The sequence below is a fragment of the Vanellus vanellus genome (genome assembly GCF_965231255.1).
Source record: "Vanellus vanellus genome assembly, chromosome: 10".
Classification (NCBI taxonomy): domain Eukaryota; kingdom Metazoa; phylum Chordata; class Aves; order Charadriiformes; family Charadriidae; genus Vanellus; species Vanellus vanellus.
The window spans coordinates 10759315-11047672 of record NC_138915.1 but is presented as its reverse complement, the minus strand read 5'-3'; positions in this window follow the sequence as shown (position 1 = coordinate 11047672).

The following is a 288358-nucleotide window of genomic DNA, read 5'->3' as shown; positions in this document are numbered from 1 at the left end:
TCCTCAGCTACAAGAACTGTTTCTTCTCTGGAGCTGACAATAACTTTAAACACCTGATAACATCAGCATCATTTTTTCTGGCATGATTTAGCGCTGCTATTTGTGACTATTTATGAATTTCATTATTGCCAAAGTGCAAATTATTAAATGAATGATTACCTTGTCAAGACTGCAACTCTTGGTACATTTATAAATTTAATTTACATGTTTCTTTTTATAGTTTTATAACTTTATTTATTAATATCTCCAACACTGTGGCAGAAAACATAAAACAAATTAAAAGAAAGAGGAGCTACGATTGCTACTACGATAAAAAGGGAGATAATTTCACAGCTTTGTTGTGGTTACAAAATGACAATTAATCCATCACTGGGTAATCTTTGCAGGGTTGGTTTTGGTGGAGTTTTAAATGTGTTTAATGCTCTGATGATTCATGCACCAGACTGACAGTATTTTCAGCACTAACCACTATTTTAGATGCAATAATCACTTATGCTAAATATAAACTTCTTTCTCATCGAAAGGAAATGTTCATACCACTTATTTTCAGAAAATGGATATTTGCAGAGCTGGACTGTGACTTCGCAGTTTTTCAACTGACCCCTTAGGATAGAATAACACTTTCACATTTTGTGACACAGTTCTCAAGTACATCATCTTTACCAGATCAATGCCACTGAAGAATTTGTGCATCTCCCTGAATAAATCCAATAAGCACTTACATCTTCCCTGGTTCAAATATTCATCACACATCAGCTTGGTGTCTGCCCAGGAAACCTTATAAAGCTTCACTGCTCTCAAGTATAAAAAAAAAAAAAAGTCCTTTTTTTTTTTTATGTAATGTTACTAAATGGAAAGCGTTACTTTGGTAAAAAAGATTTTCTTTGTATGAATAAAATAACTTTGTTACTAACTCCACGGAGAAACATTTCTGATTTTTACAGACGGTCATCAAAACTGGAGAGGCAGTAGCCCTGCAGTAACCCCTAAACTATCAAATGGGTCACCTAAACAATAGGAGAGCCACATTCAGATCCCAGCCCTGTTTAGCCTTGCAATCACCAGGCAGGTTTCCTTCCATAAGCCATTGGCTGCTTCGGGAATAGTCCCTCTCAATCTCTTCTACTGGACTGATTTGACTTTATATGAATAAATATTAATCTCAGTAGAGACAAACAGGTTTTTCATAGACCACATGACTACTATAACCACTAAGCTATAAAATCTGTGCTTCTCTGCTGCTCTCTACACAATAGATATTTAACTCCTTAAACAGTAAATGATATTAAGACACAAAAGAGGAACTGTATCAGTATCCTAATAATTAGGTCTCTGAGAGCTGGAAGCCACTAATTTCTCTCTGCCAATGATAAATCTCTGTTCTGATACACACTAGTACAGTATTTAAGTCTCAGACATGCTGTTAAAGACTTTGATTATCCAAGAGGATAAACAGCAACTTGTCTCTTAAATTGTGGTGCACATACAAGAAACATGGAACATAGATTGCTGTACTTGACACTGCATTGCTCATTTCCACACCGCTCCCAACATACATTAATCTTCTACCTGGTAGGTTATTATGGTTGTTTATTTTACGGTGGCCTCTAGAAAAGGGCTGTGGTAACATCATCATGTTTCACAGGATATAATAGAGCAATCGGCACCTAATGATGATGGAGATCTGCAGTTTGATCTGTTAGAGCAGCAGAATTAATATTCCAAAATAACAGCTAAACTCTGGTCACACAAAACATATCATTGAGTATCCTACCTGCAGGATACTCGATACCAAAGAAGGTGCCATTCCTCCTGTCCCTGCTAACCTATATTCAATCTGGGCCATCAGCTCTTGTAGCAATACACTACACAAAGGAACTATGAAAATAACCCGCTCTCATAAACAGCTTCTACAGTTCAATATCCCTGCAATGAATTTGATACATGCAATTGGAAAACAGCTTTCAAAAACAACTATTTCCTTTCTCATCCTTGCACTGATGTGTAATATATTTATATTTGTGGTGCTGCAATTTCTTTTTCTTTCAATCTGATAAAAATGTCATGATAGAATTAAAAAGGACCAAGCTTTAAGCTTAGAATTACATAGTACTTCATTGCAAAGCAATGTGTACAGAATGACACACTCGTTTATGCTTTCTTTCTTATGGCAGAGGATTCTTCATTTAGATATGCTGCATGAAAAATAGATCTTCTGCTCCTGGTAAAATTAAATGTTACTGATGCATGCATTTTTCCTGCAGTCTGTTTTTGATAGACATCTATTACATTGAATCATTCTGGTTTTTATCAAGCTTTGCACAACTAAATGTTGACAATACAAGGAACATATTAGATAAATATTTTTAGCCGAGACTAGGCTGTGGGGGTAGAAGTCACTCAGTCATTAAAATAATACAGTTAACCTCGTACAGATGCTCTAGTTCATTAAAAATACAGCCTGCCTGATCTATTATATTATACTAATCAGAAGTGAATAAACTTATGTAGCAAATCTGGTTTATTACTTCATGGTGACCGTTACATGACAATACGCACATATGCACAGAATTCATATGAAAATAAAATCCACGTTTAACCTTGGAGAAGTCCATGAAGTTCATTGACCCCAAGTTGGGGTAGGCTGCTCGTCCTGCTTTTAACAGCTGGTCAAGCCTCATCTAAATTAAAGAGGGATCTGCAAGGCAGAAGAATTCTTTATTTACAGTTAGGAATGGGAATGCTATACCAATGCTTTCACCTAAAAAGCAACATCAATCCAGAAGAGCCACCTACAGATTTAAATAAGCGTGTTTAATGGAAACAATGTTATTTCTTTATTTATTGGCATACAAGTATCTAAAGGGTGGGTTGAAAGAGGATGGAGCCAGGCTCTTTTCAATGGTTCCAAGTGACAGGACGAGGGGCAATGGGCACAAGTTAGAACATAGGGAGGGTGACAGAGCACTGGCACAGGCTGCCCAGGGAGGTTGTGGAGTCCCCTTCTCTGGAGATTTTCAAGACCCGCCTGGATGCAGTCCTGAGTAATGTGCTCTGGGCACTCCTGCTTTAGCAGGGGAGTTGGACTAGATGATCTCTAGAGGTCCCTTCCAACTCTGAAAATTCTGTGATTCTGTGATTCTCTGTACCACACATATCCTGAGTTAACCAACACCTGCCTCCACGTCTACATCACCATTAACTGTCCACACATGAACCAAAATCTGGAACTAAATTTATAGTTACACGGATTTACTAATGCAATGGAAGAAGGTACAAGTCAAATAAGAGTGAAATAACTGTCCACCACAGCTGCCAAAAGTCCAGTTGACTCATGTTGTTTAAGCAATTTAGCTTCTGTACAAAAAACTGAACACGCAAACAATAAGTCTAGTAGCTACCCCTTACTTCGCAGACTGAGTGTACAAGCTTTCAATTACAAGGAGGCTCAACTTTCAGCAGAAACCTTGAATGGTGCAAGATGCAAAATTCTGTGGTCAGTAAAATACTTTAGAAGCATTTCTTCCCGAGTCTGATACTAAAATATGTATTCACCATATGAATGCCACGTATGCAAAGATGGCAGACTATTTAATAAAAATGGAAGCAGCCAAATTAGTTTAAAAAGTTGGAGACAGGGAAACAGCCATCTTTACAGAAGGGTTACAAAGCAAACCATTTCCAGAGAGCTCATGTATTTGCTGAAAAAAATAAATAGAATTTTCATGACTGTCAGGCAATATATTTTCAGAGACATGCCAAAAATCAGACCCCCTCTAACGTACATATTTTACATGGTCTTATGAAATAAGACCTTTATAACTGCAACCAAACCCCTTAAGATTTGCACATGTACTCATTGCTTGTTCTGCCCCCGAACCATAAAATTCCTCAGTCCTGTTGTGTTATCACAGAACATACACGTTGTTCCACTCCAATGAGACACAGACTAAGTGGAACCCAGCCCATCACTACGGAAAAAAAAAGTGATGGGCCACAAAACCACTCCAAAATTTAGAAATTCATTTGTCCCATTACTATTCATGCATGCAACAAAGTAGTCAAAAAAATGAAATTAAAATGTAAAGTGCCAGAGAACAGTAGCCCAAACAGCTTTAGCCTTCTGTGACTGACAATTATAATGCAAGTGCTGCCTTTGGCAATGTTACAGAGAAACTCTTTAAAAGCATTAAATGGCTTAAGAGACAGGAGATGGCAAAGAGGCAGGAGGCACTAGAAAGCAAAAGTGTGTTCCTCATACCAATAGTGTCAGTTCCATTTGAAAAACAACACAGCATGGGTTCACCCACATGGCCATTTCCACCTCAGCAAAAGGCAGCTTGCATAAATAGGAGTATCTATAGCTTATTTGGGTACAGAGGCAAAGCACATTTATCTACCAGCATTTAAAAGTAACTTGATTTCTATTTTTCTTAGATTAACACTCAGGATGTTAAGAACCTTGTTCAAAGCAGTATTTGCAGGATGAATAAATACAGAGTCTTTAATAGCTGCCTTACACATAAGAGAGATGCCCCATTCATGGCTTTACCCTTCACTATGTGTAGAGTACAGAGGCACAATATCTGTCAGAAGGTAAATCCAGAACAAATGCGTGCATAAAAGTAGCGTTGTAGAAAAACTGCTTGAAACTAGCCTTTCTATTCTTATACAATATTTTTTGGGGGTAGGGGTGATAGGGTTTAATAGTTGTAAAATTCCCTCCACCCCAGGAAACCATTTGTTTTTTTCCAGTTTCATTGCTGTACAAACATGCTGGTTTCTCTTTATTTATTACTGCTTTTTTCTCTTGGGAATATCATATGAATTCTTCATAAAGAATATTTATTTTCAGAGAAAAATAGAAAAACTTACAAATTCTTTAAATTTTTAGTTGATCTTTTTTGTACCACCTTTATTTCCCCCCACAAAGTTACTATACGAGAAAGAAGTGATTACACATTTTGTTTTGAAAACAAAGACATGACAGAAATCAAAAAAGAAAAAAATTACTAAATTACTATTTTAACAATAAACCTTGAATTTAACTGAATGAGTTTGTAGCTGCTGCAGCCTAAATCACCTACAACACCACAATTTGTGCGCAAGAGGAAAGGGACAGTATGGAAAGACAAACAGCTTTAGCCTTCTGTGACTGACAATTATAATGCAAGTGCTGCCTTTGGCAATGTTACAGAGAAACTCTTTAAAAGCAGGCAACTTGCTCTTTGAGGTGATAAGATGATGTGCTGTGGAGGACAACCAAAACCATTGATAGGAAGAAAGTGTAGAACTAGGAGGAAGTTAGACAGGACTAGTAACCTGCTGTTAAAAATTTCAGGAGTATGGAAACAGCCCAAGCTGACACAATCGTCCTCTTTGCTGCACATCAAACATGTCTCCTAAAAACTACATTCACTTCCCAGTGGGGTCATTATCACTGATTGATAGAAGCAAGCTTTGGTTCTGGAAAACAAATTGTATAGATACATGAAGCAGCTATAACCATTCAGAGTAAATCACATCCTCAGCTTTCTCTTATTCCATTGTAATAAGGAATCCTAGGAAACCTCTTGTGGAATTTATTGCAAGGCAAAGTCACTTGCTGAGCAATGTCTCTGACCCTGCATGAAGCATGTGGTCATTCTTTATTTTATCAATTAGATAAATCACTCCCTGCTGTTATCTCTTATTATTGTTTTGTAATTTTGCAGTGCAGACATCCGCTTGCACTGTAAACGTGTTTATTGGGAAAGTCTATAAAGATACCGAGAAGGAGAAAAGAGGTTGAACATTTGAGAGAGATAACTCTATCTATGTGGCCCTGATAAAAGTAAACTCTAACATATCTGCAGTCTTTTAACAGACTGTAATCAACTCCATGGCATCTAAGAGCCTGCACGTATTTTTACTTTTTTTTAATCATAAAAGTTACCTATATTTTTGTTTGTAGGTAGAAGTAAGTGACTTGCTTTAATTGCACCGGGTGTGAGAGCAGTAAGATTATTTATTCAACAATTTTATATCAACTACCAGCTTGATAAGTTAGATGTCTCTTAGTAATTGTTTGAGATAGGTATTAAGTATTTACTTTTGGGAATGGCAGACATATACATGTAAAAATACACCTGTAAAATGAGTACCAGAAGTCAGAAATAAGTGTTCCAGTAATACATACCCTTAGACAATCAAAGATACTGGAAGCCATCAAAACAGGTGAAAGAGGCTGAGAGTGTAAGGTTTGAACAGAAGCAGTGGAAAGACTGTAATATTTTTTTTTTTGGTTGCCTTGATATTTTCTTTGTTGTTTTTCTTTTTTTTAGCATAACCCTCAGATTGCACATCTTTGTTGTTGGTCAGTCTACCCCATAAGGAAATTCTGTACTGTGACTTCTGCCCTCTGCCCCTGCAAGTGAGGTAATCTCAATGTCTCAAGGAATGAACCGCTCAGCTTGTTAGCATGAACGCCACTGCTTGGCATTGTATACAGCTAGCAGAAAACTGCCAGTTTAAATTGCTTTTTCAGGGGAAAACTAGGTTTTTCAAAAAGCAAATTTTGCAGGGAAATTGTTTTCAAAGTTTTTCCCAATCAGCTTGAACACCACCACCTTGAGCTGCCCACTATGCTCAATAAGCAGCCAGGGCAAAGATTACAACTGGCAGTTTTATAATTCTACTGACCTATGCTGTATCAGAATATCTAATTTTGTAACCACTATGCTTTTTCCCCACAGGTTATGATTTCTTTCCTAGATATAATGAATGGCAGTAACCAAGTGCGAAGATTGTTAGTACATGAGTTACAATAGACATGAATGACTCGGAGAAGATAAAACTCTGGTCAAATACTATTAGCAGAGTGTCTAAATAACCCTGGCCATACAAAATAAACAGAGATTGTGAAGGGTCAAAGCATCCTAGACCAAAAACATGCTTGGTTCCATTCATACCTTTATTCATCTCCTTGATAGCCTTCTACCCATAAAAATGGAAAGGGTTCTAATAGCCTCTGAGGACTGACACACTTTTGAGTTTTTGCTGAGTCTATAAAGAGGACACAAGAAAGGGATGTTCTCTGCACTTCAGCCTGTACTTCCTCACCAACACCCCAGCAGTCTTGCAGAGCTTTTGAACAACAGAAGCTTCTTCCTCTTCATCATTTGAAACCTACACTGTGTGACCGAGTCAAAACACATACTCTTTTTACCTCCCCAGCAGATTTACTTAGAAAGAATTCACACTCTCTAAATAGCTTTGGATATTGGATTTGTATAGGGATAAGCTCAGACTAACACATACTGCTGACTGGAAAATTGTTAACAGGTTGTGAGAGATGAAAACACATCCTGTACTGGCGTACAAGAGATGGATATATCATGACTTTTTTTTTTTTTTTTTTTGCCAGGGGCAGCAACATGTTAAGTAACAACAAACAGGAGACAAACAGGCATCTCGATTCCTCCAGTATTTCAAGTCAGAATGGAAATGGACTTCTTGCATCATTCCCCATGGTGGTGAAAAGCATTAAACTGGGAGTTTAACACCTGGTCAAGACCATGGTCTCCATTTGTTCTTTCACATGTGCTTATGCAGCAGATCACTTTTTTCACCCCACAACTACCTTAAATCTATTTTTGGAGTGAGGCCAGAAGCTTAAATGATCCAAAAAGCCTCCAAAGAGATTTTACTAAGGAAGAACCATAAATCAAACACAGATGTATACTTTGCACAAAAAAGTACAGAGGTGCTGAGATCAAACCTATTACCTAAAGCTGTTCCTGTTCCTGACCAGTCCTGGTGTTCCTAATCATTCCAGTATCTTTCTTTTCCTTTGGTTCAAAAATATGAAGAATCAACATGTTTGGATATATATTTCAAAAGACAAGTTCAACTGGCTTTATTTGAAAGCATGAGGAAGACTAATACTTGAAAAGTTAAGTGAAATGGCTATCATCTCAGAAGAGACATGATTCAGGGTTTGGTACAGTTAAGTATAAATGCTGTATGTCTGAAAAAAACCAACTATGTACTGCTTGTTTTTCAGCCTCACAGCTACTTTTTTAAAAAGGAAAATGGGTCTTGAAGCTATATTTTGCTGCACGCTTTCATAAACATACTAAATCCTAGGCAGAATTAATGTCTTGAAATGCACCAAGATGAAGCTTGTGTAATCTTCCTCTAAAATGCCAGGAATCAAGAGACATCATTTATACCCTCCATATGAAAACTTAATTGATTTCACAGAATGGCAGAATGGTAGGGGTTGGAAAGGACCTTTGGAGATCATCTAGTCCACCCCCCTGCCAAAGCAGGTTCACCTAGAGCAGGTTGGACAGGATCTTGTCCAGGCGGGTTTGGAATATCTCCATAGAAGGATACTCCACAGCCTCTCTGGGCAGCCTGTGCCAATGCTCTGTCCCCCTCAAAGTAAAGAAGTTTTTCCTCATGTTGAGATGGAATTTCCTGTGTTCCAGTCTGTGCCTGTTGCCTCTTGTCCTGTCACTGGGCACCACTGAAAAGAGTCTGGCCCCATCCTCTTGACACCCGCCCTTTAGATATCTACAAGAATTGATGTGATCCCCTCTCACTCTTCTCCAGGCTAAGCAGACTCAGGTCTCTCAACCTTTCCTATAAGAGATGCTCCAATATATCATCATTTCTATTACCTTGATATCATTATTCATAGAACTTCATAATGCCATCCCAGTCTATACTAAAGTCAGAATTAAGAAGCCCCTCAAACTTTCTTGTAGGCAGTTAAGTTAAAAACCACCAGGAAAAAAATTCATTACTTATCACACCCTGAATAATTTTTAGTTACATGGATATAAATAGACCCTAATAAATCAAGCTCTACAATTTAATAAATATGGGAAACAGTGTTTATCTCAGATTCTTGCAAACCCGCGCAGAACCGAGTTGTTTCCTCACATTTCTGGTGCACACAATGCATCCATCAGGGAGGTGGGGGTATGGGGGGGGAGCTCTGATAGAATAGCCTTGGATCTTCCAGTATTCTTGTCTCAAACAGATTTTGTCTAATATGAGCTTGATTAATGTCCACTCCCCAAAAAGCTGTCATCTCATACGTGTATGTAAACGGATATAATTCTGACAGGTACATAAGTCTGACTTTTAAAAGAAACTATCCAATTGTACCATCTCACTTCCACAAAAAAAAGCGTTTCAAAAAAATAATAAAAAAAAAGATTCTGCAGGATGCTTTTTAACTAAGTAGAATACACCAGCAAATGAAATTGAAGCAATGAATGTTACTACGTTGTGAAATCTGTGATTAACCAGAGTGCTTGTATGAAACAAGTTGAGCTGTTTCAGTCTTCAGATATTTTGTTATTACAAAACTGTCACTAAGAGAATGACAGATCCAGCCTATAAGATACTGAAGGCCACAGTCAACACTATGGGTGATGATGTGATGACGCAAGGCAATTAGAGCCTTATAGGTAATTTGGTCCGTTTAACACTGTGTGGTATCAGAGCTTAAGTAGCAGATTAGTCAATGAAAGGATGTCAGAGCCTATACTGAACTAAGATGACCAAAACTGGAGCCAGGACACCCCGCCCCCTCACCCCGGGTTACTGCATCCTGGCAAGGTACCATGGAGAGGCTTGCATGCTAGCATCATCTCGTGTTTGTTCCATGGACAAGAATTGTTTTCAAAGATACGACCCAAACCCTTAGTTCATGCTGAGAATTCATAGAGGAAAGAAAAGAAAAAGAAAGGCTATTAGATTTTTTTCAAGTCTTTGAACTAATCATCAACAGGGACAAAACTTTCCCATTATTGTAAGAGAAGAACACAATTAATTCTGCATCCACAACAAGTTAGAAAGGTTCTAATACTCAGAAGCAACTGAATCCCAAATATAGTAGTTTATCAGACAAGACCACTATTAAATTGTTATTTTAAACTAAATTATATACTGCATTATACTCAGTACACTTAAGAATAATATATTCCTAACATTAATCACAGTTAAACTTACTTCTGTTTAGGAATAAAGTTACACTTACAGCAGCACATTAGGATCAAAGCTAAGTTAAAGTAGTCAGACTTAAGATGAAATATAATCTCTTAATACTCCATTTGTAAAATAATGCTTTATTCTTTCTTTAGTAAATTCTTCTCAAGAGGTAAGTTACTAACAAAAGAAGTGGTGTAGAAAACCCTGTAAAATGTACTGATTCACAAAAACCCCAAATATATTTAGAAATACCTATATTTCCCCAAAAACCTCCAAGCAAGCCTTTATACCTTGAAGGAAAAAGGCTGTTTCTGGAAAAACCTTAGAAATAATTAGAATTAGTTATTAGCTAAAATATAATTAATATATAATTTATATATAATATATAATTAATATATAATAACTCCCTTCAGCCCAGTTTTATGTAAGGTAACTCTTGATAAACATACCCAGTTGCTTTCCTGGACATGCTTACAGGTATAATTGATATTCTATCACATTTAGATTAAACAAATTGCATCAAGTGGAATAAATCCAAATAAAAAACTGGTTGAGTAGCACACACCAGAATTGTTATAGAAGAATCATGAATGACAAGGTTTATTTTTATTTGAAGTTATGGCTCTGAACATAAAAATATCTGACTGCAAAAACCAAATCATTCCACCTCCAACCTTCAGAAAATACTATTTTCTAATGAGTTTGTTTCTACAATGTTTAAAATGTTTCTACAAACATTTTAAATTAATTTAAACAGCAATTTGGAGAGAGAATATCTTCCAAATTAAAATGAAAATTTTGCAATCCCAAGAGTAAAGCCAGAATTAAGTTTAAATCCATTAAATTTTGGGTGTATAATTTAAGGTCTGATCAGTTTTACTGAGGCAAACGATGGTTCACAAGATAAGTATTTCACAGATTGGCATCCTGCCAGAGGACATTACCAAGCAGATTAAACCAAAGCCACGATTTTAAAGAACTGAATATCTTGATACAATGGAAGGTTTTTCCTAGCTTGTGCATTTATAATCTGAAAGCTTCAGCTATGTCTAAGACATCTTTTATATATTGAAAATATTATTATAGAAGGTTTTTCTTCAAAAATACCTAACACAAAATTGTGAAAATGTTACATACCTCAGTCATTAGTACCCTCTACGAGACACAAAGAGAAACAACAGGACTTTTAGCAACACCCAATTAAGCTACTTCTGCTTCTCAAACTGCCAACTATCCTCTGTCTCCGATTCTTCCTTTGTGAGCATTAGCAGATATGAGTAATAAAATGGAGAAGTCTCCAGCACATTAAATCCTACGGGCCTGATTACACAGAAATAAAATGTGAGAGATTTAACTTAAATAGGAATAAAGCAGAACCCGCAGACTACACTCAGACTATAAGCCAGTTTTTCCAAGCGAGCCTAAAGTCAGTTTCTCTTGCATTCAGTCTCCTGGATTCCTTTAAGAATTTGGCACACTGCATCCCTGTGCTTCTGTACTGATGTATCATACACCAGAAAATAAGTATCACAGATTACTACTATTAGAAAACCCATTTGATGGACATGGGAAAGTCAAAAGGCCAAATAATTCTGTTGAAGAGAAAGGAAAAATCACATATATATATATTGCATAAACGAGACACTAGAAAGAGAGGTGTTTAAAAACTTCATAATAAAACAGCGTATGAATTCACATGAATAAAGTGTCAATGTTGTATAACATATCTGAAATAAGCATTTAATTATAAATAATGCACTACCCATTCTTGATATAGTAGTAAAAAAACCCAAAATCCAAACTTGAGAAAGGTTTAATGCTGTAACATTTGGTCCACTCAATTTCATTTTGGAGAGAGTTGGAAAAGATAACCCAGAGCTACCCATCACCCTTACTCATCTTGGCACATGACAGCAGGTACAAGTCAGATTTCAGAGTGTCAAAGAGCCAGATTTTGCTTATCCGTTAGTCAAGTGAGATTGGTTTCCTCCACATTTTTTACCCTTTTAAATGAGAAAAGGATTATGTCTATAGAATAAATAGCATTATAATAACAACTCAAACATTGAAATGCCAACAAAGACTCATATAATTTCAGATGATAATTGTAGAGAGTTGCTTAGTTCAAGGACATTTCACTAGAAATAATAGAACAAATTCTGCCATCCATTATATCTCTCTATACCATTGGCAACTGGAAGCATGATTTAGTAGAAAGCTAGAGGAAAGCAATGTTTATCACTTGAAGCTGCCTTTTTAAAATTAAATTTGAAGTGAGAAACCTCTTGCATGTGTTGATTTACATTTAATAATTTCACTTAGTATTATTATTAATTTTACCTAACGTTTTACGGTCAAAATACACATTTAATTCACTGCTGCATCCATTTTCACTGCTTTTGAATTATTTTATATTGCAGAGCTGTTAAGGTTTACTCTTCTGAAACATGGCAAATGCAGTAGAACCTCAGTAAACTATTTACATTTTTAAAGACCAAAAGCTTATTAACATTTGCCTGGAAGAGTATATTTGCATTTTGCTCTGAAGCTGAATATGTAAATTAACATCTTCTGGTCTGATTCCTTTCTCATTCTGTCAGTGTTATTCTCAGTTAGAATGGTGCAAGTGAGATAAACCAAGCCCAGGGCATATAAAGACCTCCAAAAATAATCCCCTTAACGCCTTCAGAGCTCTCCACTGAACTTTAATTTTCAGTTCCTGCAAAAGAAAAACACTGCAGACACTCACAACAGTATCAATATTGAGTTGATCCTGATACTCCTACCCTGAAGAAAGCAAAGAGCATGATGCTGAGGTTAATGAAGCTTAATCAGCAGTAAATTAATGTGAGCAGTAATTAATCTAAAGTCTAAAATATGAGCAGAGAGTTCCAGTGGCAGAGGGTTATTTATTAGGTTTTTGTTGTTTAGGGGGGCAAGGGAGAATGAAAACATGTTTATTTCTATAAGGATATTTACTTTGCATATAATTTTCACACAACAAGACCTCAGAACAGCATGAGATAGCATGAAATTTTAGGGTTTACTAAAGTAACATGAAACCTATCAAGTATTTCCCTTCTAAGAGGTCATTGCTCTCCTAGCTCTTCAAAGCAGCTTAAATTTCATCACAGTCCCTTCCCCTGCAAATAGACAAATTTAAAACAGTTAAGGCAGTGGTATTACTTTCATACTCACAGCAAGTTAGAGAAGTTCTAACTTAAAAAGAGAACTGACACACCTTATGCATACTTCAACAAAGAGGTGAAGCTGCTATAAACAAGCATTGCCGCCAAACAATACCCGTCTCTGCTACGCCCGCTCCATGTCAGCACAAGCATTTGCATTGCGGTGGGACAAACTGATCCAGGTTAGAACTAACTCATTTTTCAAGGGTAGTTTTAAGCTGCGTTAGGTCTCTGGTCCAGTCAATTAAGCAATTTCACAAACACTTATGCTGACATAACAAAGTTCACACAAAGTACTAAATGGATGTGTGAGAGAAGAGAATGTCAGCTTTTGTCAGGTTTAAGAGTTTAATTATGACACACTCAAGCGCACATACCAGCCAACACCTGCAGTCTATGGAAGATTCCTTCCCATTCCATAGCTGACATTAAGCAAGATGGAAGTTTCAGAACTTTCAAGTGGTAAAAGAAATCAAAATCCAATATATGGCAACAACCCCAAATCTTCTTGTTTGACCAGAGGAAATAGGAACTTTACATTAAATACTTTGTGAGATACTACAGATATAGTGAGTTTGGGACAACAACCTTATAAAAAAAAAAAAAAAAAAAAAAAAAAAAGGATGACACCTGTTGCAAAATGCTTCAGTTTATTCTGTGTTGGGAAACAGCTTTTTTTTTTTTTTTCAGTGTTCCAATTCAGTAGTATCTGTTTACTTACCATCCCAGCCATGAAAAAGAAAAAAAAAAAAAAAATAGAAAAAGAAGACATTTCCTACTATAAAAAACAGGGGCAAAGATTTTCAGATCACACAAGCAGGTTTTCAATCACAAGATATAATGATACCGCTTCGTGATACTAGAGTATTCCTTATCTCAATTATGGTCTTTCGATTGAAAATTTTGAACGAGGTTGCAAAGTAAATTAGAGGTGGGGCATCATAATTCATATTAATTGCAGACATTCTTTAAGTGTCACTTTTTTCTTATTCCTGCCTACTGAGTTGATTCAGTTAAGTCCTGTTAGTGCTTTCAGTGTCCCAACGTAAACACCGTCAAGTTTGAGGCACAAGAATGACTGTGGCAGCATTAATCTTTTCACTAAAAGTATTCTTTGTTAAATTAATCCCGAGTGCCACAGGTATCTTCCACAAAGGAGATATACTATCTCAAATCACATCCCTGTCTTCCAAGTGCCTTGGCGTAGCTTCTACGAGGATCTGTTCCATGATCTTCCCAGGCACAGAGCTGAGGCTGACAGCTCAGTAGTTCCCAGGGTCCTCCTTTCTCCCCTTTTTAAAAAAGGGTGCAATTTTTCCTTTTTTCCAGTCACCAGGGACTTCACTTGACTGCCATGATTTTTCAAGTATCATTGCGAGTGGCTTGGCACCTACATCAGCCAATTCCCTCAGGTCTCTGGGATGCATCTCATCAGGTCCCATAGGCTTCTGTATGTTCAGGTTCCTCAGGTGCTCATGAACCTGATTTCTCTTACAGTGGGAGGGACTTTGCTCCCCCAGTTCCTGTCTTGCCGTCCATCCACTCGAGAGGTGTGAGGAGAGAGGTTGCCAGTGAAGACTGAGGCAAAAAAGCTGTTGAGTGCATCAGCCTTCTCCTCGTCCGTTGTTACCAAGTCTTGTTCATCAGGGGGGTACACTTTCTTTCACTTTCCCTTTCTGTCTGACATACCTGTAGAAGCCCTTACTCTTCTTTGCATCCCTTGCCAAGTTCAGCTCCAGCCATGCATTGGCCTTCCTGATCCCATCCCTAAACAACTGGGCAGCATCCCTGTACTCTTCCCAGGATACCTGTTCCTGCTTCACTGCCTGTGCATTTCCTTCTTGGCCTTTAGTTTGACCAGCAGGTCTCAACTCAGCCATGCTGGTCTCTTGCCCTCCTTTCCTGATTTCTTACACCTGGGGATCAAGAGCCCTTGTGATATGTGGAAAGCATCCAGATCCAGAAAGATCTGCCAGCTCTGTTCTGCTCCCTTGTCTGTGATGGCATTTTCCCAGGGACTCTTATTGGCTAACTCCATGAAGAGCTGGAATTTTGCTTTCCTAAAATTCAGGGTCCTGACTTCACTCTTTGGCTGATCCAAATCCCTCAGTACTGCAAACTCCATCAGTGCGTGATCACTGCAGCCCAGGCTGCCTCCAATTTTGACATCACTGATTAAATCACTTGCGTTGCTGACCATCATGTCCAGTATCACATCCTCTCTGGTAGGGCTGTCTATTACATGCCTTAAGATGTTACCTGTGATGGAGGTCAGGAGACAGCAGTCTCCTGGATTTTTGATAGCTCGCCATGCTATTTTTCCAGCAGATGTTGGGGTGGCTAAAGTCCCCTAGTAGTACGAGAGCCTGCAACCATGATGCCTCCTGTAGCTGCAGTACGAAGGCTTCATCAGCAGGCTCTCCTAAGAGCCTTGACCAGGCTCTCCTGGTAAAAATGCCAGTAAAAGCAGGGAGGCTCATGGAGACAGGGGAAGACGCAGTCTATCCATATGAAGGAAAAACACTTTTTTTTTTTTTAAATACACATATTGTATTCTGCATGTATATAACACCAATCATGGTGTCATGGTGCAGTCACTGTATTTCAGCACTTCAATGCAAAGACCAACTCACGTCCTCCCCAATAAAACCCTAAAAACATAAAACCAAAACCGCACACCAACAGAAGATAAATTTTCTGCTTCAGGGACCAGGTAAGCAGAATTTAGCCTGAGGGCTGTTTAGTTATTAGTAGCATAAGATTGCCTTTTTGCTGTTAAATTACTCATAATTAAAGCTTACTGAAGAACAATTTGTTACACAAGATTCAATAAGGCTACAACAGCATTCATGGGGCAGCTCTTCCAGAGGAAGAGCTTGTCATTCTTAAGCAAAATCCAGCTCTCAAGAATTCATTACAATGGTACAAACATACTGGCACAAGACATACCTGATGTCCAGCTCTTCAAATTTGTGAAGTTACACAGCAAAGAAAAAAATCCTACATTTTTAGGAAGACATTAGAAACGGAATGCTAAAGGGAATGGAAAAAACAACAAAGTATGTAGACCATCTAGGAAACAGCATTGTGCATACAGGGAAAAACTCATTGCAAGAATCCACCAGGTCCACTTGAGTAACATTTTTCACAATTTTTTTTTTTTTTTAATGAGTAAAACCTGACTGAAAAAAAATGTACCAGAAGTTGCGAATTTCTGGTTTCAAGCCCATGGGTAACACAAACTATAATTTTAGTAGAGGGAAAGGGAAAAACTTTTACTACTTCTATAAGCTTAGAGTCTGATATCTGTTATCTGCTCAGTTAACCCATCCATTAGCTGGGTAGAGAAAGCAAATAATACATGCTAATTACAAAGTGTATTATTATACTCTACTGTCTTTGCATAAGAAATTATGTATAAGTATAGGGATCGCAGGACTTCCAAATTATCCAAGCAGGATACCTAGCACCACCCAAGCAGAACATGTCTTACCTCCCTTTCATACACCCCATGCCTCTGAAAATATTCAGATAAAACTCTTTCAATGTGCATAGAGAAGATACTCATCACAAGTAAGCTCAACATGAGAAAAAGTAAGAGATATGAAGATAACCAACAGGAGACTGAGGGTGGAAGCTGACATCTCAATACTGACACAAGATATAGGAAGCTACTGATCTATTTCCTGGGGACTGAAATTAAAGGCAAGTCCCACACACTTAGTACAACAACAAAAAAAGGACAGATTGTGGAATAGCAGAGTAAATGACTATACAGTGAAAATAACAGTCACAGAATACGCTGTCATATGCATAAAGGAAGAATGTCAGGTCTAGAAAAAAGGATGTTGCATGCAATGAAAAAGCAAGAACCTGATAAGAATTTTAACTGGACAGAACGATGATTTGTAAGCAGCTTACAAGTTTGCAGTTTAATTTGGGTTGGCAGAGCATACTACCTTGAGAGTAGCTGTAGAGGACGAGCAAAGGACTCAAGACAAAACTCATGGACCAAATCCCAAGTCCTGTAAGGAAAAGTCCTGTTTAGCTCCACCCTATAAAGTGTTAAGTGCCAGAAAAGCAAAGTGAAGAAAAAGTTTCAAGACACGTGGAATGTTTACTGCAGCTTCCTGACAGGTCACGGTTGATGAAAACAGAATGTGTTGCAGCTTCAACTAGAACACAACTAAAAATGGTTTAAGAACAACACTTGGGGCCATCTAAGACAGAACTTGAAAAACAAAGCTAAATAATGTACGTATGCACAATCTTTTTTTGGTTTGTTTCAAGAGTAAAGAAGTAAAGGAGATCTGCAGTTGTGAATGAAGACAGCCAAGGAAAAGGAGGTTTAAGGAAAGGTAAAGGAAGTGATCAGAGAGGAAAAAAGGGCAAATGAAAGAAAAAGGAGAAAATTGTAGCAGCTATTTTAAGCGGTGAGTCATGCTGAATTCTGCCAATTTTTTCATAAAATACAAGCAAGATTCTGTGTGGAGAGTCTGTATGAGGCAGCGATTTTATACTGCTCCTGATGGAGCAAAGAAAGAGGAAGAAAGTTTGCAATGAGGAGTAGGGTAGGGAAGACCAAAAAAGGGAAGAAGTACAAGAATATAAATAACAGCGTGAAAAACCAGCATAGTTTATATGGTTTACGACCCAGTTCCTGTGCAGTGTCTACATTTCATTACCCCAGAGTTGAAAAGCTGTTACTGGAAGGATATGGAATAGGAGGAAGCCAGGACTATTGCTGCAGAGCTTGTAATAAGGACCTGAAACAAACAAAACCCCACAACAACAAATTCAGACAGCAATACCTTATACGATGCAGAAAATTCCCCTCTCCATTCTTATCACTATCTTTGACTAATAGTTTGAAGCTGATTTATTTTCTTTGCATCAAATGTTATTGTGCTACACAAAGTTCAATGAGCTATAGAATGTCCCAGACGAACACAGTATTACATGAATATGACAAAGTAATCTCATCTTCTCTCTACACAAAAGAAGGAATAATTTCCTGTTGACAGGAGAATATTTTACTAAACCGGAGGCAGCAGACAGTGGCCTTTCATGCAGAATGGGACTGGAGAAAACTGGTTCATAATCACCAGTTTATATGTCCTGATGTGTGCTGTGTATAGTGAGCATTGAAGATGATTTATAGTCAAGACATACAAAGAGAATGAAGGCTGGAAACAACAGTGAAAACCAGAAGAGCTGCTGGTTATTGTCATCATGTCAAAATGTGTGTGGGGGGGGTTGTTGGTTTGTTTTTTTTTTTTTTTTTTTATTATTATTATTATTACAACAGACAGATGGTGGTTTTAACATAGAAGCACTTGCTACCCTGTCATACAGTTCAGCCTGACCAAGCTTCCTCAAAAGAGCGCATACAATGTAGATCAAATCAGCTCAGTAAAGAAAAACTATTAGTTTGCATGACCTTTCTGAAACAGGGAGCTGAAGTCATGCATTTTACTGCAGGACTGCGAGCAAAAGGCTGTCAGAGGAGTACACATCTTTCTATTCCAAAGCACCATTACCTACATGTGTGCATAAACAGCAGTGAGCCAACCTAGGATAAGTCAGTCTGTTAATATTTAACAGGTGCAAAAAAGGCAGTTCAGCATCGGTAGACAGAAATAGAGATACGTTCTCTGATGTGTTTTCTGGGAGGGGATCTTTGAGAAGATAGTCTTTGCAACACCAAACTGCATGATCAGATCTGTTCTCCCTGCTGTAGGGAGTGACGCATCAGTGTGTCACCTGTTCATTCAGCAGTCTTCAAAAGGCTCAGGGTTAGCAGCATCCTTACTTTCCAGAGATATGAGCACAAAGCAGCAGAGTGACTTTTTTTATGAACACCTCAAGAAAACAGCCAGTCTAGCAAATGAACCCGAGCCTTTCCTAGTTGAGCTTCACTACTAGTAGGTTCTCCTGCTCTCCAGAGATAAGGGCACACACACTTGAATTGCCCTTAATTCTCCTCTCTCCCCTCACCTCCCTCAGACTTTCAGCAGAGAAATACAAAAAGTCTTTAAATCCCTCCTCATTCGTTGGCTAAATGTCTGAACACAAGCACATTGATATTATATCTCAGCTCTATGCCCTAGGGCCACTTTTCAGCTCACTGTTTATGCAGGGTCTGCTGGGAACATACTTCAAATACTGCTGTTCAGAAATGAATATATCTTAGTAGAGTATACACAAATCTAGTGATGCGCATATATTATGCTTTAAAAAATACAGGATATTGAAATATGCATGATGCACAAGGTACATTATATACTAATGAAAATATTTGGTGATGCAAACTATAGCAATATACCAGCAGAGGAATTTCCCAAGTGTTCAGAACAGTACTGCTAGACTTAATACATACACTTAAGGTAATCTATAAGCAGTACCTTCAAAACCAGAGTAGGGCCCCAGCTCATAATCCTTAAACAGAAAGCTACTTTCTTCAGTTCAGTCTTGAAGTAATTGAGCACTAAAACAGGTGCTTTAATCTCAAGTGCTAAAAGTGGGACTTCAGCTTGCTGAACTGGAAACATCTCCATGGCGTGCCACATAGTGATCTCTGAACTAATGCTAGGGAAGCAGACTCCAGGGCAGAAACAGTATTTGCTTCATTAGTTCCGTTCTGCTCTGTGCTGAGTACAACTCTGCATCATCTTGAACACGGCTAAAAGTATTGTACCATCTCTCAAAAACAGAGTATCCAGATTCACATGAATTTATGGACATTAGCAGATTTTGGGATCAGGATCTAAATGTAGAATAGTGCTCAGCAAAAATACGGAATTTTTTGACCATTTGGGTGAAAACCAGTCTCGGATGGTATAAGACAGTTTTACAAATAACAATAAAATTGTTTATTTTTTGTGTGCATATTCTGTTTTACAATTACTAAGATTTAATATTTTATCACCTAAAATATTAGTAACAACAATTTAACCTCATAGACTTAAAGGAAAAAAAAATTACTACTGAACTTCCTTGAAGAACTGTGACTGTTGTTTTGCATTACACAGTGCCTTACTGTATGCCTTCCGTTTCAGAAAAGGAGAAGGATTAGCACAGTCTCTTCACATTTTAGTTCACTACTAGTACTAGTTTGTTTACTTCGTTACTGTACTTCAGCTAGAACATGTCAGGCCATTCATCTGCACAGATTTTTGAGATCAGGTCTTAGCATGTACAAAGGTAGTTTCTCTCCTATGCAAAGTCCTAAAGCCAGTCACATCTGTAGTCCCAGTTCACAGTTTAATTTGAAGAAGCCTTATAACTAAGCAGTCCTAAGGATTTGACAGCCAGTACCAATATGTTGTAGAGTGGCCAGACTCCCTTGCAGAAATAAGTTCAAGGCTGTGTTTATTCTTAAACTCGTCAACTTTGCGTAATGTTTTTCTAGCAGGAAAGTAATGAGACCACTCTCGTGGCAGTACAGCACCTCCTTCCTGGTGAGTGCACGCTCACTTTCCATTTATGCCATCTGTCCTCACAGCACCGCCACACAACTAATGACAGTTAGTCAAATCATCCTGAGATCATTTCCACAAGGTGTACCCATCCACAGCTGAAGATGGAATTTGCATCATCCCAAATTCAAACTAAATTTAAGGTTGTCTCAAGGATAAGACAGATAGCTTAAGCTAAATTTCAAGATCCATCAGGATGTCTTCACCAAATTCTGATTTTAAGCCTTCCCAAAAATCAGTGCAGCTTGTAGTCAGCCCAACAGTATAACTATCAGAAACACAGGTGTACTTGACAGACACTAGGAAGCAATGGTGTTGAAATCTTACCATGTTATGAGAGCCCACATAACACTAAGACATCCCCACAGAAATCACACTTCACACACACACAGTGCCCCGAGTTTTGTCACCAGATAATGTTTTTTTTTCTACCTTAAAAAAACCCCAATGGTATTGCTATGCAGTACAGAAGTCAAACATGCTCAGTGTCTGCTTATTATCTCTGCCATAACTCCTTGGCTTTACAGTGATACTTATTTGCAAGAGCTTAGCTTGAGGAGATAGACTGCACACATTTGCTGTCTTTCCCCAGAAGCACAAGTATTTCCCTGAAAGGCAGCATCCCAGCAGTTTCCACGTCAAATCTGACTCTGTCTCTCCCTTGCCATTCTCTCGAGCTGTAAGCCTCCCTTTTCCCACCAATATCCACTGTGAATGACTGTCAACAGTCTCAAAAAACAACATTTTTTGAAAAAAATAAACCAAATTATTCCCCATTTAATTGTGTAGAAGTCACTGGACTTATACCACAAATAGGATCCCAAAACATGTTGCTATGCTAGTCTACACAATCCTACAACATCACAGAGGAGAAAATAACTGTAGGATTCCAGGGAATCATCATATTTATATACTTGATATAGACAACAAGCAAATCTTGTTCTTACTTTAAGCTAGCTAATGTTTTGACTTTGTTTTTTCTTCTCAGTTTACAACAGTAGCTTTTTCTTTTTTTCTTTATTTCTTGAAGGCTGACCTAGTGCCTCCATATCAATAAAAGGAGAAAGATGCCTTCAGTGGGTAGATTAAATAAAGTCTATAGACAGCAATTCAGGGAAGAAGAATAGAGCAGAACCAGGTGATTTGACAACTGCAAGGGAAACAACCTTAGCTGAGGAAATGTACCTCTGGTAAGGGAAATGGAAAGCATTTTAACAAGTGGATAAATAAGACTCAAAAAGAGGTTGACACCTATAATGAAGACGGCAATGGATATCAACAGTTCTCCAAACAACAAGTGATAAAACTACATCTTGTAAGTTTTATTTGGAAGGAGCCTTTGTCACCGGTGTATCTACTAGGAGCATTTAGAGCAATATTCCAAGCAGTGATGCTTGTATTTTTACAGTGATAACTTATTCAGGAGAACCAACTGTTATGTTTTACCTAAATTGAAGTACCTGACCTTTGCTCCAAATGGAGTGTTTGTACAGTGTCTGGTCCCTATCAATAGCCAAAGCTAAGCAACACAAGAACAAATTGTTTAGATGTCTGTATCATGACTTTTTTAGCGAACAACTGGTGCAAAGCATGACATTCAGTGAAATATGATACCCTCACCAATTCATCTCAGCTGGCAAAAGACAGATTTAAGTACAAGATGGGATATCTTTGAAATACAGTAGTATTTACTTAGGTTACCTTAGTGTAAGTAGTTAAGATAGGTAGAATTTATTATTATTGGTTTAGTTTTATTTTTTTAGTTATAAAAACATGTATGCAGTCTGCTTTGAATATTAATGATAAAAGCTTTTATTTTATCTCTATTTTAAATCAAAATATTTTCCCTGAGTAAAAAGAAAGTCTTCCTTCAAAGCATTTCTATTCCAGAATATTGGCTCCTATTCATAGCCAATAAAAACTAGTTGAGTTACAAAAAAGAACAAAGAAAGTAAGAGCAAAACACTCTCCAGTCATCTACGTCATTATATTCCCAATTCTGCAATAGGCCCACAAGGCTGAGTCAAATCATTCTATGCTTGTCTACAACCACTCAGCCAAAGATATGTTATAGAAAATAAGAAATGGTACTGGTACAAAGAACAAACTGTTGAAGGATCATTTAAAATAAAGGAGGAATGATAAAGGTTTTTTTTATAAATGTTTAGTAGATGATTAACATATGTTTTAAGTCTTCTTGTTATTATAAATAGTATGCTGTATATACATTTAAAAGAATGGCTGTAGAAGTTCGTAATTTATGAGAATAAGCTATGACTTATGTAATTAATGACCTGTTCACCCTATTGGGAAATGTTATTTATTATTAAGATCTCCTAACCACAAATTAACCACTTAAAATAGCACCTTATTATAAAGTATGACAGAGATATGTGCCTGTTTAAGAGTCTAATAGTGGAGCTGTAATATCATTGAACATTCACGATTATTTATTGAGATTTGTCAACCCACAGTTTAACAACAGAGCAGCTATAAACAACACACTGAAATACATTTAGTGCTTCACATGACCGTGTGTGTGCAGTCACCTGCCATGGAGTAACAGGACAAATCAGTACCTTCAAACAGGCTTGCACCTCATGGAAGTATGTGGTGCACATACCATCAGCTGGTTTGAGATAAAAGCCTACACTATGGCATATAAAGTTTTGCAGGAGGGCATAAATGTAAAAAATGACAATTGAGCCAGGACTATGTGACATTATCTAGGATTATGTACTAACAACTAAACCACATTAGATAAGTGTTTACTTTCTTCAAAACAAGTGTTAATTTAGCAAACGAATCAGCCATCTTAAAATAGACAAAAGTCTGAATAGTTCCAAGGGCAGTGCTACTATAGCGGTGATACTCTAAGCAGATAATCAGACAAGGTTGGAAACTAGAAGTAATATTTTATTAGATTAACTGGTTTATTTGGAAAAAATATAACTGAGTCTCACCTGGCTCCTCCTTCAGATACAATATAAAAATATAAACTTGAAAGTTAAATTAAAGCTCTTAACATGTACTGAGTTTAATTATATTTTAATCCATTAAAACATCTCTTTTTCACAGTAACTTTTTCATGTCCCGCAAGCAACAAATTACCTTTACTTCTATTTCCCATTTGAGAAGGAAACCACCTTAAAACACCTTTCCACACCAGGAGAGTCTTTCTGCTCCATGGGTAGCTATAGCTTCTTCTCTCAGGTAGTTTAACTTAATATATCAACTAGTCAGACCAAAACCAATTTTCTCATTTTTCATTTACCTTTGAAGTTTGCAGCTTTTATTTCAAACCTGAATAGAGCTTGTGGAACCACAATACTCAACTATTTCCCGTCAACCACTTTGGTTGGTCTGACAAATAGTATTATTGCTACTGTACATATACCTGTTTAATAAATAGTCTTGATGCCATGATGGCCTAAAACAATAAATTGGTTATAAGTATGAATTGAAGTTTTAAAATGCCATTACTATAACATTGCATCTGAACACTTCATGAAACCAGTTAGCACGGAGCAGCTCTGAAAAATTTGGACTGTCTCCCTAACCATCAAGTCTTTGATATTGCAATCTGTAAATAATGTGCATTGAGTACATAAAAGATGACTCCATAGAAAAAAAAATAAATAATCTTTATTTCTTACCTATTATGAAAAAGAAGAGAAGCAACACACTTTAGATTTCAGTAAGAAAGATTTATTTATTTAAGTAGGAAAAACTTTTTAACTGTAAGAATAGCAAAACAATGGAATAGATTTCCTTCAAGCAATGCGAAACCTCTATTGCTAGCATATTCAGGAACAAGTTAGGCAATCATTTGACATGAATAGGCGTAGCTTGTCCTGTATTCGGCAGGTGAGTGGACTAATCAACTCTGTTAGTTCCCTCAGAATTGCTGTTTGTTTTTATAATAGCACTTATTCAAACTTCAGAGCTACTCGCTCTGACTTTCTCTGGCCTGGGGTGTTTAATTTGGGGCAGAAGCCTAAAAAATTACTCAGACTGTCCACAAGCTAAATAAAAAAATCCAAACAGAACTGCACTCAACAGTTAGGAAAAAACACACAAGATGGCAAGCATTAATATTTTCAGAGAAGAATGAAAATAAATACAAAGAACTGTATTAAAACCATAAAAATTCTGAGGAAAAAAGTGGTGGACAGAAATAATCTGCCTGTCACTTAATAGATTGAAAAGGTGGCATTTTATTATTTTTTTTTAATTAATTCTGCCCCCAAACTGCTTTTACATCATGCAGAATACGTCATCTGTCACACCCAAGCAATCCTTCACATGTGAATTTTTTGCTAAGTTAACATTTGGACTGTAAAAACTTCAACCAAAAGTTGGTTGTTTTTCCTCATGAGCAGGGACGCCTGGAAATACTAACATGTGGCAGTAATAACAAGCTTCGCACAGCTATTTAACTACATTTTATATGAATATAATTAAGCTGGTCTGCAGGAGATATTTTAGACAGTACACAGTAGATCCAAGGCCTTACATTTATTAGTGAAAACCACTATGACAGTACAGGAGGTAAAGTTAAATCATAGCAGGGTATTCATAACAGTGTTTATGGTGGGGACAACATGGAGAGAAAACTATCATTAACTCGGGAAATAATTCACCCTTCTGAAACAGGAATCTGTAGCGAATTAGGGTGCTGTGCCAGATCATATTCTTTTTTCAGTTTAGAGATTATTACATTGGTAGAAATTCAGCAGGACTTGAGAGAAGCAAGGCAGTGTTGGTTATCAATGCCATGCCTCTGAGGCAGAGAGGGTCTCCTGACTTCCACCAAGCCTAGAGCATGGCAGGAACCAGCACGTGGCTCCTGCTGCTTCTCGTAGCAGGAGAGAGCACAGAAGCACGATACTGTTTGCATTCACTAAACAGATAAGGGAGAAATGTATTGGGTGAGCTATATTCTTCTCAAAATACAAATCATCTGGTTTTGGCATCTGTGCCAGATGCTGATGATCCTGGCCTTATACTATCTTCCTACATATCACAAGTGAAACTAAACATTTTAAAACATGTAACTCAAGGGGGAGCCAACAGCTTCAAATTGAGAGCATCTTCCAAATGCATCCTTCAAACCCGTCTTTTCCCAGGTCAACAAAATGAGACCTGAAAAAGAAATTCCACAATATAGAGCTCTCTCACAAAAAGAAATATGTCAGCTGGCAGACATGCATCCTATTTTTTTAAACCATATTTACTATGTGGCGTGTAATGAGTCGTATCTACCACAGCTTCCACATGTGTGCCAGATGAAACGCTGAACAAATAACCAATCTCAATCAATTCCATTCAACTGAAATGTGGTTTCTGCTTGTATCATTTAACATCAGTCTTGACACAAACACAGTCCTTTCTCTCTACCCTGCACTGCTCTTTACATGTCCTCCAAGTTGTTAATCCCAAAGGTATTTCTGCAAAGTGCTTATTAAAAACTGAGTGTCTGTTCTATCTTAATAAGTGTGGAAGGTTAGGCAGAATATTAAACTTACAACATTAAGTTAAACATAGTAGTTCAAAATATTGGGTAAAGATGAGTAAGCAGAAGAAAAAAATTTTACACTATCATTTGGTGAATATCTTGCAACAGGTAGATTGATTTTTTTCTGCCCAAGAGCATCATGTTATACATGTTTGTAAACTTAATCTCTGAATCCATTCTTTTTCTAGTCAAAACTGCAAATTCTCTACTATGATCTGTTTGAAGAGGTATGCACTAAAGTGTTTGATTATATGCAGTATAATTCCTGGATCTTCACACAGCATGAACACAAAAGTGTTCACTGACTACCTAAAAAGAACATTTTAAGGAAGATGATTTTAATCTGTTCCACTAGAAAATGAATATAGAATGACTACAAGATTCTACACCATAGGGATATTAATGGGAGCATTTTATATAAATGCTGCTATTAAGGCTTTTGATGAGGCTACCCAGGCCTTTGTTTTAAACAGGGACATGAATACTCCAGGCCTTTGCTTGTGTTCCAGCTCCTCTGTATTTTAAGGTGTTGGACCTTATTCAGATATTCTTATGCACAGGTTTCATGCGGTGGAAGTATGATATGTTATTTAACGCTTTAAATTAAGGCTTCAGAAATTAAACAAATTCTGTTATCAAGACCAGGACTTAAGTCTCATGCAGATACTAGTGATATGTCATTAGTCAACCTAATAAAAGCTTTAAATCAATATCCTGAAAAATAGAATAATAATACAAACCAAACCTTTCCACACAACATTTCAATCTGAAGAACAGTTTGAAATTACTACTTTACAATACATGGGTACATGAAGAAAATTACATATTAGCTAGCCACTATATGCAATTTCCCCACGTTTTTACAAAGTCAGTTTATAAACCCAGTAAGAGTAATAGCCCAACACTAACAATTAGCAAGTCAAAAATAGAAAGGTGTGTTTGGGGCACCATTATTATGGAACTGTAGAAATATCTGAATAAATGAAGACTATTATAACTATTAATTATGCCAGAGATTGAGTAATGATGAGAGTTCACCTTATGGAAAAAAAAAAGAGACACAGTACTGTTTCAACTTCTAAATTTGTAAGAGTCTTGCCTCCTTCCAAATTCAATAGTATTAAGCAGATGAGAACCACAGGGCAAAAAGGTCACTATTACTGATTTCTCTAATACTCCAGAGCATTTGTAGGAGAACAAGATTGTGCAGACACATTATATGCTGTATAAAATGGCATTTTTGAGGTCAAAATGGGCTAAAAATCTTTGCTGAGGTCAGCTACTCATTAATAAAGGAGAGCATGCCACAATCTAATGTCTGGATCAATGTAATTGCACTGAGAGAGATGAAAGGAAACTGCATGCATTAAGAATCTCACTATAAATTACACAGGTCCCATTATCTTACACCCACTGAAGTCAACAGCAAATATTCATCAGCTTCAATGGGATTGCTGATGGGCCCTAAATTATCCTTGGGTGTACATCATAGGGCCTGTAATTTCTGTCTTTTACTGTGCTGATGAGAGGTAACCTCACAGACGTGTCATTGGAGCTAGCGTGCCCTTATTTAAATAAGAAATCTAGAATGAAGATATTTCCCTTTATTGCCAGCCTTTTCTGAGGAAAATTAACACCACCTCAGAGTTATTACTGGTGAACTGCTCAGCTTTGCTGAAACTTGATATATGATGGGATAGATATTGACTGAATTTTGACAGTTGATGGAGATATTTAACTGCACACACTTTCGTGAATCAAGTAATTTTGAAAGGGGTGGGGGGCAGCATGGAAGTACACTGCTGATCCTGGAGAATAAATTTGAATAGCAGAATAAGCATGGAATCCCATTAACAGAAAAAAACACGTATCTTCACTATAGTCTTCATTTTCATTTGCCAGACAGAACTAACCATGGATTTTGTCAAATATATCTGGCATGTGAAGCCATGAAGCAGGCAAGAACATCCTGTACTTTACATACATTCAGTGCAGGCACAGCATCTAATGAACATGAAAGACAGGCTTCAAGTTAGTAAGACTTGAGACTTCTGGATCTCGCTCTTGCTTTAAAATACTTCTTCTACTGCACAGAGACCATATATACTAAGCAAAACATTGTTAGACAAACTTTGCTGTGATATACATACACATTTATACATTCCCCATGGATTGCAGTGGGAAACAAAATTCAGCATCACTATTCCATTGTAAATGGCTTGTTTCATATATTATATACATTCATAATTTACATATACAAAGTAGATGCACACATATGCTAGGAGAATGGTTGTTTTTCTGGAATGGTGTGGCAAAATCACAGTGACTGAGAAATATGCTCTATCTTTTCTCTTTCTCTGGCTTTTTCAGCTCCAGGACCATCAGCTTTTTAACCACACTTGCAATTTATGCTACTTCATCATTAGCAAGAAAAAAATCTGTGATTGAGGCAATTCTTCTAGATTGAAATATCCTGTGCTTATACTGACACCTGAACAGTGTCTACCAGCTTGCTCTCAATTAAGGATCCCTGCATTCAACGAGCACAAAAAAGTGGATATATGGGGATTAGGGAAGTATAAGACAGTAAGACTGCCCAGGAGGATTTTTTAGCATTCACAGTAATGCTTGAGCCACATCACTCAATAGTGTCTTCTCATGAACCCCAACATGCAACAAGAAAAGCCATCATTACTCATGTAATAGTTCTAAATCCCCTAGGAAATATCCTTCCTTCCTAATTATCAAAGCCATTTGCAATCCAAATCATATTTGTGCTACAAAGGGACTATAGGATACTTTGTAGAGCAAGGAAAGAATCTGTGATAAAAGTACGTTTTATACCTTGACACAATTGTCAGCCTTCTACTTGTGCAAGGATTTATCCTGCTAACAGCTACAGAAGTCATCCACATGAATGAAGAATTTTAAAATACAAGGCTAAGCAAATAGAAAAGTCTTGCCAGTCTAGTTTAAACCACCTGCTAGTGTCTAAATGCTGGTATTTTTCTACCTTTTTTTACCCTGCCCTGGTAAAAGCCTTTTTCCTTCAGTGACTTGGAACGAAGATATGGACACATGGCTTGGAAGGATAATATGGTTAGATCCCTTAGCTAAAAAGCAACAAGTTCATGACTACAGAACTCATAGTGAAGTACAGCAGACCATTAGAGACTAGTTCTAGCCTTTTTTAGTAGCCATTATAAAGCACTTCATCATTCAAAATGGGAGTATCAAATTTTTTTCAGTCACCAAGAAATAGCTGGCTAAAACTCCTGAAAAGTGCTAGGAAAGACATCATGTCTTACCCTGATAGGGGAGAGATGAAACAAAGCCAGAAATCAGCCTCAGGATGCACTGATGAATCCCACTTTCGTTCTCTATTTTTGCTTAAGCTCTAATACATCAGGAAGAAAAAAAAACAGGCAAACAAGCAAACAAATGATAACTCTAATATAAACCCTAGAAGCCAAGTTATGTATCAAAAGGAGAGGCAGGAGGAATCTTTTCTGGTTGCCAGCAGATAACCAGCAGAAGCCCTTAAGTGTGAGTTAACAGAATACAAATACAGTACAAACAACAATCTAATCACTCTTCACATCCTCCACCTGCCACCCCGTTTTACCAACACATCCAACACCCAAGGGTTCATATCACAAACTTAATTTCCTTTCTTCAGTAATTCCCCATACTATCGTTAGTCCCAAAAGCTTTATCAAGCTCCATCATTAGAAATGAATAGTCAAATAGTCACTTTTTTAAATAATAGAATTTGTAGAAATGTTAAAAGCCTCCTAATTCCTAGTCTTCCTACACAAAGTAGTTGCAAACATCCATCTGGACTTGTTTTCAAATCATCCTTCAAGTTACATAGTTTTTCTTGCCATTAAGGTTTATGCCTCCTTCCCTCTCTCCCTCCCACCCCCAGATATTCATGGGCAGTTACCAGTACATGTTTCCTTTAAAGTATCTTGATTGCGTATCCCAAACTTAGGCTAACCTTTCCACCATTGCACTAGATTGGTGGCTCAGCTATCCCACCAGCTACATCTGTTATACCTTGCGTCATCTGAGACTTGCAATAGACACTTCAACAAGTGAAGGTCAGTTCCCTTGAGTTTCATTTCATGATTTTTGATTTTAAGGTAAACTCTTTCTGATAAGACACCTAGGAAGGATCAGAACATATTTCTAATACAGATCAACTCAGCTAGCGAAACATTAATCTGTGCACAGCTTGCACTCCATCATTTTGACATATAAGCATAAAAGGAGAAAAAAAAAAACTGTTACAAGCAACCATTCCCTTATATCATTTCCACTTTTTTTTTTTGTACACACACACACTGAATAATCCATTATACCCATTATCCAGACACCAACAATAGGATAGTACAAAAGCAACTTAGATTTACAGTTCAGTTTAAATCTAAACTGCTTGGAGTAGAATGTAACAGGATGATGAGCTAGGAGAAATTTCACACCCAGCATGTTCCTATACAAAGTTTTCCACCCAGATCCAGATACTCTGAAGGTAAGACTAACAATAAATAGGAAAAAGAAAAAAAAGATTGATTTCAATTATTTCAGTCTTCTCCACTTGGAGTAGGGGAGGAAGAATAGTATAAATAGTGAAAAAGCATCTTTTGAAGTCTTCCAGCAGCAATCATTTAAGCTGCTGTTGAAAGAGATAATAAACATGCAATGTATATATTCTTTACTTTCTCAGTTCCCTTTCATTTAGTGAAAGGGAAGCATTTAGGGGGACATGAATATAGAGCCAACCTGTAATACTGAGTAACTGCTTATGCAACAACCTTTAAATGCTTAGGCATTACGTAATCTCTCTCACTCTTTGCCAGTATTCTGCATTCCAAAGACATCAATGCAACAAGTTTAGAGTGAAGCTTTCACAAAACCTGTAACTATCCGAATGAGGACTCAGAGGGAGATGGGGAGAAAGAGGTCAATTTATACTTAGTTTTTTTGCAAGTGTACAAAAGTTCCCAATAATATAAAGCTATGACCTGCTGAAAACAGCTGAAATGTCTTTTTCCAGAACACAGTGGCAGCATGAGATGAGCTGTTTGGATGGGGTCGTGGGGCAGTGGGGTACATCTGCACAGTGAAAGTTTAACTCATGCAGATTACTAAAAAAACTCTTTTGGGGTGTAGTAGTGGAAACAACACCCCTGAAACCGTTTTGGAACTAATGAAAATATTTTTTTTTTCTTTGCATACCAATAAAAGAATATTTTTCACTTCTAAGATGCAGAAAGATAGAATTAGGGTTGGTTTTGTTTTGGTTTTTTTTTGCCAATTTATTTGTCCCCAGTTTTTGGACAAACCATACTATAATATCATATATACCAAATACCCCTAAGACTATGTCACCAATGGATTTTATGCGATATTATCATTTCTCTCACGTAAGTATACACAACATACTCAAAATAGATTTTTCCCTATATCCACTTGAATGTTTGGATAGCTGATGGATAAAGTACAAAGGAGAAATGTTGTAATTTCATTGGCTCCTTTTTGTGAGCAGACGGTTCTTCAGATTCTTCTGATTTACCTTGAAAATTAATACAAATTCAACCTGCAAACAGCATCATTTTAAAGTATAATGACAATGCAATAGCCCATTTTCAAAATATACATGCATGAAACAATGGTTTTTATCTACGGAAGCGTTGAGTCTGGCTGTCTGAGTAACTAATACAAAGCAGAAGGAAAACACAAGGGAACATTAGATTCACAGTACAGTCATCAACAAAGCGTTGTTACAGTATTTTCCTTTTAACAAAGCTGGCAGCTGTGTGGAATTAGCTGCCTTTCCTCTTTCCTTTAGCTATGCCTTGTAAAGGCTAGGAAGTCTGATTAACAGTAGCTGGTTTGCAGCTCATTCACAGCAAGCTAGAGATAGAGGACTGGTCCAATACAGCCTGGAAAGGAAATGTGTTCCTTCAGTGGAGAACAGGGCCACTTTTTGTTAAAGAGCTCTATAGCACTTCCAGCACCATTATATATGAGCAGGTGCACATCCTATGAAAGCAAGCTTCTGCAAGTGAGCTATTTTTAGAAAACACTGATCTAAAGTTTTTAAAAGACTCTAATTTACTATACCCAATGCAAATGAGATGGAGAGCTGACTGGAAAACAAAGTCAGGTTTGGTAACTCAAACCAGCGAAAAGTTACTTCTATATATTTCTTAAACACAATTACAACTTCGAAAGCCTGATGGTCCACAGTTAAGACCCATAAAATTTGAACAAATTTGCACCATCTGAAAGCAGTCCTATTCTTCACACAATTCCAGCATCATGGTCAGCACATCCACAACAATCCTCCTGCTGAAGTTCAGCAACTAGATTCCGAGCCAATCCTGGGTCATAATTCCAAATCAATCCAGTAATTGCACCCCAAAACCGCTATTCGGTCCCTCCATCTAGTCTATGCCTTTGCATGCGTATGCCAGCTCCCATTATCTTATCCAGATGAATGCAACTGGCATTGTATCCTAACTTTTTTCCAGTATGTTCAAATATTTCTAAGCCCAGTTATCCCAAATCTCTTGAAAAACTAGCAGAAAGGGACTACAAATTAGAGTAACTTGCAGAATATAAACTGAAACAACATTTCCCATTTTTAAAGGTTACCAAAAAATATTTTTAAATGGATCAGAAGGAATTCAAAAGGTGGATAATTATTGGTGTCAGGGCTAATTATAGGAAAAAAAGCTGCAAATACATTCAGTTTCATATCCATCCCTTTCTCTACTAGTGGGAGTTTACTACATATCTGCAATATCACTTCAAATCCTAGAAAACAGAATATAATTTTATATATAAATATAAAAATTGGATTACAAAAATATCCTGATGAAATTATACAGCCTATTTTTTATCCTTTCAGTCCCTAAACCATTTATTTCACCACTACTATCCACAACTTTCCCAGCCTTTACTTCCCTTCATTACTTTAACAAGCCTCTCACAATGTAAATTTTTATCTGTTCCTGGGAATCGTACTATGTTAGCTTACAAATGAAATAATATCCGATTTAAATAGCCCAAGCACATGTTCTGCAGGAATTCATTCCTGGAGTAATGTATAAGTATAGCAAGAACGCAAAATATAGCCCTATCCCACTAATTTATTTAGAGATTAGAGGAAGCTATTTGATCAAGACTTATAAGATTCCATGGTTATAAAATAGGGGTGATGCCTCTTTTACAAAGACCTTTCAGTTAGAATACATGTAAGCAGTAAAGAAGTGTTTATTCATTGCAATTTTGCTTCTTAAAAAAACAAAGCAAAACTGTAACACAGTAATCAAATTCATTTCTTTGAAATTACTACTTATTTACTCCAAATCAAAATTCCATGGAAAACCACTGAAATTAAAGGTCAGACCATATTAAAGCTATTTATTAGAAACGGTAGTCAGGCATAGCAGTAGTTATGTATTCAAACATAAAGTAAGCTTGAATCAAGTACTAAAGTTTAAAAACCAGGACACATTAATTTGCAGCAGCAATGGCATTGGAGTGTTTTGTGAAATCAACAAATACATTTCCAATACACTCAATAACTGCACATAACAGAAATGAACATTCACCACAGAAGCCTTTTCTGTTTTCACAGTTATGTCAATAAGCCTGCTTAAGCTATCTAAGTTTGCCTTTGAAGTATTAAGGCTAAGTATGCAGCTTCAGAGGAAATTACATAGAAGAACTATATGCACCAGTCATCAACAATTGCATACCTATCTTTGTGTTCATGTCTGGATGCATATATCAACATACTCTAATCCTTGTTTCCTTCTGGACATTTAGTTACTTCTTAAAACTACATTCCTGCATATTTAAGAAAATTGTAATGTGGGAAAACATCACTAATAAGAACCTGAAACCAAACTGTAGCTAAGGCCTAATAACAATCAAAATAGCTTAAAAAACAAACAAACAAACAAAAAAAAAACAACTAGTAAAAGACTCCCTCCACACAGCTCGTACACACAGAGCCCAAACCCAGAATTTTTCAATAAAATAACATTTTTACCTTATAGAACAATCAGGATTGTCGTCCTGCACAACACGTACACTTGAACAGCAGTGAACTGGAATGTATATCAGATTAAATCTTCTCTTAAAAGAAATCTTGTGAAAATATTTTGGGTTTTTTTTTATTGTTGTTTTTTGGTGTTGCTTTTTTTTTTTTAAATAATTATTCAAAAGTAGGCACTAGCAGTAAAATACATAGACTCACATCCCTTCTGTAGAACTACTTTAGTATATAAATAATCCTTGCAGGCTAGGTACTAACCTGAAGCGCTCAGTAAGCCTCATGAAGAAAGGAAAAAAAAAAATCTCTGATAAAACTACCTTGTATAGCTGGGGAACACACTTCAGCTGGGCCAAATTGGAGCCCAGTGGGGACCAAGGGGGGAAAAAAAGGTTATCAGGTGAAACAAATGATGTAATCAAGGATGTTCAGGGGTTCAGCTTTGTGCTGGACTGCCACTGTTTGTGGCAGGACAAACCCCCCTGTTTCTTCTGTACAGTGTCTGTCTTGCTTCCATGGGCATGAGGAACTTGGTGTTTTGTCCCTGGTGTTGGTGAGGGACTGTGGGAATGTTCTGCCTCATGCTGGGGAGTGCTGCCTAACACTTACATCCCTCCCTAACTTCCTTTAATAAAGGAACATAACACTGCACGTGAAACATAGGTTAAATTGATAGAATCTGGTAACCTTTTCCAGGTGAGGTTTCCACAGTAAAACTTATAACCTCCAACCCCCCAGAGGAACTAGTCTATTCCTTTTTAAATGTATGCAGTCATGTCAAGCATCTGAAAAGCAAACTCCATTTAATGGTTCAAATTACATGTTTTAAGTAGAATAAGGTATTCATAAAACACCTCCACAGTTTTGCATCTGTACTATTGAGAAACAAAATCATTTTGCCTTACAATATTTAATGCCTGGAATATTTTTTTTTTATTATTATTATTATTAAGTTGTCTCCCACCACAACTGTATTAATAGTGATTTTGCAACTAAGCAAACCAAAACTCAAGCTGCAAGCTTGAGAAACTGAGTGTTCCACATGTTTCGCAGTGTACTATAAACAAGGGGGACAAAGAAAAGCAAGAAAGGCTTTATTTTAGCTGAACGTTTCACGAAGATGACAAGGGGCAACTCCTCATCTCCTGTATGGACTTCTGCCAAGTTGTCACAGTGCAAACAGAAATCCTTCATGCCCTAAAGTCTTGAGCCCTGTCCACTAGACTTCATAAAAAGTTTATCATGTCAAAGATTAAGTTATTGTCATGCTTTTATTCTCTTTTAAGGAAAAATATACCATGCACATCTCAGTGACTACCATGAACACTGTATTCAAAACGTGCATTAAAAAGGACAGAGACCAGATGTGGAAAATGTCAGCTCAAAATGAGAGTTATGAGCACGTGGAAGAGAGGAGATATAACAGAAGGTTTTACAGCCTTCACTGTAATGGTTATTGCCACAGCCAGCTATAACAAAACTGAGGTTAACAGCTGACATCACAGCTCTCTATGATAGGGCTTGCTGGCTTCTAGGCAGATGATTAGATCTCTGAAAAAAGCTGGAAGATCTATCTAAAAAAAAAGCAGTACACATGTATGTTTAAAGGACCTTTGCAGTCTTCGTTCCTTCGTTTTCATTTACTTTGCCTGCAGCTGCTAATTGTGAAGCCTGTTTATTTCTTGAAAACTGTCTGTCAGTGACAGCTTCCAGCACAGCTGAGTCACAGATGTATGGCACCTGTGAAGGCAGTTAACCTTTATGAAACATGGGGTTATTTGGTGAAAAATCTTCTAGGAAAAATTCTGTCTCAGAAGTATATCCTTGAGCTAGGAAAAAAGTTGCTGATCATGCTAAACTGATTAGGTTAGCGATCAAATTGCACATGCTAATTAAGCGCAAGCTGGGTCTTTTCAGTCTAGAGAAAAGAAGTTTGAGGGGGGATCTTATTAATACTTACAAATACTTAAAGGGAGGGTGCCAGGGGTATGGGAACAGTCTTTTTTTCAGTGGTGCCCAGTGATAGGACAAGAGGTAACGGGCACAGACTTGAACATAGGAAGTTCCATCCTAACGTGAGGAGGAACTTCTTTACTTTGAGGGTGGCAGAGCACTGGCACAGGCTGCCCAGAGAGGTTGTGGAGTCTCCCACTCTTAAGACATTCAAAACCCGTCTGGACGCCGTCCTGTGCAACCTGCTGTAGGTGACCCTGCTCTGGCAAGGGGGTTGGACTGGATGATCTCCAGAGGTCCCTTCCAACCCTGACCATTCTGTGATAATAACTCTTCTTACTTGTTGCTTCAGCCATGCCACCTGACCTCCTCACAGAATCAGAGAATACTTCACTGTAACTATCCACTAAGCTGTATCCTTTGAGCATACCATCCAAACACCGTGAGTGAAACCTACAAATATACAGATGCACAGATTGGATTTGTTCTGATTATAGAATCAGAGAATCGCCTAGGTTGGAAGGGAACTTTAAGATCACCAAGTCCAACCATCAACCTAACACTGCCAAACCCATCACTAAACCACATCCCTCAGTACCACATCTACTTGTCTTTTAAACACCTCCAGGGCTGGAGACTCAGCACTTCCCTGGGCAGCCTGTTCCAATGCTTAACAACCAATGTTTTCAGTGAAGACATTTTTCCTAATATCCAATCTAAACTTCCCCTGGAGCAACTTGAGGCCCTTTCTTCTTGTCTTGTTACTTGGGAGAAGAGATCGACCCCTACCTCGCTACAACCTCCTTTCAAGTAGTTGTAGAGAGCGATAAGGTCTCCCCTCAGCCTCCTTTTCTCCAGAATAAACAACCCCAGTTCCCTTAGCTGCTCCTCATAAGAATTGTGCTCTAGACCCTTCACTAGCTTCATTGCCCTTCTCTGGACACACTCCAGCACCTCAATGTCTTTCTTGTAGTGAAGAGCCCGAAGCTCAACACAGTACTTGACGTGGGGCCTCATCAGTGCCAAAAGGATATTAGTGCCTACATTTTTCCTGACAATCTAATCCTACATCATTAAGCCTCTAGCTATATTTCTGGCTAGTTTTACTTCCTATATACCTTACTGCCCAAGCCCTAGATGTCAGCTTTGATAAACCTCCTTCTGTCACATATCACCTTTGCAAAAGTACTAATCAAGCTTTCACCTTCATTACTCCTCCTGATGACTCACATTTACCACAAAACCACAAGGACATAAAGAGGAAAATGATAACCAACTTAAAATAAAAGGACATCCTCAACACATGCTTATTTAGTCCTATATTTTACTAAAGAAATGCTTTATAAACCTTTCTGACTTTTATATTCAGTTGCAATATCAGCCAGAAGTTCCGTGGGATAATGACCATGCCTTCATTCATTAAGGAAGTAGAGAGCTGGAGTTCATTCAAAGATTAGGAGTCAATAAAGTAATTTACCAATAAATTAGCTGTCAGAGAGCTATGGACTAATGCTAGTCTGTAATAAACTAGCAGTACAGATGTATCTCAGATTTAGCTGTTAAACAATTAGTTGAGAAATTCCTCCTTCTCCTGAGTGGACATAAAGGTAAATGACTGGGCAAAGTATTAATTATGGCTTCTCAGCCATTACTATATCCTTGACCAAAAAAAAATCACAATAAACCTAAACAGTCAGGAGAGTAAGCGTTAGGAAGAGTAGAAAGGATAGACAGGACATGAAGAGAATAACACAGCTAAACAAATGCTTAATGAAAAGCACTTTCATTCTACATCAATTTTCCATTTTAATGTTATACATTCACCTTAATCTGATATCAAATCATGCAATTTCTGGGATAAATTAACAACTACCCCCCAAAATAGCCAAAATACTGCAATGATGAAAAGAAAATACATATATCACTATAATATAAATATATTTGAGCTTCTAGGTAGGGGGGGGAGGGAGAATTATCTTTGTAAATGGGAATAAGTGGTCATGAACAGAAGCAAGAGACAAGAAGTCAAGACTAAAGTTGGAAATGTAACTACCGAGGTAAGTAAGGCCAAGACAATCTTACCCAAGCTTTATCAGTGCATGAAACAGGGTGGGAGGGAGGCCAAGTAGATATTATTTTTACAAATGCGAGACATACAAGATAGCAGTCTAAGAGATAATGAGCAGATGGGGCGTGAGAAATTTTCTACTGGAAAATGACATTTAATTGATAGTTGTATAGTTAATGAAATGCTGTTCATTAAAATCTGTTAATTAAATTTGAGGTCATCTTATCTGGTAATGGTTGTGTTTTGCTATATGTGGCATATATTTTGTATAAATGTGCATTTATTAATTTTGGAATGAAAGGAACAAAATAAATTTTTGATGAATCTGAGAAATTTCCATTTTTTAAAAATTTTAATTTATCAAGTAATAAAACCCCTAAATTGATCAATATTTGATTTAGAAAAGATGTCCAAAACATATAGAATTTAGAATTCATTGAACAAGGTTACTGAAGGTTGTTTCTTTTTCTTGGTTTAAAAACAAGGTTTTAAAATTTGATTTTTAAGACTTCAAAATAAAATATTTATTAAAACAAAAAAGATAAGACTCCTTTCAAACTCAAATATTTTTCTAATATTTTTTTATGCTTCCACCATTTAAAGGGTGGTGTTTGTTTCATACAAACCCTTCAAAGTAGTCAAGAGTAAAATCCATTGTCTGTAAGAAATGATTAACAGGTACAAATAGTTGAAAAATACTGCAAATTAGACACGACTATGAACAAAAGGGAAATTCTGTATTGCTAAGCAACACTGTACAGTTAGCCTTCCAGCTGGTCAGATTTAGCAGTACAGTTACATACCTGAGCAATCCAAATCAATAAGATTAATCTCCTGTAAGCAGGAAGTGAACTAACATCACTATTTACTGAATGTTGTGAAATTGCCCCGTCTTCCCTAGTTTTAATACCTGGGACCAACCCTGAAGTCAACTCTACATGCGGATAACTTATGTCTCCAAAACAGGGAGTGTGCAGTACAGACCATCTTTTTGGCATATTTTGTAGAATTTCACTTTCTCTAGGTTACATAATTCATTTATGCTTTCTGCTGCATTTATCTTCTGTATTTCTAATGATTATTACTTTGGTTACTTTTCCTGTGGAGAGAGGGAAATCAATAACACAGAAAAAAACCCAAACGAACCAAAACAGAAAAAGAGCACTCTGAGATATTTCATCTACACTTCTTAGAAAATAGAGGTATATCTGTATGGATGTTCCCCTTTACCTGTCACCCTGAGACCAAGAACTCAAAGCACCTCTGCCCAGCACAGGTAATGCATTTGTTGTCCGAAGCAGCACAGCTGGCACTTGGCCCCTGGACCCTGTTCAACATGCAGTAGAGCACTGCCTGGTTGGCACTTTTACAGGTATGGACTTTTCCCATTTGATGCTATTGCTCCAAGTTTTTCTTAAAAGTTCAAAGTTCGGGGAGGCAGCAGTGGTTGGTAATAACACAATATTTTTGTATGTGACCAAAATAAAGGATCATAACTGGTAAGATATCCTACATTGCATTTTATTTCATGCACAGTTCTGAAAATTACAAAAAAAAAAAAAAATTTAGGATCTCCAACATTCTCAAGAAAGATATATAAATATACTTCTACAGCTTTCAGTGGGAAATAATTGTGTTAAAGCCAAGAAACAAAATGCATGTTTAGATCATGCAAGAAAATACCACATGTGAAGGCATAACAGTAAGTTCGAAATCAGCTTATATCATTATGGAAGGGAATTTATGAAGAAAAACAGGTAATACTGTTACTGGTGATTAAGCATTACCTCTCCTGGCTAAGTAATACATTTTAGGTCGAACAAATTCTAGTTAAAGTAAAGCTTGATAGACAGGTGTCATGTATATCAGTGATGTCTATATTATCAGCCTTGAATGAAAGGGATTTTCCACATAAAGTAGAATCAGGGAGATGGTAAGGATAGCGTGCTTTCCTGCTTCCCTCTCAAAAATCTGTTGGGAAAGTCACATATTTTTAAACGTAGATTTGAAAAGTGTATGTGCATTTAATTTTTCAGGTTTTTCTGTCTCCAATGTATGACAATCAGTATTTGGGCCTTGACAGGAACGACAGCCAGAATCATCCCAAACTGTGTATGTCAAACCTCTGAGGGACTGACAGTACCCTTTCTGGAATGCCAGGGACATATGGCAAAGTCCTAAAAACATGTCAATTTGTTTAAATGTTATGAACTACACCTTGACATAAATGTTTCCTATTTTCTCTACAGCATCTGTCAACAGACCATACACACTACAGCAGTTTCTTCTTGACAATAAAATTAAACATTTCAAAACTGAACTGAATTCAAAATTGAACTGAATTGTTCCGTGGCCTGTCTATCCAGGCCGCTGAGCAACTCTTAACAGCTGCAAAACAGCAGCACAAAAAGTGTTTTGGAATAATGTGTTAGCTAAGGGTTTGGGAGACCATACGCTTTTGGGGGCCTCTGTGGTCCCAGTAAGAGAAATTATGCATGAACAAAGTTATTTTGCATAAGTATGGGGTTTTTTTCGCATAGCATGTCTGATGCATCCCAACACCATATATGATTTATTGCATGTGACTACTAGACTTTTTATGGACACTTGACAGTCTAGGATTCCAAGTACCAGGAAAAGCCACCAAAGGCTATAAAAATACAGCATAAATGACATCTTGCATGCTTTTTTATGGGAGACAGGATTTAATAGTAAAATATGTGAAATCTCATATTATAGCAGAGTGTCTGGATGTATTAGTGATCACTGCTGGATCAAACTGAACTTGGACCCTCTGCTCTCATGACTTAGGAGAGCACTGTTTCCAGCCACTGGCTAGGATGCTTCCATCTCTTCCAGTAGCTCACAATAAAGGCATGATGTTGAAGCAGTTTAAAAATATTTTTATTGCTGCACGACTTGTTCCCTGGAGACAGAGAGGAGTTCAGCCAATGTGACATATTTTAGAAAATGTACTGTACTGGTTCCCTCTATAACCTGGCCTTGAAAAGTAACTGCAGTTTGCTAGAAACACTTCCTAGAATCAGTTAAAGGGCTAGCATTCATTTTCTTTAAATTAAAGTGAAACTAAATCCAACTGAATTCCAACTAGCTCTGCCTGCCAAGAAATTTCAGAGGACTGGCATCTCTAGAAGACTCCAAATAGGCTACAATGATGGCACAGCTCTGACTGGAACCCAAATAAGTTTTATAGCAAAGATATATAGAGAGATCTATAGATAAGAAAGCCAGAAGTGAAGAATAACTACAGAATGTCATGCTTCAGGTCACAGATAGCAGTCTCATAGTATGACACAAACTAAAATTACATACTTTCCGCAGAGAATCCTCACAGATGTCAGGAAAGGGATTGCACAAAGATCGAGGGAGAAATGTAGTCTTTCTTTATTGCCAACCTTAAGCTACAAAACTGACTTTTCTTAAGCCCCTTTTATTCCACCTTTTTTGCATCTCTTCCTATCATCATATTAATTTTTCCTCCCAATTCCATTTTTTGTTTTGTTTTGTGTTTCCATTGACATTCACTCCCTGAATTCTCAGCCCAATTGGTTCATCTCATTAAAAATATCAATATGTAAACAGTTAACATGGAGCCAGGTGCACTGTTACTGCATTTCACTGTTCTCTCATTGTCAATGTGGGACATGATAATTCCCATTCAGCTTATTCCTTTATCTGATGTCATACTAAAGAAGTTGTAATGGTTTCCTTTTGTAGGATTTTCTATCAATACCTTTCATATGTGGTTTTTTTTTAATGTTAAAGGAAAGTTTAAGTTATGCCTGATTAACTAAATATGCAGAACACATGTACTTTGTAATGGTTCTGCATTTGACACTTCTAAAATACTACAAGTATTAAAATACAAGCATAGATTATTATGGGTATGGATTTCAAAACTGGCTAGTACGATTATTTCCCTAATGTCACCCTAAGGTACTACTGAAGTAGTTTTATAGCATTTAATTTCTCCAGTAAGTATAGCATCGGCCATATAACTTATGAAAACAGCACTCATAGAAATATGATGAAGCAGAGATTCTTCCAACTCCAGTAGCTTCAAATATCCCCATAATATGATATATAGAGATGGCATGCAAGAAGCAGAAAGCGTGATTAACTTTTCAGCTTGCATAATGTCAGCCATAGCAAGTAGCAGAAAACCATGCTGGCTACGGAGCACATCCATTTCCTTTTACAATTGGAACTGGTGATGGATGTTGGTGTCTTGAAAAATAACAAGGCCAGAAAACTGGATTCACAGCTCTCCAACTGAGGTAGTTCATTATCTGGCTCTGACATAAAGAAAAGGAATTGCAGACTAAACAAAACATATTTTAAAACCTGTAGGAGAATGTATGCATTTACTCCAGCCCCACATTAGTATGAAATAGGGTCAGGATGTTCATTAGATTTCTTCCTGCTTCCTACAGGCCAATAACTGATACATTAACTATGTTCCATCAAAGGTACTCCTTATATGGATTCAGTCACATACTGGCAAATAAAGGATGGGAAAACTCATGTGTCTGATGCACATGAAAAGTGGACAATCATTAAGTTGCCTAATGTACTAACTCACGTTTACCTGAGATTCAGTACATCATAGTTTTTTTCAGTACATCATGGTTTATATGAACTGCAGTTTTATTTTAAGGCATTAAAGTCAATGCAATGTATTCCCATGGAAGTGTCTTTATGCCTCAGTTCTGCCACTTTATCTTTCCTAGGCAAACTTAAAAAAAAAAAATCCAAAACCTCAGGTCTTCTTGTATTATGACCAATATCACAGACTTCTTTTTTCTCCACTGAGCTACTCTGAACCCACAAGCAAAGCTCAATTCACTGGAAATAGAGCAAAGTTCTTTATGGTACATTCTTCTCTTCACTCTCTCCTCCCTCCCTAAATTAACATTTTTCACAAGAGTATACATACATACATTACAGTATTTGGAAATTGCAAAAATGAACACTTTTTCTACTTGCTTTGGCTGCGTGTACCAGAGGAAGCATTCTGTCTGTGTCTGTTAATTGACCAAATTCCATAAACAACTCAAGGAGAAGGAAAGTTTACTCACAGAAAGGAAAATGCTATTGTTATTTCTTTTACATACTGCAGGTTGCCAATGATAAGTATAAAGTTTCTGTTGCCTTTTCAAAATCTTATTTTTCTAAAATCTAAATCACTGAAAAATCTATTTTCTCTCAAATGTATATAAACTTGTATAGAAAAGCCTTAAATAATTAATGTATAAGCTCTCCAATATTAGTTAGCATATTAGATATGTTAACACATATTTTAAGTCACAAAAACAAAGTTTTAGAAAGTACCATTTCACTAGAAAAATTGGAGGTCTTGGTTAGCTAAAGCTGTCAGGAAGCCTTTTGCCAAAGTTTGTGGCATGTATAGAAAAAAAATTTTGAATAAAACTTGGAACAAAAGAACCCATGAATACATATCTATGTATATGGATAAAGTGAAAACATTTCACATATATCAGTCAGGAAGACACTTGAGTACAGCCAAAACTTGACTTAACTGCCAAGTCACTGGAAATGTGGGAAAATGGACATTTTTTATGAATCTTATGTTACAAAAGTTAGATTTTCCTTTTACCATGTATATTGGAAATACTTCAGAATTCCACACAATACACTGATGAAAAACAGCAAATCTGTTGCTTCCACTATGAAGTGTTCTTATGCAGTTGCATCATTGACATTCCGGTGAGGACAAGGAAATTCTTATGCATCATCTTGATTCTGAACTTAAACAGCTTAAACTTTGAAACATGAGTTTGAAATTTTTCATTTCAGAATGCGAGTATCACAAATTTAACATTTCAGCTACTGTGAGCCCTAAGTCTATTTAAAGCTATGCAACTGAGTGCTATGTGGGGGGTTTTCTTACTTTCTTCCTAAATAATAAACATGTTCCTTCCAAAATTAACCTGTGGCTGAATATTTTTATTTAAAAAGAAGTTATCTGTAGCATTTCACAGGAAACTGGCTTTATAAAGCTGTTATGCTGAGACAGTTGTTGTGAGTCTCCATATAAAGTTGTGTCTTTTTGCTAATTTTCTTTATTAATGCAATGCTGCATGCCTACCAGTTAACACTAATTAGAAATCATTGCTTGAGCTTGAGCTGAGGTCTTTAAAAAGGCTCCTTCAGGTTTTTATTCTGTGTTTATATGGTCTCACATTCTGTTTTATTTACTTTAAATTGCAACAGTTGCCTCATTTTTTCTCTCAAACACTGATGCTTCAGCTAAAAATAGAACATTTTTTAATATCCCGAAATCCTAACAGTAAATGAAATGTTCATCGTTCTCCTAAATTACTATGCATACATATAGCTACTTAGTCTTACACTTTTAGAAGCAGTTCAAGTTTATCTGCTTCATTTCCATATGGATTTTTGCCATGTGGCCTACAGAGCAGTAGGTTATGGTTTTGCACTTCCCTGAAATGAACTATATCTCATAACAAAGGCAAAGACCTTGTATGAAAACTGTGTCCCATGTTCAAGGGATTCAAAGAGGTAAATCTTTCTGATCCACACAAATGACCACAGTGCCCTATTTATGATATTTTATAAATAAGGCCTTGAACTAGCAAAGTTCTTAAGTACATGCTTAACTTTTAATTCAATAGAAGCATTCATCTCTTTGAAATGCTTAAATGCTTTGTTGAATTGTGACCCAAATAAAGTGAACAAGCAATGAAAAAAGAAGCAATAAACTTTACTTATGCACTAAATACTCTGAAGCCTATTTCAAGCTGCCCCATCCACCAGCTATGCAGCTGCAACCACCACAGGCTCCAAGTGTACTCAAATTTTCCCATGCTAATAGTGAAACTGAAGCACTCAAACCTGTTTCCTTTTCTCTCTTCCCTTCCCCAAGGATGTGCATATCCGTCTTTCACTCTGCACAGCCATCTATCTTGACACACCTATGCTCACTTCACCTGTTCTTCTATGAAACTCTTGAGAGAACACATGGTGAAGAATTAAAGATGAAGTTCTGGCTCCTTTACAATGCTTCAGCGAAGATAATCATTATACAGGAAAAAGTTACTGTAATACTCTAACTAGGACATCTGTCCGGTTAAAGAAATGTTCCCAGGTCGTTTTTCTAAACCAAAAACCATATGCAAAAGTATTCTGTAGACTCCCTAGACATTCTGCTCTTCTCCCATGAATAAATTCTCAAATTTCAATTAACTCCACTTTTATCTGTGGTCTCCTCTCTTTTCCTTAGTTTTCTACAGCCATGTGAAACTCTTGCACTTATCAAAACATTTTTCTAGTGTTCGATATAAATAGGCTTGATTTTACCTCTTTAATCTTGATTTTGGCTTTCGTTTTGAGTTACCTACTTTATTCTCATGTGTCACTTTAGATTAATTTGTTATGCTAAGTACCTGCCAAATAAATAATGAGCTTTCAAACAAGTCCATATGTAATAAGGAAAGGATTCAATTATTCCTAACACTATTAACATTTTACTACTGTATCAGGGTCATGGCTGAAAATATGATAGACACCTTCAGGATTTCCAAGAGCTTCAGTCTCTTACTTGTAAACCATTGTTACTGCTAAGACATTGGCATCTAATGATCTGTAATAATGACAAAGAAGGGGCAATTCTTTGCAGTGATCCCTGCAACCAGACACTCTTGATGTCACTTATTTCAGTATTAAACCTAAATTATTATAAAGTTGTTGCCTGCTGTTGAAAACTATTCTTTTGGAGAGGAGAAAGAGAATCAAGAGACTAAGATTACATAAAGAGCTATTTTTTTCTTTTTTTTTAAAGCAATAAATGTCTTTGAGTTAATTTTGTTTCCTACCTGATTGTCCTTAAAACCGATACTTACATGTCAGCCACAGGTAAAGTTAATTGCTACATTTGGGGCTGCATTGTGTGGAAGATTCTATGTGAATTAAAGGTAGTCTCCTGTACAATCTGGAGGGGAACAGCCCATGAGGAAAAGAGGAACAGAATTACAAGCAGATGAGGTGACACTGTATCACCCGCCAGAGGTATGTGGGAAAGGGATCCATGCATCCTATTCCCAATGCCTGAAGCTGCCCTTACTACATTGTGAATACCAATATCTGGTCTAAAGCAGTTTGAGGTATATTCTTATTCACTTTTCAGAATGTAGCCTGTCTCCTGGGATTGAGTCAGATCATAAAATATTCTAAGATCACTCACAAATTCCTTTGAGAGTTCTTTCAACACCACTGTAAAGAGGTGGAATATTATTTTCTTGAACAAAAAACACGCAGTTCCAAGGATATGATTTTTTCCCAGTTTTTCTATAGCTATTTTGCTGACAAAAATGAATCAAGGAGGGGTTGAAAATAAAAGATCAAAGAGAAAAACCTGTCATTTGCAAGTATTTTGGAGTTTACATCTGTAATTACACATTCAGCTCTCCTCCCTATTCTAGCTACATCATTGGGAATGGACAAAAGGAAGCAGCCACTTGTATTCCAAAGTCCGGTCCTCTGCAATCCTTAAAAACAAAGAATTTGTTTTTAATTTTTCAAGTCTCTTGAAGAGGCCTGTGCCAAATAAACGAACAAAAAGCTGTATAAAAGTACAAGATTACTATTGATCTTGGTACTGTGGAATTGTTTGGTAAAGCATACCACTGACAAAGCCTAGTGAACAGTGAGGTTTTGCAACACCATCTCAAGTTCAGTTCTTTCTTGTTTGTGTATTAAATGAATGTGTTTGTGTATTAAATGAAAGTGACCTAAAAAGAAGCCATATGTGATTCATTAAATTTAGACCCTAGATTCGAATGTTGTTCAGCTCACACGTGCATGCATTAGATATTTTTCACCTCTCTTCCCCAAAAGTTCTTTTTGCTTAGCTGGATTGTTTTCAGTGGTTTGAGTGGTGACAAAACAGAATTATACTTGCAAATTCCCCCTTACCGGTAGCTGCCTGCATGCAGCCCTACCCAGAATACAGCCCTTGGCATTAACAGCCTGACAGCAAGGGAATGATATTTCCATTTGCAGTAAAAGAGTTAATGGGAAAAATCCACATTCAGGGCAGTCATCTGACGTCAAAGACCAAGAAATGGTTTAGGGGCCAAATTGCATTTCTGTGTAAGAAACAAACACCATTTCTCACACAATTTCAGGAGATGATATTTGATATTTTCCAGAAAACCCTAAGAAGATGTAGTATAAGTGAATTTCAATGTATTCATTAATGAGCAAACTAAATCTTCAAGTTAGTTTGTTAAGTATAATTATGCTTCATTCAGTCATTTCTTTTTATTAGCCTTTTTATGTTGCTGTAGTAATTATAGCCAAGTACATTTGCACGTGGGTTGGCAATGGAAGATGTGCTCTTTGCAGAAGGGCTGTCACAGAGAAAGTGGACTTTAGAGAAACTGATTTTATGTGATTGTTACTGACTGCACTTGGAAAAGTTACAAGGAATAAACCAATTACTTTAACATTCACAGATTTGTCCAAGAAAAAAATAGCTACATTGTGAAATAGGTGAGCAAATAAATACAAAATATAGGAGAAACCCTGGTAAATATGAGTAGGAGATTTTGATTACTCGGAACTAGACTGGAATACATTAAGGAAGATATAAGATTCATGTGGATTTGGTATGAGATTGCTTTGAAACTCCATAGGTTATATGCGATTGCCTATCAGTAAGATAGAAATATTATTGTTATGTCTGGAAAGAAGTACAACAAAAACTATGAGCTATATAAAGGTAGTGAAAAGCTAAAGAACAGTTATTTCAATCTCAGTAAGGGTCAACCTCTCAAGCTCTTGCTCAATTATAGTCAGTCCTTACTCATGCAAATCTCCCCCTAGCTTCAAGAAGTTTTACCTGAACTGAAGCAAAACCAGTAACAATTGCCAGATGAAGATTTTTTAGCCAGTGTGGCAAAAAATGTGATGCATTGCTGTGTGGGAAGACTCCGTAGAAGTGAAGGGTTTATACTAAAAAATCAACAATGCACAAAACACATTTCAACCAAGTCTGCTATTGTTTCAGAGACCTGGTCTGAAATGGTAGGGTGAGGCAGAAGAAAGAGCTTCCCTCCTGCAAGAAACTCTCAAGCAGAAATTACCAGTAGAAATATAAAAGGCCTAGGAAGCTCACACTTTATTTATCACATTAGCAATGCACCTATAATGGCAAAACCATCATCCTAAACAAAATTGTTCTCAGAAGGGAAGCTGTGAATATCATGTCATCAGAGACACTTAGCATGAGATGGAAAAGTCACGTTAAGGAACACAGGAGAATGAACTTAAAAGCTAGGGGTGAAAAAACAAGAACAAAAAGAAACTGACTTCATAATCTTGTTTTCATATGGGATAAAAATCAGCCCATAGACCAGCAGAGGTGAAAATCTCACTTGCAGCCCCCTCGGCTACGCTGGTGGAGCAGCGGCTCCATGCAGGCTCAGCTCCTGAGGAGCCAGAGCCAGGCCCGTGCTGCAGCTCTCACTCCCGGACACCATGGCTGGCCCACAGGGAAAGGCTTATAGCTGCAGAGTCCAAGGCCTTACCTGAGCACTGTGAAGCTCTGCAGCAATACGCAGCCCCTGGCCGGACAGGCATTACCAGCTTTCGCCTTCTCACGGACGCAGGGATCTGTGTGCTCCCTCACCTCAACTGCACAGTCCCCATCTCCTCACAAAAAGCTAAGCGAAACCTGTCTTGGTCGCTGGCAGACATCTTGGAGCCAGGGGAATAGTTTTGAGAGCGCAGAGGCCATTATAGCTTCAGAAAACACCTCACAGAGGCAGGAAGTGCTGCAGTTGCTTATGGAGGCTGTGAAGAGGCCATTGCTCCTCCTGCCCCGTTTTCGCTGAGGCGCTGTGAGGGCAGCCTGGACCCCCGCTGCGCCTGCCAGGCCGGTGAAGAAGGGACCAATGGCAAAGGTAAAGTGAAGCGTGTGCATGCCAGCCTCTGGGCCCAGAGTGTTCAGTTTCGTGTTTAAAGAAAAGAAAAAAAAAAAAAAAAAAAGCCTATTAGCGAAAGTAAGTTTTGGGGAGAAAATGGAAATTAATGGTTCGAGTGAAAGAGAGAAAAAAGCAAAAGAAAAGCACGTGGGCATTTCCACCACACTAGAGCTTTCTAAAAAGAAAGCAAGAAAAATAAAATAAATCTAACAAGAAAGCTGTGCTTTATTTCCAAGGAATTATTTCTAGAGCCCATTATGAATAGAAGCCCTACTCAAAAAAAAGCAAAGTCATAAAATACTGTGGAGTTTTGTGCTGTGGTTCCAGGTAGTCTACAACCTATATTTTTAATTATTCAGCTTCAATGAAAACGTTTACTTGAAACAAATGTAGAAATAGGGAATTTGAATATGTATGTAATAGGCTACGGAGCAGGTGATTCTGGTCAGTGCTTCTGCCAAGACACAGTCCAGTAAACCTGGACTGGATTTCTCTTATCTAACTGAAATTTTAGGCTTCTAAAAGTGAGATATTCAGACAAAACTATGTCCCCTTTATCACACCCAAATGAGACAGGTAAATGCCTCCAGCACATTACTTATCCCATGTATCTCAAAGGTCACATTTTGCATTATGCCTATGCTAATTTAATAATGAGTTACCACTCCAGGGAGCATCACTTTTAACTCTTCATGTTTGTCAGGTGTTTATTTCCACTGCCTCCTCTCTGCTGTCTCTCACACTTATCTGACGGTGCCATAAGCTGATTGTATTGGGTTTGCCTGGCAAGGTTTTGGTAACCGGTGAGGTTGCAGGGGTAGCTTCTGTAAGAAGCTGCTAGAAGCTGCCCCCGTGCCTGACAGAGCCAATGCCAGCCAGCTCCGAGACGGAGCCACCGATGGCTAAGGCCAAGCCCAAGCCCAAGCCCATTAGTGACAGTGGTAGCACTGCTTATTTAAGAAGGGGAAAAAGCCATTGCGCAACAGCAACCAGAAGAGAGGAATGAGAATGTGTGAAAGAACTCTGCAGACACCAAGGTCAGTGAAGAAGGAGGTGGAGGAGGTGCTCCAGACATGAGAGCAGAGATTCCCCTGCAGCCGGTGGTGAAGACCATGATGAAACACTCTTTCCCCCTGCACCCCATGGAGGTCTGTGGTGGAGCAGATATCCACCTGCAGCCCATGGAGGACCCCATGCCTGAGCAGGTGGATGCACCCAAAGGAGGCTATGATGACATGGACAGCCCACACTGGAGCAGGCTCCTGGCAGGACCTGTGACCCTGTGGGGGACCCATGCTGGAGCAGTCTGTTCCTGAAGGACTGCACCCTGTGGAAATGACACACAGAAAGGACTCATACTGGAGCAGTTCATGAAGAATTCCAGCCCATGGGAAGGACCCATGTTGCAGAAGTTCATGGACTGTCTCCCATGAGAGGGACCCCACATTGGAGCAGGGGAAGAGACTGAGGAGGAAGGAGCAGCAGAGACAATGTGTGATGAACAGAGTGCACCCCCCATTCCCTGTACCCTTTTGCTGCTCGGGAGGAGGACGTAGAGAAATTAGGAGTGAAGCTGAGCCTGGGAAGAAGGGAGGGGTGGGGGAAAGGTGCCTTTTCTTTTAAGACTTGGTTTATTTTTCATTTTTTTGCCCCAATTTGCCATGATGATAATCTCCCTGTCCTTATTTTGACCCGCGAGCCTTTCATCGTATTTTTCTCTCCCCTGTCCAGTTGAGGAGGGGGAGTGACAGACCGTCTTGGTGGCACCGGACATCCAGCCAAGGTCAAACCACCACACTGATTCAGGGAGCTGCGACAGCACAAAACTAAACCTCAACAGAAAGTAAAAATAATTTTCTCCTTTAAAAGATGAAATAACATTTGGAGTGATCCCTCTCTATTTTGACTTAAGCAGCAATTTACAATGGCTTTTCTGATGTCTTTTTTTTTTTTAATATTAGAGCAATTGAATCCCATGTACTGTATTTCAAAGTTAGAAGGTATTAGTCCAAGAGAACTAACAGAACAGAAGGTTAAGGGATAAGCAGAAGTGGGAGTTTTCTGTATACGTAAGAATACTTCCTGTTGGGAAGTCGGAATTTAAAATCTTGTTACCAGATTGTTAGTAAACAAATTGGATAATAGTTGAGGCCAAAGTTTATAGAAGTTGGAATGTTACTTTTAATTAACATAGCCTGATTTATTTGCCCAAATAAATTCCCTGCATGATATAATGAACTAGTTATTTATTTCTTAATGTCTGGGAATCAAAACAAATCTTGGAGGTCACTTACATTTGGAGGTTTTGTTCTGTCATTATACACTCATAAAAGTTAATAGTCCTTGCTGCTCGCCTGAGTTCAACATTAAATTCTTAGATGAGTTAAGAGAATGTGTTAATTACTGTTCATTACCGTAAGAGTTCATGTGAAGCTACTTGGAAATTACAGTCAACAGAGGTGATGGAGAATATGCTGTGTTTTATTTGAGGAGGCGGGGGGGGGGGGCATTAATAGGGAAGGTCAGAGGGTCAATAAAAGCTGATCTGTCAAAAGTGAAACTTTTTGACAGTATCTGTCTTGTTTGATGAAAGTTTAATGGGAAAAGATTTCCTTGTCTCAAATAGGGGTTGATTCCTGCTCACATTGCAGAGAAGATCAAGTCACTTCTCGAGGTAAAGTGAGTTACTGCAGCATGGGAGAGATTTGGTTGAATATTTCTGCTTGATTTGTGTTAGGTGTGGAATCTCTACCAATTTTCCTCTGTGCTGGGAGTATATGCAATTAGCAGCAGTTTTGGGGTTATTTTTTCAAGTGTTATTTTCTCTCTGAAGTTTTCATTAAAATACTTCAGAAGGATCTGGGTTCCTCCCAGTAAAGATAGATCTTGAAGAGACGATAAGGATTTTAACAGTCTTTTTAAGGGCTGGTTGTAAACCTGAATGGGAGATGGATTTCCTAGCTCATAAATTTTCTTGAAATTTTTTTTTGGAAAAAAAAAAATAGTGTATGTCTTTCAACAGTATTAATCTTTACTGTACCACATTTCTAGTCACCATCTGTCCATCTGTTTCTCTATGCACAAAATCTGCATTGGAGGTCAGGAACTTTTTGTAACTAGGTGCATTAAGAAAATGGAATGTGACACTGATACTTCTTTTCTTGCATGGATTAGTTTAGCATGCTTAGCCAAGATATAGGAAATATCTCACCCAAGATAGGAATCAATACCTGACTCTACCTATGGAGACTCGAACACCCAACTCCAAAATTCCTGGCTAGGGCTACAATATTATGAATTGATTTGGGGTGGGGTAAAGGACTTCTTGTATCCACCATTGAAACTGTTTAACTCTTTAAGAAACCTATCAAGATCTCTTTAGAGGGATGTGTATATAGTGAGAGAAAGTATGGAACTGGAATCTGCATATTTCAAATGAAACAGATTATTTCCACATTTTACATCAAATAGTTGCTGGCTGCCTTATGCAGTCATTTTCTTGACACGAAGGCTTCTGTTGATTTTCAGCTTCACAGGTCAGCTGAAAATGGAGATGTCTTAAAATTAGAATAAAATCTGATGGAGGTACCTAGGCCCCTCATTCAGGGTTATGAATTTTCATGATGTGCTTAGGTCTTTTTTAGGATCTGGCTTTAAAGTATTTGTGCATAATTTAAGGCACAGGAAGAGAGGCAGGATATCGGGAAGTTCATATCAAGTCCATCTAGCAGACTGTGGACAGAAAAATGCCTGTTCTGCCCTTACACTGAACAGCATCCCTGAAACTATCACTGTGTTCCTCAATCTTGTAACACACACTGAAATGAAGCTGTTTTTTCCTCTTTAATCCAGATCCTTTCAACAGCCCAGTTCACGGCGCAAAAATAGTTCTGAGTAAGCAGTGGTTCTGGTTTAATTTTCAAAGTAATTTACCAGCAGCTTCATGGGTTAAAGAGGTCAGGTCTGCTGAACTGATTAGTGTTCTAGTAAAGACACTTTAATTATTGCATCTGAAGCATGTACAGTTCTCTACATTCAATAATCTTTCAGTTTTGATAAGGTCTGTACCTAAGGTAACCTGGGATATTACATATATATATATATAGTATTGGTCTTCCTGAGCATAGGAACAGTGGTTGATACTTCAGAGAAAGGTATAACATTGCAAGAAAACAAAATTAAATTAGCAGCCTCCTTGAGTACAGAGTCATGACTGTATAGGATGTGGAACATGGCATTAATTACAGGCCATTGTGAGTGGGTATGGGAACATCCCAAACTTTTGAAACCTACAGGCTGTTGAAATCTGATACCACCAGTGCTGAGGACAAAACTTTCATTGACTATGTGGGCTTTGACACAGGCCCGCCAATAGAGGAACCTGATCTCAGCTGCAGCTTACTAGCTTCTAGAAATCAGACAGTACAAGCCAGGTGATATCAAGCTATTGTAATATCTTATATTTTTACTTTTTTCAAGTCAGTGAAAATTAGAGATAATGAGATATTACAAAATCAGTTAGATAATAAACATTGAAAGAGACTGTAATAGAGATGAAAGTGATTAGAAGGAAAAAGACACACACTAGAAGTATGTAATTTCCTTTCTTTTTTTCCTAAATTAATTTTCCCACATGAAAGTCTTTATAGGTTACATGGGGAATTAGAAGATCTGAAATAATGTTAACTTTTAACTAAGAATAAAAGGAAAACAAGCATAATTATGAGCTAAACGTTAGAAAGTTCTCAGTGCTAATGTACAACAGAGGTCAGAATAGTCATGATTTGTGATCCACATCAAGAGAATAAAAGACTGCTAAGAAGGGCTCCTCTTCAGAGAAGGGTTAGAATGCTGTACAGCTAATAGCATTTTCTTCATGTGGATGACTTTGTCAGTGAATACAATAAGCTGATCCATTAGACAGACCTATTCAATGTAAATCCACTTAATATTAATACCTAAAAGGTTTAAAACATTTTAGTGATCATCTTGCACAGAACTATTGTTAAAAGGCAGAACTATGTTTTCCCTGTCTCACATTCAGACAAAGCTACAGACCAGGAATATGAAAAGGAAGGGCAGATGGCCTTTAACGCATAAAAGAGTATGATGGCACAATAGATGTGTCTGAGTATTGCTCATTGTCAAAAAACAATAAGCCTAATCCTGCAGAATGTTCAGCAGCCTGAAGACCCATTCAACCAACAGGTTTTGAAGATCATTAACAACTGGTAGGATAAGAAAGCACTAAATATGAACCCATTGCAAAAGGCTCCCATTTGCATTTGAGATAACCTTTTAGATCTATGATGTTGGAAACTAAATTTCCTTGTATGAGTGAGTCACAGAATCACAGAATTTTCAGAGTTGGAAGGGACCTCTAGAGATCGTCTAGCCCAACTCCCCTGCTAAAGCAGGATTGCGTAGAGCGCATTACTCAGGACTGGTTCCAGGCGGGTCTTGAAAACCTCCAGAGAAGGGGACTCCACAGCCTCCCTGGGCAGCCTGTGCCAGTGCTCTGTCCCAAGTTATTGAGCTATCTTGGACTCAAAAAGAAGACAAGGTTAATTTTCATGCCTTTAAAACCATGTGTCACTCCTCTACCAGCCAGCTGCTGAAATACATGTCCAAAGAGCTCCTCTTTATACACATGCTCTCACACAAACTCATCCAAATAGATTTGATCCATTGAAACAATTTACAGTGTTTCCCTGACCCCATAGTCTCAAGTCAGTACACAAGTAAGCATATGGTGAACAATATTCAGTAGCACAAACCCAGCTTAACAGTATTGCTCACCACTTACTAAGAGCATCCTGCCTATGGAGCAAGCAGAAAAAAGCTGGACCAATGAAACTCTTTATAAAATACACAAGAAACTTAATTGGTTTGGCAAAAATAGGATGTGTACATAAAGTTCAGCACTATGTGAGGGTATTTTGTCTATTGACTCTGTGTATGTATACAAATACACATTCTGTAACACTGTAGATCACAGATGCAATCAAAACCAAAGCAAACCCTACTCTGAAGGCTTAATAGACAGGATAGAGTTAGATGTCTCAGTCTTATTTTGTAATAGAGTTCTGGAAGAGCAAATCATCAGAAAGTCCTCACTGTCTGGTCCTTGGAGGTAATGTTAGGAGTGTGATGACAAAACTGGAGAGGAAATCCACAAGGCTGCTCAGCCATTATTAGCATCCTTCAGAGATTCCCAGTCATGGCCTGCTCAACCCATATACTGATGAGGGACAGGAACAGACAGAATAACCTCCACATGTTCCGTTTGTACATGCTCATGCAAACTTTAGGAGTTAAAAAGTTTAAAAAAAGGAGTTAACCTTTCCAAAAGTGGCAGAGAGAGATAAGATATTTTGTATTTTGTTGGGTTTTATGTATTTTTTTTGTATCATTGTAGGAACACCTAAAAGCATTAGTTAAGGTCTGAGTGTGTTCTGTCAGGCAGACACAATACAAACTATGAAGAAAAAACTATTTGAAAGTACACAGCATAAATATTTTCAAATTAATGTTGTGCTTTACTTGTAACTGGCGAGTGAATTTTTTGTGCATATATGAGTTTTTCCACCATAATAATGGGGGGTACGGACATCCTTGTGTATATAGAGATTTTAAAGACATAAGAATACGTATTTCAATGCATTGTATTGCAATAGCTTGGAGCAAACATAATAGACAGTGTCTCTGAATTAAATTCTCTGTTAATGTTAAAAGGCAGTGTCTGTTAGGTCTTTAACAGAAAAATGCATAATTTTGAATTTTTATGTTTTCTGACTTGTTTATTTTCTTTGCTAATGGGCAGGTTTCTGCTCACCTACATACAAAAGCTTCAGCGGTGATAACTGCAAGAGCCTGTACAGTAATTATCTGTGAAATTGCTGATTTTTTTGTGTTGCTGAAATACTGAAATATTGTAGGCAACAGCATGACACTTTCAATAAAACAGTACTAGGATGGGGAAAAAATGTAAGCAAAGGCCCATTTGAATACTATCTTGATTGCTACTAAAATCCACAGTGAATGAGAAAATTGAGTTAAGCAAATGTCCAGTGTTTTATAGTTAAAGCACTATATTAATATTCCACACAACAGATTATAGGAGATGCATTGGTTGTTAACTAATAGAATGGGCTTTGGGAAATGGAGGAGAAATATAAATGTTAGAAGCAGAAGCCAGCCATAGCTGCAGTATAAGAACAGATTTGTCTCCAGTCTGTTTCATTCCTGGAAGTCCAGGTATTTTAGGTTTCAAAAGCCTGATGTGAAGATGACCAAGATATTTATTAAATGCTTCTGTGACAATGGAAAAGACAGCAACACTTTCCAAGTGGCTAAAGGTGAAAGTGAAAAAATATCTGATAGCATGCTTAAAAACTCGTTGTCTCTTGACTTTGTGTCACAGACCCAGATTTCTCTCAGCGGTGCCTAGTGACAGGACAAGTCACCTTGTACCCATTACCCTTCGTCTTTTCCGTGTGATTCCTTGTAAAAAGGGAGTCTCCTTCTTCTTTGTAGCCACCCTTTAAATACTAGAACATGGTGATAAGGTCCCCTCTAAGCCTTCTTGAACTTGATAATAGTCTTACTTTCCCATTCCTTCTAACAAAAAAATGTACAAATATTCTGAACAAGATTGTCATATTTTCCTCCCTGTTACATATTTTTGTTTCATTGATTGTAATGAATGATTCTACATGAAGTATCATACTTTCTTTTTGTATTGTATTTAACATGTTTGAAAGACTAATTCCTTTCTTAAATGTATCATGAAAGCTTGAATCAATGCAAAATTTCATAGAAATGGTGTGTATGTAGGAATTAAATATATGGAGAAAAGAACTCACAAAGCCACAGTCACTCTTATTGTACTTGTGCATAGTAAAAGTGTCCAGTAGATATGATAGGCTGGCAAAGTCTTTTTAGGAGCAGACTGTTTGATCATGTTAATCCTGCTCACATTTTTAAATTTACATATATTTCTGTGAATAATATTTAAAAGATCCTTCTCTAGTAAAATATTCTTCTTCCGTTCATAGAAATCTTTTCATTGACTTCAGTGGACCTTTGTCTGGATCCTTGGGCCAAACAGAATTTGAGAATAGATTTCTTAAGAACTGAGGGGGAACAGCTGCATATTAGAAATGGCTCCAAAATAGCCAAGTTGTTTTTTTTTTTTGTATGGATATTGTTACCTTAAATTTATAGCCTTTTCTTAGGTATACTTTTAAAGAAATATCTATAGTGTTCCCTGTGTTAGAACCAGAAAGCTTTTAAGAATCATATATTGATTCCTTAATAATACCTTAGCAGTACTTTGCTGGCATAGCACACTATTAACATCTTCAGGAACGTAAGTAGTGCAACACAGTGGTATCCTCGACGTTGTGATATAAATTATGTTTAACTATATATTTTTTCCTGTGTTTGAAATTGGGCACCTCTCAATTCTACTTAAGAATGTATTATATGGGAAAAAGAAGAGGAGGCATACTTGTAAAGCTGTGATTTTGAGATTCACACACTGCTTATTGCCTTCTGTTTCCTTCTCTTCCATGTATAAATATATTAAGGTCGCTAGGTAATAGGTGGGCAAAGAAATATTAAGCTATCAGTGCAAACATCAAACACACATGAATGTTGAAACCCTTCTGTATTTCCCAGCAGAGTTTTTTTTTCTTTACTTTGAAAAAGAGGTGTCAGACCTTTAGTGGAAGTAAATAAGTAAATAGGTGGTAAGATGATTAGGATACATACAGATTCTTTGCCAGAAAAAAAAAAATGTGCATACTTGCAAAATTGCTCTGAATCCTTGCACAATAGGGAAATGCCAAACAGAGGTACAAGGCAGAAAATCAGATTGTTCCATTAAAGAAATCGTAACACAGGCCAAGAACAAAAACATCCACTCAAATGAAATACTTTACAGACGGCTTTATGAAGAAAAATAATTATCCATACTCAGATGAAGAGTTTTACTAGTCAGTGGCTTAAAGCCAGTTACTTACTTTTAGAGTTGTTTCTAAGTCCTTAAGTCTTGTTTTTTATCTTCAGTATCATCCTTGAAATGATTAATCTACTCATAGACACTATAGCCAGGTATTTCTGTAAAAGGAACAGCTATTCCAGCACCAATCAATCGCTAGCACTGGGTTCTTCACAATTTCCCTAGCCTATGTGGAAGACATGAATGATGGGCTTGGGATAAAAAGCCTGAATTAGTGATTTTAAAGATTTCTCTGTTTTCTTCCCAAAGGAGATCATACATCTCTCAACTCACAATTGCAAGCAACCCTCCTGAACTGGGGATTCACTACTAGCTCTTTGGTTGATCCTTCTCTTAAAATGTTTTTTTATTATACTCATAAAAATTCCTACTGTTTTCCCTCATGAGAAAGGAATGTAATTATCCTGTTGCAAGTCTTGGCACTTTCTAGAGGACAAAATAGGTCAGATGCTGATCCCCAGTTTTCCAGTGTATTAAAAGTAGACTATATACTTCAGTTTTAAGGCTATTGAAAAATCTACTCTATTCTACCTCTCGAAGCTTCCACTTGCACCATTGTTCTGACAGTGGTATCAACTTTCTTTTCCAGCTATTTCAGTTTTCTTTGGAGTATTTGTATTTTTCCTCCTATGCGTAGGGACTCTTCATCAAAATACAGAAGCCATCTAAAGATGCATGTCATAATGCCTACAAATCCCTTGATGTGTTAAGTGTGCTTGGTTTGTTGTACTTACTACATTGTTGTCTGTTCCTGCACTGGTGATGTGTATATAGATGATCTATCTGTATTTTGACATTGATCAAATAGTCACTGAAAGTGTTCTTGGGACTGCTGGAACTTTGCTGGTTCTGAATTACCTTCACAACGAGACTCTGTTCTCTTTTAAAGCAGGTAGGAGCAACTAGAGCACAGGTCAGTGGTAAGCCATGATAGTAAATCCATCCAGACTCTTAAATTTCACTTCTGAATTTCCAAGGCTTGTTCACAGTCCTGGCATTTTCTAGAGATAAGGTAATAAGCAGTTTTCTTTTCAAAAGGGTGTTGGGTTAGAAAATAAATGTTTCTAACAGTATTAGAGTGATATGCTAATACTGTTTAAAAATCATAGATAGCTTTATTTTATGACATCTTATTCTTGTAGGAAACTAAGCAGATAGTACATAACTGGGTATACATGCTATGCTGTGCAAAATCTTTGCTCAGTCAGTCAAGTACTCTAATAGCTTGCACAAAGTTTGGGAAAAATAAGGGGGTGAATTTCTTCTGCCTTGTTTATGCAGAAGACACAACCACTTAAATTACCCCCCTACTGTTCATTCCAGTGAATTGAGTACTGAAGCACACCAAAGGTTAAATTTATTAGGTTGACTTTTACTTCAAACTAACTTAAAAAGGGTAAAATGCTGTTAGGACCCTCTGCCTAGCACAATTTTGTATGGACCTTTGTGCATTTTTTATATCACCTCAATGAAACACTGCTCTATTCCCATTATTTGACTTCAAGATCAACATATTTACTGTCTACTGGTAAACCTCCCTGCATTGGCTTCTATATGCAGCGTAGCTTCAAGGTTTCTATCAAGACTATCATGACTATCCATTTTTAGAAAGGCAACTCATATTCTGGAGTATTACTTGAAAGCATTGGGTTTTTATATAGCTCATACATCACAAGGGATTTTAGGTTGACAGTTTCTAAATTGATTTGATCAGAAAGAGGATATCTTTTCACTCAAAATGGCAGGTGCACAACTGGTATTTACAAAAAAAAAAAGGTGGTTAGGATTACTAACGTGTGCCATCAAAGATTCAAGTTTGGTGGTGTTTTTTTTCCCACTTGCAGTGAAAATAAAAATTCACTAATGGATGGGCTGGGATAAATTGTTGAAAAAGTAGAAACTGAAAGATCTATTGAAGAATTAAAAAGCCTCCAGGGCTTGAATGCAAGAGTAAAATTTTATTACTTCAAATGTGTTACTAAAAACTTAACTCTACTCCTGTTTAAGTTCTTTGATGAAAGAAAATGGAATCATTCTGCACCAAAAATTGTTAATACACGATACCAATTCAAACAAAAAGGTGACTTGCATTGTGAGGAGACAAAAGAGGAATGTGAATGCCTTACAAATGGAAATTATAATTTAAAGAGGTGTAGACCTATTTACCTGTATCTACCCCATTCAGCAATCGAGATTACATTTTGCTATGTTTTGCAGACATGAAAGGCAAAAAAAGATTGCTCCTTCCTAAAAGGACAAGTAGAATATGTATACAGTAAGTAGAAAATGTATACAGTCAGAGCTAGTGTGATGGTAGCAGACTTCGTAGCCCTTACTGGGGGCACTTAACATTTTTTGCATGTAATTCAAGGCTTATAGCCTTATTTAGGCCAAAAGGAGATATCAAAAAAAAGAAGAATGAAAGGAAATGGTCATAGCTAGTGATTTAATAATTAGTCACTCCTGACAGTCAGACTGACAGGGCATAAGATCCAACTGAAGGGTTTTTTTCTCAGAGTTTCCTCTGTGGAGCCAAAAGAATGACAAGAAACCATATCATCATGAAAATAGATTGGCTTCTTCTAACTGTAGGTGAAAATGTCATGCTCTCAACAAACATTCTCATACACCATTTTGTTCTATGACGATCACTTTCCAAGTTCTACTTCAGCTGAATGTAAAGCTGATCTAACATTAAAGTTAGCCCTGCTCTGAGTACCTCCAGGAGTTAGTGTTTTTCTGTGATTTTATGATATGAGTCTCTTGAATTCAACTCTTTTTTTTATTTTGTTTTGTTTTGGGTGATTTTTTTTTTTTTAGTATATGTCTACTGATCCCCATAGAGTTTGGTAATTGTACGTCTGTTTCGTGTGTCAAATTTTCTTAGAAATGGCACATCTTTCCTTTGAAGACGCTTTTTGCATCACCAATGCAACAATTGCTAATCAAAACTGCACCTGTACAGGCTCTTTAATACACCCTCAAGTGTTACCCTGATGTCATTATGTAAGAGGGTTAAGGGCAAAGGCTTAAATATTTCTGCCTTCATTCTTGTTTCTCAAAATGAGTTTCTGGTGACATGTAAAGCGTGCAGGAGTCTGTCCGTCCTGGATGTTCACTAGATATTTGCTGCCATATTGGCTGACTAGCTTTCTTGTGAAATTGGAGATAGTAGAAGTCTGAATCCTTATGGCTTGAACTAGAGAACCAAGCTCTCAAATTCAGACTTGTAATAGACTTGTGTATAGTAGTATCAGATACAATAAAAAAGTACATACAAACAGCACAAACATAGCAATTACATTGAATACGAGTGATATCATTAATTCACAATAAATGTATTTATCTTTAGGGGTTTGTGAGCTTGAACGCCTCATTTTAAATGCAACACATAACAAAATTTAGAATTTTTTTTGTTAAAGTGGCAAACAAATCTAGAAGTTTTTCCATACTACCACATTTTAAATGTTCAAAAGAGATGCTTAAATAGAAACGTAACTAGGATTTACAAACCTGGAGCTAATACTACTTTTAATGCATATTAACCAGAAATCTTCTTATTCTGTCTCCCACTGCACATCCTAGTAAAAAGCTGGGGTTTTTTGTTACCCCTCAGCAAAAATTTAAACAATGGCACAGAGATTCACAAAACTCAGCACCTTTGCAAAGATTAAATTTGCTATTTGAAATTTAAAGCAAATAGCTTTAAAGCCTCTGATATACTGCAACTTAAAAAGATAAATAAAACCCTTCTTACAAAGTTTCAGTAGCAACCAGCTCAGAGTAAAAATATCTTTTTAATAGATTTGTCAGAAGACAAGAAGCCAAAGCAAGTTCCTCTCTAAGGAATAAAAACAACAAGTCAATGATAAATTTGATTAGTTAAACTCTAAGTGGCATGGTAGATTGGTTTCACTCCCAGAAGTTGTGTCTGGATGAAGGAGAGGACATCAAAGATCAAGTATGTGTCAAAATAGAGAAGAATGATGTATAAATTTAGTGGATGACAACATTACATGCAACCTTTTTTTTTTTCCCCCAAGTGAGTAGTCAGCAATGAAATTGGTGAATCTAACTATTCTAAGAGTCATGGGTGGTTAAATGTTGAAAGCAATTTTCTCTGCTATTCTGCTGTGATGTAGATAAAGGGAACAGACCTGCTGTATCTTTTCCTTAACATGTAAGTCAGTGCAAAGCATATATCCGAACTATTATCAGAATCTCTGAGAAACAAAAGAAGTGGAATTAGTGTTCAGGAAAGCAATGGTTTGTTTGTTCGTTTTGTTCACTGTATCATGAAAACCTGTGTTTTACGATCCGGTTATCCATGCTGTGCGTTTTGGTTAAAATTAGTCCTCTGCCTTCCACTAAGGTCTCCCACTTTTCTGCCTGAGAACTACTGTCCTGAAACATCCTCACTTTTACAAGTCAGCAAAATCACATTCCTCATTATTTTAATTGAACTGTTGATAAAACTTCCACTGATTCAGTCGCTAGCCTTGTTGGTATGTTTCTTTGCAATGTGCTCTTGCAGTAAAATGCCTTGGAAAAGAGATAAGAGTAAGAAAATCCTTTTGCTGAAAATTATTATAAACTTTAGTAGTAGTAGCTGCAGCAGCAGCAGCAGCAGTAGTAGTAGCAATAATTACTATTACTATTATTATTTCACTGTATGATTTTCTCGGAGTTAATCATTGCACTAAGATTGTCTTTTGCTGTATACAAGGCTTGTCTCCTGAAGTGTTTCCTATTATTATCCTACTGCTGCCCAGTTATTTAAGAGAATATGTAAATCTTTTTTCAATCTGAATAGAGACTGTTGCTGGGCAAACTGCTATGACACTATGGCAAAATTAGTTTTGTTGAATTGCATACATTCGTTGCTTTAGTAAAGTGCTATAAATCTTGAAAGGTTTTTAAAATGTCCTGATTTGTAGTGACCTTGGAAGTGGGGTGTTAGGTACAAGTGTTGGTGTTACGGATGGATGATACCACTCGTCACCACCACCTCCGAACTGAGAACTCATTTGTTGTAGAGAACTCATTTGCTGGGGGCATGTAAAGTGGCCACAGAAAACAAACAGCACACTCAAATTCTGGCTTCCACAGCAGTCTGTGTGCAGCAGCAAGCAGGCTGCCAGGGATTTAAGAAGTCAGTGTCTGGCTTGCCCTCCTGATTGAAGTTCTTTTAAGTGGTCAATGAAGAGTAGCCAAACACAGCTATGAGCTTTGCATACAACAGAAAGGTAATGCATTTTAAAAATGTAATGAAGCAATAAAACATAATATTGATTACAAACACTGAAACTTTATGAATTCCAGTTTCCTGGAGAAAGATAGTTCCCATATTGTGGCGATGGTGTCTTGCTGTGTTTTCCTCGCAGTTTCCAATCAATAGGCACATAAGCAATACGAAATATTGCCACAAGTCCATTATGACACTAAGTGAATCTATTAATAAGAATGGAAACTGCCCCCTCTCAATTTCTACAATTCAACAGAACTGTGTTCCTAAGATACAAGGAATAGTAAAACCAGAGATGGTCAGAAATATGGAGAAGCTGTTTCTTCAGTAAACATAGATTTTAGTCAAATATGTTTGTCAAAATGAACGTTAGTGTGACAGCTATGTTTCTTTCCTTTCATTAATGTCAGAAGTGATAGGAGAATTAGGGTTTTTTTATTTTCCTCCTCACCAGTAAAACTGTTGACACTTTTAGCAGGACACTTTTTGAAAATGTTCTCTTAGCCTCTATCATCACTCACAGTCATTATCAGTAACCCTGTAATGTCCCAGCATGCTGAAATATCAAAAGCCTCTTTTTCCATGGTGCTGCTAATTTACACTGCCTTGACAGATGGTATGATTTGGGATGAAGAATAAATAGAGGAAAAGAAAATTGTTTCTCTTCTGTGGCAGGAGTTACAAGTCCCAAAGAGTAAAACACAGGTAAAATCAGCGAAAGCCAAGGAGCAGATAAGAAGGGACAAAATGTCAAAAAGAAAGAGAAGAAGGTTGCTTGGATAAAATATTCCATGCAGACCGAAAGAAGCATAATGAGCTTTTAAGGCAGATGGGATAGATTGCTCTCTTTTTTGAAATATTTGTCTTGGATGGGAGTATATATAGGTAAAATGACCAATTCATGGCGTCCTGATGTGATGTATTCTCATGGCAGAAAATACTTGAAGGAAAAATAACAGATGAAAGGGGGGGTATTTTGGGTTTTGAGGTGTTTGTTGGTGTTTTTTCAGGATTTTTTGTTTTGTTTTTGGTTTTTTGTGGTTTGTGGTTTTTGGTTTGGGTTTTACTTTTTTATTTATTTATTATTACTGACATATGAATTCCTGCCAGCACTGTGTGGGCAGAACTTTTCAAATTAGGCTATTTTTATTCCTTTTTATAATTTTAAAAATTCATATTTATTCACAATTCAAGTTATTTTTATATTAAACTAGTATTTAACTAAAATATAAATTTGTTATATGCTTGCTCACAGACTAGTCAAAGCTTCAATGCGTTCTCCTTTGCAAAAAAAGTATTGTACAACATATATTGAGTTTAAGCTGAATAAACTGTTCTTTTCTAAATAATATATTCTGTCCCTAAACATTAACATTTATTAAATTGAGAGTTTATTTCTTCCTTATTAGATAAACTTTTTCCAATACCTTCTTACTTGATTTGTCATTCATAACTTCCATTCTTAGAAGCCTGATCTAAAACCCATGAAATCTACTGGAGTTTTAGTTGTGAGAAATATATGCAAGTGAATATTTTTCTGCTCTGTTCCAGCTATGTATTTCTCATGCTTATTTTCTCTTCAGGTCTGAGTATTTAATAGGATTTCTGTCTATTTGCTATGCTACTTTTTCTGGCATTTCTTATTTCCTTTCCTGGCTTCTCTTCAGACTCCAAACCCCCAGCCATTCAACACCTTCTCCCCAGATAATTACATTTACAAGGGTCCAGAATTCCTGCATGCCAAATTACATTTTACTCAGCTGTCCTTCTAGAAGAAGGAGAGGAGGAAGAAAAAAAGCTGCAGTCTCTCTTGAAAATCAATTGGAAAAATAAAATGTGCTGCCAATAGCTGTTTTGCCCCTTCAGAACTGTACGCATACTCAGGCGCTTGATATAAACATCAGAGTCATTCTCCCCTGTATATATTCTCATTCTACTGTTCCTAAAAATATTCCTACATTTGCCATTATTTCTTCTGATACTGCGAAGGGGGCTGGATAAGGAACATTAATCTGCTTCCCAGATACTTGAAGCTGTTACTTTTAGTCCTGTGATTCTTTTGTCATTCCTCTTCCCTAAAAACAATTTTACTCTAGTTATTCCTGATCAGTGAGTGAAGCCAAAATCTGCTACTGTTTGTTGTGGCTCCATTCTGTGTTGTCCAAGGTAGCTCACTGAAGTCGGCATGTGCTTTGGGCAATGTTGGTGGTTATATTGCTCTGTTGGATTTCATGGGTTCCAGAAAAATTGTTCTTCATAAGCTGTGGGGTTAATTCACTTTCATAGTTAAATATCACCTTTTTTTCCTAAATTATTGTCGTCTTTTTTTGATCTCACACACATAAGGGGGAATGGAGATTAGTGGTGGTGTAAAGAAATAAATGGTAGCAGAGAGAAATTAAAGAAAAATTTCATCATTGTTTGTCCTTTCAGTACTTTGCGCCTTTTATGTTTAGGTTTACTCACATTTCGAGCATACTAAAGTGAACACTGGCTGCTGTGGTTTTTCAGTAGTGCTCTTGTGTGAAATCCTCTGTCTTTTGATGCCAGAATATAAGACTGGCATCCATTTTCTTGTCAACACATGGTGCTTCCAGCATGGGTCTGGGCAGTGGTAAAGGAGAATGTGTTCTTGCATGCCTTCCCTCCATCTTCTCCAACTTGATTTGCAGGTTGAAGAGAGTGCAAAATTGGGGAGTTTATTGTGCTCAATAGGGTTTTTTTCTTCTCCTGTATTTGTTCTGTTTTGTTCTTTCTGTATGTGAGATCACATCTCACATTTAGGTTTGGGTTTTTTTGCAAGTCTGGAAGAGTATGGTAGCTTTAAAAGAGTAGAAGGTGAAAACTCTTTGGAAAACAATGAGCTAAAAATAATATAATTAAACAGAAGTGATTGCTGGCTGCTGTTAATGAGAAATTGGCATTTGTATTAGAACTACTTTTAGTTAATAACACAACCACATTTCAGTAACTGTCTTTTAATGGGAGGCAGTCAGTATTTGGTCATCAGTAGTTTCTAGCATTTAATTGTTGGATAAGATTTCTGTAATGGGTTACTATCTGTTAAAGTTGGTGGTTTGGTTTTTTTTTTTTTTTTCTGATACACTTACAGTTCTGTAAAATGACACTTGACTCCATCAGGGCCAAAAGTAAAACCATTAGGACACAACTGAATGGAAGCACATGTCTTCCAAGAGAGGTGAAGGATATTAATCCCATCATGAATGATGTGCCAAAATCCTTGAGTTAAAGGCTCAGAAGCTTCTTGTCCAAAGATGCACAAGAAGCCAGTAGCAGCATGAGGAATGAAGTCTGAAGGTAAATCCCTACCTTCTAATGTACCTTTTCTTTAGCTATCAGTTGACGTACCAACAACTGAATCAATATCTACAAATGATAACTGGGAGCGTCATCACTGAATACTGCTTGTTCTGCAGAATGCTTGCTGATAAATGTCTGCGTGATATGATGCTTAGTAGGTACCATGCTATCTCTTTGGTATATGCTTTGTAAGAAATAAACAAACAGTTGCATCCTCAGTAAGATCAGTGCAACAAAGGAAGAGTGATGTGACATTTTGCAGTGCTTTATTGACCATACAAAAACTGACTGTGATTTATCCTTTGCATAGGTACACAGGAGAGAAAAAGCATTGCTCTGAGCCTCTTGAATCCCTCAGTAATACAGTGCTGTCAGATCAAAAAGTAAATTCTTAGCCCTGCAACCTTTTTGCTACTAACATTGCCCAATAAAAGGATGTATCTGAGGAAAACATAGCTAAAATGTCTAGATAGCTTTGTATGCACTTGCAGTGTTACAGTACCTCCCCCCTCTTATCATGCACTTCTTTATACATTTAATTAAAATACTCTATCACTGCTCTGACATAAATTGTAGCTTATGATATAGCCTTTGCCTTCCAATACATAACATCTCATTTGTCAGTCAGTAATAACTAAAAGGTATCCTCTAAAATTTCACAGCAGAAAAATACAATGAACTGCATATCGCCCCAGTCTTCAGATTACCCTTTCAATTAAATGCTTTACAGAAGCAAAGTCATAAGGACAGGTCTGCTCTTCCAAATCCTTAATTCTGATAAAGGTTTTACATCTGTGACCTTAAGTTCAAAGGGAGAGGGGGGATGAACACAAAATGGATAAAAACTACCTAGCAGTGCTCTAACAAATAAATATGAAGCAAAGTTTTGGTTAGCAAAATTTAAAAGCAGATTATCTTGTTTATGATGGTTAACGACAATGGTTTATAACACAGAAGGGAAGGTACCTTCTTGCAGATATATTTTAGTGCTTCATTCTGACCCTGATTATTTCCTTTGGAAAGGAAATAGCTGTATTTAACAGGCTGAGCACAAGCAGGACCTTTTTGTAATATGAAATCTGTTTACCAGGGAACCTTGTCAGAATTTTGAAACCTACACATTTTTAGTGTTTACAGAAGAGTCTTTTTGATTTGAAACTAAAGACTGGATTATTTAGATCTCATTTATGCCTGCCTACCCATACATTATGGAATCAATAAAAAATTATGACATCTGAAGCTACACTAAACTCTGTCAATATTTGGTGCAAATAAATATCTAAAAGAAAATAAAATAGCGTATTTGGAATAGAGAGAGCATTTATTCAGCAGGATCTAGGCATCCATTTAAGTTATCACCCCTCAGTTAGCATTCTTGCATGTTTTATTTAAGTGTTGAACCAGGGCCCAAAAATCTAACACTGTTTTTATGCCATGTAGTACTGGTAATTACATGGAAACTGTGATGGATCTGTTACGAACCACTCCTAGAAAGGCAGTGCAGCTGTTCCTCTTAGTGTGCACGTTTTGGGGAGCTACACGGTAGAAAAGTTTAACGAGAATAAAGATCATCCACTCACAAAGTTATGCCACTGAAGCGACTACATTATGGAATAAAATTTTAAAAGAAAAACAGATGCTGAAAATATGATGATACGTTGTTTTATCTTGTGGCCAAAAAGATTTTTAAAAAATGTAAAGTTCCTGTCTTACATTCTAGAGCTACAGTGAATTTTTTATTTGCTTAGATAAAGTACTTTGGATTAGCTGATGTCGGGTTACTTCTACTAAATGCCAAAGCTGAAACTCTTTAAGTAGATTTTATAGACTTTAACAAACCCTGCAGGCCTCCCAGCTCAGTCAATAAGGATGGGATCTAGGATGATATATAGTGAGTTACAGAGCCTAGGCTAGGAGAATTACATTTGGAAATCAGATCTTGCCAGAAGATTTCTATAATTGGTTATTATTTAACTTCGTTATCTTCCTATATATAAAAAGATACCTTACTGGATACACTCAGGAGTTAATATTAGCTTCAAAAGTACACTTTTAAAGGCAGTTGAGTGTTTTTTGGAAGATGAAGGCTTTTCCCTGTCAAAATATTTCTGAAACATTTGGCACTGAAGAAAATAAAAAATTTCTTCCTGTGGAATTCAAGGAATTCCATTTAGTGCCTTTGTGTATTACTGTAATCTGCATGGTGTTGGTAAAAGTAATAGAATGGGAAAAGGAGAAATACCGGCTGTGCACTGGCCAATTTGTGAATAGAAACAGAACTAGGAGTGGAATGGAACATCAGTGCTCGTCTAATTGCTGCGGGATTTGATGTGACAGTCACAGAGAGCCTAGGCTGCTATCGCATCTGTCTGTATGGCAGGATCACATCTGGCAAGAAAATTTCAAGTTGTCAGTGTTTTTTTGCTTCACTTGTGCAACCCAAAATAACCGCTCTCTACTCAGCTAATGTAGGTTTTGTACTGTGCATCATGAAGATCTTTCATTGAATGTAACAGAAATACTAGTTTCTTCAAATACAAAGTAGCTAGGGAACTTATCTTCTGCCTTTTGAACAGCAAAACCTGTTTTGTTTTGTTTGTTTTAATTCGTACAGATTGAGCAACTTCCTTCTGAGAAGCACACACGTGCTGAAGTACATTCCTTAAAATCAGATTTTAAAAAGAAAGTAAAATGTTCTTTTAAGAGTATTGATTCTTATTGGCAACATTCTTCAGGCAAAATGAATTCTCTCTCATGATCTCTCTCCTAATTTGATATTGGGAAGATCTGAAGATTCAGACATCCTGTACAAGCAATACTGCTACTCCAGGTGTATTCTTAACCTGAAAAGTGTTGAGAGAAAATGGATAACTTTGACCTTGCCAAAAAGCCCACTGAAGTCGGTAGAAATTTTTCTGCCTTTTCAGATTGAAAGTTTTTTGTGCCAAACTGAGTCCAAGTTAAACATCACACTTAGTATTTTCATCAAATTTGAGTGGCAGAGGTTGACAATGTACCTGTATTATAGATATGTGGTATGCTGGACCCTTGTAAAAATAGCGCTGATATAAAACATTCTATAATGAAGTATAAAGGGAAAGTGGAAGCATCTTATGGGCAATGATCAAACCCAGAGTCTTTTCATCTTCTACAATATTTTATCTGAGCTTGAACCAAGATTTCCTCTTGATATCTGCTTGTACTAGGGAACACTATGGACTTTGTGAAGTGAATAAACAGTGGGGAGAAAGGAAATGTAGAGGTATATTGTAGGAAAAAGGAAAACAAGCAAAAAACCAGAGACCTTGTGCGGCTAAAACAACAACAGAAAAAAAAAAAACAAAACAAAACAGGAAAAGTTTCAACCTATAAACTTTTTTATACACAAATCTTATAAGCCAGTTTAGACTCACTTGTCGTAAATGGAACTACATTTTCTCTTGGTGTATCAAAAATTATATCTCTTTGTGCTGAATAATGATGCAGCGCTAAATGCTGTTGTTTGAAGGAAGTGAGTGGGAGAGCGGTATTAGAAAACACTGAAGCACAGTGAAGACACAAAAAGAAGATTAATTATTTCCTCTCTGAAACTATTTTTGTGTGTATAATTAGATAAACAAAACGGATATCTGCACTTAAGCTTGCTATCTTCAGATGCTCTATACTTTCATTTTACTGGGGCAGTTGACAAGTATTCATTGGAAATAATGCTACTTCTTTCAGTAGGCTTTTTTTTTGTACCAGATAATACAAGTCTTTTCTTTGTTAGGAAAATTCTGTCCTAATATGCTCATGTCCACAATCCTTTTCTCCTAAAGATCTTTCTGTTCTAGAAAAGACAGTAGACACTCCTCAACACTACTTGTAATGTGATTGAAGGACATGCATTATGATAACTAACCCACCAGAACATAAAACTCTGTACATTAACAATGTCAAAGATTGTAGTATATGGTCAAAGATTTGTTTGAATACAAGGTAGATATATGAGAAGACAAAATACCTTCGAAGGCTCTTCCTAGTCCCAGCAAGCTAAGGATGAAGCTGTTAGTAAAGGATGGGTTAAATTACCACTGCATTTAAATGTCTTTTGGTGTGGAAAGAGGAGAGATCTGCTGCTGTTTATTTTGATGCTATTTTGTACTCCTCTGCTGATAAGCACAGTTTGACTGGGTGAAAACATAGGAGAAGTTGAGCCTAATGAAACTGCTGAAATCCTTCAGATTTATTACTGCCATTATAGACGAGGTAAATAAGTGAATGTGATGTACTTAAATTTCCAAGAAACGTTTTATGAAGTATTTCTTCTTATATTTCTGGCTTAGTTGGAATGCTATTGAATATTAGATAAACAAGATGCTGAATGTAATCAAAACAAGAAAAGCTACCGTATTAGTCAAGAGCTCACTGACCTAATTGAGCACCTAACACTCATATACATGAATGTTGACTTGACCCCATTCAGTGCCATATTATGACTATTTGTGAAAAAGCGGACAAGAACTGCACTAGAAAGAGTGCTGAGAAGAAAGTATGACCTAGCCAATGATTTAGATGTAAAATACCTTTGGCACTGGCTGATGTAAGAGACTCAGGCTGAGCAACTGCAGCTAACTGGATCAAGATATGCTAGAGTTGGGAAACACAATTAGGAATGGAGTCTAGGTCTGGGAAGGGTTCAGGGAAGAGGAACCAAGAAAACTGCTATGCTGAACCTGCCAAGATGAAAGGGGATCATGCTTGAGGATCAGGGTTTGAAGAGGGAAATAACAAAAGTAATCTATGTCTGAGAGTCCAGTTTTTAAGGAAGCTAGAGACAGAACTCACAGTTCTTCAGATAATTCTGTTGCTGTCCACAAAGTTACAAAAACCAGTGACAGTATGGAGCTCTTGATATTCACTCAGAGAACTAAAACCTACAGCAGCTATCTTTTTTTCCATTAGTTTAAATGGCAGAAATCCACAAAATATCTCTAAAAGTTCAAGCTGATTTATGAATCACATGGTTGTTAACATTGTCCCAGGATCTTTTTTTCTAGGATTTTGGGGTGGTGGTTGTTTTTAAATTACTCATTAGACTATGCAGGCTTAAACACAGTGAGGTTTCACACGCACACTCATGAAAACTTGGATTGCCAGCAACTATGTACACTTTTATTCAGCACAAAATTACATGTTGATGCATTATGTTCTAATTAATTTGACCTTTATTTCCCGTTTTATCTGAGATTCGTGGTCTAACAGTCCGTTACTCATAAGAAACTTCAGATTTCTTCTTCAGTCTCAAGCCCCAGTTCACTTCAGCCTTCTGTTTTATTTAGTTTCTGAATGGGAGATTACAACATGGAAGTAGAATTATAATTCAACATATGTGATACCAAATGGCAAAGACTCACTCACAGACCCTCAAGAACGGAGAAAATGTTTCATTTCTGTGAAGAATGTAATACAGCTTCTTTACAACACTTTGTACGTGAACCTTTTCCATGCTGTGGATTACCATGATTGCTAAATGATTGTTTTCTCATGATAATATTGAGTTCCCACATTGCACAGTTCAGCTCTAAGACAGTTGGCAATGAACCACACAACAAAGTGAATATTTTACTGTGAACTTAATGCACCCTTCTGGGACATACCATCTTTGATCTAATAGCTCTAATTCCACAGATGATGTAAAATGTGGGCAATTAATAACATTTGATTCTTGCGGGTAATGGGAAAGCATTCACTACAAACAATAGATGTACAGGGATATGACTAGATGATTTCTCACTGTCCTTGACAAACCCTTTATTAGGAATTTGAGTTTGAGGATATCTGCCACTCAGCCAACGAAGATGACAGCGGTCTAGTAGCTGAGGACCTGCTCACCCCTGCCATAGCTTGCTTAAAACAATCATAATTTTGTATGAAAACTTACCAGAAGGTATTGGAAATAACAGTGAAATACCAAAAAAGAATCTTCAGGACTCTGATGTGCTTGAACTGTTGTTTACTTTGTCCTCCCTTCTGAGTGAGCTGTTAAAATAAATATGTGGTTTTGTTAATCCATTGCAGTAGTTCCTCTGTAGGCAGTAGTTCTCTCATCAATGCTACTAAACTAATTTTCAAACCTCTGCTCTATTGCTAAGCACATAGCAGCTATTGCCCTTGCCCACATCTTTCCACTACCGCTTCGGGATACTTGGAATATAAATGCACTGAATGAAAGCTGATACTTAAAATATAAGATCCTTCAAGGAAAGAAACTACATGGATGTAAAGCGTAATTATTAAGCAATAACAACTGAGTTGCAGGTCGTTAACCCAGTCAGTCATTAATCCCAGAGAAATCCTCTGTGCTGAACTTTTTTACTTTATTTTTATTATAAACACAAAACAAAGCAAAGAATCAATCCCATAGGTATATTCACTCTTTAGTGGGTGAAACTGCTGTTGTTATATTGCATGCTATAATTACGGTGCACATTAGCTAGTCTGTTCTCACTGTAACACTAGTAATAACCAGTAAAGGAGGGAGAGAAATGCTTCCTAATTGTGAAATCCAAATATGAGAAATATTTGTAGTCCCCATGCTCTAAGCAAAGCTACAGGAAATGTGTCTTTCTCCCCAAAGAGGTACTTCATCTGAACAGCTGTTCCCTGGTAGGAATGCTGTCCTGCCTCACAGTCCTCCCCCCTTCAAGCACCAGGAATACACTTCCTACCTTGGTTTAAATACAGAGGCAAGTGCCTTTAACAAGATGCTCTGGGCCACAACCTTTCCAACAGCAGGTCTTCACAGCTCAAGAAAAGGTGTGCCAAAGTGTCACACAAAGAATGACAGATACCTTGACAGAGAACCACACCTTTGTTTGACTCTTTTAGAGTTAGGACAATAAAGCAATAGAAAATAAGGTACCCCAGGCAAGCCCTCATTTTGCATGAGGTCGCAGGCAGATATTTTTATTGCTAAAGACCTATAGATTTTTTTTCTAGGCTATAGGCCTATAGCCTTTGTAGCAGAAAGAAAGGAAGGAGGCGGCAGCTGCATCATTATTACCTGCCAAGGGTCTTCAGTGAACATCTAGAGATCTGAGCACCGTGTCTTCACTGCTATCGTTTTCTGTGCTACCTGCAGTTCAGCTTGTGCATGCTGCAATCATCTCACTCGCTATGTAGGCATTTCCCTGACTATGCATTTCTTTAAATCACTCCTCCTTTGCTTTGGAATATTTTAATTTTTTTTTGTGTCCTGCCTGCCCCTGCCCCCCGGTTAAATTTCAGTTGTAGTCTATTTATATCTCTTCTGGTTCTTTGGGAAGAAATGTTCTCAAACGAGATCTTGAAACAAGTTAGTTTAGTCTTCCAACTTTTTGTCAATATTTAAAAATGAGGCAGGCAGAACTCTTTATTTGCTATTTCTCATTTTCATGAAAAGAAGATTAATTTGCAGCCATTCTGTGTGTTACAGTGACAGCAAGATCTTTTGCATTTCTTCAGTCTTTTAATAAAGGGTTTGACAGGACCTGTTTTAGAGTCTTTTTTGTTGACGACAGGGTGTGGTTTTTTCATGAAAGTTTGCTTGACCTAAATATAGTTCAACTGAGAAAAGGAATGGATTTTTCAATGACAGTTGAAATTCTTTGCACGTTTTTAAACTTCAGCACTGACAGAGGCCCCGGGAGGTTTAGTGAAAAGTTCTCACAGTAGGTCGATCACTGGCCAGTGGTCACTGATGCTATCACAAGTCACTGTACGTGCTGCACACATGTACGGGTAACTTCCCATAAAGGACAGAAATTGGAAACTATTCAAAAGGCAATACCATCCACAAACAGTTTGGCTGCATGTATTCAAGTATGTAATTCTTCTTATGAAATGCTTGTCTTTTGCCAAAGAAGCTGAGGCACATGTAGCAATTTGTACCAAAATGTAAGAACATCTCAGTAGAAATACTTCTACATCCAGGAAAAATCTTGGTGCACTGTTTTGAACAATTTCAATGATTCTGTTTAGTATAACTGTAAATGTAGTTATATAATGTTCTTTTTTCTTTAAACCCACTTGTAAACAGCAATTTGGTTATGAAATTCTCTCCTTTGTGAAAACTTCAGGAATAAGAGTGTCAGCTAACTGTCTTGTTATTTCCTTGATCACTAAAGTATCTTTATAGATTTTAAGTGTATAACATGTTAGATATCAAAGAGCCACCACATTAATACTCGTAAATTTTGTTGCTTTTTTAGTTTGAATGACAAGTGGAGCATTAATTGCTTAAAGTCTATGCAAAATTCAATGGCATAGATTACAGAATATGATGCTTTATTATTAGCTTGTTGACTATAATAATTGGTGCATTTTCTGCTGAGATTATTGATTTTCCAAGATCGTTCTCAGGAGTCTCATTGAAAATCTTTCAAGGCCAGTGGTGTCAACAGTGATGGGCTACAATGAGTTTCAATTTAATGTATTCCTTTGCTTAACTCCCCTGGTACTTTATACTTGAACAGATATGACAGATCTTCTGGCAACATTTATGTGAATATAAGATATATTAAATAATATGTAACATTTCAAACCTACTTGGAGCAGTTTCCATGGAGACCAAAGGCATCCACTGGAAATTAAAATACAGAGGATCTCAACTTATGAAATGGAAATATTTGATACAAGGTTTTGAAATCTTCTTTCAGGAGGTAGGAATTCATATGCCTGATTAATTAGGGCAATACTAATTCTGTATGCATGATCTTCTGAAAAATTTAGAAAGCAAATTAAGCACTTTTTAAAAGGAATAAAATATTTTTTAAAGCTATGTGCTAGAAAGATTAAATTCACCCCTTTACTGAACAATGAGCAAATAATCAGGCTTAATGCAGACACTTCTGTAAAAAAACTAGAGGGAATGAGATCCAGTTTTCACAGGCAGCTCAGACAATATGGAACAGAAGCACCATCCTGCAGCTGCACAAACCCCAGCTGAGGCGTGCGTAATGGCACCTCCCTGCTAGTGAGCCCTGGCTGCTGAACGCGTGTAGGTGTGTAAGCTCCTTCTTTTCGTCTTTCCTCAATTCTGGTCACTTTATACCTATTACAGAGAAGTGCTTTCCATTATGGCAGACAACTCTGCTCCAGTTATCAACTGCCCCATCTTAAAGCATGCCTCAGTGACGTCCTGGAAATGCAGGCATGGATGATTTTACCCTGAAATGAACCCGCCTTAACAGAAAAAAAAAAAAAAACACAAAACCAAACAAACAAAAAAAAAAACCAAACCCCAAACCCATTGCCTGACATACATGAAGTGATGCTATTATCTATTGAGATGAATACACTTTAGGCCCAGGGTTCTTTGTTTAGAATTAATATATTGTGCTTAGACTGCTGCACAGAGAATTGCCTTAAAGAGAGACATAGCTCTCATGAGTAGATTTCCATTTTGTTGATCAGCTTCTGAAGATTGAAATGCCCAGTTTAATCTCTGATATTAAGTCTCTATTTGTATTACTTTAAATCCTATTTAGCTGTCAGAAATTGTGTGTTGCTAGCACTGGAGCTGTTTATATCGATATCTAAATACTTCCAAATTGTGTTGATTAATAACATAAGATTGCCCAAAAGATGTGAGGAAAGAACAAGAAAAAGAGAAGGCATAAGAATAAAATGGTTCTGCTGTGGATTAAGAGTTCACTTGGGGGGGGATCTATCTTCTATTTTCTTATCAAGATTAATAGTTACGAGTACAATGTCTAATGACTGGTCCACAGTGGAAATACTGTGTGATCACCAGCACGTGATTATATGGTCAGGAGATCAAATAAGGGCAAACTGATAGTGATAATTATAGTCATTTATTTCATTCTTTGCAAGATTGCTGCAAGAAGGAAAAAAAATGCCAATTAAATATAAAAACAGATGGCAAAGAGAACTTTGTAAAGGTCAACAATAAAAAAATCTTATCTTTGAATTATCTAAGTGGATCAGACACATGCAATTTATTTGACAGAATTAAAAAATAAAAATAAAACCCACTTGATATTCAGAAGATAATGAACAACATTGCTAAAATGAAGCAAAGAGTACTAACAGCAGAAAATGAAAGATCTCACAGTTTGGCCTCTAATTACTGGTTTATATTCTAGGCTGATTCAGAAAGTGGATGTGGGTATAGAAACCGAATTATGGCTACATAATATTGACAAATTCTATATTTGATTAACTAGGAGAGAAAATGTATTTGGCTCTCTCACCTTCTGCAAGTTGCTTTTTATATAATAAAAGACTGAACTCAGTTAAAGAGTTCTAGATCAAAGCAGCTAGCCTACTTTTGATCTGCTTCAGCCAGAGTCCAGATTTTTGGTCTTCTCCAGTCTACACAGACCATCATTCTTCTTAGCATATCTTTTTGAAAGATATGTGCTTCCTTCTGAGTGGAATTACTATAAAAAAAAAAAAAAGTCAGAGATTTTGCAATATCTTTCATCCTTAATGCATTGAATGACTATAGTTCACTGCTAGGAAAACATCTCCTACTCAATGGCACTAATATTGCGGACTCCATTATGAATTTTTTTTTAAATGCATAGCAGTAAGTAGAAATTTTTAGAGAGTTTAAAAAAATCTTCTGAGGGATATCCAGAAGAAAAAGAAATCTTGACTTTTCAGTGTAATCCTGAGATATTAAGAAGTTCATATAGCCTTCATGTTATATTTGTATAATATTTTCAAGTTTTTTTTCCATTGTTATGAAGACTGGTAATCTGTATTTCTTCAACTTGATTTTATATTAAAGAAATAAGAGCTGAGTTATCTAATAATTTTTCTGCAAATGCCAATAGATACTATGAGGAAAAAGAAGGTGAATATTGCAGAAGTTTTGCAAAGATATAGAGCGTTAGCAACGCTACCTTTTTATGAAACCAAAATGCATTAGTAGGAGCTTCAGCATGCTGCATGGAAGTGCAGCTGGCTGCCATTTTTCTCTCTTAAGGCTGCTATCTTTCCAGCCTCTCTTCCCCAATCCTGTAGTGCTGCATGGGGTTGTTGTGACCCAAGTGCAGGACCTGGTACTTGGCCTTGTTGAACCTCATACCATTGGCCTCGGCCCATGAATCCAGCTTGTCCAGATTTCTCTGTAGAGCCATCCTACCCTCAAGCAGATCAACACTCCCGCCTAACTTAGTGGCATCTGCAAACTTAATGAGGGTGCATTCAATCCCTTCATCCAGGTCTTTGATAAAGATATTAAAGAGAACTAGCCCCAATACTCAGCCCCAGGGAACACCACTTGTGACTGAGTGCCAACTGGATTTAAGTCCATTCACCACAAAATTATAGAACTTTGATTTTTTTTTTTTTTTTTTTCAGAAAAAGAAAAGAGAAAGAAAAGGAGATCTACACCTTGTTTCATTTAATTGAGAATAATGACAAGTCCAATCCTGCCATAACCTAACATATACGGGCAGTCCCACAGAACACTACATAGACATTTGAACTCTGATATATGGAATAATTTGTACTACCAGGGTCTTAGACTTTTGCATTTCTATTGATATTGAATACAAGGGTTCAAGGTGAACTTGAAGATTTACATGACTAAATACTGTTCTTTGCATTCCTTTATCATAATACATAGGATAACTTTCCAGTCTCTAGTATGAAAGCTCTTTTGTAACATAGACCTATATTTCTAAAATATGCCAGAAAAAGACAATATCTTATGTCTATTTAGCAAACGTATGGGCAGCAAGGAAAGGATTATTCAAGTATAACTTGTAGTAGTCTAGCAAAACATTTGGTAAGTTCAACTGAGGTCTTGTCAGCCTTAATCAGAACAACTGTTCTTATACTGAAAAATGAATGGTTGCACATGACAACATTTGAGATAGTTTACATTTTTAATGGAATAGTTTTCTGTCAAGAAATGCTGCTCTGTTGCATTTGAAGGATGTTGTAGGACTACGTTTGTTTCAACACTATACAGAAATAAAGTATATTAATTTCAAATGTATTGAACTTTAAATAGCTTACAGTATTCAAACCCCTGTTTCCAAGTTGTGAGGTTGGGAAATTGCTATTGCACAAAACAAACCCTTTCTCTCCATGTGGGGACAAAACTTAAATTAATATGTCAGTATTTTCTGCAGATATTAATTTGATAGTCAACCAGCTCTATTCAACATAAAATCCAGACCAGTTCCATTTCCACTCACAAAGTCTCCCAGGAAATTGATCTCACTTTCACTGCTTTATGTAGAAGAGACTTGGACCTCTGTGCCTTTCTTTCTGAACTGAATGTGAAAAAAACATGCTTATCCTTATCCCTTCCCATCACTTGTGCATGGTGTTGTTGAGATATTAATCCATTACATATGCTTTCCAGAAAGGGAACCGATATAGAAGATTCTGACCCTGGCCAGCAAACCTCCTTATGCCATCAAAGGGGAGTGAAGAGCTGATTTGGGCAGTTGAAATTCTTCCACTCTTTAACTATAAGTGTTATTCTTAAGACAACAACATATTTTCTTCCTGCATTAAGAGAGACAGGGAGATCCTCCTAGATGAGGGATGTGAAACTAATACAGTGAACTTTGTGGCAAATACTGTTCTTCCCCCAAACCTGTACAAACGTGTTGTTTCAGGCTCTGTTATGATAAGCATTGTGATTATGACCATACTATTAATGCGTTTTCCTGCCATGAAAAAAGAAAGAAACATGAGTGAAACAAACCTGAGAGTGCAACACAGCAGTGGGTGAAGGTGGCTGCAGGTAAACACTCCAATAAAAAAGCAGGAGCTTATTTTACTGGAGTTGACATAAGGTTACTGGACAACCTATGATGCTCTTGTATTTCATTTCTATGTTGGTTGCATGTCTGTATTGGGAAGACAGGAGTCTTCAGAGGAGACTGACAAATAATAATGATTTTCTGGAGTTCTGTTTTGTCATGTGCTTAAGGATTCTTATGGGATAACATAACGTGGAGTCCTTCAAATGAAGGACTTTTTGAAAATTAGGACAGAATCTTGTGTTTGATGGTGTCAAAGAGGAGGCAGTAATGGCGAGTCAGGATTAGATTATATTATACCAGAGACAAGCTAAGCAGTTTATCTTGTCAGAACCCTTTTAAATGCTTCTGAAAAAGATTTGAAAGGCATCGATATCAAAGAGGACCACAGGATCAAGGTATGGACAAAAAAGGTGGATAGCTTTTTTAAATTGTGTAAGGGACTTACATTTTCTGACACTGGTATTAGTTGGGATGATGTGCATATACGTCTTAAGTAGGGAGTGGAAGCTGGAGAACTAAATCATACCAATTCATAGCAAGACACAGTCTAATGTTCAAATTTCCTAACAACTAACAATCCAACACAGACGCATATTTTTCTACTGCATATATCTGTCCTATGTTTAGCATTTGTCTCTTTCAGTCTCATTTCATGTTCTTCCCCTTTGAAATACACCGTTTCCACAGTAACCAATGTCATCAGTTCACCAACAATAGGTTACCCTGCTATAAGTGTACTAAGTCAGCTTGTTGAATGGGTTTTAAATATATAAAGTGATTTGTGAACTTAGCATGAAGCTAAAGTGAGAAACATTTTACTGATACTTCTCTTATTAATGAATCATTTTAATATTGAAAAAGGATCTTAATGTAAAACTGAAATATAATCCTGTTTATTGTACAAAAAGGTTCTGAGAACTATGACCATCATGCTGGTGCCTTCCAAGGCTTTTTAATAAACTGAGATTCAAACCAAGGCTGCGAGAGTAGCTCTTAGTCAAGATAGACTCTGAAGAAAGATTAGTAACTTTTGTTGCTTTATGGATATTCTGTCCTTCCTCTTAGCAAAATGTTGGAAAAGTCCTAGACTTGTCTGTTTTTAAAAAGAATGCGACACAGAAATAATCCTGTTACTAATTTTAAGGCTGTGAATATTCTGGGTCATTGCTGAAATATCATCATGACTGCAAAAACAGTAGAAAATTGCTCACGGGCAAATGACATCTAAAGAAAAATCTTTGCATTTAGAGGAGGGAGACTTAGAAAACAAATTATTATTTAATTAATTCCTGTGGTTTTTATAAATGACCTAATAGAAAATTTTAGGATTTCCACTTGAAAGTGTTGTTAGTTGTGCTCTCTTAAGCTTTGAAGGTCAGGAATTTTAATAGTTTTGTAACTTAAACTTATTTTATGGTTGAAATGCACCTCTAGGAAGATGGTTATAGTTTAAAAAAATATAACACATATCTCACAATAGTGTAATTTCCTGTTGTAGAACGTGGGGAGACTCAGCTTCTGAGATGACAACAAAAAATTTTAGTTTTAATAAAGCATTAATATCGATAAGAAGATTTGTGTATCTGATACACAATGAGTCAGCTTTCTAGGAAAACTGATAATCAGATAAATTTCAATTAATATACTGACTTAACATAGGTTCTAATTTTAAGTAATCAATGGGGACATCTTAATTTTGTTTAAGTTTTTCCAGTTATGAGACTTTTTTTTATTATTTCATATATTTTTTTCTGTTCAGTACTTTTTTCCGATTGTACCCTTCTTCTCAGTAACTTCTCAGAAGTATGGAAAAAAATTATGTTTTCATACAAATGTCATACTTTTGACACTTGGGAAAACACTGATTTTTCCACTCTGTCTCAGGAACTAAAATGAATGGGGCTTTTATTTCAGCTTCCGTTCCTAAGAAAATGAAACTCATATGATTGTTTCGCTGGCTGCACAAGCCACACAGAGAGAGACATCTTAAAAATAATTAAGTTCCTAAAGAATTTGTGGAAAATAATTAGCAATACCAAATTTTTTTTCTCACAAAGGAAGACCTTTCAGTGCAGGTGTCAATCAGGACATACACACTTGGAGGTACGACAGGTAGCTGATGCTATAGTGAATGTGAGAAAGAGAATTCAGCATATTGTGATGGAACTTTATGGCACAAAAAATCACACAAAATTTGGCTTAATCACTTTCACGGTTTTCTGCAGCTCTCCCTTGATTCTAAATCAATGAACCAAACGAACCAAGAGATATCCCCAGATAAATGAGATAGGACTAGAATTCAAGCCAATGGTTAACTAGCTGACTTGCTATGGGATTGTTAGAAGACAGGGTAAAAGCAGGAAATGCTCTGGATTCAGCTAAGAGGAGGATTGTTTTTTTTCTAATGTTTGGGGTTTTTTTGCAGTCATAGTGCAGTAAAAAATTAATATTCAAAGGACCTCATTCCTTCCCATTTGATTAAAAAAGCTACACTTCTGTATTGGTGCTTCAAGTAATTGGCTCCTTTCTCTTATTCTCTTTCATCTAGGAAGAGCAGCAACTTCCTTTGGCCTCACCAAAGTGACTTAAGATACAGCCTCCAGCCTTAGGCTCTTGGGAGTCCCAAGCTGAAGCTAAAACACAACTAATCTCTCCTCCATTTGCACATGAGATGATCTGAGTCATTTACCTTCCTGACTTTCTCCTCATGTCCTAAGGGCAGGTAATTTCTTGACTATTGCTCTAACACTGGCTTTTCGTCTTCCCTACTTTTCTCCCCCAAAATGCTCTGGCAGTGAAACTTCCAAAGAACTTTGCTGCATTCTGATTTTAGCCTGTGGTTTCTTGTCACGTGAACTAACATACCTCCTACAGATTTAGACATTCATGTCTAAATTGTAGACAGACTTTTAGCTACTTTCTACTTTCTTATATTCAAGTATAGCACAATTTGTGTTCCTTTCATCATGCCTCTCTCTTCCTGCCTCTCTGTTTCTTCTTCCCTTCTGCAGAAAGTATAATTTACATGCTACATGAAGGACTTTATTTTTACTTTGGTCTTAGACAGGTTAAAAGTCCCTAAGTTTAGGACCCTTGAGTTTACTGGGGCCAGAGATTTACCTCCAGGATCCAGAACTACCCCAAAGTCCTTCTTTTTCCAAATCTTTTTACTGTACCTCAAGCTTACTCTCTGCCAGTCAAATCCCAGAGCATGGACTGATGCATTAAGTGAGAATTTTAAGGCACAAGCAATTGCTGGGTAAAAAGTGAACAATGAATATGAGATTATTTTGAAAGATGACTGAAAATTAAATAAAAACAAGCACAACAGTTTCTGGCAGAAAAGATGGATGTTGAGGGGGAAGGAATACGTTATCATGTGTCTGAGAAGTTCCTGCATGTTAACATTCATAGTTACTGCAGCTAATTAGTTCCCTGCTGAAAATATTTTTTCTTCTTATAAGAACCTGTGTAATGAACATGAAAGATTGGTTTCAGTAAATATAATTCTGCACTGGAAGAAAGCCATTCCTCAAGATCACAACTCAGGCTGGTGTTCACAAACTGATCTGAGTTACATGGAAATATATAAAATATCAGCATACTACATTCTGTAGCGCTGGTGATCCTTGTTTTTTTATAAACAGTACCAGAAATCAAGTGCCTGCGTTATACTCTATTCCTAGTTAAACAAATATTTTTTAGAAAAGTTACCAAAACAGCAGACAGTACAGAAAGAAAACATAAAACAAAATGTGTTCAAATGTGATTTTGTTCTGAAGAGTTAAAAAGGAAAAAAGGAATTGAGAGGCAAAAAAAAATTTCATACACTTGCTATTGGGTCATTTCACATCTCATTTTCATGGCTCTTTGAAAGTTTTTTTCCTTTTGTTTAGATTTTTTTTTAATGTGACCACATTAAATGTGCTGATCAGTCAGAAGACTTTAAAATTGCAGAGCCATTTGGAAAAGTGAGCCTTGGTAATAGACACCTGAAAGCAACTGAAACTAATATAGGTAACGCATATATTAGCAACAGATTTGGGAAACCCCAAATAATGCCTTATTGTGATGTGTGAACAGCATAGGATTTTAGATTGCTAGTAGATTCCTGATGAAAATAAACATTGGAATAATTTTCCATTCTGAAACTATTTTCCACAATCAAACCTCAGGCAGGACAGTATATACAGCTTTTTAAATATATATATTATATATTTTTAAATATATATATTTAGATATATACATGGTTTATAAATTAAACTTGTTTGTTCCTTGAGGTTAACTATTTCTACTAGTCATTTATGTTGCTATGTGTGTTACCCAACTCAAGAAAACATCTTTCAGCTAAGAGAAACTGAAGAGTTTCTTATATAAGTATGATTCCCCAGGCTTTGTCAGACACATTTATCAAGTATAAAAATGTTATAAATGAAAAAATGTGTTTTAATACAAAATCTGAGTGCCAGAGCATGATCTTTGCAACGCTCACCCAACAGCTGTGGAGCTGGTTATACAAAACCCTTTGCCATAAGTAGACCCCCTTTCTGGACCATTCTTAGTCCCCTGCCTGAAATAATATGACTGTATCGCTACTGAAATGAGTACTTGTCCTTTAAAATGACCATGGTACTTAGACACGTGGCCACAAGGGGAATGAGATCTTCTACTTGGTATTCCCTTTATAGTCCTTTCTAAACTGCAGTTGTCAGCATGAGCTTTGGGCTGTACACAGGAACATGCCTCTATGAATTTTTTTAAAAACTCTTCTTCAACAAGTAAATTTACAAGACCTGCTCAATAGAGATATTAGTTAATACTTCATTTACGTCTTTGTGAAGTCTCAGATGTCTCCACTGGGGTGTTGAAACAAGACAGGCTCAGGAAAAAGGTAGCTACTAACAGTCCTTTTCTGAAGGACATGCAACAGCTGTCAGAAACCATTCTCGCCAAGCAGCTGGACTTTTTATTTTTCCTTCTCTGTCAAACTACTTTCCAAAGTATTTTGAATTTACGTATCTTGGCATGCTTCCTTGGACACAGCTAGCTATTTTGAATCATAATGTTAATGTGGAAAGTGAACTTGCAGTTATGAAAGATCCAGCATAAGGAATAAGAATTACAGAGTTGCATGATGCAAAACATCCATGAAATGGGCTGCTCGAGCAGTCAAGAAAGCAGTCTGATGAACATCAGTTCTTGAAGTGAAGGACGTAGCTATAATTTAGCCAGCTGTCATAAGTACTGCTAAAATTCACTGGGGGAAACTACAATTACCTGAGAGAATATCTTTAACTCTCTGTTCCTGGGGCACCCATATTGTCATCAATTAGAATCAAAATCATATGCACAAGTATAGTTGCCAGTGTGAACTATGAAAACATGGTGGCACTGGCAGATTTCTGTTGTAATTCTGGATCATTTCCATAATCAAAGAAATTTACTGACCCAGAACTATGTTAAAAAGAACCAGTTTTCTATATTACTTTCCTACACTGCGTTAGATAAGTTAATGTTTGAAAAATTTTATCCTTAGTGTAAAAACTTATTTTATATTTTTCCCTCATCAGATAATCAAAAGAGAAATAGAATCCAAATCTACAGAGGGAGAGTTTAACTTCTTTTAGAATGAATGTAGTGTTCTTGGTGCACGCACTGATGCTATCACATTGTTAACACTATTCCTTTTGTCTCATTTATATTAGACCTTATGAGTAGTCATTGTTTCACTGGTTTCAACGACAAGGTCTTCATGGCAGGGACTCGGTAGAGTGCCTAACAAAGGTGTTTAACATAGCTTGACTCTTGAGTACTATCACAATTAACATCAGTTAATAGCACAGTTAGGTTGTGTGTGGGTGGAATGGTTCCTAGCCTTATCATAGACAAGATTAATCACTAACATTCAGTCTTTAATCTCTTTATCACCTCTAAATAGCTATTTCTTTCTCCTTGCAGTGCTTTTTCTCACCGTTGTCTTAATCTGATTTTTAGTACCCTGTAAACCAGCAGATCTCATATTGGGTGGATCTTACTCCCTTCTGCTACTTGATGTTACCTTTGAAACATAACTAGAGGTTTTGTTGACAGAGAACACAACTGGGCTCAAGAAGCTTGTTTGCAGCTTAGTTAATGTCATTGCTTAATGCCTTAATCTGCTTAATTGCAAAGTGACAGGAATGATTTTGCCATTTGTTATGATCAGTTTTGATACCTCTAAATGAAATGTGCTAAATGAGAGTTAAATATTATAAATATATTACTAGAAACTGCAAGGAACATTTGGTTGGATGATGTAATATATTTAGCATTATTTTGCATCTATTCAAAGACTCTTTAAAGTATCAGGGAGATCTTTTTATATGTGTATAAGAATCCTGAAATAACAAATGTTAACATATGTTGAATTACAGTGTAGCTACAGTACACACAACTAATCTCTGCCATTCAGTTTTCATTCCCTCCATGAAATTAAAACCAAGAATTCTTCTGAAGAGCTGAAGGAGCTTCAGCATCTAACATCACATTGATATGCTCTGCACCACGTGGTGGGACAGATTTCAGCACTGTGTATCTCTAGTGAACAACCAGTAAGAGATTCCTTTTATATACATGATTTTATCTTGCTTCCGTCATAAACATCCTCTCCTTTCCACCCACTCCCATCTGCACCTGAATTAAAAATATTTCACTTCTGTCTATTTTAGGGGCTTATATTTGGAGATCATCAGCTAAATCCAAAGGTAAAAGCATCCTCATGTAATCTGTCACCACTGGTACTAGCATCTGAGAATAGTTTCTGGAGAGACCAAGGACTAATAAGAATGCTACAGAAACTGCCAGTACCTATTTTCTTACACATGCATTTGGGTACACTTGCAAAGTTTTCATAGGTCTGAGAATACTTCTGTGGCACAGGGAATAATATTCCAGTCCAGTTTTATGTCTGAAGAAACCAAAGTGCAGTCATAGTTAATGATGCTCCAGATCATTCTGCAGCTAAGGGACAGAACTGGGAATAGTTACCATGAAAGCAGTTTGCTATAAATGTACTGCCAGAGACCTGACTGTTGCAATAACAAACTTCTTATAGTAAATCATATGATAAGATCTTTGAAGGTTGAAGCTCTGTTTTTCAAAAGTGAGTCATATGTCTATGCTACAATTCATGATATTAGTGTTTCAAAATCACTGATAGTAATGTAGTGACAAAAGCGTAGACCAGAATGTGATTTCACATCAGCTACTGGTATACTGCTGTATGCTGTACTTGTTGATTATAATTAGAAGGGAATATGCATCTGAGTCATATAGATTTAAACCTGCATTGGTATGTCTCTCAAAATTGAAATCCCCCAATGTCCTGGTTTGAGGTAAAACAGAACGACACCCTCTTAGGTGTACAGGCTTCCCTTTAGGAACTGTGGACATGAAAGGTTTTATTAACTCAGTCAATGAACTTAGATTCTTAAATCCCATCATATTTGCCCTTTGACTTTATATCTAATGAGCTTTCCAAGTATCAAAATAGCTGCTTGTGTCTCTTGCACCACCTAAACTGAAAACATCAGCCTAACAAAATCTAGTCAGTTCCCACCTAGAATGACTGGAGTTCATGGCATGTACGTTTTTTTCCCAGCCTTCTGATGTTCTCATCTGGGTAGCCTGGATATCTCATCATACTTAAGACCAGCTTGGAGTCTCTTGCTAGTCTTGGCAGGATCAACAACCTAGGTCTTTCGTACCTGTGTCATGCAAGGAGTTTAAATCAGTAGACATGCCCTGAGTGTGAGTGTGCAAAATGCAGGGAGAGAGAAAATATTGTATTACTTAACACCTTGGGTATGCACAAACTAATTGGCAGAGCTGTATTCCAGTTCCCCCTCAAATGCCTGTTTTGGTAAAGTTTGTATAAATGTCTAAATTTGAGAAATCAAACTGTAATATAAATCCAAGAAACTGTCGTCAATAAACTAGAAATGGTTATGTGGTACTTACAAATTTTAAAAAAATGTATTTACCAGAATTTATCAAATTAATCTTATTGTGGACAATCCTGGATATGTCCAATTTTTTCCCTTGGAAGGGTGAGATTTCTCTCTTTAGAGAAAATCGTGACCCTACAGAGTCAATAGGGCTCTTTGGCTCCTTTCTGTCGCCCTTAGTGCAGCCTAGCTACTTCTGTTCAAATAGGATATTAAAAGTGTTTTGGAAGAGGACATCCAAATCCAATTATCTTGTGGAATGATTACATTTCCTACAAACTCACTGTGTCTTCTCTTTTGTTTCTTTCTTGATTTTATACTGAGCCACAAGTAAATTAAGATAATGATGTTATCATATTTGAATTAAATAGAGAAGTTATTTATATCTGGGCATTATTAATATAGTTAGATGAATAAATCAAAGCTGCGTTTACCAGACTAGGGGAAGCTTTTGTTTTAGAGAGGATTTCTGGTTTAATTGTATTAGGACCCTGTATTCACTAATAAAACATAACGCTACAAACATAGAAATTATCTGGAAAGCAGTGAACTGCTTTTGTAACTAAGTTATCTGCATGTAATAATGAAAAAATTGGTTCACTAGACAGTCATTTCAGTGCTTCAGAAAATCAAGCCTACAAATTAGTACATTTTGTATCCTCCTGCAACATTTTTGTACAAATTCCAGTGCTCTAACTTTGAAAGACATTTTTGGGGACCGGTGCAGCAATGAGAATATTTCGTGGTTGAGTCCACAGTTGTTTTCTGGTTTTCAATGTAATTCACTCCACAAATTAAAGTAAGCGAATGTTATGTAGCACTGCTTTTATTGTTCATTTATGATGGATGTTAATTATATTACTTAATACACAACTAAGAAGTGCTTAGATAATCTGGCAATGAGGACCTGACACAAAACAATTAAGTACAGTGTGATATTTATAATTCAGCATGATGTCCTTATTGTTATTATTAGGTTTTGACACTTAATTCATGATCATACTTGCTTTCCATTCTTTCCAGTACTGGAAAGTGCTTTGTGGAACTGCTGTAATTTTGGGAGGTATATTGTGTTTCTGCAGCATCTCTTTGATTAGGGTTCTGATCTATCAGTTGTGCTCCAAGTCACTGTTGTAGTATAAATAATCAACAGTTTGTTCAGTCTGGAAAAAGACCTCTCCAAATGCTAATCTGTAATTGGCTGTCAAATTTAAGCAGCACTGCAGTGCTTTGAGCTGGCAATCCAAACATCATCATTTAGAAACAAAACACCATACGGTAGAATCAACTCACCACAGTAATTTTCTCCACTGCAGAATCATTAAAGTATTGTAGCATCAAGAGGAAACTAAAATATCCTTGGCCAATGAGAAGGCCACCAGCCTTCTGCAGTTGAAGCTATTTTTAGTCATTCTGCTACTTTAACATTTGAATTCTTCACAGTCTTCATACATTGTCCTAACACGTCGCAGTCTCCCTTTACATTTTAAACCAGATCTGAGTTACAGATATTCATGTTTGGAGAACCAACCATGGCAGACTCTCGCCACCACCTTAAAGGGCTGCCTAACTCCCTAGTGTCACATGAGTCTCTGGTGGAGCTAGAAACTGAACCTGGAAATTCCAGTAGAGGCCAGATAGCCAGAGGATTGCAATCCCTGCTATGAATTGTCTTCCTGCATGGTACCATTTTGCTTCTGCAAAGTTGCTGTTGTGCTAAGATTCACACCAGAGCCAGTGATTAGGATGGTGTACAAGTAGGTAGAAGGTATAGCAGATACTTCTCATTTGGGCTTAAACCTTGAATAAATATAATTTGGTAAATAATTCCATATTAATGCTTTCAGTATCTCCTCAGTTGTTGGGACTGCTTCCCTTACAGAACAATCTGAAGGATGGAAGCAGCTGAAACATTTTTCATGACTTGTTGCTGTTTTATATGTAAAGCGATTTGAGGGTAGGGGAATCCTTAAAGCTCAAGCTCAGGATTCAGCATATGGATTCTTTTATCTCTTTGTCTTTTATAAAATGTTACTGAATCACTCCAGAAGAAGCTGGGAAGGGACTGTCTTCATAAATTGCTTCATACAGACCAGCACATCCAACACTGAAATTACTTGGCAAAAGAAACAGCTTTATGTAAGTAGCTGAGTCCAAAGGTGTTAAGAGTTCTTTGCTTTTTCAGCAATACAGTAAATCAGCTGTAGTCATGAGTGATTCTCCCTTCATAACACTGTAAGCCAACATATGAAAAAAATGCACAAAACTGATGTAGAGTATTAACACACCTTTTTAAGCTGTCACCTACCGATGCAAGAAAACAGTAGCATTAGAAGCAAAGAAAACAGAATGGTATTTCTACTTTGGGAAGCTCAGCTGAGATTCTGCTGAACAGAAAGTACAGAAAATAATTTTTGAGAGAATTGCATGCTTTTAAATAGTCTGAAAGCTAAATTATTAGGTCGGTTCTATCAACCTTCCCATTAAAACTGCTATTTATATTTCCTGTCAGACACTCTATAGACAAAGAGAAAACAGTCATACTCGCTGGTGCTAGACTCTGCCGTCCTTGCCGTTAACTGTTTCTCAAGATTAGGCATGTCACTCTGCAGTTAGGGTCAAACTCATAGAAACAAGCACAATATCAGGATGGAAAACACCTTTTATTTGTTGTTTGTTTAGTTTTGGCATCTGGACTGTAGAAGGAAGAAAGCTGTTTAAAAGCAAAAACTGATTAAATGACTATGAATGACGGCTGCAGGACAAATTGAAAAAAGCTTTGATGTAATACTGTGCTTTTTACTCAAACACTGTAGCACTTTATTGTTTAAAAGTACTTGCTACATTTAAAATAGCTCTCAGCCCTACAAGAGAGAAACACTACATGCTCTTTATACATGAACCGGGAAAACAAAGAGGTAAGGGTGTTAATCCTCAAAATACTGAAGCTCAAGACATCTGGTAATCAAACTAAACACCACTGAAATCTGTTTGCAATTAAAAATCCAAGCCCATTATATAAACAGGCATTGGGGTTTGATTTGGTTTGTTTTGTTTTTGTTTTTTTTTTTTTTTTTCTGGGAAGTGACAAGTGGGCAGAGATTGTTCTGAATAGGTTAGTCTCTGAATTTGAATTTGAAATTTGAATTCTGTCTGTAAAAGAACAATGTTGGAAGTCACTGGTTCCCAGTTCAGTATTTAGTCCCACAGTAAGAAAATGTACCAAAGCACTCTTAAAACATTGATTGGCAAAGAAAATATAAACCAAACATACCCTGTGTGTGATGCAGTGAAGTCTTTGAAATGACAGAACAATGTGCTTTCAGCAAACAGAAAGAGAAGTTGCTTTTGCATTCCAGGTGCTGATGAAAGAAAAAGATATAGTGATATATTAGTAAAAAATGAAGTTCGTATCATGTATTTTCAGGCTTACAGTGAGACTGTAGTTGTAAGACTTCACAAGCTTCTCATAACAGCCATGAAGTTAATTTTCATGGGGAGAAGAGATTGTGTGATGTTGAACTACTTAGTTAGTTTTGCGTTTGAATTGAGACTGAAGATTTTTGTTTCTTTGGCTAATCCCTGAGAATACACTAGCAGCATGGGAGAGCCAAAGACCCCCCCAAATTAAAGTTATCCCTCCAGAATTGAGTCACATCAAAAAATTGAAGGTGTGTTATGTTTATTTTTATTCAAATCTTACACAAATATGACCTGGGTTTTGCAGTAAGAGGTACCCATTCTGAAACCAGTGGAAAGCCTTTGAAGCCCATTCATTCAAAATAAATTTTGTAGCAAATCATGGGACAAGGAAAGATAAGAAAATAAATGGGGATAATCTTTCTGCTCTGTCAGTTTGGTGAATCTATTCCACTTTTCCAGCTTACAAAAAATATTACCCCCAAAGGTCTATGTTTTTTCCATGTCAAGAGCTTAAAGCTTGTGTTTGCTTCATTGATCTAGCTAAGATTTCAGGTATGGATATATAATGAATTCATTACATCAAACCGATCCCACGTAAATATCACTAATATGTTTCTGAGAATATTTTCCGTGGGTATTTTCTTCTGACAAAATAATATCCCTTTCATGCCATGTGAATAGCAGAACAATAGTTCTGTAGGGGCATTAATGTTTGGGAAAAATGAATTTCTAAATTATAAGCTTCAAGTATGGCAAAGCACATCCATATAACCCACCAGTGAGGAACTTGGCACAACCATGTTGCTTACCTGGCAAATAAAAGAAAGGAGGAATGTATAAGTTTTAAATATCAACGGACATCCACTTAGAAGTAATTCATTATTTGATTCATATAACAAATTGTAGAACAAATTCAAGTAATCATGAATATGTTTGAGAAAATATGACTGCTTACAGGAAAAGCTTTTTCATTATGGAAATTGTTCTTTGCAGTTATTTACAAGGATATGCTCATAATATTACCATCCAAACTTGATTCACAAAGCTATACTTACAGTTCAGCTTTCCACTGAAATGAGAAATGAATCAAAGATAGCAGATTTTTATAGTGAATTGTACCTTCTTCTACAATTATTCATCTGCCTTTAGTAAAGATATGCAAAATCTGGAAATCTCCCAGTAGGTTAAGGGAGACTTGAAATTAGATCTAAAATTTATTTATGAAGCAATACAGTGCAAGTTCCTAAATGCAGGTGTCATTTATGGAAGTCAGGAAAATTGAACTGAATGAAAATGTTGGGGCAAATATTTATAACTACTGAAAATAATTTCAAGACAGTGTCTGTATAGCTTTGTGTCAAAGATGACAGACTTAATATGAATAGTGGCTGAAAGGGCATGTTATTTGACATGCAGATTTGTTGAAATGACCGTGAGCCACATTCCAGCTGGGTGTTATTTGGTAGAAATGCAGTCCTATAGTCATTCACATTTAAATTTAAAATCTGGCTCATGGTTTTCAACTTTTGAATTTGGAACTGTACTCAGATTCCTTTGTACTGAAGAAAAAAGGGTTACAGAGCTCCCAAGCTGCTCACCTGTAAATCCCAGAAGGTTTTATAGGCCTATCCCTTCCAAAAGGTAGGGATAAAAATTGCAGTTAGAGTGAATAATCCTGTATAATTTCTAGGTAAAAGACCTGGGGTTCATTTTTCACTTCTCACTCCCTTTCAGAAGAAAGGCAGGCAGAAGAGAGGTTCCACAGAGACTGAAATGATCCACAGATTAAGAATGATAATAGGACTCCAGAGTGGCCCTTCTAAACAAATGCGGTTAAAAAGTTGACATCTTCTGGGAGGCCACGCTAGCAAGAAATATCTTCTTCTTTCCTTCTAGACAATGGCTGCCTACAAAATTCATATGAATCTTAAGCATGAAAGGAGCATCGCTGTCTTATATGAGTAAAAGCATTCATGCTCGCATGAAGCTCAGCAATTTACTAAAGATTTTGAACTGGGCAGCCCTGGAATGGAAGGGAACAAAAGCTGTATGGGAGACATTTAGGCTGTGCTAGAGAGAACACGTGTAATATGCTGATCAGTCCAAGATCGTCCTATGCAGCTATGTTTCTATCACAAACAAAGCAAATTGATGAAATAGCTGCTCTCAGACACAAAAAGTAAGATCTCTCCTCTTTCAAATAAAAGGCTGCGCTGAAAATTTGCTAGAGTATTTAATTTAAATTTTTCCCCTTTTATTTTGGTATGCCAGAAACATTTTGTTCATTCATATGTGGCTCTCTGGAAGACCATGGAAGAGTATGATACTCCCCATTGTAGATGTTACATATGCTAGAGGTCTGTGCGGTTATTCCATTTCTTACAAATATGTTTCACTTCTGCCTGGACGGATTTTGATGATGTGAAGAACCTGCATTACACAGGTCTGAAGTAAGAACTTCAGATGCATGTTCAAATGCCTAGTTTATCAGGACATTTTGTACTGGGGAGTTTAGTCTATCCCGTTAGAGATGAATGTTCTAATCCTACAAACCTTCAGGCATATATATTTGCTTACTCAAGCAGATTATATCAAACTCCAGTAAATGAAAATACCTGTTACTCTAAATTTATTCATTTGCCTCACTGTTTTCTAGTGTTCAAACTCTAGATTATACATATTTAACTATATATTTCCATAGGTTTATTGCCTCACAGAACTGGGAAGCATTGAAATTAAGCTGTCAGGTGTTTTGCTTTGGTTTTGTTTGTTCGTTTGCTTACAGTGGGAAAAAGAACAAGCAAGGTAGCAAAAAAGAGTGAATCCATGTAGAAAGGAAAATACTGCAGGAGCAGGATACTTGACAATCCATTACTTCTTAAAAGAAAAGAAATGACATTTTTCTTCAGGCTAAATAGTGCTTCTTTTTACATAATACTTAGAACTGACTTATCTTTTCAAAATAGGAAGAAATTATCTTCCCTGTGGTACAGTTGATGACAAAACTCCTACTGTAGTTTCTAAAACACTGGATAATAAAATAGAATCAGGGTGCAGCATTGCTTAGGAGTACCAAAACCCATAATATCTTGAGTACCTGTTTCTCACAAGAAGATATGTTTCATTTTTTTTCACTTTACAAAACTCTCCCTTTCATGAAAGTACCTAAATCAGCAATGTGGCAGAGAAAAAAACCCAAACAAACAACTAAACAAAACTGGGTGTAATGAATGGCCATTCCTAAAGAAGAGGTTCAGATTGTGATTTAGTTCAGTGCTTGGAGAAGCCGAAACATTTGTCCTATTTATCCAGACTCAAGCAATGGTACTGGAACATACTGTGTGTTGAAAGACACTGTGATGTACTGAATGTTAGTGTCAAAAGTTTTGTTATTTATTATTTAGTTAGTGCCTGAGTAGGTAAGTAATAGATGATTAAGAGTTATGTATAACAAAGAAATGGATATTCACTTCTTGATAATATTTCAATAAAAACTTACAGGACAGTGAGAAGTAGGTGGGATGTCCAATAATGGCCAATATGGTCTCTGCTTTTCCATAACTACATCTCCAAACCGTTTCTGGATAAAGCCTTCAAAATGGTATAGATAAGGGGATGTAACTCGTTCATAGCAAATATAACATATAAAAATTCTTCCTTAATTTAAAATGAATGGATGATAATTCATCCTCGTATGGGAGCTTGAAAGTAAAATATTTCCTGGTCCATTTTCTATCTGTTAGACATTCACGACAGGTGGATTATATATAAAATGGTTGCAGTTCAACCAGATACTCTGTTGTGTGAATTGATACCCATAACTGTCAGAATAATTTAGTGTTCTGGCACAAATACTGTCTGTTACTCATTTTAATACCCTCCTGCTGTGAACATTTTCTAAGATCTGCTTAAAATGGTCCTTCTTTTGGTAACCTTGACCATGCCCTGTACTGGTGCTGGAGGCTTTTGACCGTAGGTGGAGTACAGTGGCATAAAAGAAGAATTGGTTGAGGGTTGGAAAAGCTACGCGGGTGACTTCTGCAGCGGATGCTCTGCCATTGCAGATGTGCTAGGCAGGGCAGTTTTTTTCAGATGATCCCACCCTTTCTGTCCCTCATGAGCTAAATCTATTTCTCAGAATTGCTGAACCTCTCCAAATTCTGGCATCCCACTGGCAGGAGCTAGAGTTAGGAGGAAGAGTTAGCCGAAGGATTTAGGATTTCCTCATCCCTCAGAAAAGCAGAGGGAAATTTGCCTCTTGTTCACCTGTAGCTTCCTGCCCACAACTTGGCTGAAATTTGAATGCTTCCCTTACTTGCTCTGTCTTCACTGCTACTACTGTGTATGTACCTATCTTTTCCTTCTTTTATTATTTTGCCATTTAATGTCTTCTTGCGACGTTATCTTTCTTCCTCTGCTTCCTCTTTAAATTTATGTTTATCTCTTTTTATGCACGTGTACTGACCTTCCACAATTGGCTGCTGTCCTCCGTTGCTGATAGAATTTGGTGTTTTCAGGCCTAGAACTAGAAATAGGAAACTGAATCTGAAAAACTGTTCAGATACACAGCTGTCCAGTATTTCTGACACAATTTTTGCACAGGTTAATGCTGTTCTAATGAAAGAGGTTAGAGCTACAGTTCTAGAATATCAAAACTCCAGCTCCCTCTGAAATACCTTTTAAAAATGAAATACACATACTGACTAGAAAAAAATGCAGCCTATACTTGAAAGAGAGAGTGTGCTCTGTGGAGAGCATTGTATACAACAAGAAGCAAACCCAAGGCAACTCCATGTGCCGTTTCTGATAGTGCAGATGTTTCCCAGTAGTTAGTAATTGCTTGGTTCTTTGATAACAAATAAATGAGTTACTTAAACATGATTAAAATATTTTGCTGTTTCCCTAATGCAAATATTGAAAAATTATAGTTTACAAGTTTCACATCAAAAATGTACAGAATTCAACACTACCTTTCAAGTGGAAAGTTTTTCTGTCCATCTGATACAGTAGTTTGCCATCCAAAGTGAAATTATGAACATTGGCTTAAATACAGCAATTTAGGAAGTGACTCACTGTTCTATTTCTTCAGGTTTAAACAGAAACTTGGTGTGTCTGTTACCATTTGACAATCCCTATAGCCATGCGTAACTGCAGTAAAGAACAAAATATACTTGTGTCCTTGCCTGAAAAGTGACAAACTCTCAGTAGTGCATGTCTCAGTGAAGCTGAACTTACATTAAAGGCCAGGAAATTTCCAGTGGCAGAGCTTTTAGCTTTGGCCACATTCCATGGAGGAAATTTGAATCCACCGTTATCTGTTTGGGTCCCTAAACCACACACATCTTCCTCTGTGGTTTTAAATGCATTTATTGTTTTCTGTGTCATAAACGTTTTGGAGAATTCCCACGGCGCAGCTGAAGTTCTTGTAGGCCACGTCCTACTTTACCTTAGTTTTTAAAATAAGAGGTTTCTGCCAGAACTTTTTCTTGTCTCTTTAATAAATAAGATTGACTATTTGTAATAAGTAAGTGCAGACTCCAACAGATCATGTCTGTTTTGTAACACACACAAAAATATCTGTGGATGCGCATTTCCTTAGAGAACACTTCCTAACTTCTTGTACATCAGAAATATTTCAGATTTACATTTTCAATACAGACCTGATTTGAGAGAAACTAGATTGCCTCATTAAGACCTACTTCAAGGTATTTATGAGTGTGTTTTTACATACACAGCATAGGGACTATACCAATGTGCTATTCCAAATCACAAGATCAACTGCTTGCATTGCATGCTTTTGTAGAAAAGAATGATTTAAACATTTCATCTCTTGCATTACAATAATGATCAAGTGGAAGACAGGGTCCTATTCTAAAACTTATGAAAAAATACTGGTCTTAAATTCCACTGTGCATCTTGTTAAGGAGATAATCCATTTCCTACCGAAATCAGCAAAATCATCTCAGATTTCCAGTGGACTTGAGGGGCTATCTTTCCATATAATTCAGATTAATGACAACAGATGTGGCTGCAAAACATTATGTTGTCTTACAGCCATATGATTCTGGCAGTTCAGTGCATCACTCTATTGAATTACATAAATGGTCATGTTGTGATTATGTCTTCATTATTTCTATAAAAGAACCAATCTAGACTGCATTTAGGGTGTTTTAAAGGCTATTTTTTGGCCTCATTAATAAGCATTTTGTGTCATTTAGGAGTAATGACCATATTATTTGTAGTGAAGAAAACATGAAAAACTCTTTATATAAAAAGACCTTATGTTCCTCAGGCAGATCAGCACAACTTCCAGTTATGTAAATGAATGAGCAACTTCAAAACAAAAATGAGTCACATAAGTCTAAAAAAGGAACAATGTGTATGTATAATGCATATAGACACAAAGTATGACGAAAATGTGACTTTGATCTTTTTCACTTTTAAACGGTGTAAATAACTGATCTGCTTTGTTTTGTACAGAGGAAACACAAATGAATGCTTAGCCATGTACTAATATAAAATTATGGTATATCTTCATATATATACACATTTTGTATGCATGTGCATTCATACTAATATAAAATTATAGTATAGTTTCATATATATACATTTTGCATGTGTGTGCATTCATACATACACATGATCTGAATGTGCATCTGTATACCCTATGCATCTATGTATAACTTTTTTCTACCTGAAGGAAGTACGCTATGAAGAAAATTTATTGCGAATTGAAAGATTCAGTCCCAGTTTTTAAAGTCAGAAAAAAACAAAGCTATTAATTTTTGTCTAAATTATGTGCCTAATTCTCATTGAAAATTATAGAGATTTAAGTGTCTAATATCTTTTGAAGAGTTGTCTGGAATCTTTTGTTCTTCATCTTCTGTAAATTAATGGCCACTTAAAGTCACCTCTCCTGGCTTAGGGTATATGAAATGTTATACATGGATTTTCCCTTGCAAGTTGGGTTATTACTCAAAGAAAAGTTATTTAATGTTCTACCAGGTATTGTCACTGCTGTTGACACAATCCCAGTTTGACTTGAGGGTTCAGTAGTGGTCTCTGTCATCTCATTCCATGCCAGGATGTCCATCTGCTTAACATTGTTCACTGGAGGAGATGTGTCTTCCTCTCATGAATCCTGTGGTACCGGATCTCAAACTTTACTCAAGTATATTCTAGGATGAAGGATAGCTGATAAATTCCCTATTTTGTAAGGGAGTGTCATCCCTTGATCTTACAAATCATACTGAAGTTTAACCAGGTTAATTTAAAAACCAAAGTAAAGCTTTCACTTGCAGTAGCTAACATAAAAAACATAGCTTAAAATGCAGAGTTATAAAAGTTGTGGTGAGGTCATGAAGGAAACCTGTGTTTAATATGATGTTACCTGAAGGTCTGTCTGTCTGGATCTGAAGCTGACTGGTAGGGTGTTCTGTCTTCCTGCACAGCACCCACCTCAGGCCCTCTCCCTGCTCTGATGGTTTGGTGTGCGCACTTCAGTGTGGTGTGTCTTGTCTCAGTATGGTTTGTGCTTTCACAGTCTTTGCTGATACAAACTCCTCAAAGATATAAATGGATGTAGCTTATTAGTACTTCTTGACTGAACCAGACATGGTGATGATCAAATGGTTTTGGATAACTGCAGATACAATGTGGTTTATCTCCGAAATCTGACAAGAGGTGCTGTAAGAGTTGTACCCAATGCTTTGGTACTGAGTATATTTGTGAGTCAGCTACTAATAGAAGGAAATACCAAGTGATACTCTGACAAAATGCAACACATTAATCAGACTAGCAGCTAGGCAAAAATGATTACAATGAAACAGCTTAGAGAACATTATTTTCTCAGCAGCTCCAAAATGCTTCGGGCAGCTGGAAGCCTGGAAGTTGCAACATCCAGGCTAGCACATGATACCAAGTGTGGGGAAGGGCTACGTTTGCATTAAATATCTGTATGATGCCTAGCCGAAAGACTTTAAATTAAGAAAAAAAGAAAAAAAAAAAAAAAGAAAAAAAGAAAAAGGGTTTAAAGTGCAAGAACTGGACTGGAGGAAAAAGTCCTAAAGAAACTGCTATTTCTCTAGCCTTCTAACAAGCTTATTATCTTAGAATAACCAGCCACTTAAGTCTCTGGAGACTGTCTTAAATAAATAGATGCAATGTCTCATCATTAATTACCTGCCTAGTTTCAAACCAAACTAAGCAATGTTCTAATGCACATTATAGTCTTCTGGTTTTAATTGAAAACAAACATGGGTAAACAATGAGACCACATGTTTATCAAGTGCCTATTTCCTGGCAATCAAGAGATATGGTAATTGCAGAAGTACATGGGCTGTTTATCAAGATGCTTCACTCTTGAGTGTTTAATGACACCTCCCCACAGTCCTTGTTCCCATAAAACACCAGCAGTGCTGGCAAAAGTGGGAAAAATATCCCTCCTGAGGCCAGAAAGTCAGGGCAACAGCGGGAAAAGGCCAGCAAGTCAATCTGGTTCACAAGATCTTATTGAATGAGAAATGATTGGAAAAATGCAGACTGGTCTAAGGGAAGTGGTTGCAGAGACTGAAAAAGAAAAACAGTAGCGGGAGCAAATTAGCATTTGATGTGTGTTAATAAACACAGATCAAATATCTCCTAATAAGCCAAAATCTATTTAAAGCCCCTCGAAAGACTTACGATTGTATTTTGATACTTACATTCAGGTATAAGCCACAGTACTGAGAAGGCCCCTATGGTGGATGTTTCAGCACAATATTTCTAGTCAAATATGCTAAAGCTTGCCAAGATATATCGGGTACTGATTTTACAGGTAGATAACTATAGTTAGGGGAGAATGCTGTGTTTTAAACCTTGGATAGTTTAATACCGGAGTTGGAACTCTTTCCAAAATCTTTTCCTGAATGCATCACTGCAGGGACATTTGCTGAGAGAAGCCAAACACATGATTAAGTAACAGGAAAACAAGCTTGATTACACAGTAATGCACTTTGATAACTTTAGTGAGCATGTCAGAAGAAATGACTGTGAATTAAGCTATGGCAGAACTGTGTTGGGTCTTCACTAAGATCCTGTTCCTTTAAGAATTAGACCCTGTGTTAATTAGAAGGTATCATTCAGCATCTCTGACTTAGATAACTATGCTGCTATAAGTATACCCTATATTGGTATACTTATATATTGGTATATTGGTATTGGTCTGTGTACATGAAAAAGGAAATAATTATGGTGGTATGCAATGTCCTTTCAGTGGTTTAATGATGTTAAGGAATAATTATTGATATGACATTGCTTTAAAAAAAATAATAAAATCGACTCAATAAATATAATTCCACCAATAAATATTTCCACTCCAGACTAGATATCATTTAGTCATCCACCTGTCCCCTTCACCCACCTATATGCTTTAAAATATCTACAATCTCTGTTTCCTGAGTTTTTCCAATTAATTGCTTTGCATTCTAGCTGTGGAACAACATCTGTTCCTTTTCTTTCTTCTCCCATCTCAAGAAATGCAGATAATTAAACCTGCTTTTAACTTTAAAAGTATCACTCACGAGATCTTTTGGTGTCAAATCAGTGGCTTTCATACATGACTGACTGGAAAGCTAGAAAATGGATTGAATTTTTAAATTTCCTAATCAAACCTATCTTAATTTTTTTTGTGTTGTCAAATAATTTTACAGATCGTATGTTCAACTGATATAAACCCAGAGCATTCAATTCTTCTTCCATGCGTCTTCATTGTTTTATATCTAACAAAGATTTAGCCCTGCTGTTCTGGAAGAACAAAAGCTAATCTGATTCTGTTTGTTAACCTGCTTGAGTATGCAGCAGCAGTACTGATGATATTAGCAGAAATGAGCATACCTTGGGAATAGCAGTTTTTATTTAATTACTGCTATACAACCATCTGGGGAAACTCAGTTTGTTTTTAATATACTTCTAAAAGTTCTATGCATGTAAGGAATGCTTAGGTATTTGGTAACCTACACAGTGCAAATAGTAGGTTACATAATGTGGAGGAATAAATAGACAAACACCAAAGCACACAAAAAAAGGTGAAAAGCAGTCTACCAGAACAAATAATATGACACCAAAGCAATGGGGTACCCCATGCCTTGTACCCAACTAAGAACAGTTAGATGAATGAATGAAAACTTCCCAGAATAAAGTAAGATAATCCTCTAATATAAGTAACAGCCAGGTACCAATTGGCCATTATCTCTGCCTGAGAGTTGTTTTTGTCAGCTTTTCTACAATTTTTGTAGACTATCCTATAAAATATTCTTCCTTAGAGAATATTTTTTTGCAAAGATCCATATTCACCTGTACCACGTTTACTTACTCTGTGTCCTGGGCAGATTAACTCTATATAGGGCTTCTTGAGTTCATCCAGACATCTCGGAAATACTACATGCAGGGGCAATTTTTCAGGACATCTAAACATCTAGAAGCTTGCCAAAAGTAGCCTCCTCATCTAGCAGTAGCTCTTACGAAGCTGGGGATGCATATCTGGATGCCTGTATGATCTATAGGCCCCACAAAAATAGAAATCACATTTAAATCACACAAATCCTTTTCTTGTTACTGTGGCCAATTCGCATGATCTTAAATGTGCTGTCCAGACAAGGGAATACTACTTTTCTGTGGACAAATGGATGAACAGCTTCTGTTTCAGAGTAAGATGAGCTGATTTGCAGTGTCTTTAATGCGCAGTGTTTACTATTTAATGCCTCCTGAGTCCAACATGACATATACTGTAACAGAGAAAAAGTCTGTATTTAAAGGTATCTACATTAATTCGTAAAGCTTCATAGTATGCACATTTTATATAAGTATCTATTACTATTGCTATTATCATTATTACCTTTATCCTTTTTGTTGGTTTTCTGAAATTTGGGGGAAAGATAAATTTCTGAGATTGAAGCACAGTCTGTAGCAGTTCATTTTGGTGACAAACCTATTTTTCTATCTTCCAAAACCCCATTGTCTCTCTCCTACATTCTTAATCAAAACATTTATTTGTATTTTATTTTCATTTAAGTCCCAGTCTTCAAAAACCTGAATCGGCAACTTACTACAACTGTAATAAGAGAAACAAATCTATTATTCCCTTTCTTACATTCTCTACAAAGTTTTATGAAATATTTTCATGACCAGGATTGATGGAATTCAAAAGCAATCTTCCTTGTGGTCTTTCATGTGAAGAACAATGATCTATCTCTGCTGATAAAGAAGTTAAATGAATTGAATGTAAAGCAGGCTCAGTTCTGGCCATAACTTACTGTAATTGTTTTCAAACATCCTGATTTAAGATTACTTGCCCAAGAGCAATGCAATATAAATGACATTACTTTATTTTTGCATAGTAAGTTCACTTCATCTTATGACTATCTGAATGAGCTAGATATGGTTTTATATGATCAGCTGAAATATAAGTGCTTAGGTAAAAGACCATAAACATGAGGAAATATGTAGAGTTAGAAGCAGAGCTATACTGAGGTCAGGGAGTTTCCATTAGCCTGCCAGAGGTCTCACTCTGAATGGCTTTTGCTGTGTGTGAAAAAGATTGTAGTAGTGTTTGCTTCTTTGCTTTGCATAATGTGGCCAGGATTTTTTAAAGTTTTCAAAAAACAAGCCATAAATTATTCAGATTCATTTCTGGGGCAGAAGGTGAATAACAAGTAACTTTTAAAGTGACTTAGAAGTGTCTTAAAAATTATGCTCTGCAGAGTCCATTAGAAAAAGTTCTAGTGGAGACAGATTAACTCTAGTTTGTTATCTGAGATTCTGATGAGAAAACAGACTTTGATTTCGCATTCCTTGGAAAGCTGTACATTCCTAAGACCTATTTACTCTGTGAGACTTATTTGGAATTAATTTGTCATTTGTTAATTAAGCCAGCTTGTCCGAGGCTCCAGCTGCACAGGAGCAACGAAAATCTCTCTCATTGTCCATTATTCCTTCCGAGTAGTTGTAGATGCATCCTGGGATATGGTCTCACAGATAGTCGTTCTTTAACTCAGAGTTTCTGTCATATATTCAGCTGAGTTAAACAGGTCCACTGGTCCAATGGAATAAGTCCATTGGAATACAGATCCAAATCCTTCATTTTCTATTCTTCTTGAATGATGTAAGGTAAAGCAAAGGATTCCATTCATGGACAGTCCTTGTTAGATTCTGGCTCATACGAAAGAGGGAGAAAACTTGGAACCTTTGAATTAAAATTGTTTTGGGTTTGCCTGCAAAATAAATGAATAAATTAATCTGGAATTTGTTAAGACATAAGAGTATGTGGAACAATAACATAATCACCTTTTAAAAGAACTGTGGTCCACCTTGTAGAAGGAAACACCAACATGGTACTTTATTGTGTCACTGGCTAACTGTTATATTGTTTCTTTGTTAATCAGTACAATTATTTTCAGTACAAAAATGCATGGATCCCACTGGAAAAAAAAAATGTGTCTAAGTTCGCATAAAACTCTTTTGGCTGGATTCTGTTCCCTTTTCAATATTTCAATAAGCACAAACAACATTTGCAAGGTGAAATTAGTAATGTCCCTTCCACCAGCCCACTCTAATCAGAAAAGAGAACTGATCAACTAATGCATTAATACAAAATTGTATGTTGTAGTGATCAAGCATTGGAACAGGCTGCCAAGGGAAGTGGTAGAGTTGCCATCCTTGGAGGTATTTAGAAGACGGGTAGACGTGGTGCTTAGGTACATGTTTAGTGGTGGCTTCGGCAGTGTTAGGTTAATGGTTGGACTCGATGATCTTAAAGGTCCCTTCCAACCTAGATGATTTTATGATAGTTACCAAATTTTGCTACAGCCTCATAATATTTAATTGTTAGAAGTGAGAGTTTCTTTCATGATACTGAGAAGCTAAGAAATTCTTGGGTGCCTGTTCTTCAGTATTGACTATATAGGTAAGTATAAGTGCAGAATCTCTTCTATTTGAAGCCTTTTAAAAGAAGAAATCGTAGGATTGGCACTAATGTTATATGCAAACCTTGTGCTCTTATAGCACAAGCCCTATGGTACTTTTAGATACAAGAGTTCAGAGGTATTCAGAACTCTTTCTTGTTGGTATTTTCACTGTTGGCATTTTAGAATGCATTTTAAGAATGTTACTGCTTTGACAAATTAAGTATTTCAAGTGAAGTTTTAAGGCAGTGTTAGAAGGATTCTTCATTAAAAAAAGCAACAGAGTCTCTTTTACATTCTGAACTTTGTGATCAGTTATGGGATCTGAAAAGTTTGTCTTCATACCAAGACTGTTTGGGGGTTCACTGATCTGAGTAGCGAGCAATGTGTTCCACATTTGTTATTGTCATCAAGAAAATGTTCTCTTGCAATATTTTACAATGCAAGATGAAGTCAGGGACAGTTAACAGTGCCAAGTTTATTAGTTGACTATATGGAAAAAAACAAAGTTACAACTATGTCAAAATTATTAATAGAGTTACACATCCTCCATGCATATGGTGCAGGTAGAACAACGGCAGAATGAATAATTGAGGTTTTGTCTACCATAAAAGTTCAATATGTTTAAACTGCTGACTCTTTATTTTCCTGCCCACATCACATTTCATCTTAGGTGACATAATTTGTCATTAACAACAACAACAAAAAAGAAACATGAACCACAAAAAAGACACGATCTGTTTTGCTATTATAGTTCTGGCTCCACAGCATTGAGAGGATTAGTATTTTTTGTATTGAGTGAGAGGATTATTATTTTTGTTTTGAGTGGAATGCCACCCTTGACTACTTAAACAAAAGATAAACATTAACAGAATCAGAGCCTCAGAAAAATACATTTGTAATATTTCGAACCACTTTTAAAAAATATTTTTGCATAGTCACAGTATGAAACAGTACTAATCTTGACTGTTCTTATTGAATGAGGTTTATTTATGACTTATATGCTTGGGTACTCTTTATTTCCATCTGTCTGTAAGCAATTTGTACATCTTAAGCACTTTATACATCTTAAAATTTGTATCCGTGCCTCTTCAAAGTATAAATCGGAAGAGGAAACTGTTCTTTGTGAATTTAACTAAGCTGTTACTTCACACTGAATTACTTCTTCTTGAGCTGGCATTCATGGGCTTTTACATATATTCAGCAAGGAACATTCTGAGGAAGAATTTGTTGGAGAGTAATAAATGTGTTTATTTACTTATTGCAATGTGGTCTACTAACTCTGAAAATATTATAAAAGTTTACATATCTTTATTTTTGTTATTGCTGAAATCCTGATAATTACTGTTGTAGATTCTTAGAAGTTACAAGACCAGGAACTGTTTAAGTGTCTCAATCACTGTGCTCTTTTAAACTGGGCACTTCAAAATTCTTACTTGGCTGTGTTAAGTTTGGGGGTGGTTTGGTTTTTTTATTATTTCTATTACGGCTTTTTTTTAAAATAACTATTTCTACTACTTGCTAGCGGTACTGTCATAGGGGGTTAAGCCATCAAAGTATGATTTTGCGCCTGGAAGAGCTTTCTGACATTTGCAGGTTGGAATGTTGAACTGTTTTGATGCTGAGCATGTCTGAAAAGCAATCGCAAGAGTATTTGCTGAATGGTGTGTTGGAACTACAAATCATAAAGTACCTTGTGTCTGTGCGGAGTTGCCAAAACCTTTCTGGTTAATCTAATCTGCTGAAGCATTTTGTTCCTGCTATCTCAGCAAATATTTACCTTCTTGCAGAACTTCTCTGGTATTCTTGTATGGCTGTTGGGGATCACTGTGTAGTTTGAATCTCTTTCCCTTTTTTCCTCTTTGCAAATGCTGCTGAGTGAGCAGGCACTTAGATATGTTCTAAGGCTATGTGTTTTTGAAGGGTTTTCTCTGTTTCTGCAAGTTTTATAAGGGTTGTTGTTCAGGTCACGCATAAACTGGTTTCAGGTTCAGTTTTTGCACTAGCAGAGGAGTTGAATTCCTGATTCAGCATGGTTCCATACTCACCAAGTAGTGGTACTTTAAAAAAATGATTATTAAGAATGGCCGTTTACAGTAGTGGTACCTACAAACATGATATTAATTGTTGGTTGACCTTTACTTCTGAGAAAGTTTGCTTATCTCTTGTTCTCATCTTAAAAAAGAATAGCCTGGGTGCTGAAATGAAATTACCTAACAACAACTAGCTCTTCCGTGGAATAAACTAATTAAGCATTGTAATTGATTGCTTGAATTCTCTTAAACAGTTTAGAATACTGAGGTACATATTCTGTACGCAGTTTGGCACAAGTATGAGATTAGCGTTCTTACTAGTGTGTGAACTGTGTTCAATTCCCTGGGCATTGTATTTCCATTGTATACTGTGCCCCCATTGCCCTGAGGGTTTAATTTCATGGTATCTTTTACATTGTATCTTGTAATAACACATAAGCCATTGTTTATTAACAGCAAAGTATCATGGGAATAATTGAATGAGTAGCATGGCAATGTCTTTCTTACTCTCCTTTGACACTACACATTCACAAAGAACATTGGGAAGCTGATTGTTATGAACCAGGAATGACATAACAGCTGGCTAAATTCCATCGAAGATTTCCCTTTAGATTTTGGAAAACAAATAAAAAATCCATATTGCGACATAATCTAAAGGAAGCATCACAAGTTGTCTTTCAGAAAACAAGACACCAAAAATGCTTTTTCTTACATACTTTCAAAAATAATTTTTTAAGGGGGGAATAATTTTTAAAATCAGGGCTTCCTACTTTGACCAGACTGTCTCAGAAGACCTCAGAATTGCAGTACTCTTCTCTTATTAATAAATCTGAACACTTATGAAAATCCTGCTCTTAAAGGGGCAAAGAACTGCTTCAGAACGTGACTCCACATTATCTCTGACATGAGAATCTACTTTTGGTTCCACAGAACGATGCCATCTCTGAAGGTATTTTATTAAAGTATACATGTAATTATAATTATATATGAAACTGCAAAAATTTTCAATTAGCATTCATTGGTATATTGCCTATCATTGTATTGCCTTTCCTTGATAGCAAGAGAGTTTTTTTATGCTGTTTTCATCACCTTTATGTTGTGTAACCTTTCTGCTGAGTTAAAGGGCGGCTGTGTGTTTGATCCATGTGCTGTAGCTTCAGGATGTATAAAATAATGGGTATGTGTAGTACAGTGTAACAGAATGAAGCTAGAGTTAAAGCTATGTAGATGCTTGAAAAAAATTTTAGAACTAACTTTGTGTCTATGCCTATGTATGTATACATACATACAAATTCACATGGCCTAACTACAGTCCAGTTAAAAAGAATGAGGAAATTTTGAGGGATTAATCTCCTTGGGACAGTAGCCAGCACATGAGATATTGAGCACTCTGACTACATTAATGATAAGACCAAGGTCTAAAATGAGATCACAGTCAAAAACATCTTAGTGTTTTGACATTTTTACTAGGTTATTCAGCAGTTTGCAGGTTTCATCTCTAAAGTCATAGAATTGTTTTCTGAGTTTCTTCTTGACTAGACATAGGCAAGAAGTTCTAATTACAGGCTGGGATCTCTACCTTCTTACTTTAATATCTGCCATTGTGACATAACTTGAGATTAAATTTATGTCAAGACTTTTAATCTTTTTCAATGTGGTCAGCCCCCAAGTAAAAATTCCCATTGACGTTAACTGGCAAAACACAACAATGAGAGTACAGTTTCAGTATTTTGGGATCTTTCAAACTATGCTTAATATGTATTGTGGAAAGACACTTTGCAGCATCTTCTCTGACTTTAGCAAATTATTGATATTCCATTTTTGAAAGAATTGGAGAGAACTGGAGAGAATCATATAACTGTGATGTTATATGATTTCTCAGAGTCATACAAAATGTCAGAACTCAGTTTCCATATTTCTACATTTTTGCAGAGATAAGATTTTTCTTGTCTGTGTGCTGGATGCGTAAATGATCCATGAAGTAGATTCATGCTTTTTCTTAACTCACACAAAAATGAAACACACAGTTCTGTGTGCTAAGCACTAGAGAGGAAAGCCTTCCTGGACATTTCCCCAAGAAAATGATAATTGCTTGCAAACTTTAACAGCTCAGACAGAGTGTCCATGAGGTTTGAAATGGCTCATTTGGTAGATTTCTCTAAGTTTTTATGTCCTAAGGAATTTGAAGTGTTGACAGACTTATAAACTGCCGGGATGCAACTGATGCCATAATTTTGTTCAATTCATAGCAAGCCTATGCTTGGATATGAAAGCAAGTCAAAGGGGTAGAAGAATCTGGTCATGTGTATTATTTGTGTTACAAGAGTGCCTAGAGGCTCTGATTGGGAATGGCATCCTTTATGCTAGCAGCTGTGCATATCTACATGAACCTAATTTCTGCTTGAAAAAGCATACAGTATGAGGCAATAAATAAAATACATAGAAAGAAAGGTAAACAGAGATTTAAAGGGTTAGGAACTCGGAAACAATAAGTGCATGTGCCTGTATAGGACCTCTATACAGTTACTGGGCTTTTTCCTAAAATCATAATTATAACAAAGCTGTTACAACAGAACCGCTGTAAAAAAAAAAGATTGTTTCAAACCAACATGCTTGGAAGAAATAGTTAAACAATTTAATTCCTCATTCTGCTACAGTGTCCTTGTTAGACTTCAGAAGACAGAGAATTTGAGGTGGAATATCCCATGAGAAGTAAATATTACTTTCAGAATTTCATATTCTTTCAGAGTCAGATAGTAAAAAATTATAGAAACTTTGATGTAGGTGCTTATGAGTAAAAAGTCTATTTAATTTTAAATCAGTTTTCAACGGATGAATCAAAAAGTATAGTTCATGATGGGATTAGAAAAACTGGATTTGAAAACGAAATTCCACACATTGTCAAAGAGAAGTTATAAGGAAAGAAAGAAACGAAAAATAGCAATGACCAAAAGACCAATAATACAACATTAATTAAAAGTGTGGTGAGTGAAAATCAAATGTGTTCAATACAAAATTTCTGATATTATGCAATTACTATTAATAAAAAAGAAAGAGTTCTGTACCTCTATTATTAATAATTTCTACAGATTGGAAGATACTAGAGTTCTCAAAATAAAATATATTGTGAGATCAGATGAATCAGATGACAGAGTGAAGGGATACAGAAATTGTCTCACCAGATTAAAGGAGAAAGAAACAAGTCATTTACAGAGAAAGGGTGATATATAATGAAAATCTGGTGGAATCAATAGGAGTCTCTCATTTCAAAGCACATATTTATAATTGCTCTCCATGAGGAGGTGAGTGTGTACATATGTATGAATGTATATATCTATTTATCTATACAGTATAGGTAAAACTCAAAAATATCACCCTAGTTGATAAAAATAACTGTTGGGAATACCTGCCAAGCAGACAAATGTTTGTGCTGAAGAGGCCAAAAATATTTCCCCACAACACTCTCTGCTGGGAGGAATAATGAGGCAGTAAAACGGTATAAAATAGAAAATCCTGGCACTCTCTTCATAAAAACTTTGTTCACATTTCAGGGATGCCCAAGGAGTTTCCAAAAGAAATATAACTTTGGAAGTCCATGAAGAGTGTCAGAAAAAAATTAAATACCTTCTTTGCATTCTGTAGCATAGAATTAAACATGTGATTCTTGACATAGTTAAGCCAGTAGATGTGGTAAACTGTCATTTCTACCATTGACTTTGTAACAGACCTGACTGGTATTACTGGAATGAAGGGATGAATCAAGGTGGAAGTGCGTGATTTTTAAGTCAAGAATGGTGATTTGCAGTTCACATTTCGCAACAGACTGGCACAGGGATTTTATCTTTACCTGCTGCCCCAAGTCAGAATTTAAGTTATCATTTATTTACTACTTAGTTTAGGTAATGTGAAGTAAGAACCATGGTGAAATAATAATCATGCCTTGAACATGTTTGGGTTTTTCCCCCTTTTAATAGTGAAGCAATACTCTTGTCTATATATATGTATTTTCCCAATAGATTTAATCAAGGGTTGCTACAGATATTTCACAAAGTCAAGAACAGTACTCATAAAGGGTCCCTTCCTTGTCTCTTCTTCTCTCTGTAAGAGCAGATAACCAGTCATGCGGCAGTTTTGAATGTCAGTGGCAGTTTGTTACAGATCCCCTCTCAGTGTCCTTCAAGGAAAATCATCAGCTCCCAAGGTACTCCAGAAAGAGTACGATTTATAAACTCATTTCTGCAACCTTAGATATTCAGTGTAGTTTTAAGTAGTAAAAATTCAATGAGTTCACCTAAAATCTTCTGTTGTCATAGCAATGCATTGGGAAATGTGCCTTGCAGTGGAAGATTACCCACCTGCACTTGTATGACATTGTGGAGATGTATCATTGGTGAAGCACTTGCTTACTTGAAGGATCAGGAAACACCTGTTAAACTCTGTTGGATGGAGTTTAGGGGTTTGTGTATTGATAGAAATTAATGCACAGTGAGATAATACACTGCACATTCAATACTTTACAGTGTGCTATCTTCCCAAACCATAGAGAGTCTTTGGATGCTGTCTTTGTCCTAACTCACGAGGTTCAGAGATAATTTTCTCCCACCGATGCCACATGTAACAAATTTGATCTGTCTTTACTGAAGATAGCGTTACACTCCTTTATTTTTGGCATGCAAATGTCATAGATGATGGTATAGATGAGTTAATAGCTCTAGTAAGGTGCCTGCACTTCAGACCAATTTAGTGCTTAGTCTGATCCAATGAGTTTCAATCTGTGAGTGTCATCTGAGAGCTGAAACACTCTCTGGTCATTTCCCCAAATTTCTCTGTTACTGTGACAGAGTGACATTCTCGTCTTTCCATAACTTGGCTCTTCAGTGTGGACATGGGTCATTTTTCCTCCTCTGGCTAGATTATGTTAATAAATTTTCTAAGCATGGCCCTCATGGTGACCATCTGCACCCTGGAGGTACTTCGAGTTATTGCAGTGGCCTATTATGAAGAGACTGCAGAAAATCACATTGGAGTGCTTTGGCTAAAGCTGAAAACTCATGCTGGTTTCCTGGTTTATTTATCCTCTTTCATTTCAGGGTGCAGATTAGTTTGCATTTGCCACTTCCTTCAGCTGTGCATGCAGATAGTTTTCATCCCATATCCAGTGCACAATGCAACAACTTGGTGTGTGTCTTACCCACAGCTTCACAGCAGAAGTAGCTCTTTTTATGGGATCCCATCATTATTTTCTTCAATAATAGTGTCAGACACAGCCATCATGGTCTGATCTGTGTTTCTTAAATTTCAAAACAGAAAACTGGATTTTTGTGTAGTGGTTCTTTCCTTATGGGAATGTTGCAAATGGAAGGGAGGAGATATCTGTCAATGTCTCTTGTATTAGCACACTGTCATACACAGAAGAACAGAGTGGCAATACTTTTTGAACTTCCTTTGCCCCTGGCATTTGATCAACAAGTGCCGAGTCCTCTCACATTACAAAGGGCAAGGCATCATACTCTGTGACGGTCCTCTGGGTAACAAAGAGTGAAATGACTCACCAGAAGTGTACACAGAAATGCACTATGCCAGAGCCCGGAGAAATAAAAACGTGATGATATACTTTAGATACACATACACTACATAGCAGACCATTATCTAAACCACATAATAAAGCATGAGGAAATGACAACTTTCAACTCCAACCACAGTCTTCTACATCTTCAATTAAATGAATAACCACTTGATTTGAAAGCCATTGGATTAGCCATTCACATTATCCGTTGCACTGAATGAAAACTACTGGCATTTATACATACCTAGTATCAGGCATTAGTACTACCTTAAGTTCCGCCAAATGAATTGTAGACTAATTAAATATAATTAATAACATTTCTATCTATAACATTTCCCTTTTAGAAGGATATTACATTGAGTTACTGACTCTATAACACAGTTCTGGATATCAGAAATAGGAATGACCTGTTAGGTCATCTAAGTCCACTATTCTGCTGGTGCAGGTTTTATATCAGGATCACTTCACACAGCACTGAACTGCAGCCACTTTGGTTGTCGTTAGGCAATTAATCTGCCATACACCTGCCCATCATATCACTATTCTATAAAAGGGCAAATTAAAGTATGGGAAAATCAGTATGTCCTTGGAAATTACCTCTAACTTTGACAGTTTGATAGTCAGATAACCTGCTGAGAAAAGCCACTTTATAATTGCTTTCCTACACTCAACATGAACTGAGAATCTGGCCAAGAGGTTTTAGGGGGTTATAGGATAATCAGAGGTCACTTATACTAGAAGAAAACTGAAGGAAAGTCCTTTCTACGACATGAGTGTATTTTTGCTGGTTCCCTTTTAGACTAATATTTTAACTTTTGAGTCCAAAAAGGAATTGCTAAGCTTGATGCAAGCTGTTTAATGAATTAATATTGAAGTTATTAATCTCTGAAATATCTGTTTGAATTCACAATAGGCAACAGCAAAATTAATTTGGTCATATTTATATTTATTGCAAACTACTACAGGAAATGATGGGATATTCTACAAATATTCATTATTATGAAATATTATTATAGGTAATATGAGAATTTTTCATTGAGATGGATTGAAATCTGGGTGTCTCAGCCAGGCCAAGAACATGGCGATCAGTGGAACAGCATCTAGTGGGAGTCCAGTAACTAGCAATGTAACCTAGGGTCAATACTGGCTCCAATCCTGTTTAAAATATTAATTAATAATCTGGATGATAAGGCAAAGTGAAGCCTCAGAAAGTTTGTAAATGACATAAAACTGGGAGGACTGGCTGATACACCAGAAGTTCATGCTGCCATACAGAGAGACCTCAATCAGCTGTAGAAATGAGCTGACAGGAACCTCGTGTAGCTCAACAAGGGGAAAGGCAAAGTCCTGCACCTAGGGAGAAACAACCACACGTATCAATACATGCTGGGGGCCACCCAGATGGAAAGCAGCTTTGCAGAAAAGGACCCGTCCTTCCCAGTGGACACTGAGTTGAACATGAGCCACAAAGAGCCCTTGCTGCAAAGAAGGCCAATGTTACAGTGGGCTGCATTAGGAATAGCATTGCCAGCAGGTGAAGAGAGGTGATCCTTCTCCTGTATTCAGCACTGATGAGGCCTCCGCTGGCATACTGTGTCTAGTTCTGGGCTTCTTAGTACGAGAGAGAAATGAGCATAGTGTCACAAAGATTATTAAGGGACTGGAGCATCTCTCCTTTGAGGAAAACTCTTAGAAAGCTGGGACTGTTTAGCCTAGAGAGAAGATGTCTCAGCCGGATCTTATCCATGTACATACTTACCCAAAAGGAGGGTGCAAAGAGGACGGAGCCAGGCTCTTTTCAATGGTGCCAAGTGACAAGACAAGAGGCAATGGGCACAAACTGAAACACAGGAGGTTCCCCCCAGACATCAGGAAACAGTTTTACTGTGGGTGTGACTGAGCCCTGGAATAGGTTGTCCAGAGAGGCTGTGTAGATTCACACCTTGGAGATATTTGAAAGCTGTCTAGACATAGCCCTGGGCAACCTACTCTGGGTGGCCCTGCTTAAGCAACTGGGGTTGAACAAGATAAGATCCAGAGGTCCCTTCCAACCTCTACCATTCTGTGCTTCTCTGAACTCCAAAGGCTTGTTAAAGAGAGTCAAAGAGCTTAGCTGCAGCAGAGGATAACGGAGAGCACACCGTCCCACATGTCACTTAGAAGACTATTTTGCTTACTTTAGAAAAATCTGTATATACCATACAAAAATACTTTTGTATTTCAAAAATTCAGGGAATTTTATGCTTCTGCGAGACTGTGTGGCACCGAATCTTGTTCAGCTGCTCTCCTTGTTCCTTTAGCTTTCTTCACTACTTGATGTAGGACTCAAACTAGGTACTGCCTGTGCTTACTCGAAAGCCTGAGCACCGCCATGTAACAAGGGAGCTACAACCTTTTTCTCCTGATTAGGTGTAGCACAGAAACCTTCAGCTTGCTAATGCTCTTGTGTAAATTCTAGCATACTATTATCACATCTGCAGAAGTATGTGCGCGTGGTGAGGCCAGACAAACCAAGCCAGAGATAGCAAGCATTTAACTGAATGAGGACTAGAACCTTTTGCTGTGATTTTCCTTCTTGGATATAGAAGTCGCCTCTTTTTAAAACTAATTAGGAAAGAGATAACCAGAAGCCGTACCGTTGCACTGAATATAAGAAATAATGGTTCTTGGAATAAAAAATATGTTATTGTGTTTTTTGTTTGTAAATCTGTTTTACTACCAAGCATTTAAAAAAATACTACAACAAATGTATACCTTTTTTTTTCTATTTCACAGCCTCTATGTTTTGTTCATTATGTTTTTTATTTTAATGACAGACTATGAAAAGATGGTGTAATATCGTATAGAACTCTCATGGGAATGTTTTTAATTCATGCAACATGCCTTTGATCTGCACATGATCATTGGGCATTTGTCTGGGATTTCTGGACATCTGCAGTCCTCTCAGAATGAGATACTGCTCTGAGTATACTACTGATAATTCAGAAATCCTGGGCAAATGACCAAAGGCTTCTAATTCCATCTGGCAACTTTTCTGGACAGAAAAGTAGAGCATGTTAGAAGCCCATCTATACGGTAGCTGTAATATTCCTAAATGAAATGGAGCAGAAGTTAAAGAAAAAAGTGATTTTTAGGATTTTTAGTCACTCTTCCTTAGAAAACTGGGTCTCCTGTCAGGCCTTAAAAAACACATTTTTGAAAACTTGTCGAGTGTAGATAACAGAGGAAAACAGAACACAGGTTATTGTCTATCTAATTTGAAGTTGCCCTTTACTAATGTAGTCTGAATCCTGATGGGGAATTAAGAATGCATTTCATTAAAACATTATCACTTCAGAATTCTGAGATAAAGTATTCTCTAATATTCAGTAATAGGAAACATAATCTCCATGTCATAATTTATTGATATATTTTCTTCACTTTAGAACCAAGAAAAATCTTTTCTTATTTGATGTCATTTACTGATAAATGCCAAGGACTTTAAAAAATTATTCATGATGAAAGAAGGCTTTCATGGGGAGGAAACTGTGTGGAAAAACAGTATATTTTCTCTCCTTTATGATAAGGGTGACATAACTCCATTTTTATTTTTTCCTTTTATGTTTAACAATGGTGTTGATTTTGTTAAATCATATGCAAATACTGTCTAGAATGTTGCTCTAGAGTGACCGGATTAGCCTTTTCATCTAACTTGGTATAACTTGATATAATGGAATTTGCTATGAAACAAGTCTTTGGTGGACATGTGGAAGAACTGTAAAGGATACTACTGAGCACAAGAGGGCTTTTCGATGTGTTGTGTGACCCAGTGGATAGTGACATCTCAGCATTCCCCAATAGGGGTCCAAATTACAGCATTGCTATACTTGTTGTGTTGCTGGGGGTGGCAGTGAGAGTACATGATTTAAGTTACAAATAACATTCATCTTCAATCAAAATAGAATGAATGCTTCGTGTTTGCTGTACATAAATAAAAAAAATGCAAGAGGAAGGTTTTCTCATTTAAATGCAATAAAAAGCAGCTGAGTAGGTAGGTTTGGGAAGGCTATGGACTGCTTTGCTGATACTGATTTATAGATTAGAATCATAGCATCATAGAACAGTTCGGGTTGGATGGGACCTTTAAAGGTCATCTAGTCCAACACCCCTGCAATAAGCAGGGACATCTTCAACTAGATCAGGTTGCTCAGAGCCCTGTCCAATCTGACCTTGAATGTTTTCAAGGATGGCGCATCTACAACCTCTCTGGGAAACCTGTGCCATTGTTTCACCATTCACCATCCTCAATGTAAAAAATTTCTTCCTTATACCTAGTCTAAATCTTCCATCTTTTAGTTTAAAGCCATTACCCCTTGTCCTATCACAACAGGCCCTGTTAAAAAGTCTGTCCCCATCTTTCTTATAAGCCCTCTTTAAGTACTGAAAGGCCACTAAAAGGTCTCCCCGGAACCTTCTCTTCTCCAGGCAGAATGACCCCAACTCTCGTAACCTTTCCTCATAGGATAGGTGTTCCATCCCTCTGATAATTTTTGTGGCTTCATCTGGACTTACTCCAACAGGTCTATGTCTTTCCTATGTTGGGGGCTCCAGAGCTGGACACGGTACTCCAGGTGGGGTCTCACCAGAGAGGAGTAGAGGGGTAGAATCACCTCCCTCGACCTGCCTGCCATGCTTCTTTTGATGCCACCCAGGATACAGCTGGCTTTCTGGGCTGTGAGCACTTGTTGCTGGCTCATGTCCAGCGTTTCATTCACCAGTACCTTGAAGTCCTTCTTGGCAGGGCTGCTCTCAATACCTTCATCCCCCATCCTGTATTGATGCCAGGGATTGCCCTGACCCAGGTGCAGGACCATGCACTTGGCCTTGTTGAACCTCATGAGCTCTGCATGGGCCTACTTCTTGAGCTTGTCCAAGTTCCTCTGGCTGGTATCCTGTCCCTCAGGTGTGTCAGCTGCACCACTCAGTTTGGTGTCATCCACAAACTTGCTGAGGGTGCACTTGATCCCACTGTCTATGTGTCAAGGTCCACTCAGTGGACGTGTGATGGTTCATTTCAGCTGTGATCCTGAAGTGCAAAAACAAATGGCATCAGGCCCAGGGAGTTATGCTTTCAAGACAAAATTACTTCATTGGTTTTGCCCGTAAAGTGGCTTGCGATAGAAAGGAAGAATAGAAAAGATGAGGTAAAAGAGGGGGAAAGAGGATTATAGCTACCACCTCAGGTCCACAGGTGTCCTGATGGTCCAGAACCCAGAAGGCGTTTCTCTGCTTCTTCTTTGACCATCGTGGTCTCTCGGTGGGGAAGATCTTCAAAATTCAGTTACTGAGGAACCATCTTTTATGCTAGGTAGCACACCTTGCTCCTCCTTGGAGCCACCTCCACTCTACCTCTGTCCCATGCAAATGTGCCAGTCTCCACCTGTCTGGAGTAAGGCTTCCACACATGCCCAGAGAGGAGTGTCTGAGGTGTGGTCAGCTTTGTAGGCGGGTAGCTTCTTACCATGAGGTGTGTTTTTAGATTATAATGACATTATAATGAGGAAAGTTCAACGGAGATTCGAGATTACTTCATCAGTGCTGGCACAGCCAGTGTGGTCCAACTTCTTCGACAGCAGTTCTTTGCTTTGCTGCTCCAGTAAAATAGGCTTGTACCAGGTAATGACACTGTTCGTACTTCCGTACCACAGTATCGACACGGTTCGTACCTCTGTACAATGGTACCAATACTGTTTGCACCCCTCAGTACTTTCTCCAGTGTTTCTACGTCTGGTAACAGCCAGCTCAGCGAGCCACTGCAAACTCATGTCAAGATGTTAGTCCAGGTTTTGGAGTCTAGTTGCTGATGACAATGTTGAGACAATACTGGTCTTCTAATTGACTCTTACACTATGTCACTGAAATTACACTACAGCAATGTCCAGAATTTTAAAAATGGAAGTGTGGAACACCTCTGCGTAGTTGTCTTCCTCAAGTGCCAATCCCCATCTTGGTAATGTAGTGTGGTGTCTTTCCAATGCTTTTTGGCTCATTAATTATTATAAAAAAAAAAAAAAAAAAAAACAACAACAAAACAAACACAAAAATTTACAAATCCTTGACTTGGGTCCCTCCCTCTCCTCTCCCTTCTTATATTTACCTCTAACAACGGATTCTTTAATGTTTCCCTGATAACAGTCCTATCTAATTAATGTATGTAAGTATCTAGAGATCAAGTTCTCATCCTCAAATACTGTGAAAGGAGTTTTGACAGGAGATTTTCTTTTCCTTAGATCATAATAACATTCTCACACAACTGTTTTTTGAGGCCACAGTGAGAGTCATGATCCATCAGTTAACAAATATAAGTTAGATTAATGAATTCATATTTTCAGGAACAGTTTCAAGAATCATGGGCAATATGAGCAGAAAAGATTTTGGAAATAATGAGAAAATGTGTTTTGAAATCAGTCATAGATGTCATAGATGTAAACATGTTTCATGACTCTCCACACTCCAGACTTTATGGAAAAAGCCTAACTGTGTATCTTGCACTGTTGATGAAAACATTGTCTCTGGTATCACCTTAAACAGAGATGCTGGTAGTAACAGTGTATATATTTCATGAAGGGTCATCAGAAGGCAAGAGCTAGTCACCACAAGATACATTGCAACTGTAGAAAATCTCAGAGATTTTAATGTTTTCTGGGTGTATTGCTCAGCTTAGACTCCCGGACTTAAGGTATGTCGATGCTTTGTGCCTCTTCATTTTCCATTACAATCACATTTCAGGGAGATCTTGAATTGGTTCTCCTTGACCTACACATTGCTTTTAAAGATCACATCACCTCCAGGTTAAATGGATTGTATTTTCGTGTGCTTCTGACAACATATTCTTTTTGCACTGAGAAGTGCCAGCTGACACAGTTGATCTACACACAATGTAATCCTTTGATTTCATAAAACTTGGACATTATTAGAAGAAAGTACCAACATGATACCGCATGGAATTGTGGTCAAGAGGGGAAATTGGAAAAAACAATTCTGTGTAGCTTGGGCCTTTGAGCAATCATGGCAGACCGTTGTATAGTGTGCTGTTTGCCTTGACCTCATAACACTCCTGCTCTTCCATTGAGGCTGAAAACTTCCCTGTTCCCGGGTATACCGTAATGCTATTGAGCAAGTTGTCTCTGAACCTAAAGGGGAGGTATGAGTAGTTAGGCATGAAATGGGAGGCTTCATGATATGGCAGCTTGTGTCAGGCTAATAGAGTAGTGATGGAACAAGAGCACTAAAACTTGCACAGACTATACAGCAACAAAAAGGAATTAGTCAATATCTAAAAAGTACTGTATGTCCAAAGTAGCACCTCATATAATGGCAGTTTATAAATATGGCTGGAGAAACTCTCCGAACACAAATGTATTAAAACCAATAAAATACAACCAGTCAGATAAACCTGAACAGAAAACAAGAGTTTGGGCTGATAGATCTGTTGACTTTTGTGTTTCCAGTATCTAACCTGTACTCTGTGCCCCTTAGCTGAATAGCCTTCCCGATGAGTTAAATACAAAAATAAGATCAATGACCATAGCACCTGTCCCTTAGAATATATGTTTTCCCATGCTTGTAGGTGGAAATGTAGCTTAGGTGTTATTTTTGCACCTGAACCAAGCACCAGATTTCATCTTAACTGAAATACAACGCTGTTTGACTCTTGGTTTGAATTCTGCTGCTAGCGCTTCCCATGGAAGTAGTCTGTGATCATTAGATCTAATCACTTATGAACCCTGGGCTTCAAAATTAAAGACTGTGTGGGACTCTCAATCTTTCTCCAGGTTGTAGCTAATATTTCTTTAATATTTTTCTTCTCTCTTCTTTTTTCTTTTTTTTTTTTTTTTTTTTTTTTTTTGCTTTCCTGATTTCATTAGTGTGGCAGTGATCATAGTGCTTTTTGTTAATGTTGCGTAGGGTTAGTCTGTGTAGTTTCTGAAAGGGAAGGAAATTCTCCATAATTGAGTCCTGCCTCTCTTAGCAAGATGCACTTAAAGCAGCTTTGCTGCAGACACAGAAAGGTGCTTGGGTTTTATGGGCTCATCTGAGGAGACATAGAGAATCAATAAGGCTCTTCAAGTCAGAAAGAGCTCACAGAGGAATAAACTTGTGAACCACCATGAGAAGGTGGACAGGGAAAACTAGAGTACAAAAATGGCTTCTGATGGGCCTAAGAAAGATTGGGGTGCTGATTAGTTTTAAGGATTCTGGGTGAGGTTTCTCTGTCTCCTGGAGATCAAAAGGAAACAGACGAATACTTGAAAGGTTTTCTCAGGCCTTTCCAGAGGATGCTGTGGAAGAGCACCAATTTTCTTCTACCACAAACATCAAAAGAAATGTGATTGGTACTAGCCACTAAGCCAACCCAGAATCACTGATGTGATGGGCCCACAGCAGAACGAGAAAATATTCCTGGTTTGTGAATAGCATAAGTATGACCAGTTAATAATGAAAATATTTGTTAATATAAAGAACAAAAAAAATCACTCTGAACTACTTCTTATTGTTTTCCTTATTCACATGCCTTATTCAATAAGGACTTGGTGGTTATTTCCATACTACGATATTTCAGTCACTGGAACAGTGTCATAAGCATATTCATGGAATGGCAGGATATGGAAAATAAGGCACTGAGAGCATGGTGGCAGATTATTGTCAGCTTAAAGTGATCTGGATGAGTAGGGGTTTTTTATAGTTGCTCTGCAATATTTTGATATCCAACTCTATGCTTAAGTACAAATTTATGTCAAGCCCACGCTTTGTCCTACCAAACTCAGTTTGGTAAGGTCAGGCTCATGAATTGTAGCTGATACTATATTTTTATACTGTTGTTGTTGTTGTTGTTGTGACTTCTGCAGCAAGATAACAGTACTGGCATGACTCCTGGGAGCTGGAATCTGCAAGAGAACAGAGAGTAGTGTGATTTTCCCCCCAAAGTGTTGATAACAGATGTCTTCAGTCGTGTCTGCCTGAATTTTCATAGGAAGAACTGATCTGTCCTAATATGTGTCCTTCATGATGTGCTGTGATCCTTTCCCTGGGAGGCAGATTTGGTGATTTCACTAATGCCTCTTTCCCTCTTTATCAGTGATGAATCAATAATCCAGCAGGATGCTAGTGGCCGTTCTACTAGTCTAAGTGTTGTGTCTCAGGTGAGATACAAATTATAGATTACTTAAAGAATTCGTGTCCTCTTTTGTACAAGGGAAGAATATGGTTCTAGGTAATCATATTCCATCTTCCAAATTTTCAAGATCTTCCCTTCTTATTTACAATTCACAGGGTATTAGTTGAGATTTTATGCTAAACTCCTCTGATTTTTGTTACAGATATGGCAAAACAGCTGCAGTGCTGCTTTCTGGAGGCAAGCGTATTTCTTTAGTGGCAGAATGACCCAAATAGATCCACGAGCTGTCATACAGGAGACTAAACAAGTTTTTTTCACTAGTGATTTAGAAACTCTGCCTCCACCTTCAGATAAGACTTATAGTCTTTGTAGTATATAGAGTTTAAAAATAATATATTCCACAAAAACATGTGTTCTTCAATAACAGGTTTATAACAACTTGAAGAAAATGTGAGATCTTTGGCAATCACTGAATCCTTTTACAACTTACATGAATTATTTTACAAATTAAAAATATAGAACAATCACCTTCCAATTTTGCTGGTTTGGCAGCACTGAAAATCAATTGCTCTCAATAATTTCTAATTTACACGTAAAAGCAATTAAACCTCCCTTATGATCCAAAACATTTTTTTCAAATTTAAGTTACCTTGTAGGATGTTATAAATGTGCTGTCTCTTTATATATCTAGCCTGTTGTTCAAGTACACATCTACTAGATGGCGTGGCCCTTACTGCTGAAGTATCTAGGTACAGCTCTCAGGGAGTTATTTTCTCCAAACACCTAGCCAGGTCATAGATTTACCATACAGTGGAAAGGGAAGATCAACAAAGCTAAACAGGTGGTCTGCAGTGAATCAAGAAATGAATCAAAATGTCCCAGTGTCCAGTCATCCTTTAAATACTAGATAGTCTTGCTTTAAATAATTACGTGTTTGCTTTGTTGCAAGGTACAATTATATTGTCTAAAGACTTCTAAGATTCTTCAAAAAGCACCCACATGGTAATTGGAGAGTAGTAACTCAAAACATGTTAGAATAGTAACGTATTTACTCAAAACATATTTGAGTAGTAATTCAAAACATATCAGAAGTGACTTTTAAGGAGTCTCAGCATTTACTGAATGCTTTTTTTTTTATTTCAAGGAATTACCAATACAGAGCACTGAATGCATTTGCCTTCTGGTGACTTGAAGTGATATTGTTTGTGTCTGCAGACTTCAGTGATCATTCGAACTGGGATATGATTTAAAAAGGACATGGAGTCAACGCATATGCAGAGATGTGGATGTTGACAAAGAATCTTTGGTAGAACAGCTACTGAATTCTAAACTTGGGCAATGCCAACAAATTATGTTAATAAGCTGCCGAGGAGCATCCTGGCATCAGAAACCCTACAGAGAAATACTGTTTCCCATCTAACACACTGGAATGTGATACTGTATGACACAAAAAGTAGCCTCTAAGGAATACTGCATTCTAAATATATTCTTGACACCAATGCACAACTACTTCAATCTGTAAATTTAGTTACTTCTTCTTTTTTTTCTGTGCTGGAGGACATCATTGTGTTTGACCGGGAATTGAAGTCACTTCTGATGTTTCAATTCGTGTATGCAGTTGATATCTTTTTTGCTACTATGAGCTAGTAATAGACTTTTATCTTTTATTGGTTATTGTTTATAGTAGCTTCATATTTGCATTTTGTATTTTCACTTGGAACAATCAAAACCAATAAGAAAAATCTTGCATCTGAATTTCATTTCCTCTTCTCACCTATTAATATTCATGTTTCATGCCATGCACAAGCATTAAAGAGAAAATCCTCTTGGCTATGTGCAGTGAGACTTAGAAAAGATTGAGGAAGATTCACTTCGTGGTATTCTGTGTAGGTCACACAGAAGAGCAAAGTTAAGAATGCGGTAGCATAGCTTTTTGGCAGGAAGTCTGTTTTAAATTGTGTCAAATGCTATTCCAATACAAAATGCCTTGATATTGCCGTTGCTAATTAAAGAAAGGTTGGTTGCCGCAATCTTGCTGATCAAGGGGAAAAACAGGCAAGGAGTGAAGCAGCTGTTTAGGGAGTTCCATGCTTAGGAAAATAATGCTGGCACTTAGGTAATGCAGGGCTCTGCCCCTCAGAAACGCCTGGAGGGAGGAGGAGGGAGCAGCCCAGGAGGGAGGGGAAGGAATGGCCAAAGGGACTGACCAGTTTGCTGCAGCTCGGAGCTGCCGTCACTGAGTTGGCTGAAGCATCTGCATTGCACAGATGTGTAGGCAGGAGAAAGGTTTTATATAACTCTGTTTTTATTTCTATTCTGTCTTCACCAATAATCATCTGTTGTCCATTTAAAAAGTTAATTATTCAGGTTTATATTCAAATAAAAACTGTGGCCTCTTTTTAATGCAAAAGCATTTTGGCCTCTGGGGAGTTCCTCTGCCTAGACTTACAGGAGAAGGTGTAGGCAGATCCCCTGCAAAGCTTCAAAGCCTTATCAAAGAGATTTTACAGATGTGATGAGTGAGGCAGTAGCCTTGAACCCTCTCAGGCATATTGCCATGGAGGTTTCATCTTTGTTTCTGCTCTAAATATGTTAATGATTAAGGCGATAGTTGTCTGTCAGAACACCTGTATTAAGAACACAGGTATTAAGTTTCTGAGGGTCTCTGATGTTATATTTGAATAGCAGATTCTCGAACAAAACCTTTGTAGGGAGACTGAAGCTTTCCCTGCTCTGCCCTTCCTGAATATGTTTCCGTTCTGTTATTCAACATGATGTCTGCTACTACTACTTCATTTAAACTCTCTTCACCAAATGCTGTTAGATTCACCAGCACTGACAAAGCCAAGGTGAAGTGCAAGCATTTTTTTGACATCCTATTTCAAGCAATTTCCTCTTCATCGTCCTTTTTGTCTTATTCACATGACTTCTTTTTCTGAGATGCACACTCTTGTGAGCCAGTCCTCATATAATGCTCAGTAGAAGCAACAGTTATACATAAGCTGCTTAATCTTAGGGCCTGTTTCTTTTTAAAGAAGAGTGCTCATTTTATGTAGAATTTTCTGACAGTGAAATGAAGTGACAACTTTTTTTTTCCCCCTTATTATCTGCACCCTCTAGTGTGCCCATAGCCTTCCTTTATTTTGTGCGTTGCGAGTTTGTGTGTGTGCATGCTGCGCATCATTTTGTTAGGCAATGCAGAAAATGCTGCAGTTCCCTAAAAGTACAAAAGGAGAACATTCACATAGGGAAATCTGAATAGCTTGAAAAATCAGGACAGTATTTAGGCCGTTTTTTAGATTAATAGCAGATAAGCTCTTAGCTTACATACATAAAGATTCACAATAAAGAGCTATAATTCACATACTGCACTTCTAGTTGACTTGGTAAAATCAATCTTTTCCTTCAGCTTTTCTGATGGCATTTGAAGAAAATAAGAGATTAGGCATTTCTTACTATGTATTGCCCCCTACAGATACACTTGAAGATGACAATAAACTGAATAGAGAAAGAGAGAATATGTAACTTTACTGCAGACTGTCACAAGTCCAATTTTTACTAATTTAAAAGTTAACTTCTGAGGCTGAGAAATCATGTTGCCTATGTTAATGAGGTTTTAGCTTAATTGTTTATTTTTAAATTCATTCGTGGTCATACAAAAAGCAAAAATCGAAAACAAAGAAAAGCAAGCAAAACAACACGTCAGACTACTGATTTTCAGTCTAGCGATGGCAAGACACCTTGAATGTTGTCATTTTTCTTCAAGCCTTTTTCTCCACTGCAAATAGAAAATATCAAATGACCTTTTCAACTTCTCACAACGTCTGTGCAAACCAATATTTATCAACATTTTATGCTAACATAAAGGAGAATTAAAAATAAATTAATAAAACTTGATTGACAGGGAAAAATATCATGCAGAGAGAAACTTACCAGTGAGACATTTTTTAAAACAGATGTTCTGTATTCATATTGTATGAATATAGAAGAGTAAATTAAGCATGAGAGTGTGAGCCCTCACAGACACTCACAAACACAGAAAAACCCTTTTTTTTTAGCCTGCAATTACAAAGGAAATTAGCACAATAAATGCAGAAAGTAATGATCTCATAATGGAATAAGCATATATCATATCAATAATTTATGTTAATTATTCAGTATGAAATACCGTACTTTTAGGAGAAAACTTTGGCAAGTAAAGATTAATTGTAACTTGCTTTTCTAAATACATGATGTGATAAACGTGGTTCCACAGGATGATCACAATGTTCACTCAAATATGAGTGCTCATTCTATTTCAATTTGCATTAATGGTTCTGCAATTAGGTAACTGGTCCTGCAAAAACCTTCCATGGGTCTATACTTCTTGGGTCACCCATAGGATGTTAGGAGGCACCGTAGGAGACTAAAAATTTTCTCTGCCTTTCAAGGAACTGTGCCATGGCTGTGGCCTTGAGCTACGCTCCAGGGTTTGACAGAAATTCCTCAAATGGGAAGGCATTTTAATTCTATGGGAATGTGCTGAAATGTGATGACATGACCCATGTCGGTCTGCCTTTATTCAGTAGCCAGCTGCAGCTGTGAAGATATGTCCTTCTGAACCAAGAATCCCGGATGGCAAAATTGTCTAATAAGCAGGAAGAGATTTCATGTGTTGTTATTTGATAAATCCAATCCAGAATATCTCCTAACAGTGTCACGGGCATCCAGCTGCCAGGAAAGCTGAGGAAGCCACCTCTCTGCTTACTGACTACAGATCACTTAAGTCATTACATGATGCTCCTTACCTTATGGCTTTAGTACAACAGCAAAGACCTGTTATTGAAGGTTTACTAGTGATATTTTGCAGAACTGACACATTTTTTTCCTGTATTTCCAGGATATGTTTATTATAAAAACAAACTATTATCACAACAAATAAATTAGTATAAGTGCTTAGGATTTCTTCACTGTCATTTTGATTTTTGTAACAAACATAATTTTGTCAAAGCAGTAGGTTTTTGCAGAAATATACTTATTTTGAACGGTATTTTCACTGAGTGTGTTTCTGAGATCCAAAGTATACTGCATTAATCAAAAAGGAAGTGCTCCCACTGCCCAGGAGTTTTGCTATTCGGGCACCTGCATAGGATGTGAGATAGATACCCAAATTCAGATCCCTGCCCCCTGTTGAGCACCTTTGGTCAACCACCTCTGAACTGATCCAGCTACTTGTCTGAGGAAAAACTGATGAAGGCAGTAGAAAATCGGTTTCTCAGGTCTTTCTGTATCCAAGATAAATTTGCTCATTAGAGCTTCACCACAGAAATGACATTTTCTGGATAGAGAGAACCTGGAAACCAGACGCACCCACAGGAATATACCAGGCAGTTCTACTTAAATCTTCAAAAAGCTTTTATAAAGGCATTTGAGGAAGGAGACCTGCTGTGCAAAGAAAAGCTGTTCTGGTCTGGGCAATATTAATATGCAGACAACATTTCAGAAGCATTGGTCCAGCTTCTCAAAATGCTTCAGACTCAATTAAAAAGCTCCTCTTCAGGGGTATTCTTTCAGTGTTTCAATTTCTTGGTTGGACATCTGGTTAGGAAAATGTGCAATTAAATCTGTTGCCTTCAAAGAGGGCTTTTTCCCAAGCTACTTATTTTCTTTCTCTGACTGTAATACAAGTTTTCATCAGGATAATGAAAATGTGTTTAAGTATATATGCATGTACATGGTATATGCATGTACATAGCACACATGTACATGCATACACACACATATATAGTGTATGTATATATCACACACATTATAAATCTTTATTAATATATATTATATATGCTGCTCGACATGCTAAAAGGCCAAAGTTGTGGAATTGTTTAGTGCATTTCTTATCATATGGCGTTATTTCAATTTACTACACTATATAACAGTGGGATTTATTTGATATACAGATCATTGAAACTTAAGAATATAATTTTGGATGTTGCTCAGTCTTTATCTAATATCCTTAGCTAATATCCTGAAATAGATGTAGGGTGGTAATGAGAGGTCCATTGGACCCAAACCCTTTTCATGTAATTTTCTGGTAATCAGAAAAATAACAGTGAGCTCAAATATAATTATAATTTTAAAAAATACTGAGCTGCTGGGAAAAGGAGATCATAAGCTATTCCTAAAAAGCCATCAATTTTAGGTGAGGTGTTTGGAGCAATTTTTTTCTTTTTTTTTTCAATCTTCATTTAAGCATAATTTTAAAATTACCTGACATTCATGATGTGATTATCATGAGATAATATTAGCCAGTGTATTTATGGCAATTTATTATAATTACCCTTGTGCCAACTCAGTATTTTGAATCAGTACTCAGAAGAATAATTTCTGTGTCTGTTTTCATATTATTTCGTCTTTTTGCTTTCATTCTCAAAAAAATACCAAGCTACCTAACAAGCATGGTATATCTTTTAAACCACAACTATGTCAATCAGAAATAAAATGCAATGACAAATTCTCTGTCTCTCTCACCCAGTTTCTTAACCTTCGCTTGAATATTTTTAGTGAGAAAGACAAGATTTTTAGCAATGACTTTTCTTAACCATTTTAACATTGTTAAAATTTCTAATAATTTAAAAAAATATTTAGAAAGAAGAAACTTTGCATAATTATTTTTTCTTTCGCGAGAGTATATTTTTCTTCACAAAGAACATCGGTATGGTTTTATATGCTAGGTCCACAAGTTATGCTGGTGTAAATAATCATCATAATCAAAAATACATCACTGTGCAGCTAGAGAGGCCTCTTAATTTTGGCCCTAACATTGACTGTATATGGCAGGAAAAGCTGGTGACAGTGTATGAATCCCTAAGTTAAATACCCACCTAAATTTAGAAAACAATATAATTTCCTTTAATTTGAGAGAGCATATACAGTAAGTTTTTTGGCTGTGCAGACAGAATGGATAAGATAACCCACATGACTGTACTTGGCTCCACTGAATGTGCTGTGATTTTCCAAGGCTCAAGTGCAACTTTTTGAGCTGTTTGTATGGTTTGATGAGTTCTTCAGAGAAAATCATACGTAGAAGTAGAGAGGAGCATTAGAAGACCTCACAACTAGATTATTCTCTTAAATTATCCAAAATAAGTTACTCATCCTAACCTTGGCTGTGGCTGTGCTACAGGTTTTGGAATAATTTATGTTCCTGTATAACTAATAGAAATGTTACTCTGGGAATGCATTAAGCTGCTTTAGGCTTTATTTATTGGGCATTCCAATTTCAAGCAGTCACTATCTTTATGCATTTTTCTGTGAAGACCCCCAAAGATATCGTGTTTTCTATAAGCTAAAAATTTGATGAAATAACATCAAAGAATTGCTTGCTTCTTTCTTGTTTCTGTATTAATAGATTATACCACCTATTTATGAGACTTTCAGTGCACAGTGGAGTGAGTTTTGCGTGATTATGCCAGCATCGCTTTCAAACGGACAAAACTGAATCACAGAAACTGCTCTATAAGCTACAAATAGTAAAGGAGAATGATCAGCTTCTCTTAAGAGCCCTTGGCAGTTTGGAGGATGAGGACCCAGAAAACCACGTGCAATACCTGCGAATATTAAGTATCTGCTGTAGGATAAGAGCTATTCAAATAGGAAAAACTCAGAGTGTCAATCCCAGGTGAGTCCATAAAAGGAGGAGAGTTAATAGCTGTTTTTTTAAAATCCCACCCTTGAAGCAATCTACAATCATAAGCACTCTATTTGTCTGCTTTAGAGTCCTACTTATACAGTCTCCTGTTCATGGAAATTGCTATATGCACATGATTTCCTGCCTGGAAGGTGTTGAAGGAACCTGACAAATACAGATTGCTGAAATGAAATAAGGGGGAGTTAACAAAAAAATGAGAAAATATAACAAGTTAACTAATTCTTCCATTTTATGTTCCTGACAATCTGTTACCAGATTAGCATTTATCAATAAATTCAAATCTGGTCCCTGATTATTAAAAGAAAATTTAAAAGATACATCTCTCATCTGAAATTCATGGGAGCAATTTCATATCACATTAGAAACAGAAAAATTATCTTTAATATATTCATCACATACTCATCAATAAAATATATAATCACAAGAAAGATTACTCAGTGTTTTACTTCGTCGGTACTCTGTTAAGGAGGTAAGAGGATTATGCTTAATTCCATTGGGATCTGCTTCTCTCTGAAAGAATGCACTTCAGTACTTCTATTAACATGAATTATGCTCTTACCTGTTACACAGAGAGAGAAGATAAAGGTTATGGGTGGAAATCTTGCAAGTGAGGAGGCAAAAAGCACTGCCCCTACGCCCCTTTGATGGAGGCAACAGTCCTCTGAGGCACTGTTCTCCTGGATTGTCTGCAGTGACTGCTAAATAGAATCACTCTTCTCCTTTTTACCTTTTTCTATAACTTCCAGGAGATTTTGCAGGCTGAAAATAACATAAATGGTCCGTCAGCATGATCTATGCTAACTATGACAGACACAAAATTACACCGGCAATGATTAAAATATATTTAATTTTTTTTTTTATCTGGTTATTTTTGGTGCCTGTGAAAAGAATTAGACTCTTAGACATTAAGATGCCTTAGCATGCCTTAGCTGGCATGCTTATCTTTAGAATGACTATTCTGTATGGCCGATGTTAATGGTTTCATTTAGTGATTCAGAAAGGAAATTTTTATCTGGCATAATTAAAGGAAAATTTTGTTGTAGAAGTGATCATGCTTTTTATTTCTGTGTTGAAAATTCTTAGAAGCATGAGAGTGAGGGAGCATATAACTCTGCCAGAGGAAAAAATCACACCTACTCCATGATGCAGTTGGGGTAGGAAATAGTTGCACAAACTTTTTTTCATATGACATGGCATAACATAGCACAAGCAGAAAGGGCTGGAGACCAAATCTGGTTTAGATCTAAAAGCATCTTTACACCAATTTGAGTGCATATTTGTTTTGTACTGGAGAAATGTCATGATTGAAGAAACTTGGTTTCTATTCTCTTTGAGACCTTTTTGTTTGTTTGTTTTCTGAAGGAACTCCATCCTCCCCACCTTTGGGCTCCTCTTCCTTTCTCATGCTGTGTCTGTCTTATCTATGCAAGTGGTAAAAAGCTCCAAAAGTTTTGCCTCCCACTTCTCACATAAACAGCACAGAGAACAAGAGAGCCACTAGGTGGTACTGTGCTATAAAAAATAATTAGGAAGAGCAAGAAAAATCATGCGAACTGCTTAGCCACAGTTCAAGATTTCGCTTAGATTATAAAGATAATATTTACAAAAGAGAGCCCTTTTCAGGTGAAATTCACTCCAACAAGCTAACATTCAAAACACCTGCAGTGTTTTCGCTGTGTCAAACCAGTGCTTTGCATTTTCCATGTTTCCAACCAAGCTCTGCAGGATCCTATTTTGTACTCATTTTCACTGAGTTTATGTAGTAGTGTTAAGCACTACTAGCTCATAATTTCATTGCAGATTGATTCTTGTTTAGGTATAGCAGAAAGTTCCTCTGACAAATTTGATAAATTACTTTCACATTAGCTAGAATACAACCAAACATCTTACAAGAGAAGCAGAACACTAGCTTTCATGTACGACTCTTTCCAGAGCATATATAAAAAAGCCAAAATGCGTGCAAGCGGAAGCACAAACAGGTAGCTTAGAGCAAGATAAATGTTTGAGGTGACATGCAATTTGTGGTTAACACAAAAGGAAAGGACAAGTAATTTTACAAGAACTGAGTTCTCTTTCAAGAAAGAATTAGAAATTTAAATAGATAACATTAACATTACTTTCTTTTTTCAGAGGAAAAGAGCCCAAGATTTTGAGACAAGAAACGGTATCCCTTAGCTGCCTTGTGGGTGTACACAAGCTCACACTCTACCCTAAGACAACGAAAAATCTGTGAAAAGTCCCTTCAAATATAAATTCTGCTTGCAAGTGTAATTTCAAATAACTTTGGTATAGTGTAACACAGAGGTAATTGGAGCTTCGTGAAAACATTAAAATCTCACTGTATTTTCTGCGGCCACACTCAGGAAGGAATAGTATATGACTACCCGGGAATGAATACTGGATGATAATTACATTTTTTATGCCTAATGTTAGCATTTAAAATATCAGAGATTGTTAATTTAGCCTGAAGCTGCAGGTGGCCCAGGAGAAAGACAGTCTTTCTAAGAAGCTGGGCTCTCCAACTCCCACAAATGCCAGCCTGCCAGTCTGTGCCAAAACAAGTCACGTCACAACTTGGTGCCTCAACTGCTGTGGAAGGCTGATGAGCTACAGAAGGGAGAAGAAAGTTCACGTCCTGAAGCTGCGGGACAAGCTGCGTGTCCATTCCACACGTACAGCGGTGAGAAACTCTCAGCAGAGAGCCTGACGTCTCCTGAGATGAAGGGTAGGTTTCTGCAGGAGCAGTGGATGGAGCAGTGCCCTCATACCTGCCTTCCCCTAAGCCTCGCCCTGGGAAACAGGGCAGGACGTGTAGTTGTCAAACTGTGCTTAACTATTGCAAAGACATCTTTGTCTTTTTTCTGCTCCTTCCATTTTTTTATTCCTTTCCCTTCCTTTGCAGTGTGTTATCACTTCTCCTCCCCTTCTTTCCACCCCTTCAACACGTTCTGCCTCTCTTGACCCTAATCCCACTCTGTCTTTTGTGCCAGCGGCTGCAATGATTGAGTTGATGATAGATTGATTATGGATCCTGTCTTCTCCATTCAGTGGCTCTTGTCAGAAAACCTGTCAGAAAGAGTGGCAGAATTGTCAGAGTGGATTAAGATAATGGGATATAGAAAGCAGGTAGAGATGTACCACAGAAACATTTTCTCATTTGGCTTGTGTCTGCTGTGGGATTAAATCTGAAAGAGCTACCAGGCTTGTACTCTCCTACCCAGAGAGCCGCCAACTGCTCACATCATGCATACAAAGTAAAAAGCGCAGGTGGGGAGCATGACCAGTGGGAATTTCTAGCCTGTTCACAAAGAGTCCCCAGCAGATATGCTGTAGTAAAGCCTTCTTTTAGTTTCTGAACTTTGATTTTACCTGTAAAATTCAACAGAAGTAAAAAACACTTCTTCGTCCTACAGCCTTCTAGTCAGTACGGCTATTTTCAGTATAAAACTTTTCAGTTTGCAGTCCTAGATTCTACATCCCTCTACACAGAATATTGGTTCTGGGGAATAATCTGATCAGACCTATTAGTATAATTGTACTTATTAATATATCCTCTGCCTGGGCACCTCAAGCTACTTTGATTAGCATGTGATTTCTGGTATAGAGTCTGTTTCACAGCAGTAGTGTATTATGTGACCTATTTTTAATCACAATTTTAGTGATTCCATCTATCAGGTAAAATATGGCTTTGGAAGTTGTGACATGGAATGCAAAAAACACCATTTAGATTACATAATTCATTCTGGCAAGGCCAAAGAATCTATGTACAAATGTCATTTCAAAGCAAGTAATTAGCTTAATCCAATCATCCTATTTCATTACTTAATAACTTATCCTCAGTACAACAGGTCATCGCATTAACTAAACGGCAAATGAACAATTCATGAAGTGTACTTATGCTGTGTCTTGATGAATTGCTGATGAGTTTTTCTCTGAGTTCTTGGCCTCTACTTTATAAAAAGTGTAGATCAAAATTCAAAAGGACAAGAGATTTACCTCACCTGGAGAGTGTAAGGCCTATTATAAAGATCTTTTCAATGCAAACAGCATGCTGTCTCTTAAATGTTTTATTTTTGTAACTTTCATTCTTGCCTGCCTGTAACTGAAGTAGATGTACACATTTTGTCTAATGAATATTGCTGCTGTAAAGTGACAGTTACTCAGTCAAGCATTATTAATAGAATGCTTTTTAACTTGTACAAAGAACAGATCTAAAGACTGAGTGGCCCACCAGAAAGCAGTTATCACAAAAAGAGGTTTTTCATTTTAAAACGTAATTTGTACTTATGTGAACTACCGACCTTGTTTTTCAATTGGTTAAAAGTTTTCATAAATGCTGCTAAACTGACAATTTTAAAATTACGGTAGTTTATTTGCTTTTTAGGCTTTCAAACAACTCTGAATTTGTTCGGAGTTATTTTTCCCAAAAATGGCATGAAAGCATTCAGCAACTTTGGAAACTGTAGATTAATTTAGGTTCCTAAAAGTTATTTCACACTGTATTTTTAAGCATTCTCATTTCAAAATGCTAATCCTTAGTTTCCTTGAGCTGTTTCATTTAATGATTGCCAGCAATCAGTGATTAATATGAAATTACCTAGAAATCCTAGAAATGCCTCTTTCCATTGAAAAGTAACTAAAAAGAAGCATATACATCAGTCAAAACCAACCCATAAATGAGATAATCAACACATAGTTTTGGATTTTTTAAAAAAATAAAATCTGTCTACAAACCCACATAAATATGTATCAACTAGTTTCCTTTTTTTTTTTTTTAAGTTCAAAACGTGAAAGATAATATTCAGATAATATAACAGAAAAGATAAAGAACTGTGTCCTGGTTCCGGCAAGGATGGGGTTAATTTCCCCAAGGAGCCGGCGGGGGAGGCAGGTAGTCCATCCCACGTGACCCATGCCCGGCTATGAGAGGCGCTCGCCGGGGCGAGGGAGGCAGTCGCCACTCGGGGGCGGGCTGCGGCGGTGTGGGGGCGGTCGGTGCGCTGCGCGGCGGTACTGTAATCGCGTTCTTATATTTCTTTATCGGTGTTATAAGTTGATCCCACAAAATTGATGTGAGATAGAGTCAATTAAAATTTGAAGTATTTATTAGTAAGCGGCAGCAAGCAAAACAGCGCTGGGCGGTCCGGGAGTCTCACTCCACTGACGGCACACGCCCAATGCAGCGCCCTTCTCAAATATATATAGTACTTAATTACATAATCATAAGATTTTCCAATACGCTTATACATATGCATAACCTGTCCCTGCTTCCTATTAAAATTAGCTCTAAGAAGTCATTTTCATAAGCTCCTCCTAACTGCGCTTGTGCAATGCCTCCTGGTGGTGGTCGCTGAGGGTCGTGAGGATGAAGGCTGCTGATTCCTCTTCATCACCACAAGTAACTTTTTGTCCCTGCGCAGACTCAGTTCTTCTTTGGTCTTCGTCCGGACCGCAGGGTTGGTTTCAGCCGCTTTTCGAGGCCTTCTCTTATTCGTTATCAGGAGCTGTCCTTGGCAATGTCTCAAGACTTCTTGCTTCGTCCATTTTTTATCAGGCCTGTCTTTTAGGTTATGAATTACTACTAGTCAATTAGTACAATAAGTTATTGTCTCTACCATATATTCTTTACTCAGTCCCCCCTTTTCTAAAGAGTTAGTAAATTCTTTTATTATATTACTACAACGATTCTTTAGATAACATTTTCTCAAAATATTTATCCAGGTGCTATAGGCATCTCTAGAACTCTGGCAACACTAAACAAACACTTTTAAAATTACACAAATGAATATCCTAAATACTAGTGTTGCTGGTGGTCCCGGGAATGAAGGCTCCCTTTCCTCCCCACGTCACGAACTCCCCGTCTTCACGAGCCCCCTGCCTTCAAGTCTTTTCACAATTTATTATACTTGACCTTGCGGCTTAGCCTTGCCTGCACAATCATGCATATCTTGTTTACAGAGTAAAATGTTGGCCATCTTACCACATCTTGTTAAGCAGTTGCCTTCTTGTGGAAATGTGAGTTTCTAGGTTTGGTGAACAAACAATACTGAGCTTATCACAATTGGTGTTATTGTTTTTCTTTCTTCTTCTTCCCTTTGTCTGTTCTGTTAAATTATACTATTTCTACCCACGAGTTTTGCCCTTTTCTGCCAATTTTTCCCACGGCTGCGGGAGTCGAGCGAGCGGCTGCGTGGTTCTTTGTTGCTGGCTGAGGCCAAGTGTTACCATGGATTATTTTTTTTCCAGAAAAATGTTGCACTTTTTTTCTAAATGTATTAATTAGACTAAGGCAGTAAATAGGAGACGTGTGCTCGAATTGTCTTGCTGTTTAGGTTGTTTGCTGCCCTACTCGACAGTCACCAAAGCGCAGCGATTCCCGGCGGGTGGCGCAGCCCCGCCAGCAAAGCCGCCCCGTCCCGCCCCGTCCCGCCCCGTCGCTGCCGCCGCCTGGCCCGGGAGGGGGCACAGCAGTGACAGGGATAAACGCAGTAGGAAGCCCAGTCCTATACATACCGTGCTGCCACCTTATCTTAAGACCGTTTTAAGATTGTTTTAGAGTTTTTGAGTGAATTCCAAGTGACTGGGGCGCAGGCAGCTTCCCTGTGTTTTGATGGTGGAACCCCTGGGCAAGTTGGGATTCCTCCTGGGTTTCTGTGTAAGGAAGTAGCAAGAAGCAATGCTGGTTTGATATATCTCATGAGTAACTTCTTTGCAAGTAACTTATGTTTTGGGGGCACATGTTAAGTTTTAGTACTTCTGTGAAACAGTGACTGTGGTGAAAAAAAAAAAAGAAGAAAAGAAAATGCTGAAGCTGATGTTTTGAGGGTTTGATCTTCCTGTTACATCTAGAACTGCAGCGCCTTAGCGACTTCACATGCTGCTCTATCTAGATAATGTATGATCTGGATGGCTCTACAGGCTTGTCTCTCATTTGCAAGATTATCTGTTTTCCAGGTTAAAGCCTCACCTCTTTCCCCTCAAACAGTGGGGTTTCATGTGATTAGTATGGGCACAAATGTGGTGAAGGAAATTGGGCCCCACATCCAACCCAGTGTTCATTATGCTTTGTTGTTGGCAGACAATGACAGTAAAAAAACAAATAAGCAGACTTGACAGATCAGAGGGAGACTGTCTACTGGAGAGCGTCCAAAACTTGTACATCTGGGATCACCCTACCTACATACAGCAGTGGGTGCAAACCTATGCAGATCTAGAAAGGTTGGATCTCTCCTTAAGTAGTCTGTTTAGTTTCTCTCTCTCAAAAAAAGAGGCGAGACTTTGGTCTTGCAAGCTGTAGAAATGCTTATGGCACGATACTAAGGCTCTGAGACCCAGATGTATGGTTTGGCTTGGCCTTCGGCACTGGGACCTGAACAGACTGTCCATCAATTCGTCTCATACATGTTCTTTTCTACCTCAAGAACTCCTACATCCACTCAGCCAAGATAACTTGGGTTAAATTCCTCTTTCTCTTCGTTTTTCAATGAATAAAGTCCTGTGAACTCAATGTATTTATTCTATATTTGCACCTGGTTGCAAACCTAGTTGACTGTGGCCTTTGAATTTACTCTTCATAATGCAGCCGGTCTTCACAAATGAATAATTGGAGAGCTAGACAGAATTATTGTTACAATAGAACCTACTGCAAAACATGGACTTTGCTCACATTCGTTCATCTAGGCCAATGTGCTGAACTGGAAAAAAGCCCTTTAAAAGAAATACAATCTTTACTGTTGAAACCCGTAGAGTCAATAATGGTTCTTTGGTCATTTGTTTTAATTACTCTCACCCTTGCTGACTGTCTAGTTTAAGCTTCACCAAGTCGAAGTTCCTTTGTTTAAACCTCAGATACATGTACGCTGCCCAGTAAAGTACATCATAAAGTTGCGTGAGAGAGCACTGAATGAGCGAGTGCAGGTGAGACAGCACTTGTGCTAACGGCACAGCTCGAGCGTTTCTCTGATACTTCATTGACTCACGCTGACGTTTTGTCTGACATTTATCTCCGATACGATTATGAGTTAGGGGGTCCCATTGCTGTATTTATGCACACTCCAGAACAAAATTTTAAGTCGACTGTACATTTCTTAACATGCTTTTTACGCAGTCTATCTGCTAGATGCTGAGTACTGTTCTCTAATATCCTAAAGAATTTGTGCATGGATTAAACTTCCTACAGGGAATAGCCCCTTGCTTGTTTAGCTGGCCTGAGGCCAGCATGCTCCATCATTTGCAGGATAACGCCTTACTGATAAATGTCACCTTGACATATATATCGGTCTAATTTACAGTTATTTGCAGGCCATTTACCTTACTGAGTGAGATATTTTTCTTCTAGATACCAAAAAAAAATAGGTTTTAAAAGAAACGTCACTGCACTAAACTCTTGGGTGTTTTTTAATGAAACCTGCAAAGGATAAATCATATTTAAATATGGTCTTATAAATTGAATCATCAGAAACATAGTTGGGAATTTTGCCTTCAGAAAAAGTTGGCTCATAAAAAGCTTGGAAATACATGATTTTCAGTGTATTTAAATGGAAAATTTTTGAAGATATGAAAATATTTTATTTTTATATTTTTGAAAAGGCAAGACCCATGTTTTGGGTTTTGAAATTACTTTTATTTTGAACTGATAAACAGGCATAGATAAGAAAAAAATATTCATATTATTTTTATATTATTTTCATATTATAATTAAACATTTCAGAATTTAAATGTATGGCTATTTCTAGTGTAACAGATGAGGTTTCAAACTTGTTTATCAATTCATTTAACCCACAAAAGTATCATAGTAACAGTCTTACATTGTAGCTAAAAAAATTATCGAAGGCAAGGTTGACATTTAAAATTTATTTTCTGTAACACAGTCCCACCATAAATGCAACCATTAAATAATAAAAAGCACAATCAATAAACATATAACAAGAAAGGTCAATCTTTAGCTGTCAACATTTTTAGGTTTTACGGGGCATGCAATGAAGAAAGTCAACGTGGTAAGTCAGTGTCCCTATATTATGTAGCATAAGGTTAGATCCTGCCATACGGAAGGTGTGTTTACAACCTGTCTCCACAGAAGGGCCTGAGGAACCCAATCCTGCTCAAGTACTGTGAGACCCGTACTGTAAAGTCTTGTCCTTGTTTGAGATAGAACAGAACCAATTTTCTGTTCAGCAATTTTACTTTTCAGTTAAGTTTCTTTTAAATAATGGTACTCTCTGAAATTAACAGCTTATTTTTCGGACAGTGTCAGCTTCTGGCAGATAACATCTGATGTTTATAGTTAATAGCAAGGAATGGGGTGCAGAGAGGCTCTTGTTTATACTTATTGCTATAACAACTAAGGTCAGCTAACTTTGTTAGGTGTCAAGTTGGAGGGCTGCAGGCAGTAGAGTGTAGAGGGGTTGATACTGGTTTTTCATACCTTGTCTATATTTCATCATTTTCTTATTGATATTATTAATTTTCTTTTATTAATTTTCTTTTTATTATTAATATCTCATTAAAGTAGTTCTGGTTTTCTTTTCAACGCATAAGTGTCCCTCCCTTATTCTCTCTCCCTTCTCTTCTGAGAAGGGAGGGAGACATTAAAGAGAGCATCTGTCGGTTTAGCGGCCAGCCCAGCCTAAACCACCAGAAATCTGCTTTAATGTGTGATGGGACCTATTTATTTTGAAAAGTTTCAGGCTTAGTACTATCTGGTAAAGACTTTCCCTGCTTGCTGTAAATGGAATGTGAATATAAACTCATGCAGAGCAGTAATTCTTAATATCGGTGGAAGATCTGAACATTAACTAGTCATTCATTGGCACTGGGCATAAATTGAGTGTAATTTGCAAAACAGTGATTATTCTGCTATATAAAATGTCTTTAGTATAACTGAACTGCTCAACTTCAAAGTCAGTAAATCTTTCTGTAGTTCTTTGGCTGTGTAGAATTGCAGATAAAAGTGCTCAGATCCAGAGCCTACATTTATCTTTGTTTCTATTTATCAAAAAGACTTTTTTTTCCCCATTTAATGCAAGAAGGGTGCAGAATATTTATAATATACATGCACGAATCATGTGTACTGTGTCTTCTGCTCAACTGCTATAGCTGGGCAGCATCTTCTTCACAGTATTGTACTATAGATTATCAATTAATTCTAGTTTTCTATAGTTTTAGGCAGATACTTTCAATTCTTGCTAATATTAATGGGAAGGAATGTTGGATATACCTGTGAAATTGCCAAATACTTCTTTAAAAATGCACAAGAATAACTGTTGACATAAGGGCAGTTTCCAGTCAAACTTTAAAAATCACCCAATACTCTTTATACAGTAATAGCAATGAAGGTTAGCCAGATTCCTTTAAAAAAAAAAAAATTACAGCAATTCTATTTCAGGCTGAAATTTTTACTTTTTTTCCCAAGAGGACTAGCCAATTTCTGGCCCATCATCAGTTGTTAAGAGTTCACTAAGGAGAAATAGACTTTATAATGAAATAATGAAGAGTCACTTAATAATAGAATTCATAAAAAATAGGGATGGGAAGTTAGATGACAAACTGTTAAGGCCAAGCTATAATCAATATGCAAACAATGAGCTTGAGTATGTGACTCACATAGCAGAATAACTAGATTGCAATCACATGGATGATGATTTGCTGCTCCCTAGTGACTGTCTTCAATAAATTTGGAACACAGTCATGACAAATCCTCGGGGCTAATGCTCAAGTAGCCCATGCAAGAAGGATCAATGCAACTTTCATTGACATAGTTCAATTTGCTGTGGCTGTGCTGCTGGTGCTGTATAAAAGCATTCACTGCATGGCCTTCAGCAACTGTGAAGATGACCTTAGAAATCCTCTTGTCATATAGATACTAGGTTGTGAAGGAAAAATAGTTATGGTCAGACTCTTTCTTTTAATTTGTGTATCTAATTGCTTCTCAGGATGCATGGCTTCTCTGAAACTGGCTCCAAAACTAGAATAAGTGACTATGACACAAATGAAATGATAACTTTTTGCAAGCAGTATACTGGATAATAAGTGGGTATTTGTATGGGACTGTTCCAGGAAAGTCTGCTAGCACTCTGATTTTTGCACACATGCCATAATTTCTTTTCATGAAGTACGTATTTAAACCCTTTGCTATACTGGCACATCAACAACAAAACGCGTTTTCTGGGGAGTGCAAACCAAGGGGGCACAATTCCCTAGGAACCACAAGCAGAATTCCCACTGTCTGCCTGCCTTGGACAAGCCACTTGAACTGGCTGGTTTACGGGTCCTGGCTTCCTTTATGTGATACTGGATTTTGCGTTGTGGGCATTGCACTGCTGGGGGGCGGGCAAATGGCCAAACTTCTGAGAGTTTTGCATACCTTAGAGAGCTGGAAAGCTAGCTGGCTGCTGCCATATCATCACTGATGGCCAAATAAGCCTGCATGGGGCTGCAGCAGCTGTAACTACTAGGACTATACAGTGTCAGCAGCGATTAGGAGTCACATCTTCAGGGATCTCCCCCAGTTCCATTACTGTTCCCCTCTCTTACTCTTACCGTTAATAGATTAATTTCTTAGTCTGTCTCCTTTTATCTTTGGAGAAGTAAAACTTTGTCTTGCCCGTGTTTCTGAGTTGTCTCGAGGTGAATATGACCTGACAACTATTACTTGAGTCTTGTAAGACCTAAATGTACAATGCCCAAGATGAGTGAGTATTATAAGCTGATGAGTACTGTGTGTGGAAGTGCTAATAATTAGTGTTGATATTTTTAAATCATAACTAGGGATGAAATGCCAGATTCGGGAGCATAACTCACTGCCAAGTTCAACATAATCTAGTTTTCATCCTCATTTGCTGGATTAGACAACTGCAGTTTACACAGCAAGGATGAAATACTGCTAACTTGACTCCTATGAAAACCTTCAATACAATCAGTACTCATGAAAGTCAAATAAGTGGCATTCATCAACTTACTGAGGTTGTTGATTTCTTTTTATGTGGTTTTGATGAGAAGAGATGTGTGGGAAGGACTACAAGCTGTAACTTGATTCTTAGAATCCTCTTATACCTCTCCAGTCTCAACTATTGACCCCTGCCCTGATATTTACCGCTCATTCTTGTGTGCCGTGCAGGCTGAACCACATGGGCATACCAGTACGCAGGTATTTAAGAGGCCGTTGCTCAAAATAAGAATAAATGGGTGATATAGTCCATGCAACAGATGAACATGTCTCAGGAGCATTAGCGCTAAGATTGTACAATAAAAAGGAAATCAGAATGTCTGCTTAACTTCCCTGTTTATTCGTGCTGGACATTTATGTAGTAAAATGCAAATGCACTCCCACAGCTCTAAGTGGCAGGAATAAGAAGGCACTCCGATAGTCACTGCATCATATAAACAGAACAACCATCTAAAAATAAGATAATAAGTCTTATAAAAACTCTGAAGGTGTGTAAGGGTAGAGTAGTTCAAGCATCATAGTCAGTGAACTGCGCCAAGCCACTGGTGCTGTCTATAGGAAAACTACTATAAGTATTAGCCTAAAATAAATTTGTAAAAGATAGGCAAGTTAAAGCCAGTTTCTGACTGATTTCGTGCTGCTTATCTGCACGCTTACTCTATCTCTGTCAAGTATATTTTTAGATTTGTGCACAGGTTTGGATGTTCCTGGGTTTTCTTTCCAGAATCTTCGTTCCCAATTTTTGTTTCTTGTTCAGTTTTTCTTCTTCCTAAAACCCTCATCCAGCTTTATTTTTCTTTTTACTCTAAAGGTGTAAGTTTGATCTTTATGCCTTAAAGACTTGTAAATCAAAGGAACTTCTATTCAGTTTGATATATAAGAAAAAGACCGAGATGCCTTCCAGGCAAGTGGTCATATCAGAAAGCTATCAGAGCCCAGGTCTTCATAGCAGGCAGTATGTTTGAAAGAAAATCTTCCCCAATGGATTTCACTAGCTCAGCTTCAGTAAACTAAGGTAGTATAAGCACAAAAAGAGAACCAGCCATGGGCTCAGACACATAATGTCTGCAAGTTTCAACTGCAGTAATGCTATTAATTGCATCCTTTAACAAACTGGGCAATAAACTTACTGTTTATTGAATAATCATATCTTCTTTGCTAGATTTCCTCGGCTTCGTTTCTTAGCGTTTATTGCAATTTATTTTAGACACTGCACTTTACATAAAGGTCAGTGGGAAAATCAGAAACGTATTAGGTCCCTGACAATCAAGCTTCAGACACTTGTTCTTAGCCTATAGCTCATGTTCATCCGTGGATTTGAATTACTCATCTTTTGCACTTTCAGTTATAATCAGGTCAGGAAGGAACTGGAGTGGTGAAATCAATGGCATTGCACAATCTAACTTGTATTGTTTGGGATAAAATGACAAAGTGGCTCTATTTCCTACATTATTTGAAGAGTCCAAGCCTTGCTCTGCATTTGCAGTGAAATTCATTTGAATAAGAAAAAATAGATATGAAGGGGTTTTGGCTACGTGAAAGGTGACCAGACATACTGGCGTTTGTGAGATACTGTCTATGGAACTGGTGTGTTGCCAGTGGGTCACTTATGCAACAACAGGTTTGGACTGGTTTTATTTGTGCTATCAACTTATTAATTTCTTGTTTATACTTCGACTCACAGTTTGCTGAATACCTTCCACTTTTATTGCCTACTTCAAAATTCACTCCCTACTTTGAAAGCATTATGACTTTTACCCTCCTCAGAAGCACCACACAATAGCTCAGGGTGGACTGTTGAATGCATTTTCAACAGAAATCACACAGAGAATCTTATTACTGGCTTTGATCTCCAGGCTGGCCATTGAACACAGCTCTTGCATCCTAGTGACACTTTTTAGTAAAAGTTCCAAATCCATTAGTTTTATATAACAGCCAAACACAGAGCATCCAACATCGCTGACTCTGAGTGACAGTTAATAAAAAAGTCACAAATACATTACTCAAGGACATAAGTTTTCTCATGCTGATACCCCCCCACACACACACACAAAAAAAAAAAACAAAAAAAAAAACCAAACCAACAAAAGCCAACTCTTTTAAAACCTTTTTAGCATAATTAAAGTTTGGCATTCTGTTTCTTGTCATTTTCTTGCTAAAAGCCTAATAAAGGATTTTAGTGACCATTCCAAGTTAAAATGATTGAAAAAATTGCAGTTTGTGTGATGAACTTGGTTTGGGTAGGCAGTATTATGCTTTTCCTACTGTTGTCATTGAATTTGTATTAGTGTCAGTGTGATCAGAACTGGATCCCAATTAACATTGTCAGAGATATTTTATCATAGGGATGGAGTCAGAGGAGTCAGCTGAGTCCTCTTGACTACGGCTTGTTAAAATGAACAGAGATTTTTGATGAATTAATCTGTTTCACACCCTATACTGCACATCAGTACTGGTTCTGAATGTGCTGAGACAAAGAATGACCTATCTGCAGTGGACACGCCGAAGACAAAATATGTTTCATGTATACGAAGTAGGATTCAAACCATAGGCCAAGAGAACAATAATTTCTTCAAAACTCCAGAACTAGGTTTTTTCTGGCAACAGCTTTAAATACCTATTATGCATGTTCTGTATAAACCTTTCTTGACCTATGGCCTCTTGTGTTTCACTACAGAACACGTTTATTTTCTCAAGTGCGGACTGCTTTCCCTATACTAACTTGAAGTTATGTTCTTTAAAGATCGCTGTTTCCCCAGCCCCTTCTTGTGCTACGTGAAACACATTCCAATTGTTTTTATTATAGTAAATTCAGCAGTAACTGCAGCCTATTTAAAATAATTTTAGCGAAACATATATTACTGCTTCCATGAGCAGAGCCTGAAATTTTCAGAAGTGCTTTCCTCTCTTTTCAGTGCCGGAGGGAACGGAAGGTAAAACATAGTGCTTTAAAAGTAAGCCTCTTCCATCTGGTCAGCTACCCTTAAACCTACTTGAGTCTGCCGGGAATAGCCTAAAATTGTTTCCATTTTTCATCTGTAGTTAAAACACTAAAAGGGATAATGAGAACAGGAGCTTTTATAAAATTACTGACTGCCACAATGATGAATTTACCCTCTTCTATTAAAACGCTGCTGTGTTTTGGGTTTGATATCATTTTATGCTGTTTGGCTATTACTCTGCTTTTAAAGTAGCTGTATGAGGTTTTTCTTAATATTATAGGAGCACTATTCCTGCTGCTACACTTTGGGGCCTCACAGATTTTCATTATAATACTTTATTTTCAAGGGTTTTGACTTCACTGCAAAAAAATCCTCCAGCCAAAAAATATATCACAAAGTCTCAGCTTGGGAGTAAATCAAGAATTTTTTTGTTTAGGTTTATTTAAAAGAAGGTTTATTTAATGCTGAGGCTTCTTTTTTAGTTCAGGTATATTTGAATGTGTGTGTGGTTATATACTTCAGTGGTGACATAACCATTTTTTTTCATAAACTCTAAGTCTACTTATATTGTACCAAAAGATCTAGTCCATGATCTCACAGCCCAAAAAATCAATAAAATCAGGACAACTAAGCAGGCTGGTGAATGTGACTGGGATCCTACACAGTTGTTGAGATTCTCCATCCTCCATCCTGTTAGCAGTAGTCCACCCTTCACCTCCCCTCCCCTCCCCTCCCCTCCCCTCCCCTCCCCTCCCCTCCCTCCCCTCCCCTCCCCTCCCCTCCCCTCCCCTCCCTCTCTCCTCTCCTCTCCTCTCCTCTCCTCTCCTCTCCTCTCCTCTCCTCTCCTCTCCTCTCCTCTCCTCTCCTCTCCTCTCCTCTCCTCTCCCTCTCCTCTCCTCTCCTCTCCTCTCCCTCCCCTCCCCTCCCCTCCCCTCCCCTCCCCTCCCCTCTTCCCTGGCTATGTTAGCTCCAGGAATGGTGACACCAGGACTTGTTAGGGACTCTGGTATCTGGGGAGAGTGATAATGTTTTGCTGTAGAAAAAAAAGAACCCGTGTGAGTGGTTACAGGTCAGCCCAGTGTTAGCCAGCTAGAAACAGCTTCCGTGCCTTTTCCTGCACAGGATTGCTTCATGATTTCTCCTTGATAACACAAATCTTTCTATAGTTTACTTCCCCATCTCTCTAGTAATATCTGCTCAGGGGTGCTCTCTGGCTAAATATTTAATAAGCACTTCTTTTTATTGGAGCTCTGATAATGCAATGATACCTACCCGTGTAAGAACAGGGAAGATGCCTTGCGATTTTGTTGAGCTGCAGCAGTTCACTGTCAGAGGACAGGATATAACTTGCTACAGCTTTCCAGGCCTAATGCCTTAAAGGTTCAGTGGAGATGAATGGAGTTGTCTTGCTAAGCCCCGTGTTCTTTTTGCTCTCCCGGATGGGCTGAAACTGTGCCTTCTAATGGAATAAAATTGTTCTTTCCATGAACAGCAAATACTCCTTATGCTTACTTTCATGCAGGACGTGTTTGATTTCGCTGAGGTTCATGTGAGCAGTACGAAGTATTGCTGGGTTTAATGGATTTACACTCGTATCACATCCATGTTAATTTATTGGGCTTTTCAAAATGTTACATGTGTCTGCTCACACGTGTGCCTGAGCAGGTCTTCATTTTAAAACCACACAGACAACAAGCTGCATGCGCAGGCTGTGCAGACTTCCATCAATGGCTTTGTGAAGGCCAATGATGCATAATCTAAGGAATAACCATTAATACCCTCCAATGTAATGCCTTTAAGATGAAACTTCATCACTGTTTATCATCCTTATCCTTACAGCAAATCTATTTGTAAGTATTGAAGCCTGAAGTGAAGATTTTCAGGATTAATTTAGGCAAGGAAAATAGGTGCATGAATTTACACAGCTGAACAATACTCCAGTTCCAAATACAGTCAACAGAGTAAATTAACAAAATTCTTGTTATGTTCCATTCTTTCATGCAATCTGTGTTTCGGAGGTTGATTTATCTTTTTGATTTTAACTCTTAAACTTCCTCAATGAAACTTGTCTGCATTCTTAAAGCACCTGAAGCGGGGAGCATCTTATTTCTCAGGTACATCCATTACAGGGATATGCCTCTAGCAACTCAGACCAAGTAGTAAAAATTCTGTCAAGCCTGACTTCCCATTATGCACTAAACATAGCGACTGAGGAAGTGATAGTAAAGGGTTAACAGTCTTCATTTGTCTCTTTATCTCTAGGTCAATTGCTGCCATAATATTTTCTTACTTAAGATTACCTCAGATGTGCAAATATATCCAAATATTTTAAAATATTAAGGCTTTAGGAAAGCAGTCTGCAACATTGTTGCAGAACACAGCTTCTTGCGCTTTGATACTGACTTGGGCACGGAGCGTTGTTTCGGAAGGACTGTACCGCCTGGCTGCAGGAGTCCCGGCCTCCCGGCATTGAGGGCTGAGGAAGGAGACAAGCGGTAGTGTGTACCTGCGAGAACTTTAATCTACAGCACCTGCGAAAAGGAATACCATATTCCATTCTCTGGACCGATTTACATAAGCGACATATGATTTGTGATACTCCTTCCCGGAGGAATATTCATTCCCGGAGTATGTTCATTATTTTCAGTTTCAGGACTCTGTTCTTGAGCGCTGGCCATTCCTGAGCCGCAGGGCTAAAACATTACATTTAAGTGTTAAGTCAGCTAGAAACCTTTTTATGTAATATACTTTTTGGAATTTTAGAGTAGAAGAAAATGTCCGTGTAAACACCACAGCTAAGGACTTTACTGCTTAAAATTGTTCTGCTGATACACATCAAAGTAAATGAGGCTGTCCACTACCTCCCCGGTACCAGAGATGTTGGAGATATTTAATTCTGTCGCTATTCATCTGCACACTTTTGGGAAGCCAGTTAATAAAAAGAATATGTTAAAATATAAGTCTTTCTCACAATCCACAGTGACTTTTTTTATATATACTTGTATCTATGAGAATCAAACAGGTCAATAATTGTAATTCATTTAATGAATGACAATTCATTGATTCATGAATGAATAAATTGAAGCCCACCTTATACAGAGTCTTAAATTATTGCATAGGAAAAAATGTGACAAAAGCAGAGCTCCTTACCTCCTTCTTACCGTAAATTTCAAAGTAAAGAAGCTGCAACAGTACTTGGTGAAAATCTGGCTCTGTAATATCCTCAGCCTTTAGTCCAGTAAATCTAAGGACTTCTTGTTATGGACACATCAACTTTATAAGAAGAACTTGTCGTATGAATCATACTGTGGTTCTGGGCAAATGTAAGGGGCAACTATAGGATTATCTATGTTACCATATCTACAAAATCACGTGGATGTAGCCACCCAGTACCTCAGCTCCTTTCTTCTGAACTGTGCATCAGTCTTATGAGTATTATGTCAGAACTGTTTCATCTCAACAGGTAGAGAAAATGCTTCATTGACTCTGCCCCGTTTATCCACTGGGTTTTCTGAAATTCTCTGTCTTTTTACCTTAATACAGGAAACATGGTCAACATACAAAAATTTGAATAAAATTTTATGGCTGCAATTAAAACTTTAGGAATGTCTTATACTTCATACAGAATAAGCACTAATTTTAGCAAGGAGCTTTTTACTTTTTCGAATATAATAAGCAAACTTTGCAATCCCCATTTTGCATATTTAACTGATAAGAAAAGCTTAGATTTTAAATACGTCTAACAGCCTTAGCAGCCTAGAAAAACTCCAGTCCTGTTGTAAAGGGGCAGTCAGAGAGTTAACTTGGATCATTTTTGAATCTGTAGCATTGCAAAATTCATGTTAGGAGAGAGTGATGAGCAAAGGGAAAGAATAAATAAAGATATTCTCTGTTGGCCAAGAGAAGCTTTGCATGGGCTGATGGTGGACTCAGGGACCCTAAGCATGATCAGAGTAAATTAAATAAGAAATTATGTGGATACGTTTCATGCAGTTACAGCAGCAAATTCGATTAAATTTTAAATGTAAAACCTAAGTTTCACTGTTTTCAATACCTAGATCTAATCGAAATGTAGGCTTCCTGAGTGATAGTCTTCCTTTCCTGGTGAAGGGCATTGTAATATAAGTATATTAGCTTTAAATTATTTTTATTCATTATTATTATTATTATTCCAAAAGTTGCAAGATACCTAATAGTTACAGTGCCTGGGGTTATTTTTCCTATGTTAATAAAAAATAGCGATAGATAATTTTTACCCATATTGGCAATGTCTTAAGTAAATGCAATTCTAACAGTGTTGACATTGCTAAAGACTAGGAGGCAGATGAGAGAGGAAGAGAAAGAAGGGCATCTGAAATGTAACTGAGAACATAACTGTAGAGTATAAACCTAAAAGGTGCCAATCAAAAGGGTTTATTATAATTCTTATTTTATTCTTGTGCTTGATTTTTTTATGGTTTGCTGTCTAAAATATTTAGGAGTCCTCAGTTTAAAAGTACCTGATACGCCTCAGCATTAGCCTCATTTTTAAAAATTTTAAGGGTACCCATGGAAAAATTTTAACGTATGTTTTGTGTTTGATTCAGCACAAAATTAGGATTTTGAATTTTCCATGAAATGGGAAAAAAACAGCCTGAAGGAACTGAGTCATTTAATATAATTTCCTATTTGCTAGTTTTGAATATTGGTATTTGGATAGTATTCAAACATCACGTGGTGAAAACCATTATTATGAAATACCATTTTAGAAAGTTAATCTACAACTGTAAGATCCCATATACAATGTCTGTTGTTTCCTGATCCTTGGAGAACTTTCCCTGGTAGAACTGTGTTATAAAACTGTAACTCACAGAGGCTCATATCACTTCTGCTTTAACTTGTCACAGGTATTTAAATATGCGTTTCATTACTGTAAAAAACCAGCTGATTTTAAGTACCTAGTAGCTAGATTTCAGGAATACAACGGAGGAAAAACTCATTTGATGACCTTACTTTAAAAAGACTGATAAATATTTGACAGTAATCTTAAATGACAGTAGTCTTAAAGCAACATCTGACAGATGAATGTGCAAGATCAGGTGTTACTAAATAGCCTTACACGAAGTTTTGTGAGAGGGCAATTCACCTCTTTTTGTGTGGGACATACTTCCAAACAGAGGCTGTAAGTGGCTGCTAATGGAAGAGGACATTCCTTGCTAAATAGCAAATGGCAAAACAATTCAGGTGCAGCAGGTTATCTACTTCACTTTTTTTTTTTTTTTAATGACCCCATATCATATGAACAGAATCTAGATCTTAAGGGTTTTTCCTTGAATCCACGAGCCAAAAAGATATATGTTGCATATGTACAGACAGTCTTGGTACCTATGTATGGTGGGTTTGCCTCTGTTGGATGTAGCTCTTTTAAAATTAGTCAATGTTTTAGCTTCTAAAGCTGCCTTCAAGAGATATGTAGAAGAGATGAACCAGCTCAGACCTGTTTTCTTGCAGGTTGAAGACTGTAATGTGTGTGTACCCGCATCACCCTTAGCCTACAGAGTTCTCTTACTTGGTGAGTAAACTATAAATGACTTAGAAGATACTATTTGATGTGTTTTGATACTGCCTGTTTAAGGCATCATGGGATGATTGGTAACATAGGTAGCACAAGACAATATTTTTAAAGTAGACTTCTAGCCTTACATTTTAAAGTTGTGTTACACTACAGGTATTTTTTTTAACCTGCCTTTGGTAGCCTTTTAGCACAATGCACAGGAGCTATTTTTTCAGTTGTTTAATGTGTGAACAAGAGGAAATGCATGCAAAAAAAAAAAAGGTAACTTATTGCAGATGCATTGTTTGTGAAGTCTTAAATGCATGACAGGAAAAACTTCCAAAAAGGTCGTTTTACTTGAACTTAGGTGTTATTTCTCATTTTGAAGGGGTTTCCCTGAGATGAATTAGCTGCAAAAGAGGCTGAGATATAGTTGGTCCTATGCATGGTTCATCTGCATTAAAAAAATGACTTTAGGAATGTAGTGCTGAGTTATTTAAACTTCTCCTTAGTGTCCTACTCTTGCTTCAGATTCTACAATTATGGTCCAAATCTAGTTTGGACAAAAAGAACCATAAAATGGAAGAGTACAGCTTTTGAGATACAGCAAACGCATGATGATTTATGTAAGCATTCATGTGTTCATTATGACCCTTAAAGATACGTTTTGAATGATGGAATTTTATGAAGCTTTGGCGAGTGGTAAAATGTCATTGTTGTGATAGGCAGCTGGTTCTGCCTTTCACCTCTTTGTTTTCAGCTTGTGATTGCATCTTCTTCCAGTTCTTTGCATCAAACTTGCTCTTCAGTTTCAGTAATGTAAACACTACCAAAGGCAAGTGGAAGACAAAAGAAATGTACAAAAAGTAGTACCATGTTCTTCTGAGAAACGACTATAAAAAGGCAGCCTTGGAGAATTCTTTGATAGGGGAAAAAAAAAAATCCATAATTTGTGGAAATCTCTTAGGTTAAGTATACCCCTTGGCCGTGTAGTAGATATGCGTTTTAAATCAAGACAAGGTCTATGGGTATATTTTAGGCAAAGGAAAGGAATGAGGATCTTTGAAGGGTAGGATTTCATAGCTTAGTACAAAGAGTTGGAGAATGCTATGAAGCAGACTGAATTACTGAAGCGTGTAATAGGCAAAAATTTTCTGATAGGAGACAATTACTTAAAACCTAGGAAGCAGATATTACCACAAGAGAGTTATTTTTCCTAATATTTTTTCAATCAAAGCTATTGTAATTGCTCCTGTATAAAGAATGGTTCCTATTAAATGGTGTTCCTAATGTTTCTTGGTTATTAATCACACAGCATCATTGCTAGATAGTCTAAAGATCACTCTCAGAATGTATCCTCCTTGATAATCTGCTTTGGCATTTTCAAACCATTAGAAAGATTTAGCTGCTTCAGGGCTATCTGGCCCCCTATTGAGGTAGATTCTCTGTCAGTAGAATCTTTTGATTCTGGTTTGTTCTCTTACTGGTGGTTGTGACTTAAATGCGCCTTTGTCTCTGAAACGAGTGTATTATATGTTTAGATAATGTGCATGATACCAAAGAGGAAGCAAGTACAGAGGAGAAGATAATAGCTCCTATCTTTCTCTTAAAGGTCCCTTTCTCTTGACTGTAAACTGGCATATTTTTGCACACTTACCTAGTCTGTTCTTCGCTTTCAGTTCACAACTACACAGATTTTTCATCTATGAAATTACTATTAAGAAACAATATTAATAAGAAAAAGAAATGGAGATTTTTCTTCTCGATTTCTTTTGGTAAGACAGTAGAACAAGCACTGAAAAAAAAAAAAAAAGCCTTGTCCTCTTCCACAGAGAAGTGGAAGAACAGTCGATCTTGCTGATTTGCAACTGATTAAGGACTAAGGCGCCTAAGGTGGTTAGTAGAAACTTCAGAAAAGGCTTGTGAGGAATATCTTCATTAAGCTTTGAAAGGAAGGGTGAGGAGAGAAAGGAAAAGGCCAGCAGAGTTGGAAAATCCAAAGTATTTGTACTGGGAAAGAAGCATAGAGACACACAAGTCAGTGCAAGACTTCTTATGATCTCTAAACAGCCTTAGTTGCTTTTTGTTTTCACTAAGCACTTTCTGTTGATGAAATTTCAATATCTAAGTCAAATCTCATTTCTGTCAAAAGCAGATAATATAATTGACTCAGAAAAGAGCCAGAAGGCAAGTGTCATGTCAATGTAAAACCTTAATTGTAGGAAATTGATGATTTGGAATTGAATAAAAAATGTTTTTTTTCTGTTCATCTTATTCTCCTTCAAATGATCACTACAAAGGTTCCTGGCTAAAATTATAAATGAATTGTTCTCAGGAACATTTCATGTTCTAATTCTTCTAACTTATTTTGTGAGTAAAAGTATGCTTGTGACTTGCTGGGAACCGAAAGCCTCATTTCCATTATTAAATGAAATGAACTAAATCTATTTGAATTGTAAAGGATTTACTGTGTTTATTTTGAAATGGCCACATTTTAGCATATTAAAATGTTAATAACTCACATGAACAAAAATAATCAAATTAACCTTTACTTTACAAATGTCAAAGGGTTTTGCAAGGGTTCAGCTTGCAAGAATGATTTGGACAGGATTTCAAAGTGCTGCTTATCCGAATTGTGGAAATAAGTCATTGAACAGAAACTTCAGTCAATTTTTGATGTCACTTATTGAAATTTAGTATCAATGTATCAAATTTTAAGACATTTGCACGTAAATGAAAGGGAAAATACACCGGCTGTTCAGATAGTGTAATCTCTGTAGCTTGATTAAGGTGAATGCAACAATGGTGACTTACGCCAGCTTTCAGAGTGACAGTAGTCTGTCCATCTGCCCTTAGAATAAGCTCTCCCCTGACCTTCTTTTACAGCCATCCTGGAGGAGGAATGGATTTATTCGGTTTATACCCTTGCAGAAAATTATATAGTCAAAACATAATATTTATGTAAGGATTTTTGTGGTAACGAGACTCCTGTTTAGATGGTAGTGCTAGCTTTCAGGCCAAGCTGAATACCCATACCTCTTAAAAGGAAACTAGCATCTCTGGAGCCTAAACTATTTTTTTCTTTGCTTTTTATTCTCTTGCTGAGCTCCCTCTTCCTGAGGTGGCTGGCAGTGGCACAAATGCACATACCACGTCCTCCTCCCCCTTAGAAGTATCTTGTTTATGAAAGTAGGTACCTCAAAGAGAAGATTTTGTAAAGCCAGCTTGAATAAAGTCTTTTTTTTTTCTTTTTTTTTTTTTTTTCTCACAACAGTATTCATGGGAAGAGTTGTAGATTAAGTGGTGATTAAGTTCTCTAGGATATTACTTTATGGAGTCTGGTCTAGAATTGTGCCAGCATAATTTTTGTTTTTCTTAGAAAGAATGAGTGCAGAGAATGGCTTCAGAAATTGTGGATCATCTCAGTGTCATGAAAAGTTTCAGACAAATTTGATGGATGACTCTTATCTGATTGGCTGTTTTCTGCTCCCCAAACTATAAAAGCTTTCTAAGATCACACTTCACAGATGGAAATCAATAGAAGTGAATGTGGTGCTCTCCTTTGCCTTCCTCTAAGGATAAGAAAAATAGAATTGAGAACTTTGTTCATCGGGTGTACTATGAAAAGCATTCTGAGCTTGGTTTTCAAGTCAATATATCAAGCAAGAAACCCTCTACTCCATATACCTGGTGCTGAAATACCCCACATAATTTGTCTGTGGCAAAAAAATCTAGGCAGAAAAGTTTCTATTAGGCTTTGAAGCTAGTGATTAAGGGCAAAGTCATTTTGTTAGTTCTTCAGAAAGTTGTTATAACATCTTTTAGATGATTCAAGTGTGAGTTCAACGCGTACTTCAAACATTTGAGAACTCATTTCATCGAAAATTGGTGACATAAAACTTATCCTGAAGAATTGACTGGGAGGATTATGATCAATATGTATCTTCTATTAATCTACTAAAGATTATGCTCTTAAAGGAAAGTGTGAACTTTGCTAAAATTTATAAATCAGTAGTATAAAAAAGTAAAGTCACACACACCATACAAAACTTTGGGAATAAATGTAGCAGTAAAAGTAGTATCAACAACAAATAAAGATGTTTACCAGTTTTGAGCTGCTCATTACAATAGGAAACGTTTACCTAATTTACCTGCTATCTAGATACAGGAGAACAGTCAACTGAAGAAGAATTCAAATTGAAAAAATTGGGAAATTCTAGGAGAAATACTGGCTGCCTGTAGTGTATTACACACACAGTTGCAATTGGAGGAAGCCAGATCTCAATGCTCTGGGGTATTTTTAAGGATTTTTTTTTTTTTTTTAAATATGTAGGTATGCTATTGCTATGATGTTATTTCTTGCGGTACTAGTTACCTAACAGCCATGGGTACTGTAAAAGTTAGCATGAATAAATTAATCCGTCATTTCATGAGGTATTGGTTGGGGGGGGGGGGGGGGGGGGGAATTACTAGAAGTTAGAATAGGAAATTTTCTGCCTGATGTGGCAATAAAATGAGACATCGTGATAAATCCTAAGCTTGATTTTACTTGAATGTCTTGGGTGAAAAGTAGAAGCTCATGACTTATTCTGAAGAAATAAGGTCTTTTTCCAGACTGACTTGTTCAATCTGCTGCAAAATCATTAAGCTAATAACCTGCTCCTTATACTTGAGAGAGTGTGTTGCTGGGTGGTGGTTGCGTGTACTCAGCAGGGGTTGCCGTGCATGGTTATCCTGCAGTCTTGCTCTCTGTTGGCAGCAACAAAGCTGTCGTGCCCTCTCACGTTACCAACTGCAATATACTGCAGGGGATTTTTATTTACAGGGACAGAACAAGTCTTGCCAAACAGATTCCAGCAGCAAATGGAAGCCTCTCTGCTGGAGCCTCTCTGAGGGAGGAATAGGATGCGTTCTAGGCTGGGAGTACTTGTGCGATTATTAGTCTCGTGCCCAGTGACTCTTTGGTCCTGCAGGCTCACTAATGTAGCTGAGGCAAACTCCTGTACTGCCTTTATGCATGCTATGGACCAAAGAAGCCTCAGTCAATCGCAAAGTCGTCATGGGGTTGTCATCTACTCCTCCCTTGGACAGTTCAGCGCTCTGTATTCTTTCCTATGCGTTCTGCTGAGTACCTTAAAAAGAGTACTGTTTGGGGAGATGGTGATCATAACAAATGTCTCCTATTTCTATTATCGAGTAATCATATTTGTAGTCAAAGATGTTTGTAAAGGGAGATCTAACCACTCTTTATAACCTACAAGATAAGGTCACAAAACATTTAGTTCAGGGAGCTCAAATTCATACTTTTAAATGCCAAGACGTAAAAAGAGTGGTCATAAGATCCAAAATGCCAACGTATTCATGATGTGGTTCTGCATGTTTACGTGGGAATACTGTTACTTAGGTACTTACCTACCTTGTATAAGAAGTTAGATACAATGTTAGATAGTTTTGCCTGCTCGAGGTGGAATATCTGTGTGGCCAGAAATGCCTGTTTAGTTTTACTTAAGAAAAAAAAAAATAATACAGGAATAATTAAAAGCCTTTGTCTTTTATTTCACTTTCTGTTTGTCAAAAGGCAAAACCACAACACCCTTTTAGTTATTACCAGTGTCCAATGTCCAGAAAGAACATTTTTTTTATCTGATGAAATTAAATCATTATTGTGATTTCAATTTTCTGCCACTTTTGTACTGCCATGTTTCATAACACTCAGATTGGGGGGAAAGCATTTCAGGTACAATAATGGAAGAAAATATATTCTATTTGTCCTGTACTCAAGACTATGAGAGCGGGGAGAAATTAATAGTTTCTTTTGCTGATTGTTAGAAACAAACGTGCAAATGGTTATTTTAAATTTTGTTGATGCTTTCTAAATGAGGTTCATTTTTAATAGAGGAAAGGACTGTTCAGGTGGTACTTAGGTAAACTCTAACATTCACTGATATGCTTTTCCAGGACAGGCCCTGCACCAGTGCGAATCCAGACATATTATCACTCTCTTTCTTAGCATACTTTATATTCTAGTATAAGTACCACTACGTCCTCATTTTGCTTCAGGCTGTTTCACAGTCTACAATTTTATATTTCTGTCAAAAGACTGTTATCAAATGGGACTGGAAGAGACCTCATGTTATGCGCATAGCAATCCTTCTGAAGTCATATATTCTCTTTTCCATTATGTTTTACATTTTGTGCTTGGTTGTTTTTGGTGTTGTCGTGTCTGTTTCCCCCACCCTCCCTCCCAACTGCTTTTTAAAATACCAGAGATCCAGTATGTTCTGCCAAATGATGTGGGTTTATTTTAAATGTTTTATTTTTTTTTATTTATTTTTAAATTATCACTTATGTGGTGGTAGTCACCATGGATGCATATATTGGGCATATTCTAGGAACTTTTAACTCTTGTGCTTTCTCTGTGATTGTAACTTGTTGAATTGCATCCACTGTTGCAGCAAGAGCAAGCTGTATGCTGCTAAAGGGTTTCAGTGTAGGAACTTCTTTATCCCTTGCAAGTGCCAAAAGCCTCCAAATCTGAAAGCTAAAACTTGAGAGACAGGACAAATGAAGCCATGGAATTCTGAACCTGACATCCCTTGATTTACTGGCAAAAATAAAGCCATGTTCCCTGACAACTTGGCATCAGACTGGCTAGAAAGTCATTAGGCTTCTGCCCAACACCAGCTTCACTCTCACCAGACTTCAATCTAGTCCCACTGACATCCAGGGAATTACTTCTGTTATAAAATAGATTATCATAAACAGGCAGTAAGAAAAGAAGCTGAATTAAATACCATGTAGGGTTTGGGGGTTTTGGAGGAGGGAGACTGAGAAACTGCCACACGTTGAATTTAGCGACATCATCAATTCTAACTACTTATATCTTTTGTAAAGCTTTAGGATAGTAACCGGGGAAACCTGGAACTTTAAACTGAGGTCAAGTGTTCAGTACCCAAATGTGATAGGTTTTGGTTTGGGGGGTTGCTTGTTTTTCAGACTGCCTGAGGAAGAACTGGAGTATTTTCTCATTAATGTTCAGCACAGTATCATGAAAGCACTGTATGTGTCAGCAGTTGAAGATATTTGCCCACCAATGGCTACAATAAACTCAAAAGCAAGGGGAATGCAAAGAAGCAATGAAATAAAACAAAACACTACTTAACTGTGCTGGGGATTATCATTCTTGGATTCCTTCCCAAACAGATTTCGGTGTACAAGGAACTTCAACAGGCGGTTTGCATTTGCGTAAGTTACAAATCTAGGATAACTGGAATGTACCACAGGCAGCCTGACATCACTCTGCTTAATTATCTAGTCTCTAACTGGTTGGGACGTCAGTGTTAAGTCATTGCTTTCTGCAATGGGTGGTCAGTGTAAAGGGCGATTCTGGGTCAAAGGGACAGCAGAAGAATGAAAGACAATACTGACTACAGCCAGGTTTACTTTCATATGCCTAATTCTAGTTTAACACACTTTAGGTTTACACTAGTAATATAAAGTACGCAAGGAAAGCGTCCCAGGGCGAATCAAGAAACTTAGGTCTGTCGGTTTGCTGGCTGGCCAGAATTGTGCAGTACTGTGTGTAATATTTATGCTCAGAGGAAGTTATTCATTCTCCTTTTTAGAATGATATTAGCTTTAATTAGATTTAACTTGAAACTAAAGCAAAACTGCCTTGCAGCTATTTAAGTCCTTGAAAAGCATTTTCCTGGGGTGGAGTGGGTGGGGTGTGTGTGTTCTCAGCTACATTAATACGTCTGCTGTGGTTGGATCATAAATAAGGCACGCTGTGGCTGTAAATATTCTACAATAAAATATTATGGAACGCGTGCTTAAAATGGTATGGATTTTTCCAGGCTTCTCTTCTGTAAAAGATGTGGTTGTACATACAGAGATTCGTGGCAGGAGGCCCTGAAAAACAATAAATTCTCCACTTCTTATTCACATCTTCAAAGTATCTTACATGATTCATTGTGCATTGAATCATTCTGCATATGCTACATGCATTTGTTATTGGTTTTAGTTCTAGCTGCAGGCAATTAAAAAAGACATTCTGAAGCTTTGCTTGAAATGGCAAAATGCATCACTCTCTCCATGAATTGAGTATTCCCTTCTTTCTCCTGCAGAAGCTAAAGCAGTGACAGATGTACACACTTTACTGTCTGTGTGGGGAAAAGGGATTATAAAGGAACCATTCTGATTAAGCTGTTCCAATCTGCAGAAGCAGCACATTTGACTCCAATATATAGAATATGGCTGTGACCATTCAGCTGGTCAGCAGAAGCTAGTGAGTAACATGTAAGATATGCTCAGTTCCTGGCAGAATTTGGGGAGCTATATGTAAAATGTGTGTAATACTTCTATATGTAATTGTTCATAATATTTATATTTTAATATATGGAACTGTTATGTATTTTTATCTATTAAATCTATATTACTATTTTAAAACCTGAAGCAGGCATAATTTCTCTTGAAATAAGCTCACTGAATTTTGGTTTGGTAATGTTAAAGCAAATAGCTCTGTTGACTACAATAAGACTGTTGGCATGAATAGGGTTAACGGGAGTGGGTCTTAATAGAAACTGCAGTAGGTAAGGCATTAGCATTACCATATGTTGTAAATATTGCTTTCACATATTCATTTAATCAAAATAATTATTTAGAATGCTTGTATGATATCTTCATTTTTTCCTTCCAATTTCTGAAGGGATCCTGGAATGTATTCAGGTTTTTTTATTCCTGAAGGAGACGTGGAATTTAACAACCTAAGAACAGTACAAATGTCTGTGTAATAATCATGAAGAAAAGCAATTCGTATCTCTGAAGCACTGTCTTAATAGAGGAAATTACACCTGAAATATCATCAGCTGCAAAAAGCTGACTTAAGAGTATTGGTCTAAAAATAATTTTTAACAATCGATCCTTTTCAAAAGTCAAGGTATTTCATTGCATTGCTCATGTTAAATCACCCGTTTTCCTTACAGTAGCATTCCGTGTACAAAAGAAAGAGCTTGTCACAGTTTTATGCATTCAAAGTAGTGCATTACCAGGAATTCCATTCCAACCTGCTTTTGAAGCAAAGTACATTACTAGTTAGGAAGGGTTAATTCAGTCTACTTTGGCCCACAGTATTCTGAAATCTGAGGGAGGGCAAGCCGACTAACCATAATGGATCGTTCTCTAGGGAATACTCCTACTGCGTGCGCTCTCTCTTCAAATGTTGCCTCTGTGTTGGTAAAAATAGTCATTTTGGGAAGATCCTGTGTTGAAAAGAAATGTAGAGACTTAAGTGAAAAATTGTTAGCTTCCTAACAAATAGATCCAGCCCTTAGCAGTTGTTTATGGAAGGGAGGGCTCCTTTGCGCCCCTTTTCTCCAGCAGAAACTGAAAAACAATTTAAGCCTGGATTTTTCTGTGATGATTTGTCATAGGACAACCTAAAGTGATGTCATAAAATCTGCCTGCAAGCACACTGTAAATGGTCTTAGTTTCCATAGATTTGTGTGAATCCCAGTAACGGTGATCTGAATCACAGAAGTACCATTTCTCCTCTAGTTTTCTTTCATTGGTATTCCCTCCAAGTTTTGTAATATATATTGGAAAAAATGTAATAAAACACTGAGAGAGGCCTTAAAATTTGAAGATGTTCTAAATCTTTCTGCTACTTCACTCTCTAACTCCTTGAATTTCACATAGGGACTATAGACCTCAGTATTTATCACCTGGCCTTTCCAAGCTTAAATTGGCAGTTTGCTGATTCTTTTAATCATTTTGCTCATTTCTCCTAATCTCCTACCAGAACTTGAATCTATATTACCAAAGTCAAAGGTGATATAGAAAATACTTAAGTATACAAAGCTGCAAGATGCTCGACATCTTCTAAGAAGTGCTTGTTCTACTCAGTTCCTTTAGGTCATTCAGCATCAGACAGGATCAAAATAGAAGGAAAAAATTATTTAAACTCATGAGTGTACGGAAGTCAATAGACTTCAGTTTGACATTTAAATTTAATAGATATATTCTTATATTATTTTTGCATCCTGATAAAATTATCACTTTTCTGCATAGAAAAAAAACAAAGTGGCAGAAGCTCATGTATTTAATTTACCTTTCAGAAGACCTTCCTCTCAGGCATTTCGCAGGTATCTTTCTTGAAGGGTGCAAATTGTTCAGACTTGCACAGTTTATATGTGTTTTCCTTAAGCACTTCCCCGTGCTGGGTCTGCCTTGCATCCAGATATACATTCCATTGAGCTCTTGGAAGAGGATTTGGTCTACAATGAAATTTGTAATTGTCCATAACACTTGAGCAGTACAATTGCATGGATCATAGTGGCAATTGCATCGAACTGCTTTGGAAGCCTTACCTTAGATGAATGATGAAGTGTCAGACACTGGACAATAGTTCTCCCAAGCGTTTCATATGGTATGCAATCAAATCATTAATAGTGCTTGAAAATGAACGCACACAGACACACAACACAGTAGGAGAGTTATTTACAAGATGATGCCAGACCACAGAATTATCTGTGTCATCCAGACATTCAAAACAGCTGCAGTATGTACATCTTAATATTTTTTTTTCAAAAACTGCAGCTTACTACAAGTGTAAACTAAGACAATTAGGTGATCTTTATACTTGGAGGACATACAAATTTATAAGGTCATAGGCAGAAGATGAACGAAAGGGGAAAGCAGAGGGAGTTGACCAAGAACACGTAGTGTGGGAGAGCTGCCTGTAAGAATCTATCAAATGAGTGCTGGGATTTTGTCCTTACTGATGCATTAGTTAAAAAGTTGATGGCACTTAAAGAACTGAACAGCAAACTACTAACACACAAAATCTGCTTAGCCCTAGTTTTGAATGATAGTCTGACAAAATGATTTCAGCAGACATGTTTGCACAAATGCACTATTCTCTTCAGGGTCAAATCATGTCATCTTTGTTCAATATGGAATTACACAAAAAAAATTAATGGATAGAACTTCTGCTACACTTGCTTGTGTGGCAACAAAATTTGATGTATTGTTCATCATAACATCATGCCTGATGAATGGTTCCATAGAAACAAATGGGGCCTTTTCTCTATAGTGTCATGATACTCTCTGACTAGTTTTGGTGGAACACATTAAAAAAATTGATGTGGGTAGCTCAGATACTTCCTTGGAATAGAGCAGGGTTTTACAGTTAAATCCTTTTTAATCATAAAATGCTATTTTATCTATTAATTTAAAAAGTTGTATTTAAAGAGCTGTATCCATTAAAGAAGGAAGAAGTGGTCACCAAAGAGGACTGGTGGGTTGACCTTGGCTGGACACCAGGTGCCCACCAAGTCACTCTATCGCTCCCTTTCCTCAGCTGGATAGGGGAGAGAAAATATGCTGAAAGGCTTTGGGTCAAGATAAGGACAAGGAGATTACTCGGCAATTACTGTCACAGGCTAAAGAGACTCGACTTGGGGAAATTAATTTAATCTATTGCCAATTTAAACAAGGGCAGGAAAATGAGAAATAAGAACAGTCTTAAAACACCTTCCTCCCACCCCTCCCTTCTTCCCAGGCTCAACTTCACTCCTGATTTTTCTACCTCCTTCCTCCACTAGAGGAGCAGGGAGATGGGGAATGGGGGTTGCAGTCAGTTCATTACAGAATTGTCTCTGTTGCTGCTTCTTCTGCTCACTCTTCCCCTGCTCCAGCATGGAGTCCCACCCATGTGAGACAGTCCTTCACAAATTTCTCCAATGTGTGTCCTTCCCATGGGCTGGAGTTTTTCACAAACTGCTCCAACATGCATTTTTTGCATGGAGTGCAGTCCTTCAGGAACAGACTGCTCCAGCACGGGTCCCCTATGGGGTCACAAGTCCTGCCAGGAGCCTTTTCCAGCATGGGCTTTCCATAGCATTGCAACCTCCTTCAGGCACATCCACCTGCTCCAACATGGGGTCGTCCACGGGCTGCAGGTGGATATCTGCTCCTCTGTTTACCTCCATGGGCTGCAAGGGGACAACCTGCATCACCATGGGCTGCAGGTGAATCTGCTCTGGTGCCTGGAGCACCACTTCCCCCTTCTTCTTCACTGTCCTTGGTGACTGCAGAGTTGTTTCTCTCATGTATTCTTCACTCCTCTCTTTTGGCTGCTGTTGCACAGCATTTTTTCCCCCCTTAAATGTGTTCTCACAGAGGCACTACCACCATTGCTGTTTGGCTTGGCCTTGGCCAGTGGTGGTTCCATCTAGAACCATCTGGCATTGATTCTGTTGAACATGAGGGAAGCTTCTGGCATCTTCTTACAGAAGCCACCCCTGTAGGCCCCCCGGCTACCATAAACTTACCACCTAAACCCGATACAAGGACAAAACGTAGTACTAATGAGAGACATCAACTATCCAAAAATACTTTAGGTGAGGTTTCTTCCATCCAACTTGAGGTGCCTACACTGCAGACATCTGAGCTAACTGTCTGAATTTTCTGTATGATCAAAGCAGAGAAATAGACATCTAATGGTAGTGAAGATTACACTACTGAAAGTGTCTATTAAGTTTCTAGTGTGTGCTGGATCCCACTTTTATTTATTTACAGATGGTTAAGAAAAAATTGGGAGTCATAGTGTAGAAATGTTTTTGGATGTTGTGGTGAATCTCGTACTGAAAATAATTCAACAAAGTTACCTGTGTTGCAACAGCCTAAAAATGTACCTGGAATGCTTCAACAGAATTATAATCCTTCTACTCAACTTGGCTAAAATACCAATAACTCCATATTCTTGCCTGAATAAATATGAATAGAATGTTTTTTAAACAAACAAACAAACAACTAATTAGGGAGGGAACACAAGGAGAGTCAAAAGGAAAGCATTCTGTTTAAATTAACAACAGTCATTTTAACTTTATGGTGATTACAGTGGGCGTGAGAAGTTGGAAGACCTCAGCTAACCACCATTTCTGAAAGAAGCAGAGCAAAAAAAGCAAGAAGTATTGTCAGTGTGAGATACTCTGGAAGGAGTTAGAATGCTGTTAAAAATAAGATATTAGCATGCAGTGTGTAAGCAGCTATTGTAATCAAATTAGTGTAGGCTCTGGACAAAATCTCCACATAGATCTGTATTACCATCTTTGTGAATGTCATCTTGCAAACACTTCTGAGCTGGACTACAATGCTGCAGTTGGAGAAAGAGAGAGCACAGCGCCATCCCAGGCGGTCACCAGAGAACGAATCATCACCTCGCCTGCATCCTACTTGTTCTTGGACTTCTAGCTTTCTTTGTACTTCTTATAACAACGGCTGTTTCCTCCTGAAGCACAGCTGATCACAGTTAGTCTTGTAGTCACACAAAAATAATAGTTTTCATTTAAGATAAAAGTAGGTTTATAACCTATTTATTGTTATGATCTTTAGAAGTTTAAAAAAGAAATTGGAATAAAATAAACCCAGACTAGCAGTGTTCCGCAAAAGGGTTAACCAGGATATAGAAATTGCAAAGCTAAGTCTCATGAAAATTGTGTTTGGGGAAAAAAGAAAAGAATTAGAAACAAAAATCAGATTATTTTAAGTAGTATTGCCAGATATACAACTTATTGTTTTAAATTATCGGAACCATAATGATTTTTCAGGATTACTACTTTGATATGAATGATCTCAGTTGCTGTCCCCTCAGGAACAGATAGAACGAAAAGATGCAAAATTCTAGGTTTCATGTGCAACCAGAGGAAAGGCAGTATGTGTCTACATGTGTGTGATAGTTGTAGGTGTATATACACACATGTATTAAAAAAAAAAACAAACAACCTACAAGTGGAGGTAGCAGTATCAGCCCTATTGATAGCACCATAAATTCAATGATACAGCTTAAATGCCATTGTAGTGCACCAAACGGGATTATAACATGATTGAAATGCTGACACATTGCTGTTATAGAAGAGAAGCACCAAGGCTACGAGCTGATGGACTGAAATATGCCTGTAGCTTTCAGCGCTGTAATGGTTCTGGGCACTGCTTGCTCCTGAGCAAAGATGAGAAGGTGGTTGCTCAGTCCTGTCGAGGTGGATTTTACTGTCCTGAATTCCCTAACATCAAATGGAATGGACTAGTTAAGTCATATCTTGACTTTGTTTTTTGTTTGTGTTTCAGTATAAACAAGGAAAGGAAAGGAAGCAGAAGAGCTGTCTCTTTTCTAGTTAGAAGCTCCACCAGCAAAGGTTACACAATGTGTGTTCTTAGTCTCAGCATGGTCTCGGATTCCTCCTTACTGTGGGTGGAACATAAGCTACATTACTCACTTCCCTATAGCCTGGTGTCTTTTCCACAGCTCCCATTCAGCTGTATTGTGTGCTTTAAGCACCCACAATATCAGCTTGTTCACCTTTCTTCATTTATAGCATCAGGTGAACACCAGAAAGCTCTATTCTATGCTGGTCAGTGGCTGGGCCAGCAAAGCAGTCGAGTAACACACACAAGTTTCCCATTTTCTTGTGGGTATTGTAGGTCATGCTTTGAAAATGGCCTATTACACCTCCTAATTACCATGTGCTATTACAGTCGTGGGTGATGACTTGGTGGATAACCTAGCAGAGAGTGCTTTCAGCAACAATATGCCAAAGCTTTACTACTCTAGATATTCCTCAGGTTTGGGATGATATCTGAAGATGTAAAACCTGCAGTTGGAAATCAGAACAATTACTCTCTGCACAGTACATCGCCAGAGGCAATACAATTCCTCTCTTTTTTTTTTTCTTTTTTTATTCCTTTAGCAGTTTATGAAGGCTCATAAATGTATGGGTTGCACTGTAATATTGGTATCTGCCCACCAAATGTGAAGGCCGTTGTGAGTCTTGAATTCTCTGGACCCAACTTTTCCTGCACTGTTAAAGTGGCTAAAAATCAAGCAGCAGAGTTTCAATCTCATTGTATAGCTGCAAGTGACTAAACAGGAGTCAAAATGCAAGCTAGTTGGGCCCAAGCTCCAAACTCCAGGTAGTTCCACTTTATGATAAATAATACATGGTGTTTATTTTCAATTATGTAGTTTATTTGCTTTTTATATAATGCAATCATAGACATGCAGTGTATTTCTCAGATCTGAATAAATTATTCCAAATGAGACACTAAAATCCATGATTAATTACGTTATAATGCTCAAATCAGATTCTGCTTTGTGGCTGGTCAAATATACAGTTTCATTACAAGATTAGAAACCTTTTAAAATTAAGTAGTAACAGGCATCCATAGATGCACAAGCTAACACTAATGCAGTTAAGGATATATGATTACTAAACGGTATCTTCAGAGGATTATACTTTGGCCACAAAGCTTTATCCTGTTTTATATTGCATAGAATTGAATCTTAGTCACAAGGTGAACTTAGTGGGTTTTTTGTTTCTTTTTTTTTTTTTTTAATTACAAAGATAATTTCCAGAATTGTATCCTTCAGTTTGAATGGCTGAATTTCCAAACATTTGGCCCATGATTTTCTGTTGAAATATCTTAAGCCACATTTTCCCACCGCCCTCCCCCAGTTTCAGTAATTTGCATAGGTAGATCCCAGATGAGCAGCTAGGATGTAAGAAAATTCTGTGATGGCTGTTTAACTTTGAATCTGTCTACGGATGCTTTGCGTGAAGACTTTTGTTATAATTCTTTTTTAAAAGCATTGCAGAAAAACGTCCTGCTTTCAGTGGGCAAATCAATGACTTTTATGTAGAAAAGTCTCCGAATTTTCCTTTTGGTTCTTCATTCATATTTCAATATTAAAGTAATCAAATAATACTAGCCCAAATCTTGGTAATATTGTTTTGCTCTATTAAATCATATGATACATAGACTAAAATAAAAAGCTTGCATTTTCTACAGGCAATAATTTTTAAATAACATTTACTATAAATCTCCCAAGATGATGCAATGGAATCCAAAGTTGGTACTAACAGTCGTTACTATTCTGTTTTTAAATCCTTGAAAATGTAAGCATGACTATTACGCTGTATTCCTTTCTGTGTTTCTAAGATGTACATGGCAAGAAAGGGGTTAATGCAGGAAGCACTTGAAGAACAATTGAAAATGGGCACAATAACAGAGGTAAAGGCTAGAAATATTAAAAAAAAAAAAGAATCTTTCCTGGATGGAGTGGAGTTGGTGGGATTTGGTCTTCAACTGGTAGTGAGACAAGGGTCCAGAATTTGCTGTGCTGAAGGTAGGCTTAGAAGGACTTATATTAAAATGTGATGCATGGGAAAACAGCTGTGTTACAGTGACATCTTACCTGGGGGAGATGCTTATCTAACAGGAATGGTCATCACAGATATTCTCATAGTATTAATCTACAAGAGCTGTTGGTAATCAATAGGCTTAAGAAGTTTCAGTGCATTCTTCATAAATGAAAGCATGCTACATGCTATGAAGATGCATTGAACTTATGATATGTCAAATATGAGGTGTGTTTTTTTGTAATCTGTCCTAACTGAAGCTATGCAGTTCAACCTACCCTTTTACCCAATGAGCCAGTGTCCAGCTGAAACAGGGGTATCTTGCCGCGCAAAAACAAATGAAGAATCAACTTTTTCTCTGGCCATGATGAAGAAAATCCAGAATATAAGTGGAAGCCAGAATTTACCGTAGTATATGTGCAACAGAAAGAAAACAATCATGCTGTTTAAACAGGAACTTGTCGGATTTGCTAAAATGTCTCAAGCTCTGTGATGTGGACTATAACAGCTACCTAGAAAGCGGTCATCTGTGGGCACTGCCTGTACCATATTGTAATTGTGTGTTATACTTACCACAGAAACTACAAAGAGTCCCATCTTTTACCGAGTGGGGTGACAGGTACCTGAAACACGCTGAAGTCGTGCCCGAAGACTCAGGTCATGCATAGACTCCTGGCAGTCTTCAGAGTGTGGCTCAAGCCAGACATTTCCAGGTTAGTTATGGCTGCTTTGGTGCACAAAATTCTCTAGGTGCTTATCGCCTTAGGCAGGGGAATGTGAAGTTTAGCAGGGGAGCTTTGACACAGTTCTAACCCAACCCAGGACACTTCCATTCTTCTGAACAAAGTGGAGTATTTTGCAGAGGTAATATTTCACTGCTTATCTAATTAGTAGACCAGGTATTTAGCTGATGTGAATCAGTCTTGGCTCATCTCAGTTTAATTGTCAATACTGCCTTACACCAACTGAGAATTTGCTCCTCTCTGTTTAGTTTGTGCCTTGTCCTGTTTCTTCCTTGTTCTCATCTGATGGTCATATCCTATCCAAGTATCTTCCTGCTTACAGTCTGGTGCCCGTGCGGAACAAAATAAAATTGTAAGAGATGTTATACACATCAGCTGTCTTCTTTGTGGGACCTGGTGAAGTGGCACGCAATGAATGATCAAATTTGGGGGCAAGACATAAAACGGCTTCTATATCAACTTCGTATATCTCTGATTCTACAGCTGGCTAAGTGCTGAGTGGACCCTCCAGCTCAAACTAAATCAGCCTGCTGCATCAGAAAGACACTTTCTGGAATTGGTTCTAGAATGCGTGATGACTTGTTTTCTTTTCCTGGATAAGAAATTTTTATTCCCCAGAGTACCGTGGCAGTTGTTCCAGCTTTTTCTACTAGGCAAAGCCTGAGAGAACTAGCACAATCAGCTATTCAGCTGGAAAGTCCCAAAAGGCCAGAAAGAGATAATTTTTTGCTAGATCTTTCTGGTTGCCTAATAGGAAAGCTGAGACTCTATTCCATGTCCTTTAGAAACTAAGTCTCATTTTGCTGCTTTGTACTTAGCTCCTCAATAATAAGGTGAGTGGTATACTTTAAAACTCAAAATAATATTCTGGCCCTCCTTCAGCTGACAAAATTATTTTTTTGCAGTAGCTTCTCCTTGGAATCAAATATACTATCAACATAGCATGGAGCCATAGGCACACAGAAATGTATACGTCTTTTTGATTGATGCTCATCATGAGTGTCCATCCAGTAGTATATTGACAAAGAGAGCTAGTGATGTTACACTAGTTTCCAGTTTAAACAAGGTTTGTTTATTAATCTGAATGTAGGTAGGGAAGAGCGGATCAAGCAGTCACGGGACTGGACTGCAACTAGGGCTGGGTGTGAATGTAAAGCTGACATGGGGAAGACATTCCTAGTCCTAAAAGATCATCTTGGACAAGCTGTCTACTTTCTGTTTCACTTTCCCTTTCTGTAAAGAGATAATAAATTACTTTCACATTGCCTTTTTCATCTGTAGTGCTTTTATAAGTACAGCTACATTTTTTGGAAATAAGTCAACTGAAACCCAGGGAAGCGTGTGGCAGAGGGTAGAGTTTCATTTCCCCAATGATATCAGACATCTTCATGCTTGATCAGTGGTGAGTAGGCTTGCCACTATTACGATTCTTTTTTTCTTTGTTCTTTCTTCCTTCCTTCATTTGATCCAATTAACCTTTAGTCCTTTCTTATTTGCTTGTGTTGTTCTGAAATTCAAGAACCACCAAGACACTTTCAAGAATCTCTTCAACTTGCAGTTAATAAAACCCCTCTGAAGAAAATCTCCCATGGAAATCAGTTGAAAGATTTCTCCGTTTAACCTGAAAGTCTCTGAGATGCAAGTATAAAGTAAGCCAGTAAGTTTGTGAAACCCACTCAGATAAGTAACTTCAGATATTACTGCAGGATGTAACTTTAGCTCAAGGACTCCTTGGATCAAAGATGTCTTGAATTTTTATAGTGTTCGATCAAAATTAATACTTAGGTAGAAAGCTCCTTTAAAAGTTTCCTTTGAATTAAATATCTCCTTAATTTTCACAATATATTGTCTTGATTACTTAGGGCATTACTGTCGTCTTGTATTGCCCATCTTTTTTCTAAAATCTTTCTTCTGATGGCACTAATACAAACCAATCTGTTCTTAAAACAACAAACCCACCAACTTCATGTTCTTTTAATTTCAGTCACTACTTATTTTGAGCTATGAAACAGTTCTGATGTGAAATAAAACTACCTCATTATGGTGCAGGAACAAAAAAAAACCTAATACTTTCTGGCTTTCATAAATAGTTTTTTGTAATTCAGCTCTACATTCTGAGTTGGTCATAGCAACACTTTTCAGTGCGCTGTGTGCTGTAATTATCTGCTTTTAGGGAGGTACTGTTAGAAGTATCCTACAAACTACATGGTTTTGGTTGGGGTTTTTTTTCCTCTACTTCTAAGCAAAAGGTTGTTGGTAGGAAGAAATGTTACGAACTATGATCAATTTATACTACCTGTGTGCTTGGTTCTACCTGTTATTTATCTACCGGTAACAGACCATCTCTCCAAAAACTGGAAAGGAAACACAATCTCCCCATTTCCTCAAATATCACAAAAATGTAGTTGTACCACTTCCTCTCCATTAGTGATATCAGAATATATTGAGGTTTGGGTGGTGTGTGGTTTGTTTTTGTTTTGGTGTTTTTTTTTTTTTTTTCTCCCCAGTCTCCTTTCTGTGCGATCACAAACAGAAAGTGAGATCAAGACATTGTGAACTTTTGGTTGTACAGGTGAGAAGAGTTGGAGTGATACTACGGATATACCCTCGGTAGCCCTTACAGACACACAGAAAGGATGGGTGTTTGCTTTTCGGGTCTCATTGATTGATGGACTGTGTTTCCCCTCTAGGGTGAAATAAGGCACCTAGAGGAGCTGCCTACTTGCTTCTGACTTATGTAGAAGACGACTATCCGAAACCCAAATGTCCTGCTTTCACGCGTTGTCAGCCTAATGAAGGACAGTATCTTTATTCCCATACTATTACAATAGTGAACCTGCAAATGTAGTAAGGTTAAGTCTTAAAGAGAAATGTAATGGTGTTCTGCAAGGCCTACTTCTAAAAGTATTTAGAAATTAGAAATTAAGCTATCTGTAGATCTAACAGTTTTACATAATCTCTTATTTTTAGCTGTGATTTGAGAAAGTTCCTTTTTGTGTGTGTGTTTAAATACAAATAATGTATCATTCATTGTTAGTTTTATGAGTAGTTTTGAATTAAATTAGGCAATAAATTAAAACTAATAGGTGGTATACTTTATCGCTACAGCAAACACTGATATAGCTACCAGAAGGCTTTATTACAATAGCACTGACTAAAGGAAATAGCAACCTGTGAGACTTATACTGTGCTGAGTGAACACAAAACCTTCTCAGAGGGTCTGCCGCCGTGTTTTTTTATTTATCTTGAGCTGCTGCCTGACATTGGCATAGCAACAGAGGGACTAAGAACAAAATGAAACGAGTGGCAGTTGATACTGCTGCTCAGCCAGTAACACCTGTGTCGCTGGAAGTGGTGGATGAGGACAGACATCACTTCAGGATATATTTTTTTAATTATTTGAACTATTTATTCAGATTTTCCTTGGAGGTTTGGGAAGTGAGGGAATCCATAGTGTGTTCTCCACCTCCAAAGGTGGAAACCTTTGCAGGGAGCTATGACTTTGAAAAGACATCTGGACATCAGTATAAGCACAGCCTTCCTTGTGTGGTGATCTAAGGCTTCTCTTTATCACCCTGTACCGCACTGAGACTGCTGTTGTTGCTCTTACTAGTAACTGGTACGCATGCTCTACAGGCCAATTGTCCCAAGTGTTGTCTTATACTCTTGTAACTGAAACTCAGATTCAGATACAGTTTAGTCCATACCACTTAATTTAGTCTAGTGAGTAATGGATTAAATTAGGTGCTTTGATCATATTTCATCTTTTGCTGTTGCACAAGCAGGGCCATAACAATACAAAGACTGGGCTGGAAAACAGGACCTGGGATTAGTTCAAATGAAGCCATAATCTTGCTAAAGCAACTGAGAAAACACTGCTAGATCAAATTAAGAAGCCAGTTTTTTCTCAAGACTTTTTTTTTTTTTTTTTTTTTTTTAAGTTGTCAAGTGAGGTGTTTCTCTTCTTACTCTTGTGTGGTCTGCTGTCTTTAGTAAACTCTGGCATTTATCATTAAACAGTCTCTCATAGGTTATAAATGAGGTGGTACTGAGGTATGGGATGGTGGTGCGGGGGTGTGTTCCCAATAAGATTCAGGGTTAGCAGGGCAAGATAGTTGGTATGGGAAAGCCACAGAGGGTTGAAGGCTTTGCAGAACCTGTCATTTTGTGAACATCTTGCGTTCTTATCCTAGATATTTTGGGTCCTAAAGGACCCTAAAGGGAGTAACAGTCCTGCCTTCCCTGCTAGTTTACAGGTAGGCTGAGCTTAGGGCATTTCCTATGCTCTGCTGCTGTTCTTGAGTACTTTGTGTTGCCTGAAATTTACAGAGGAAAAGCTACAAAATTCTGTCTCATTCAGGTAAAATCATGCCTGTTCATGAATGGTGTAGAAAGGCAGTACGGGGGTCATTGGCTCATCTTTTTTTCATTTCCCCCTAATAAAAGTGCTATGCCTGAGCAGACATATCTATAGACAAGAGGCTATTGCTGTTGTGAGTGCCAGTTTGACTGTGATAAGAAAATTGTATCAAATATCAACACTTTATTTCTTAACAGTGATTAGTTCCTGAAAAAACATAATTAGTGACTCAGTGAATGAGTTTAAACCAAAACAATACGAACATTTAGGCTGTGGCTATATGCAATGCTGAACCTAAAATGAAACAGAATGTCATCTGGTGCATTTATGTTCCCTATGTGCTGCCAGTGGGAATAGTCTACTTTAACCTAAAGAGAACATCCACTACTCTGACCATTTTAGAACCTGTTTCACCTCAGTCACAAGGTAGTCTTAGGTCCTTTATGGATACTTAAATTTCTCTGACAAGAAACACTGGAAGATTACTTTGTTATATAGTGCATATGTGTTTCCTTCTCCACAACATTTCTTTAAGTAACATCTTAGCTTTAGAATTTCATTAATTGCCTAAACTTTATTTGCTTACTGTGAGTTGAAGTCGATGAAATAGAAAATTTTCTGAGCTACCTGAAGAAATACTCTCTTAGAAGTATAGTTCTGACCATGGTAAATATTTCTGCCAGATATCATCATTCCGATTATTTCTCTCCCCCCAACTGGAAAAAACAACTTATCATAAAGACGTGACATATTGTAGGAGCGAGAGGAAAAAACAAATATACGGTTTTAATTGATGTCATTCTATAAGGACCCATCTAGAACAGTCTGTTATCCGTAGACTGGGAAGCTTTAAATTTAATCTACAACATCAAGATGATTTACAGGAATTGTCTTGCCTTCAATTTACTGAACATGTCACCCATCCTAATGTATTTTTGATTGTTTTCAGATCCCTCCTTCTGATAGAGAAATCACATCTTGAGCCTGGATTTTTTTTTTCTGAATTTCTCAGAATTGAAAGAGCTAGAGTAACCTTCTTATTGGTGGTTATGTCATTGTGGTTTAAAAAACAAAACAAAACAAAACAAAAAAACAAAGTACAGGATAAAGGGGGAATGCAGAGAAGTAAAGCTTCTGTTTCTCTGACTACACATAATATTTCCATACCTGCACTAAAATTCAGATTTAAATTGATTGCCTTAAAAAACAAAACACACCCCACCCCCCCAAAAAAAAACCCAACCCAACAAACAACTGAGTTAGAAGAAATGGCCTAGAGTGGTTAGGGCAAAATGTCTGAATTCAGAGAGATCTCCTGCCACCTGAATCTATTTTTTCTTCATGGTATTTTAGGCATTTTTTTTTCTTAAATTAGTGAGATCATTTGAAGACAGTTTTCACTGAGCATGAATAAGAGAATGTGGCTGTATGAACTGATGACTGAAAGACAGGTCTCAAATTCTTTTAGACCTTGGAGAAAAAACAATGTTTTTTCTAAACTAAAGATTTGAGGTGACTATATGCCCCCCTCCCCCTTTGAATTTAAAGACTCTGGGGTGGATTTAAAGGATATAAAACTGTTAAGTGAATACAGCAAACTTTTGAAACATAAGGAAAGAAAGCAAAGAAAGTGAAGATATGAGGATGAAACTGAAAGACAGACCTCCCAGATGAGCTAGCTGAGTTTAGGAAGACACCTGACTGTGGGAATATCTGTAGTTACTTAAAATCTTCCCTAGGCTTTACAGATCCTTGAGTGCCTTTGAAAAGTCCAGCCTTCGTTGACTAGGGTATATAGAATACAGCAGTTAAATGGAAAAAAAAAGAAAAAAATGCCAGGAGCAATCTTCTCTATAGATGGGCAAAAGGTGCCCATGTAATATGTTCTGCCTCAGGATATCTTATTGTCTATATGGAGAAATTACATGGTTATGGCTTGCATGAATTTTAGTAATCAAAGTATCCCAAAGATACAGAAGTACTTGCTGTGATTGGTGTGAGATAGCTCCCATGCTGCTACGTCTCTGTGGCTCTGGTTACCCCCGTTGGAAAGACAAAACCGAAACGAACATGGTAGCACATGCAGTAGGCATATGCCTGAGTTAACTTTTTCCAGTGCGCTGTGGGTTCTTTGGTCACTTTTCTGTGCCTTTGAAAAAGCTTTCATACACTCAAATCTCATTGTTTTAGAGGCTGGGGGTGGGGTCTTTGTGGGATTTTGGGGGTGGTTTTTGCCTCTGGTTTATCAAAGCAATATGTTGAAATCGGGATCTCTGAGGAAATTCTCATGCAACAGAGACTAAGGGATAAATCAGTACAACTGTATGAAAGATAGTGAGGTAATACTAAGTGTGTACATTTTATTAGTCTGGGCAGAGCGTCTCATCATTACAGCTGTACTGTTTTGAACCTAAGCTTGGGTTCAAAGCTGGCTGGGGTAGTTCTCTGTGACCTTGTACTTCACCAGATAGTAAGTTTCAGAGAGTCATTCACACATTAACAGAAAGACCATTGTGTCTAATTTGGCATAAAATCTTTTATCCTTTCTGTTGTATACCTGCTGAGTGCACTGAAAAAACTTAAAAGCAATTTAACAGCTAGTCGTGATTTGATGTCAAGCAGACCTCAGGGAAAAAGGCTTGCATTTTTTAGGCTAACCGACCTGCCATACTGTTACTTCCCAGCTTATGTACAACGCGTCATGTCACATTTCTAAGCTCTTGGTGGCAGATCTAGCTGTGCCCCTCCTACAGTCTAGTCAGCGCTCCTTGTCTTAATCCACATTGCATTAGGTATGATAGCTGAGATGAGCAATTTTAAAGAAAGTAATTTTCTTCCAGCTGAGATAAATTCATAGGTCTGCAATAACCATCTACAGCACTTGAGATAACAATACCCCCAACTTGAACAAATTATCCAGCCTGCAAACCTTTATCTGCAACAAAAGACTTAGGTTGTGGCTTTTCTAGACATGCTGTGTTGAAGTGTAAGGAGATTCTACGCAGCCAAACTCCTCTGAAAGTGTCCCAGAAAACAGCACTCTGGCAGATAGCTTCCAATAAAATAAAAACATTCCATTAAAAATGGAGGCATACATACCTATGTGTCTCTTCTGAGGAAGCATGTGCTACAAAATGAATGACGTGGCAGCTGTCAACTGATGCTCCTGGTGCACCAGAATGAAAAGCCATAGGACTGAACTGGGTGGTTCTTACCGATCAGTCAGTCACCTGTTCCGATACATACTCTTTCCATTATTGCTGTCAGCCCAGAAATTGAAAAAGGTGTTGTAACAGACTTGGGATGGACTTCAAAATTGGATTTCCATTGTATTTTTCTAGGTCATAAGAAAAACGTAGCTAACGAACCTATGACTGAATTGCATTTATTGGAAGGTCACAGCAAAATTGAGCGTCCTGACCTGACAAGGTGGTAACCCATTATGTGAGACAAATTATTTTTCATTCCTTGACGATGCATTATAATATCATTAGTCACAATGAAATCTTTAGGTATTAATGCAACTGTGCTGTATAATTTCAGAAGATTTTCAACTTATTCTAGCACCGTTCAACATCCACCATAAAGTATCTATCCCAATGTTAGTGGCTTATGTGTAGAGAAGATGCAGTAATATTCCTGCTTTGATTATAAAATGAGTTCTCTTTTTACAAAGAGAACGTTTTTATTAAACAAAGTACTGCTTATTAATTTAGAGTGAAACTGTAGGCAATAGCATGAATACTGTTATACCATTAAAAAATTGGAATAACTCAGTACAGCCAAACAAACTTTACACGGACAGTCATATTTTCCATTTCCTTCTAACAATCTTCTTCATTGTCAATACCACAGACCTTTCTTTTGAGAACTTTGAAATGCTTCATCAATACCTCCAAATGTTATGGATTAAATGTCCTCCATTAATTAAAAGACAATAACTTACCCAGCCTTCTGAGAGAGGAAAAATATACCATTTTGGGTTTGTTGCTGTTAAAAGGTCAATGTTTATCCATACAACTTGCAGTAGATTATCAGGGGTGTTTCTGTTCTTCTGTGTGTTAATTTCTTTTGAATATACAGGCAAATACTGTGTTATCATAGGATGCCACAGTGTGGTAGCTGTTGGTAAATGCTAGGTGGTTTTGGTTTATTATTTTTTTAAAAATTCTTTTTAAGAATTACTTTTTAAAATGTGTTTTCATGTGTTTGCTTGTTATCTTGTTGAGTTTTTAAATATTACCTCCCTTTCCCCAAAATGGACCTTTTTTTCTGAGACTGAATTTTGAGAGTTTTCACTGCGTTATACTTGCTTCTGTTTAGTGATGTTTTTTGGGCTGCCTTTCCAATGGCCCTCACAATATGTTATTTATGGACACACAAGTTGAGTGTAAAACATTGCTACTAGATGGAAGTGGAGAGTTCAGCTATAGACTAAACCAGATTCTCTTCTACACCAGGAGTCCTTTAGCAGCAGGTTGTGGATTACAGTTCCTTGATTTTGCAATCTGAATGACGTTTATATTACCAACAGGGAGCTCGTCATAGTCATGCCAGATCTTACAGTATTGGAGGAACAGTAGAGGCACAGATGGAAACGACAGTACCAGGTACATAAACAGTGAAGGATCAGATGGTGTGCATCTGCTTTATAGAAAGTAGTATACAAGTATAAATGAAATATCCACATATTCATCACTGTGCTTGTGGGAATTCAAAATTGCAACAATTAAAGCGCTGGTATCTAGCAAGAAGCTTGCAGGAAGTCTAGGATCTCCTTCTCTCTGTTTCCCAATAAAAGATTTGTTGCTGTGGTTATGTTGATGCCAATATTTATTTCTGTTTCAGAGACAGAGATTTTTAAAATTCTATATGTTTGGATAGTGGGTCAAGGAAAACCAAAATAAGAGGTGGTTTTATATCCCTCTGTCTGAGAGAGGCTTAGGGTATAGTTCCTTTATTTCTTAGCCTGTCAATCCATTTTCTGTGTTTAGAACCACTTACCTTCTGTACCCTGACTGTTCACTTTCATCTCAGGACATGGGTAATGGAGAGGAATGAAACTGTGCTTTGTCAGGAGAGTTATCTCCTGCTTCTTCAGGAGATGGAAAGCATGTTGTAGGTTGTGATTCAAGTGCTGCAGAAGAGAATGGCACTATCCCCATCATAAGTGATGACGATAAGCCAGATTTATCCTTTCTTAAATTGTTCCTCTGAAGCTAGTAGTAATAGACTTGAAAAGAACCTTTTTCATTCCTGAAGGCTCTGGTAGGATAATAGAAACCAAATTCTGTCCTGCCCGTTATGTGTGAGCTTTTGGGCAAAACTCTGACCGCTGCAGAGCACAGTACCCAAGATGATAATTTAACATGTGAACTAGGGATCTTATTAGGCTGCTCTTTGTAAGCAGAACTATTTCCCTTTCAGTGAAGCAATTGAAGGGATTCTGTGTGAATTAAATCATGGGATCACACTGTACTTAACTGCTTTGTTTGTTTGACTAAGACTTCACTCAGGGAATGTCACCAAGGCAGACCTCTTCCATTGCCACTTTAAGTAAGTCTGGGCCAAAACGCTGTCTACCTCGGGGGGGGGTGTTGTTTTTTGTTGGTTTTATTTTTTTTCCTTTTCTTGCTGCTGCTTCCCACACAACTTGTCAGCGTTCTGCAAGGAGTGAGACAAAAGAATGGAAAAATAAACTGAATGTGTTCTCAATAAAATAAAAACAAGAAAGTGACAGCTGCTGACTGAGAATTAGACCTAAAAATACTCCTCTCTGTTCTGAAGGTGAGTCTTTGACATAAGACTCATTTTGCTAATAAAAAGCAGCACAAACAGCTACTTTGACAAGTACAAAAAACTGATGTCCCACTTCAATAGAGTCAATGCAGCAGATTCTGCCAGGAGTTCCCACTCCCATGTGGGTTGTGGTTTTGTTTAGAAAAACATTGAGCATGGCTGAGCATTTCTGAGCAAAACAGTTCTGGCGCTTCAGTCTTCTTTCAACTGTTCGTTACCACTGCTTCAGGTAAATTGATAACATGTGGTAGAGGAAAATAACGTTTTTAACAGCCCCGAAATATGTTGTTTGGCTCTCTTCATGCTGAATGTCTTGTTCTACTGACTTACGGGTAGGACGATTGACCCAACAGTAACCATATGTAATAAACATGTCACAGGTCTGAGGACACAAAAATAAGACTATTTTTAAGATTTTTGCATAAGCCTTTTGGAACTGGCTGTTATATTACATGAGAACAGACTGATAGAAGAGGCCTCTGAGCTCTTTGTTTCTGAGTAATTTTTGAACACATAATGCCGAGAGTAAAACAAACTCAGAAAAATACTGATGGTAAAAATGGCACAGTGAAAAGTGCTGTCAGGTGAATTACTCTTGAACTGTAACAGATGAAAAAAGCAGAATTTCTCCTTTTTTGTCTGAAATCAATGGGTGACAGCAAAATAAAGATGAAAAAAGTAGCTTTATTTCTTAATTTTTGTATTGCTTGAACAATGAAGCCAAGACAACTATACCATTAACTCAGACAGTGAGCTAAAAGGCTGCAGTACAGAAAAGGAGAATTAGGGGACTTTTGTGGGCTTCTGAACTCTCATACGTTCTATATAAGAATGTACAAGGAAAAACTGGAATATAAGAAAAATATGCAAGTTTGTAACTCATCAGCCACTTACCAAGTTTTGAGGTAGAAATTCCTGAGAAGAGCACAATATGATTGTGGTCTGGAACAAAGCACGTGAAAATACTGAAAAATCCAGAATGTGCTGCAGCCGTTCATCTGCTATGCAAACCAATATGGTGTATGGTAAGAACATAGCACTCTTACATTACCCGTTTTAGATTTTTCTGATCATAATTCAAGAAAATAAAACAACCCAAAAGGGGTCGCATCACCTAAAGTTATAGCTGCAGCAGGGAAAATGTTAAGTGTTGCAGCAACCACCAAGACCCACTCAGAATAAGAGGGGTGGGGAGGAGGAGGCTATAATCTTTCCAAGCCGGCACACTTTGCCACAAGGGCTAGGAGAGCGGTCTACTCTGAATAGAAGGAATCTGTCCGCAGCAACATAAACACAGAGGGTTTATTCTGGTACTCAGGAGAGGGAAAAGGGAAATAGTTCTTAAGCGTTTCTTAGGAGATAGTTTACACTGCTTTGTATCGTAGGATGAACGAATGTTCATTTTCCAATACTGTCTCAATTCCAGATGATCAATTTAGGAAGTAGAAACGCACTGAATCCCCACATTGTGAGTGATTGCTTAACGGTAACTCGGATTACTCAACTATTTACTACAGCAGTAGTACCTAGTAGTACATAATCTTCAAAGGACGTTCATTCAGTCCAGCGTGTGTCAGTGCTTCCTGAGAAATACATTCATGATTTGTATGCACGGTAACATCACACCAGAGAATCACAGAATAATTTAATTCAGGAGGGACCTCTGAAGGTCTCTAGTCCACCCTCTGTTCACAGCAGATCAAACTGCAAGGTCAGAGTAGGTTGCTGTTCTGAATACCTCTAAGGATGGGGGAGGATTCCTCAGTCCCCTTTGGCTCTTGTTCCAGTGCTTTACTGCTGCCATGGTGCAGATTTTTTTTCTCATTTCCACCCAAATTTTTCTGTTTTGTAACTTGTAACTGTTGCCCCTTCCTTTCAAAGTATATCTGTAAGTTAGAGGGTTGTGTCTGGATGATGATAACATATAGAGAACCTCAAACTGTTTAAGTATGAAGTCAGTTTCTGGAAGCATTGGGTTTCTGAGAAAATAGACATATTTGAATATTACAAGTATAACATTTGAGACATGCAACACAATATATTTTGTAATAATCTCTTTCAGTCATAGCAATACAATTGATCTCTCCCGCCTGTTGGATTTTACTGTCAAATCATTTTTATAGTTCAGAAATGCTTGCAACTAAAACAAGTATATTGAAAAGTGTTCCTTACATGTATTCTTTATGATCAGAATTGTGTGAAAAATGGACATCTTTGCTATTTCTCCTTTTGTACGTGTTCATAAAGACGTTCAGATAGGGAGGCAATATGAAGCACTGAACACCACCCACCTCAGCCTGAGGCTTTGGGGGTGGGGGAAAAGGGAAAACTGCTTTTTTAGCTTGTGAAGTGTGCATATGGCTTCTTTCACCCTGAGCAGCAAATCAGGAAAGATGATGCTTCCAGTATGCAGATAGAGCTGTACAACAAGTGAAAGAGATGCATAGTGCTCGTGTCTAACTGTTTAATTTTAATAAACTTACGTGTGAGCTGGAAGAAAGTGACTTGTTGCTATGTTATTCTTTTGTTATTAGTACCCAAGAAAGTCCTTCAGGAGGTACTATGGTAAACTATTTTTTTTTGTCCTGAGAAACTTTAATTTGATGCAAGTGACAGGAAGGCTGAGAAGGGATAACTATGGAGAATAAAAAGGGAATAGTCTGGCTCAGTCTTGAAGGGCAGATTTCCAAAAATATTTAAGCAACTAAAGGTTGCAGTTACACTTAAGAAACTATAAAAGCTGCTTGTGCTGGGACATGCATAGCCAACTGATACAAGTGGTGTGATTGCTTTCAGAAGGGATTTTTGTGCTATTCAGTGCATAAATAGTCTTCCGTGGAGAAAAAGAAATGTTGAGCGATGGAGAGATTTCAAATCCTAATTTTGTTTAAAGAGACTGTCCTTGACCTTAGATACAGTAAGTCTTGGATACCCAGTGCAGCCAAAACGTCCCAGAGCCTGATATAAAGCAAAAGTGAAAATTCTTTGAAGTGCAAGCAGTTTCACTGCTGTTTCTCAAGCCAGGCAGAGCTCCAAATGCTTTAGACAAAAGAAGCAGACCTGACTCAGGAGAAGTTGAATGGTATCATGAATATTCTTTTGCGTTCACTAAGCCACATCCACTCTCATTCTGAAAAGAAAATGTAATGTGCTTCCAGAGATTTCTTTGATGAGAACCTGAACGCTCTTAGACTTTTGATTACCAAATCACAGATGAATATCAAGGGAAAAAAGAAAAATCTTAAATTGCTGCATAAATGTAATGTGTTCATCAGAGTCATGCTACCAGCCACGCTTTCACTGTTGAAGCTGTGTATTGTTAGTACTTGTTTTATTACATATTCAGTTTTTATTATATTATTTCATTTATGGTGGGTGTACAAATGGTAAAACAAAGAAAGGCATCAGTTGGAAAGATAATAATTTCCTAGTGAACCAAAAGAATTTTATTCTTTAAAAAGCAGATAAAAACCTAATTTATTTTATTATTTAGGAACATAGTTGCTATAGTTCAAGAGAAATAGTAGAAATAGTTTTGCTGTAGGACACTTTAGATCAAGCAAAAGAACAAAAAGCTGTGACAGTCTTCAAAACTAATTATATTTCCATTTACTCTTTGGACCCTTAAAGACCCATATCTCTTGGTTTTGCTGTGGTATAAAATTTCAGCAATAACTTATACTGGTGTGATTGTGATAAAGTATAATAGGATGTGGTTACTGACTTCATGCAAATATCTGGGGTTTTCGGCATTAATAAGGTCTCAGGAGACTGCTTTAGCTTGAAAAAGCAGTCTCATGTACGACTTTTCAACTAAATTTTTTGAAAATTGCACCAGGTTTTACAAGACTGTCTCACACAATCTTCTATATTGTTTTGTGTTTATTGTAGTAATAGAATGTTTCCAGTCATAAATGGGACAAACATTTTCCTATCGCTTATTCTAATTGTCTTATGTTCAAAAGGCACACGGGTCACTTCCAAACAGATTTTATAACTTGTCTTTGATTGCACATTTTGGATGCTTTCATCTAGGTAACTTGTCTGCTGAGAAATGTCATACCGTTATGAAATTAGTCATAGTTATAATTTTTAAAAGGTCTTGATGTGAGATAGATTTTGAGTGTTTGATGTTGAGTAATTTGCTTTTGAAATGTTACTACCAAAATAGGCTGTGCACTTCCTAAGTCTTCCACAGTTTTGTTTGATGGAGTGTAACAACGTTATACATTCCATTTTTGGACAATGGGAATACTTCAAAGAAAACCAAAAACTACCCTAGTGTAATCTTCTCAACAAAGTTGTGATTGTACTCATTGTATTTAGTGTTTTACGGACACAGTAGGTGAAATCAACTTCATACTGTAGCAGCTTAAAGAAGTTCAGCTTTCATCAATATTGCAAGCAGTTCAGTAATTTTCACTCTCTTAAAAGAAAGGTGGTCTATTCATGTAATCCCAGGCCAACATTTGGGTGAAAAGACTCTTCTGCTCACCATTTTGAGACTTGGATATGTTCCTAATTACAGTGGCTCTGCTTGGGATAATCCAGGATCTTTGCTAATTCCCTATTTTCTACCTTTTGAAATCTGAGGAGCATCCAACTCATCTTTTTCATTAATCTCTTATCTCAAAACTCTTATCTGTATGAACCCAAAGGATTTCAACATAATTTGACAAACTGTTAGTTCTGGTGTGTTAGACAATTGCATCTTAGAAAGTGTACCTTGCCCTTCTCTGATGAGGGGCTGAACTGAATTTCATTGAGCCAGAACCCTTGCTAAGGAACCAGAGCCCAAGGACAATGAGAATGGATGGATGGATGGATGGATGGATGGATGGATGGATGGATGGATGCACTGAGCCAGCAAAAACCAGGAATACTCAGAGCTCCCTAAAAACTCTGTGGGGATCATATCTTATTTTAAAAGCAGCACACAGAATGGAGCTATTCAGTACGTAAGGCAAAATGTATCTGTGCCTTCGTGAGATATGCCATGCTCTGCTCAGCAAATGCAAGTATCACAACGCTGAGCTACCTCAGACACCAGCAGCAATGATAAATTTAGACAATTTTTGACCAGTTTCTTTCATCAATACTGAAAAGGAGACTTGAATGCTGAATTATGAGTGAAAGTGTTCCGCAAAACGTGCTGGGTTTTAAAAAATGTTTATAGCACTCAAATTTGCTTTAAAACTTTGCCGCTCCTTAACAAAGAATCACATTTTTTATATGTTCTCACTTTGCATTTGAGGCGCTCTGGTCACAGCAGTAATGTCAGGAAGATGATATATGTAACAGAGAGTAGACCTTATGATCTAGTTCTAAAAATTACTTCTACTAAAGCATCTGTTCTGAAGGAACTATAATAGATTTCACTGCGGCCAAAATTCTCATTCTGTTGAATCTGACAGAATTCTGTGGCTGATTTTAATGGAGGTCAAAATATTACCTCAAGTATATTTATAGGTAACTTTACAAAATTATCTTTTCCTTGGAAGTTAAAAAGATTTTACGTCATTTGCAAACTCCGGTAATCTACTATCTCTGTGTTGTTTGTACAATTCTCTTTAGAAAAGTCTGCGAACAGGTGGAGCATCCACTGTGAAATGGATAGAGCTGCTGCCCGCTGTCAGCCATCGTATGGCACGGCAGTTGTTTGAGGTCCCTCCTTCTGGAGGCTGTGTAAACTGGCAACGTCAAGCCTCTGAGCTGAAGTCCAGAATAGTTTGCAGGCACAACAAATGTATTTATTCTGTGATCATAGCTTGTTGCCTGTGAAATGAAGTTTTGTGCGCTTCCAAGTTCAGATCAAAAATATTATTCGGACAATCGCCCTCCTTTCTGGGGCTGCCAGTAGAATGTTGAAGGGTGTTTTGAGCAAGAAAACAGAGTAGATTTTTCCTTTGGGTTTTAATTAACTCTTTCCAATGAAATTACCGTTCTTTTAGGTAAGGGAAGTGGGAAATCCTTTACATTTCTTTCACGGACAGGTGTCAGGGAGCAGCAAAGAGGGGCTCTGCAAAGGGAGGTGAGCCGGGAGCCGAGGGCAGCAGCGAGGCGGGCAGCACAGTGCCCTCAGCAAGAAGGGGTGCAGCTGGCAGTCCAGAAAACACTAAAGGCGGCTAATGATGAGGCGCGTCTGAATTCAGGTCAAGAAGCTAAAGAGAAAGGCAGGTAGTTGCCTACACCCACATTATACCTACGACATGGCTGAGGCAAGTGCTGAGGACACAGGCAGCTCCTGAGGCCTTGGATGGAGGGCGGGGGCACGGGGGCCCCAGATGAGGCTTCTTATTGCTCTTTCTCATGATTGCACTCTGCTGACGTGATCTGAGGTTACACAACTGCCATACTGGAGCAGACTTTGAGCACCAGCTGCTGAGCTTCTGGGGCTGGGATGGAGGAGGTTGCGGAGGACTGCACAGAAGGGAGGCTACAGGTGCTTTAGGGCAGGCAGTCTGGTGGTGCGCTCTTGACTTGACAAACATGTGTCACACCCTTGCCTTATTGGCTCTAGCTCCATTAGTAATAAAAGAGTACTTACTGAAATTAGCCGAGCTGTTAGCGTGTATTCATCTGTTGCCATGATTTTTACAGCTTGCTGCAATTCTGATGCTTATTCACAGCACCAGGACCCAATTAAAAATAGAAGGGCACCTGTTACAAATAACAGCAGCTATTCAGCTAAATTGGGGGAATAAGGAAAAAAATTTTTACACTCTAGCTGTTTGAATTTGAAAATCCCAACAGTTTCCTGATGAGGGAGTTACTAAAAATGGATTGCGAAGGTTGAAGTAGAGGAATGACAGTCTTAAAAAAAGAATAATATCAAGGTGAAGTGAAGATGTACCTATACTATATATACAGTAATGGTTAGTACAATGAGATGGGTTAAGTACTGTTTCACTGAGAAGTTGTCCAATCATCTAATGGTGTCACATCCCCAGTGTGCACCAGTCTTTATTGGAATCTCAATTTTCTTGCCGTAGTCTTTAATAACATACCAAAAATGGAAGTCCTCCTCAATCTTGACCAGTATAGAAAAAAAATATTTGACCTTTCTCTGATTAGCCCCTTGGGATTAACAGCTGTGCCCATACTACTCTTTTATTTATTTATTTATTTTTAAATCCATCTGTAGACTGAACTAAGTGGGGAAAAAAGCTAAGTGTTTACAGTATGTACAGTCACTGGATAATAACTGTGTACAGGCTCCGTTTTCCTGTAAGAGTATTAAATACAATAACTCTATCTAAAGTTTCAAGCAGATGACAATAGAAATGATTCATAAGTGTCCTGCCAGAGTATTTCTATTTTGGCATGTAAATCAAAGTCATGTCAGATTTTCAGGAGACATCTATGAGTAGTTAATTATTAGCAGCTCGCTTTTAATCAGTCTGAGTAGTTCCTTGACCACATCAGGCTTCTGTAAACACTGAAGGAAAACAATTTCTTGCAAGAGGTGTAGCATACACCCTTTTAAAGCTCCACTGCAGCTGAAACGAAGAGCTTTTTCATTTTTTTTTTTTAACATGTAAAAGACTGCATGTGAAAAATAAGGCTGACTTTAATACCTCTTAAGATCACTGAGTTTAACATTGGACATGGTGGGACATAGTACCTTCTTTTATCAGCAGAAGATAAAAGATTCATAAATTAAGTAGTCCTAATGGGAAAGTAATACTTTCGGGGTTTTGTTTTGAGGTGTAGGTATTGCCATTTATTATTCAACTCTATTGCGGTTTAACCCCAGCTGGGAGCTGGGACCACACAGCTGCTTGAGCAGTTCTCCCTCTTCCCCCAGAAGGGCAGGGAGAAAAGAAGGGGAAAGGGAAAGGAAAAAAAAACTTGTGGGTTGAGATACAAACAGTTTAATAGAACAATAACAGAAAAGGAAAATAACAACAATAATAATGACACCAGTCACTCTCCTCACCCAGTGAATTATACCTTCCTAAGCAGTGATCGTGGATTCCCACCACCACCAACCCCCGTTTATATACTGAGCATGGTGTCTGTGGTACAGAATATTCCATTGACTATTCTGTTGTTCTGTCCATACTTCTTGTCAGTTTCTATGGGAAGCTGAAAAGAGTCCTTGAAAAGTATAAATATCGCCTAGCAACAACTAAAACAATATGTATTATTGACCTGCCTTTCACAGCAATCACTAGAAAGTTAATTAACTCTTTCCTGGCTGAAACCAAGACTAACTCTTTTAATTTAAAGGAAAAACTACTGAGAAATAAGTCAAAGAATAACATTTTGCTTTATCTGTGTAAATGATGCACAGGTTTTTAAAAATTATGACAGGAAGAGAAAAAAAAATCCTTGGCAGGAAAACAAAACAATGGCTTACAAATACTTGCGTGGTAGAAGCTGTAAGAAGGATTCTTCTCTAAATAAGCTGAAGACTGATCCGTTACAAAATTAATCATTAGGCACCAACAATGATAGTGAATACTACACACATCTGCTGAGAGTCCTGACTGTACATTGTACGCATTTCCTCTGATATCTTTGGTCCTGCAGGACAACCATTCCAAAATTGTAATAATGGAGTACAAAAGTCATTAGATATATTCAGTTTTGCTATAGCCATAGGATGTCAGAGGAGATTTTTCCTGAACTACAATTTTCATCTGATACATAATCAGATGATCAGAAAAGAAAGTTCTAGGAACTTTGATTATTACTGAGAAATGTTGTATGTTTTTTTTTTTTTTCTGCTTTATTCCTTCCAAGAAAAAGGTGAGATTTTCAAACCTCTAACCCTTACTTAATTTGATGGATCTTCTACTGAATTTGATGTGACCTTTCCAGAGGTTAGAAGTATAGAAACATGCTTTCCATGAACTCCATGATGCTTATTCTTGAATGCAAATTTTTCTCGTCTTTGCGTGGCAGCATGACTGTACATATGCTGTCCTCATCAGTCATTTATCTGTTACATCCACGAAGCAGGCATAGACTGTCAGCTACACAAATTGTACAGTTGCCTAGGAATAAGGCAGCAGTACTCTATCCACATGCACTCAATCATTTTTGACTGACTGCCACAGAAATGTCTTACATTGTGTTGCGGGGGGGGGCTGTCAGGTGGCAAAACATATTTAGCCTATTGCCTGCAGCACTCTAGGGAACTATCACTATGTTTGATCACACAATTGCATGTACACGTGAACAGCACTTGCAGAGTCCATGTTTAAGCACCAGGCCAGCAAGATGGCATGTCTCCGGTCTGGTGTCCCTCTGGACACTAGCCTGACCTCAGGAGCAGGACAGCAAAGCTCGCTAACTAGCTTGAGTTGAGTGCTGCGTAAGGAAGGCTCGCCCACTTTTTGCAGAGCACTAACTTACCTGGGGTAATACCAGGCGCCTTGGTACAAGGGAGTTGTACCCAAGAAGTTCCACTGCAACCAGTTAGGCTATTTCCTTTTTTAAAATATCCAAAGAAATTTGTGAGATTATAGCCCAAATTAGACTGCAAACTCTCTGGACAGAGACACTTTTCTCTCCCTTCATGATGGTACAGGGCATAGCATGATATGATCTTGGTTCAGCTCTGACTGCAGCTGTCGCATAAATAATGAAGTTCTGTGCTGGAGTTATTCACATTACTCCTAAATGTGCAGTATAGGCTAACCCAAATGAAATAAGTCTCCAACTGACATTTTCTTCCCATCATTCTACTTTAAAAAGAGAACAGGAAGCTAGAAAGGGCATAAACTTTATTACTAATGTTTCAAGCTCTCTCTAACAGTGCCTAATAAAATCTCCTCAATGTAAGTAATGTTCAGTCTTTCCAAACCCACATGTACAGTGGAAGGCAAAGAGAGTAAAATATACATTTCTTTCTCTATTTCCCCTGAAATAAAATCTTGTTAATTCTCAGGAGAAGCTGTAAAAAGACGTGATTGTATTATTTCATTAACCTCTGGTTATAGCTAACTTTGCCTTAATGGGAATATGTGAACTTTTCCTCAATTTAGATGTCATTCTCCTGGCATATGGAATTCACAGGATTCTTGCTGGGTCAGTAGATATTTCTTCTGTCAATGGTATTTGGAAAAGCAAAATCTTACTGCCAAGAACAAGTGTGCTGCAACATCTTTAATATGCAAATGTATGTTCGTCTTAATACTGCCCTTATTAGTAGCCACAAGCTGACATCTGCTTCTGTTAACGAGCCTTGTCTAGGTCTATTTGAACAGAAAAGCCTGTGCTTAGATGTAGAATTAAAACTATGATGAAATTTTCGCCATTTGATCTAGAAATCCTTGAGAAAATGTTTATTCAAAATATAAAATCTTCCTGGAAATAATTGGAGTAGCTTGGACCAGTCTAGTGATATGATACAGACTATAGAGCTGCATTTCTAGAAATGCATGTTGAGACTCAAGTTTCAGTGTAATATTTTCCAAACTCATTGTGGGAATGTTCCAGTTGAACACGATTAGTGAGTTTAATGACTGGATTGCCCGATTAGTTTCCTTCCCTGGCATGTCAGCAGTGCGTACAGCTATATCTCCTTTGCTCCAGTCAAATAAATATTAGTTAACTGCTCAGGGCAGCCGGAGCGAGACCATCATTTCACAGATACTCTTGCTGGCAGCTATGTCAATATAGCTCCAGTGCCCATTGGCTCTGATCCCCTTTCCTCGCTGCTTTCTCAGTTGTGCATAGCCTCAAATGCCTGGATTAAAGTACAGTACGGCACAATAAACCAGACAAAAGCTTTCTGTTCTGCTTTTAAGGAATGTCATTTTACTCTTGGACCTACACAGTTGAGGAGGAGGCAGGGTACAGAATGGAGGAGAAGGAAGTAGAGATGATAGCGAAGGTTTCTGTCTGGTAATGGAGAACAGTACTCACTTCCTTTAACATTTGCTTCTGTAGAAGTTTGGGCTAGGAATGCTTGCTACGGTCTAATGAGACAAATCTGTCCTCTAATATACTGATCCACAGGCGATACTGGGTTAATGTTAGGCTTGCAATTGTTGTAGGTTCCGACAGCCCCATTCTTTTTCTCCTCTCAGTCACCAGAGGGATGTTGTTTGTTGTGGTTAGCACTGAAAAGCTTTGCAAAGACTTGCAATTGCTGAAGTTTTGCTTCTATCTCCAGAGGTACTGCAATAATAGTGGGTGAAGGTTGTAAAGTTCAGTGAGCATTCCCCCTCTAAGCACAAATATTACCTTCGTGTGTCTGCAGGTACGGCACTCTTCTAGACTGACTATTGTCTTGATGAGGGCTTCAGTTGATTTTTATCTTGCACTGGAATTATAGGTTTTTCATGAAGGCTGCACGAATTTTAAGTCTTGCTAGCCTGGATAAACCCTGTCTCGGCCCTTCTCAAATAATATGTAATCCCCACAGTCACTCCCTTTACGTTATTCAATAGTATTTGTTGTCATAATATTGCCTGTGCTGGTTTTGGCTGGGATACAGTTTTTTTCTTCATAGTAGCCAGTATGGGGCTATGTTTTGGATTTGTGCTGAAAACAGTGTTGATAACACAGAGATATTTTAGTTATTGCTGAGCAGTGCTTACATGGAGTCAAGGCCTTTTCTGCTCCTCACCCCACCCCACCAGCGAGGGCCAGGGGGGGCCACAAGAAGCTGGGAGGGGACACAGCCGGGACAGCTGACCCCCACTGACCAAAGGGGTATTTCATACCATATGACATCATGCTCAGCAATAAAAAAAGCTGGGGAAAGAAGAAGAGGGGGGATGTTTGGAGTTACGGATTTTGTCTTCCCAAGTCACTGTTACCTGTGATTGGGCCCTTCTTTCCTGGAGATGCCTGAACGCCTGCCTGCCCATGGGAAGAAGCCAATGAGTTCCTTATTTTGCCATGCTTGCATGTGCGGCTTCTGCTTTACCTATAAACCTGTCTTTACCTCAACCCATGAGTTTTCTCACTTTTTATCCTTCCAATTCTCTCCCCCCATCCTGCTGCGGGGAGCGAGAGAGTGGCTGTGTGGGGCTGAGCTGCGTAGCGGGGTTAACCTCTCGGGCGGTGCGGATTGCCTCTGTCTAGCTTTCAGAGGCCTCTTTCAGTATCAGCATTTGAAGTAGCCTTTGGCAGTCGTGCCGTGACATCACAGAAAAAGATCCTGTCAACAGTTCAACTTACAATTTTATTTTTTACACTTGTAAAGGAATACTGATAATAATTCACCTCTCTTCTACATTGAACTATTTAAAAGATGTCTTTCTGGACTCAATGCTGTCATCTGCAAACTTACAAATCTGAAATTTGTAGCAGCGCTGCCAGAAAGAGGCGGGCTGCTCCTTTACACTGAGCTGCATGTTTTCGGCATGCAGATCCCAAATTCCTGCAGTTTCTACAATATTTGTCCTTAAAGAACAACAACTACTGACATTAAGACCAAGTCTGGGTGGGCTGCATCTCCTAAAGAGTAGCATGAGTGAGGGACAATGTTTGCCGCCCTGTGCTAGAACACAGCCTTTTTAAGGAAATTGATTATTTGAAGGAAGAGCAGACAAGATGACAAATGGACCAAGTACTAATTAGCCATGATTGACTCCAGAGGGAGGACAGACAGCTTGAAAATAATTTGTAGGCTTAGTCTGGGAAACAGTTTTCCCTCACAAGTGCTCCAAAGGAGAGCTGTGGCCTTGGAGAAGGAGGAGGTGGGCAAGCTGCTCAGCTGGGCATGGCACCATCTGAAGCTGAACTGAAGCTAATGAAATGTTCTCCCTGTATATGACTCTCTTCAATATGCCAGGTTAATGAATGCTAAGCCAAATTTAACCAACATTTGCATGATTAGTAACGAATTCTTAGAATTTACAGGAATCTGTTTTTTATTCTTAATAGCACTAACTGTCCCAGTTCAAAGTACACATTAATATAAGTGAGGTTTGCAGTCCATAAAATGATTTAACTGTAGACCGTGTGAAGACAGCTATATATTTTCACACTGTTTTTATTTGGAGAAACATAAAGCTTATAGCAAGTTCCTAAAGTTCAGATTTTTGCCACCCTGGCTGTGATTAGAAGCAAAGAGTGTTATGCATGTTCGTAACCAGGGGTCATAAGAGAGTCTAAATACCAGATGTAATGATGTATTTTGCAGTGTGGTTCTGCTACTAATATATTTATCTTCATCTTGCTCCTGCGGGTATTTCATTTTATTTAAAAAAAAAAAAAATAAAATTCATGAATTGAAAAGGCCACAGTATTCCAGTTGTTAAATAAAATTAGAAGGACAATTCTGACCACATAGTGATCAGCAGTGTCTTCCCAAGATAGTACAAAGTGCCCACTGTTGGATATGGTGACCTGCTTCAATGCAATTCTGTTAGAAACAAAAAAGATACAACCTGTAGTGTGCTCTCTTGTTCAGTACAGTGGAATGTTATGTATATTCAATATTTATTCCAATTTATTTCTTCTTTAAATCCTTTTTTTAATTCTAGATCCTCTTTAAAACAGCGTATGGACGTTTGGTTCCTCCCACCCTTGTACAGAGCCCAGATCACTGTGCTCATGTCTTTGGGCTATTGTGGTGAGTTTGGGAATGAGGACAGTAATTGCAATGGATTGTGGGCCCACCAATTGGAACCCACCAATTTGTGGAAAATATAACAAAACTGGAACTACAATAATACCTAGCGGCAGCAGTTCCAAATCACCCCCAGAGTTCCGAAAAATCTCTTTTATGGAAAGGAACTGTTTGAAAATCCAGGATTTTATCAACCGTTCTGATCAGGGGGGAAAAAAAAAAAAAGAAAAAGGACAGCAGTGTGAATATGTTCAGTGATAGAGATCAGGGAAAAATGGAGGGGAAAAAAATCCAAACCAAAACAAACTTTTTCTAGTTCAAGAAGTGGCAGAACTACCCAAGGTCTACCTTATTGCTTTCTGTAACAGCTTCTGAAATGCACTGTCACAGAGGGAAGCTGCTGTTGATTGTGTTGATTGTATTCTTTTATTGTTGAACATGACTATGCAGGGGCCCAAAAAAATAATTCTCAAAGGTAATTAAAATTTGTAATGTCTATAATGGATGAAGGAAAGGGGGAAAAGTATAACAGCTTGTGGTTATCTTGGGAAGTAACTGAGATTGTGTATGACCTATAATTGTTTGGAGTATAATGGGGGAAAGTGTCATATTCTTCTGAAGAGATAGAAGCTTACCTGGTGGCTGATAAGCAGCTTAAACTCTCTGCTCTGGAATCTAAATTAGGTAGAAATATTCTGCTCTCAAGGTCTCCTGCCTTAGTTATTCCCTTGGGTAGTGAAAGTACTATATATTCACCTACCGTACTGTGGTAACCCAATATGTTGCCCAGCTTCTCCTACTTATCTTTTAAAGGACAAAATCTTTTTTACCCCTGTGTTGTTAGTTCAGGAAGTTTCTCTTTTGTCTTAAATTAATAAGACTCCCAGAAAGTCTTTGTATTAACTAGCATAAAGCAAGCCTTCGAAGTCTGTGAGCAATCATCGAATATTTGTCAGAGTTCGAGCGTGGAAATGGAATTGTTTTACTTTAATTCAGTATGTTTTCGCTTTATGTATGTATTTAATTGGATTTATTTTATCTATAACATCTCTACAACATTATTTTAGTGTAAAAATTAGCCTCTCTGAAGAAATTAACTTTTAGCCACCTGCACCATTTAGTCTTTAAGTAGTACTCAGGTTCCCTAGACCAGATTTCAAGGGGAGCCCTGCTCATGCAGTTTGGTGTTTTGCCTGAGAGTGTCCTACAAGTAGGGTACCCTTCTTGCTTGATGCATGAGAAACTCGAGGATCAAGATCATTTGCAAGATTTTACATGCTTTCTTCTTTGCTCCCCTCAAGGCTAATTTCTAGTATTCCCACTCACAAGTATCGATTGATCCCTTAGTTACTTCCAGTGCAGTGGGCAAAGCTCTTTTCATTTACTAGAATTAGCAAGGTGAGATAATTTATAAAACCTGAAGCAGGCAACTTAGAGGACATGACTTTGAAATAAAGAAGCCTGATTATGCTTTGGGATTTTATAGTTAATCTGAACTTTATAATTAGCATGTGGACCTATAGTAATCTGACTTTAATCTATTCAAATTCAATGTCAATCTCTTTCTCAACAAAATGCCATTTGAGGGCTCCCTCTTACTTTATTTTAATTTAAACCTTCTTATGAAGGTGATTTATCAAAGTCCAGAATAATTCCCTTTTAAATTAAAAATAATACCTTATTCTCTTAGCCAGAAGTTGATGATTTTTTGCTCTCCTTCCAGTTCTCTGAGAAATGGAAAAGTGCAAAGTTCTTGCCTTTTTATGTTAGCTTTCTAGATGGTATAATTTTTCTAAGAAGAAAATACCTGCAAACAACCTGTTGTTCCATAGAGGACCTATACACGCTGGGCTTTGGTTAAAAAAGAGCTGCTCTGAATGTCAAAACAAAACAATTAGGGAAAGATTAATTGAATTTTTCAGGTAACTAATCTTTGTTTAAAAAAAAAAAAAAGACTGCAACCTTTTTCTTCTCTTAGTTTAAGTATTTTGGGGGGCTGTTTGGATTTTCGCGTGGGTTTTTTTTTCTGTATTAACTTCTGCCATCTCACTTCCAGAAACTGGAAGATAGATAGTATATGGAGCAGGAGACTGTAGAAGGAAAAAAATGACAGTCCTCTAATTAAGATAATATAATTACGTAGAGAGATTTTTTTCCCTTCCTCTGCAGGTTTCCTTGCAATGCTAGGGTGGCTTTATTGTGAGCAGTCCTCATTACATGGGCCTGCGGGCCCTCTATAAGTTCCATTTTCAGAACATTCAGGCTCAGTGGAGGTCCTCAGAGTATCACCTGCAGGCAAAGATGAGCTTAGACCCAGCCAGACACACGCAGATGCAAATGGTCGTATCAACACTGAGTTGTGCCTGCTACAGTATCATGCTTGCACAAGATGTTTAGCAGCACAGGCACACTGCTTCTGCACCAGGGTTCCTTACATACACCAAAGCCTTTGTTCACCAGGTGAGCCTACCTCTATCAGCATTTGCCCAAAAGATAGTATAAAAAGCTACATTTTTCTGACAGCGATAGCTTAAGCAGCTCAAGCTACCGATTATTTCAAAGCAAATAAACACTTAACAGTCCTCGACGCAGTCTTGCATCCTTAAAATGTGCAAGTAACGTCACCCTTTATCTTTCCAATGTGTGACATTAGAAATGTGAAGGGAGATTTTCACCCTGGAGAAAACTCAGAAGGTCTTTTCATATCATACGGTGAAATGAGTTCTGTGGCTACACCATGGGCAAAGAAGAGCTCTTAAAAAAAAAAAAAAATTACTGGTAAGTATTTCCACTAGCTGGGCATTCTCCTGTTCCTGCTGGTGACCAGTGATAGGACGTGAGGAAATGGAATGAAGCTGCATCAGGGGGAGTTTAGATTGGACGTTAGGAAAAGGCTTTTCACTGAGAGACTGGTCGGTCACTGGAACAGGCTCCCCAGGGAGGTGGTCACAGCACTGAGCCTGTCAGGGCTCAAGGAGCATCTGGACAACACTCCTCATCCTATGGTTTAGTTTTGGATGGTCCTGTGAGGAGCAGAGAGTTGGACTTGATGATCCTTATAGGTTCTTTCCAACTTGAGGTATTCTATGATTCTATGCCGCTATTCAAATGACAGGTTTTAATATCTACAGTGTACATAGATTCTCTTGTGTTCCTCGTTCTCATGGAGCCCGTGCATCCAGCAGGGTGTAAAGCTGACTAAATTTACTGTGGGAAGGAACAGATACTTCCCTGGGCTTTCAAGGGAGATAACATTGAAAGTATATGTTATACAGAGGGCAGAAAAAGTATAAAGGGCTGGGCAAATGACAATTTAATTTAGGTAAAAGAGAGTATGCAGAAAGTGAAGAAATTCTTCCTATTGCAGAGCACAAAATTAGGATGCTGTCTTTTTGTTTTTCCTGTTCAGTTTCCTGACTCTTTCTTTATGGCAAAAATTTAAAGAAAGTCTGTTTACTTGATTTAAATTGGTTATAAAACTTCGCAAATTATAGTGATTCAAGTATCTCCTATTCATCAGTTCTTCTGATGCAGACAGCCCCTCCACACTAGTCTGGTACCCCATGGCCGTCAACTGAACCTCTGTTTCAAAGTAGTGGGATTCTCCAGAGGCACGGTCCTCTGCTATCTATTGCATCTAATTGCAGAATCAAGGCCTTGAGGATTTCTGTCCATCTAATGGATTTCTTTGTGACCTTCTTTTCTAAAGAAGCAGCAGTTTATTTCTCCTTACTTCTTGCCAATAAGAACTGGGCTGCAGGAAAGTTACTTGTATGACTTTGAAGTACTGACTCGTTCGTTTATTCAAAGAAAGAATTAACAGATGTGGTTTCACATGAATTGTTTTGCTGTTGTGCTAGATAGCAATTTTATCCAGATTTTAAATCGTCTGCAAACGTTAACAAAAAAAAGAGCCAACCAACCAAAAATAAAGTAGGCTTTCTTCTTAACATTGAAAGCTAATTTCTCTTTTGTGTTAGATGACTAAGTACCTACCACCAGAAATAAAATCTTTGAGTACGAAACAGCTAAGCATAATGCCTATTAAATATGGAAAAGACAAAAAAAAAACCAACAAACAAACAAAAAACCCCAACCCACACTGCTGGAATTGCAATTGAGACATTAGCCCAGGTGTTAGGAGACTTCTGCAGCATCAGCTTGGTACAGAGGTATTTGAAAGAATCCATAAGCCTCTGTAATACTCCTTGTAGCTTTGCCTTGATAGGGAGAGGCAACACACAGGAAACCAAACTAGCCTCCTGCAGGGGCCAGAAAGATGCTTTCCCCAAAGGTCTGTCTTACAGTGGGTTTGCCCTGCTGGAGCCTTTACCTCCCCTTCCAAGATGGGCTGGGTGAAGGTAGTGAGAGCCGCGCTGGGAAGTGCTGGCCCCTCTCCGGGGCAGTGGCAGGGCGCAGCACTTTAAACCAAATACGCTGGAGCCTGGAGGAAGGAGGCTCTCAAAGCACACTATGCAAGCAAAGTTTCTGTTTCACTAGTTCATCTCTTTAAGTTGTACGATGATCAGGTTTTAAAAAGCTCTGGTGTATGTGTTATGTGTTATGCAAATTGTATAATAGTTACAAGCTTTCTTTAATTTTTTTGAGGGTGTATTCCAAGGTAGACACGTTAATGGAGAATTCCATCCTTACACCTTGTAATTTGACTGGATGTTACTGACAGCTTGTATTTTCTATGCTAAGCTACCCTCATGGTAGTGGCTTGTGTTGAAGGTAGTGGGGCTCAATAGATATCAGAATGTCCTTTGTAATAAAAATGTTTTCTGTAGCAGGTGTGTAGAATTTCTCATGCAGAATTTAATGCCCAGATCTCACTACATTTCAACTGGACTGCACATGAACTAGCATTTATACTGACATTAGAAGAAAGTCCCACACTGGTTTATAAAAATACTTCCACTTCAGTAATGAGTGCAGGGGAAACTTATTACCTGAGATTTTTAGATCAACTCTGTCTTTAATTGTCATTACTGCCAATGATGCTTTGAAACTCAACTGTAAGTTCATCTCATAACATTTGGTATCAACTGTAAAATTGTCCAATGTTGAATGAATGGCAAATTTTATTATCCTCCCAAAAGGTTTTAATTAACATGTTCAGAGGCCAAACAGCTGTGCATGAAAATGATTACTTCAGTTGAAAAATCAAACTTTAGAACTCTTAGTCTCAAATATTTAATTTATGTGCCATATCTTCTGCTTGTTATAGAATTCCAAATTAATTGAACTAGTAGAACTTGCAGACACATTTCTGCTGGTACAAACTTGAGAGCTGGAAATGAGAATGAACATGGGAGTCATTTTTTTTATATTTGTAGGCCATCAAATTGCTACACTTCGGCATGAGTGAGCCTATTTGAGAGCGGATTGAGCCTGGGACACTGGGGGCTAAGGCTGGAAAAACAGGAAGACTTGAAGGAGTGTATGACTGAGTGTGGTTAAAAGTAAAGATTGTTTGAGTCACTTTTTTCCTATGATTTTCTAGGAATGTTCTTTCTTGTATCCATAATATCCATGTGTAGGGCATCTTGTGATCTCATGATGACTTTTTTGTAATGCAGGCTATTTTTCTGTTAGGGCTGTGTCTGTCTCTCACTCAGGTTTTATTTATGACTGAAGCTGACAAGGTTTTGAATACCAATCTTTAGGAATCTTTTTGTTTGGTGGGATTTTTTGTGTGCTTATTTTTTGGGAGGGAGGGCTGGTTTTGTTGTGTGGGGGTTTGGTTTTTTGGGTTTTTTTTGTTTTTTTCTCCAAATCCCAGTCAGCACATTCTCCTGTCACCCTTAAAAATGCACACAATATGTGTGTGTTAGGGGGCTGGTTTTTGTTTAAAGGTGTTGTTTGAGGGGGTGTGTTGTTTGGGGGAGAGTTGGGTTTGGGGTGGGTTTTTTCAGTTTTGTGGGGGTTTTTTTGGTGAAAATCCCATAATATGAAATTTTGGCTGCGTGCAGGTAAATTTTCAAAGCACAACACTCCTCTTCTGCCTTGACTGTAAACGACAGCACGCTGGGGTGTCCTAGAAGCCCTGGCAACTGCTGAATTGAGTTGCTTTAAGTTTTTCTACTTTACTGACTGAAGAGGTTTGAAAATTAGAAGTAGCCTTGAAAGTTGAGTGGAGAAATGCAGTATTCTGTGTCCACCAAAGGAGGTAGAGGTGTCCAAGACCAGGGGGTTGAACATCCTTTTAGCACCTGTTCTTGTTGCAAGGGCTGGATCCTGCTAGGGTGTGACGGTGGATGTAGGTAGTGAAATAGTCATGGGGACCCTTTCCCCTGCGCTTTTCATCCTCTCTGTGTCTCTCTCACCTCTTTCTTTTCCTGAAACAAATTCCTAAAATATATCTGAAGAGCTGTGTGTGTTGCCTTTGCAAATTAAAAAATAATAGATGGCCCATTTTAAAAGCCTCTTTCCTGGCAGACACATCTCATCTGTCATAGTAATCTAATTCAGAGGCACAGTGGGTTTCCAGCCATTAGCAGTTGTTGTAGGTTACGTTCCATTCGCTAACCTTGGAAAAAATGCCCTGCACTTCTTTTGACGAAGGAGATCTGTGCTGCTTGGGAAGAGGCTTGCCATGCTGTAGCACTCTTACTTTAAAATGTTCTCCAAGAAGGAAGAGATGTAGGAGACCTTCCTATAGTGGAAGGGCAAGAAAGCAAATGTTCACACCATGTTCATTTTCCAATATGCGAAAGCAGCTTCCCTGCATAAAACAAAATGAAATCAAAACTCCAGTGGCAATAATAGATAACCATTTTTGTGCCAGCGTCTTTCAGTTGAATTTCAGGTTGTGCTTTTTTCCTGGCTGTTGCACTCCCCTGCAACTGAGACAGAACTGGCTGATACCTCGGAGATTGAATACAAATCCAATTTATGGGGATATCCTCTCCACATCTTCCTCTCCCAGGTCTTGTGTAGCTCTAATGTGGTCCCTAGAAGATGGAGGGCAGGATTCCCCTTCAGTCTCCCTTGAATTCAGGAGGTAATGATGGGATTTACCACTGCATTCAAGAAACAGCCAAATGCTAATATCCAGGAGTCTGAAGGCAAACTATCAGTCAAGAGAAGTGTCAGCCCTGCTCTTCTGCACTGTGTAGCTAAGGGCAGCAGCAATCTTGGAGGCAACTGCATCACGGCAAGAGTACAGCTCTGACAGCTCTCTTCAAGCTTGTGGAAGGAACTGCCATGCCACAGTGTAAAGGTGTCCTCACTTGCAGCGCAGTTATCCATACGTGGAGCTGCCGGGTTTCCCAGGACCAATGTGGTAATTTGCATAAGGGCAAAAACCTTAGGCCACACAGGGGTGAGATAAGAATAAGCCACTGCAAATTGTAGCATACGTAGCTCTGCTAAGCTGTTGGGAATTGCTAGAGGACATGCAATATTGTTGGGAGCCCCAGAGGAACCTCACTAATGTATCAGAATCCATTACATGTAAGCAATATTTTTAAACACTTGCAGCAGAAGTCTCCACTCAGCAATAAATGAGAATTATGACTCCCAGGGTGGAAAGCAAAACGTTCTGTTGTTATGGTAGGAAGTAATGGAAGCCATCTCAACTAACTATTACACTCCATGATCCGGCTTTTCAGTGCCTGGATCACCTCAACACAGAGGAGGAGGAAGCCCTCTGTGACTGGGTGACGCTCTCAAAGAGGGGCTCTGACCCACAGACACCATTTGTGGAGCACCTGCAGGAGAGCTGAGGGCTTTCTGCTCTCCTTTGGCTCTCTACCCTCAGGAAGAACACGCTCCGGTTCTAGCTTTGCAGATCGAATGGCCGGGGTTTGGTCTTGGGACTTCACAGTGATGTGAAGACTGACTAGAAAATGGTGTTTGTGTAAAATTACATGTTGTGCTGCTTCATCAGGATTATAGTTATTGCAGAATATTTTGATAAGAATTATGCAATAAGGTACTTACCAGAACAGACTGACTGTTCAGATATCCAGGCTTCTAAAGGTTTATTGATCAGCCAAGATAATGCACCTAAAGTATCCTAATTTAAATAAAAAACTAGCCTCATCTTTTCCTATATTTGCAGAATTTAAGGTATAAATCAAAACCACACTTCTAAAAAAAATAGGATTTTCAAACCCAGGGAAAGCCGTGTAAGTGAGAATCGATGTCATTTTGATTGTCTGGCAGGCTGAATAGTAACTGACAACTAGCCATTTCTGAAAGAGGGGGGACAAAAGTATTGGAACAGACTTGTCATTATCCTCAAGGTCGCATGTGTGATTGCACTGAACTACTCTTCCTACAGAAGATAAAAGGCTGTTGTTCAAGGTGTTCATTTGAATATATATATAAAAAAAAGATTGAAAGTTGAAAAACCATCAAAATACCATATTTTACAATGAAAATGATTGGGTGACATCCAGTGAGCAGAACACAACAGAACAATTTAAGAGCCACAGAAAGCTGAGTAAGTACTAACAGCAGTAAAAAGTAACAAACTGCCTCTGTGGTATTCAATTTTCTGTCCAACTTCTCAAATTTGAAACAGAGGTAGACCAGTGATTAATGTAGAAGAAAATGATATACGAGCCCCAAAATATCTCTCTGCTCCCTTTTTTACTGAAATTTGACTGACAGTATCCAAATTCAGCTGTACATATTAGATATGGATGGTGTCAGGTTTCCTATGGAATTAATACATTCAGTACTTGGTTTTATGAATATTTATTTTCTGAGGTTATTCATAAGCAAAGACATATTTTTGAGTGAGTAAAAACTTCAGCTAAACAAAGGAAATACTAGCTTTTCATGTCTCCATTTCATCTACAGGAAAGCTTACTATGGCACTGGCCCAATCAAGTAATAGGAAATTTTGAGGTGGTCTATATTTATTATATAAACTATAAAATTAGATTTTAGTTCCCAAAGATCTGGATTTTTTTTAAATAAATTTTTAAGAAGAAATCTGTGCCCAAGCTCTCAAACCTACAAGGTATCTTAAGCGTTACTTTTTGTGCAAGGATAGTCTTTGTTATCTAGGTAGGCTTCTGCCCCCAGTAGTAGGAAGTAGGCAAATATCCCGCGTGTTACGTGATTAGGCCTTTCAAATTATGGGTAGCTTCAGCCTCCCCTGCGAGGCTGCAAGTTACAGGTTGCTTCTGTAAAGGCTTATCCGTTGATGGTCCTATCCTTTATAGTTTTGTCTGCAGTACTCTTGGAAAGAAGTAAAAAAATCTTCAGAACTGCAGAAGAAACTTGAATTGTCCGGCAGCCTTGGCCCCGCCGGCTGCCGCTGTGACTGAAATCGGGTGGCTGCCTGCTTCCTGAGAGTGCTGGGGTCCCTGTGCTCTCTGCAAAGCCCCCATCCACAGCCTGAGAGGCAGCAAGTCATCGTTTCACCTGGGTACAGTCAATGGGTTTCTTCTGAATGATCTCATCTGATTTGTGCCTTTGTGAAAGGGCTGAAACCTGTGCACTGAGAACATCTTCATGCCTGAGTACCAGCACCCGGATATATTTGGATACAACAACAGCGACGAGAGTTGCTGGATTCCATGGTAGTGCTCCTGTTAGGGATCTTACAATAACAGTTTTAAAGTAAATTGGCATAGAAGCAGCGAGACATAACATTTAGCTTAGCCAGCCCAACCTGTAATAATCATCATCATCTGTCTGTTAAACAATGTTAAGCACAATTCTATTTAAAAAGCAATAATGTCTACTCGTGATAATGTCCACTTTTATTAGAAACTGTGAAGACTGACATATAACATGCTTGTTTGGCTGAATAGCGTTTTCCCTAGGTTTATTACAGTTTAAGGTAGACTATGTTTATATTTCAGTATTAGTACGTTTATTATTAGTTACACTAAGAAGTATATTCTGGATGCAGTTAGTATAAGGACTACAATTTCTCACTGCTGTGAGAAAGTTTGTAATGACTGTTATTCCTCCTTAACGTGGTATTTGTCTTGAATGCTGCTGCGGGTACCAAAATAGTTCATAGCCAGCCAAGATCCTCCAAGATTAATGATGAAAACGTGCTCTGAAAGGAGAAGCACTGGGGCAAGAGCTGTCAGCAGTATAGGGACTGGTGTGAGTGCTCCCATGGACGTGTACTCTTAAGGCTGAGCAAACCCATCTCTCTCGCAGCCACTCATCATGTATCCTGTGCTTCAGCCCCCCGATCATCTTGGTAGTGCTTCACTCCCTCCGTTGTGTCAATGTCTTTCTTGTACTGAGAAGTCCAACTCTGGACAAAATATTCCAGATGTAGTCTCGCAAGAGCCAGACAGAAGGTAATAACCCTCAGCATACCAGCCGCTACGTGCATTTTGCTATTATCATCTGCGAACTTGCAGAGCGAGTTCTCTTGCTCGCCACCCAGGTTGTTAATAAAAGCCTTGAGAAATATTGGGCCCAGTGATGAAGTATCAATTCCTGAGAGGTGCCACTAGCAACTGGCCGGACTTGGGCTTTTCCCTGTCACTTTTCTTTTTCTTTTTCTTGTGGCTAGAAATGACTTTGAGGAGGGCTTGCTCCGTAATTTTCCCACAGTCTGAGCTTCCCCACAACCTCCTTCTTGCTTTTCTTGAAGATGGGTTATGTGCCTTTCTCCAGTCATTAGAAAAGTCCCTGAGCACCGTGCCCTATCAAAGTCAGCTTCCTCAGGCCCTTCAGCTGTGTCGCATCTGATTGCAGGGACTTGTATACTGTTCAGTCTTGCCAATAGCCTTCGTTATTATAGATACACAAGAGCTATAGCGAGACAGAAATGCACCGATCCAACACATTGTTGGAGTTTCTGCTGCTGCGCATTGGAATCTTAAATTTATTTTTCTTTTTAAATCAGTTGTGCTACATCAGCTTATACCAGCTGGTGCTTTGGCACATGGTTGAGCATCCTGTAAGACCAAAAAAGAATATTGGGAACATGTCTTTGCTGATACCAATCTCATTATATTTAATGTCTAGAAAACATTTTTCTGTTGCCAGAATGCTCTGGTAAAGGTCAGGGTTGGCTATTCAAAACCTGTAATGCTGTTGCTGATAGAAATGTGCGAATGACTACTTTTTTTTTTTTTTAATGGATAAGATAAATAAAAATGACTGTGTGGCTAACTGACAGACATGAGAAATCTAGCTCTTCTGAATTCTTGATCAATGATGCTCTTTCATAAGAAATGTTTTCTGCTTGTTTTAAATGAAGGTCTGACCAGCCCAGAGAGCTGATAATGAAATTCCAAAACTTTTTCCTTAAATCACTACTTATAGACCAGACTGGCAAAGCAGTAACCATAAGGTTTTGCTCTCTAAAGACCAATTGATGGCCCGTGTGAAATAAGTTTGTGCTCACAGTATAGTTACTAGTGGAAGAGATTCATGTCATAAAAACTAGCACCATAGTGTATTGTCCCTATGGAAATTTTGGCAAGAAACTGAGGACTGATGGAGTTTGGAACTGAATTACCTTTCTGTACCTAGAGAATCTTCTGTCAAAACGTAAAATGGTGGAAAGGCATCAGTGCCACTTTACTGATCGTCACTGTATTTAAAATAGGATAACCAGCAGAATATTTTTTACTATTTCTTCTGTTCTTAAAAACCATGTTAGTGATGATAAATTCATCCAAATTACAATATCAAAGGGAGAAGATTGCACCGGATGAAAGGGAAGTTAATGAACAAATGCCTGTATTCATTGCACATTGTTATTTTTAGAGCTGAGTAGGGGGTGGGGTGGGGAGTTGAGGGGATGTGTTTGTTTCAGAGGATTTTTTTCTTAATTCTTATTTTAATCGGTAGACAGAAAATTAGATAGAAAAGATGAGGTGTATTATCTCTGTAGCACTGCCCAATGTCCATCCCATATCCCGAAAGGCTGCATCGCTGCACACAAACTTCCAGCCCTTCCATGGCTGGTGCAGCTGACTCCAGACAAAAATGTCTGTATTTAAGTCCATTATGTGCATTGGTGACAGGTCTGTGTTGCAGCAGAGTGTGATTCATTGCCGTGCCTTCAGGATATTACAAATGTACTGCTGTAAAAAGGGGAAATAGTCCTGAATACTCTCTCTCTGTTGCAAGCCCTAATGTACCATATGCTAAATGATACAGCATTTTAAGTTAATAACGAGATACAGCATAATAAGGTCAAAGCAATGATGATCAAACCGAACATATGCTGCGGCTGCCACTCCTGCTACATGCAGACCTCCAACTATCGCTGATGTTGTTAGCAAGGCAGAAATATGTTTTTCCAGGAGATATTCCTGACGTGCTGTGAAAAAATCTTCCGTACAGGCCCAGGACAGCAGGGATCAAAGGGGCGAAACAGCAGGCTAAGGAAGTCCAATAAGTTGTTGAAGGGAGTCTCATAAACATTTCTGGGAAACAGTGCAACTTAATGGGGGAATGGATAATAATGTAAAAAGAATTCCAGGAAAATCCTAAATGTTAGAGAAAGAAGTATGCCAAGAACCTATCGGTGGAGCGACCTGATTTTTTTTCCCTTTTTTATAGTCATAACCTCTTAACTGAAATAGAAAATGGGCCAACATTGCTTCTTTGATCACTGCTGAATGTCTCTTTGTTACATGCCCTGTCTTCAGGGGGTAAATGCAAGAAGAAACAATGTGAGATCTAAGAAGGGAAACGGAAACTGTTTACCCGAACAGCATTGTCAGTTGTATTTGATTGTTTGACAGGTGGCCACCTTATTGGAATAACTTTGATTCAGCAAAGCCCTAATGCTATTAAATATTTACTATGAATATTTTAAAGCAGTTAGGCTCCGTCAGTGCTATCTGGTAGGGAATACAGTGTGAGAGCACCCTTCTTCACAGAGCGGTTTCCTTAGGAAAGACTTCACTGCTTGCTGCACCTGTTCCGTCAGGGGTCTTTTCACCAGATGTTTTTAATTTTATTCACGATAATGCATTAGACCCAAAGCTTTCTCTGTAACCTCTTCAGCCAGAGAGCAGAGAGTATTGTAGAGGACTACATAAAAGCAAGAAACCGGAAAACCCATACAGATTCCATGTTGACCTATAGCTAAGTTAATTATACTTCTTATGCAAGTAAAAATTACCCCTCAGTTAGGATTCTTTAATTAAAGAGTTGAAAGACAGGGCGGTTACAGTGATTTGAGTTAAAAGTAAACAGAAATTGCTTCAAAATTATGAGAATATTTAGAGATTTGGCCAACTTCAAAACGGTTGTGGGATAATGTTTGACGAAGCTGAGCAATGAAAAAAGTTTCTACAAGTTTCTTAGCTATATAGAACATTAACATTCATTTTTAAAATGCGTTTTATTTTCAATAGAATTGATAGGTATCTACATCAGTCATATGTACACCTGTTTTCTTTCCTTTAAGTCAAAGTCAACATTCACAATCAGATTCCCTTCAGTTATCTAAAGTTTCTGTCTGCAAATATATTGCTTTAAATCTGAGGTAGGTAGAGGTGGTAGGTAGCTACTAAAAATAAATTTAACTGCAAATTTTTGAAGTCCGGCACACAGTCTGGAACAGGTGGTTCTCATGTGTACCTGTATACATATGCATTCTCCCAAAATGTCAAGTGACATTTCACTGTTTGAAATCTCAGAGTCCTTCAGATTAGAAGCGCCTTTCAGATGGAGACGCTCTTCCGTGCTGTTCTTTGCTAAAATACAGTGTTGTGAATTGTCATATTTGGTTATGCTACATTACCCTGTGGCAGGAAAGCAGGCTGTGGGAGCAGCAGAGTTGATGAATGATGAACAGCCCTGCTACCCTTGAAATGACATTAGTATCTGCGTGTGTGGTGGATAATTACCTGCACGATAGTGGTTCACGAGAGGTTTTTTCTTTGAATTCCTTGCTGTGTTTCTGTCCCCTGTATCTCAGAGTTTGGAATTTTAAAGATACTTCCTATTCTCTCTTCATATACTGTATTAGTCATTGCCTATTCAAATATATCTTATAATAGTGCATAAAGCAGTGTAACAAAAAGCACGGATGTATATTCACAAGGGATTGTGTTGGAAAATTAATATTCATTAGCTTGAGCCACAGCTGTTTCGTTGTTGTTGTCATCCCTTGCCAATTCCAAAATAACACATCGAGAGGGAGAATATATATTTCTGTCAGTTCTAAAGGCTCAGATGCTTAAAAATTGCATTAAGGCATCAGTACTCGATGGCTTTCAGTCGTCTGTGTACCACACTCAACATATATCTACTGTTTTTTCTCACATTCACCCAAAGCTAAGGTGTTTTAGGGGAATTCATGTACGCGCCTGCTTATGTTGTTAGAAATAAGATGTTTCCAGGAAGTTTCCTAGTGTCTGTTATGCTTATTTTTCCTCATGATAGGGGGACAGGCAACTTCTGCCTTCTACTTAATTCTGTCTGATCTTGTTGCATCATGAATATCAGATATTTTGTATGATATGTCCCAAAACAATTAGCCGGTGATGTTTCATTTTTTAAATTCCAGAACACATGTTTAAGATGCAAGAACCTAATTGCATATCTGTTTTGATTTTAATGCATTGATTGCTATCATTTCATCTGGTTGAAAGGGCAGCATAGTACCCTTTTCTCTGCTTACTGTAAATAGTGACACTTTATGCAGTTTTCCTAACTTTTCTGAATCTGTAGGTAGAGCAAGAGCTAAAATGAGGGTATCTTTCCCCTTCTTAACCTTTGAACTAGCTAATGTTTGTGTCTGCAAATATAAGGAGGAGTTTACTGCTGACTCCCTACTGGGGGAACTGTCTCCGAAGCCAGCAGACACTGATGCTCTCTGTTGATGCACTTTACATCTGACTAGGACAGCAGCTGCGGGGCTTGCTGATTCAGCTTCCGCAGCTTATCTCAAGGCACCTACCATTTCCCTTGAGACAGCTCGCTCTCCCGTTTATACTGATCAATTGACTCTATGAAGATAGTCTGAACTTTGGTTTGGGCTTTTTTTTTCAGATATTCTAGCCTTTCAAAACAAAACAAAACAAAACAAAACAAAAGAATTAATGGGTATGAAGATAGACTGAACTTTGGTTTCGGTTGTTTTTTTTCTTTTCAGATATTCTAGCCTTTCAAAACAAAACACAAAAAAAAAAGAATTAATGGCTAAATCAAAGAAAAGATGTAAGACTCAAGGGTTTTATGTACAAAATAGAAAGAAAAGGTGTACAAAAACCTATAAATTCAATTCTTAACCATGCTTAACTATTGCTAGATATTCTAATGAAGAATAACAGTTCAACCTGTCACAGCTGAGAATGAACTGCTAATGATGCACTTGAAGGTTCGTCTCTTGAATGTCACCCTCATATGCAGATCTGAAACCAGCTGTGGGAGCTGGTGACTTAGCTGATCCTATTGAGGGCAGCCCTCTGTGAGTTTATTTATATTCCTTTCCAAACACGTCTGAGCTGCCACGATTTGCAGCATAGAACAAGAGGGTGTCTGAAATAAGTTCTCATTTAACTTAGTGTCCTTTGCTATAAATTCTGCAGTTCAGCAGCTGCTCTACAGAGAGCTAAGCTCCAACAAAGAGGGTGGGAAGGGAATTTCCAAGAAAGGGAGAGTGCAAGGAGCAGTTCAAGGCAGCAACTGCTACAGATATCTGAAGGTATTTCCATGAAACAGAGCCTTTACTGTAGCAGTGCTCAAACTCTGCATTCAACATCGGTAGGAATCTTGTCTTCCCAATTTTTTCCACCATCCCAGCAGATTGCTCTGTTGACCTATGTCAGCTACTGATTGCTTCAGTTTCTTTGGAAACATGTCACTTGACAAGACCTCTGTCATATTTTCAAAACATGATCTGACACGAATGCACTGTATCCAAGAATCAATGAAATGAAAGATAAGGAGGTGCTTTAGTATGCTGTACTTTGCCATAATTGAGACAAATTATGACCAGTTGTGGAAATTTACAAAATGTTGGTACCCATTATTTTCATCTGAAACCAAAATTAAAGCCATTGCCTTCTTTATAAAAGTCAATCACATTTGAGACTTGCTTTGGTGGTTTGGGGGGGTTCCCCCCCTCTTACATTAATGTGATATTTTAAAGAATAACTGTTGCAGCCTAACATCTTTTACATTATATTTCACAGTAAAGTCAAGAATCTTGGGGGATTTTATGGTCAAGAAATAAAACTTTGAAAGCAAAGGTCAACAATGTAGAAGTAAATCCTTCCACATCAGCAGCAATTTGAGCCATAAGTGACCTTCAATCTAGCTTCTGTTGGCATCAGAGAATTCTTCTAGAGAGCAAGGACAGGGCCTTGTAAGTGTTAGTCTCAAATTCACCTTTTCTGCAAGTATTTATATACTAACACCCAGGGTAAGAAAGTGTTATTGCTTTGAGGATTATAAGATTTTAGAAAGACGTATTTGACAAAGTGTGCAGTGAAGAAATTATAAGTTCCTTGGATTTCTTTTTCCTTTTTGCTTTCTCTGTTGTTTTCCTTGTGACAAATTATGAAAGAGGGATTTCAGTTCAACAATTGTATTTGTTCTTAATTCATATTTATTGTATTTCAGACAATTTACTAAACTGGTGCCTCTCCTTGTGTTATGTACACATTAAAAATAATTCCATATGAATTGTTGCCTGCTGATATGTTTAAATATACTTATGTTTTCTCTTTGTCTTGTCGGCTGAACTAATAAAAGTCTTGCTTCACTTTTTAAATGTGAGAATGTAAAGTTATTGGCATTAGACATTGCAGAGTTTTTGAGGTGGGAAGCTGTTATTACTGAGCACGCTTTTTGGTAATTCTGTGAGCATGGAGTCCTGACAGACTCTTGAAATCCTTAAGCCACGTATTTCTGAGGATGCAGAGTGATAGCCAAATCAGAGATGGGAGGGGTGCAGTGGTTTACCCATTGCAGAACACCACATATAGCAATCTCAGTGCTCAAATGTTTTAAGTCCAGGAGTTACCTGGGTTTTCAGAATAATAAATTCATTCTTCTTGTACAGCTTTTTTTTTTTTTTTAAAGGGGAAAAAAAATTAAACTGGAAGGACATGAGATTGGGCCAGACCTCCTGTCTAGACCACCTAGTCGCTTGTTCACTAGGTTTAGTACTTAGTGTTGGACAAAGGCACAAATACCAAATGGAGCCCATGTTGATTTTAAGGTGTCCAAGAAAGAATTTATGACTTCCACCGGCAGGTTATTTCAAATTTGAAGACACAATCCATTTAAACACTTAATCTTAATTCTAACTTAAATGTATCTAGGTTCAACTTCCAAGATTTACTTCTGGATTTACAGTTTTCCAAATTCAGTCATCTTTACCTGGCTTAATTTCCCTTTTTCCCCCTGTATACCATTTCCTCTAGCGAAATTAAAATGGTCACAGCCTAAACACCGATTCAAGCCAATCTGTGCAACAGCTTTGTTATTGTTCCTCATCGCTGTGCTACCTTCAAAGATATTAAATAGCATAAAAGAGATGTCAGTTACCCCAGCATTCTCAATCATTGCTGATTTCTTTTTAGATGACAGTTATTCTATCTTTCAGTTCATTCAGTGATAACTGAATTTTAAAGGGGACTTGGATCAAGAACAAGCTTAGAGGTTATATTGGCACTGTCTTGTTCTACACCTACATTAGAAACCCTTGCTGTGGTCATCATGGAACAAGGCTCTGTAAACAGCTGCATCTTTTTTTCATTATAAATAGTTAATATGATGTAGCTCTCAAGATGCTTTCAAACGCCCATTCTGTATGGGAAAAAATAATTTCTGGGTAAACATAGAATACTGTTAAGAAGTTACCAACATTAGGTAGCTCTTCCTAATGGAATAATGGAATTTCTTGGCTGTCAGCAATTCTGTTCAACAAATGAAAAGTGGAAAAGCACCCAATGTAAGAAGAAAATCAAAAGATAATACGTGATGTTAAAACATGTTTTATTGTACAGGTCTGTGCTGATTTTAGATGGGGTAGACTTAATTTTCTTCATAGTAGCTAGTATGGGGCTATGTTTTGGTTTGTATAACTTTTATGCACTGTGAAAAGATAAATGAATTGTATATAGGTGTTACTTAGTTCCTGAAAAAATTAAGAATGTTTCAGAGAAAATAGGTTAAAACAGTAAATGATACTTCTTTCAGGTTTGTTTCTTCTGTACATTCTAACAAAAACTTAAAGGAAAGCAGAGACTAGTTTTTGGTTTGGGAGGTGTCTTGGAAGGGAGGAGAACAGAGAAGTTCTTTTAGATCAACTAAAACTGGACTTAACTCTAAGGCAAGGACAAACTTTGTTTGTTTTCCCAAGGTGACTGCAAAAAGTTGATTAAGCTTATATGGAGGACAAGCAGAATCACTTGTTTAGAGCAATAAGATATTCCTAGGGTCTGCGTGGATAATCTGTAACTAAGGAAGAGATAGTATTAATGATTATTGATAAGTGGTAAGAGAGTTCAATAGAAATTTTTCACTGACAAAAAAATAAATCAATTGTGTAAGTATTTAATCTATTGGATCAATAAGCATGATAAAGCACCTGGAATAAAATTTGCCATGCTTTTTACTCAGAGACAGAGGATATAGCATTTTTCTTGCTGAGCATCAATTGCTTTAGAGCCAAGAATTTAAAACATCCTTGAATAAGTACCCAGACTGGCTTTTTGGGAAGGTGTTAAGCAAATACCTACACTTAAACCACACAGATGGTTCCATATAGCATTAGGATTCTTCTGTGTCCAGTTCTTTACCTTGCTGAAACCAAAGACGCAATCCTGCAACTCTTACATTTGAGAATAGAACCACTCATTATGAAATGCTTCTGTCAATGTCAGATCTTGTAGAAAAAAATACTGACATTGTTTTTTTTTTTCTTTTTATGTCAGATTTTACTTTGAAAATATCCAATGAAGAGTATGTGGTATGGTATCAAGATTAAACGAGAACCACAATATGGGGGTTGATCATGCAGTCTATCAACTCTTCAGAAGGAATGGAATCATAGGATCATTTAGGCTGAAAAAGAACCTAAGAGCAGGGAGAGCCCAAAAAAGGCTCACTTAGGCTGTCATATTTATGAAATGAAGTGGTTGACTTGCAGTCAAATTACATGCGATGGAAAACATACGCATGAGACTCCTTGTACCCGCAACTAACTTTGTTCCTTGGTAAATGGGCCTTGCGAAAGCCATCTGCTGTTGATGTGTTAATTGCATGATCGGTGTTCCAAGCTCATGTACATTGATGCTCACTGTGCCACTCTGCTCCTTTGTGGGTTTTCAGAGAACAGATTGGAACTAGAGAAGTTCTTGGCCCAGTTACGGCTTAAGCCTTTACCTCCTTTAGAGGTAGGTTGGTTAAGGAGTCGAGTGCATCCATCACAGAGAGGAAACGGTCTCAAGTTGTGCTAGGGGAGATTCATATGGGGTATTAGGAAAAATTTCTTCACAGAAAGGGTTCTCAAGCATTGGAACAGTCTGTCCAGGGAAGTGGCTGAGTCACCATCCCTGGAGGTATTTAAGAGACGTGTAGACGTGGCGCTTAGAGACATGGTTTAGTGGTGATTTTGGTAGTGTCAGGTTTATGATTGGACTAGATGATCTTAAGGGTCTTTTCCAATGGAAATGGTTGGAAGATTCTATGATAAAAGAAACTGCCTGGTCTGGGAAAGTATTTGGTTTGGATATGCAGAAGGAGACGTTCTTTTCTGTTGTATCAGCACAGACTTGTGTGATTCTTAATGAACGTTAACATTCAGGTGGTAGGTTTTTTATTTAACTGAAATGTTTTAATACTTCCAAAACTTATTTTTATTACTAACCTTGATATTGAATGTAATTCATAGAAACTTAGTAAAATCTTCACGAGGGACTGAAGCTATTTCACGATTCACAGACAGGACAACATTTAGTAGAGTTCCTTGCTTCAGCGTTTGCTATCTGAATACCAATAAGAAAAAGACAACATTTTGTTTTCTCCTTGAACTCTAACTACTGTCTAGATGTGGATCATTTTGATACCAGGATCTTCCTTATTTTACTATATGCATATATAAGGGGGGGACAGCTATTACAATAATAATAATAAAAAACCCGCTGTGTTGTCCTGAGCCGTGGTTATGTTCCCTGGCATTTCATGATTCAGTAGTTGTGGAATAATTTATCTGCAGTGAACTGGCTGACTTGCTGAAGAATGTGACTTACTTGCTAAAGAATGTGTAGAAGGGGGGAGAAATTAGCATATATTGTCACTTCATACAGTGCTACGCCTGAATTTCAAATAGATGATAGCGGATTCATTCTTTCTTTTTTTTTTTTATCGATATTCATTCCAGGCAACAATGTCATTGATTGTAAATGATGTCACCCAACAAATCGGACGGGCGCTTCATTCAGTAAAAGAGCAGTCTAGGAGACACGAACATATTACTGAGAAGGGCTTAAATGTTTAGCATATGGCTATTACCACAACAACATATAGGTCTGGTCATCTGAACATGGCACTGATGAGATGATTAGTCATGTTGTGCAGATCAGATATTTTTATAGCTAAATCACTGACTGCTCAAAGGGGTTGATTTTTTTTTATTATTATTTTTAATATGGGAGGCATCAGCAGCAGTAAAAGATTATGTTTAGAAGCAGTGTTGTCTTTCCCACTGAAATTCATTTCTCTGTCCTTCTTTATTTCTTTCCTCAGCAGCTGCTTTACAGTTTAATTTGTCTTGTTTTGTTATTTGCACCCCAATGAGGCAGGGATGCAATGGAAACATGATTTATTGCTGAAGATAAACGTGAGCTAAGAAAAGCTTTTAGGCCATCATGAAAGGGAAAAAATAGAGATAAAAAGGGTGAGGTACCATTGCCATTATTCATGTTAGGGCAGTAGCTCAAACAAGATGGTGTACCTCTTGAAACTTTTTTTTAAACACAAAGTAATAGACAATGCCCTTTCTGAAGAGTTTTTGCTCTAATTGAAATAAGAATGGGTGAGAAAATGGCATAGCCCCATTTTACAGATAAGGAACTGAGAACAAAGAGAAATCAGTGCTTGATTCAGCCTCTATGTGAGCACGTGTTTGCTTTTAGAGCAAGTAGTTCCATTTCAATTCACCAGTGTATTCAGTGTGATTTATACCAGCTGAGGATCCAGCCCAAGGAGTTCTTCTTGTATCAGTTTGTCTAGTCCTTGAAGAATAACATCCTTCTTCAGCTGCTTTTTGCTATGCAAATGAAATACTGTAGATTTTAAACATGGAAGTGGGTTTTTATCAGTCTGCCATATGTTTGCCATAGATAACTACATGGTCTAATTGGTTTGATTCAAACTACTGACACCAATATGCATATCTGGTTGAATGGAGTGTGTTTATACTGCAGCTTCCTTCTGCATCATTGATTGAAATATGAGTGCTTAAAATAGATCTGTGTGGAATATTGAAGTAGTTTGCAATTACGCACATTCTGTCTTGTCTACGTCGAGTCACATGAAGCTAATGAGGAAACTGGTCAACTGCTCTTCCCTAAGCTAACACAATGTATTTTAGAGGATCTTAGTGCTTGCAAGATTTTTAAAATTGAGTTAGAGCAAAAGCAGCTTATTTTGAATAGCTGTTTATGCAGCACAGTTGTTAGAAATGCGTGTATCTGCTTATGTGGGGTTAATGTTACATTATTCTAGCTCTGAAGAGGTTTTACTGGATCATACGCCTTTCTGACACTTTTTAATGTATTAGTTTCTTTTTGTTGTTGTTGGTTTTTTAAATAGTGCATGGCTATGGTCCTGTAATGAATGTCTCTGGCCAGTTTCTTCTCTTGTCTTTGCCCCTTTCCTTTCTTTCAATGTCCTTCCACAATCTGTTCAGGCTAGATATCAGGTGGCTCATGCCATCATGTCAATTATTGCCATTGGAAGGACTGCCAGTACAATCTTCCACTGTTCATTTTTCATTACCATGAAATATCCCATTTCTGTGCAAGAGTCAAAAACTGTTTATGCTTGCATCTCTGGATAGCTGCAAAAATACATAGGCTCAGTATGTATTCATAAGTGACTACAAAATTTCTAGTGTCACCGGAAGGTGCCTGAATTTAAAATAATTGTTTTGTAGGGAAGCAAAAATATGCATATGCTAAGCAAAATTTGAAATACATTAACTCCATTTTTAGAAGTTTGGCTGGCAGGTTTGTGTGATTTGATAACATAACAGCTGCACACTGGTTTCTGACCACTCTTTATCCAAGAAACGGTAATTATAAATGAGCAAAAGCGTTTCTTGTAAACAAGCAAATATAGATTATATTTATCACCTTTAGTATTTCACATCATATAACCGTGTTATGCTCTGATGGCAAGTTAGTGTCATAATATTAAGTAGATTTTTATTAGTGTGAATCGTGTATTGATTTCTTGACTTGGTTATTTTTATTACAGGGAGAAACCCATAGTTCCAAGAGCCACATTGTTGCAAAAATAAGCATCATTCATGTCTCCACTAGATTACAAATTGACAATACAAAAAGTAGTGACTACGTGTGTGGCTGTTGCAAGCCCCTTAAAAACTGCTGGTATTTTTAAGTACCAGAGTAAACTATTGGATAAGAAATCTCAACTGCTTTTTCAATTAAAAAAAAAAAAAAAAAAAAAAAAAAAGAAAGAAGGAACTTGCATAGTGAAAGAGAGAGAGAGAGACTTAAAAAATGTAATTCCTAAGGGCCAGGTAATCAAGGAGCAGATGAACCCAGTCGAGTGAATGGCCCGCGATTTAGGATTGTAGAACCCTATCTAGATATGCTTTATAAAGCTGTCTGCAGTTAGGGGCACGTTTAAGCACTCCTTTGCATAGCTGCTAAAGACGGGAGGATAGAGGGTCTTCCTAAAAAGTGCAAAATAATGTGATATCAAGGCATGTCTTTTACTGCAGTTTTACAATGTTGGTTAAATTCCGCTAATCAGAAAGAAAGAAGAAAAGAAGAAAAAAAAAAAAAAGTACCACCTGACCCCATGGAAGTCACTGAGAATGCCACCAGCCATTTCCGAGGGGACGGGATTTTATCCCTGCTGCTTTCATTCTTCTTTCTTCATGTTCCTGTTCCTCGGATCGAGTCCCCGGTGAGGAGTAGGTTCCACGAGCAGGGGCACTGAGGCGGCTGGGGCTGTTAGCGTGAATGAGCTCGGCAGCGTGGGTATTCCGGAGGGCAGAAGTCTCCCTGATACCAACGGCAAACGCAGCCTTCCAGCTGGCCTTCACTGCCGGCCTCAGGGACTATTCCATGGGCTGTGCTGCTTTCCCAGCGGGAGCACTCGGCTACCTGCATTCAACGAGCTCCTTCTACGTGCTCTTAACTTTTAGACTGCAGCTAGTACTGTTCAGCTGGATTGCTCCTTCACTTCCAGTGGAGAACCTGTAAGTACTCTGATGGAAAAAGAAAATTAGATTGAAGATTCTGTGCAACTACACCAGAAGTAGTTTTTAGAAGTGGTGGAAAGGAACAACGAGTGACAAATGCCATATTAGAAACGGCTGTGCTTCGGATAAGGCACAGCTACTACTTACTGTATTCAGTACCAAGTTTGGAACTATTGGCTTATGCAGCTGCTGTGGATCCACTGGGGTACAGGGTCGGTTAATTAGGGACAGATCTAAGATTAATATTCAGAGAGAGCTCTGTGAAACCTGAGGAGGAGAAATGAAGATGATTCTACAGGAAATAGTGTCACGGCATATTGAATTTAAGAAAACTTGGATAGGGCTGGTACAAAATGCTTTTTGGTTGAAAGAGTTTATAATAAGATTAACATATACAATTTCCCTTAGGACTTTTCCTTAATGACAATGTGCAGCTGTGGTTCAAGATGTTTACAGAAGGAAGCACCATTTCCAGGGATATAAATGCGTAGTAAAATTATTCACACAGAGAAAAAAATAGATTTAAACATACACACATACGGAAAGTTGTATCAATACCAAGTTTGCAATGGATGTTTGGCCTCTAGGGTAAAAATGATTAGAACTAATCTTGTGAGTATATATTCACCTGCTTAAATTTGTTCAAGTCACTGTATTGAAGTTGCATGTATTGTCCTAAACTGCAGCTTTCTGCGGTGACAACTTCCTGGCTGTAAAGGGATGAGAACCCCATTGATCACTTATACCATCAAGTGGAAAAGACAGTAATGTTATGAGACTTCAGATAAAAGACTGATTTCATCACAGAAAGTACCTGTTTGCAAATTTTTAAAAATTGGTATCGTGGGAGGAATAAATGGATCTGTGTAATAGTGGGTAAAAGGACAAAAATATTCAGGAATTCTACTTGCTCTTTGGAGGCACATACAGCTTTATGACTGGGCTTTCAGCTTCTTAATTTCCGGACACTATAAGCTGCTGATTGCCACCTACTACTGCAATTAGATCTAATTACACTGGCAAATGGCTATTGTGCAGGCTTGTTGGAGGATCTCAACATGGGTATAAGATAAAAGAAACGAACATCCATGAGAAAAATTGCCATCCTCATGTTACTTTACAGACTCTTGTCCCCTTTCACCACTCCAACTTCCTATTGCAGGGACGAGGCACAGTTCTGTAGGAGAACACCCAACAAACTCCTTTAAAGTTTGCTTTTATGAAGCTCCGAATCTCACTCTCAGCAATAATTTTGCCTTAATTCGTAGCCTTACTGAGGAAATCTGCTCCAACTCATGCAATTAGAAGCTTTTTTAAATTGAACAGCACAACATATTTGCAGATGGATTATAAATCTGAGAAGAGTTTTGAGATTCAGGAGTAACATTTTAAGGTTGCATGCAAAGTAATCCTACAGATAACATCTAAAATCGCTACATAACTAGCATATCAAAGCTTATATGTTTCTTCATTACTTTATATCACTTTCTATAAATGTCTATGTGTTAGAAATAGGGTAAGTTCAATCCTGAAGAGAAAAATTTGTTTGCTTTAATTTACACTTGTAAAGATGCATCTATATGTGTATATATACAATCACATTTCTGCATTGCCACTTTGTCGGTGTGAATGTTCGTATTTCTGCATGTTGAGACTAGTGCTATATATTGGGGCACAAGGGGTTCAGGCCACCTGACAAACCAGCAAATGCAGCTCAATTTGCAAAACTGTATTTAACACTCTCGACTTGCAGGCTGAGTTACTATATTTTAACTAATTGCAACATGTCCTTATAGATATTTCTATAAAACTCTGAAAGCATGTGTTTTCTGGGTAAAAGTCATTGCATCTTTTCTTTAACTTAGCTGAAAGTGTCCATGCTTAATTAGTGCTCTGTCCCTGTTTTCTCTTTCCCATTTCAGACTTCATATGCACAACAGACTCTATATTCTGCTTTTCTTCCCAAAACTGTCTTTGATGGGAGATTGGAAAACTCCTTGATGGGAGACAGGACTGGGCAGTTGTGATGTAAGACATTAAAGAATGCAAGCAATTTATAGAGAATTACTTGTTAAGGTATTATCTTTAAGGACTTCAGGAAAATGCTCTTGACAAACAAATGAGCAGTAAAAATAGAGATTTTCTCTGGATTTGCTCTTTTTCACCTTGCAAAATTATTCCGAAGATCAGCCTGGTATTGCCTAGTATGTCATAGGGAGATAGAAATCAAGGACATTCATAAGTGATAGAACTCGAGCTAGAGAAGAGCATGTCAAGTCTGGAGTTGGCTTCATTTTGTTGTTACTTGGTTGCTGGTCTTAATGCTCTCTGGAACAAGATCTGGTCCTTTTGATCCAGGAATTCTTCCTAGTCCAAGGAGAGTATTTGAAACCACTTGTGGTGATACATGCTCTGCAGCTTTCAGGACCTCATGTAGAGTGCAGTTGGTTGCAATGGTATGGGACAAAGATCCATGCATGAATCTTACCATATCTAAATATTTTGCATTTTTCTCTTTTAGCATAGATCTCTGCGGGTTAACAGTAAGATATAAAGTTGAAAAAATGATAACATGAGGAACTGAAAATGCAAGCTGGAATACTATTGTGGTTGGTAGGGAGACCCTACTCCAGGAGGAGTATGGGGAATAGATTCTAAAGGTCTGCTTTAGGGGAACAGATGCAGACATGGGTTTGCTTCTGGGCAGATGGGGCTCTCAGGTACTGAACTTTGAATTACATGATTGAAAACAAGCATCTGGGTGAAATCTGGTTATTCATCTACCCCAGCATTTCTGAACACAAAATTTATTAAAAAGGCAAAATAAAACTTATAGATTAGGGCCTGGAGAGGCAGTGTGCATAACGATACAAAGAGACTTCTGAACACACTGAAATTCCTGGTATGACTCTGATAAGAGGCAAACCATTAGGGATAGGAATTGTAGTTGAATGACTTTTTTTAGCATGGCCAAGGAAAACACTACATCACCACCCTTACAGATTCTTAAACAAAGCCCATTTCAGTGAGTTAATGATTTTCCAATACTTAAAAGAAAGGAAATTAGTGGAGACACTTGGACTGTCTTGTACAGACAGACGCATAGCAACTGTGTAATGATACTAACTCAGGCAAAAGATGGGAGGTTTTGTTAGGAGTTCTTGGTATGCATTGAACAGACTGACCACTGGAAGAAGCACTGAACCAGTAAACTAAGTCTCGCATGGGAAACCAAATAAAGAAAGAATTATTTCTATCATCAGGAAATTTTCCAGCCAAGAAACAAACTTTATTTGCTGTGGAAAATATTAAGATTGTGGGAGAACTTATACCAGTGTGGCACTCCGTGTAACAACGTTTCGTTTTTATCATATACCCAATGTACTGGCATAGTATCAACATTTTTCATACCACAGGATTGTGCAGGGGATTAACATAGAGTTGCTAGCTTCAAAACTTGCAAAGATTTTCACCTTTCAGGAATCAGCTTTATTCTGTTGCTCTGTGCCATGGCAATGAACATATCCATGGCAAGGCAGTAGTTGGGTTTGGTTTTTTGGTAGTTTGGTGGTGGGGGTGAGAGGGGTGTTTGTCGTGAGCTAGTTTGACCTTTCTTAGAAACACAGTGATTTTGGAGTATGAAATCTAGAATATGCGCATACTGGGAGGGCACACACTGAGAAACAGGGATGTTGGCTGCCTACTCTTTGGTGATTGGAAATTGTAGGTGTTGTGCAAGTGTTCCAAATATGGTCTGGAGAGTTTTCAGGATATAGGCATGGGAAGCTGACAGATCTGTTTCCATGATTTGTTGAGTTACAAAGTTGTCTCCTCTGCTTGCAAAAAATCCTGGCTCTGCACAAATGAGTAGAGGTGGGAAGACCAAAGAAGTAAACTTGTTGGGTTTTTTTTTATTATTTTTAATCATTACATGGAATAAAAACATCTGCTGTATTGAATTACTGGGTGCATTTGAGAGGATTTTAACCCATGACTCAAAACATTGCTGGAACTGATCTACATGCTTTATTAGACATAAAATATGAACTATTGAGTTTATTTCTGATTTTGAATGACTAAGGAGAAACTGTTGATTGTTGGACGGGACAAGCTGCATGGGACGGGATGAGCTGTCACTGTGAGTCCAGGAATTACGGGTCAAACAGGCTGCTCTTGTCCGCCCCGGTACAGAGCACCGGCCTCTGTCCATCTGCCCGGGTACCTGGCTTGCAAATCGCAGGAGGTGGCACTCAGTATCGCGATATGGTGCCAGGGGGTTACAAAAGTAACACTTGGGAACGGCATATGGCTTCCTCGGTACCTCAGAGAATGAGAAAAAGGTAGAAGGAGCTCAGCAAGTCCATCCCTGCTGCAGGGTAAATAGTATTTAGAGGGTTTGGGCTTTTTCAGTGAGAGCTTCTCTGGCCTCAGCAGTTCAGCTTATGTAAACTTTCCCATTTTTTCCAAAAACTAGCCTTTTTGTATTCTTCCATTCTTTTTGAGTACTGTTAAATACACGGGAAGAGGAATTTAAATTTAACACGCAGTTCTTATTAGAGGCTTTGTTAGAGAAAACATTTCTGATGGGTAAATATAGCAGTGGAGTGTTTAATTTTCCTATTTTGTATAATAACATTTTTAAAAACAAACACAAGCCAGAACTATCTACTTCAGCAGAAGGAGGAGGAGGAAAAATTGAATGAGAGCTTTCTAAGACCTGAAGCCTTGGCTCCTTCCTTAGCTCCAGTGCATTCACCTCACACTACTGTGGGGATCAGATTCCCTTGTAGCTGTTACAGCTGACGAATATTTAATTTGCTTTAGCTTCCCTGCAGCAGCCTTTGAGTTTGGCTATCTACATCAGCACATTATTGACAAAGTGTACTTGTTGTGACCAGTATTCCTGTGTCTAGGAACACAGTAACATTCTAAAGCCAAAGTAACATTTAATAAAGCCAGTTGTTAATGTAACTGGCCACCAAACATTTAAATACAAAGATCAGACGTTCATTCCTCGGCCACTGATAACTAAAAGTAAAACCATGATATCTTTTATCCCAGATTTGCACAGCACTGTGAATTTCATAGGCAAAATTACTCATAAAATTATCTGTTTTCCTGGTATAATTATGCTGAATAATTCTTTTTCCCCTGTAATCCTGCACTGAGTTGTCTAATGAGGGACTTCCCGTCATTTCCTCACTTTGTTTGGAATTTCTAAAATTGAGGTTTCCTCCCTGCCAACAAATTTTAATTTAATTTTCATTCGGAAATTTTTGGTTTCCACATCACTAACTTCCTGTCCACAGAGAAGTGGTTTTCTGGGATCTAGAAATGAATTCACAAGATCATGCTATGCTTTCTTGACCCTTCCCCCAAAACAATTTTACAATTTCTGAATGATCTGTCCTGCACTAATCTGTCTAATCTCTTGCTTTGAATTTATTTATAATTTTGGCTTCTAAGAATTCCCGTGGCAAAGCTTTCCATATGCAAGTTAAGTGTTATGTAAAGAAGTATCTCCTGCCTGATAATTTTGGAGTCATCCAGTAATTTAATTGTGAGTGTCCTGCCCGGTCTGACCCCAAAGTTAATGTTCTTAAACTAGACAAATTTCACGTGGCTTTATAAAACTAAAGGTGTTGATTAAATGGGAAAGGAACTAAAAACTCATTTCTTCCACTGATGAAAAAGCAATGAGTTTTTTGTTGGTTTGTTCATTCTCATCACTGCTGCATGAAGATAGACTGATGAATCAAAAAGTTTCAGTGTTATATCTTTTTTATTTTTTTCCTTAGTATTAGAAAATGGAATTTTTGTTAAATTATCATCTGCAAAATTGTTCTAGGGTTTTTGGGATGGGTGAGAAGAGAATTACATCTCGGTTGCACACACAGGAAGGAAACACTGTCCATGACAGCTGATATCTGGCTAATAGTCCAGTAACAACACCAAAAAACTCCAGCTTTTATGATAATAACAACTTTCCAATGAACTGCAAAACCTTTCATATTAATGCATGGCTTTATGCAAATCAGCTCCCTCTTCTTTGAGCAACTAATGTAGTCTGCTTTGCCGGGAAAGACTGAAAAGACTCCCAAGGCAATGGTAAACATTACTGGAATTATATTACGAATGATCTAGGACTTAAAATTGTGTCTTCTGTGCTCCTGTGAAGTGTTATCTCTGACTATGCTTCAAGCCAGAGCTGCATTAAAGATGCAACAGGGAGATGCAGTAGACTTCAATGAATTCTGTAGGGAAAGTGAATAGGGAACAGAGTTGTCACATCCAGTAATTTAATTGGATGACTCCAAAATTATCAGGCAGGAGATACTTCTTTACATAACACTTAACTTGCATATGGAAAGCTTTGCCACGGGAATTCTTAGAAGCCAAAATTATAAATAAATTCAAAGCAAGAGATTAGACAGATTAGTGCAGGACAGATCATTCAGAAATTGTAAAATAAGGGGGTCCAGGTACAATCTCTGGTTACAGATGTCCCTAAAGTTTAAGTTTGTCAGCTGAGATGTTTTACGAAGTGAAGGACCGCTTTTGCTCATGCATCTTTTAATTTGCCCTAACAGCCATTGTGTTAGACACAACACTGAACTAAAACTTTTCCCTTATAGCACAGTTCTTGTGCTCTTAAGTGAATATACTTCCATGCTGTTCCTATAGTATTTATGTTTGTGCCACTGAGAAAGCAAAACCATACTGTGTTGCTCTTATAAAATGCATTCCAAAAATATGCTATTCAAAGGCAAGTAACTAAACATTTGTGTTTGACACCAACGTGAAGCAATAATTTAGAAGTTTAATTACACCAGAAATCAAAATATAAATAAATCTATTCCAGTGTTATTCCAACACTTAGGACTTGTTCCAAAAATCGACACACTAAGTTTACCAGACTGACACGACCTGTTATGTATGTTAGCTGTGTAATGAAGTTCACTTTACTGTATTTTAAAGCTAAGTAATTCTGTATTGCCTGTAGTTACCATTAAGAATTTAATTGCCTTTTTTGATCATCTCACTGCATTGACTCAGATCCTCAGAGATACAGTGGTTTCCTGTCTCCCCAGCAGTTTTGGAGACTCGTTAATGTTTGCAAAGCTGTTTAAATGCAACAAGTGCTGTTTCCATGGTGGTAAATATGGTCAATTAATGCTTGTATTGCATTTATTTTGCTATAAGATAATATATTTGAATTAGAGATAAGGCATCAAGACATGTTCTTGACCAGTAATCCAACAAGCTGCGGCTTTCAGTTTTGAGAAACTGACCTGCCTTTTTGCATTTTACTATTTCAGTATTAAAGCTTCTTAACTTCTTCATAATGTTAACGTATAGAAGTTTTATATAAAGTTTAGTTTTGACCAACAAGAAAATTGCAATGAACTTGGAAAGGAAGTATTAACTGAGGCAAAGCTGAGGTCAGTATTTTTCTTTAGGCTCACTGACCCTCTGAACCTATGTTTAGTGAAACAAGAAGTCAGTGACTATACCGACTGCAACTATACATTCTAATGATCATAGGAGAAGCTAACTGAGATTCTGCCTGCTCATGTAAATGGAGATTGTGATTTTCTTTTACAAAGTGCAAATCTTGAGGTTGAACTGTGGGGATTAAAAGGTGCAGGAGGAGGAGGAGGAAGAAGAAAAGGAGGCTTTTTCCTGATTCTACACATGTCCAAACAGTGAAAGCGTGGTCTAGTTGCAACAAAGAAAAATAGGCATGTTTTAATTTTAACACTTAGCTACAATACTGCAACTGTAATAACATCAGTAATATGAAAAGAACATAAATTGGCATGAACATTTGCAAAATAATTTAAACTAAAGAGAATCCAGTCTGTCACCTGCCAGTCACAGTGTGAATCTAGTTCATAATGATAGACCGTATTCATCCCCACTCGCTATGTCATTTTTTTTAATCGTTGTCTTTGTTCTGTCTCAGCATTTGGCTGTCACATCTTTAAGAAAAATGGTCCAACTGCTTTGCCACTTGCTCTAAGAAATAAGTTGCTCTCAGCATATGGAGGTTTTCACAAACAATATGCTTTCAGTTTTCTGTGCTTTGGATTTCTCTATAGAAGATTGGTAAAGCTAGTCTGAGATTAACTAGAAATGCTGCTGTCCATATAAACAGAGCCCACAAAGACTCCTGCTCTGCAGGAGCTTATTAAGGAGATGGATTTATTGCACATCCTGCTTTAACTGAACTTTCCATACTTAAGTAGCAAAGAAGTTAAGAGCAACTGTACTGAAAGGAAACACTTTATAATGAAGAAAAGTCATTAGCAAAGCCGGATTTCATATTCGTGCCATAAACACTGTTTAATTATCTATTAATCATTTCTTGACCAGTGCACGGTCTAACCACTAAATGAGGAGAATATCCATGGTTTGCCAAAGGATTTCCAATGGCCAAGGCTGTAAAGACTTGGATCCAGCTCAAAATATTTCTCTGTTACCCTGGCAATCTCGAACACCACTTTACTGGCTCTTCCTTTGCTTTCTCTTATTCTTCCTACCCATAGATAATCAAGGCAATGTCACAGAATCACAGAATGGTAGAGGTTGGAAGGGACCCTCAGACATCTAGTCCACCCCCCCTGCCAAAACAGGTTCACCTAGAGCGGGTTGGACAGGATCACGTCCAGGCGGGTTTGGAATATCTCCAGAGAAGGAGACTTCACAACCTCTCTGGGCAGCCTGTGCCAATGCTCTGTCCCCCTCAAAGTAAAGAAGTTTTTCCTCACGTTGAGACAGAAATTCCTGAGTTCCGGTTTGTGCCCATTGCCTCTTGTCCTGTCACTGAGCACCATGAAAAGAGTCTGTTTTTCTATTTCTGGAAAGGCCACATGGTAGAAAGAGTCTCCATGTTCCTGTGATTGCTTGCTGGAGGGTCTCTGGTGCGCAAGGTGGAAAGCAGAAGGAATTCCAATTGCCTGCCACTGCCCTGCAGCGGAGCATGGCCGTGAGTTCATATTGGTGGTAGGCATTGTCCCTAGAAGTTGAGGAATGTAGCGCATTTCTTTCTCATAAAAACGTAACACCAACAGCTACCAAAGGTACAGCTAACCCAGCATCTTATGTCCAATAGTTACTAAAAGCAAATGCCAAGGCAAGAGTGTAAGTACAGGATTAACATCTGGTGATACTCTTCCAGCACACTTTATAGAGTATCTCCAGTGATTTGATGCCTAGGCACTTCCCAGGTAATGGTTGGTAATGGTTCTGTACCAATAACTCTGGACAGATATTTCTAAAAAGCAGGTTCAACTGCTTCTTGGCGAGACAAAAATATTTTGCATCCAAAATAGCCTGAAGAGTTTCACAGTGTAACACTCTGTAAACAAATACCTTCCTCTTACTGAGGGCCTGTCACTCACTGACTTCATCCAATACACTTTAGTACTTGTGTTAGAAGTGAGAGTAAATTTGTGCTTTCTGTTACTCTGTAGATGCAATGCACTTGGACGGTTTTCACTTCTGTGCCTGCTTATGTGAAAAAAGATTTTAAAGAGGAAAAATTATTTTGTTTCTCTGTTTAGGTTCATTTTGCAATCTGTTCACTAATCTATTTCCATCAAAGTAATTAAAAGTATTCTTTAGTATGGATTGCTTTGATTTTTAACTGCTTCTGACATTTCTTGATAGTGTGACATACTGCTTTGCTTGAAAAGCATCAGTAACAGTTCTCATTCTCCAAGCTGATAGATTTTCTTCATAAATGTCATTTTATTTTCATTTTATTTAACATATTGGCTTTTAATTTGCTTTGGTAGAAATTATTTTAGCCTTGTTTTGTTGTATATTTCCACCCACAATTTTATTTCCTTTCAAATACTATTGCCTGGAAATAATGCTCATAGAGCATAAGTCTGTGTAAGCTTCACACAGCCGAATTTTCTGATAACTTAAATATACCATTTTGCAACTCTAAACAGACACCAACTTTTTCTATTGCAGATTTTAGATGTTTATTTTAAGTAGCAACATGAAATTTCATTTTCATTTTTAACAAGACAGAAAAAGAATAGCCTGGAAAACAGATATAGTTCTTAGAACATTTCTCTTGCAGAGAGTTTTATCTTGAACAGTAAGTCTGGCATTTCAAAGTATAGCGTGACATCTTTCATCCAAGTATGTGAGTAAAGGGCCGTGCTTTGCTCCCCTTCTGTTGCTTTGTCATTCAACCTTATTAATTTCAAAGGGGCCATTTCTTGACTAAGTTCCAGTCAAAAAACGGTTAATGGGAAAGGCTCAAAATTATGAAGAAAAGTCAAAGAAAGCATTCCCCCCCAATGAATAAGACAGGCAAACTAATAACAACGGACAAGGAGAAGGCTGAAGTACTCCTCAACTTTTTTGCCTCAGTCTTCACTGGCAACTTCTCTCCCCGCACCTCTCGAGTGGATGGACCGCAAGACAGAGACTGGGGAGCAAAGTCCTTCCCACTGTAAGAGAAATCAGATTCGTGACCACCTGAGGAACCTGAACATACAGAAGCCTATGGGACCAGATGAGATGCATCCCAGAGACCTGAGGGAATTGGCTGATGTAGGTGCCAAGCCACTCTCCACGATATTTGAAAAGTCATGACAGTCAAGTGAAGTCCCTGGTGATGGGAAAAAGGGAAACATTGCACCCCTTTTTAAAAAGGGTAGAAGGAGAATCCTGGGAACTACCGAGCTGTCAGCCTCACCTCTGTGCCTGGGAAGATCATGGAATAGATCCTCCTAGAAGCTATGCCAAGGCACATGGAGGACAGGGAGATGATTCAAGACAGCCAGCATGGCTTCACCGAGGGCAAGTCCTGCCTGACCAACCTAGTGGCCTTCATGATGGAGAGACTACATCACTGGACAAGGGAAGAGCTAAGGATTTAATCTATCTGGACTTCTGTAAGGCTATTGACATGATCCCCCTCCACATCCTTCTCTCTGTATTGGAGATATAGGGATTTGTTGGGTGGACTGTTTGGTGGATAAGGATTTGGTTGGATGGTCACATCCAGAGGATAGTGGTCAACGGCTCAATGTCCAGATAGAGATCAGTGGTGAGTGGTATCCTTCAGCAGTCTGTATTTGGCACAAATACGGTTTAGTATCTTCATCAATGACATAGACAGTGGGATTGAGCACACCCTCAGCAAGTTTGTGGATGACACCAAGCTGAATGGTGCAGCTGACACACCTGAGGGACAGGATGCCATCCAGAGGGAACTGGACAAGCTCAAGAAGTGGGCCCATGTGAACCTCATGAGGTACAATAAGGTCAAGTGCAGGGACCTGCACCTGGGTTGGGGCAACCCCCAGCGTCAGTACAGGCTGGGGGATAAAGGGATTGAGAGCAGCCCTGGTGAGAAGGACTTTGGGGTACTGGTGGACGAAAAGATGGACATGAGCCAGCCATGTGTGCTCACAGCCCAGAAGGCCAACTCTGTCCTGGGCTGCATCAAAAGAAGCATGGCCAGCAGATCAAGGGAGGTGATTCTGCCCCTCTCCTCCACTCTGGTCAGACCCTGTCTGTAGTACTGCGTCCAGCTCTGGAGCCCTCAGGACAGGAAAGACATGGACCTGTTGGAGCTGGTCCAGAGGAAGGTCACAAAGATAATCACAGGGAGGGAACACCTCTCCTATGAGGACAGGCTGAGAGAGTTGGGGTTGTTCAGCCTGGAGAAGGGAAGGCTCCGGGGAGACTTTCTTGCAACTTTTTAATATTTAAAGGGGGCTTATAAGATGAGGACAGACAGCAGGGCCTGTTGTGATAGGACAAGGGGTAATGGTTTTAGACTAAAAGAGGGTAGAATCAGACTAGATGTAAGGAAGAAATTTTTTACAATGAAGCACTGGAACAGGTTTCCCAGAAAGGTGGTACGTGCCCCATCCCTGGAAACATTCAAGGTCAGGTTGGACGGAGCTCAGAGCAACCTGATCTAGTTGAAGATGTCCCTGCTCATTGCAGGGGGGTTGGACTAGATGACCTTTAAAGCACCTTCTATAATTCTATGATAAAATGGAGATACAGGCAACTGTCAACTCAGTGTTCAGTGAATATCTTCACCTCCCTCTAGAAATTCTCAGACAGAAGCCCGACATGAGCTCAACTTTGTTACTGAATCAGAGACGATCTGGATTTCCATGGATCTCATCTGAGAGGAATTCCCCAATGCTTAAAGTTAAATAGATAAAAATAATAACCAGGGTTCAAATTAAACCCTCATGCTTCTGTGTTCAAATAGGTCTGTATGTGGCAGGGAACAGAAGGCTTCCTGAGAATGGACTGATTTCCTCTGCTGTGGTTCTAGTACCTTTTTCTGGCATTTTTGGTTCCAGTCTACATGAAAGAGAGTATATCTGATTAGAGAAGTTTTGTGAAGGTGAAAATATGAAAGAGAGAGTTCTTCAATTAAAGTGAAGAGTGCCTAAACATTAAATTCTTCAGTTGTGGAACTGAATTTAAGAGGAATGACTTGAGAAAAACTCATTGAGGCATGAAGCAAACTGGAAACCTGTTATGGCAGAAGTGAAAGGAGGTTTTCTAATAACAGGGTGTGACAGGATGACTGACGGTGTTATGAAGTGCCTTGCAACCTCCAGGGTATCACTAGGTGGACAGTCTTTTCCGTCAACAGCTGTAAAGAACATAATCAATCGGGAGGAGGGGAAGTATTTTCGTGTTGGAACTGAATCACTATATAAAATGGCTGTAGGGAACAAAGAGTGTAATGGCATGTCTGTGTTATAGAAGAGCATCTAGTAAAGCAAGAGCATAACAACCCTCACCCAAAAGCTTTTAGAGCACAAAACCAATCAAGTTAAAAGAATAATATTTCAGCTTTAGTACCCTGGGTCTGCTCTCATTCTTGTTCCAGACAAGATTTACGATTGATTTCAACCTCCTCGCTTAGTCATTCTCATGAAATATATTGTAAGCCTCATCTCCCCCAGTATAAGTCAGAGGAAGCTCTCTCAGCAGGGCTGCTCAAATGGCAAGCTTAGGTGAGAGAAAAGTTGACTGTCACTGAATTTTCGTACGGAAACATGATGTTGCTCTTCTTGCTCCATCTTTGACTGAATGGTACTATTTGCTCACTGTCTCTGAAGTGGATTCAAAAGGAGGGCACTGATAACACTGGGCTTGCTCTAGCTTTAGGCTTGTGACACTGAGAGCAAAAGTGGTCAGGCATCAACCAAATTTAGGGAGGAAAAGTGCTGCAAAGTCACTTGCAGTGGTAACTAGACATCCTTAGCATGCTTCAGAAGAGGCAAAATCCAGTCAGAGTGGAAGAAAGAAGGGTAAGTGAGCCATCCAAGTGAGTATGAAATAAAAATAACCCTTAAGATGCATGCTCGATGTTAGTTTTAATAGAAAGTTTGAGAACCAGTGTTATTTCAACAACCAGTTCAGGTGAATGAACTCACTCATAGCTCCGACCAAGAGCAGAGCGGGACTCCTACTGTGCTGTGTAAACATATCCTTATTTTACTCTCAGATGCACTGTATTCTTAATTTCTTTCAATTTCCTTGTAGAATTGCTGTCAGATGGAAAAGACATACGATGCACAGAACACACATATTGAGCCTTTTTTCAGCCGGAGAACTGTACGATGGAGAAGACCTGTTCTTCCATGTTAGGTTCTGTTTTGGCCATGACAGCTCCAATATACACATTATTTGAGTTCGTAATGCCACATACGTACTTTTACATAGCAAAAGACCTACTTTGAAGACCTATTTCAGTTCTTACCAGGAACTCAAAATGGTCTGACTGGACTCAACCTCACAGATAGTTTGATCTAAATTCATCTGAATCCAACTTTGATCTCATGCCTCGTTTCTTTAGCTTTGCTGATCAAAGCAGTGCATTTGGTCTGTGAGTTTAATGTCGCTGATTGCAGTGTTGTAAAGTTGTTTTGTTTCTTTTAAGGAGAACTCTTTTTTCATAGAAGCTGTTAGAAAAACTAGGAAAACAACAAACCATTTTAATATAAATAGGCAGGACAATATATTTTCCTTTAGAAAGAGAACTTTGAGATTATTGGCAACACAGAAGCCAGCAAGGTCATTTTCTTACCAATGGTATTTACAGTTAAACAGAAAACATTCATTTATTTGAATTTGGAGACTACTAAAATGATAGTAAATCAAAGGTACACTACCAGAGCTGCTGAGTATTTCTGTGGCCAGTTAAATGCCACGGTTTCAGTGTTGCATGTCATCCTCTGTGAATCTGTCAGCACTAATAGTGATGTGTGTTTATTTTTCCAAATGTGCACATTATGTATGATAACCTACAAAAGTACATAATCAAACCAGATAATTTTATACTCTCATCTGGTCTTTGAAAAAAACCTGTGAGTAACTCATTACCCGAATCTGGTACCTCATCTAGCTCTAAAGGACCCTTTAAGTGGGAAAAGTTTTGTAGACTCTTGACAAATGCCTCAGTTTAGACAGACGGTATTGTGGTATCTCTTAAAATATAACGCTATTGTATACGATTTATATGTTTTGTAACACGAGTTACTAGTGTTCCTCCCGGACTCATGAAATTATATCTGTCTTCTAAATCTCTCAATAACAGAACTGTAAATTCTAAATCATATTTGGAAATATAATTAGTAAGTTTTTAAGGGTTTGACATTTTCCATCTTCTGCTATTTAAATTGACTTTTATATAAAGCAATTAAGGACATCCTTTTTCCATTAAGGAAATTATATTTAACTTCTGTTGTGATAATGTATGTTATATATAGAAGAGAGAAGGTACGTGAGCTTCACTTTTTTCCCCCACAAGGTCATTGCCATTGCGGAGGGTGGTGGTGTAATTTTCCAGAATAAATGTATTAATAGGTGGTCCTCTTAGAACAAAATCAGTCAAGACTTCAAGTATAAATATTTCTTTTGACATAATTACTGTCTATTTTACTTTATTAAACAACTTTATGCTTTTGACAGCTTAATAAGCGGTATGGAAAATGTCACTTGAAAACCATGACATGAGCACTCTGCTTTCTTAGCTGAGATTATTATTTATTGCTCATGTCTTTCATGACACTTAATTAGGATGGTAGCAGACATAAATAAATATATACATATATGATGGAGCGCTTTTGAAAGTATGTGTGTGAGCCGGTTCATCAGCCATTCCGCTGTTTGGAACAGAGCAGTGAGAGAGTAGCAAAGGGAAACTCTGGTCAAAGAGAAGCTGAAAATAAGCCTGATCATGATGACTGAGTTTCTTGCAAAAATGCTTGAGGAACTACTTTATTTTTTTCTTATTTCTTCTTCGCTTATATCTGTATCTTTTTTAAAAACTTGGTGTTTACATTTTGCCCATCACTCCAAGGCATAACACGAACATCAATTCCATAATGAGTACAATTAATTGCAAAAGTTACTGATAGCATAGCCTCCAACTAGGTTTTGCACAACAGTTCAAGCTAGATATTTTTGTTCTGCAGTTTAGTCAGAAATGTGAGAACATAATTTCTTAAGATTTCTATTCGGTGAATTGTTTCAGGAGAGGAATGGTAAGGAACTTACAATAATAGTTATTGCTAACAAGCGTTATTTAAAATTTATATATGCCTTTTTAAGTTCAGATTTTATAAGTACTAACTGATGTTTACCAGTTACCTTTAATGATGTTACAAAAATGTAGGTGTAAAATATAAATATAGAGGGCACATGACTGTTTTCCACAAATATATCAGGGGTAAATAACATATAAAGTTTTGTAAACTAAAGATTAAGGTTATCACAAGAGAAAATAGTCATTAATTGGGCACAGATTGATTCAGATTGTAAATTAGAAGTGTTCTAATTGTCAGAGGAATAAAGTAGGCTTTGCTGGCTTGTTATTTTAATCATATTCTATGTCTAACATGTTGTAATCTGAGAGTATTCAACATTGAAACTAGACTGGTCTTGTGGCCTGAACAGCAATTAGTGATAAGCGTGTTGCTTAGGCTTCTGGAATATATGTTTTCATTCAGTTTCATCCACGGGCTCAAAGATTTCTTTGCCATCTGAATCAAAACAGAGTTCGTTCGGTAGATTTGATCTAGAAGTTCGCTCAAAAGCTAAAACACTACAGTAGCTGGTCAGGTGGTCCATCATTGGCTAGGGGATCGATTTTTATTGACCAAAGTTTTTCCACAGTTTCTGTATCCATCCTCTTACCTAACTTCTGTACTGTCTTATCGTATGATTAAGTAGTACATTCTGTTTCATTAAAGAAAAAGAATTGTTGTTAGGATGATGCTTTTCTGCATCTCTCTTATATCCAGAATACTCTTTGTGTAACTAAAAAAGAGACATCTAAAAGCCATGATTGTGTAAACAAAATTTTAATTAATTTTTTTTTTTTTTAGTTGCTAAATTGTAGATAACTCCATAGACACACTAACAGTGTCTGTAGCTGACTGTCTGACACATACACAGGAATATTTTTCCCTGTCTCGGTCTGGATTAAAATATTCCAAAGCATTCCTTAACACACAAATGGACAAAGTCCTAAACTGCATCATCTGAATTAGGCTTTTAAGCAGGAGGGGGGTGGCTAGGTGATCTCCTGAGGTACCTTTTAACTTGAATTATTCTAGGATTCTGTGATGATGTATGACTATTGTTATGAGAAAAATGTCTATGTTCCTAATACAGATTGCCTAATTGTTTTCTCAATATGTTCTTTTGGAGTAGTAAGTGAAGAGAGAGAGAGAGAGAGAGATATGTAGTAGCTTTTACACACTGTGACATATTTTGTCTTGGCTGTAAAGTTTGACTGAGCAGCAGTGAAATTAACTTTTGAAGAGCTGAGGTCAGCTTGAACATTTTCCCCCTTCACTTGACCTGAAGGGGATCTCTGTATGTTTCCCTGGTGAGCACCCAAGAGCATTAGAAACTATTCTGAGCGGAGTTTGGGGATTTTTCCCTGTCTTAGAGGTTTTTTACTCTCTGTTCTTGTTCTCTCAGAATTCACAGAATAACAGTTTCTATCACACTGGGGTAATTTTGGAGACGTAGTCTCAATGAAATTGTGTCTTATTTACAGCAAAAAAAATTTGCAAGGGGTCTCAACGAAGATTCTTCTCGATGTTACAATACTATAATACATTCCGATACCCGTGGGAAGTTTCATATCCTCGGAAGTAACTTACAAAACTCCTGACATGTCATGTCCTCCTGCCATACCAACTATTATAATGCATATTTAAGATAAATTTCCATAAGAACATATCTTCATCAGTAGATGAAGCTGCGTGTAGTGTGTTGTAGCTCTTTTTAAAGACAAGGTTACTGTTGGTAGGGAAAAGCTGTTGGAGTACTGTTCAGTTCATCAGACTTCTATGCTAGGTATACACATTTCCACTCCATTAAGGTACATCGCACAACCTTCCTGAGGAAAAAAATATTATGAGCATAATTTGAAATGCTCTGTGACTGCCACAGAATCCCAGAGTAGCTTATTCTAATCCCAAATGGCTTATTCAGCATTCTCCTTTAAATGGTTTTGTGGTTTGATAGTGCACTTAGTTATTTTAAAATATTTGCGGACAAGAGCATGTTCTTTGAAGACAGTCAGAAGATAATATTGGATTATCTTCTCGATAATAGTGCCAGTGCCTCAATTATGTTGGTAGATGTTGTTCTTTATTCTTCTTAATTGATCCATTTTTTTCAGCCTCCTACTCAGCCACAGAGACAGATGGAAGGCTGTTTTCTTTTTATGTGATTACACCACCCTCGAGTCTCAATTTTTTTTGGAGAGGGCCGGAATACCATTAACAATCTTTAATTTTAGCAATGTTAGGAAGAGTGCATCCACATCTATGCTTCTGGGATTTTATTTGAAGTAAAAGGAATATTTTGTTGAGGTCCCAGTCCTTATCTCTTCTAATAGTAGGATGGTAACATCAACTGTTTCCAGAAGGTAGGCATTCACTTGTTACCACTGTTACTGTTTTTAGTAACGTGAATCAATTTAATGTATGGAATTCTTTTTTCATTTATAAAAAGGCTTAGATACTTCTGATTTATATTTAACTTTTATCATAGTAGACTTTAATCTTCAAAGTATTTCATAGCAGCGTGCGTTTAACTTCAGTGAACTCAGAAAAGTGGGACCAGGCTTTTCAGCATACCGTGTCTGTGAATACATGTAATGATAATTAATTATCAAAATATCTCTGTGAATTAGACAAGTTATTCTGCTTCAGTATCGTAAATGCTGTTTATTAGAGGTCTGTGCTGTTACTTTCAAACTTGTTTGCCTTGGGTCATCATGGTGACAAGAAACAATGAAAGTTCATATGGGGAAAAAAGGAGTTTAGCTTAAAACTGGAAAAAGAAAATATGTTTCTCTTTAAGTACACAATGTACAACTAGTTTTGAACTCTGATACAAGAAGCTGTTGGGGGCAAAAAAAAAGCAAGATGCAAAAATGTAGATGAAAAATGTGAGCATTCGGAGTAAATCTAATGCTAAGAAAAATACAGCAGTGATATCAAACCTCCAGCTCCAACCTTTAGAGGCTTTTGTAGATGGTAAATGGAGGAAGATGATTGTTTCATGTCTGGTTGCTTCTCTTTTTTTCTCTATTTTTGGGTGCTGGTGGAGGTGGTGAAGTAGGTAGGCCTTGTCTCAGTCCAGTATGACAGTATTTGTGTTCCTAACCAAAATCTTAGGCAAAGACATAGGTGGCCTAGTTTCTGAGGAGTGAAATAGGTACACTAAAGATTGAGAACCAAGCATAGACAAGCATGTAATGATCTTACTCAGCACAGAACCTAAACTTGTGTCTACCCTGAAGCATCTAAATAGGCCATTTAGCTTTTTACATCTTTTCAGGCTGGCAAATCGTCAAGTACTTTGCAGAACTGTTTTGCAAATACCTCAGCAGAAATGTGGTTGTCTAACTTTGGACATGTAAAATTAGGTAGATCATTTAGTCAGGTGGTTTTCTTACTGCTACAGTTATAGCAGAGATATAACCTGACTTGCTTCTATTATACATACTAAAGCAGTAGACTACATCCTTGCCTTATGCAAAAGCCGTCGTTGTGTTCTCCCTGCACATTGTCTGATTAACTGTGCATTAATGGAAGAACATACTGTAGCAGCAAAATGTACTGCTACAAAATAAAAATGAGAGCCTGCATCTTGAAAAATGCAAAAAACTATTTTAACTTAGCGTCTCATCACTCCTCATGGAGGATGTTCTCTCTTTTGAATTAACAGCACTCCCGGTCTGACTACATAGAAGAAGAATGAGAGTTATAGATGGGTTTAATTACATCGAGAGAGAGAGGTGCTGACTTTCTGCATTTTACTAGCACGTGGAACACTGGGGAAAACGTGTTTGTTAATTCGTTTAAGCGGGGGGAAACTTGCAAAATGTCATGTAGTTTAGATTATTCCTGACACTGTTGTCACTTCTCCCAAGAAGCTACCACAGAAATTTTTCTACAGTTCTGTGTAAAAAATACTGAAAAAAGGAATTTACCTTCAATCCAATGGAACTTCAAAATACGTAAACCAAACACCTTCGCAGTTGTGTAATTCGGCCATCATATTTGCAGTTCTCCAGAATCTTTTCCCCATTTTTCCCCCTATTCTTGAAAGAGAGAGGCTGCTGTTAATTAAAATCAGTTTTATTATTGGTTTTGGTCTCAGTCTATAAAATAACCAGTTGAAGTCTCATTTCCTCGGATCATTCAGTAGGTGAAAATGAATTTCATTGTTTTTCCATTTATTTTCCTTTAAAAAGTTTAATAATTTGTTGATCTTTTATATAAGCTTGGTTCGATCCCATAAGCTTCCAATATAATAAGGTAAAATAAACAATTTGTGACTATTGGACTATCCAAAAGAACATTTCAAAATTCTGTGCAAGATATATAATAAAGGTTTTCACCCTATTGCCAAACTGAAGTACCAATTATGATTGCCTAACTGGAAGAGAGTTTTTTAGCAGCTTAAAGTTGCAGTGTTTTCTATTAATCTTGGTTCAGTGTCATGAAAACATGAAATCAATTAACTTGGGTTTCTGTTTATTGAACGAGACAAGTGAAGGGATGTATTCACTACATGCCGCTTAGCTGAAATGCCTGTGTTTCAATAGGAAGGAAGAGAATAAAACAGGAGATTTAGTAAGGGAGTAAAATGCTTCCCTGTTTGCCTTATTCTTTAATTTTCAAAGCTCCTCTTTTCAGTGGAACTGGACTTCCATATCATATTGTCAATGAATATGAAGACCTTCAAGTGTTCCAGGTAAAGAACAAAAAAAGAAGCCCCCAAATCCCAAGGCCAGATTTAACCTTAATTTTCAAGACTAGAGATAAGTATAAGCCCTTTGTTTTCCGAGCTCTCATTTGAAATATAGTATAAATCAATTATTTAGTGACCCAGCTGGCCTGCAGCTAATCACCATTGTCATTAGTGCAGATTAGAAAATAACCAGGTTGATTAGTCTTGCTGGTGTCAGCTGCTATAAGGAGAGAGTGGGGGTTTTCCTTTTTAAATTGGAGGATGAAATTAGCTTTTCTGAAGTCCATGAAGTTGTTCTGTAACAGTTATACAAAGTGTCATACCTTACTGAAATGAGCTCAAGGTTTAAATGCTGTTGGGAATTGCACAGCCTGCAGTATCTGTGGGTGTGGGAAATTAGTGAACTGGAATTGAAGTCTGTATAAATGTCTGTACTTGACTCTAAATTCCTCTGTTGGGCGGAGTGCTGGGGACCATGTTTTTTTTTTGCTAATATTTAACTGTATTGAACTAATTAATCTACTTCTTTTTCTGACAAACACGTAGAAATGATCCCCCTTAAGATGGGGGAATCCTCATCTTGACAAGAACTAGGCCAAGGCTCTACCTTTGCAAAACACTTCATCAATTGTTTGACATTCTTTTCCCTTGCTCCCCTCTCGCAGTTTTAAAAGAAATTACTTAGTGGAGACTGAGAGGGCAGCCTAATATGCCACTGATAAGAGAAGAAAGGAGGAAAAATTTGCAAGGTGTATTATCAGAAATTCAGGTAGCTATTAAATATATTGAGCAAAGATACGCAGATAAATAATTTGTGGCAAATTTGCAGGCTGATGGAATGAGCTTCAAATATTGATTTTTATGAAAATTTCATCAATCCCTGCAAAAAGCATCTTAAATTGTCTCCTCCCTTAAGCACAGGAAGTAAAATCCTGGCCTTGTTACGATCAATACCACGCCTCCTGTTGACTTGTCTGGACCAGAATGTCATACCAAATTCTCGTGAAATGTGAAGTCCGAGTAGTCAAAAAATCCAGGCTTGCATGGGAGGTTGATAGTGAATAAATCTTTTGCCACTAGCGTCCATGGCTAGTTTATTATGGTAGTCAAACTTAGGAGCGTTTTCATAATATATTAAAGAATATCAAAGTTTAAGTAAGATACGAGAGAATTATTTTAATTACCCTGCACATACTCTTACCTAAGTTTATTCATATATTGCTGGATAATATGTTTGACACTATGATTTAGTATTTCTCCCACAACAGGGAAAACACTGCAGTAATTAATACCTTGCCTCATTTGTCAAGATCTAACTCACTTGCATAAGATATTTCTCATCTGAAATGTAATTTGAGAAATTCAAATGTACTTCCTCCTTTTAAAAAGATAAAGGTGTGGAGCATAATAAGACATTCTGCTAATATTCTGCACGTTAAAGATAATTTATTGTATGGGAATGGTTATTGCAGACTTTATTATTAGATAGAGGCTAAAAATAATCTCTCGTTTTTCCTTAACATTAATGAGTAGTTTATACACACGTTCCTCTGCATCAACATCTGGCACATGAGCATGCTTTTGTGTTTGATCCTGATGGACAAGGTTTATGAATCTATAGTTATCAACCTTATTAATTGCGAGTGGCAAGATTGATATGCATGTTTTTTTATGAGACATGCCTGGTAAGGGAAGGATATGAGAGTACACTAGAGAAAACAAATGGACTTTTCAAAGTTCTTCCGATCTGAGTCCCAATAACAGACTTACAAAGCTCCCAGTGGCTTCAGGCTGAGTCTGATTGCCAGCACAATTTGCTATTGAATGTGTGTTTAATTAAGCATTCATTGGACTACAGATGAAAATGAAAGATTAAGAAGGAAAAACTGAGTTTATAAGCCGCTGGTTATGGCACTCAGCTGGGACCTGGAAGAGACAAGTCCAAGAAATGATTTATTTGCAGCACCATAATAACTTAAGCAGGAGACAGCGAGAGAAACCCAGTCCAGACTACCTCATAGCTTCAAGGTCAGGCGATAACCATGGTTTGCATGAAATCTCGTTGTAAGCCTCTGCTTCTAGCCAGGCAGGGTGGAAACTCAACATATCTTCACCTTCAGAGTAAACAGGGAACAGGCGTACAGTACATTTCTTCTTGTCTTGGTTGTCAGGGATCACGCCTGCTCCAATCGATACCTATGAGACCACATAATTTAGGAAGAAGATGCTGATTTGGGAATAGCCCGGTGACTATAAGTAAGAGATGGGTTAAAGGGCTCTATAGTGTGAAGATACAGGTGGGTTTTTGTGTGCTGGTTAGGGAAGACCAAAGCAGGCAGACAAATTCAAACAAAATTCAAACAAAAATACATAATCACTGTATATAAACAACTAAAATTGCATAACGTGTTTGTTAGAAACATTAGCACTTTTTGAGCTTGGAGTTCATGGGTGGTGGGCTGAAAAAAGGTGGTCAACGGAGCTCCTTTAGGCAATAGACACTCCATATAATGCGAATACAAGTCAAGGAAACCAGGCTGGGTCAATCTTGTAGCAAAAAAGTAGAAAGGAAGAGCTCTAGCTCATCGTTGAAAAGTCATGTTTTACAAAACTTTTAGGGCATAATTCCTAAATAAGAGCAACAATTCCCTTTCTTGTTTAAAATGTATAATTGATACCATCGTGAAGGAAATTAATGTTTAAATTCGGTCCCTAATTACACCAAAGTATTCCCAATTGTTTTCTGTGTATAGAAGCAGTAGTTATCTAGCAACAGAAGGCCTCAAATTAATTTCAGAATTTATTTATGTATATGTGTTTATACACATCCATGCATGAAGCTTTTACTGTTTTGCTTAGCCAGGACAATCTGATGTTAGTTTCTTTTTCTTTTCTTTTTTTTTTTTTTTTGTGAATAATAAGGGGCAGTTTTAGATTTTATCACATTTTATTATTGAAATTTTCCCTAATGTCTTTATTTCTTCCCTTACTGAAAGATCAATAACAGACAGTGGTGGTTTAGGTTATTCACAGCTGTCTTTTGTTTGTTCATAGCTTATTAATTTGCCTCACATCACAATATAGGGAATCTAGCTGTCAGTGAGCTGCAATAGGGAAAAAGTAGTCAAATAAAGCTTTGGAAAGTTTCCTAGTCCCATGCTCCATCTAACATTTGATGTTAAAGTAACATTTGGGGCTAAAATATTTTTCTTTTTTTTATTATTTTAAAGTATCCTTCAGAGATACTGGTATCCCAGGTAGATGACGTGCTAGAAAAATCCCATCATGAAGTTTTAACTTTTTGACAGTACCTTTAGAACAAAGCTTCTCTTCCTTGCTGGAATAAATTTATTCACAAAAATTAGACATCTTCAATTTGCAAACTGGAAAAATAAGATTATTTATTTTGTAATTGATTTTTTAAATGATCAAGATGTCTATAAGACAGTTATCCCTCCCCCAAAGAGATTTGCCTTCTGAATATTTGAATTCTTCGTTGTTAGGTAGATGGCTAGTCACCTTAATCACATACTGTGTTGGACTAAAAAGTATGCAAAGCACTTTATAGAAATAAGTAAACCCTCATTTTCTAAGCACTTACTCATAATAGTAATCTCAAGGAACCCAGATGTGATTTTTGCAAGATTGGAGTCATGAGCTGGGAGAGAAGCTTTTGTATCAGCCAACTTACTAACCTCTGTATCTGAAGACACTAAGGTCCTATCAATATCTGTAAAAGGGACTTGAGTGGTGGGACAGACAGCGTGATACATATTTCTAATTTATTAAAGATACAAGTTTGCAAATCTGGAGGCTCAATACAGTTCAAATAATAGTGAATGCACGGGATATCCACATTCTTTGCTGTCATGCAAAGAACTGAGACATGAAATGACTTTTTTTACTGTAGAATTTCTCAATGTTGTCTGCTGGAAACCTCGCCTCTGGGATTTCAGGAGTCAAGAGCCAGGTCTGGGGTCGCAGTTGCCAATCTGACTACTGTGACTGAATTTCTGGCTGACTGGCGATGAGATTCACAGTTGCAGGCACCTCACTCGGGGCTCCAGCTTCTTGCAAGGAAGAGGCGGTCTTTGGGCTAACGCAAAGGAGTTTGGCTGTTTCGATTACAATGAAGCGACAGCTTCTGTGAATCATGTGTACACGGGGGACTGTGAATCATGTGTACACGGGGACGTGCCACCCTCGTGAGAAGAGCAGGCAGTGCTAGTGCGTGGGACTCAGACTCACCGGTTTGTGTATCCACACCGAGCGCGTCCTAGGCAAAGCGGGAACAGTTCAGAAGGAAGCGAACGCCATGGATCGCTTCTGTTACACCGCAGCTGGTCTCTCAATAGCGGTGTTTCTCTCCCTCCTTCTGACTCTGTGCGTCTGTGCACGCATGCGCGCGTTCCGAGAAAGGCTTGGGGTGGGAGCCAGGGCTATAATTACCATTCTGTTCAGAGTGGTACTGCTTGTTTTCCCAATGTACAACAGCGGATGTGGGCCTGCTGATGTAATAAATGAGTACAAAAGGTTAATTCCTGTTCAGCATATGGGGAGAAATTTTAGATAGGAGGAGGGTGCGGCCCCTTTGCCAAAAATCTGATTCATGCAAGAAAAGGGGGGAGGAGGGATAGAGGAGAGAAAGGCTGCTGTTATTCTTTAACAAAAGACACTAGAGGCACAATCAGTAGATTCTGTCTTGACTGGAATTACATTGTTTTGAGCACATAATTGTTGGGAAAATTTGTCTGGAAGCAGCTAATGCTTGCTTTTGCTTTCCCAGAGCGTCTGTAGTTAGTTGCGTTTCATGCTAGCAATCTTCACTTTCTAAAAACCTGACAAATTCACTCTATGCTTATAAAATAAAGCGATTAAATAGGAAAGTCTGAAAAGAGTTTAATTTTTATTTGTAAGTGTGATTTTTTTGGTCAGTTCTTAAATGACTGACGTTTTGCCAGGTTGTATTATGCAACTTCTCCTGGGGTTTTAGTGAGTTCAGTGATATTTGAGTTTAGCTCATACCTAAATCCCAGAACCTTTTATAGTTTTCACTGGCTGATTTAGTTCCTTCTGTGCCGGGGATGGAAAGGCACGAGATTCCTAACACACAGCATCTCAGGCTTCTCGCTTAAATTCATAGAATGAAATACAGAGGATAAGACAAGTGCCAGGAAAATTTCCTGTACAGCTCTGAAATGGTTCCTTTGTCTTACTGAACTCTTCTTTTCACATGAAAATATGATCTGTTTCAATGAAAATCAATATATTTACCCCCGATTACACCAGTAGGGATTAGGATGCTAACCCAGAAAGGAGAGTCAAGCTGCCATTGCAGTAAAGAAGCAAGAACAGTCATGAACTGAGAGGCAGAAAAGAAACTGCTGTTGCACAGTGTGGCTCAGCAAAGACCATCTTATAAAAAAGAAACTGAGGGCTGAAATTCAACAACAAAAAAATGAATCTAGCAAATAGCACTAAGGTCAGAGATAAATATAGCCGTCAGGGGAGGGAGAAGGAAAGTGGGGAAGAAACAATAGAAAACCTTAGCAGAAGTGCAGCTGCAAATTGAAGTGACTAAGGAAGATGAAAGAAGAAGAGGCGGGGTAGTTGGATCCCTCAGTGGTAGGTGACTTAGCGATTGCATAAGCGGATACAGCCAGCTCTGTAGGACACAGCGTTTGGTTGTCATTCAAGAGGAAATGCCGTTCAATTCAAAGTGCAAGGAACAACAGAGAGAAAGAGTTCAGGAAAGTTGCTCTGGGAAGATTAGAATGAAAACTAACTATGTTAGCTACCTAATGCAGTACTTCGCATTTTCATCTGTTTTTTAGGTGTGATGGGAAGACAACGATCTTATCAAAAGATATGAAAAGCAATATTTTTCAAAAGTGTCTTTGTCCTATTTCAGAAGTTAATTCAACTTAGCTTGGACAACTAAAAAAATCAAGTGTCTTGTAGAGCAGTCACAGAGGTGCTCTCTTATCGTGGGGGGAGTGGGGGGAGGGAGAGAGAGAGAGTAGAGAAGACTCACACAGAAGGATGAGCCTCCCACGACCTCCTGTTATTAACCGTAGAGGGAATCTAGACAATTCCCATAGCCCAGATGCTTTTACGCTGGTAAATTCAGGGGACATAAGCCGCTCGCCTTGGGCACTTCAGAGTCAACATTTTGTTGCCATGTTAGTGCGCCGCTGGCTGTAACTTACTTCTGATACCTCTATCCAAAATCAGTGAGAAGCAGTACCGGAAGCTATCAGACTTCATATTATCTGAACTGTCTGTTCTGCAGACAATATTGACATTTCAGCAACTGGGAGGGGAAAATCAATTTCTAAAAAGAAATAATAAAAGACATTCTTTTGGAAATAGTGAAGTATAATGTTCTGCTATTCACAAAATCTAAATGGTTAGCGAAGCTGATTGACCCAAGGTGTTTCACTTAAATTAATCTTAGCAATAAGCTGCTTTCCTATGTAGTTCAATGTACCTTTATCATATTACTATTAACACTTAATGAAAATGTAGATCTAGTCACTCTTTTTCCTTCTGATCTAATGGGATCCTCTTTCTTTTAATGCATCTGAGATACATAATTTCACAAAGCACAGCAGAGCTTGGTTGCCAGAAAGATGGTGCAGTGCTTCATGAAAAGCATCTTCCAAACAATCTGACAAGCTAAAAAAGGGCGACAGGATTTCTGTACGTACTAGGAGATACAGCATAACAAAATGGTGTCTGATACTTGGTTAATCTGACTGAAGTGAGATATTTTCAGGCAGGCAGTTAGTCAAAATATGCTAATCAGTGAGACTCCCAAGGAAATAATACATTTTTATTCTTCTTCGGTGGACAATCAACATCTTCCCAGAGAATTTTTGTTCCTTCAGAAATTGCATTTTATGTCAGAAAATCATTATGATAGCAAATTCCCAACTCGTTTTACTTAGATACTGATAGGATCTGCCAAATGTTCCTAGAACTGCTTCATAACTGTCTCCAAATGCATGACCCCTGTTCTTCCTTTGGAAACAGAGTATGTTGAATGCTTCACCTACTGTGGTAAGAACAGCATGGCCAACAAATAAATATATCATCCACTTTTTTATCAGTCGAAGATTTAGGTAAACTTATGTTTGTTTTCACCTTTTGGTCACCTGTCAGTTTTCTGGGATAATAATTCATTTTGGTTGGCTTAAGACAAGTTAAATTTGCGCAAAGTGAATTTGGCTGAACCCCAGGTGTATATGCCAGATGACATTTTAATGTATTTGTTTTTATTGTGGGGTGAATTTTGTGGAATCTCTCTGTTGCACATTCAGGCATCCTTAATACTGACCAAGATAGTATTGACTGGATTGGTGGGCATTATAGAAAACAGATCATCAGGACATTTATAGATCAGAAAGTGGAGAGAGATATGGTAAACGCCTCAGAAGAATGGTAGATAAATTAGTTCAGAAGAGGAGCAGCATGCTTTAGAACCCAAAATGATATTTTTTTAGGAAGCTGCTAAATGCTGTAATAATTTACCTGGTTTCTCACGTGGTATTTTTGACACTAATTGCTGTCCAAACGCCTCAGTTTTATGAGTCAGTTGTCATGGAGAATGCCCGTTACACTGAGTAAACACACCAGGTAGTGACAAGAAGGAATTACCATGTAAAGCCGTGAACCGTGTAAAGCTGGCTCTTTGGAGAGTGAGGATTTATTTTTCGTGCCATTGCTTATTTTGGTGTGTATGGGGTGTGAGATTAGGTCAGGACAGGGGAGTTAAAAACTACCTGTTGGTTACACGTGATCTGAGAATTACTTTGGGGCATTAGAACTTGAGAACTTCCCAGAAAATATCTGTTCTTTTCTCCCATAGTCTCCGATACCGCGTGTTGGTGTCTGTGACAGCAGCCAGAAGCTGTGCACGCGGGACTGTGGCGCTTGGTAGAAGCTGTCATTCTGCTGAAGTTCCCCCACCTCCCCCCAGAACAGAATAAGCTGTGAAGAGCAAATTACAGCTCCTGTGAGGAACTAGAAATCCTTTTTACTTTTCCCTCTTCTGGTAAACTTTCTTGGTTTGGGCCTACACATTTCCCCAAAAGCAATATCTTGGGGTTTGTTTGTTTGGGGTTGTTTTTTTCCAGAAAATGTATTTAATTTTCAAAACCATTTAGTTAAAAAAAAAAAAGTCTTTGTCCTGCCACCAGAAAACACTTTAGTTTGAAATTTAAGACTTTATGTAATTATTTGTGTGTTTCTTCAAGCGTGCTGTGTTTCACGTCCACTGAGGTTTCCCTGTTTTTCAAAACTGAAGATCACACATGAAAGGTCTTTTCTATATACACAATAAAAACAAAGCATTGCTATATCACTAAGGTTATAAAGAATTTTTATTTTTATCTCTCATTAAGTATCATAACAAATCCACCTACAGTTGTTCTCTTACTTCTGAGTTTACTCTGAAGTGTTTAGAAATAGTTTTCAGTGCCGCTTTGCCTACTTAAGTGCCGCATAGATTTTCAAGTGTAAGGGAATAAACCTAGAAATAAGTCTTTTCACAACAGACAGTCTTTTTGATGTTCAGGAAGTCTATCTTACCTTTCTTTCTCCTTGCTAGCCCAGCCAGTCTTCACATTAGCTGAGATATATTTGCTTTGTAATTGAATTTCAGTTTAATGTATTACTGGAAATTACTTTAAAAAAAAAAGAATTGTAAGGGAAGAGGCCTCAGTACCATATTCCCAATCTGAAAAATAACTTTCCCTGCATATACACCATCCAGATTTATTAGCTCTGTCTTTCTAACGCAGAACACAGGCTGCTGGCAAAAAAATATAACTGATAGTTAACCTCTTGGGCTAGACAAAAGGTTCAGCTTTCACTCTCTTGTGAGTTTGTTTTCTTTTCTGCTTGTGGCAAAACAGTTGAAAATGAGAAAATGTAAGGAATGTGCTTTCTTCACAGAGAGGTGCACAACAGTGGATGCTAGCTGGGCATATGGCAGTAATAAATGGTATCTGGAACACAACCATGTTCAATAGTCCCTGTTCCTTCTATTCTGGGTACAGGTGGATCCAGTTTCTTATTCTTTCTAAATGCCATCACTTTCTAGCTGGCTTTGACATATCAGACTTATTTTCATCCCGGAGTCATTGCAATATCATTTGTGGAACAGGATTTAAAATCTGCAAGCGTACTAATGATAGCAATGCCAGTTAGGCACTGTCTTGGTTTTGCTTCTCGTGTAACGATGCATCTATGCACTTAATATTTACATGTTAATCTGAAAAGCTTTTTCTATGTAGGCAAATTTACTTTTTCTTTTTTTTTTTTTTCTTTAATAGGAGCAAATCATATTCCTCTGATATCTGTTTCCCTGCCAGGTCATTTCCATTTAGGGAAAAAAAAAAAAAAAAAAAAAAAAAAGCAATAATCCCTAAGCAGCTCTGATACCCTTATTCATACAGCAGGCTACTTCTGAAATTTCTGGAGAATGGGGAAAGCCCACATTAATATATCTGTGCTATGTTCCAGTGTACAGAGATATCTAAGCTATGAAGTTAGCAAATAGTTTTTAGGAAGGAGGAATGCATTCCCTGATTAAGAAATAATTGAAAATACAGCTCAGGGAAAAAGTGAGTATTAGGACAAAAAGTTGCTTTTGTCCCCCTATAAAATGAGTCTGCAGTTTATATGTGAGTTCTTTTCTGTGAAAAATATGGATTTTTTTTTTTTTTGTGCAGCTTCTGCATGATTCATTACTGTATTACATTTCAATGAAACTTTCTGCAGGAGAGCGTTTGCTGCTTTTCTATTCTTGAGGTTTACATTAGGCACAGTTCTCCTAAGACATACCTAATACAATTGAGGGCACAGACGAATAAATTCCAACCTGTGGCTCTTGAAGCAAGAAAGTCTTACTTTATTTTGGCCAGAGTTAGTAACGGTTCAGTATGAGAATGAGATTTTGTTTATAGGGGATGAATCTACTATACAGATTTTTCACTTTGATCCTTATTAAAGTAAACCATGAACATATGCAAATTTGCAAATTAATTTAGGTATGACAATCAACATTTTTTCAATATCTAAACAGGAACTTAAGGCACCCAATAATACATCTCATGAGGTGAAGCAGAACAAGGGAAATTTGGAGGCAGTCAATCATAAACTAATAGATAATAAATATATTTCCTTTTTCTTGCAAGTTAAGACAAAAAGGCAAAATAAGTTCTCATCATGCTGGAAGCTGAAAGTAACTTTGCCTGTTCACACAATGAATAAAGACCAAGATGCTGTGGAAAAGAGAAAAGTAAAATACTCCACATAACTGACTAGTGGAGGTTTATATCCTTCTTTAAAAGAGGTCCTGCGAGGTGATTTTGCTTGCCCTGGGCTTCCTTGAACTATGTGAATACATTACTCTTCGTGTATCTTTGTGGATCGTATTCCATGAAGGAAAACTTCATTGCAAGATCGGTAAACACTGAAGGAGACAATCTCGGGTAGTTGTAACGTCTTCAAAACAGTTTAAAGAGCAAGCTAAACAAGCACTTGGAAAGAATTGATGTGTATATAGTTGGCCTGGTTGGGAACAGTGTGCTGGAGGAGATGCAGCTTGAGTTTCATGTAGTACTATTGAGCTAAGCAGGACTAAAACATATCCATGCGGGGTGCTGCAGCTCATTCACCTGAGCTGCGAACCTGTTCAAAGGGCCCCAGGAAGGCTTTTGGTCCATGCCGGATGAAAACCTTCAAATTGTTTCCTTGTGATTAAATTCCTGAATCCATATTCCATCCAACTATACATATAATGATGTATGGACCCTATGTATGATGTAATTTGAGTTAGAGGGAAAGGAAACCCGCTTTACAATAAAGTTGCTGCCATATACTGTCTGTGCGGAGTGTAAGGAACACAGAGGTATTTGCATCATCTAATCTGGATTCTGGTATATTGTACGTGATTTAAATTCATCCAGTTAAAACAATAATTAATACCTGAGTGATGGTTTTAGATTCAAGCAAGTTGCAAGAATCCCTTCCTTTATCCCTCACTGTTCCAAATAAAAACAAAACAGGTTTGCGCTTGAATTCAAATTGAAATTTTTCTGGCTTCAGCTTCTAGTCAGTGGTTCTAGTTACACTTTTCCCTGAGATTAAGGACCCTATAAAGTTTGTATTTACTCCCAATCTAACGAAGGTACAGCTCTTCTTGATAAAGCACACAGGTTGGGCATCTTGCTATATTTTTCCACTCATTAATGAATGTTGCTGGATTTTCTTGGTTTTTTCTTTCTGCTTTTTTTTTTTCCCCCTCTAATACAAGAGAGATGATTTAGACAGACATTTGTTAATTATTTTGCTTGGGGAGCCTGATGTTTTATTATTTGTTTAAATAATGTTTTGAGTCTCACATATCTTTCTTGGAGAAAAAAGAAATGCAAAAGCTGCACATCATAGAAATCAGAGCTGCGCGGAAGCTGAATTTCCAGTGGAAAATTTTGTATTTCTTATTATTGCTTTACTTGAAAGTTCTTAATCAGAATGAAAGGCCAGGAACAGCCAATATTTTTGTTGCCAAATTCCCATATCCCATTTTTTCCCTCACCTGTCAAGCACAAAAGAAAATAAAAAGAAAATCTAAGGATATTATCAGAAGCCCAGTGGAGATGACAAATGAGGAAAATTTGCCTGTTTGGCAGCATAGGTGAATTCAATCTGGTTTTAATAAGTCCTCAGTGAGACCTTGTAGTGGGACATCATCCTGCTTAAGACCTGGACTTCATGGTGAAAGCGCCTCTTCCATTTCCTCGGGTATAGGATCCATTATCTACTCCAGAGAGAATTATTGAGCATGGAAGTCAGATGGTTTGAATTGTATTTCCCAGTCAGCTAGTCAGCTACAGTATGTCCTGCACAAGTCACTTTTAGTTTCTTTAACAGTTTTGTAAACAGAAGATGTGATGAATAATTCCCAAAGTTGAGCTCAACTCCATTCATTACTAAAAGAACTAAAAGAGAAGTAAAATTGTCTGCTATCCAGACAAAGATCCCATTTCTCTGATGATAGATTAAAAAACAAATAAAAGAAATGGCAGAATAAAACCAGAATATATCAGCAAGTTTTGAAAGGAATGATGAGAGAGATGATGAATAATCTTCATGTATTCAGAACAGTACAATTAATCATATATAATTACCTAATAAAATTTGCCTGATATTCCTTCCGTCTGCAAAACTTCTTATGGAGTCAGAAACTGTGTGAGTGCTATTTAGATATATGCTATATTATCAACTCTGCTTATACTGTCATTACTGAAATCACTGGCTTACAGGAATCTTTAAAACACCATAAATCTTATATTCTGTATTATTGCAGTACTTGTGGACTCATTAAGTTGATGGCAAATCTCCTAATAATATCAGTGAGGCCAAGATCTTACTGTTTAGATATTTTATATAAGGGTACTATTCTATAGGTGCACTGCTATGTAAAAGGAACGCAAGTATGTGTTGCATTTTATCCTTTAGGCCCATTAATAGAATGGAAATAGTAATTGGCTTAGAAAATTTAAAGCAAGTCCAAGCTAAAGGCTCAAGGTCAACTTGAGGTCTGGTCAGTTAAAAAGGTTAAAAGTAGTTTCAAACACTACATCTGCTTTTGATTCTCCTGCCACTTTGCAGCTTTATAAATCTGTTTCTCCAAAAAGTTGCTTCTCTTTTCTAGAGCTGTTACAGATTGCTGCAGGAGCCGGGAGAGCCCATCTCCTTGGGAAAGAGCCTTGGGGAACTACTGAGGCTGCCTCAATGATAGCAGACAGGAAGAGAACAGATTGAAGTGTAATTTTTTTTTTTCTTTTCTAATAGTATTCTTTTAAATAAAATCTATTTCCAAGTAGAACATCCCATTGGAGAAGAACATGATTAAATCTCTCTTCTTCTTCCATGTGTTGCTAAGAATCTAGAGGTTTTATAGTTACCTGGTAGCTGAAAAATCAATAGGTCAGTGGATTTAACTGGCCTCTACTGGATGGAAAAATATATGTGACTTCCTCAGTATCACTGTCCTTTTAGGAAAGAAGAGAACGTGTCAATTTTTAAAAAATGTGTTTTCTTAGAACAAGTTTAGAAAGAGGAATAGCCAGGTAATAAAAAGCAAGAAAATGGAGAGGTAAGAGAGGAAAAAAACCAAGCATCCTACTAATGCTTGATGCTGGGGAGAACATTTGAAAGCTATTTTTAGTTGTTTTGCTAAAGCGCCCATTGAAATATTTTCATTTCCTCCATCTCTGGCTTCAGAAAAGGGTTTTGTAATAGTAAAGGCATCCTTCTCCTAGCAACCAATGATATGCCTATTAAAGCAGCTGTATCTATGTTTTCTTTTTTTTTTTCTTGTGCCTTCTATTATCAGTGACAGTTTCATATTTCCCCTCACCCATTTCCTAAATATAATTATAAAAGATGGAAATCACTGTGCAACCCTGACTTATTACTACTACATAGGTTATAATTGTAGCCTGAAGTAATCTGCTTTTGCAGGAAAGCGCTGTTAACCTGGCGTAACAGCCCGCGCTTAGGGTCACGACATTGTATTCTTGGTAACAGTGCAAATTCTAACCTTTCTTGCATGTGTCCTAGCGTAATAGCGTTAAGGCGATTGTCCAAGTTCTCAAAACATGTTTTACATAAAATTTTGTGTTTATGAATGCACCATGGAGCTGTGTAAACGTTTGTGCTTTAAGAGATGTACGTGCAGCACGGGTAAAACCGGGTCAAAAACCTTCTTTACATTGGAGTTGTTACACAGAAATCTGTGTGTGGTTGTGATACACTCTTAGTGCAAGAACTTACATTTGTACAGGAAAGCAAGTATCGGTACTATTACGAATGAAGCACAAGTTTTGGAGATTACGAAATTGGATTGGATCCCAATTACATTGGGATACCTACCATAAATTTTGGATTTATCGCCTGGATTCTTCCTACTTAATTGTAGTTTCCAACTGAAGCACCCGAAGTGCTCACCGTAGGCTGTGTGCGCAGAGAGGAGGCAGCTGCAGAGGACAATTCGTACCAGACAGGGTTTGGAACGCAGTCTGGAGCATCGCTCCTTCCCACAAAGCTGTAGAGGGAGCTGAGAGTGATGAGGCCTCTGATTTAGGCAGGTGAGCTAGGTGCCCAAAGCTGGAGGAAGAGCAAGTAGAGTGAAGTCCCATATTGGATTTTAGCATCAATAACCTTTGTCAGAACAATTCAGAGAACTGCTCGATCTCTTCTTTATGATTAATGTTCTTTATGATTAATGATACCTTCCCCAGCCCAGCACTATGCAAACGGATGTTTGTTACTCCCCGCAAAACGTGGACGGGTGTAGGGTTTAAATTCCCACAACCACTGCAACTAACCGAACGTTGCTGTCCTATTTTATATGTGGGGAAATTGCAGTACAGAAAAAAAATTAACTGACTTACCTAAAAGGTACCCTGTGGCTCAACAGATTAAGCATTAATGTAGGATTTCATTGAGTGTAATTCTGCTCTAGGATTTCTGGTTGTTCGTTCGCTTTGTTTGGCAGAGGTTTGAAGTTTTGCTGCTCTTTTCCTCAGTTTTGCTAAAAGCAGTTTTTATGTTACCTCTGATTCAGAATGCTTGAGGGTGGCTTTAAAATTCTGGTGAGTTGGAATAGGAAAATCTTCTGTATATTGAATCAGGTCATTTCAAAGCCAGAAAAGCTGCTTTAGTCAGTGAACAAGTGCTTATAGCACCTCTTCCATCACCTCCGCCAGCCTGTCCAATTTAACTCATTCAGTGTCCTGAATTTATTGGGAAAGTCTTGAGAAAGAAGCATTTCACTTGATGTGTCGCTACTCCATTGCCTCTGACTTGCTGGCCACAAGCCTTGAAATATCTTATTATTCTTAATCTAAACTATAACTTTAATTAAACCATCAAAACTTAGTGGGGCAGTTAACACATTTTTCATTCAATCATTTAACTATATCTACGTTATGGCAACATAATCAAACGGAATAGTACACCCGTTCTGCCAGTTTCTGAATTTTTGCAAGAAATTGTTACTGATCGCCATTTGGATTGGCACAGGAGGATTGAACCACTGTCTTCCCGAGCTGAAATTATGAACTAAATTGTTCATAATAACACTTTCTAGGCAAGTTTATAACAGCAAATCTTTAGTTTGAGGATTTATTCGGTCATGTATGCCTGCATCCTCTTATTTTTGGCTACACTTACCTGAGTAGTTGCATATTGTTCACATTAAAGTAACTTGCTTCTTAGTTTATGAGGAACAGACGTTTACAGAATGGAGCCATTGGTTTTTTTAAGGGTTTTTAATTCTTTAATATTCTATAACTTTGCAAATTTGTAATGAAATTTTTTTACCTTTGCTTAGTTGTTTTGCATAATTTATTCTGAATCGAGACAGAGTATAGCATCAAATTGTACCAGTTCTGTCCAGTGATGAATCGCTCTTGAGACAGAGATGAGGTATTTCTGAAGCTCTCATTATTGACTTACCTCTGCTTCCATCAAAATCAATGGAGGTTTTACAGATATTTGAAGAAAATAAACCCCAGGCAAAGTTTCATAGTATTTGAATTAACAATGAACGGAAAAACAACATACTGAAATAAAAATAGCCAAAATAATGAAAAATAATTAATCTGAAATGGGAAACTATAACAATTTTTATATAAATATAGACAGGGAACCTCAATCTATTTATTTTTATATTCATATCGGTTATGTATCTACAGAAAAACAGGCTGTTCTTTACCTGCCCTTTGGGCAAAACCAGTAAACTAGATAAGTTATCTTCTCCACCTCTTTCCAAACTACTTTAATTAGGTAGTTAGATAAAAATCTCTGTTTAGATAGAGAAACGGAAAATGTTGCATCCACATGAGTGAACAGGCACAATGGGAAATATCCTAAGGATATTGCAGCTGTTTACAGGGACAAAGACTATATAGATTTTTCTCACAGAATTGTGGATTTTTCCTAATATTGTCTCATTGCCTTGTAATTTCCCTTCTTTCTATTGTCTGTTTTCATAAGAGTCTACTCGACTGAGGACTTCCTCTTCACCTTAAGAGAAAAGGGCAATGTAGCAATGAATGATATGCTTAGAGAGGACAAATTAAAATCGAACAATTAGAGTGAATGAGAAATACATGTGTAAAGAGAAAAGACAATAGAAGTGCTCCCAGAGAACATATTAAAGTGAATTTCTGAAAGCATTTATCTGTTGATTCATCTCCGCAGGCCAAGTCATGGTCCTTTAACAGAACTTTTTCATTTCATGGCCACAGACCAGGATTAAGACCCATGGAGTAATGGTAGAGGAGGAGCATAGGCAAGTGGTAATTACCTAGTCAAAATCTGCAGTGTTTACCTTATTTTATGTTAACCTTATTTTGTTTGTATTTTCATGCCCTGCAGGTAAAAAATCTGGAAAGAACAATACCATTTAGAAAAAGACATTTCGGGAGAAGGGAAATTTGCAGTTTTTTTAATGCCACTAGAAACTTTAGAGAAGAAAATTTCAGCTGTATTTTTCTGGTTTTACGCATATAAGGATGCCATTACGTATCTAACGGCTCTAAAAAGCACTTTCAGCTGTCTGCATATCTTCCTGCTGTCTACTGCACACCTAAAAGTCGCTGCACATTTGGAAACTCAGAGCAGGTCCTGTCTTATCAGAAATATTTGATGAAAGGGGAGATTTGACAAAGAAAAATAACCTGATAGAAAAGTTTTAATAGAGAAAGGAGTGGTTAAAGACCAGTAATTTCTTTGTTCATCTTAGAATTAGAGAAACAATTGAAAGCAAAATACCATGCCTGTATTTTATCCAATGCAAAATTATGCCCTAAAGGATACTTGAAATTCGTTTGCCCACCAGTTATAAAATGTTACCTCATAACACTACTTCCATGGGTGCACATGCCCTGGTTGTTTAATGGTACACATAATAAAAAGTATTTCCTGATATTCAAAATTAATTTTCTTTCTCATACCTTAATTCAGAGTTCAGCTGAATTGCTTTTTTTCAGCTGAAAGCTGAAAAACTCTTTGTGGGTTTTTCTTCGTCTTTTCATTTTGGAACTATGAAGACTAAAGAGCTCGGCCTATTTTTCTTTTTAAATTTGGCAGCAAGGAAGAAAGAAGATAAAAGGAGGAATGTCTTTTTGTTTTTCCACTTGTTTGCACTGTGTGCTGATTGAACATTAGTTGCACTAACTGCTGGTTTTTCAGCTAGCCATTCATTTATTCTCCTTTGTTACTGCCTGCATAGATCAAGAAATCTTGCCCACAGTCAGTCTCAGGCACAGACTGATTTGAAGAAGTTGTGAATTGTAGGCTTCTCTTCGTGTGAAGGTGGATCCAAATGTTGTCACTGAAATTTTCATGTGTTATAATTTTCACACCTGCTGGAATGTTATGTTTATTTCAGTATTATATCCAAGGAAATAAGTAGAACAACCAGACAGAAAATGCCAACTCAAGTCTGAGATCTGACTGGTCCTCCTCTGCCTCAGAATCTGGAGGTAAGTATGAGGAAGCATGGAGACTTAATTTTTCTTAGGTGTAGTGATAGGTTATTTTTTTAAGGGCTTTTTCTTCTTTTGTAACTACAGTAATATCTGATTCTAAAAATATGCCTGATTAAAGTTAGAATATCTTTGTCTAGCATTCGTTTTCATCATCTGTTTCAGTAAGATGAAATGATTTATTTTGTTCTTCAATTAAATAATGTGTTTCAACAGTTACACGGATTCCCCTCCCCTCCATCATACTTAGTTCATGGGGCAACTGAAATTTTGCTGAAATACAGAAGGTATCAATAATCGTACTAAACTCTTATGGCCTCGTTAGTTTGAAAGAACAAGTGTCCAAAGAATAACAGGCCAAGTTTCAAGTACCTGAGGAGACCATTGCCCACTGCTCATTTGTATAATCCACGCTTGTCTTAAAAATGTGGTTTTGTCTATATAGGACTAATGCTCTTCAAATCCAAATTTTTTGAGGTCTGCATGCAACGTTCTCTGATCACTCAAGAAAGGCACTATGGTTAATCATCTTTCATTGCTCACCTGCTTCAGAAAGGCACTAGACTTTGTGACGTAAAACGTTTCAAGAAACATAGAAATGCTTAAAAAAAGAGTTTTTTTCATACTGTAATATTTCCTACCTACTGTTCCAAAAAGAACATTGTTTTATTTATTTTCCCACAAGGAATATTTATATATCATTAGGAGTTCACACTAGTTCTTCCCTCTGGTAAAACTGTATGTCTGATTTCCAAAACAAGCTGAGTACACTAGATTTACTTTTTTGTTTGTTTCTTGGTTGTTTGTTTTCAACTGTCACTCTAAACACGGTGTGGTGTTTCCATGAATAGGAACTCTTGATCTTTAACAACTCAGAAAATTGTCAAATATTCCATTTTTTACTTTGATCCCTCTACTCAGAGATAGCAGCTTTCATAGAACGGCTACAGTAGAGGATGATGCCCTCGTGGTGGTATCATCAAAGGACTGCTGAGCTCTCCCCAGCAAATGGGTGCTGCTAGGTAGCGAAGGGTGCCTGGTGGTACTGGTGACAGTGCGGAGTGCACTGGGACAGAGCAGGGAGCCCAGCAGTGAGTTCAGCTGGGCACGCCAGCCCGAGGCAAGGTGTGGGAGGCAGATGTGAGGAGCTGAAGCAGAGCCAAACTCGCTGAGGGGCAGGAGGAGGAAGGAAACGCGATGTGGAGGGAACAGGAGGAGTCGTGGAAGATATATCTGAGCATGGCGGCAAAAGCAGAGGTCTGGAATTAAGAAATGGGGGCGCATATCTGAGGAAGAGAATGAGTGAGTTGGCTGGGACGTGGGAGGGGGGGAAGCAGCAGCAAGTGTCCCAGGGCTGGAGAGCCCAGGAGGCAGCCCGGAGGGGCCGGAGGAGAGGGCAAATCAAGGAGGAGGAGGAGAATGCCAGGGAAGAAGCCCAGGCAACAGGAAGTCTGGAAAACTCTAACCTTGATGATGCTAGGTATGAATGATACAGCTACACCCCAAAAGGGCAGATTGGCCAAAGTCTAAAGAAAAGGAAATCTTTTTTTAATTCTTGAAAACTGAAATGTGAATATCATTGTTTATATCAAATGCTTTAATTTCTACTTATGATGTTTGAAAAACATGGCAAAATTATTTCCTCATCTGTTCCTCTGACTTAGTACTATTTTGAGGTGAACAAATATTTTAATGAACTCATTTCTCTTTTAAATCATTAAATATATTCAAGCTTGATAATATGCATCAGTTCTTTCTGTGGGGGGAGATTATTACTAGAAATAATGCGGTGCATTAGAATTGCATTAGAATGTAGATTTAGGCCATATTTAATTTCCTCCCGAGCACCGTGTTGTGCAAGAAGTGCACAAAATAGATGTAGTCAAAGGTAAAAACTGACAGAATCAGCTTGTGCCTGCAGGGGTCAGCAAAGAAGTTGCTCAAGTTCTGCCCCTCTCAATCTGCTCCGATTTCATTTGCTCTGTAGAGCACAGTGTGCTCTGTTAGAACCAGCACACACATTTTGAATTAATCAGTCAGCTCAGCGTTAATAATTCAGTGCAAATTATAATAAGCTGATCTGCAAATGTACCTTTGAAAGTCAATGGTAGAGCTCTCTTTCACATTCAAGCTGCAAAATCTAAATCTTACTGGAAAAAGATTGGAAATCCCTGAAACCGATGTTGTTATGCTCAGAGTCAAACTCAAAGCGTGACCTTTTCTATTTTAATGAGTCAGCAGGCCGATGAAGAAAGGATAAAGAATAGGATCTTTTTCCAAAAAAGGGTGTCTAGCAGCGTTGGCTTGTCTGAGCTTCACGTGGGGTACTCTGCGTGCGTGAGGATTTAAAGATAGACCTCTAGCTCTGGGAGATGGTAAGTAACAGTCATGATGGAAGATTTTTTTTTTCCTCAGAGAGAAAAATCTGAGGATCTTTGGTTTCATTTCAAATGCTTTCTCACTAGTAAATGGGGTTTCCTTTAACTCCAGAGGTTCTGCAAAAGAAAAATCTATGTCAGTAAAATTCTCTGTCAGGAAATCATCTGTTTGTGACCAACCTTACCTTTTGTCAGTTTGAGCCAACAGTACATAACAGAAACTGGAATCTGGCCAAAGAGAGACATGGTGGTGTGGCTCCCACCGGGCAGCAAAGTGGCCGAGATAGGCCAGCTCAGCAAATGGCTGACTGAAACGAAACATTTCATTTCAGGTCAGCGAAATAGAATGAAATATTTCAGTATTTCCACATGCATTTTTAATGGTATTTTATGCATAGAATAGATACAGGAATAACAATTATTTCATGTTTTATTAAAAACATGTCAAATTCCAGGCCGATGTGACAGATTTCTTTTTGTGGTCACCTCTGTATTAAACATGAAAAAATAAATCAGAAGGCAAATTATTTTTAAAATTCCCAAATGGACTTAGCAATGGTATTTTGTAGAAAACTGTACACATTCTGGGTATTTTAAAAATAAAGAGAATATCTATACCGAGGAATAGGAAAATTACCCTGGGCACCTTTGCCCTTATCTTTCCTGAAGTGCAGTTCTCACCAGGAGCCACAGCTGATGCTGTGGTCCCAGCCTGGGACGGGGGAGGCCTTTGTCCCATACCCCATAGAGAATATGCCCGGTTATGCATCCTCCTTTGGCCTTTTCCTTTTTTTCACTGGCTCGGAGGTTGTGAGCTGTTACAGTTCCTAGCTTCCTTTCAGCATTACCGTTGCCTAGTGAATCGTTCCCTGTCCAGTACTTCTGCAGTTCATTTTTCCTGCTCAAGTGTTTAACTTTACAGCTGTCTTTATCGAATGGCATCTTATGGTTTTTTCTGGAGCATTTCCTCAGTTTTTCAAAATCATTTTGAATTGTAAACCTCTCCTCCAACATGCTTGTGGCCGCCTTCTGCTTAGAGTCATTTGTGATTTTAAGAAGTGTATTTTCTATGCCATCGTGCAGTTTGGTCGTGTTTTTTTATCATCAAGGTGGATGTCAAAGTAATTTATTGTCATCCTTAAAAAAAAAAAAAGAAAGAACAAACCGAAAAACCAGACAGGGGAAGTTGTTATTAGTTTGGCAATAACACATTCAGATGGGCAGCAACACCTATTTTAAACTGAGAAATAATTTTTTATTCAGGATCCTCAACTCCCTCTAAGACTTTCAGTTGCCGTGTAGCCCGGAGCGGTGGAGGATAGAGCGCTCTGTGGCTAATTTGCTGTGTTGAGCAGCGTGTGCCACACACCCACAGAAAAGCCCAGTCTTGGTTGTCCCACGGGAATATTCAAAAATGAACAGAATTTGTGAGGCTAATAGCAGCTATAAACTGTCTAAAAGAAAATGAAATTTGCTTGCCTTCAATTCCAGGAATACAGAGATATTTGTTTACCTCAGCCACACAATTTCTGGTCCCTAAGAACGAATCTAATAATTTAAAGCCTTTGGGCCTGGTCTCCAATGTACTAAATTTTACCAAAGGCTCTGTGCCTAGTGTGACTTACATTCAGCGTGCTTAGCCAACGGGAATTAGAGCGACTTAATGGATCCAAAAACAATACACAATCAATGCCAGAGGGCATTTCTTCCTCTCTTAGGAGAGACTCATTCACTAAAGAGGGAGCCAGGGTAGTTGGTATAAAAAAGTGGGTGGTCACAGCTAGCTGAAATAAATCTCACCACACCATGTCTCTTTGCGCCTTCCCCTGCCATAATGTATTTCTAAATCCACTGGTGCTTAGATCTGCCACTAGATAGCATACAGCAGTGATTTTCAAGCCTCAGTTCTTTTGGTACTGATGGAGAAGTGGATTGAGAGTATAGCAAATAAATTAAATTAATTATGTAGGAGGCAGTGAAATATGACTAAATGCATTGGGATCTTGTTGCTCCTGATGATGCATCTGAATCACTCACATCTTCTGAACGGTTCAGTTTCCTGGTGGATACATTCCTCTGAGAGAGTTCAGTTCAAAACCACCTACAAAGGAGTATATGCGTGTGTAAATCTAATTTAAAAAAAAATTAGCAATTATTAGGGAAGCCTTTCTTTATCTTTAGATTGTTGTTATCATTCACTCAATTTATAATGCCTTCGGACAGGGACTGGATTTGTTTTATGGGAATTCTGGGACTATAAGAACTGTGATCACAGTTGCTATCGTTTGGTTTTGTACTACAGGTAGACAATAACTATGAAAGGACTATCTTTAATGGGAAAATAGTAAAAGGACCCAGTCAAAGCAAGTCTCTAAAAAAAAACCCCAAACACGTAAAACCAAAATATACAGGTGAAAAGATGTATGAATGTTAAGAATTTACCATTAAATATCATGCTTTGGAATTTAAATCTCTCACAAAGGTAAAAATAGCTGCCAGCGGTGACCGCAGGCAAAAAGTCTGTGTAGTAGTTGCACCTAATCTCATCATTTTCTGTAATACCTGAAGGATCTGTCACATTGTATTTGGCTTGTGGGAGCAGTAATGTCTCGAAGTTAACAGGTAACTTCTCCTACTTGCGGAACTGCGCTGAGGTGGCCGATAAACACGTAATCCCACTGTAAACTCCAGATTTCTCTGAGCAGAATAATGTTTCCATATTCCTTTCTACCATGACACCTGCGTTCTCAGAGCTGTCCAAAACCAGGCAATGACCTGATGTAAATCGAGGTCATTCTGCTTACTTCAGTGAAATACCAGCAGCTCAGACCAGAACACTGCACAACGTACTGTTGTTCTTGGACTTGGCTTAATTGTGTCACCATCTCTAATACTGCAACGAGATGTTGAATGTAATCTGCACGCTTAGCAATGTGCAGTTTTTAGGCCCCAGCCCGCTAGACCTCTTTGATTTCAGATTTTTCCCTCTGTGAGACTCTTCCACCTCTCATGGCTCCTCCTTTGCGCGCTTTTGGCATAGGCTTCTGCCCTGGCACAGCCTCCTCGGGTGACTTTTGGTCCCACAGACTGCATACTTCCTTGGGTGCTAAAAATTTCTCTCTTACAGGCCGTCTAGTCATTGAAATAACGCAGATGTCAGAAAAAAGAAAAAAAATGAAAAAAACCCTGTTCTTTGCATTAATTAGCTGAAGAGAAATAGAAAGCTAGATGAAACACTACAGACAGACTTGTTTACCATTTTCAGAGCCTGTTTTCTCATCAGAATATTCCTGTCCCGAGGCCGACTATTCTGGACTTCCACCCATGCCTGTAGGCATATCTGCTCTTTTCGGTAACCACTGTCATATTCTGGGGTCTTTTGTTTGAGATTGTATCAGTCTTTCACCCTGCCTCTGCTTTAAACGATTGGCTTCTACAGATTTATTTTTGTCTTTTTTTTTTTTTTTTTTTGGTGTGATTTCAGACAAACTGACATCTTTAAATTTCATCCATCATCTCATCCTGATGTATTTTCAGCCAGATGGGCACTTAAGGGTTTGTTTTTATCCTCTGTTGTTCCTGTGCTGGTAAAAATCCAAATTGACCCTGCTGGCAATGTTTTTTACACGTGCACACTGATGTATTCATAACACAGCCAATAATTCTTAAATTTTACACAGACAATTTTTGCAAACAGTCACTTGCTGCAAGGACCCAAGAAGCAGAGGAAGACACTATGAACCTCTGAGAGATTGGCAAAGAAATAATTTAATAATTATTCTGCAAAACTGCTTTCAGGTAGGTTTTTCCTGAAAGAATTTTCTCAGCTGTTTAAGGTTACTTCTTGGTTGCAAAAGCATTACAGTAAGGTGCAGGCAGCATAAAGCTTCCAAACAGTTTTCTGCTTTCTAAAAGTCATTATAATTATTCATCATGTGCCAAATTATTATATTCTTTAATATTTAAATGGATGCTATTTTAAGTAGTAACTGAACAACGAAATAATTTAAATTCTGTTATTTCTCGCCCATCTGTGTGCATCATGCTTGCTCTAAATCTGAAGAAAATGATAAATCTAGAATCATTTTTCTGCAGTGCTTTCAATTAATTCTTCAGTTTTTGAAAATGCAACATATTTTCTGCTAGGTTCACAGTTCTTTCTTTGCTGATATTCATCTAAATCTGCAGTGCAATTATATTGTATTTCCTTGCTGTTTGCAAGTGTAGAAAGTCTTTATTGACCTTAGTGTGATACAAACCTATCTTTGGTACAGTAACCAATAAATCTTGGTGTTGAAATATGTCTGCTTTAATCTTCACTGTAATCAATTAAGCTTTGAGGTTAGAAGTGCTAAGATTTAATTCAGGCGGCTGTTTGCAGAAGTCTCCAAGCTGTCTTTTCTGAGGAATTGGTTGTGATATTAGGATGCATTAGTAGAAAAGTAAATCTATATACAAGATCTAAATTTGGGCACAAGCTATAAAATCATGGTTGAAGTATACAGTTGGGTAATGTATTATGTCTGCTTTTTGGTCAAAAGTCAATAATTTATAAGGTTTAAGAATGGAAGTGATTTCTACTTTGTACAGAAAACTTGTAAACACATATTACTAAGATTCCACAGAACTTGGTTTTGGGGTTTTTTTAAGCAATTATTTTTAATATGAATAATGACTCATACATTAGTCAGACTCTTGATTATTTGAAGGGTCATTTCCAAATGCCATGCAGTAACATAGTTCCTACTACTACTTCCACTTGCGTTATTCTTTTCTATTCTTTTTTTTTTTTTGCTTTAACTAGTCCTCAGAAATTCAACTGTATGATCCCTCGCTGTCTGCAGCTCCTTCAGAAATAACAGTCAGACCGCAGATACTGTTTAGCTATCAAAATGCTTAATCTCAGAGCCTCAGGAAAACACAGAACGCTTCCTCAGAATGGTAAATATGATGATAGTGTTGATTTAGCCATTCAGGAAAAGCACCCATGAGCTAGATTGCATCATGGACTTCCTTACAAAAACCCCGGAGGCTACAGAGGAGATCCTTTCCAAGGGCCTTATGAAACAGTGCTGGAGGAGGCATTGGCCAAAAGGATTACCAACATCATGGCAGAGTTCAAGAGTGGCAAGACTCCAATTGTCCAGGGCCTCACTGCGACAGTGTCAGTACTCCCCACGGAAGCTTATTGCCTGCGGCTCCTGCTAGGGGTAGGTGGAGTGCCTGTGATAGAACTTCTGTCAGCAGACAGCAGCCTTGACCATCATCCACCTTCCCCACATATTTTGCAGTTCTTCTTCATTGCCGTCCTCCCTTTTCCAGCACAAGCCCCGGCTGTTGTGAGGCTGTGTTATTTTCCATCAGACAGATGTGAGCTGTGCACTCACTGACCTGACCTGTGTGGAGCAGTGTGGGTGGAAATCTTTCTTCCTGATGAGCTGGTCCGTCACAAGTTTCCCATATCTGTTTCAAAACCAGAATAAGAAGAGTTATTTTCTTGTCTGTCTTCTCCATTTGCCTTTTTTTTTTTTTTCTTTTTCCCTTGGCTCCAGCCAAAATGGAGCAGAGGATGCTGCTGCTGTGGGGAATAAACTTCTCTTTCCCTGTGAAATATGAAAACACTCTGGGTGTTCATTTTTTCCACCCTCCATACAAGCCAGGCTTTGTCAAGCCGAGCAATAAACAGCATCTCCTTTTTTTTTTTCAGAACAAGGTGGTATTTCTTTTTTTTTCCTGACTGAGTGGCTTTTCATCAGAAAGCAAAGATCCATTTAAACTGAAAACCTTTTGTGGCAATATATTAGTTTCATCAAAAGTTCCCTGGTGGGGAACACTGAAAAAAACCCCAGCAGGTCCCATCCTTCCCTTGGGAGGGGGAGTATAGGGTTATGGCACTTACCTGACTTGTGGGAAGCGCCACTCCAACTTCATGCTTTGCCCAATTTAGAAGGGAGACTGGAACCGAAGTCTTCCAGCATGCTGGGTGCATGACCTTAGGGTCAGACCGCTCAGAACATTTTTCGGTGCCTCGCAGGATTTTTCTAAGACCTTTACATGGTCTTAGTTTTAGCTTGTACATTTTTGCACGATACAAAAATAGTTTATTTTGCTGCATGCTCTAGCATTGTATTTCATCAGGAAGAGATTAAAAAGAATGAAAAGCTCTAAGAACAGTGAGTTGCTGAGAAATACAAGCTCACAAGTTGATTATTTCTGTACACATTTTCTTAATTGTCATTTCTACAGAGAGAAACGTTGGAGGGGGGACCTGTTGGATCATGAAGTCAAGGGAGGAGTAAAACATAGAAGAAACAGTTTGAGGTAGGAAATGACACTACTTAAAACCTGCTGATGTGGTGCCACTTATTTCCCACTCCAGAATAATCCCTTCTCTCTCCGGGCAGAAGCAGACACCTTGCTCCATCAAACTGCCCCCTCTCTCGGGTCAGTTCCTCAGCCTGGTTTGTCGCTCAGCTGCAGGCAAGCTTGAACCAGTTCTCCAAAGGGCAGCAACGTATGGACAATATAGGAGTTGCAGGATCCCCTTTCAGCAGTGATATTGTGCATGTGAGCTTAAACTGAGCATGAAACGAGCAGAAAGCTCTGCAGGAGATCTATTTAAATCATTTGTCTATCAAACAAATCCGGTGAAGGGTCTTGAAAATAAGTCTTATAAGGAGTGGCTAAGGGACTTGGGATTGTTTAGTCTGAAGAAAAGGAGGCTGAGGGGAGACCTTATTGCTGTCTACAGCTACCTGAAAAGAGGCTGTAAAGAGGTGGCCATTGGTCTCTTCTCACACGTTACAACCAACAGGACAAGAGGAAATGGCGTCAAGTTGTGCCAGGGGAGGTTTAGGTTAGACATTAGGAAAAACTTCTACACTGAAAGGGTTATCAAGGACTGGAACAGGCTGCCCAGGGAAGTGGTTGAATCGCCATCCTTGGATGTATTTAAAAGCCATCTGCGTATGGTGCTCAGGGACGTGGTTTAGAACTGGGTCTGGTAGAGATAGGTAATGGTTGGACTTGATGATATCAAAGGTCTTTTCCAGCTATAACTATTCTATGATTCTATAACGTTTCTACCACTTTAGAGACTCATGGTGACTGGTTAAAAGCCTGGCTCTAGTGAGAAGCTCAGCGGACTCCTAATAAGAATTTCAGTAGAGCCAAGTGTTCAAAGGCATTGCCTTGAAGAGGTTTCAACCTTACCTGAAAAAAACTGTCCGTATAGAGCTGTTCCCATGTGCAGTCCCAAAGCTGTTCCAGGTGGTAATTCTATACCATCATACAATAAGGAATCAACAAAGATAGAATTTAAGAGCAATAAAAATCCTACAGGAGCAAAGCGGAGAGTAGCAGGAGTAGGAACTGCCTGCTAAGGCTGCACTGTGGCCCCCTGTTGCTTTTCAAATGTATACCCCTTTGGCTTGGTTTCTAGAACATGCCAGAGGTTCATCTTGCTGCCTGGTGCCCTGGACAAGCATTCTTTGTGTACTGTGAACAGCGCTCTGCCTCGAAGAGGAGTATATCTTACGTAAAAACCACAGAAAAGCAAAAGGACGTGTGCTAGCAGGGGAACACAATAGGGGAATTTACACTTGTTACTTTTCAGAAACCATTGCAAAAGGAAAAAAGAAGCTTCTTTTCTCTGTTGAGACTGCTGCTCGTGAAGTTTCTATCGTTGCATGGTAAGTAGCCTCTTTTTGTGACAGGTGCGAATACCTGCATTACACCCGGGAAAAGAAAGTGATAAAATTATTAGTGTATACTCACAGTAAATTTAATGTTTGATTTTAAAAAGGCATTAATAATAATAATGTTGAGTGCCTATTTATTCTTATAGGTGAAATAAAAAACGGATGGAATCTAAAGCACTTACCTGTATGCAAAGATTTTATTGAGGCTGCTTCCAGGTGTGAGGAACTTACCCTGCACGTCCTGTTACTCTGTTGACGGCTACGGTGACTGAGGTGCCTCAGGTTGCTGTTCGGAAGCAGGTGACACAGGTAGCACAGACTTTGTCCCCTCTGTGTTGACAGAAACATTGGGCACAGAAATCTTTACTTGTTGACAGACGTCTTCAGTTAATCTGAAGATTAGATCCATAAATAGGCTAAAAAAATATAGAGATGGGGAATATGCAATTTTCCATTTGTTTTCTTTTTTTCTGAAACAGCTAAAATATCTCATTTGAGAGTAAAATATAAAAGGTTGTTAAATATTCTTTTTAAAGGGTGAGTTCTAGTTGAGCTTTTGAGAAATTCTCTGGCAGCGTATTTTTCTCCTGGGAAATACTGATTTGGAATTGTGATAGTCTGGACATTCTTTTTTTTAGGAGAAAATATAAACAGATCTCATTTCACTGTGAAATAGCTTTTTAAAGTTATATCTTATAACATGTAATATGCTCAAAAATTCTCATTAAAAATTCCACCAGAATTGCAATATTTTGGGATGGATGTATAAGAACAATGGCTCGTTTTCTTGGGAAATCTGTAAAACCTTTGTTAATTTTTCTTCTTAGTAAATAGGGACAAGAACTACTTTAAGTCACAAATAAACCTTCAGCATGTTCAAGCCTGTTTGCACGCCACTGTATGTGTGAGGTGAGTTCTAGACGACAACAAATCAAAGACAACACTACCTTGTAATTTGACTGGCTTGTCATAATAATACTCCAAAACCTGCTTCTTTCCTGTTGTTATTATTTTATTTTTTTTCAAAACATCACAGAAGAACCAGTTTGAGCCTTTTTTTTAGAGTTTGATTCATTCTACTGATTTTAAGAGCCATTGAGTCAGACCATTAGTTAACATTGCACATTGGCCATCATTTCTGATATTCAATGGTGTGTGTGTATATATCCCATTTTCCAACAGCTACCGGTAGTTGGATGATCTCATTTCAATGCATGATTATAAAAACACAAAAGTAGCACATTTCTTAGCTGAATAGACATGTTGCTATTTATGGCTTTTTAGTCATGTATATTTATGAGCTTCTAAAATTGTGTGTCCAATTTCTGAACTTCTTTAGTGTCCAAATCTCATGAATTATAAAGTAAATGTTTTAATATACATGATTATTAACTGTACATAAGAAAAATTACAAGTAATATTATGACTAATTTCCTGCGGGAACTGATAAATTGCCTGTATATTTATTTCTTGTGGAAAACTCTGACTTCATGATTCCCAGGCAGAATATTTGTACCTTTGACAAATAAGGCAAAACAGATTTGACACTTTTAAAACCCATTTACTTGCCATTTTGAGAGCTTGGTCTGCATTAACAGAAAAATACAAACATTTTTTGCAGCAAACAAGGTAATTGACCTGTCACTTTAAAAAGATAAAAATCTCCTGGCTATTATTTCCACACCTTTCCTGTTTTCATTTATAGACTGATTAGTATGCGTCACTTCCATGCATCTTCAGCCAGACTCACCTTTAGCTCAAGCCTGCAACAGTGTCATTTAATTAGGAGAAAGGGATAAAAACTTTCCAACACCCCACTGTTCTCCCTGTTGAAATTTTCTGGACTTATTTATCATGCAACTAAAAATATTGGCTATATATAAGCGTTTCAAATGTTAGATATGAATTAAGGAATTTCTGTATGTGCTGGCTTCTGTCGTTTTATTCCTAAAAGAACGAAGGTATGTCCTTACTAGTTATCTAAATAGCCACTCAAGTGGTATTCCTCTCTGGGTAGAGTCTCTAGTGTCAAATAAGGGATGGGACTCATGCTGCAGCCTTAGTATAATGCAGTTTAAAATTCACTCTGCCGTGAGTTGCAAACCCCTTGGGAATCACGTGTTGTTAGTTTCAGGACTATGTGTTTGAAAAATACATTGGTTATTAAAGCAAAGCGTGAAGCAGGGGGACAAGAAATGGGATGGACTGAGAGTAGACCCGCAGCATGGGGAGAAGGGTGCGACAGCCATGGGGAGTGAGTCAGGGGCAGGAGGGAGAACCACCGTGGGGAAAAGGGAACCGGGAGGGCACGATGTGGAGCTACGCTAAGGGGTCCAGTTGGGGATGAGAGGATGTAAAGTGGATGGAAACTTTCTAGGTCTGAGGAATGTAAAATATCATCAGGGTGAGAATCGTTTCACAGAGCATTGCAGAAGTAAGAGCCTCAGATCAGTGGCAGGTGAAAAAGGCTTACTTTTTTTCTTCTTATAAGATAGTTTAAAAAGGAGCTTTAAAAGTCACTCCTGCTTATTTTGCTGAATGGGAGTTAAAAATTGTATTTGAAGTAAGACGTTCTCCAGTATATGTGGTAAATATAACAGCACAGAGACCACTCCCTGTGAGTCTCCACCCCACAATCTCTAGATTATCAGCCAAAATATCCTGAAGAACATTAATAATTCTAATACTCTTAAGCTTTTCAGGTGAGGAGAGAGTTCTGCTAAATACGGATTTGGATAAACCGCATAGACCGAGTCTTGTTCCAATTTCAATAGGAAAGATCTACACATGTTATAGAATTTATAAATGTTTCAGGTAATTTGATTTAAAAGACTTCCAGGTAAGAGCAATCTGCAAAGCACTGGACTGTCACAACTTTGACTGGTTGTGGTATGGAGGGGAATATAGGTAAACATAATTTACCCATCATTAAACCGGGCAACAAACAGCAATTCAGTTTGTCTTTGTGTTTGCCATTGCACTGCTGCATTGGCACATAAACTGTGGTCCCCTAATTAGAAGTAGTGTAATGATAGTAGTGTAATGGTTAGGGATGCACATAGTAATAAAACTGCTTGTGGAAAGGCTGCTATAAAAAAAAGCTGCAGTGAGTTCTAACGTTATTTAATTGTCTCCAAATTAGATGTAGGGAAAACAACATTTAAACAAGACACTTCTTATAGTATTGTGGGTTGCGTGTCTGAGAAAGGTTTTAGCAGCCTTGGCTTGCAAGTGAAGAAATGATTGTGAAAGCAGTGACAGCTGCAAACATGAACACTCAGCTTGCCAGAATCCTATCTTTACTGAAGAGCTGTATTTTAAAGATGTCTGCAGTTGACTGGAAACTTGAGTTGCAGCAAGCAATTGCTCTTGCTGAAGCAATCTACAGTAAAGCATATGTGGAATAAATTGTAGACTTGGGTTAATCTGAATGCAGACTAGAAATTTTAAGGTTTAAAGTTCTATTAAAATCCTAAAAAATGTATATTATTTGTATTTAATGATCTATCACCTTTGGTAATCATTAATCAAAGTAAAGGCAATTTAAAAATAGATTTGAATCTCAATGTATACTTGAATGTTGGAGGTTTTAAAATCATTTTTTTAAAAGCAAAGCGATAGGCATATCCAAGCATTTTCACAAGCTCATTGAGAAACTTGTAAGTTTGCTGAGTCTGGCGAGCCTTGTGCTCACATAAGATACTCATCCTGGTGCAGCAATTCTAAGGGTAGCATGTGTGATTTTAATCATGTTTCACAGTACTGTTCTGTGCCGTAAGAGAAATAGTCCTGACAAGATCCACACAGTATGAAGAAAGCATTCTAGTAAAATAAATGGAAACACAGAATCATATGATCGTAAAATTCATAGTTTTCCGAGGTGGAAAACTTAACTACACAATGAATACAAGTTTTTTATTTATTTACATGACAGATCATTTCTTGTGCAATCTAGCAGTTTCTACCAATAACTAGTCAGTTTGCATACACAGAATCAAGAAAAGAACCTAAAATATTAACTCGGATCAACCCTATTTCTTCAGTTGTAGTGGCATATTCTTACTGCGTTTGCTAAGTACAAGCCCCGTTATATCGTCTGGTTGAATGGTATAACTCTCCCGTCCTCCTTTGAGAAGTTTCTCTGGGTAGACTGTAGAGCTCTAAGTTGTTTTAGTCTCTTTTCTTCTATAAGTACAATCACTTCTTTAATGTCAGCAGGAAGAAAACGACTGGTTATTAAGGCATTAACGATTGCATCTGACATGGGGGAAAAAAAGTGTATGTACATAGAAGTCTTTAACTAGGCACATCCCTTGTTTTCGTGTGACCGACTCACTGCAGGTTTATGATATAATTGGGCTGATTTTCAATCTTGTTTTGGGAACAGCTGTGATGTGGAAAAAATCCCTTTCCTAAATCTAGTACACAAGTTAAAAGGCGCAGAATTTCTCTCCCCACTATTAGCTAAATTTCCTGTCACAGACACATGTTAAATACTGTAAATGTCAGGGAAATTTCTGGGCTTGGGAAGCATTAATGGTGAGAGAGGACTGGCAGAAGTCAGACGAGACCTGGCTCTGATTCAGCTGCTGCACTGCTTTCTCCATTGTGCAAAGCTTCACACAGACCTCAGTTCTGCCCCAGCTTTGATTGAGAGCGAAATGGGCTTCTGGGAGCACCACAGAGAGTTATCCCACAGCCTGCTCAGAGACGGCTTTAGCTGTTCTGTCTGAATCCAAAACTGAGGGTCTGATGGCACGATTTTAGTTGGTGTCAGGTTTGAGCTGGAAGGAGATTTGAATTCAGGCACTGTATTTAAATTTTGAGGGAAATGCTATTTCCAAACATGTATCTGGCTCTGAAGAACCCTCTAGAATTTTTTAACATTAAAAAAAAAAAAAAAGTACTGGGGTTTCTCAGTCTTATCACCTTCTGTTTGTTAGAAGTTAAATAAAAAATCACCATCCTAAAGAGTTACTAAATGGGAGTAACGTGTGCCTTGTGTTTATCAGAAATGTGTTTCACTGACTAACGTAGGTAGAACCTGGACCTAAAATTATTCTAGGAGCTTACACTGCCATTCAGCTAGTTGCACAGCAGCTGACCCTCCCTTGCTCTGCGCATATGCTCTTTACCTTCAGGAAATCCAGGTAATTCAGCTTAGCTCTGCAGGGAAAGAGGCTTTAAGAAGACTACATTGTATTTGATTCCTTGAGGGTACCATGGCCTGCTGTAGACCAAGAATAATTACAGTTACTATGGATGAGATGAAAAGAACTTTGTTCTTAGTTGCCATAGCTTGACAGTCAGTGTGAGCTGTAATAATGAATTTGAGAAGTGATTTGGGACCATCTAGTTTGTCTTTACTTTCTCAAGGAAACCAGCTATGGTGATGAACCCAGTGAACAAGCATGAAACTTGAAGAGAAGCTCGTGCTTAAAAGAAAAATCAGTCTACCAAACGCCACCCTGTTCCTTCCCTTTGAATCCCGTAGAAGATGTGAAGGTAATTCTGTTCAATGGTGACACTTTAGTCCTGTAATCCACAATGCCAACCCTCTGTTACTCACCAACCACAAGCAGGCAAACTGTCCCACTGTTGGAGGATGTCGTCTTTTTGCCATCTTACCTGTAGCTGCGCAGCTGGTGACATCTCACCTTAAATCATATATGTCAAGGCACTATCGCAGCATGGCAGGAAGGTGCAAATGTTTTAGAGGAAGTGACAGTGGGTAAACAAGGCATGTGTGCTAAAACTTGCATCTAATACAGTGGGGAAAAGATATGAATAACACCGGAGGAGAGACAAACCAACAAAACTGGAGCCGGTCTCAAAAAACTTCATCCCACAGACACACATATATAAAATTCATTATTTTATTATTTAAAGCTGCCATAACAGCATACAAGTAAGTATGTGATATTGAAATTACTGGAGAGTGAGTGGGAAAGGCTTCTGTTGTCAATGGTGCCTATAAAAAATAACGATCCACAGTGTAATGGCATAATTCACTGTCCAGGGGAAAGCAGAAACAGGCTTATTCAAAAAGCTTGAAACAAGCTGCCGGTTCACAACCTTGAGTAGGTAGGTGTCTTGGCAGAAAACACAAAACCTGCTGTGGTAGATGTCGAGACATTTTGGGAGCCAGCAGAGGTGCTTCCCTTCCTTGAAGTGCAAGGAAAGGTCAGAGCTGCATAGCGTAAGCGCAGAGACTGTCAGGCTGTGGGCTGGGTGAGCAGTCGTGACCTGAGTCATTTCAGCTGTTGCTTCATCCCAGCCATAAGAGCCAGGTACTCGGGGTGCGGGCTAGGTCAACTGGCCTGAAAAGTCCAACTTTTCTGCTGGAAAAGGATGATACAATTACCAGGGGAATAAAACTTTTCCTGTTCTGTTTCTTCCAGCCGAGATCAAATCTGGGATGCCTGACTCCTTTTTAAATCTTTGTGTGTGACCTTTTGCTTGTTTGTCTTTAGAGGTTAAAATCTGAAAACTATATTGCAGGATTATTTTCAGTACCAACTGAGCGGGAAGCCTGGTGGCAAAGCCACATTCCGGGAAAAACCTTTCTCCCGGGGTGCAGTCTGCGACAGGGCGTCTTGGTTGTCACTCCTAAAGAAGTTCGCTTGTCCCGTGAACGTAGCGGGTGACCTTTCGTATTTATACTCCAGAACTCACCAGATCCTGCTCCAGAAAAAATGACTTGAACTGTTGTTGCTGTGTTCACTGGAAGCTGTGTGAGGATCAGGCGGAGCGACTCTTCAAGGGACAACAGAGAGCACTCTGGATTTCACAGGTGATACATTACGTTCAAATTTTTATTGTTTTTTTTTTTCAAATACACATTTGCTCTACTTCTGGCGTCAACAACAAATCTCTTCAAAGTAGGAAACTCTTTTGTCTGGTCCGGCATGCCTAAAAGAAAACCCAAACTTTTTCTACATTTTTCCTCTAGTGGATACAAGTTCTAATTTGCAAAACAGTCACATGGCGTACTGCCACGTCAATCAAGCTTTTTAAAATGAGATTTGATTTAAACACTGCTTGCTTAAATCCTGTATCTACAGAGGCCTACACATCTATGCTCTCAATGAAATGAATAGTTGTCAAAAGAACAAAACAAGTATTATCTGTTCCTTACACTGACTTGAGCAATAATTAATACCGTTACAAAGGAAGACTCTAGCAGATATGACAGACTTGTGATTTTGTTTTTTTAAAAATCACATCAGTAACACTGGATATGAATTAAAACATGGTACTGTGTGGAAAGATTCAAATGTCTAGCAGAATTAGAATCACCTATTTTAATTGATCTTTATTGCCATAGCTTTGGGAGAAGAGAAGGGCATAGGGGAGGATTTTCTCATCATGAAATGAAGTTTTGTATGAAAACAAACTGTATTTCGAATTGTCAGAAAGGATCAACCATGGAAGAAAACTTTAAGTATGTGGCTAAAGAATTTTGTAGTTTCCAATACAATTTCTCCAAGATCTATTTTAGAAAATCGTTTCTTCCAGGAATACCAAGGGATAAGCATGTCCCACTTCAATGTGCCACCGCCATCCAACCCAACCTTTGCTGATGCTTTTGCCTGATCACAGGCTCATGAACTCAGCTGGACCTTTTCTATTACCCTTTGTGATGTTCTTACTGATGTTTCCAATTCCTATCTGGCTTCTGTCTGTACATATTGCTTGGGAGTCCCGTGCTGGGTTATGGTGCTCATTTTTCTTGTACACCAGAATTCCTAAAAAAAATTGTATTTAAAAAACAATTGCCAAGGAACAACTTACCTTAATGACGATGATATTTCTCTGGTAATATTTTTCTTCAGTGAGTTATATTACATTTTTAATGGACTTGTATTTTTCTCCCATCCAGTAACGATGATCTGATATGGTGTTGCATCGCACCTCTGGTACCTCTGTACCAGGACATTTGCTATTGAAACTGCATGCCTACAGATGAGGTAGTGATACGGTTGGAATTTCATTCTGTTTTACTTGTTTTAAGGGGCTTTGATAAAACAAATCTGGGATAGTGATGGGAGCTTCCAGTTTCACTCAGCTTTTAGCTTTTCAGACACCTGATTATCTCGTGGACAAAATACAACAGAGTTTAAACAATTTGGAATGAAGTGTCTTTTCATTGAGTGGCAAACAAGCACCATCACATTCTGTGCTGCTTCTGCATGTGGGGTCCCTCGTTCCCTCCTAGCCCCAGCTATAAGTTGCAGGTCTGGGTTACAGTTTAGTGAGCACAATTTGTTTAGTAATAAAAGGTATCATGAAAACAGTCGGTGCTGCAGACACTAGAGAATCCCCAGCACATATCCAGCCCTGCATGACTTGTAAAAACCAACTAGAAATGAGTATGGCTGCTGCATTATATGGCTAGAACAGAATCATATCAAATATATGAAAGGCAAAGATGAAGCTTATTCTTCTGTTCTTAAAAGAAATAATAATGCAATGTGAAGTTTGTAGGCATAGGAAACACCTTCATTGATCCAACTAACTGCCATTCAAATCTACCTTGTTACCTAAAAAAAGGTTCATGCCTCTAAAATTGGACCCCAACATCGCCCTTTTTTTCCAGCTGCATCCTTTGTTCTAAGTATACTACCTCTTCTCTGAAAACCTTGCCTCGCTTCTGGCCTCAAGCTCCATCAGCTGCTAGAACAACCCTATTAAATAAACTGTACACAGACGAAGATCTTCTGCAGATATATTTTGAAAACATATGCAAGCAGCTATGTTTCTGTCCATGTTACTGGTGAAGCAGTCTCCATCTCTGTCAGGACAGCGTAAGGTGCTAAGTGCTTGTCAGGGGGAGTTGCATTGAATAAGCATCTTGCCTGTGGAAGAGAAATAGTTGATGTATTTCTGTTTGTCAGCGGTAGGTACCCATTTGTAGCGTGAGAAATGCCTGCATTTGTAGGTCGTATAAATATACCCCCACTTCTTTGTTTACAGGGTCCTTGTATTATTATCAAACAATCAGCTTTAAATCCAAACCTCTTTTCTCCCTGCATATGTTGTCCCTCCTGTCTCTTCTGTATGTTCTTCACCTCCCTCTTGCCTCCCCGTTTACTTTGCAGTATGCACTTTCTGCCAGACCTGCAGGACGGACTTTACCAAGACTTGTAGCGGCAGGACAAGGCACAACTGTTTTGAGCTGAAACAGGGTAGATTGAGATTGAACATAAGGATATTTTTACAATGTGGTTGGTGAGACACTGGAAGGGGTTGCTCAGAGATGTTGTGGTTGGTTAGGTTGGATGGGACTTTGAGCAATCTCATCTAGCGGAAGGTGTTCCCACCCATGGCAGAGGTGTTGGACTAGATGATCTTTAAAGGTCCCTTCCAACCCACACCATTCTACGATTCTATGACCTCTCCAGTGGGAAGAGGCAATTTCTTACGTTTTAATTTTTGAGATCATACCTGTTCCTGCGTTTACATCTAGGGGCATTGGTTCTGTCCCTGAAAGCAACCTATCTTGTTCAGCATACTTAAACTTAGCCTTCATACTAGTTCCAATGCACAGCCCCTTCTGTCCCTGGCTTTGTGACAGCCCGCGGTCTTACAGATGCAAAGGCACCCCTTAATTTTTTGGTTTTATGTATTTATTTAATACCCAGTATGAGATCTACAATCAGCTTTTGATGACAGTGCTTGCCATTTCACAACATCCGTAATTCCTGGATGAAGTCATCAGAACTCATGAAGGAATGGAGCTTATGGGCCTTGAGAACAAAATTTCCCTTACAAGTGGATGCAATGGCTTCTCCAGGTAATGTTTCTCTCAAATATTTGATTCCCTAACAAGCTACAAAGAAATTCTAAAAAATAACAGAAGATGTAAAAGAGGAGTATCTTCAGAGACTTCTAGATTATAGCTTTGACTTCTCAAAGACAATCTTCTAAAAGCTTGAAATCCATGTTTTGGCAAGGAGGTAGTGTTTGTCTATGCATGTTTTCCTTGATTTGAATGGAAGATACAAAATCAAAGTTGAATGTATATTCAGTTTATCCTTCACTTTTGCATATTCTGACCACATAATTTTTCTCCTTTCCTTTCTGCCTCCCACCTCCTGCTTCTTTGCATTGCTTTTGCTGCATAGTAAATCTGTCAGAAATATTCAATGTGAATTGATCATTATCCTGGCTTAACTATGTTATGTCAAGCAAGCACAAGAAGGACTCTTGTTTCTGAAATAGTCCATGTTTCTTGGTTCATTTATTTCCTTATTAAGTTCAGATGGAGGATGAAGGATGCTATTTAAAAAAAAAATCAATTCAAGGGCACAACAGAAAACAGTACTGTCATTACTGCACCTTATCCAACCAAGGCATTAAAAGTTTTCTAAGTTCTAAAAAGCAGACTGTGTTGCAGATTAGATATTTTCTCTCAGCTTTGGGTTCAGCTTCAATATTGCCATCGTCTTTCTGTTCTAATTTTCTTAACTCCTCAGAGCTTCAATTCAGCTACTATAGGTGTTTCCCTTTTTTCCTCTTATCAGATTAGTTTCAAATATAAATGCTGCTGCCATATTTGATGCTATCTCAAACTTCTTTTTCGTTTTCTTTTTAGTGGTTTATCTTTTTTGCTGAAATCTTTGGAGAGTTAAAAGCCAGTACAAAGACAAATTATTTGGGGCACCTGGGCTTGACTTGCATTGGGCAGATATAAAACTCAGATCCATTTGGGGGGTGGGGGGGAAGTTACATTCACAGCTAACCAGGATCCTTGTTCATATTTCTGAAACCAGAAAAGAGCAAAGTTAAGCCACTTACATCCCATAATCTGTCTCTCATCACTGTGTGCCATGATTTATTATTAAAGTGGTAATTCGCTTTAACTGAGAGTACCTATGCTTGAATGCCTCAACTCAGTGCAAAAGTAGAACTATAACAATATTTTTATCCTAAAGTGATAGTCTAATGCCCTGAACTAAATCAAGAAAATAAGTTTAGCCAGACACCTTCTCTTCTTTTTCTTACAGTGACTTCTGAATTAAATGTTATGCAGCTTCTGGATGATGTCTTGAGACTACCAAATGCCTCCATATATTCATAGTGAAAGTTTTTGAGTCTCCTCTAGTAGCTGCAGCGCCTGCCTGGTTTAACCCAACACGAGCAGGTGAAGTTCATAATTTCCTTGAAAAGATAACACATGTAAACATGTTGACTGCACCGCCAGTTGTGGATTGAATTCCTATGGAAGGTAAACTCCTTTAATTTGCTCACTGCAGAGAGTGAGTTTTAGAAACATGACTCCTTCCAACCCCTCCAGTAGTCTCCAGATTAACACAGTTTTTGTCACATGAAATTACTGCCAGATGTCATTGGGCTCAGACAATTCCTTCACAGAGGGATTACCGTTGACATTTGTGAGCATAAGATGCCATGTTCTGTCTTTACGTACCTCATCTAAAGCTTATTGGAGCCAATAAGTTTTCCATGGACTTCAGAGACTTATACATAAAATCACATGAGCACAAACAACATCTTAGCGCTGACCTGTTCTGGAAACAATTACAGATGAGTCTATTCATAACTACAGAGTGGTGTCCTTCTTTTACCTACATCTCAATATTCAGCACTAATCCTCTTACTGCATATACCTTCCTTAAAACTATGTTGGAATATGTGAATATTGAATTATGAACGCATGAATATTATGCTAAAAAATAACTTCGGATAACTTGTCTGTGAAGATGTGTCATGAATATGAGCTGATGACAAGCTTAATTAACATCAGTACAAAATGTGAAAGATGCAAAAAGAAATAGGTCAGGAAAGAAAGTAAAATAAAAAAATAAATAAACTGGACTAATCCTGTTGGACCATTTCACAGCAACTAACCTTAGCTGAACCACTGGATGTGTTAGTCTTGAGTAGGTGAAAATTGCCGGTACCAGCCGTCAACTAACGAGGGGTCCAGCTGGATTCTTGTCCTGCTTGGACATTCACAATGCAGCCTCTGTACGTCTCGAGCACAAAGCATAAGTGTTTTCCTCCTGCCTTTCTTTCCTCAAAGACAGAAGTAGATGGCTTTTATTCCACTGTACTTGCAATTCAGTTCCGAATTTGGCGGAGGGTGCTTTTGGCTTAACGTGTCAGAAATGGGACGTCTTTAGTCAGGCCATTCAGTTTTGCCCTAACATTTCTCTCTATCGTGATCACCTGTGAAAAGAGGTCACATAGTACCTGTATGTCTTCCAGGTACTATGGAAATCCTTTCTAATCCTTTCTATAAGGCAGAAAGGAAATATTGAAAGGAAATGCACTGAAATGTCTACTTTGGAATCAAAATCACACCAGTTTAAAAGGAGCTTCTGACAAGCTTAATTAATATAATTGGAAAACTTGAGAGATGTAAACAATAGGTCAGGAAAGAAGTTAAGGTTAAAAATATATATAAAATAAAAAATCTTGTCAGACCATTTCATAGTATTTCACAAATTACTAGGGGAGAGACCTAAAAATCATCCATCTATTGTTTTAGGAATAACACAAATCCTTCCTTATCCGACCTATGGCAACCTCTTTTTGAGCAGTTCTGCTACCTATAGGGAAATGCTAGACCTTTCTTTCTGCAGGCAGAATCTGAGTTCTGTAATTTTTTTACCTTTCTTCCATATTCTTTCTTCCTTATCAGGTCATTTCTTCTACATGTTATCCACTAAGACAATTCTAATAGCACACCATAGATTTATCCTTACACCATTCCTTGTAGTCACCTGAGATTCTGTATTTATTGTCTTAAGAGAGCAATCGCAAAGAAAAAGGACTATATTTTTGTGATTTTGCTATTATTACAGAATTGATAGTACTGTGCATGTAGTTTCAATCCATACAGTCTTCATTGCTCCTTGGCCTATCAGTACAAAACGTAGTGTAATAAAGTAAGCATAATAATAAATAAATAAAGTATGCCTACAAATCTGGTTCAGCTGTAATTTGCCAAGTTAGAAAATCTCTGGCTTACTAAAGAGCCCTGCATTACAGAGCATTGTAATAAATCAAAATCTGTCAAGAAAAAAAAAAACCACCCTACTTATTGCAGAAAGTTGCTTTGATGCTAATTTCTTTTTTACTCCTCATGAGAGGATTAGCTCAGGGTCTTGAAAATGCAAAGGAATCCAATCTGTCAACTTAAAAGTCTTTTTCAGTGTGCAAATAAACAGATGAATTGCTTTATAAAGCCAATGTGTCACCACCAGTGATGAGACTCACATTTCCTCCAGCTCCCTGTGAGTGGTAGATGTCTTTTTTGACATTTCTTTTTGCAAACAAAACTCAGCTGGTTTTTTTTATATTAAGAAAACCATTATGAACTCTGTCCTTGGGTAATAAGGACTTGTACACATTTTTTTTTTCTATTCTGTAAAGAATTCTAGGAGACTAACTTGACTAACTCGGATGGGACCATCTATTTTGTCATTTGTTTGGGTTTTTTTTTAGATCGGCTCTAGTGAATTTCAGGGTTTACTGCTTTTTTAATATTTTAGTGGCCTGATTTCAGAAAAGGATTTCTAATAAGTTGTAGTCTGATTTATCTTTGAAAAGGTTTTGCAAAGATTCCTGCTATAACATATTTGTTTAAATTTGTGAGTGAATAGGTTCCAAAGTTACCATGAAAACATATTTTTGCATACAGAGTATTTTGCTGCTAAGAGAAGGTCATATGAATTAAGGTACCTATGTGTGGTGGTGTGTCCGTATCAGAAGATACAGTACCTGTGATACTACACAGCTACTTGACATTTAACATTTCAGTGGCTGATGCAAGTTTGTTTATAAGTTATATGACTTAAAACAGTTATATTTTTTCATGTTCTGCAAAGCTAAGAATTAAATCCATGTCAGCAGCACTTAGAAGTTTTGAACCGTTTCCAGCATTAGTCTTTGAATTTCCCAAATAGAGTATGTCGAAGACACCCATTTAACAAAGACAAAGATAAATTCACATCTGAGATCTGAGATCTTTGCCTTCAGTTGTATAGCACATATCTTTACACTGAATTTTTTTTTTTTTTTTTTTGTTAAAAGTAAAAGGCAGAAAGCTTTTAACTTAGCTGCCTGGATCCCTCCCTGCTTCTGGGCTGTACACCCAGATACAAGCTGCTGAACAAGCAGGAGTCACGATGTTTGGTACTGGAAATAGTAAACACAGGGACTCTGCCCTCTAAAGATTTCTTAAATTACATCTTGAGATGGATCTCTTACTAAATTGCAGGGGCAGAGGGAGGTCAGGACTAGTACACATAAAATGTTTCCTTTTAGAAAGAGATTTCTTCAGAGACAATTAGGAAGCTTTTGTAAAGGTATGTCAAACGGAAGCTTAGAGCTTTATTTTGTTTGCTTCTAAATCTAAGGATGTAAAATGTGCAGAGCTGAAAACAAGTAAAACAGGTGACAAGATCATATATTTGAAAAGCTGAGAACAACGGAAAGCATATTGCAGTATTGATGGAAATTATGCATGTGAGCTTCTGTATACTGGTTGCTCCAAGGACTGTTCTTATTTCATCTCCATCCATTCCACGGAGTGTTAGTACACTGTAATTTCTTTCCAAGTTTCTTCATGTATCACTATCAAAAATATTTCTTTTTGTGTCTCCGTCAATTACTGAGAAATAAGAAAACGACACAACAAAAACCTGAGGGAGAAGAAAATAAGGTTAATTTTTCTAGTTTATCAAGCTATCTTTACCATGTGGTGTAATAGGCAATAACATAATGGGTTTTAGATTTGCCCAGCACGGCAGCAAATGTTCTCTGAACTACCAAACTAATCTTAACATATCGTCTCCTGAATGCTTTGTCATACTCCATTAAAAGCAGTAGACCAAACTGTGTCTGGATCTTCCAGGAGTTCCTAAGGGCCTTAGCTGCCTCTCAAGCACAGTGAGCGCTGGCTCTTAACAGTGCTGGGTTTCCCTTCAAAGCTCTAGAAGGTTATTCCCACAGAGGAACGCGGAGAAGGTAATTTAAACTGAATGCAGTGGTATTCTTTCCAGCGTGTACATTCAATTAAGAAAGAGACATTGTCCTTTTGTTCAAATGATTAAGGTTGTATTTTCAAGAGAAGGCGGCAAAAGATGGAGATGCTTTGAGGAAAAGATTTCTGGGAAGAAGATAGAGGGCAAATCTGTATATAATGTTAGAAAGCGTAGAACATGAGGAAAAATGTGTCGTATGAAAGGCCGAAGGGGTTTTGATCTATTGTATCAAAAGGCAAATAGAATCTGAGGAAGACAATCTTGTAATCAGAACACCAGTATGAACAGGTATAAACCAAATTAAGGAAAGGCAGAAGACGATGAGGAACTGTGAATATTTGAAAATGAAGGATCTGATTGAGAAATTCTTCAGCTAAGATTATGAGGATGGAAAGCGAGCAGAAAGATCTGAGGGCGTTGCCAAAAGGTATTGGTTTAAAGCTGGTAAAAGTCAATGGGCTTGGGAACACTTCAAGTCATTACACACTCTGCTTCCAAGTAGGAAGGGTCTAGTGGTTAGAAAAGGAATTCACAGACCTGTCTACGTGATTTGCCTTTTTCACTGGCTCCCAGCATGACCGTAGGCAAATTGCTTTTTAGACCAAGAACCACGTGTCTCAGCTTCTCTCCACGTCTGCTGCCTAAATGGGATTTTCCTTAATTCTTGTAAAGATCCCTGGTGTCAAATGTTATTATGTATTTAGGACTCTGTCTGGAAAAGAACAGCAAGTCTATTTGTTTGTGTGTCCATTTTCGTATCCATTAACTCCTTTGTTTTATTCACTTGTTTACTGCTTTTTCAACATCCTTCCGACACCCAGCTAAGTCATATGTACCGCATTATCATCTGCCATATAAAGTGATTGTTCTTAGTAATCTTCGGAACTGTTAGGTTTCTTTTTATTTCCTCCCCTCCCTCCACCCAGACATTCATCGCTGCTTCTTTCTGAATTACAATTATTCTTTGTGCAACTGTTCCATCTTTCTTAGAATATCTGGCTTCAGGCTGGTACAAGTTTTATTTGTTATTCATTTCTGGATATTAACTATTCCATTAATATTGCAGTTCTTAATGGTGGGTGCAGACATGATGTTAACGTCTCCTGTAACTTTTTTATGATTGGGGAACTTTTACAGTGATAAACTATTCCTGGAGGGAATGTCTGAAAAGAAATTAAAACAGTATAGTAAATTAAAGTCATAAAAACTTCCAAACATATTGAAAACATAATTTGCCTGTTAAGTACGGTGACCTTTGGGTTATTCTACTTTAAGATCTTTTTTCTTTAAGACTTTATACCCTTTAAGCTACACGGAAGGGAATTGCTCACTATTGAAAATATTCACAGGGCAAGCATTCGTTTTAGCCCGTATCTGGAATTGGCTCATGTTTCAATCAAGCTGGTGAGTGGACTACAAATCACCTGTATGCAGAGAGCAGCACAGAAGGGACTCAGGAAGGGCACACCCGCCTTCCGCTGAAAATTTTCCTCTGATTTATTCACAGATAGAGGAGAAATACTTCGAACATGGCTAAGTCCTAGAAGGACCTTGTCAGTTCTGTAATCTATCAGTGTCCTCAGAACAGTGATGAAGATCATCATGTGCACGACTCCAATATTTACGTGCAAGAAGCCACCTGAAAGATGACAGATATAACTTTATCACAGCAGGTCATTTGCCTTCTGTGATGAATTGAATTCCCTTTTGCTTCCAACTCTCATCTTTTGTCCTTTCTAAACTTCAGTAAACAGAACTGTCAGTTGCTTCCCAGAACATATTTCTCAGATTTCTGTCTAAATTTTCTTCTTTTTTTTTTCTCCCCTCTTCCTTTTTGTTTTAGAGACTAACTGACATAACTGGATGCTGTGAACTTCCATTTCTGCTGTGTTGCTTCTTATAATAACAGCGGAACACGAGAGATGCACACGGGGGAGGAGACCTGGGTTCATACTCTCTGGGCACCCCGGGAAAAAAACACTGAATACCTTTGAGTGTGGTGAAATAGGGGTTTATTTTCTGCCAAACCTCAAATCACTGAGTAAATGTCTGTGAGAAAGACATTTGGACACCTGTACATCTGCTACTGGTAATATAACTGTCTCTTTAAAACAGCATGAGCTCATCTGCTCTGTGACATGGGCTCTCTTGCTCTAATTTTCTCAGCCTAATATTTTTATTTTTAATGCAAAATTATTTTGTTTTATTTACCCCTACTGATGGCTTTGTCTCAAAATTAAGAAAAGATGCGCTATCATTTCTTTGTTATTTTTTTCTTGTAACCCCGTAGTATGTAATTGCAATTTATTGAAGAAAGCTAACTTTGTTTTCTTATTTTCTCCTTACTTGGTTTGTAGTTTCCTTACATATGTTGTGGAGTCAGTTCAGTATTCAGCACCTAATGTAAATGCACGAGTGAAGCATGATTTATGACAATTTAAGCAAATTTTCAATGTCAGGATTGTATAAAATATTTCACATTTTAGTTTAGTATGGCAGGGCAGCAATATCCTCCAGAGTGTGCCTCGCAGTTGTTTATTGTTTGCTTTAGATAGACACGAACGCCACCAGATAAACAAGGAAAAAATGAACTCGCCTTAGTTCAGACGTTTGAGTATCTTGAACTGCATCTGTTTGAGATGCTTTGTTTTATTTTTAATAGTAGACTCAACGAAACACATATTTTTAGATGCTCTCGGAGCCTCCAAATTCACAAGAGGGTATATTTCCCCCCTCACTGTTTCTACATATATACTCTGATTAATGCAGATGTGAGTTATGCATTAGCATCAAGAGGAGAATTTTACTGCAGCTGCTGAGGCGCAGCAAACCTGAGTGGGTGGTGAGGAGAGAATAAACAGTGACTTTCCAGTGGGAGTTTGAAAAGGCTGATGAGGAGTCTGTCTAGAGAAAGACATCTCATCTGTTCTGCTGTATTCAGATTCGTAGACCAGACACCTACAAAAATACACATCATCAGAAGGCTGTTGTAGGATCCAGCGCTGCCCTTATCTGCTGTAAGGCAGATACACATTGATTTTATTTTTTTTCTTTTTTTTGTAGGTAGGAGAATTCTGCAGACTTAAAATACAAAGCAGTACGCAGTCTGGAAGAGTGAATAAGGTAACTGCAACAGTCACTGAAGTCGAAGAGAAACTACTTTGGTCAGAGAGGTCAGCATTTGAGACTCGGAGGGCAAACGGGAGATGAAAATGTAGTGCAGAAATAACTGGAAATGTGTGGTTTTACTAACCGTCAGGAAGAATTATTTGAAATTCTTCCTTACTTTTTTTCTGCTTGTTTTTTCCACACTATTTGGAACATTCTGAAAGCATGAAATGACTGTGCAAACTCTCCAGGAGTGATTTCAATAACTTCTTCCTTCAATACATTTCTCTACGTTTTTAATCAGCTCTAATGCACAGCAACTGCTGCTGGGGGCAAGTGCATAGCAGTGGGGGACTAAGGAGTGTGGGATACAGTAGAAAAAAAAGGGAAAAGGAAAGCAAACTTCGAAAAAAGACAAAAAAGAGATTAAAGAATATATTCAGAAATCTTACTGGTCAGTAAACATTGGAAAAGTTTTACATCTGATTAAGAGTGGATGAGGGCTCAGTTTTACAGAAACATGGAAATTCCTGGCACAACATCTAATCCTCTGCTACTGGAAGAAACTGGCTTGCTTATATGTTCCTCAAGCTCCACTGTGTAGTGAATACGTCATCTGGTAGCTATACCAAGAAAGCATCCTTCTGGAACATCATGACTGGACTGGTGTATCCGCCCAGTCTCTGGAGGGTAAGGCCACTAGTGAATACAACCTTTTCTGCTGCCCGTCTCCTTCCGATGACACAAATGCTGGCACAGTGACCACGAGCTGCTCAAGGAGGAAGGATTGTAAAGAGGGAGAAGGGCTCAAACCTAGAAGTTTGTCCATGCTTCAGGCTATACCCGTGGGTGCACCTGAAGACATACAGAAAGACATAAGGCTGTGCCTGTACCCAGATACCCCCTGGAGGTGAGCTTTGGGAAACCCTGCAAGAAACAGGGTAGTCATAACCCAGCCCTTGGTTTTAATCGGAGTAGTCGGCAGTACAATCAAGAGTCTTCCTAAAACCAACAACTGGCGTATAACTTTTAACACTATTAAGAGGATTTTAACATCCAAACCTGAGGCGGTATTTTGATAGGAAACCAGAAAATAAAATAGTTGCTCTTTTTAACATTATTCTTCATCAGCATCTCAATGCGTTTGAAGAAAAGAGGGTGAAAATCAACGGCCTCATTTTCAGACAGGAAAGCCAAGGTACAAAAAAATTAGATAGTTTGTCCTAGTTTGTGCAGAAACCTGAGTGATCCCCAGGGATCATTAAGAAGAATCCAGCCTATTCTTGGCTAATGAGGCCAAAATGTAAGATGTTCTGGATGTGGCTGAGACAAGATCAGACACACTTTGTGAAAGTGAAAAGTTTACTAGATATTATATCATGTTCCATTCATTGGTGTGAGAGAGGCGAGAAAAGAAATCCTCGATTTGAGGATATTAGCTAAATTAGGAATGTGTGTTGCTTTGTATAATTAATGGTTGGGAAATATTAGAAAAAAGTACAGTCAATTTACAACCAGTCTAATCTAATTGTCCAAACTTAAGGTTATGCACCAGTCTAGATCAATTTATTGTAAGTTTGATTAATTAGTGTCAAGCTGTTTTGGGTTTTTTTGAGTATTTCAGTGTTCTCTATATCTGAACCTGGTGGAATTAGTAGAGGATTCTACTAAGCTGTGACTTTACTAATGTAATTTGATGGCTCAACATCTCAGTGTGCCTAGTTTTCACTACTTGTTCTGCTTTAAGATTTGACATGATCAGTCAGATCTGAGAATTATAATTATGCAGTGTAGAAATAGACTTCAAGATTTTGAGTCCCCACAGAAAAAGCCAGCGGGTATGTAATTAAGAACGAGAAAAAAGGTCGACCTACTTTTTTCATTTAGTCTAAACTTCTGATTGATCCATCTTTATTTCTTTCTATTGATCTATTTATCTGCCTATCCAGTCTGTCACTAATAATCTTGACCTTATTTTGCATTGATTGATCATTTAAACTAATTTCTAGCCTGAATGCTGGTAATTTAATAATGTGAGCCAATTAGGAGTTAAATAGAATCGATAAACCATTCTGAGACATCAATGAGAGAAACATTGAAGTAGCACTGTCTCATTATCCCTTTCAGCATTTTATATTTATGTTTTTAGAGCTGAAGTCAACCAAAGACACTACTGTACCTAGGAAAATAATTCAGAATATGTTGTTACATTTTAGCTATCAAATTTTTCCAGCTTCAGATAATAAAAGCCAGAAAAGGCTGTTAGTTCTCCAACGTCAGCAGGCACTCTTTGTCTAATCAACACCTGGTATGGAAAAAGACTTGTGTTTGACTTCTCACTCCCACTTTCATCACATCTGTAATCCTTGTTTTCCAGCTGTTCTGCCCTTCATGTCTATTACAGTAGTACAAAAAGAGCCTGATACCTTCTTAGCCAACCATCCCACAACTCAGATCAGTGTAATTCACGGAGAAATCACCATTTTGCTAAGAGGTCGAAATGTTTCCTCCAGAGAAAATTCGAAAAGTAGCATTTCTGATACTGGAAGTATCAGAGGAGTTGGTTGGGAGAGAGTTAAAATGGATGTTTTATGATAACTGCACATAATCACATGCTTCCTCCACTTGAGGTATGGTTATCATTGTGGTTTCATCTCACATCCACATACAAACATTTGATTCATTAAGAACCCAAATAAAGCTGATCCTGTAGTTATGTACCTTCAGCTAGCTCACTTGCCTTCATAAGATTCTTTCTTTCAAAGGGCAAGTGTTGGTTACACCATCTTTTGTGCAATACCTTTTGCCAACCTCTGGTTCCTCCAGCAAGACCAAAAGCAAACCAAATACCCAGAAAACAGTTTCATGTCCTGAAAAAGGCAAGAGTGGGAGGTATGTTTGGGGATATTTGTAGGTATCTCCTCCTAAGCCTGGTCTGTATCATAGGGAGAGTTGCTTGCAAAGAGATCCACCCCTCTTCCTTACTGAATACCTTTGTGGAAAAGCTATTTTCTCATCTATTGCCTACGTGTCTAAACGAGCAAATAAATATGCAACAATATATGAAAACCTAGCAGAATCTGAGATCTGTTAGGTTTTCTCTTACAATTTTTATCTCCCTCTTATTCCAAAATTAAAAGTTTCTTTGGTCCATCGTTGCTTGCGTTAGATGAATTATAACTATGGTTTCCCACAGGCTTGAGTCCAATTTGTTGTTCTTGCCTCTGGATGGTGACAGGCACATTCTGCTAGCCCAGGAGCCGGGCCATATGTAAGTGTTAATAGCATGCATTAGCTCTGTTGTAAGCTTCTTGTTTGCTTTCCTGTAAGCCCTATCAGATGTTGCTCTTTTGATTTGGAGTTTATTTTGCTTCATTTCATTGCCTTCCTGATAAATCAGTCCTAGCAACAAAACACAGATGATTATGGTTTTAGACATAAGCTTCTGTGAAGGTGCTAGATACTGTCCATGTGCCATTGAGCAGCCAATATAATCCTTCCTCTAAAATCTTTGTAATTCTTTGTAATCCCCTCCCTTAATTCTACTTTTCCAGCTGGATGGACAGTGTAGTGGCACTGGCCTGCCCCTCACCGGCTTCTGATTTAGGGTTGTTAGCTCTGTTCTGCACATGTCCCTTCTCCGTGCCAGAAAAAAATTAGCTCTACTGGCTGCTATGTAAATCCAGATGTTTGCCACGTGAATAATTCTTAGTCTGTCTGAAAGCCTATGACGCAGAAGGGGAAGGATACTACAGGCCAAATAACAACCTACTGGGATCCTGCTTGCCAATTACTTCATGTGGGGGAAGAAGGGAGGGTGCGCCAGCCAGGCCCACAGGTAGTGGCACATCAGCGCTCACATCAGCGTCGGCACACCACAGCCACCTCCTGACTTCAGTTTTCTTGCACTGGATCTTTTTGGAGTTTCAGCTGTCTGAATCGCGAATGGGATGAACAGGATAAGCAACAGGCTCAGCTGTGGCATAGCAGTCTGAGCCAAAAAGTAACATATGCCTTTCCCCCTGAAAAAAAAACCCAAAAATCACTAACCCTCCCAACAGCAAGCAATTACGGCAACATTTTAACAGGCATCTGCAGTCAAAAAGGCAAAGACAGCACTGGACTGCATGAGAGGAAAAGAAAGAAGAATCACGGAATCACGGAGTTTTCAGAGTTGGAAGGGACCTCTAGAGATCATCTAGTCCAACTCCCCTGCCAAAGCAGGATTGCCCAGAGCACATTACTCAGGACTGCATCCAGGCGGGTCTTGAAAATCTCCAGAGAAGGGGACTCCACCACCCCCCTGGGCAGCCTGTGCCAGTGCTCTGTCACCCTCACCGTAAAGAAGTGTTTCCGTGTATTTGAACGGAACTTCCTGTGTTCTAACTTGTGCCCGTTACCCCTCGTCCTGTCACTGAGAACCATTGAAAAGAGCCTGGCTCCATCCTCCTTCAACCCACCGTCTAGATACTAGAATATAGGGATATTATACGCTGTTGCAGAACCAGATGACATATCCCCATTTTAGATTATAGGCACACAATATTTTTTAAAATCTGTTGTAAAATCAAAAAGTAAATTGTATCAAGAGACAATGAACAGTTCGTTGATATTGTTAGTGGAGGAGTAGGAAGAATCTCCACAAAAGTAGTATAGGATGACAGGGAGGGTTTGGTCTGGTAATAAAAAGCTATAGGAGAATGACATCAAGATTAACAACAGGATCCATCTGTCCTCCTCCTTTCCAAGTTCAATGACAAGGAAGAGAGCTTTTTAAACAAAGCAGGAAAATTCTTCTCCCTCCCCCATCTGTGCAGTGTATAAATACCCAGCTGCAGTGTATCTGGGAAAATAGCCTAATTTTTTCACGGGTGTTGTCATTTGTGTGCCAGAATCACATGTACGGTTGGACTTATTATTACCAAACTAAGAGCTTCTGGCCCTCAGGTTTGTGGGATACAGGTTGGTCTATAGGAAATTAGACAGTACATGACCGTGTTTGACAGTCTTTTCTAAAGCTTCTGGATTGATAGTTGCACAGTGTTCATGCACTGTGAAAACTGGTTTTCATGGTGTCCTAAGGGATTGCCACACAGACTTTGGAGGAAACAACAATAATAATACTACTGCTGATTGAGGAACAAGATTATTGGTGAGAAACAGTGACATCGAGGAGATCTGGTATTGAAGAGACAAATTTTCATGACAAAACCTTTCAAATGAACTACATCTCTAATTTCCTCTATGCCCACTTTTGCCTTTGTAGGCTCTCTTGAACCTTGATGGTTGGTACTCACCATTTGAGGGAAGAGCACCACTACGCTGCAGGTTTCTGAGGCTGTTGTATAGTCAGCTGAGTTTACATATACACACACAAAAAATTCGTTTCATATTTCCTATAGCATTCTCTGCTAATCAACCATCCTGCAAAACATCCCAGATTCAGATTCAAAGCAAGAAAAGAGGTTAGAGAGCACAAAAGGGGGGTGGCAATGAAAGTTTTAGAGGGAATACAAATTCTAAAGATGGAAAACTTGGAAAAGTACAGTGGAAGGCTAAGAGTAAGTAGATGGTAGTTTACCTTGCATCGGAATGAGAAAAGGGAAAGTGGAATCTTTACCTTTGTTGCAAAGATACACTTTTTCCTTTGTTGTTTTTTGGGGAGTTTATTTGGGGTTTTTGTTTGGTTTATTGTTTTTTTTGTTTGTTTTTGTTTTTGTTTTTTTTTTTTTTAATTAAAGTAATACATAATTTAATTTGGGGTTGGGGGGTGGGGGTGGGGGTGTTTGGTTGGTTGGGTTTTTTTAATTGCAAACTATTCCACAAATTGAAAATCGATGCAGGTCAAAATGAGTCCTCCGTTTTCAGATCTATAATCTATATATTTTTTTTTTGTCTGCCTCTAAAAGTTAGATCAATGGAATAGATTTCCTTTAAGAGCAAATGAGGGTTGTCCATCTCCCTTCCTCACAACCCAGTTATAATTTTTTTTCCATGTAACCTTTTTTTGCATTATTTCTAAACCTTGCTGTGAGTAGATTTGCAAAAAGTGAAATAAAGTATCTGGAGACTCCATTAATAGAGTCCATCCATTAGTGATAAAAAGCATTGGATTAAGACTCTTACATCAGTGGCATTTCCTAATAATATTCAAGATTTCTTCCAAACATTCCTTTATTTGATTTTTTTTTTTGTCCAGAAGTTATGTTTCTATAAAAAAGTCATTTTATTTAATTTCACTTTGTTACTCTTTCAAAATTCTCTTTTTGTCCTTCATTTTGAATTTTAGTTTTCTCTTCATTAAACTTAAAAGAAAACCACACGTATTTAACCGCCAGCTCTTCAGAGCTTAGAGACTAAATTGCCTTGGAAACCAGAAGTTTATGTAAGGATAATGGATTTCTGTTATTTGATAACTCAGCAATCTAATTATGTAGTGACAGATATAGTTCTGATTACATCTAAATTTATGATTGGTTAAAATTTCATTTTACAAGAATAGATTAATGATTAAATATCAAATTATCTGTAGATTTTTGTATTTTGATTTGTTCATCATTCCATAAATACAGATAATAAAATGAAAATCATCGCAAGAACTTGTTTAAAAATTAAAAGAAAATTATATATTGAAAACCAATCCTGAATTTTGCATGGGACATGATTAAACTGGGTTATAAAATATTGCATATTTAATCTCGCAGAGAAAAAGCTCCTGGTGGTTAGACCCGGGTTATTCAAACTCAGTATTCAAAGATGACATAAAAGCATTTGGAGTATCTATGTCAACTGAAAGGATAATGTAAGTCCTCCACACAGCACGGGCACGATCATCGGTATCAGCTTCGTATAGAAATGCAGCTGCTGTTCTCCGTCCCTTGAGTCGGCGCTTTGTGGAGGATCTGTAAGCGTTCCCCAGGCTGCACACGCCGGGCTGCAGCGTGCTGAGGGCTATCGGTGGTGCATCTAAGAAACCCGTTTTCTCTCCTGCTAAGTCAAAGCACCCCTCCTGACAGGTGCTGTGAGGAGGAACAAGCTGAGCTGGTTTCGTGCTGCAAAGATGCAATTCCTTCATGATAACCAGTGAAAGGAGCAAGAGGACCGATAAGTTAGCAAACTAAGCAGGGAACCTCGGGGGCAAAAACGGCAAAAATGGTACTTTCTAATACACAAGGAAATAAATAGGCAGTTCCTAGACCGCTGCTTGGATATTTTTTATTTCCAGCATCCTGTTTGATCTTATCAGATTTGACCTAGCCACGCGTTCCTTTTAAAGGAATACCTGTAACCGAGGGTGCAGCTTGTGCCCGGGCTTGATGGTGGCTTTGCGTTTTAAAATTTTCCACCACACTGTCGCAATTTTAAACTTTATTGGCTCTGCCAGGGCCCACTTCCTCCAAGATGGAGCAAACAAAAATATTTGTGCAGTGATAATCCTTCTAGATTTATGCTCTCAACATGCAGTTCACCACATGGGCTGAGGATTATACGAGGATTGAAACAAATTTCAGATAAAATTATAATGTAACACCAAAACTGCTATTTCTGATTTGGATACGCTTTCCTTGTTGCTGTCTATTCCTAGCAACTCTCCCCAGTTACAAATTTAAGCGCCAGTGTTACTTTCTTTTGTTTTCTATATTTCAATATGGTACTATTAATGTTGTAATTTTTGATTAAAATGTAAAAGTAGTTTGTGCGAGAGAAAATGTCTTGGGAAGTATCACTAATTCACACAGCTTGCACACTACTGGAGTCCTTTCCAACATCAATTCTGTCTTGTTCTTTCTCATAAATATTCACAGGAAGCACTCCTCCTTAGCTTTAAAACCTGACCCCAGGATCCATCAGCCTTACCGTCTCACTAACACTATCGGACAGAGATTTTTATCTTTATAATCCTGAAGAGCACTGTCACAGTAATGCTGGTTTCTAAATAGTAAGAGGCAGTCCTTTATTGAAATGAACGTCAGAAAATGTATTTATTTTTTTTTTACACTCTTTCATAAATCAGAGACCTGAGGGTGTTTTGCTCAAACTTTCCTAAAAGTGTTACTGTTTAACAGAATTGACCATTGATAACTTTTAAATAAAGGAGCTGTGGTTTAGAAAATCTTGGGTGGGACTTCATAAATGGATGCTTAAACATGAAAAATCAGGTTAGGAGTGCTATATAGCAAAATTCATCTTCAATGCAATGCCTAATTTAAATGCAGTGTCTCAAACAAGGGCTTCCTTCACAAGTCGTCTACAAATTCTTCGCAAGTCGTGTGTGACCTTTGGGAGCGCCTGGGAAGTCCTGGCTCAGAGCACATGGAAACAAAGGTAACTGATATTATTTGGTTTTGCTCTACTGCCTGTTGTGTTCAATGAAGTTGAAGATGTGGCAATAGCATAGACAAGACAAAGAAAACCTCTTGACAAATTCCCTTGTCAATACACTTGTCTTGGTTAAAATACACGATGGCAAATGATGTGGAAGAACTTACCCCAGATGCACTGTCAGATAAACCTGACACGGGCTGTCCGCATGCCAGCTGCAATGGAAGTTAGGCACTTTTTGATTACTGACTGCAGAGGAAGCCTCTGTTTTCATTGCTCACATTATGTCTTATTTGGGGTACTTAATGCATGTATCACTTGGAGGTCACATATAGAGCAGTAATGAAGCAGTACGCCAGCTATCGAGGTACTATGCCAAAAACAGAAGTCTGAACTCAGCTGCAACCTTCTGTCTGTCCTGCTTGCCTGACCCCTGCAAGCATGTTACTCACTGGGAGATGGGGGATTAATCAGGAAACCGGTAATGATAAAACAAACTGGGTACAGACTCTGCAAACCCCTGCTCATGAGTCGTATCTAAGACTAGATAGCTGGAGAGTTCTTTGAGGCCAGTATTGAGAAAGCATGACGTGCAGTGCCAGCACTGACACACAGACCCTGATTTCCATGTGAGAAAATTATAGCATAATAAAGATTATTACAGTACCATCGCAGCTCAGTAAGCTTTCTCACTTCCACTCAAGTCAGGTGAGAGCTCCCTGTGCGTTATTACATCTCTGTCGTATAAACCACAACCATTCAAAGGAAGGTTAAATAAAATAACAGACAGTATCATTAGATAAAATCAAAGGGTTAGTAAAAATTAGGAAAGCAAGCTAGACTCACTTTTTGTACTTGACTTAGCCAGTTGATGTTAGACATCGTGTTTGTTGCTGAAAACTACATCATCTACCCTACTTCAGTAGAGAAGCTTACTTGGGAGAATGCACTGAATGCAAACGTCTCTGGGCTTTTGGGTTTAAATCAGCCATTAGCACTGCCTTTTATTTTATCCGATTCACATTTATACACTCAGGAAGGGAATCGTTTCTTAGCTGAGCAATAGGGGTTTGCATTTTCCTCTTTACATCCTCAAGTACAGACAATAACCCCCTAATGAGAGTTGAGGGCTGTTTTTTTTTTTT